This window comes from Globicephala melas, chromosome 14, assembly GCF_963455315.2.
Source record: "Globicephala melas chromosome 14, mGloMel1.2, whole genome shotgun sequence".
In the NCBI taxonomy this organism is placed as follows: Eukaryota; Metazoa; Chordata; class Mammalia; order Artiodactyla; family Delphinidae; genus Globicephala; species Globicephala melas.
In genome coordinates, this window is record NC_083327.1 from 14,228,465 (window position 1) to 14,516,822 (window position 288,358).

The window sequence follows — 288,358 nt, forward strand, 5'->3', positions numbered from 1 at the left end:
TATCACTTCCCAAATAAACTACTTGTACACAAGCTCTTGTCTCAGGCTTGCTTTTCCCTTTCCCAAGAACACAAGGTAGGGGAAGCATGGTCCTAGAAAGCTCACCCTTGGGATGGTATCTGGAACCCAATTCACCAGGCAGATGGCAATAAGAACCCCACTGTGGTGAAATGAACTTCAGGTAACTGCAGGAGGACTGAGAATATCACCACGAAAGGATTGCTGCCTATGAGCACTGAGTATATTTACCTATAGAATTAAGACTAAAGCAAATGAAGAACAGGGTATCAGAACAGAGTGTAAATGTTTTATGTCCTGATATTACGGAAATTATTAAACTTGGGAAAGGAAGGGAGAAAGAAATAGGAGCTATTGTAAGAATATTAATTTCTTCATCTGTAATAGTTTAGAGTTAAAAGATATCATTTAAAGCTGATGGCCCAAGAATCAGAAATATAATAATATTTAACAATACAAAAAGAAGATATTATCAGCTAAAATTTGTTTTTAGAGAAAAGGGGATGGGGGGAAGAAATATGCTATTTTTTTTTAACACTGCAGGGTAGGAAATGAATAGATATTGTCCAAAGTAGTAGAAGACTAAGTAAGGGTATTAGGTAGTAGGGAAAAAACTCACAAACCTTTAATATCGGAAAAAGAAAACACACACACACAGAGGCATACGCATATACAAAGAAAACAAGCCACATAATGAAAGACATTTTAAAAACTGCTAAAATAGAGTACGTAAAATAATACAGTGGAACAAAGGTCATCTGAATATCAATAAATTTAATTTACATATCGAAAGAAAGATTTTCAGATTAGATCACAGAATAATCCCCAACTCTATGCTTTATACAAGAGGCATATCTAAAACAAAACAATCTAGAAAGGTTCAAAATAAATACTAAGCAAACACTTCCAAAAATAAAAATAGGGTCAGGATCTTAATATCAAAAAAGGTGGAATTCATACCAAAAAGCAGTAAACAAGACACACACAAAAGGACTTTTTTAAACCTAACAGTCACAATCCACAGTGAGTGTATACTTAAGAATCTTTCATGTACCAAATAATGTTGCTGCAAATGTTATAAAGCAAAAATTGCAGAACCTACAAGGAGAATTAGAAACACAGTCTACTAATATCATTCACCACATTATTAGACCATTCATATAATCCTATCTATTGTTACGAAAAAAGCATTTGGAAAACAACTGAACAATCATTCTTGATTACAAATACTCAAGTAAAATGGGAAAATATGATTATTTGCTTAACCTGATAAATCTATTTCAGCCCAAAAGTCAGCATCATGCTTAAAGGGAAAACAATAGAAGCATTCCTACCAAAAATTATGTGCAAAACGAGTATGACCACTGTCCTGACTATTATATAAAACTGTGCTGGAGGAAGGAGCCAATGCAATCAACCAAGGAAAAGAAATTAGACACATGTGGAATGAAAACAGATAAAGCTACCGTTATCAACATGACCACAAACCTGGAAAACTCAAAGAGTCGCTTTGACATATACAAATAGTAATCAGATAAAATATATGATATGAAAGTAAAGTTGCTATTTACAGTAGCAGCTAAAAGATTAAAAACCTAGGAATGAACTTAACAAGAAATGTGTGAGACCTTTACAAAAACAATAACAACAAAACTTTAAAACATACTGAAAGATACAAAAAAAATTGAACAAATGGAAACACATACTATATTCTTAGATAAGTCAGCCAAATATTAAAAGCATCAATTTAACACAGTTTTAATAAAAATACCAAAAATTTAAAAAAAAATAGACAAAAATGATTCTAAAGTTTTTAAGGCAAAAAGCAATATATATCAAGCAAAACTCTGAAAAACATGAGGTGAGAAATGCAGTGGAGGGTCTAGTACCACTAGATATTAAAATATATTTTATAGTTTCAAAAGTTAAAACAATGTAATATTGGCAAATGAATAGACAGACAACCAAAGGAACATAAAAATACCAGAAATACATTCAAATACATAAAATAATTTAGTATATGATAAAGGTAGAATTTCAAATCAAAGTTCAAAGACAAACTTTTAACAAATAGTGTCAAGACAATTGGATAGCCATCTTGGAAAAAAAATTACATTGAAACCCTGTCTCACAGTATATACAAGTATTGATATAAATTCTATCGAAAATGAGACTTAAAAATTGTTAGATGAAAACAGAGGATTCTATTATAACTCTGTGATTCAAAACAAAAGACTGATAAATTTTACATAAAAATGAATCATGCATGTTGAAAAGAAAAAAACACATAAGCAAATCAAAAGACAAGGGATAACCTGGGGGAAAAGTTTCCAAGTCATATCACAGGTAAAGAGCTAATCTCCCTAATATGTAAATAAATCCTAGAAATAAAGAGTAATAACCTAATAGAAAAATGGAAAGATTATGAACAGTCAGTTCAGAAATGTAAATGGCTCTTAAGCACAATCCCACACTTACTAAGGGAAATGCAAATGAAAACCATATTGAGAGATCTTCAGAAAGGCAAAACAGGCACTTACATTGCTGAGTGTGTAAACTGGTTAAAACCATGGAGGGTAATACTGTAGTATCCATCAAAATAACAAATTATATATCTTCTGGCCCATCAATTCCACTTCTGGGACTTTGTCCAAATGAAGATATACTTAGATATACATAAAACTGATGTACAAAGTCATTCAATGAAGCATTGTTTGTCAGAGCAAAGACTGGAACAATACAAATGCCCATCAATAGAGGGCCAGTAAATTAACTCTGGTTATTCCTCACAATGGAGTACCGTGAAGCTATTTTTTAAAAGCAAGGATGCTTTCTATGTAATAATGTAAAAAGATCACCGTACTAGTTTCTCAGGGCTGCTGTAACAAATCACCACAAACCGGGTCGCTCTAAAACAACAGAAATTTATCCTCTTACTGTTCTGGACATAAGAAGTCTGAAATCAAGGTATTGGCAGGGCCACATTCCCTCTGAAGACCCTAGGAAGCATCTGCTCCGTGTCGTTCTCCTAGCTTCTACTGGTTGCAGGCAATCCTTGGCGTTCCTTGACTTGTAGCCATCACTTTAGTATCTGCCTCCATCCTCTTATGGTGTTGTCTTCTAGATTAGTGTTTGATTGAACAACTGGGTACTACAGCTAGCCAAGTTGACACATAAAATTAACCATCACAATCACCAAGAAATATATTAAGTGAAAAATAATTCAAGATACACAGTAGTATGTAAAATATGCTACGTTTTATTTACAAAAGGGTAAGAATAAGAATTCATATTGCTTGTATTTGCATAAGTTCCGGAAGGATTCTCGTGGTTATCTGTGTGCATGTGTAACTGGTTAGATTAGGGACAAGGAAAGGAACAAGAATTTACTATAAACCTTTTCATATTATTTTAATTTTTGAACCATGGAATGCATTACCTAGGCAAATGTTTAACTTAAAAAAGAAGATGCAACAGTGAGATCTGTGGTACTGATGTAAGAAAAGGCAGATCATTAGAACAAGATACAAAGTCCAAAAATAGACACATACACACACCCCGTTTAATTCTTTTTCCTATCTGTATTTTTTATTTCCTCAGTGAACTTGTTTCTTCTGTGGCGCTAGGAAAACAATTAAATGTCCTTAATCCCTCTCGGAAAGTTTAGCAGAGACGATGATGGATCAAAGCCTTTTGAGAATCAGAGAATTAATCTTCACAAAAGTGTTTAAAAACTGATAGCCTCTCCTATTTTTTTTAAAAGATACATTTCTTACCTTGAAGGATTTGAAGGGCGAAAGAAAAGAGAAAGGTCCAGCAACTTCATTATCTGTACAGTTCATGTATTTATGAAACTCAGAATTAAAAGTGAGAACTGATCTTTAGGGAAACTGACACGATCATCTCTGCTATTACCGATGTTTGCATTTGCATCTTTTACATATTTTGTAACCTTGTGCAGACCCATGGCTACGAATTCCAGACATGTGTGATTGAGTCCCAGATCAGTATTTCTGGTGTGTCTCTTCCTTCAGTTTGCCAGACATGTCCATATGGACAACAAACTCAACATGCTTAAACTGCAGTCACCCACCCCACCTCCTACCTCACACACCTGCTCTTTTCAGTCCCCATTTCAGTCTGTGTCACTCACCTCCTCAGTGACTTGGGGCCTCTTCTCTCTCCCGCCCTCCTGTATCTAATGGATTACCAAGTGCTGTCAATTCTCTCTTAAAAAATAACTCTACAATTCATCCATAGTGTAGTCCTATTGATTCTGTCTCTTGTTATTTCTATTTTTCCAGTTTTATTGAGATATAATTGATATACAACACTGTATAGGTTTAAGGTGTACAGCATGATGGATTGACTTACATGCGTTGTGACATGATGAGCACAATAGGTTTAGTTAACATCCATCATCTGATAGAGTTCAATAAGAAGAAAAAGCAAAAAAAGGAAATGTTTTTTTCCTTGTGATGAGAACTGTTCGGATTTAATCTTCCGAGAACTGTCATATGTAACGTACAGCAGTGATAGCTACAGTCATCATGTTGTACGTTATATCCCTCATACTTACGTTTCTTATAACTGGAAGTTTGTGTTTTTGACCACCTTCCTCCAATCGCCCCCGCTTCACCCTGCCTTCTTTGATAACCGCATACATCACCTTTTTCTATGAGTTTGTTTGTTTGTTATTCTACATATAAATGAGATCATACAGTATTTATATAGTCATTTATAGAATGACTTATTTCACTTAATTTCACCTAGCACAATGCCTTTGAGATCCGTCCATGTTGTTGCAAATGGCAGGATTTCCTTGTTTTTTATGGCTGTTTTATTATATCTGTATATCTACAGATACAGCTATAGATATATCTATATAAATATATAAATATAGATATATCTATAGTTATGTCTCACAACTTCTTTATCCATTCATCCATCAATGGACACTTAGGTTGTTTCCATGTCTTGGCTGTTGTAAATAATGCTGCTATTACATGGGGGTACAGATATCTTTTTGAGTCTGTTCTCATTTCCTTGGGATCTAGTTCCAGAAGTGGAATTACCAGGTCATATGGTAGTTCTATTTTCAATTTTTTGAGGACCTTCCATACTGTTTTCTACAGTGGCTGTACCAGTTTGCAATCCCACCAACAGTTCACAAGGGTTCCCTTTTCTCCACACCTTCGCCCGCATTTGTCGTCTCTTGTCTTTTGGATGGTGACCATTCTAACAGGTGTGAGGTGATCTCTTATTGTAGTACTGTTGATTTGTATTTCCCTAATGACTAGTGAGGTTGAACATCTTCATGTACCTGTTGGCCTTACATATATCTTCTCTGGAAAAATGTCTATTCAAGTCTTTTGCCCATTTTTAAATTGCATTATTTGAATTTTGCTATTGAGTTGTGTGAGTTCTTTATATATTTTAGATATCAACCTCTTATCAGATATATGGTTTGCAAATATTTTTTCCCTTTCCATAGGTTGTCTTTTCAGTCTGTTGATCTGTTAAGAAATCTGCTCGTTGTCTTACGGGGTTTCCCTTGTATGTAACTTCTCACTTTTGCTGATTTTAAAATTCTTTGTCTTTGACAATTTAGCTATAATGTGTCTCGGTAGAGCGTATTAGGGTTCAACCTATTTGCATCCTTTGGGCCTCTTAGATGCAGAGGTCTATTTCTCACCACAAGCCTGGGAAGTTTTCAGCCATTATTGCTTTAGATATACTTTCTGTCGCTTTCTCATTCTCTTCTGCTGGAATTAGCTTCCCTACCCAGGCTCATCAGCTAAGTATCTCTAAGGCCACTAATGATCTTTGTGGTCTTGACTCAAGTCAGCCTGCACCCCAGTTTCACTGGCTGAACAGGTGCTACTGACTTTGCTCTGGGGGCCACCGGTTCTGCCCACTCACCTGCCTGTCAGCTCAAGAGTTGCTGGGTTGTGCAGCTTCCAGATGTTCTTGTCAGCCCTTCCCGTAAGATAGGAGTAGGTAAAGACCACACTCTACAGTGGGCGGGGCTGTGACCCAGACTTCTGCCTGGGTGGGACTGGGAGAGACCACTTCAGGCAACTCCCTAGTTTTTTCTGAACAGGATTTCTGGTAGGGAGGCTGGGGGAGGAGCTAAGACTCAGCTCTTCTGCTGGGCGTGGGCAGACCAGGCTCCAGGGCTGGCGGATCTCCTCACTGGAAGACCCGAATTAGGCAGACTTGCGCCCCACCAAGCTCCGTCGTCAGACTGTGCCACCAAATGGGCTGCAGAAGAGCAAAGCTGCTGGTTGGGTTGACTCTTTGGGCTCTGCAGGCAGGAGCTCAGTCTGCCAAGATCCGAGTGCTGCTTGTTGGAAGCCCCTCCTCCGTTTCTCCATCACAATGAGATTCCCAGTGGTTGAGCCCACAGATGCTCCTGTGAGCCCCATGGGGTGAAACCAGAGTAGGGGTTCCCATGAAGTGACCCCCGGTGCTGGCGGTGCTGGATGTCACCGCTGTGTTCTCTTTTGCCACTGGAGGAGCTGTAGGCACGGTGCTGTGCTGGCCCAGGGAAAGGGCCATGCGGTCAGCGTGTAGCTGTTCCTCTCACCCTTGAATTCAGTCTGTCTTGGTCTGTGTGGTGCAGGAGGTGTTTCAACCTCACTCCCGTGTTCTGAGATTCTCTGAGTGATGTTTTATTCTTGCATAGTTCTTAGTTGTTCTTCTTGTGAAACGGAGTCAAATCAGGTATGACCTATGTCACCATCTTGGTGATGTCATTCTCTCATTATTTCTGATCTGCAATTCCTTAACAGTTTAATCCATTTTCCACATTAGTATAGAACTTATTGCTCCACAATGAAACTCTTATGTCATCAAAACTCCTCTTTTGACTTCTATTAAGTTCCATTTTGTATAATAGAATCTCCATAAACTCTTGTTAAATGAATGAAGAAGTGGACAACTGGATGATAGGCAGTGAGTAGATTTAGGCACAGTTATTTTCAGACTTATTAGCCATAAAACAATTGTTAGAAGAAATGCCAGCTACTTAAACCATTTGCTAGAACGTAACCTCTGAAACAACTGTCCATATCACATCAAACTATTACAGATGAAGTTATTTTTCTTTGTAAGTTTCTTGGTTTTATTTCATTAAATCAACCAGAGACAATGATGGCAACTTTATGAAATTTTGGAATTGAAAAGACCAGTAAATAATAATCATGATAATCACAATAGGATTTCTGCAGTACTATAGACACAATGGAGATGTATTTCCTAGTGGTGATTTAAAATTCAGAATTCTTTCAGCTCCAAATCCACATATGTTGTGCAACACAAAGGAACACTCTCCCTCAAAAGAAGTGACTAATTCTCATCCACTAAATTGTTTAAAAACACATTCTTTATAAGTGTACCTGCACACATTTCTGTAAAGCTAAAAGCGTCCAGAGATATAGAGCGCTCATCTTGCTATAAATTTAAATGTAATCCTGACCTGTATTTTTATGAATTAATAAAAATTTTACTTGGGCAATCTGGGTTTGCAGTTAATCAAGAGAATTGTACCTTTAAGAGAGTATCCTAGCAACCTCTCAGCAGCTAAGGAAAGACCCAGCTGACAATATACACAGATTTAATTACTCTGCTGGTCTCCATCAAACTTCGCAGTTAATCAAAAAGATACTTAAAAACAGAAACAGAAATTAAGCCACAGCTGAAAATGAGAACTATTGGTAAAAGGGCATAAGGGAAGAATTTTCTTGACTATAAAGAGAACTTTTTACTCTGCAACATGTTTATCAAGAAGCAGAGTAGCCATGAAATTGGTAAAGTTATGATTGCAGTAGGGGTGTCAGAACCAATATATTATTACTCTAAGAGATTGCTAGTTCCAGGGTCAAAATTACATTGGAATCATCATAGCTTTACAGATATTCTCAAACTTGAAACCCCACTACATTTCAAGGCACTGTCTAAATGTACACTTTCTAGTGGTGATGCATTAAGGGAGCTAAGCCCTGGAGAAACATGTTTCTCTGGAGCACACATTTGGAAACAGAGCTAATTTCATCACCACTACGTCCTACGTCCTTCAACCACCAGTCCAAACCCCCCATAATCACCACCATTATTCTACATGGCCTGATATTCGGCCCCATCTTTCTCTCTTTATATCTATATATGTTTATAACAGATTACACAGAAACAGGTCTGTCCGAGATGAGGTAGGGGATTTTTGGGTAACAGATGCATAGATCAAGGAAGCCAGAGAAAGACAGATGGAGACTTTGTACAGCAAACAAAATCCAAACTTGTGAAAACATGGCCTACTTTGTCTAGAAATAAAAACTTCCCCTGGATGTATATAGGCATTCTTGTTTATATACATGTCTTCAGCAATGCTAAGGAGTGGACATGAGAAATCTGAATACTTAGTTCTAATTTTTCTTTTATTTAACATATTCCCTGTATATAGGCTAATTTAGATAATTTTAATATTTCTTAAACCTCAGGCACAGAAAGCTACTTGCCTGGATCATCAGGTACACACACACACATACACACACACACACACACACATCTGAAACTCTGAGAAAGCTCAACTTTTAGATGTAATGTCAAATTTAAACCACATTGATTAGTTTTCCTTCAGGGAGTGCTGGAGGATGTTTGGAAAGTTTTTCTGGAAGCTTGGGGGTTATAGGCTGTGATGGAGGAATGACATATGAACTAACTAATCTTTTTGGTGCTGGTTGTTCCACAGGCGTTTCTCTTTCCTGACTAGTTCAAATCTTCTGATATATTAGCCACAGAGAGCTAACAGACCATATCTGGTTATAGCCGTAAAGAAGTGGCTTATTTCTAGTCTAGGTGGCACGCAGTGTGAGGGGCAAAGGTGAGTCCAGATCCAGCACCTGCACACTGTAACCCCAAGCCCTCAGTGCTAAGATTCGAATTTGCAAAAACTTGCAGGCAGCCACTTCTGTCTCTGTAGGAACGTTTCCCCTCACCACCACCTCCTATTGTTAGCTTAGAGCAATAGTTCTCAAACTTCAGCTGCAGTGCGATCCCCTGGAGGGCCTCTTCAAATACAGGCTGACCCACCCCTGGACTTTCTAATTCCAGAGGTCTGGAGTGGAGCCCGGGAACTAGCATTTCTAACAAGTTCCTCAGGGGACACTGCTGCAGCTCTGGGTGGGTTTGGGGACACACTTTGAGAACTACTGCCTCAAGTTTAAAGCAAATGTGTCTATTTAAATGATGCTGAATCTGTTCTTCAAGAGAAAAACCATGGTTATTGTTCAGAGAGATACCATTATTTCCTGCTTAGAACCAAGGACTGCATATTTATGATAAAGCTTGACTTCAGAGTTATGCGTGCCATTGTTTCTGGACCCCGGTGATAATGTTTGAGGTGATAACATGACAGATGTTCCTGGCCCCTGTTCTTTGGTTCTACTGATTCTAGTTTTTACTGAAAATATTTTAAATAAAGAACAGACACGTGCTGATTAAGTCAAGGAGGTCCTCTGTAAGTGCTTAGGAGAGTAAATAGTACAGATATCATTGAAATTAGAAGCAAATATTGAAGCGGAATTTAAGATCTGGGGGTAAGTTCTTATAGAAGAACAAAAGGACTTCAATAAACCTTTGTTCCCAGGTGTACCCAGAAATTTTCAGTATCCACGATTGCCTAGGTAGGGTAACTCTTGGGTTCTTTTTATCAGGATAAAAAAAAAAAAAAGATGTGAAATCTATGATGTCCTGTTATATATATAGATTGTATGAAAAGTATGCCTAGCCAGGATCAATACCCACTGGGACAGGAGTTCTGAAATTTGATATTTAGGTCAGTTACACAGAGAGAGGCAAGGCAGCTGCTTTCGGCCATGCTATTCAGGGCGATCCTCGCTCTGTGGCAGGGAGGCTTCACCCTGAATTTCAATGCCCTGTCTTCAGAACACAATGTGGGCTCCGGATTTCCATCTATTCCTCCTCCATGGAAACGGCTAGTGAAGCAAAACTATGTGTGTAAAACTGCTTCTCCCACAGGCGGCTTGTTCCCAGAAGCAGCAAAGTGCCTTCTGTGGAAAAACTGTAACCTCCGCGTGGCTCTGTAAAGACAAGAGCCATTTCAAAGATGGCAGATTATAGGGTGAAATAGCACGTTTAGTTTTTAAAATTCCATATTAACAAGCATCTGCTATTAAACAAAAGTTTGGGGCGTTGATACGGAAGTAAAGTACTGACGAGGTGATGCTCTCCCTATGCTGACATGCCACTGTTTTACTTATTCTCTTCTCTCAAGAATACATCCTTTTATTAATCCTCACAATAACCCTTGTAAGATATGATCTGCCCTACTCCCCATCCGAGGAACCTTAAGTCAAATAATTATAAGGTTGTAATTAGCAAGTGACAAACCCCAAAGCCTGTGTTCTTTCTACCCTACCCTGGCTACCTATTTCTAATTTTTGTTTTGTGCTGGACTGAGACAGAATGTCTTCATTTATATACAGATATAGATTTCGCAAATGTAGCATTTAGTATGGGAAAATATGTATCTGGATCTCTAAGCCTTTTCTATGAACGTAGAAAAGCGTAGTTTAAATGTCTTGCAGACTCACCTACCGCTGAAATTGCTCACCTTTAACAACAAAGTGAACTTCATAACACAAGCATGGTGAAATCCTATCTTATCACAGAAATGGCCTGTTCCTAGGAATAAGGCGTATGGAGTAAGCAGCTAAAGCTTATTCCATTAAGAGCCTTTCAATGTTTTTTTCTGTTAAGAGCCATTCATTTTTTTAATTAATTGGGAAATACAGTAAATATGATTTTCTTTTTTATGCCCAAAGTGTCTTCATCAGGGAAAAATGCCTCCCCCACTCCACAGAAATACCAATCATTCCAGGAAGAGGGCTAAGAGTAGGGAGTCCACGCCTCCCATGCATATGCCACCAGCCCTACAGGCGAGCACGTAACATAAACTAGCCAAGCAGACCTTTGCCAGAACTACAGGAAAGATTTTCTCTTTTTGAGGTGGGTGCCAGCTGAAGGGATGCTAGGGCTTGGGGCTGCCAATTGCAATACTGTCAGCAAATGCAGAAGTTATCTGGAAATGATACCCAGCAAATGATATGCTAAGACGTGGACAGAGTAGGCACTACTGTTTTAACCTCCAGAGCAAACCACATTTTCTTGAGCTTTCCAGATTCAAGGCAAAATTAATTTCCTTGCTCTGCTTCAGCTAGTCTTATTTGGGTTTCTGTCACTTACCACTTAAAGAGCACTACTGCAAAACTCTTCCTAAAATACTTTATTTCTTTGGACGTCTTAAATTGAGACTATTGAATGCACCCTGTTACCTGTGTAATCTATCATATATTACAACCCGTTAGTCTCAACTGTCAAATGGGAGCAGTAGTTAAGTGCCTTCTTTAGAGAAAGCTTTGGGAGGACCACGCGAAAAAACACCAACCGCCAATTCTATATATAGAATTCAACAATACCACTTCATCCCCCCTTTTCTCCGCTACCTTTCCAGAACATCAACAATTTGAGCATCAAATGGTTCTAAGTTTTTTCACGTAGGAACTCATTTACTGTATGCAACTACCATGAGGTAGGTACTGTCATTAGCCCCACATCGTAGAGGGGAGGGGCGGTATGCAGAGACTTTGAACATATCCAAGGACACACGCAGACATTGACGGGGGAGGGAGCTGGGCTACAAATGGTCACATTCTGCAATCCAAGTCCGGTGTTTTCTGGATTTCATTGTCTTTTTGCTATGAGGCTAACTCTCTACCTCTCCTTATGTCACTAAAACTGTCTTCGGAAAAGCTTTCCAAAACTTAGCTGTTCTACTTACTCTTTTGTAGATTAGGAAGCCAGCTCATCAGTCATACACAGTTAGTGCCGAATAAAGGGACATTCTAAGTGCAGACCTAAGAGGCACAATATATTCAGTACAGATATTGTATGTTAATTTGGAGGTTTAGAAGCTCTTTTTGCTTGTATCTTACTCAAAGTATAATGTCAATGTATTTTGTATACATTACCTATGCTCTATTTTTTCCAAGTAGTCCCTAAAGGAAACTCATAACAACTGTGATAACAACAGCTGATGTTTACTGAGTGCTTATAATGTATCATGCACTCTGCCAAACATTAACCTAAGTATTTAAGGTACTCCTCATAGCCACCCTAGGAAGCATTATAAAAGACTAGTGATTGCTAAGTAGCCCAAGGACGCCCAGGGAGTGGATGGAAGGGCAGGGATGCAGCCCGGTTCGTGTCCACACTGAGGGAGAGGCAGGGCCTTACTCTCCCGGCAAGGTAGTGCCGCGCACCCCGCAGGGAGCACGCAAACAAGCAGTCGGTGAATGAATACATGATGTGCTCTTTGCTCAAAACCCAGAACAGAAAAACACTTTCAAGTGATACGAAAGGGGACTTGAAGGTGAAAGGGGCATTTACTGTGTAGAAAGGAAAAAGCTTTAAAAGCAGATCCTTTCTTGACAATTTATGGTAACTTCTTTAATCCTAAAAAATCCACACTGTCACCGTAATACAAGTTTCCCATCCCCTTTTCACCAGGCCGACTTGCAGGCTCTACCCAGGTTAACACCCAGCCAGGGACAGCAGAAGTTTCAGCGTGTCTGAAAGTGAGGTGGGGATGAGCATCAGAAAGCCAGTGCGTCAGCCCTGAAGTGTTTATTTTGATTCAATCTAGTCCCCCTTACCGCCGCCTTTTAATATTATAAGCAACATATGCCATTATGACAGCTATTAAGCGTGAAAGAATTCATTAAGACTATAATTATCTGATAAGGCTAAGCATACTGTCTAACCCGACTTAAGGCAGATTCATCTACTTCAACTAAAAATTCTGAATAGGAAAATTTTAAAAGGTGAATAATGAAATAAAAACCCTGCAGGTCCTATTTCCACTATATATTTCCCAAGTGACCTTAAGGAAGGTACCATTCAAACAAAGAGTCAGTGTGTTTTACATTTTTATTAGTAAGAGTTCTGAGTGCAAATAAATTTAACTTGACATTTAGAAAAAGAAAGTTATTCACTAAGGTTTGTTCATAAAGAAAAACTTGTTCTGTATAATCTCCAATTTTAATGCTTAACACTATAATGCTAAGTCTATAACTTAATTTTAGGTTTAATTTAATAATTCTGCCTTATTGCATCTGGTTAAAAAGACTAGAAAACATCAGGTAGAAAAAAGCAAGAGACTAACTAAAATGACCTGAATATAAAACTTTACTAAAGGACTTTTTACAAAAGCCTTTAGAACAAAAAAAACCCTAAAAATTAGAATACTTTTGGCTGAAAAGTTAGCAGCTATGAACAAAATTAACATTACATAATAATATTTTATCAAGAACTGCACTACAATAATATTGTGGTTTACATATATTAGAATGATTTACAATATACTAAATGCTTATTTATATCAGTCATAGAAAACTCTTTATTAAAAAATTTTTAATATACTTTAGCACTTTTGAGAGATTCAGTTCCCAGACAGGAACACAATTTAGAAGATGCTAGGTGGTAACATCTTTTAATTAGAGACCTAACCAGGTCAGTGTTGTCAAAGAATTATGAAATTATATTCAATAATAAGCATTTATAAGAACTCAAGATAAAACAGTAACTCTAGTCCCCTCATCAGTATGTATGCTTGGCATGAGAAATAGTACTATGAGCAAATATGTAAATTCTTGAAAACAACAGTTCACTTTAGAATTAGTGCCAATCAACATTATTTATTCTTCCCCTGACGCACTATTTCCACCACTCTTCATCTGAACTGTGTTTTCTCCTTGCTTGGTGGTGTATTACTGCTTCTTAAAGACCAATCATGCCCAGCATAACCCAAGGTCATCAGCTCCTTTGCAGCTGAAGTGAGCTACAAACAGCAAAAGACCAAACACTTTTCAACAGAAAATCAACCACCCTACTCCGCAAGGCAGGAGCCCCATCTCTTAAACAATTTTTACCAAGGTTGCTTTAAAATTAGCCCTGTAAGTCCAATAGTATCACACTATCGTTGTCTCTTTGGTTTGACAGTAAGTTCAAATCTTAAAAGTACGTATTAAAATTTCCTAGTTATGTTACTCTGGAAACATAATTGAGTTGAAAATCTTGCTATTTTGGGATGAAATTTCTTCTATTCCGTGTATTTGGTATGAACTCTCACATCTAGTCACTGAGATATAAAAAGCGTAGGAGATCAAGAAGACGAATTACTGGTTACACTGTACCCAAGCCTCTGGGAGCCATGACAGGGAACTGTCCACCCAAACAAACATCTTCTGAATCCAACCTAATGTATTAGCACAGTTGTAGGTAAGTGATTTAACGAGACTCTGTAATTGGGAAATGAGTAGCATTTAACTGTGGTTGCTTCCAGAGGAATGGGAAGTCCCCATGTTGTCACTGTTCCACTTAAGAGTACCCTCAGCCTTGCCACACTTCCCAACAGAGCCTCTCACTCTTCATTTCCATTCGACAATCAGCAGGAAGACTGTATTTAGCTCAGAGAGGATAGGGCCAAAAATAAAATAAATAAATAAATAGGGATAAAATAGAAAATGAATACGTACGCCAATGGAGTAAAACTCCCCACTGAGCTGATTCAGAGGTAAAACCTATTTGTAAAAAGAAAGTAAGATGCATCTCTATTTTCGGTTTCAGTCAAAAGAGCATGCTTCATTCTTGGCACACTAGCTATGCGGTGTGATATGATCTACTTTTTATTTCCGCTGTATTTATACTTTAAAAACTATTGCTTAATAAGGACGTCTTAATATTTATTAAAAACTCTGTTTATAATAAATACTGTATTAAAACATTTTAATATTTACAATTGGAAAAAATATATACTCTAGTCAGTCATCTCAGTGCTACTTCTTCAATTTCATCTTCTACAGAATCACCTTTTACTGCTGGTTTATTGTTTGCATGTTTTAATTGGTGTCTATTTGGATTAAAACTTCTTCCTTCGCTGAAGAAAAAGTCATTGTCATTATCATATTCCCTACCCCTGCTGCTTTTATCCCCAGGGAGAAAATTTAGAGGGTCAAAGTCTCCATTGGTGGCAGCCAGAGAATGTGGGTCACTGCTTTTAGAGGAAATGCTGCTGCCACCACTGGCACCAAATAGCTGTTCCATCAGATTAGCTTTTTTCTCTTTTCTTGTAATTAAATCGCCACTGTCTTTACTAAATTTCTCTATATTGTTTCTTTGGAAATCCAAAAGGCTACTCTTGTGGCTAACTGGACTTGACTTGCCTAACGTTTTCGCAAATGAAGGCACATAGCTACCAAATGCAAGCCCATCTGGCGAGGCTGGTTTTCTGATACTGCCCGGATTCTGACCATCGCCTTTTGTACTGAAAAGCCTGATGTCTTGCAAATGATGCCCATTAAATAATCTCTCCGAGGATTCAAAGAATGTGTGTGTTTTGGGGTTTCTCTCTGGGGAGCGCAGTTTTGATTCCAAATCACGAAGCAATGGCAGAGAAGGATATTTTAGATTCCGAGAACCTTGGAGTTCTCTGCTGATTTCATTCAGTTTAGCAAGTAGCATTTCTCTCTTTAGCCTTTCTTCTTCCTCTTCTTCCAATTTGTCAGTATTTTGAATTTGGTACGTTTCCATTCGGTATCTTCCAGTTTCCAACACTGGCTTTTCTTCTCTCTCCAACAAAGATGTCTTTTCCTTTTGCTTTTTAGCAAGTTCTTCTCTTTCCCGCTCTGTATAAAATCAAATTTTAAAAATGGGATTTTACAGTAGTCAGTATTTTCAAATAAGAAAACTCAACTCTCATCTTTTACAAAACAATAGCTTTATCTAATTTGTGTATGATCAGTACATTGAGGGTGGACACCATAAATTTCATTTTTATACTTGATATTTAGGGTTTCAAAAAATAATATATACTTAACATATATTTAAGATTCACAATTATAGAAAAAATTTTGTTCTTCAAGTTAGGGGTGAGAAAGAAGGTTCTCTGCCTATTTTTTATACCTAATATTGTGCTGTACACTGAATGGAGGATGGTGGGATGGGTGGAGCAAAAACTTTTAAATTTAAAAATAAATTGAAACTTTGGATGTCATACCCAGAGAGGGACACAACATCACTTATGTAGTGTTCTGACAGAAGATGCAATAACCTGAATTTAATTAACAGAAAACTTCAGATAAACCCCAAACAAGAAACATTTTATTAAAAAAAGGGGTCGGTGTTCATGAAAAATGTTAATCTCACAAAATATTTTTAAAAGGCTGAGAAGCTGTTTTAGATGAAAGCAGATTGAAAAGATATGAGACCTGAATGCAATTCATGATCACATCCTAAAGGGAAGAAAATGCAGAGATGGCGAGGAAGATGGCAGACGAGTAAGACACGGAAATCACCTTCCTTCCCACAAATACATCAGAAATACATCTACACGTGGAACAACTCCTACAGAACACCTACTGAACGCTGGCAGAAGACCCCAGACCTCCCAAAAGACTCGACTGGTGATTGGTGTCTGAAGCAGGAGGGAGGGCAGTCGCAAAGGACCGAGCCCTGGACCCGTGGAATCTGATGCCATCTCCAGCCATGTGGATGAAAGGCTCTTGGTGCTGCAGCCAGGAATCAGTGCTGTGCCTCTGAGGTGGGAGAGCCAACTTCAGGACACTGGTCCACAAGAGACCTCCCAGCTCCACATAATATCAAACAGCGAAAATCTCCCAGAGATCTCCATCTCAACACCAACACACAGCTTCACTCAACGACCAGCAAGCTACAGTGCTGGACACCCTATGCTAAACAACTAGCAGAAGAGGAACACAACCCCACCCATTAGCAGAGAGGCTGCCTAAAATCATAATAAGTCTCCAGACACCCCAAAACACATCACCAGACGTGGACCTGCCCACCAGAGAGACAAGATCCAGCCTCATCCACCAGAACACAGGCACTAGTCCCCTCCACCAGGAAGCCTACACAACACACTAAACCAACCTTAGCCACTGGGGACAGACACCAAAAACAACGGGAACTACGAACCTGCAGCCTGCAAAAAGGAGACCCCAAACACAGTAAGATAAGTAAAATGAGAAGACAGAAAATCACACTGCAGCTGAAGGAGCAAGATAAAAACCCACCAGACCTAACAAATGAAGAGGAAATAGGCAGTCTACCTGAAAAAGAATTCAGAATTATAGTAAAGATGATCCAAAATCTTGGAAATAGAATAGAGAAAATGCAAGAAACATTTAACAAGGACCTAGAAGAACTAAAGATGAAACAAACAACGATGAACAACACAATAAATTAAATGAAAAATACTCAAGATGGGATCAATAGCAGAATAACTGAGGCAGAAGAACGGATAAGTGACCTGGAAGATAAAATAGTGGAAATAACTACTGCAGAGCAGAATAAAGAAAAAAGAATGAAAACAACTGAGGACAGTCTCAGAGACCCCTGGGACAACATCAAACGCACCAACGTTTGAATTATAGGGGATCCAGAAGAAGAAGAGAAAAAGAAAGGGACTGAGAAAATATTTGAAGAGATTACAGTTGAAAACTTCCCTAATATGGGAAAGGAAATAGTTAATCAAGTCCAGGAAGCACAGAGAGTCCCATACAAGATAAATCCAAGGAGAAATACGCCAAGACACATATTAATCAAACTGTCAAAAATTAAATACAAAGAAAACATATTAAAAGCAGCAAGGGAAAAACAACAAATAACACACAAGGGAATCCCCATAAGGTTAACAGCTGATCTTTCAGCAGAAACTCTGCAAACCAGAAGGGACTGGCAGGACATATTTAAAGTGATGAAGGAGAAAAACCTGCAACCAGGATTACTCTACCCAGCAAGGATCTCATTCAGATTTGATGGAGAAATTAAAACCTTTACAGACAAGCAAAAGCTGAGAGAGTTCAGCACCACCAAACCAGCTTTAAAATAACTGCTAAAGGAACTTCTCTAGACAAGAAACACAAGAGAAGGAAAAGACCTACAATAACAAACCCAAAACAATTAGGAAAATGGGAATAGGAACATACATATCAATAATTACCTTAAATGTAAATGGCCTAAATGCGCCCACCAAAAGACAGATTGGCTGAGTGGATACAAAAACAAGACCCATATATATGCTGTCTACAAGAGACCCACTTCAGACCTAGATACACATACAGACTGAAAGTGAGGGGATGGAAAAAGATATGCCATGCAAATGGAAACCAAAAGAAAGCTGGAGTAGCAGTTCTAATATCAGACAAAATAGACTTTAAAATAAAGACTATTAAAGAGACAAAGAAGGACACTACATAATGATCAAGGGATCGATCCAAGAAGAAGATATAACAATTCTAAATATTTATGCACCCAACATAGGAGCACCTCAATACATAAGGCAAATACTAACAGCCATAAAAGGGGAAATCGACAGTAACACATTCATAGTAGGGGACTTTAACACCCCACTTTCACCAAAGAACAGATCATCCAAAATGAAAATAAATAAGGAAACACAAGCTTTAAATGATACATTAAACAAGATGGGCTTAATTGATATTTATAGGACACTCCATCCAAAAACAACAGAATACACATTTTTCTCAAGTGCCCATGGAACATTCTCCAGGATAGATCATATCTTGGGTCATAAATCAAGCCTTGGAATATTTAAGAAAATTGAAATTGTATCAAGTATCTTTGCCGACCACAACGCTATGAGACTAGATATCAATTACAGGAAAAGATCTGTAAAAAATACAAACACACGGAGGCTAAACAATATACTACTTAATAACCAAGTGATCACTGAAGAAATCAAAGAGGAAATCAAAAAATACCTAGAAACAAATGACAATGGAGACACGACGACCCAAAACCTATGGGATGCAGCAAAAGCAGTTCTAAAAGGGAAGTTTATAGCAATACAAGCCCAACTTAAGAAACAGGAAACATCTCGAATAAACAACCTAACCTTGCACCTAAAGCAATTAGAGAAAGAAGAACAAAAAACCCCCAAAGTTAGCAGAAGGAAAGAAATCATAAAAATCAGATTAGAAATAAATGAAAAAGAAATGAAGGAAACAATAGCAAAGATCAATAAAACTAAAAGCTGGTTCTTTGACAAGATAAACAAAATTGCTAAACCATTAGCCAGACTCATCAAGAAAATAGGGAGAAGACTCAAATCAATAGAATTAGAAATGAAAAAGGAGAAGTAACAACTGACACTGCAGAAATACAAAAGATCATGAGAGATTACTACAAGCAACTCTATGCCAATAAAATGGACAACCTGGAAGAAATGGACAAATTCTTAGAAATGCACAACCTGCCAAGACTGAATCAGGAAGAAATAGAAAATATGAACAGACCAATCACAAGCAATGAAATTGAAACTGTGATTAAAAATCTTCCAACAAACGAAAGTCCAGGACCAGATGGCTTCACAGGCAACTTCTATCAAACATTTAGAGAAGAGCTAACACCTATCCTTCTCAAACTCTTCCAAAATATAGCAGAGGGAGGAACACTCCCAAATTCCTTCTACGAGGCCACCATCACCTTGATACCAAAACCAGACAAGGATGTCACAAAGAAAGAAAACTACAGGCCAATATCACTGATGAACATACATGCAAAAATCCTCAACAAAATACTAGCAAACAGAATCCAACAGCACATTAAAAGGATCATACACCATGATCAAGTGGGGTTTATTCCAGAAATGCAAGGATTCTTCAATATACGCAAATCTATCAATGTGATACACCATATTAACAAATTGAAGGAGAAAAACCATATGATCATATCAATAGATGCAGAGAAAGCTTTCGACAAAATTCAACACCCATTTATGATAAACACCCTGCAGAAAGTAGGCATAGAGGGAACTTTCCTCAACATAATAAAGGCCATATATAACAAACCCACAGCAAACATCATCCTCAATGGTGAAAAACTGAAAGCATTTCCACTAAGATCAGGAACAAGACAAGGTTGCCCACTCTCACCACTCTTATTCAACATAGTTTTGGAAGTTTTAGCCACAGCAATCAGAGAGGAAAAGGAAATAAAAGGAATCCAAATCGGAAAAGAAGAAGTAAAGCTGTCACTGTTAGCAGATGACATGATCCTATACATAGAGAATCCTAAAGATGCTACAAGAAAACTACTAGAGCTAATCAATGAATTTGGTAAAGTAGCAGGATACAAAATTAATGCACAGAAATCTCTGGCATTCCTATACACTAATGATGAAAAATCTGAAAGTGAAATCAAGAAAACACTCCCATTTACCATTGCAACAAAAAGAATAAAATATCTAGGGATAAACCTACCTAAGGAGACAAAAGACCTGTATGCAGAAAATTATAAGACACTGATGAAAGAAATTAAAGATGATACAAATAGATGGAGAGATATACCATGTTCTTGGATTGGAAGAATCAACATTGTGAAAATGACTCTACTACCCAAAGCAATCTACAGATTCAATGCAATCCCTATCAAACTACCACTGGCATTTTTCACAGAACTAGAACAAAAAATTTCACAATTTGTATGGAAACACAAAAGACCCCGAATAGCCAAAGCAATCTTGAGAACGAAAAACAGAGCTGGAGCAATCAGGCTCCCTGACTTCAGACTATACTACAAAGCTACAGTAATCAAGACAGTATGGAACTGGCACAGAAACAGAAATATAGATCAATGGAACAGGATAGAAAGTCCAGAGATAAACCCACGCACATATGGTCACCTTATCTTTGATAAAGGAGGCAGGAATGTACAGTGGAGAAAGGACAGCCTCTTCAATAAGTGGTGCTGGGAAAACTGGACAGGTACATGTCAAAGTATGAGATTAGATCACTCGCTAACACCATACACAAAAATAAGTTCAAAATGGATTAAAGACCTAAATGTAAGGCCAGAAACTATCAAACTCTTAGAGGAAAACATAGGCAGAACACTCTATGACATAAATCACAGCAAGGTCCTTTTTGACCCACCTCCTAGAGAAATGGAAATAAAAACAAAAACAAATGGGACCTAATGAAACTTCAAAGCTTTTGCACAGCAAAGGAAACCATAAACAAGACCAAAAGACAACCCTCAGAATGGGAGAAAATATTTGCAAATGAAGCAACTGACAAAGGATTAATTTCCAAAATTTACAAGCAGCTCATGCAGCTCAATAACAAAAAAACAAACAACCCAATCCAAAAATGGGCAGAAGACGTAAGTAGACATTTCTCCAAAGAAGATATACAGACTGCCAACAAACACATGAAAGAATGCTCAACATCATTAATCATTAGAGAAATGCAAATCAAAACTACAATGAGCTATCATCTCACACCAGTCAGAATGGCCATCATCAAAAAATCTAGAAACAATAAATGCTGGAGAGGGTGTGGAGAAAAGGGAACCCTCTTGCACTGTTGGTGGGAATGTAAATTGATACAGCCACTGTGGAGAACAGTATGGAGGTTCCTTTAAAAACTAAAAATAGAATTACCATACAACCCAGCAATCCCACTACCGGGCATATACCCTGAGAAAACCATAATTCAAAAAGAGTCATGTACCGCAATGGTCACTGCAGCTCTATTTACAATAGCCCGGAGATGGAAACAACCTAAGAGCCCATCATTGGATGAATGGATAAAGAAGATGTGGCACATACATACAATGGAATATTACTCAGCCATAAAAAGAAACGAAATTGAGCTATTTGTAATGAGGTGGATAGACCTAGAGTCTGTCATACAGAGTGAAGTAAGTTAGAAAGAGAAAGACAAATACCGTATGCTAACACATATATATGGAATTTAAGAGGGAAAAAAATGTCATGAAGAACCTAGGGGTAAGACAGGAATAAAGACACAGACCTACTGGAGAATGGACTTGAGGACATGGGGAGGGGGAAGGGGAAGCTGGGATGAAGTGAGAGAGTGGCATGGACATATATACACTACCAAATGTAAAATAGATAGCTAGTGGGAAGCAGCCGCATAGCACAGGGAGATCAGCTCGGTGCTTTGTGACCGCCTGGAGGGGTGGGATAGGGAGGGAGATGCAAGAGGGAAGAGATATGGGAACATATGTATATGTATAACTGATTCACTTTGGTATAAAGCAGAAACTAAGACACCATTGTAAAGCAATTATACCCCAATAAAGATGTTAAAAAAAAAAAAGGGAAGAAAATGCTATAAAGGACAATACTGTGTCAACTGACAAAACAGTACTGTGGACTGCAGATTGAAGAAATGTGTTGTATCAAAGTTAAATTTCCTGAAGTTAAACTATACTGGAATGATAGAAGAGAATGTCCTTATTTGGAGAAATACATATGATAGTATTTTAGGATATGGCCATGAAGTATACAACTTACTCTTACGTGGTTCTCTGGCTATTATTGCCACTTTACTATAATTTTGAAAGGATTTCTAAAAGAAAAAACTAAAAATATTAAACATGTAAGAACACTATGCATTTGGTAACTTTATAAATGGCACATATTCTCACTGATAATCAGATCATTCCACACAGACTCCAGGAAAAAAAAAATCAGTCAAAAATGACTAAGAAGAGACAGTCTTCTGCTACTTTATTCCTTTTCCTGGTTCCTAGACAGAACTGACCATAATACCTATTTTCTACTCTATAGTTTAATATGTTGCAAGCGTGTCTTCCTTTGTGGTTTAGCCAACATTGATATAAATGTGGCTTCTATTTCAACTGTTAGATTGTTTTAAATACACACACAAAAATATACATACTCTAAGCAATAATTAGGTCATGATTTTTTGTTAACTTTAAGGGAAAAACAGTATTTCTCTGTAAGCAGCTAATACATAATTAATAAAATACATGCAAAGGATTAGAGTCTGGGATCCTTCTCGCTTATACCTTTAAGACATTTTATCCAAATGGAAATGAATTTATTCCTGAACTTCATTTCCAGTATCTGAAACTATGTGAATTGGTTCACTAAACTTCCACATTAATGGTTGAATATGTTAAAGATTTATTTTATATATTAAAACTGAAGAAAAATTATAGGAATATATTCAAGGCCTCACAATTCATTGATTTTAATGTTTGGGCTGGTCTACAGACTAGACAGGCTCAAGGTCAAGCCAATAAACAGGGTTGTCTTTCAGTTATCTCTTCATCAGGCTTTAGTTATACATAAAGAATTTTTTTTCCCCTTTCAAATGAATTCTACTTTATCTGAATTTTCTGAAGGTAACTTGTTTCTATCCCCTAATCCCAAATAGCAACTGACTTACAGTCTTCATTCTTTTTCTTTTCTTAGTAACTTCATTCAAAGGTTTGTGACTGCTTGATAGACTCCCCCCACCACTGCATCAATCTTTTCTTGTTCTGTATAACCAATTCACTGTTCAGCTGGAAGATATTAGGGGATATTAACCCTTTCTTTTCCAAGGCATGCTGACTTACCATCCTCCAGCTTCTCAGCCTCCTGTTTCACAGCATGGAGTCCTTGATCTTTAACAAATTTGTCTTCTCTTTCCACAATTGGGTTTAGAATCCCTGCTTCTTCATGATCACCTCTCTCTTGAGATTCCAGATGCTATTATACATTTTTTTTAAAATGCAAGTTCACATGCAGGAAAAGGGGGAAAAAGCAATTTAAATATCATAGATTTATCTCCCATTAAGCACAATCCCAACTGTTAGAAATTAAAGCAAATTTTCCATTTCTAAAGCAGCAAGCTACAAGTTACCACCTTTGAAAGATTTTCAAAAGCACACAAGATTATTTCTTACTTTAGTTAAAATTTTTAAAGAGGCATTTGGAAAACATATCAGAACCAATATAATGGAAGCAAAGCCAATGCCCTACATAAAATTCTTAAGAGACAAGTATCAGAAGTATCCTAACTGGGCTTCCTTGGTGGCACAGTGGTTAAGAATCCACCAGCCAATGCAGGGGACACAGGTTCGAGCCCTGGTCTGGGAGGATCTCACATGCCACAGAGCAACTAGGCCTGTGCGCCACAGCTACTGAGCCTGCACTCTAGAGCCCACGAGCCACAACTACTGAAGCCCACGCACCTAGAGCCCATGCTCTGCAACAAGAGAAGACACCGCAATGAGAAGCCTGCGACCGCAACAAAGAGTAGCCCCCACTCGCTGCAAGTAGAGAAAGCCTGCATGCAGCAACGAAGACCCAACACAGCCAAAAATAAATAAAATAAATGTTTATTAAAAAAAAAAGAGGTATCCTTACTTTGCATATTTCACAACAAAATCTGATGAATTCAGTTAACCAATAAAGGCTATTCATCAACTATTAAAGGCCAAGTGTTATGGTGCTGAGCTGTAACACCGACAGTGACAATGGCATAGAATCTTTCAAGTTTATACTATGCCCAAGGTCTCCAATTAATAAATCTTATAATATTTAAATCAAATAAAAATGTAAACTTAAAATTTATTGTTTCTTATGGTCCCTTTCACGTGTGTGTGTGATTTTTCTTAATAAAAGTAAAATTTATTACTAGTGGATTTGTAGAGAATTGTCTCCTAGTATCCATTTTCCCCTTCTTCCTTTTTGTTACAGAATCCCTTAAGTTTTAGCAGAGCACAGGGTTGCCTAACTGGAGACCACATTTGCTAGCCTCCCCTGCAGCTAGACAGGACCAATGGAATGTGAGTGGACGTATGTATGCAACTTCTGATCACATTTATTAAAACAAAAGCTGCTTGCCCTCCACTTCCTCATTCCTCCTTCTCCCAGGTATGATAAGACAATTGCAACCACACAGATGTGGTTACACGCTTCATGAGAAAAACAATGAGATAGAGAATGGCTACCATGGAACAAAGGTGTCTACCTATCCTGGGGACTACCCACTGACCTTCAGTTTATTACAAGAGAAAGAATCTTATCTCTTGCTTGAGCCACTGTATTCTGGGTCTCTTTTCCAATAGCAACAGCCTATACTTTTACTAACAGAGCTCCCATTTGCTGGGACCCCTCAAAGTGACAGGATTAGTCTTAAGGGCTTTATAAACTTCGTGATTAGTTATTACCACAACCCTGAAGGGTAACCCACCCTTGTTTTATAGATTAGGAAACTGAGGCTCCAACAAGTCACACAAGTCACTAAAATGTTAGAACTGTAATTTAATTAAAACGCAGTGCTAACTCCAGGGCTATATCCTCTTTCACTATATCAGGTTGCTGCTTCTGCTGAATCTTATAAAGGGCAAATTTTTTAACCCTTCTAAAATTAAGAATTACTTTGCTATTCCACAATTTGCCTTTTCAAAAAAAAAAAAATTAACATGATCTAGTCTCAAGGATTTGTAAATATAGGAAGAAACACACTTAGCAGATACAGCTAACTTATCTAAATTGTAAAACAAAAACAAAATAAAGGAAAAAAACAAAACAAGAGTACACACAGGAATCAATTCAGTCCACACACAGGTGATCTCAGGATCCCTGGGATACTTACAAGTAGTATCAAAAATACAGCATTATATGAAATATGCAGGATCCCTCACATATTGTTTTCTTTAGAGTTTCAACTGTAAACACTAAAGATAAAACCCTATTAGAGAAAAGGACCTTCCAGTACTCAGTATGAGTCCTTTTAAATGAAGATGCAACACAGACCTCCTGAATTCCACTCTAATTTGAATGATATAAAGTCAGATTCCACTGCAATTACTTTGCTCGACATTCAGCTAAACTATAAAATTCTCTTACATAGGAAGCCAAAAAAATTAAATGTAGTCAAATTCTAACAAATCATTTGAAAGCTACTATAACTTGCTATTAAACGTAAAAGCCAGAAGGATTTTTAGAGACTATCTGGTAAGAGACATAAAAGGTAAGAAACTTAGATAATTTTTTCTTCTTCCTCCAACCTAGAGAGTACAATTGACATTTCTGAAGCATCTGAAAGATGCAGTGTTAACTAAGAGTCAATCCAAAGGAGTTTAATAAAATGCACAGATGTTATCTCTCTCCCTGTAAAAGGCTAGTTGCGTATTTATACAGCTATGGCACTAGCTTCATTGCTGAAATTTTAAAATGTTTGATATTGTGCATTTAGGAATAACTTCAAACCTAGAGTTTCGTACCTAATCATATTGCTAAACTCACCAAAGAAAGACGTTCAGGTTCTTTCCATTTGTTTTCATAACACATAACTGTTTGTGGTGTTATAGGATATTCCTCCAGCTCGAAGTCTTCACTGGTTTGTACTTCTTTTGTACACTGGTTTGTAAAATCACTCTGGCATGCAGCTACCATGAAAATTATAAAAGAATTTTTCTAATCGTATTGAACAGTGCTAAGATATATGGAATTCAATTGGTATATGTTCACCCTCTAAATGAGAAAATGCATGTTTCTCAGCTCCATGACTACTCACTATTACTGTTTTTATTTCTAGGATTTACTGGCAATTTTGTCATTTGAGGACAACTCTGAGGGATAAATCTATTAAACTTTTACAAAGTTTATGTTTTTAACTTTTTGCAAACCAGAGAAGAAGGAAATTATACTTTTGTTTTTTGAAAAAGTAAGAATATGCATAAAAATAGCAAAGTATTTATGAGTGAAATGAAATGACAGCTGGGATTTGCTTTAAAGTACTCCAGAAAAAAAGTAGAAAAAATAGGTGAAATAAAATTAGTAAAATGTATAACTGTTAAAGGTGGTGATACCTAAATAAAGGTTTATCATACTATAATCTCCTGTTTAGGGTATGCTTATAGTTTTTCATAAAAGTTTAGAAAAATAAGTTATAATTAGAAAAAACATTTCAATTATGTAAAACATAACTGTAATGACCTCAAGGGAAAAAACTGAGAAAGTGAAAGGATTTCTGAAAAGTACCTATAAGGAAATCTATTTCAATAAAGTTCTTTCCCTTCATCTTCCTTCTACTTCAAAATTAATTTATTTTATTATTAATAACTACAATATTTTTCAACAATAATAACTACTATACCATTTTTTTTTGATGTAATTTCTTTTTCTTTCTTTGGAGAAGACTTTGGCAGACGATTAGAATATATGTTTTTTAAGTCCAGTTCTCTCTCCTTTTCCTGAAAACAAACCCAACACAATTAAGAATGTAGAGTCTCAGTTTAAAATAAAAAAAAAATCCTCATCTTTTCAACTGGTATTTTCCTCACCAAATTGGAATATACCTAAGTTCAGCTTCCCTTTGTAACTACCAATTATAGAAAGGAATGTCTTTAGGACATTTAGGTTACGGTAGAGCAATGATTCTCCATTGAAAGTCCAATATGTACTAGCAGTCATGAAAATCAGAATAAGGCCAAATTCATTTTCTACCCACTCCTACATGATATAGTAATGTCTTCAACTGACTTCCAGGCTTAGCCACACAAAGAATTTAATTAGCATCTCTCAAATGTGGGTTCCAAATTAATGGCGAGTTAAAAATTTAGACCATTTTTTAAAACACAAGTGTTCTTCACCATTTTGCGGCTATGGCTTTCTCTGAGAATTTGATTAACAAAATGAAAATTCTATGCAAGATAATGCATAAACACTTAATGTTGCACAAAATTTCAACCCATCAATGACCTCTGGATAGAATTAAGAAACACCTACTTTAACAGAATTAATTAATTCTAATGCTTCTTCTAAACACTGTGAAAAGGAAGGGCATTATTTGGAACAACTTTAAAAATAATCAATCATGGGGTTATCTGAGGAAGAACACTGAACTATTCAACCATGCAACACAGAAAAACTCTAGTTCCCATAACTTTCTTGCAGGATTTTATAACTTTTTTCAGTTATATCATTCCTATTAGTGTATCTAATGTCTCATTTTAACAAATATTTTCTTTATAAGTGCCAAAGAAAATATTAGAATTTTGTAAATGATATTGTACCAAAGTTCCAAATATAAATGATAACAACGTTTTAAAATAGAGTCTTCATCTATATATATAGATGAAGAAATGGGAGGGAGAAATGATGCCATTTAAAATAAAATGCTTACCTTTAATTTGTGATGTAGTTGTTGTAGCTCATTTTGAAGAATTTTATTTTCATCATGAGCCTCATATGCCCTTTTCCTTTCAGCAAGCAACTGTCGCTGGAAACTGTTAGTACTTAGCTCAAGGTTTCTTGATAGTTCCTATGATATGTGTATAAATACATTAAAAAATAGTACTTAAAAAATAATTCAACAGTAAAATACTGCACTTAGTGTCAGAATGACATTTTCAGTGGTACTAAACAAGACATACAAATCAGGTTGGCCTTAGTGTTCATAAACATACAATAAAACAGAATATAGATTTACCAACAATTTAGTAAGATACTTCACCTATTATTCCTCTCTTTGTTTTCCACAATGATTTGTAGATAAATTCTTAAGCAGTTGCATCCAGAGCACATGGATAGTCATTTAAGTTGGGAGCAAGAGACAGCCAAAGGATGTGACGAGAAGCACTGGCATTTGGGAATCATTGTTTGGGCAAACAGAACCTGAGGCAGCCGTGCAAAATTACACAGCACTATTCAAGGTGCAGCGACCATCATCCCAGTTTTTACTTATTTCAGCTCTAAAGACACACAGGATCAAAGTGAAAGGACGGAAGATGATATTTTAAGCAAATAGAAACCAGAAGAAGGTGGGCATAGTCATACTTAGATAAAATAGACTTCAAGGCAAAAAGGGTAACAAAAGAAAAAGAAGGTCATTATCTAATGATAAAGTGGTCAACACATAAAGAAGACAACAATCATAACACATACACTCCTGGGACTTCCCTGGTGGTCCAGTGGGTAAGACTCTGCGCTCCCAATGCAGGGGGCCCTGGTTTGATCCCCGCATGCATGCCACAACTAAAAGTCTGCATGTCGCAACTAAGAAGTCCACATGTCACAACCAAGAGTTTGCATGCCACAACTAAGAAGTCCTTATGCCACAAGTAAAAGATTGCACATGCTGCAACTAAGACCCAGCACAGCAAAAATAATAAATAAATAAATAAATATTTTTTTAAAAACACATACACTCCCAACACCCAAGCACTGAAACATATTAAGCAAATACTGATAGTTTGTAAGGGAGAAATTGACAATAATACAATAATAGTAGGGAACTTCAATACCACACTATTAGCAATGGAAAGACTGTCCAGATAGAAAATCAGCAAGGAAATGTTGGAACCACACTTTAAAACAAATGGACTAACAGACATATACAGAACACTACATCCAACAGCAGCAGAATACACATTCTTCGCAAGTGCACATGGAACAGTCTCCAAGATTGATCATACTGACCACAAAACAAATCTTAGCAAATTTAAGAAGAATAAAATCATACCAACTATCTTTTCTGACCACAATGGTATGAAAATAGAAATCAACAACAAGAAGAAAGTGAAAAGATTTATAAATATGTGGAAATTAAACAACACACTTCTAAACAACCATTAGGTCAAAACAGAAATCAAAAGGGAAATTTAAAAATTATCTCAAAACAAATGAAAATGGAAATACAACATACCAAATCTTGTGGGATGCAGTAAAAGCTGGAAGTTTAGAGCATTAATCCATATATTAAGAAATTAGAAAGATCTCAAATAAACAACCTAACTTTACACTTCAAGAACTCGAACAAGTTAAGCCCAAAGTTAGCAGAAGGAAGGAAATAATAAAGATCAGAGTGGAAATAAATGAAATAGAGACCAGGAAAGCAATAGAAAGGATCAACGAAACTAAGAGCTGGTTCTTTGAAAAGATAAAATTGACAAACCTTTACTTGGACTAAGGAAAAAAGAGAGAATTAGAAGTGAAAGAGGAGACATTACAGCTGAACTACAGAAATGCACTGAATCATAAGCAACTAGTATGAAATATTATATGCCAAAAAGCTATGTAACCTAGAAGAAATGGATACATTTTTAGAAACACACAACCTACCAAGACTGAATCAGAAAGAAACAGAAAATCTGAACAGACTAATGAGTAATGAGATTGAATCAGTAATCAAAAAACTCCCAACATGGAAGAGAAAAGATCAAGATGGTGGAGGTAAGGGGACGTGGTGCTCACCTCCCCCCATGAACACATCAAAAATACACCTACAGGTGGAACAATTCTCACTGAAAACTAACTGGAAACTGGAAAAAGGACTGAACAAGGCTATAAGGAAGAGGTAATCACACAGGAATGGAAGAAAAGCGATCAGGTAGGGACCTGTGCTCCTGAGAGGGAACTCAGAGGAAATAAGAAATTGCAAAGGTGGATACCCACCCTGGGTATCCAGGAGTGAGTAGGTCAAGCCACAGACTGGGTGTCCTGGTCCTGGGGTCCTATGTGGAAGAGACAAGCCTCCTGGACTGCTTGGACAGATAGAAAGGCTGGAGAAGCCTGGACTCTATTCATGAGGTGTGAGCACTGGCCTGCCTCTGAAGCAGGGTGAAGAGAGGTCTGCTCTAGCAGCTGCCGGATTTCCCACAACCGTGCCACTCTGGGCCCCACTGTACCACACCTCAACACCTCCCTACCCCATAAACGCAGAGAAACCATTCAGGCTCCCCTCCCCTGTAGAGCACAGTGGAGGCTGGGAACAGTAACCAGCTGTGAGGGGAAAAGGGGTCTTGCCTCTGAGGAGAGGTCTGGGTGGTTGCTGGGTTTCCCACAGCCACCTCACCGTGCACCAGTGAATGCTTTGGCTCTACTCAGTCTGTGCCACAGTGCGGCACTGGATGTGGGACAGCCACGACCAGGAAAAAGACTCTACCATGGGTTGCATCTGAAGGAGCCACAGACACCTACACAAGCAGTGCGTTGAACCTTTGTATGTGAAAGGCCCCACTTGCTTCAGCACTCCCTACTCTGGGGCAAAGGTCTTGGTGCTGGGAGAGAGAAAAACACACACGAAAAGGGAACAGAGGCAGCTTGAGCCTGACACAAAGGGCTTCTGCTTCAGCAACTTGGGATCAGACCCCGCCCCTGACAGAGAGGTGACAGCCACTGAACAGAGAGAAAGTCCCGTCTCACACCAGGAGCCAGCTCTAGCCCCTCCATCCCCAGTCACACCCCACTACCAAGGTAAGAGCTGCCAGCACAACATCAGGAAAGATGTGACTGGCATCCACATCAAATCCAGCCCTCCCACCAAAGGCACTGGGCATGTGCAGTCTGCATAGGGACACTCCCAAATAAGAACACCCCTTCAAGTCCACAAAAGGTCACTGCTTCACCTTAGTTCATAGAAGCAGAGAAAAGTAAAATTAGGGCTTCCCTGGTGGCACAGTGGTTGAGAGTCCGCCTGCCGATGCAGGGGACACAGGTTTGTGCCCCAGTCCGGGAAGATCCCACATGCCGAGGAGCGGATGGGCCCGTGAGCCATGGCCGCTGAGCCTGCGCGTCCGGAGCCTGTGCTCCGCAACGGGAGAGGCCACAACAGTGAGAGGCCCACATACCGCAAAAAAAAAAAAAAAAAGAAAGAAAAGTAAAATTAAAAGGCAGAGGAACTATTCTCAATTCAAAGAGCAAGAAAAACACCCTGAAAAAATAATGAAATGGAAATAAACAACAGATAAGTAATTCAAAACAATTGGTAATAAAAAGCTTAACTGAATTAGGTAAAACAATTGATCTAAACACTGAACATTTTAACAAGGAATTAGAAACATTAAAAAAAACCCACCAATCAGAAATGAAGAACTCAACAGCTGAAAAAAAACACACTGAAAGGAATGAATAGCAGGTTAAGTAATACGGATAACTGCATAATTGACCTGGAAGATATAATCATGGAAATCACCAAATCAGAACAGCAGAGAGAAAAACACATTTTATAAAGTGAAAGCAATCTAAGAGATCTCTCCAATAACATTAGGTGTTCCAACATTTGCATTATAGGGGTTCCAGAAGGAGAGAGAAGGGGATCAAAAATGGATTTGAAGAAATTATGGCTGAATACTTCCCAAACCTGAAGGAGGAAACAGATATCCAGATACAGGAAGCAGAGAGGGTTCCAAATAAGATGAACCCAAACAGACCCACACCAAGACATACAATTAAAATGGCAAAAGTTAAAGAGAATTCTAAAGGCATCAAGAGAAAAACAAAGTGTCATATATAAAGGAATTCCCATCAGGCTATCAGCTGATTTCTCTGCAGAAACTTTGCAGGCCAAAAGGGATAGGCATGATATATTCAAAATCCTGAAAGGGAAAAACCTGCAACCTATGATACTCTGCCCAGCAAGATTATCATTTAGAATAGGAGAGATAAAGAACTTCTGAGACAAGCAAAAACTAAAAGAATCCAGCATACTAAACCTACCCTAAAAGAAATGTTGAAGGGTCTTCTCTAAATGGAAAAGAGGTAAGAATCTGTAGGAAAGGGAAAATCCCAGTAGGAAAGTCAAATACACAGTAAGGATTGAAGATCACTTAAATAAGCCAGTATGCAGATTAAGACAAAAAGACTATAAAAGCAACTATAACTAAAATTAAATAGTTAAGGGATAATCAAGAAGATGTAGAATATGATATCAAATACACAAAATGTGGGTTACGAAGGTAAAACATGTAGATCTTTTAGAATGTGTTTGAATTTAAATGATTACCAGTTTAAAACAAGTAGATATAATTGTGAGTCAACATATATGAACCCCATGGTAACCACAACTGGAAAACAAGTAATAAAGTGGCAATAAGTATGTACCTATTAATAATTACTTTAAATGTCAATGGACTAAATGCTCTGATCAAAAGACATAACGTGGCTGACTGGATTTAAAAAAAAAAAACAAGACTCTTGAATATGCTGCCTACAAGAGACTCACTTCAGGGGTGAAGACACACAGAGTGTGAGAGGATGGAAAAAGATGTTTCATGCAAACAAAAATGACAAAGTGTGGGTAGCAATACTTATATCAGACAAAATCATATCAGACTTTAAAATAAAGACTACAATGAAAGACAAAGAAGGCCTTATACAATGATAAAGGGATCAATACAAGAGGGTATTACACTTGTTAACATAAACACACCCAATACAAGAGCACCTAAACATATAATGCAAATACAGACATAAAGAGAGAAGTTGACAACAATACAACAATAGTATGAGATGTTAACACTCCACTGACATCAATGGACAGATCATCAAGACAGAAAATCAGTAAGGCACAGAGACCTTAAATGACACAACAGACCAGTTAGACTTAATTGATATCTACATGAGACTACATGCAAAAAAAGAATGCACATTCATATCAAGCACACATGGAACGTTCTCCAGTAGAGATCACATACAAAGTCACAAAACAAGCCTCAACAAATTTAAGAGGACAGAAATTATTTCAAGCATCTTTTCCAACCATAGCAATATAAAACTAGAAAATCAACTACAGAAAGAAAAGTGGATAAAGAACAAACGTGGAGATTAAACAACATATTACTAAAAAAAAATGGTCACTGACGAAATCAAAGAGGAAATAAGAAAATACCTCAAGACAAATGAAAATGAAAACACAACTTTCCAAAATCTATGAGATGCAGCAAAAGCAATTCTAAGATGGAAGTTCATAACAATACAGGACTTCTTCAAGAGCAAGAAAAATCTCAAACAACCTAACCTACCACCTTAAAGAATTAGAAAAAGAGCAAAGCCCAAAGTCAGCAGGAGAAGGAAATAATAAAAATCAGAGGAAATAAAGATTTAAAAAATGTAGAAAAAGATCAATGAAACCAGGAGCTGCTTTTTTATAAAGATAAACAAAATTGATAAATGTTTAGCCAGGCTCACCAAGAAGAAAAGGGAGAGGACCCAAATGAACAAAATAAGAAATGAAAGATGATAAATAACAACCAATACAACAGAGATACAAAAAATCCTAAGAGAACACTGAACAGTTATATGCAAACAAACTGGACAATCTAGAGGAAATGGACAAACTTCTAGAAACAAAAAGCCTGCCAAGACTGAGTCAAGCAGTTTTTTTGTAATAAAAAAAAAAAAAAAAACCCAGCAAACAAAAGTCCAGGACCAGATGGCTTTACAGGGAAATTCTACCAAGCATTTAAAGAACTTATACCTATCCTTCTCAAACCATTCCAAAAAACTGAAGAGGAGATAACGCTGCCATATTTATTCCACAAGGACACCATTACCCTGATGCCAAAACCAAAAGAAGACACTACAATAAAAGAAAGTTACAGACCAATATCTTTGATGAATATAGATGCAAAAATCCTCAGGCAAAGTACACGCAAACTGAATCCAGCAATATGTAAAAAGGACTATACAACATGATCAAGCTGGATTTATTCCAGGGTCACAAGGATGGTTCAATATTTGAAATCAATGTGAACACCACATTAACAAAAGGAAAGATAAAAATCATATAATCATCTCAAAAGATACACACAAAAAGCATTAGATAAAATTCAACATGCATTCATGATAAAAACTCTCAACATGATAATGGCTATTTATGACAAACCCAGAGCCAGCATACTCAATAGTGAAAAGCTGAAAGCCTTTCCACTAAATTTAGGAACAAGACAAGGATGCCCACTCATACCACTTCTATTTAACACAGTATTGGAAGTTCTAGCCACAGCAATCAGACAAGAAAAATAAATAAAAGGCATCCAGATTGGAAGAGAAGAAGTAAAACTGCCACTATTTGCAGATGACATGATACATTACATAGAAAACCCTGCAGTCTCCAACCCAGAACTATTAGAATTAATGAATTCAGCAAAGTTGTAGGATACAAGATACGTATACAAAAATACATTGCGTTTCTATACACTAATATTAAACTATCAAAAAGAGAAAGTAAAAAAAATCCTGCTTAAAATTGCATCAAAAATAATAAAATACCTAGTAATGAACTTAACCAAAAAGGTGAAAGACCTACACTCTGAAAACTATAAAACACGAATTGAAGATAAAAAAAGAAATGGAAAGATATCCCATACTCTTGGACTGGAATAATTAATATTGTTAAATGACCATACTACCCAAAGCAATCTACAGATTTAATACAATCCATGACATTTTTCACAGAACTAGAACAAGTAATCCTAAAATTCATATGGAACCACAAAAGACCCCAAATTGTCAAAGTAATCTTGAGAAAAAAGAACAAAGCTGGAGGTATTACCCTACGAGATTTCAGATTATATTACAAAGATACAGTAATCAAAACAGCATGGTACTGGCACAGAAACAGACACATAAATCAATGGAACAGAATAGAGAGCCCAGAACTAAACCCATGCACCTTTGGTCAATTAATCTATGACAAAGGAGGCAAGAATATACAATGGAGAAAAGACGGTCTCTTCAATAAGCTGTGCTGGGAAAACTGGAAAGCTACATGTCAAATAATGAGATTAAAACATTTCCTTACAACATATACAAAAATAAACTCAAATGGATTAAAGATCTAAATGTAAGAACTGAAACCACAAAACTCCTAGAAGAGAACATAGGTGGAAGCCTCTTTGACATAAATCCTAGCAATATTTTTTTGGATCTGTCTCCTATGGTAAAAGAAATAAAAGCAAGAGTAAACAAATGAGATGTAATTAAACTTAAAAGTTTAAAACTTAGAACCCATTCCATAGGTTGTCTTTTCATTTCAACAGAAATGAAACAACCAAAACCAAACAATCTGATCAAAAAATTGGCAGAATACCTGAACAGACATTTTCCTAAAGAAGACATACAGATGGCCAACAGGCACATAAAGAGATGCTCAACATCACTAATTACTGGAGAAATGCAAATCAAAACCAAAATAAGATATTGCCTCACACTTCTCAGAATAGCTATCATCAAAAAGAATACAAATAATAAATGTTGGCAAGGATGTGGAGAAAAGAGAACCCTTGGTGGGAATGTAACTTGGTGCAGCCACTATGGAAACCAGTATGGAGTTTCCTCAAAAATCTAAAAACAGAACTACCACATGATCCAGCAATTCCACTCCTGGGTATATGTCCATAAACAAAAACACTAATTTAAAAAGATACATGCACCCAATGTTCATAGCAACACTTTTTACAATAGTCAAGACATGGAAACAACCCAAGTGCCCATCAACAGATGAATGGATAAAGAAGAAGTGGTATGTATGTATGTATGTACGTATGTGTGTGTGTATACATGCACACACATAATGGAATATTCCTGTCATAAAAAAGAATGAAATTCTTCCAACTGCAGCCACGTGAATGGACCTAGAGGATATTATGCTCAGTGAAAGAAGTCAGAGAGAGAAAGACAAATACTGTATGATACCACTTATATGTGGAATCTAAAAAACAATACAAATGAATGTATATGCAAAACAGAAACAAACTCACAGATCTAGAAAGCAAATTAGTGGTTACCAAAGGGGAAATGGAAGCGGAGGGGGCAAATTAGGGGTACAGGATTAAGAGATATAACCTACCATGGGTAAAATAGACAACCAACAAGGACATATTATATAGCATAGAGAATTATAGCCATTATCTTATAACAACTTTTAATGGAATGTAAACTGTAAAAATACTGAATTACTATGCTGTACACCTGAAACTAATATAATATTGTAAATCAACCATACTTTAGTTTTAAAAATTTTAATTAAAACAAACCAGGGCTTCCCTGGTGGCACAGTGGTTGAGAGTCCGCCTGCCGATGCAGGGGACACGGGTTCGTGCCCCGGTCTGGGAGGATCCCACATGCCGTGGAACGGCTGGGCCCATGGGCCATGGCCACTGGGCCTGCACATCCGGAGCCTGTGCTCCGCAGCGGGGGAGGCCACGGCAGTGAGAGGTCCACATACGGCAAAAAACAAAAAAACCCCAAAAACCTCCCAACATGGAAAACTCCAACTCCATGATTTCACCGGAGAATTCTACCAAACATTTAAAGAATTAACACCAATCCTCCTCAAACTGTTCCAAAATATCGAGGAGAATGGAACACTTCTGAACTCGGAAATTCTAAGAAGCCAGAAATATCTTGATACCAAAATTAGATAAGGATACCATATAAAAAAAAGAGAAAACTATAGACCAATATCCCTCATGAATATAGATGCAAAAATTCTCAACGAAATATTAGCAAACTGAATTCAAGAACACATTAAAAGGATTATACACCATGGCTTAGTGAGATTTATCCCTGGGATGCAAAGATGCAAATACAAAGATGCAAATACATCACATCAATAAAATGAAAACTAAAATTCATGTGATCATCTCAAAAGATGCAGATAAAGTATTTGACTACAATATCCTTTTATGATTAAAACCCTTAACAGATTGGGCATAGAGAGAATGAATGCATCTCAACATAATAAAGGACATATACAACAAACCCACAGCTAACAATATACTCAGTGGAGAAAAACTGAAAGCATTTCCTTTAAATCAGGATCAAGAGACAAGGATGTACACTCTCACCCCTACTATTCAATATACTACCAGAAGTCCTAGCTAGAGCAATTAGGCAAGACAAAGAAATAAAAGGCTTCCAAATCAAAAAAGAAGAAATAAAACTGTCACTATCTCCTGATAATATAATCATTTATATAGAAGACCCTGAAGAGTTAATCAAAAAACTGCTGGATCTAATTAATGATTTCAGTAAAATGGTAGGATATAAAATCAATATACAGAAGTCAATTGTGTTCCTTTACACTTAAAATGAAGCAACTGAAAAAGAAATAAAACTATTCCATTCATAATAGCATCAAAAACAATAAAATACTTAGGAAAAAATTTAACAAAGGATGTGAAAGATCTGTACAATGAAAACTACAAGATTTTGCTGAAAGAAACCAAAGAACACACAAACAAATGCAAAGACATAACATATTCATAGATTAGAAGAATATTGTTAAAATGGTTATACTACCCAAAGCCATCTAAAAATTCAATGCAACCCCCATCAAAACACCAAAGACATTCTTCACAGAAGCAGAAGAAACAATCCTAAAAATTTATGTACAACCACAAAAGAATCCAAAAAGGCAAAGCAATGCTGAGAAAAAAGGACAAAACCAGAGATATCACACTTCCTGATTTCAAACTATACTACAAAGCCAAAGTAATTAGAACGGTATGGTACTGGCACAAAAACAGATACCAGGATCAATGGAACGGAACAGAGAGCCCAGAATTAAGTCCCAGCACATACGGTCAACTAATATTTGACAAGACAGCCAAGAACACACAATGGGGAAAGGATACTGTTTTGAACAAATGGTACTGGGAAAACTGGAAAAAAGACATGCAGAACAATGAAGCTGGACCTTTATCTTACACTGCTCACAAAAATTAAACTGAAACGGACTAAAGACTTAAATATAAGACCTGATACCATAAAACTCCTAGAAGAAAATGCAGAGAAGCTCATTGTTATTAATCTTGGCAATGATTTTTTGCAAATGACCTCAAAAGCGCAAACAATAAAGCAAGAAATCAACAAATGGAACTACATTAAATTCAAAAGCTTCTGAAGAGCAAAAGGAAAATTTACAAATTGAATAGACAACATACAGGATGAGAGATATATAGGATAAGAGGTCAATATCCAAAATATATAAAAAACTCAGTCAACTCACTAACAAAAATACAAACAATCCAATTTTTAAAATGGGCAGAAGAACTAAATAGACATTTTTCTAAAGAAGGCATCAAAATGGCCAACAGGCACATGGAAAGATGATCAATAAAGGAAATACAAATCAAAACCACAGTGAGATATCACCTCACACCTGTTAGAATGGCTCTCAAGAAGGCAAGAGACAATAGGCGCTGGCAAGGATGTGATGAAAAGAGAACCCTTATACACTGTGGGTGGGAATGTAAACTGGTCCAACCACTATGGAAAATGATAGGGAGGATCCTCAAGAATTTAAAAATAGACCTACCATACAAACCAGCAATTCCACTTCTGGGTATATACCCAAAGGAAATAAAAACAGGATTTTCATGAAATACATGCACTCCAATGTTTATCACTGCATTATTCACAATAACCGAGATGTGGAAACAACCCAAATGTCCATCAGTGGATGAATGGATAAAAAGATGTGAATATATATACACATAACAAAATTTTTTTTAGCCATGAAAAAGGAGGATATCCTGCCATTTGTGACAACATGGATGTACCTTGAACACAATATAGTAAGCAAGATAACGGAGACAGAGAAAGACAAGTACTGCACAATATCACTTATGTGTGGAATCTAAAAAAGTCAAACCTGTAAAAACAGAATGTAAAATGGTGGTTACCAGGGGATGAGGGCTGGGGGGATAACTGATGGTGTTTAAGGGTACAAACTCGTAATGAGGAGTAAATAAGCCATAGACATCTAATACATCATATAATGAATGTAGACAATAATACTGCACTATAATTATGTAACACTGATAAACATCACTACAGTGAATCACATTACAATATTTAAGTGTTATCAAAATAACACACTATACACCTTAAATTTATTTAAATTTATTATACAACGTTACATGTCAAATTTATTCAATTAAAAAATTTTCTTTTAAATAACTTAAGTTGTCAAGATACCATTTCTAACATCTGGATGAAAAAATGCCTTTTATTGATATAATTATAAAATTTTACTACAAATGTAATAAGTGTTTACTTTAAAATATTAAAAAATCACAAAGAATAGAAAATTTTAAAAAGTGACAGTCTATCACTCTGTGATAATCACTGCCACCATTTTGGTGTGTATAATTTGAGACTTTTATACATTTTTCTCAGTAAATAATATCATAAATGCCTTTCTATGTCAATAAAAACACTAATATCACAAAACTTTTTAAGGAGATAACATTCTATATTATAGATTATCAAAATTTATTTAATCATATTCTGCTCAACATTTGAGTACTTCCAATTTTTCCTATGGTGAACATCCTATTACACATAAATTTAAGCTTATTTTTTATTATTTCCTGAGGGTAAATACTAAGAAATTAAGTTTCTGGGTTGACAGACATTTATACGATTTTAACGCTTTTCAAAAGCATTACCAAAATGACTGCTGGAAAGATTGCAACAATTTACATTCTCTTCAAAAGTCTACTAGCCTTTTACTATATATTTTACTATATTCTATATTATATTTTACTATATTCTTGAAATAACTGGATATTGAAATTTTTAAATCTATTGGACTAGCAAAAAAGGATATTAATATTTTAATTTGTATTTCTTGGATTAATACTTAAGTTAATTTTTATGTTTATTGGCCATCCATATTCTTTATAAACTTTTTATATAGTGTAATAGGAATTTAAAAGATAATGACACAATAGGGGAAAAAACAATATTGAAAAACAAAACAAAAAGACTAAGAATTTCCAGAAAGAAAAATATAAAAAGAAGATATAAAAAGAGAGAGCTGGAAAAACCATCACAATTAAGACTGGATCAGGAAAGAATCATCAATGGATGTTAAACTTTGATGGGAAATAAGATATATAAATTCCAAGTGGCTCATCACAGACTGCTTATTGGTTTCACTGAAGGGGAAAAATAGTAATTGTATATATGGTGTACAAATCAAGAAACATCGGTAAAGTGATCAAAATTAACATCAAAAATAAAGGATAGGTGAAGATCATGTACCTCCAGCTGTGATATCTTAAGAAGGAAATTACATCACCTATTCAGTATTCTAGCCAAGAATACAAAAACCTCAGTCTAATAACAATAAAACATCAGAGGGCTTCCCTGGTGGCGCAGTGGTTGAGAGTCCGCCTGCCAATGCAGGGGACACGGGTTCGTGCCCCAGTCCGGGAAGATCCCACATGCCGCGGAGTGGCTAGGCCCGTGAGCCATGGCCGCTGAGCCTGCGCGTCCGGAGCCTGTGCTCCGCAACGGGAGAGGTCACAACAGTGAGAGGCCAGCGTACCGCAAAAAAAAAAAAAAATCAGAGAACTGCAAATTAAGAACATTCTATTAAATGAAAAGGGATGGGGTACCATATTCTTCAAAAATGTGAATGTTGTAAAAAAGACAACAAAAGTATGAGGAAATGCTCCAGATTAATGAAGGCTAAAGACATCTAGACAACCAACACACTACCTGACTCTAGACTGGACCTTGTACTGAAGGAGTAAAGTGGCATAAAAGACAATATTAAGTCAACTGAAAAAACTATATTGTGGAGAGATTCGAGAAAATTATTTTACAAATGTAAATTTATATCATAATTATACTATGTTTATACAAGGGCATATCCCTATTATTAGGAAATAAAACCAGTGTATTTAGGGGTAAAAAGCATGATGTGTGGAACTTGCCCTCAAATCGTTTTTTAAAAATTTACCTATGTACATGTATGTCTGTGTTCACATGACAGAGAGATAGCATGTGTACATAAGACAAATGGGGTAACATGTTAACAAAAGGTGAATCTGCGTAAAGAGTATGAGAGTGTTGTTAGAACTACATATATATTTACAACTCTCTGTAACCTTAAAATTAATCCCATATAAAAAGTTTATTTAAATAAGTGTACCCTTCGATATTTGGAGGCAAAACAGGAAACCACTATACATAAAGAAAAAATGTTGAAAGCTACTGGAATTAAAAAAAAATCAAGTTCTAAGTGATAATAACTGTCAACCTAGACTCCAAGACCCAGTAAAATTATCATTCAAGAGTGAAGATAAATTATGTACAATGACTAGAAAATTTTGCCACTCAGAAGCCCTCACTGAAAGAATCACCAAAAGATAAGAAAGACAATGAACCGTGAATGAAAGGTGCAGTAATGAGCAACGGTGATGTGCAAGTAACAATGGTGAGCAAAGAAACTAATGGTAAACCTCATAAGCATGGTTAAAAAATTGAGGAGTTTCAAAATAAGGTAAATTAAGACAGACAATAATAATGTGGAAGATGACATGAGAAGAGACTGGAGAAAGAAAGTGTTCTACTGTCCTGAGAGAATTTGAAAAAAAAATAGATATTAATTGCTTTAGACTTCCTTAATTCAAGTACACATATCTTAAAAATTCAAGGCTAAACTCTAAAAGAATAGTAGAATCTGTCATTCTGAAATCAATGGAAAGTCAGGGTAAAGGGTTAAGAAGCAGGAAGTAAAAAAAAGAAGCAGAGAGAAAAATGATAATTTTGTTTTTAAAGATAACCCACGTAGATCTAACAATCTCAGTAATCCCAACAAACGTAAATAAATAATTTTGTGGAACGAGATATTCTTATGTTGGATCCTTTTTAAAAATGAATTTAGTCAAATATTGTACAAGCACAGAGATAAAACATTCACACACAAAAAGATGAAAGTAAGGGGCCTCCCTGGTGGCGCAGTGGTTGAGAGTCCGCCTGCCGATGCAGGAGACACGGGTTCGTGCCCCGGTCCGGGAAGATCCCACATGCCGTGGAGTGGCTGGGCCCATGAGCCATGGCCGCTGAGCCTGCGTGTCCAGAGCCTGTGCTCCGCAACGGGAGAGGCCACAACAGTGAGAGGCCCGCATACCGCAAAAAAAAAAAAGATGAAAGGAAAAGAAAAAATATATTAGGCCAAAAAAAAAAAAAGTAATGTAGATTAAATAGGCTTTAAGACAAAAAGCATTATTAGGGAGAGAGAGGAATTTTTATTCAACATTGAAAAAAAAAATCACCAGAAAGGCAAAACAACCCTGAATATGTTTTAGTTTCAATTCTGAACCTATAAATAACACAGCTTCCAAACATGCTACGTTTTTTGGCAAGCTTTATCAAGAAAAAGAAGAGGTACATATTAACTACATTAGGAATAAGAGTTGGGTATGTAACTATAGAAGTGACAGAAATTTAAACATCATAAATACTATGAAAAACCTAATGCCAACAAATACAAAATCTGAGATAAAATGAATAATTTCCCAGAAAAATATAAATTATTAAAACTAAAAATATAAGATCTGAGTCAATCTACAAATGAAGTGAATAAGTAGAAAAAATTTAAAAAAACAAACTAGATCCAGGTTTCAGAAGTGATAATCTACAAATTTTAAGATAGAGATATTTCCTATCTTTTATAATCTGTGAAAGAGAACAGAAAGAAGAAAAAGCTCTCCAAGTCATTCCCTGTGAGAACTTATATAACCTTGATGCCAAAACTGGATCAGGACAGCTTGAAAAAATACATCATTTTTACATATCATTTTTATATTTTCCATTCTTACATATGCATATTGCTGCAAAAATCCCAAATATTAGCAAAAGGAATTCAGCAATGTACAAAAATTACATCACAAGAAGCACTTCTCCCATAAAAGCAAAGCGTAAGAGTAATGTAACAGTAAAAATATATAAATGTAATTTTCCATGTTAATTAAATGAGAAAAAAATACTTGATCACTTTAATAGTCGCAAAAAAAGGCATTTGAACATTTGACAAAATTCTCCACTATCTGTGATTTAAAACAAAAATCTTAGGAAGCTAGTAATAGAAAAGCTAGTAATTCTTCATCTATAATACATATTATACACATACACAGAAAAGATCAAGAAGGATATACGGGCTTCCCTCGTGGCACAGTGGTTAAGAATCCACCTGCCAATGCAGGAGACACGGGTTTGAGCCCTGGTCCGGGAAGATCCCACATGCCGCGGAGCAACTAAGCCTGTGCGCCACAACTACTAAGCCTGTGCTCTAGATCCCACGAACCACAATTACTGAGCCCATGTGCCACAACTACTGAAGCCCGCACGCCTAGAGCCCGTGCTCCGCAACAAGAGAAGCCACTGCAGTGAGAAGCCCATGCACCACAACGAAGAGTAGCCTCCGCTCACCGCAACTAGAGAAAGCCCACGCGCAGCAACGAAGACCCAACGCAGCCAAAAATAAATTTAAAAAAAAAAAAGGATATACACTAAAATGCTAAAACTGATGATATCTGGGTGTAAGAATGTTCTTATTTTTCTCAAGATTTTAAAAATGTGTATGTGCTACTTATATAAAATAAAAGGACAATTTCTAAAAATACATTTAACTGTAAAAAGTCAAATAGGAAGAAGATATATCAACTTCAGAATAGTTACTTCTGAGGAGGGAGAGTAGAAGAGAGATGTTTTGGAGAAAGTGTACAGGGGAACTTTAACATCTTATTTTTTAAAATATGACCTAAAGCAAAATTAACAAAATATCAAGTAGGTAGATGAATGTTTTAAATATTATTCTCTTTTTTATACGTTCAAAATATTTCATAAGAAAAAAATTAAAAGTGCTTTAAGAAATTAAAGATATGGAATAGAAAAAGAAGAAAAATTTTTGGCTGGAAGGACTATGGGTGTTTTTCCCCTACTTCACTGTAAGTCTAAAAATGTCTTTAACAAACATTTTTATAATACAAAAAAAAAGTTAAATAACTTATTTTTTTCCAAAAGGAAAGAGCACAGAATTCTAACTGTTTAAAAGAGAGAAATAAAGGTTTACATAATTTAATTTTTGCAAGCAAACCCAAAGGATAACTGAACTTACCTTCACTTATTTTATTAATTAATAGAGCAATACATACTTAAATAACAACACTCCATTTGTTAAAACAGGTCTATAAATGTCAGTTGTTTTATTCATTGCTCAGTGTTACTGTAACTCAATTCTGAAGGCTTAGACCCTTGTATAAGCAAGGAACCTATAGCTGTGGTCCCCAACCTTTTTGGTACCAGGGACCGGTTTCGTGGAAGACAATTTTTCCACGTACTGGATAGGGATGATTCAGGCGGTAATGTGAGCTTCACTCACTCGCCTGCCATTCACCTCCTGCTGTGCAGCCCGGTTTCTAAGGGGGCGGGGAACCCCTGCCCTATAGGAACAGTTTTTACATTCCTAGTAGGTGGTCATGCAGCCTCTGTACAAATACCTGTGGTGGCAGGAAAGCTCAATAATATAAAGGGTACTGATTTCATTATCATTGGACAATTCCAACTATTAGGAAGCTCTTGTTTATAAATGAGTGGAAACCTGCTTCCCAGAAATATCCATTAGGTTCATGTTGCCTTCAGGAACATCCAAAAGCATATCTGTTTCTCCTCTTTCACACAACAGCTCTTTAAATACTGAAGTTACATTTTCCCTTAATTTGAATCTTATCCATAATTTCATGCTTCTTCCACTGTTCCTTATATGCCAGTTCTTTGACCCCTTGGTTCTTCTGCTTGCTCTCTACAGGTCAGTTTGTTACCTAAAATTGGGTACCTGTTATCAGATGTGATCTGGCCAGTAAAATAAGTTATTATTACCTTGAGAGCCTGGGCACCACCATACTCAATTAACTTTTTTCTTTCAGTTATCTTTTTAAACAGTTATATGATTATAGGTTCCTCAACTGAAACCTTAGACTTTTTAAAAAACTGAATAACTTTCAAGCCAGGTCTCCCCATATGGTATCCATAAAATGGATGGAAAAAAATTGAGGACTCAACAGTTAACTTGATTAAATTTTATCTTGCTTGTTTTCTGCCAGATTTTGAACCTAAGGAGATCAATTCAATCTCAGTCTTCTCATCCATCAAGTTAGCTGTCCCTTCTATTTGTGAACCTGTCCACGAATGCCACTTTATTTTATTGATCTATCCATCCATTCATTCCTTTAAGAGACACTAAGTCTAGCCAGATAGTGTATCAAATGTTGCAAATACAAAATCAAATAAGACTTGTTCTTGTCCTTAAGGAGCCCACTCAAATGCACTGATAAACATGCTGAAAGGGGCAGGGCCTAACATGGCACCCCAAACACCCACCTAGAAATGTTCTCTCCAAGCTGACAGCTGTGTGTTTATTTGCACTCTCTGGGTTCAGTTACTGATCCAACTGTAATGCTTTCTAACATTATTTTCAACCAGTCCACATTTCTCCACTAAATCACAAATATGAAAGATTTACTGTATCTACTGTATATCAAGATATAGTCTACTTATTATATAACAAGATATACCTATTAGAATCCAGTAGATATAGTATATACCTACAGAATATAGATGTATGTAGTATATATACTATATAAATGGTATAGTATAATCTGTAGTATATATTGTATAGTATAGAGCATATAGTTTAGAATATGGATGTATACATATACTATATGTAAATAGTAGAATATAATAAAGTATACCTCACTGTACCAATCTACCAACCTCATGGGGAAAAAAGTGAGGATACTTCTAAGTGAGAAATATTTTCCAAAACATACTCAAAAATTTGGTAGAGACTGGCATTAAGTATACTGATTGATAATTTCTAACATCTACTTCCACCTATCTTTGAAAACACTGGTACTTGTTTTTTGTTACTTTTCTTGCCTTTCTTACTCTTCCTAACTCCACAAAGAATACTGACAAAGATTCTGAAATCACATTCACAGGGTTCTTCAGTCCTCTGAGGTATAATTCATCTAAATCTGGAGACTGAGATTTTTAAATGAGTTACCCATCACTTATTATTTCTTCATCTGCCTCGAGCAGAAAAAGAAAGAAGCAAAACATAGAATCCAAAAGTTATGTTTCCTTTGAGCATTTCAAGTGTTGAGTTTCGGTAGAATTACTCTAATGAAACTTCTACTGTTTTCTTTTAAAATGTTTGCAAGCCTTTGCTTACTCTGAGTTTTTGTCTTCCAACATTGTTAGATTTTACTCCACAGTATTCACCACAGTTAGCGCCAAAAATAAAACAGATTTCCGAAGTGTTACCTACTCAACAAACTGCATATAGAAAATTAATATGAGAGATTCTGAAAAAATGATTTGTTTCTTTAACAGCATGTGGATACTGATAAAACAGCCAAGGTTAATTTTAATCTTAATTCATGCTATCGTTAAAAATTATGAAAAAAACACAAATGCACTATAAGAGGAACATATTATTCAGCATTTAGATACATGATAAAATCCTAAGGCTTTTACTAAAATGATAATAAAATAATAGAGCAACAGAATGGGAGACAAAAGACTGCAGCTCTAGTTCCAGACATGTGGTCCTAATGACCTGTGCGACTCTATGTAACCTAGAACATGGTAAATAACATCTGTCTGTCATAACCTCCTCAACTGTAAAATGCTTGAGTTGGACTAGAGAGTGCCCCATGAAGGAGTTTCATGGGCTGCCTCAGATTGCTGGGCAAGTGACTTTCTAAAGCCCTCTCTGCAGCCTGACTCACCAATCACCACACAGAATAGTTCAAGTTCACCCTTTGTCTGGTTTTCTATGAAGAACTGCTAAAATTTGAAAAACAGATGGACCAAATCAGTAGTTGTAAACTTAAAAAAAAAAAAAAAGAACGCTTAAAGTCCACTGAGCTCAATTTGAAAACCAATGCACTAAACCATTTCTATGGTCCTTTCAAATTGTAGGATACTAACTGTAATGTACTTATTTTTAAATAGTGTACTTTTCCCTCAGTGTATTTTTTCTTTTTCAATTCATATATTAGGTGCCTGATAAATACCAGGCACTAAGCCAGACTCTTTATGAATTTTATCTGTAAAATGGTTCATCACCACCTGCAAGGTTTTACAGACTGAAAACAGAGGTTCAGATAATCTAAGTGGTAAAGCACATCATAAAGCTAGCCCGGTATAGAACAAGACTTGGAACCTGGTTTATATAATGTATGTCCATAAACTTCCAAGTTTCATTAGGATATAACAGCTTAAGAGGTAGGTATTAATTAACAGAATAATTAAAAGAAATAATTGTTATGTGGCCTTGAATGCTAAGGCCATATTTTCTAACAACTAAGTTACAAAATTCAACAGTTTTCATATTAAAGATGCTTACATAAAAATGCATATGTTTTAAAATCTTAGGTGATATTAATCACAAGGAAGGCCAATTTGATCCTTCAAAAAACAGAATAATTTACTTTATTACTCCAAGAAAAACAATTATCCAGCAACCTTCTTTAGGACCTTCTATTAACAAATAGCAAAAATGATTTTTAAATGACTTGCTGATCCAGAGACTTTAACTTGCAGAAATTTTGCATTAGTATACTTATATATGCATGCAAAGACTTATGTTCCCTGCCATGTATATTAGACTACCCCCAAAACAAGAAACTAATATATATATTAATAAGGGAAAGGGTCAACATAATATATATACACAATTGAATAATACAAAACCTTTAAAAAGAATGAGAAGGTTAGAATGACATAACCAAGATGATGACGTAAGTTGTTCCTGACTTGGCTCTCCTTTACAAGAAAAACAACTAACAACTATGCAAGAATAAGACATTACTTAGAGAGTCTCAGAACATGGGAGTGAGGCTGAAGCACCTCCTGCACCACACAGACCAAGACAGACTGAATTCAAGGGTGAGAGAAACAGCTACACGCTGACCGCATGGCCCTTTCCCTGGGCCAGCACAGCACCGTGCCTACAGCTCCTCCAGTGGCAAAAGAGAACACACCGCCAGCACGGGGGTCACTTCATGGGAACCCCTACTCTGGTTTCACCCCATGGGGCTCACAGGAGCATCTGTGGGCTCAACCACTGGGAATCTCATTGTGATGGAGAAACGAAGGAGGGGCTTCTAACAAGCAGCACTCGGATCTTGGCAGACTGAGCTCCTGCCTGCAGAGCCCAAAGAGTCAACCCAACCAGCAGCTTTGCTCTTCTGCAGCCCATTTGGTGGCACAGTCTGACGACGGAGCTTGGTGGGGCGCAAGTCTGCCTAATTCGGGTCTTCCAGTGAGGAGATCCGCCAGCCCTGGAGCCTGGTCTGCCCACGCCCAGCAGAAGAGCTGAGTCTTAGCTCCTCCCCCAGCCTCCCTACCAGAAATCCTATTCAGAAAAAACTAGGGAGTTGCCTGAAGTGGTCTCTCCCAGTCCCACCCAGGCAGAAGTCTGGGTCACAGCCCCACCCACCAGAGTGTGTGGCCCCCAGCCCCATCTGGAGGAAGGGCTGACAAGAACACCCAGAAGCTGCACAACCCAGCAGGTGAGTGGGCAGAACTGGTGGACCCCAGAGCAAAGTCAGTAGCACTGTTCGGCCAGTGAAACTGGGGCACAGGTTGGCTTGTGTCAAGATGACAAAGAGCATTAGTGGCTTTGGAGATACTTACCTGATGAGCCCGGGTTGGGAAACTAACTCACAGCCCCACTTATTGCTGAAGACAGACTTCAGCCCGCCTGCCCAGGGAACCTCACCAGAGCACACAGGGGGGCTGCAGAGCCCAGCCAACATCCCTACTGACAGTAGCACTTGAACAGAGAGCACGGCCCGTGGCTTTATCTGTCTGCAGAGCAAAGCTGATGGCCTCACCTGATTAGGATATTCAGCGCACACTCTTGCCTGATCTGGGTCCCCAAACAATGAGGCACCCAGGCATCCTGTTACCCCACCACGGCAGGGCCGCTAATTCATAGTCCCATCCACTGCTGAGTGTATCTCCCAGTCTGTACTGTCTGGTAAGCCTCCCAGAGAATCCAGGCAATAGCAAGGCCATCCTACAGTCTCACGTGGTCAGGGAACCAAGCCAGCAGGCCTACCCAGCTGCTCTCCACCAGTGGCACACCCCGCCACTCCTGACCTCAGAACTCAAGTAGTTGCCTCAGCCAAAAGTAGACCCTAAAAGCAGGCCCTGCCTGCTCAAGGATGTGACCAGCAGAAACATCCAGAAACCCAAACTGAGCTGACGGGTGAAGAACTGTCTCTGCCAAAGCAAAGCTGCAAAGTCTGGAAGAAGGCACCACTTAACGCAAATGCACAGACAACCAATGCAGGAATCAAGGATCTCACTCACACACACACACACACACACACACACACACACACACACACACACACACACATCAGGTAAATATGACACCACTGAAGGGAACTATTAAAGCTCTAATACCTGACCCTAAGGAAACGGAGAGCTATGAACTGTCAGACTAAGAATTCAGAATAATCTTCTTAAAGAAGTTTAGTGAACTACAAGAACACACAGACAACTAAAAATATTAGGAAATCAATGCATGAACAAGACAAGAAGTTTATCAAAGAAACAGAAACCATAAAAAACAAATGAACAAACTGAAATTCTAGAGCTGAACAATACAATAACTGAACTGAAGAATTCAATAGAGAACTTCAAAAGGAGAGTCAACCATACAGAAGAAGAAATTAGCAACCTGGAATTAGGATACTTGAAATTATCCAGTCATAGGAGTCAAAAGAAAAGGGAATGAAAACAGTGAAGAAAGCCTATGGGACTTATGGGACAAAATGAGAAGAAACAATATTCAAATTATGGAAATTTCAGAAGGAGAAGAGAATGAGAAAGGGACAGAAAGTATATTTAAAGCAATAATGGCTGAAAACTGCCCAAGCTTGTGGCGTGAAACAGACCTCTACATCTAAGAGGCCCCAAAGACCCCAGATAGTCTGAACACTAATAAGGCTAGACAGAGACACATTGTAATTATATTGTCAAAAGTCAAAAACAAAGAATGTTATAAACTCAACAACAACAAAAAGACGTTACATACAAGGGAAACCCCACTAAGACTGCTGGCAGATCTCTTAACAGAAACTACTCAGGCTGGAAGAGAATGGAATGACATATTCAAAATATTAAAAGAAAAAAATCCCAACCAAAGATACTATACCTTGGTTATAGGTTATAAAGTTATCCTTCAGAAGTAAAGGAGGGAAAAACACTTTCCCAAACAAATGAAAGCTGAGGGAATATATGTATACCTGAATCACTTTGCTGTACAGCAGAAATTAACACAACATTGTTAAACAATTATACTTCAGTAAAATAAATTTTGAAAAAAACTGAGGAAATTCATCACCAATAGACTTGCCTTACAAAAAATGACTACGGAAGTTCTTTGAGAAGAAGTAAAAAGATGGTATTAATGTCATAAAAACAGAAGGTAGTAAAACTCACTGGTAATGGTAAATATATAGTCAAATTTGGATTCTGTAATATGGTAATGGTGGTGCATAATTCACTTACAATTCTAGTTTAAAGTTAAGGAAACAAACTCAGTAAAAATAATCATTACTACAATAATCTGTTATTAGTTACACACTATAAAAAGCATGTAAACTGTAACATCAATAACCTAAAATGGGAGGTAAGAGAGAAGTGAAAGTGTAAAGTTTAGGAATTTTACTCAAATCAAGTTGTTACTAGTTTAAAATACAATGTTATAACTTTAAGAAATTTTATGTAAGCCTAGTGGTAACCACAAAAGAAAACTCTACATTTATTGCCTCAGAGAACATGATAAAGTCAAAGCATAATGATACCTCAAGATATCAAAACACACACACACAAAAAGACAGCAGGATAAGAAACAAGGAAGAGTGGATCTACAAAACAACCAGGAAACAGTTAACAAAATGGCAATAGTAAGTCCTAACTTATTAACAATTACTTTAAACATAAACAAATTAAATTCTCCAATCAAAAGACACACAATGGCTGATAAAAACAAGATTCAACAATATGCCACCTACAAGAAGCCATTAGCCTTAAAAGACACACATAGACAGAGTAAATAAAGGGATGGAAAAAAATATCTCAAGCAAACGGTAATAAAAACAAAGCTGGGGAGAGGGGGAAGATGGCGGAAGAGTAAGACGTGGAGATCACCTTCCTCCCCACAGATACATCAGAAATACATCTACATGTGGAACAACTCCTACAGAACACCTACTGAACGCTGGCAGAAGACCTCAGACCTCCCAAAAGGCAAGAAACTCCCCACGTACCTGGGGAGAGCAAAAGAAAAAAGAATAAACAGAGACAAATGAATAGGGACGGGACCTGCACCAGTGGGAGGAAGCTGTGAAGGAGGAAAGGTTTCCACACACTAGAAGCCCCTTCACGGGCAGAGACTGCGGAAGCTTCGAAACCGCGGAGGAGAGCGCAGCAACAGGGGTGCGGAGGGCAAAGCAGAGAGATTCCTGCACAGAGGATCGGTGCCGACGGGCACTCACCAGCCCGAGAGGCTTGTCTGCTCACCCGCTGGGGCGGGCGGGGCTGGGAGCTGAGGCTTGGGCTTCGGTCGGATCGCAGGGATCGCAGGGAGATGACTGGTGGTGTGAACACAGCCTGAAGGGGTTAGCACACCATGGCTAGCCGGGAGGGAGTCCAGGGAAAAGTCTGGACCTGCCAAAGAGGCAAGAGACTTTTTCTTCCCTCTTTGTTTCCTGGTGCAAAAGGAGAGGGGATTAAGAGCTCTGCTTAAAGGAGCTCCAGAGACGGGCGCAAGCCGCGGCTAACAGCGCACACCCGAGAGACGGGCATGAGGCGCAAAGGCTGCTGCTGCCGCCACCAAGAAGCCTGTGAGCGAGCACAGGTCACTATCCACACCTCCTCCCCTCCTGGGGGCCTGTGCAGCCTGCCACTGACAGGGTCCTGGGATCCACGGACAACTTCCCCGGGAGCTGTGCAAACAAAGAAGGGAAAGGGAAATTTCTCCCAGCAGCCTCAGGAACAGCGGATTAAATCTCCACAATCAACTTGATGTACCTGCATCTGTGGAATACCTGAAGAGACAACCAATCATCCCAAATTGAGGAGGTGGACTTTGAGAGCAAGGTTTATTATTTTTTTCCCCTTTTGCTCTTTTTGTGAGTGTGTATGTGTATGCTTCTGTGTGAGATTTTGTCTGTACAGCTTTCCTTTCAACAATTGTCCTAAGGTTCTGTCCGTCCGTTTTGTTTTTTTTCACTTTTTAAAAAATTTTTTTTCTTAATAATTATTCTTTATTTTAATAACTTTATTTTATTTTATCTTACTTTATTTTATTTTATCCTCTTCCTTTCTTTCTACTTCTTCTCCCTTTTATTCTCAGACATGTGGAAGAAGGGCTCTTGGTGCTACAGCCAGGAATCAGTGCTGTGCCTCTGAGGTGGGAGAGCCAACTTCAGGACACTGGTCCACAAGAGACCTCCCAGCTCCACATATCAAATGGCGAAAATCTCCCAGAGATCTCCATCTCAACACCGACACCCAGCTTCACTCAATGACCAGCAAGCTACAGTGCTGGACACCCTATGCCAAAAAACTGGCAAGACAGGAACACAACCCCACCCATTAGCAGACAGGCTGCCTAAAATCATAATAAGTCCACAGACACCCCAAAACACACCACCAGACGTGGACCTGCCCACCAGACAGACAAGATCCAGCCTCATCCACCAGAACACAGGCACTAGTCCCCTCCATCAGGAAGCCTACACAACCCACTGAACGAACCTTAGCCACTGCAGACAGACAACAAAAACAATGGGAACTACGAACCTGCAGCCTGCAAAAAGGAGACCCCAAACACAGTAAGATAAGCAAAATGAGAAGACAGAAAAACACACAGCAGATGAAGGAGCAAGATAAAAACCCACCAGACCTAACAAATGAAGATGAAATAGGCAGTCTACCTGAAAAAGAATTCAGAGTAATTATAGTAAAGATGATCCAAAATCTTGGAAATAGAATAGAGAAAATGCAAGAAACATTTAACAAGGACCTAGAAGAACTAAAGAGGAAACAAACAACGATGAACAACACAATAAATTAAATGAAAAATTCTGTAGAAGGGATCAACAGCAGAATAACTGAGGCAAAATAACGGATAAGTGACCTGGAAGATAAAATACTGGAAATAACTACAGCAGAACAGAATAAAGAAATAAGAATGAAAACAACTGTGAACAGTCTCAGAGACCTCTGGGACAACATTAGACACACCAACATTTGAATTATAGTGGTCCCAGAAGAAGAAGAGAAAAAGAAAGGGACTGAGAAAATATTTGAAGAGATTATAGTTGAAAACTTCCCTAAAATGGGAAAGGAAATAGTTAATCAAGTCCAGGAAGCACAGAAAGTCCCATACAGGATAAATCCAAGGAGAAACACACCAAGACACATATTAATCAAACTGTCAAAAATTAAATACAAAGAAAACATATTAAAAGCAGCAAGGGGGCTTCCCTGGTGGTGCAGTGGTTGAGAGTCTGCCTGCCAATGCAGGGGACACAGGTTCATGCCTCGGTCCGGGAAGATCCCACATGAGGCGGAGCGGCTGGGGCCGTGAGACATGGCCACTGAGCCTGTGCGTCCGGAGCCTGTGCTCCGCAACAGGAGAGGCCACAACAGTGAGAGGACTGCGTACAGCAAAAAAAAACAAAACAAAAGCAGCAAGGGAAAAACAACAAATAACACACAAGGGAATCCCCATAAGGATAAGAGCTGATCTTTCAGCAGAAACTCTGCAAGCCAGAAGGGACTGGCAGGACATATTTAAAGTGATGAAGGAGAAGAACCTACAACCAAGATTACTCTACCCAGCAAAGATCTAATTCAGATTTGATGGAGAAATTAAAACCTTTACAGACAAGCAAAAGCTGAGAGAGTTCAGCACCACCAAACCAGCTTTACAACAAATGCTAAAGGACCTTCTCTAGGCAAGAAACACAAGAGAAGGAAAAGACCTACAAAAACAAACCCAAAACAATTAAGAAAATGGGAATAGGAACATACATATCGATAATTACCTTAAATGTAAATGGATTAAATGCTCCCACCAAAAGACATAGACTCACTGAATGGATACAAAAAGAAGACCCATATATATGCTGTCTACAAGAGACCCACTTCAGACCAAGGGACACATACAGACTGAAAGTGAGCGGATGGAAAAAGATATTCCATGAAAAAGGAAATCAAAAGAAAGCTGGAGTAGCAATTCTCATATCAGACAAAATAGACTTTAAAATAAAGATTATTACAAGAGACAAAAAAGGGCACTACATAATGAACAAGGGATCGATCCAAGAAGAAGATATAACAACTGTAAATATTTATGCACCCAACATAGGAGCACCTCAATACATAAGGCAAATACTAACAGCCATAAAAGGGGAAATCGACAGTAACACATTCATAGTAGGGGACTTGAACACCCCACTTTCACCAATGGACAGATCATCCAAAATGAAAATAAATAAGGAAACACAAGCTTTAAATGATACATTAAACAAGATGGACTTAATTGATATTTATAGGACATTCCATCCCAATACAACAGAATACACATTTTTCTCAACTGCTCATGGAACATTCTCCAGAATAGATCATATCTTGGGTCACAAATCAAGCTTTGGTAAATTTAAGAAAATTGAAATGGTATAAAGTATCTTTTCCGACCACAATGCTATGAGACCAGATACCAATTACAGGAAAAGATCTGTAAAAAATACAAACACACGGAGGCTAAACAGTACACTACTTAATAACCAAGTGATCACTGAAGAAATCAAAGAGGAAATCAAAAAATACCTAAAAACAAATGACAAGAGAGACACAACGACCCAAAACCTATGGGATGCAGCAAAAGCAGTTCTAAGAGGGAAGTTTATAGCAATACAATCCTACCTTAAGAAACAGGAAACATCTCGAATAAACAACCTAACCTTGCACCTAAAGCAACTAGAGAAAGAAGAACAAAAAAACCCCAATGTTAGCAGAAGGAAAGAAATCATAAATATCAGATCAGAAATAAATGAAACAGAAATGAAGGCAATGATAGCAAAGATCAATAAAACTAACAGCTGTTTCTTTGAGAAGATAAACAAAATTCATGAACCATTAGCCAGACTCATCAATAAAAAAAGGGAGATGACTCAAATCAATAGAATTAGAAATGAAAAAGAAGTAACAATTTACACTGCAGAAATACAAAAGATCATGAGAGATTACTACAAGCAACTCTATGCCAATAAAATGGACAACCTGGAAGAAATGGACAAATTCTTAGAAATGCACAACCTGGGCTTCCCTGGTGGCGCAGTGGTTGAGAGTCCGCCTGCCGATGCAAGGGACATGGGTTCGTGTCCCGGTCCGGGAAGATCCCACATGCCACGGAGTGGCTAGGCCCATGAGCCATGGCCGCTGGGCCTGCACGTCCGGAGCCTGTGGTCCGCAACGGGAGATGCTGCATACTGCACAAAAAATTAAAATCTTCCAACAAACAAAAGCCCAAGACCAGATGGCTTCACAGGCAACTTCTATCAAACACTTAGAGATGAGCTAACACCTAACCTTCTCAAACTCTTCCAAAATATAGCAGAGAGAGGAACACTCCCAAAGTCATTCTACAAGGCCACCATCACCCTGATACCAAAACCAGACAAGGATGTCACAAAGAAAGAAAACTATAGGCCAATATCACTGATGAATACAGATGCAAAAATCCTCAACAAAATACTAGCAAACAGAATCCAACAGCACATTAAAAGGATCATACACCATGATTAAGTGGGGTTTACTGCAGGAATGCAAGGATTCTTCAATATACGGAAATCAATCAATGTGATACACCATATTAACAAATTGAAGGAGAAAAACCATATGATCATCTCAATAGATGCAGAGAAAGCTTTTGACAAAATTCAACACCCATTTATGATAAAAACACTGCAGAAAGTAGGCATAGAGGGAACTTTCCTCAACATAATAAAGGCCATATATGACAAACCCACAGGCAACATCATCCTCAATGGTGAAAAACTGAAACCATTTCCACTAAGATCAGGAACAAGACAAGGTTGCCCACTCTCACCACTCTTATTCAACATAGTTTTGGAAGTTTTAGCCACAGCAATCAGAGAGGAAAAGGAAATAAAAGGAATCCAAATCGGAAAGGAAGAAGTAAAGCTGTCACTGTTTGCAGATGACATGATACTATACATAGAGAATCCTAAAGATGCTACAAGAAAACTACTAGAGCTAATCAATGAATTTGGTAAAGCAGCAGGATATAAAATTAATGCACAGAAATCTCTGGCATTCCTATACACTAATGATGAAAAATCTGAAAGTGAAATCAAGAATACACTCCCATTTACCATTGCAACAAAAAGAATAAAATATCTAGGAATAAACCTACCTAAGGAGACAAAAGACCTGTATGCAGAAAATTATAAGACACTGATGAAAGAAATTAAAGATGATACAAATAGATGGAGAGATATACCATGTTCTTGGATTGGAAGAATCAACATTGTGAAAATGACTCTACTACCCAAAGCAATCTACAGATTCAATGCAATCCCTATCAAACTACCACTGGCATTTTTCACAGAACTAGAACAAAAAATTTCACAATTTGTATGGAAACACAAAAGACCCCGAATAGCCAAAGCAATCTTGAGAACGAAAAACAGAGCTGGAGGAATCAGGCTCCCTGACTTCAGACTATACTACAAAGCTACAGGAATCAAGACAGTATGGTACTGGCACAGAAACAGAAAGATAGATCAATGGAAGAGGATAGAAAGCCCAGAGATAAACCCATGCACATATGGTCACCTTATCTTTGATAAAGGAGGCAGGAATGTACAGTGGAGAAAGGACAGCCTCTTCAATAAGTGGTGCTGGAAAAACTGGACAGGTACCTGTAAAAGTATGAGATTAGAACACTCCCTAACACCATACACAAAAATAAGTTCAAAATGGATTAAAGACCTAAATGTAAGGCCAGAAACTATCAAACTCTTAGAGGAAAACATAGGCAGAACACTCTATGACATAAATCACAGTAAGATCCTTTTTGACCCACCTCCTACAGAAATGGAAAGAAAAATAAACAAATGGGACCTAATGAAACTTCAAAGCTTTTGCACAGCAAAGGAAACCATAAACAAGACCAAAAGACAACTCTCAGAATGGGAGAAAATATTTGCAAATGAAGCAACTGACAAAGGATTAATCTCCAAAACTTACAAGCAGCTCATGAAGCTCAATAACAAAAAAACAAACAACCCAATCCAAAAATGGGCAGAAGACCTAAATAGACATTTCTCCAAAGAAGATATACAGACTGCCAACAAACACATGAAAGAATGCTCAACATCATTAATCATTAGAGAAATGCAAATCAAAACTACAATGAGATATCATCTCACACCGGTCAGAATGGCCATCATCAAAAAATCTAGAAACAGTAAATGCTGGAGAGGGTGTGGAGAAAAGGGAACACTCTTGCACTGCTGGTGGGAATGTGAATTGGTTCAGCCACTACAGAGAACAGTATGGAGGTTCCTTAAAAAACTACAAATAGAACTACCATATGACCCAGCAATCCCACTACTGGGCATATACCCTGAGAAAACCATAATTCAAAAAGAGTCATGTACCAAAATGTTCATTGCAGCTCTATTTACAATAGCCCGGAGATGGCGACAACCTAAGTGCCCATCATCAGATGAGTAGATAAAGAAGATGTGGCACATACATACAATGGAATATTACTCAGCCATAAAAAGAAACGAAATTGAGCTATTTGTAATGAGGTGGATAGACCTAGAGTCTGTCATACAGAGTGAAGTAAGTTAGAAAGAGAAAGACAAATACCGTATGCTAACACATATACATACAATCTAAGAAAAAGAAACAAATGTCATGAAGAACCTAGGGGTAAGACAGGAATAAAGACACAGACCTACTGGAGAATGGACTTGAGGATATGGGGATGGGGAAGGGTAAGCTGTGACAAAGTGAGAGAGTGGCATGGACATATATACACTACCAAATGTAAAATAGATAGCTAGTGGGAAGCAGCCGCATAGCACAGGGAGATCAGCTCGGTGCTTTGTGACCACCTAGAGGGGTGGGATAGGGAGGGTGGGAGGGAGGGAGACGCAAGAGGGAAGAGATATGGGAACATATGTATATGTATAACTGATTCACTTTGTTATAAAGCAGAAACTAACACACCATTGTAAAGCAATTATACTCCAATAAAGATGTATAAAAAAAAAAAGCAGGGAGAGCTATACTTACATCAGACAAAATAGTCTTTAAACTAAAAATGGTAAAAATAAATAAATAAATAAAAACTACATCAGTTTGCACATTCTAATCACTTTCCAGGATCAAAAGGGAGATTTTTACTTATATAATAGTCCTAGTGTATGCAGCTGGTAAAACCAGAGGCTACAATCCAGTATTACTGCTAAGAGACATTTTTCATCCACCAATGTTGTACACGTATGAAAATGGTGTACAGTACAATAATGTAAATCCTAAAAGCACCACTCTTTTAGCATAATAGAAGAAAGTCCGAAGAGCTCCTATACAGACTACTGTAGATAACTTCACTTCTTTGATACTTGTAGCTTATTGTAATTTTTAAAAAATAAATTCAAGGTCATTCATTGTAAAAAAAAGACAAAGGTCATAATATAATGAGAAAGGGTCAATACACCAAAAAGATATATCAGTTGTAAATATTTATGTACCCAACATCAGAGCACCTAAGCAAAAGGAGAAATAAACATCAATATAATAATAGTTAGGGACTTTAATAATGCACTCCCAACAACAGATAGCTCATCCAGACAGAAAATCAGTAAGAAGACCACAGATTTGAACAGTACTATAGACCAAATGGACCTAACAGACACACACAGAACATTCTATCTGACAACAGCAGAATACACATTCTCCTCAAGCAGACATGGAAAACCACATGCTAGGGCAGACCACATGCTAGGCCACAAAACAAGTCTTAGCACATTCAAGAAGACTGAAATTATACCAAGTATCTTCTCTGACAATGGTATGAAATCAGAAATCAATAACAAGAAGAAAACTGGGAAATTCACAAAACATGAAAATTAAATAACATTCTCCTGAACAACTAATGGATCAAAGAAAAACTAAAGAGGAAATTTAAGTGTATCAAGACAAACAAAAATGGAAACACACCATACCAAAACTTACAGGATGCCCCAAAAGCAGTTCTAAAATAGAAGTTCAGAGCAATAAATGCTGACATTAAGAAGCAAGAAAGATCTCAATAAACAATAACTCCATGGCTAAAATAACTAGAAAAAGAAAAAACTGAGCCCAAAGTTAGCAGAAGAAAGGAAATAATGAAGATTAGAGCAGAAATAAATGCAGTAGAGAACAGGAAAACAATAGAAAAGATTAACCAAACTAAGAGTCCGTTCTTTGAAAAGATAAAATTGATAAACCTTTAGCTAGACTAACCAAGGAAAACAGAGGATCCAAATCAACAAAACTGTATGAAAAAAGGAGACATTACAACTGATATCACAGTCATACAAAGACTCCTAAGAGGCTACTGTGAACAACTATATACCAACAAACTGGACAACCTAGAAAATGTACCAATTCTTAGAAACATACAAACTACCAAGCCTGCTAGTTCTATTTTTAGAGAAACCTCCATACCGTTTTCCACAGTGGCTACCCCAACTTACACTCCCACCAACAGTGTATGAGTATTCCTTTTTCTCCACATCCTTGCCAACATTTGTAATTTGTGTTATTTTTGATGACAGCCATTCTGACAGGTGTGAGGTGATATCTCATTGTGGTTTCAATTTGCATTTCTCTAATGATTAGTGATGTGAGCATCTTTTCATGTGCCTGTTGGCCATCTGTATTTCTTCTTCAGAAAAATGTCTATTCAGTTCTTCTGCTCATTTTTTAATCAGGTTGCTTTTTTTTCATGTTGAGTTCTGTGAGCTGTTTCTGTAGATTGGATATTAACTAACCCCTTATTGGTCATATCATTGGCAAAAACTTTCTCCCATTCAGTATGCTGTCTTTTCATTTTGTAGATGGTTTCCTTTGCTGTGCAAAAGCTTTAACTTTATTTAGGTCCCATTTGCTTATTTTTGCTTTTATTTCCTTTGCTTTAGGAGACAGATCCAATATTGCTACAAGTTATGTCGAAGAATGTTCTGCCTGTGTTTTCCTCTAGGAGTTTTATAGTATCCAGTCTTACATTTAGGTCTTTAATCCACTTTGAGTTTTTTAATCAATATATAGTGTTAGAGAATGTTCTGATTTCATACTTTTACATGTAGCTGTTCAGTTTTCCAAGCACCACTTACTGAAGAGACTGTCTTTTCTCCATTGTATATTTTGCCTCCTTTGTCACAGATTGACCATAGTCTGTAGGTTTATTTCTGGGCTCTCTATTCTGTCCCATTGATCTATGTGTCTGTTTTTGTGCCAGTACGATACTGTTTTGATTACTGTAGCTTCGTAGTATAGTCTGAAGTCTAAACTACCATATGACTACCATATGACCCAGCAATTCCACTCCTGGGTATATATCCGAAAAAAACAAAAACACTAATTCAAAAAGATACATGCACCCCAATGTTCATAGCAGTATTTACAAGTGCCAAGATATGGAAGCAACCTAAGTGTCCATCAACAGATGAATATATATATACCACATCTTCTTCACACACACACACACACACACACACACAATGGAATACTACTCATACATAAAAAAGAATGAAATTTTGCCATTTGAAGCAACATGGATAGACTTTGAGGGCATTATGATAAGTGAAGTAAGTCAGACAAAGACAAATACTATATGGTATTACTTATATGTGGGATCTAAAAAATACAACAAACTAGTGAATATAACAAAAAAAAAAACACAGATTCACAGATATAGAGAACTAGCGGTTACCAGTGGGAAGAGAGAAGGGAGAGGGGCATTATGAGGGTAGGGGACTAAGAGATACAACCTATTAGGAATAAAATAAGCTACAAGGATATACTGTACTACATGGGGAATATAGCCAATATTTTATAATAACTATAAATGGATATTAACCTTTAAAAATTTTGAATCACTATATTGTACACCTGTAACTTATACTGTACAGCAACTATACTCCAATTATAAAAAACAAAGACAAGGGGCTTGCCTGGTGGCGCAGTGGTTGAGAGTCCACCTGCCGATGCAGGGGACACGGGTTCGTGCTCCGGTCCAGGAAGATCCCACATGCTGCGGAGCGGCTGGGCCCGTGAGCCATGGCCGCTAAGCCTGCGAGTCCAGAGCCTGTGCTCCGCAACGGGAGAGGCCACAGCAGTGAGAGGCCCGCGTACCGCAAAAAAACAAAAACAAAAACAAAACTACCAAGACTGATTGAAGAAGAAACAAGTCTGAATAGACCGATTACTAGTAAGGAGATTGAATCAGTAACCAAACTTCCAATGAAGAAAAGCACACGACCCAGATGGCTTCACCAGTGAAGTTTGCCAAACATCAAACTCTTTCAAAAAATCAAAGCAGAGGGAACACTCCCACGCTCATTTTACAAGGCCAGCATCACACTAATACTAAAGACAAAAAAGAACAGTACCAGAAAATAAAACTACAGATCAATATCCCTGGTGAACACAGATGCAACAATTCTCAATGACATACTAGCAGACCAAAATCAGCCCCATATTAAAAGGAACATTCACCATGATTAGGTGAGATTTATAGCTGGGATGCAAAGACGGTTCAATACATGCAAATCAATAAATGATATACCACATTAATAGAAGGAAAGAAAAAAATCATATGCTCATCTCAATAGATGCAAAAAAAGGAGTTGAGAAAATTCAACATTTGTTCTTGATAAAAACTCTTAACAAATTAGAAGAATTATTCCTCAACATAATAAAGGCCACGTATGACAAGCCCACTACTAACATGATACTCAATGGTGAAAGCTTGAAACTTATTCTCTAAGATCAGGAATAAGACAAGGATGCTCACTCTCGCCACTCCTATTCAATATAGTACTGGAAGTCCTGGCCGGAGCAATCAGGCAAGAAAAAAATAAAAGGCATCTGAGGGCTTCCCTGGTGGCACAGTGGTTGAGAATCTGCCTGCTAATGCAGGGGACACGGGTTCGAGCCCTGGTCTGGGAGGATCCCACATGCCGTGGAGCAACTAGGCCCCTGAGCCACAGCTACTGAGCCTGCGCGTCTGGAGCCTGTGCTCCACAACAAGAGAGGCCACGATAGTGAGAGGCCCGCACACCGTGATGAAGAGTGGCCCCCACTTGCCACAACTAGAGATAGCCCTCGCACAGAAACAAAGACCCAACACAGCAAAAATACATTAATTAATTAATAAACTCCTACCCCCAACATCTTCTTAAAAAAAAAAATTTCTAATTTCCAAATTAGAAAGGAAGAAGTAAAACTGTCTCTATTTGCTGATGACATGATTTTATATAGAGAAAATCCTAAAGACTTTAGCCAAAAAACCGTTAGATCTATTCATTGAATTCAGCAAAGTTACAGGATACAAAATTAACATACAAAAAATCAGTAGCATTTCTATACACTAACAAATTAGCTGGAAAAAAAGAAAATAATCCCATTTACAATAGCATCCAAACAATAAAATACTTAGGAATAAACTTAACCAAAGAAGTGAAACATCTCTTCTCCGAAAGCTAAAAGATACTGACAAAGAAATCAAAGAAGATATAAGTAAATGGAAAGGCATCCAGTGTTCATGGAATGGATGAATTAATATTTTAAAATTGTCCACACTTACCCAAAGCCATATACTGATTCAATGCAATGCCTATCAATATTCCAGTGGCATTTTTTTTTTTTACAGAAGCAGAAAAAGAATCCTAAAATTCATAATGAATGACAAAAGACCCCAAAGAGCCAAAGCAATCCTCAAGAAGAAGAACAAAAAGCAGGAGGCATCACACACATCCAGACTTCCCACTAATACTATAAAGCTATAGTAATTAAAACAGTACAGTAGTGACATAGAAACAAAGAGATCAATGGAACAGTACTGACAGCCCAGAAGTAAACCCAAGCACACACAGTCAAAACTAATATTTGACAAGGGAGTCAAGAATACTCAGTGGAGAAAAGACAGTCTCTCCAACAAATGGTGCTGAGATAATTGGATATTCATATATAAAAGAAAGAAACTAGACCCCTATATTACACCACTCACAAAAATTAACTTGAAATGGATTAAAGACTTAAATGTAAGACCCGAAACCATGAAACCCCTAGAAGAAAACATTGAAAATAATCTTCTTAATATGGGTGTTGGCAATAATTCTTTGGATATGACACCTAAAGCACAGCAACAAAGTAAAAAATAAACAAGTGACACTACATCAAGCTAAAAAGCTTCTGCACAGCAAAGGAAACAACCAAGTGAAAAGACAACCTATGGAATGGGAAAAAAATATATGTAATAAGAGAATAATATCCAAAATATATAAAGAACTCATTCAACTAAACAGCAAAAACCACAAATAATCCAATTAAAAAATAGGCAAAAGACATTAATACACTTTTTTCCAAAGAAGATATATGAAAGGCAAACAGGTACATGAAAATGCTCAACATCACTAGTCATTAGAGAAATGCAAATCAAAACCGCAACGAGTTATCACCTCACACCTGTTAGAATGACCATCATCAAAAATTGAGACAACAAATGTTAGTGAGGATGTGGAGAAAAGGGAACACCTGTGCACTGTTAGTAGGACTGTAAACTGGTACAGCCACTATGGGAAACAGTATGGAGGATCCTCAAAGAATTAAAAATAGAGCTACTATATGATACAGCAATTCTATTTCTAGGAATATATCCTAAGGAAGTGAAAACACTATCTCAAAAAGATATCTGCACCTCATGTTTGTAGCAGCATATATTTACAATACCCAAGACATGAAAACAACCTTAGTATCCACTGATGTCCATTATTCATCAATGGATAAAGAAGTTGTGGGGTGTGTGTATAAATGATCTTAAAAAACAACAACAACAACAAACAAACTCACAGAAAAAGAGATCGGATTTGTGGTTACCAGAAGTGGAGGTGGGGCAGGGGGCAGTGGCGGAATTGGATGAAGGCAGTCAAAAGGTACAAACTTCCAGTTACAAAGTTAAGTACTAGGCATATGATGCATGTATAGGATGATGACTATAGGTAACACTGCTGTAGAATATACATGAAAGTTGTTTAAGAGAGCAAATCCAAAGGGTACTCATTACCAAAAGCAAAACAAAAAACCTTTTTTGCTTTTTATTGTATCTATGAGATGATGGAGGCTAACTAAACTTGTTACAATAATCATTTCACAATATATGTAAGTCAAACTATTTTGCTGTACACATTAAACGTATACAGTAATATATGTCAATTATATCTCAATAAAACCTGAAAAATAAAAATGAGGCCGATTTAATATATGTGTATGTGAGTGTACACACATATATATATTACATATACATCCACAATGATATGTAAAGAACACCAAAATATGTGAAAAAAACACATATTAAGCAATGTGTATGGTACACTTTCATTTGTAGTTAGAGAGTAAAAAAAGGGACATACACATATACATGTATGAATTTGTGCATGTAAAGACGATTTCTTAACAGCGATTACTTCTTGAGAAGAGGCCTACAAAAGGATAGCATAGAGGGATACTGATGTTTCACTGTATACCTCTCTGTATTATTTGAATTTTTAGGCCCTTTTTTTAGTACTTCTATTACTTTTTCGATAGAAGGTTTTTACTGTAAATATTAACACAAAATTGCTGTAATAATTGTTCTACCTAAATGGTTAGTTTCTAAGCACCCTACCAAATTTATTCTCTGCAATGGTTTTAAACTTTACCCTTCAATCACAGATCTCATAATTTCATTGTAAATCTTCTTCCACCAAAAATGATAAAAATTTTGTAAATAATATAATAAAATCTAGCCAATTAAGGATCTCAATGGATGCTATTTTATTTCACAATCAGTTCCTTTCTTCAACATTAGAAATCTTTCATTTCTCCAACTTCAATAATAAGCCTAATAAGGACTTAATTTTTTTTAATAAATACGGTTTACCATGCTAAAAATATTTTTGACACATGAAAGGTGTAAAAACATGATTTAGACTCTGATTCAGATTTCAGAACTGAGAGGGGCCTCAGAATCATTTAATTCTGCAAACAAAGCAACCAAAATCTGGGCATTAAGAGGGCTGCACAACGTCAGAATAGGGCAAAAACTGAGCTGAGCTCCTGGTCTGACCTCCATTACTCTGTCCTAATTAGCATTTTTTTTTTTTTTTTTTTTAAGAAACAAAGCAGGTAGGTGAGGCAAAGGCAGGCCTTCTGGATTTGGGTTTCTGGAGGGTGAAAGGGCAAAAAAAACATTTAGAGCAGAAACCTAGCCACTGGAGTAAGGTATGGCAGGGAAAGATACAGGAGAAGGAATCTACCTAGCCAACACTACACAGCTCAATTCTCATTCTGAATCAACTAGGAAGGGTAAGGGAAGACAAAGCTGCATCAATTCTTACTTTTGAAAATGATTTACAGTGGAGGACAATATTATTTTTTTATCGACAAGAAACAAATACCTACTTGAGGGCAGCTCTAGAGCCAAGGGAATTTGAATGCCAATCTGTTACAAGAAAAACTATCAAAAGAAAAAGAAGTCTATTCAAACTTCATTTTAGAGCTCTATGACATTCAGGCTACTCAAATCATTCCCCCAAATCTTCAGAAATTTCTAAAAAGTGAGAGAAAGCCTTGTTAACAGTTTCATTATATTTTTCTGACAAGGTAATTCACTCTGTGCCAATTTAATGTTAAAATAGAGTTGGATTTTTTTTTTTTTTTTTTTGCGGTACGCGGGCCTCTCACTGCTGTGGCCTCTCCCGTTGCGGAGCACAGGCTCCGGACGCGCAGGCTCAGTGGCCATGGCTCACGGACCTAGCCGCTCCGCAGCATGTGGATCTTCCCAGACAGGGGCACGAGCCCATGTCCCCTGCATCGGCAGGCGGACTCTCAACCACTGCGCCACCAGGGAAGCCCTAGAGTTGGATTTTTTAATGCATTAAAATGTGTGCCCTACAGCTTACTGGAGTATTTTAATAATTATGTGCATGCTATTACATTTATGATCTTTTCATAAAACTTAGTAGATAACTTCCCATTTAGTGATTAAGGATTCTTATGATAGTTAGCAATTCATGATATTTGCTTTATGACAGACTGTTGATCATATCTCTGACTAATCTGCTACTGCATCCTGAGATTGGGAATGCAACCCCAGCTGTAAGGCTTTCTTATGAGGGACAGGACAGAATCGGTGCCTTTACCTTCAGCCCCTACTGGAGGACAGTTCCAGGCCCAGTAAACAATAGTGCAGTTTGGCAGTCATCAATAGAAACTGCAAACTGGGGGAATCGCTAATGAAGTTGCTAACAAAGAACCACTGATACTCAATCAGTGATTCTCGAAGAGTGGTACAGGGACCCCTAAAGGTCTCTGAGACACTTTCGGGAGTTTGCAAGGTCAGAACTACTTTATAATACAATATTATTTGCTATTTTCACTCACTGTCATGAGTGTACGATGGAGCTTTCCAAAGGCTATATAACATGTGATATTATATAACGAAACATGTCAATGTTTGGAAAGTGTGCCTAATGCAATGAACGAACATTTTCCAAATAACGAACATTTTCCAAATGACTAATCCATGATATTACAAAATCATTCATGAGTAAAACATTCATTCAAAGGAGAAGACCGATGGATTTTAAGGCGACAGAGTACAAAAAATTCTTTGACACGGTTTTAGATTCCACATTGCAACAAACCTTTGAGAACACCACTTACTAAGTTTTGATGTAGTATCAAAGAATATCCAGTTATCTGAAAAGCTTTTAAATATTCCTCCATTTTCTAACTCCTATAGACATCTGTGTGAGGCTGAATTTTCTTTTATTTATCAAGCGTAACAACATATTTCAACAGATTGAATGCAGAAGCAGCTATGAGGACCCAGCTGTCCTCTATTAAGTATGACACTGAAGAAATTTGCAAATATATATCAATAAAATGATGCCACTCTTGTCCCAATTTGTTTTGGGTTTAGAAAATAGATATTTTGCATTAAAAGATTTCATGATACCATTTAGTGAGTTATTGTTTATTTTAAATAAATTAAGAAATATTTTTGAATGTTCTCAATTTTAATTTCTAATATGGTAAATATCAACAGGTATAGCCATATAAACAAAAGCTCCTGTGGTAATGGTGGGGGGGGGTCTGCAATAATTTTTAAGAGTATAAAAGGGCCTTCAGAACAAAAAATTTGAGAATCACTGCATTATATAACTAAAAATATTTTACTGCTGCAAATGTTAGCACTTTAACAGTTTTTTGCAGCTTTTTTACAATTTGTTGTTTTATTTAAATATTAATAGATATAGCTATTAATATTAAAATAAACATATTTAACTGGGGCTGCTACTTTGATAGGACCCTACTCAATAAACTTATTGAAGTAAAAGCCTAAATGAAGGTATAAAGCCAACCCTAAATAAAGAAATAAACATGTAGTCTGATTTAGCTGTCTGTACCTTTGTACAGAGCTCAACAAATTTAACCCGATCAAGCAGCTCTTCATTCCTGGTATAAGGCCCAGGATCCGGCAGACCACGGGGCGCAAGGCTGGTGAAAAACAACTGCTATGGGTGATGGATTGTCCCTACTCGTATTTTAAAAGGTTGTTTGTCTAACCATGTGTCCACTTCTAAACCACAGTACTCTTAAATTACTCAGACTATGCATTCTGTCACTTCCATCAACTAACAAAATAAACTTGTATCCAACTTACAGAGGGTGAAGAGGGAAGTTTTTCACAGCTCAACTATTTAGAGGTAACCTTGAAGAATGCTTCCCTGCCGCCCCTCGCCCCCGCCCCAGGAAGAAAATGTAACACAAGGGGAATAAGAATTTTGGCCTGAAATCCTTTCTGGGATAAGGCAATCTATAAACAAAGTTGCCTGTCACAAACTCCAGCTTAAGGACATATTCCTAAAATAAACAAACAACACCGTACAGATAGTCATCCTTAGTAAAGAATAGCACAAAACTTAAAGACAGCACTACTAGGATTTTACTGCAATTTCAAGGGACACTCGGGACTTTCTCAGGTTTTAGTTAATTTGCAAAATGAAACACCACAATTGAGCTCCTAGATTCTTCCCTTACCCTTAAAGTCAATGGTACCGAGTCTGAAGAAAAAAGATTAACTTAGTGTTAAATAAAATTTGAAAAACTGAATGAGGCATGAGAACAAAAGCTAACAAAAGCTAAATTTCACACTAAATTAAGACAATAGTAAATATTTCGAATTCTGGATTGATTACTGAGATTATGAAAGATAATTTTCTTTCAAAATGAAAACTTTAGGAAGTATCAAAACTTTAGGAAGTATGAAAAGGTAAGCTAAAAAGCAGAGAATAATTACCCTCAGGTGGGTTGCAGAGGCTCCTCCATTCATAAGAGAGCTAGTTTGATATGACAGCTGACTTGAGATTGATTTGAGAGTAGGTTCATAATAACGTATTAAATGTTGATTCCAATATAATTTACAACAGAAATGAAGCAGTTTAGATCTCCCAAACAAACTTTGAGGCTTGGAGCTAATAAACTTAACATTCCTGAAACTTGAGAGTAAACTTCTAAAGCTAGGCCATTCCTTTATGTGCATTAAATAGTCATAACCCCTTTTGAAAATGATTTTTGCAATAAAAATGAGCTTTGAAATTTGAAAATAAAAGTTCAAAAATAATTTTCTCATCCAGAAAAAACTGAGACTATTTACAGTTGCTTCAAACAAAATGAAATATTTAGGTATAAATCTAACAAAACCTGTTTCGATCTGAATCCGGAAAATTAAAAAATGATGATGAAAATAATCAAAAATGGAGAAATATACTGTGTTCAAGAATTGGAAGATTCGGGGCTTCCCTGGTGGACCAGTGGGTAAGACTCCATGCTCCCAATTCAGGGGACCCAGGTTCGATCCCTGGTCGGGGAACTAGATCCCGCATACATGCTGCAACTAAGAGTTCACATGCCGCAACTAAGAGTTTGCATGGCGCAGCTAAGAGTTTGCGTGACACAACTAAGGGTCCGCATGCCGCACCTAAGAGTCCACATGCTGCAGCTAAAAGATCCCATGTGCCGCAACTAAGACCCAGTGCAGCCAAAATAAAAAAATAAAAAATAAATATACTAAAAAAATTGGAAGATTCAACATAATAATGATGTCAATTCTCCACAAATTGATCCATGTTTAATGAAATTCTTATCAAAATCTCAGGAAGGTGTTGGTAGACAGAGACAAGTTTATTCTAAAGTTCATTTGGAAAGGTAGAGGACCTAGAGTAGCTAAAATAGGTAAAATTTTAAAAACAAAGCATAACATGAGATGAATCCCTCTACCATAATCATATATATATGGTTTACTATGTAGTCTGTAATGAGGAGAGTGTGGTATCATCAGAGGGACAGACACATATATCAGTAGAATAAAGAATCCAGAAATAGACCCACAAAAATAAGTCCAACTGATTTTTGACAAAGGTGCCAGATTCAGTGGAGGAAGAACAGCCTTTTCAACAAATGGTACTAGAGCAACTGGGCACTAAAAGGTGGGGGAAAAAAAAATGAACCTCGACCTAAACCTCACAACTTATACAAAAATTAACTCAAAATGAATCATGGACTTTAAAACATAAAACCATAAAGCTTTTGGATAAAAACACAGTAGAAAATCTTTGGAGCTACAGACAAAGGGTACCAGGGATAGCAAAGAATTCTTAACTTGACACTAAAAAGCACAATCCATGAAAGAAAAATCTGATAAACTGGACCACATCAAAATTTAAAACCTTTCTTCTGAAAGACCCTGTGAAGAGGATGAAAAGACAAGCTACAAACTGGGAGAAAATATTTGCAAACCACGTACCTGACAAAGAACCTGTATTTAGTATATATATAAAGAACTATCAAAATTCAACAGTAAAAGCACAAACAATCCAATGAGAAATATAGGCAAAAAACAAACAAAATGAATAGGATCTTCTGATGGCAAATAAGCATATAAAAAGATGTTCAACATCATTAGCCATTAGGAATAATGCAAGTTAAAACCAAGAAATAGTGCTAAAAACCTGTAAGAATGGCTAAAATTTTAAAAAGTGATAACACCAAATGCTGGCAAGGATGTGGAGAAAGTGGATCACTTATACATTGCTGGCTAAAATGTAAAATGGTACTGCTGCTCTACAAAAGAGAAAGGCGGTTTCTTACAAAACGTGTGCTTATCGTACAATCCATCAAGTATACTTTCATGCATATATTCCAGAGAAATGAAAATTTATGTTCACACAAAAATCTGTACATGAATGGTCATAACAGCTTTATTAGGTAATAGCTAAAAACTGCAAACAATCCAAATGCCCTTCAACGGGATATACCGTAACACTCTGTTGTATATCCATGCCATGGAATACTACCTGGGAATAAAAAAAGGAACAAGCTATTGATATACGCAACAACTTGGATGGAGCTCAAGGGAAAAAATGAAATCTGCCAACCGCAAAAGGTTAAATACTGTATGATTCCAGTATTTATATTACATTCTTAAAATGATGAAATTATAGAAACGGTGAACAGATCAGTGGATGCCACAGATCAGAGAGCTGGGGAAGCCAGGAAGGTAACTGTGCCTATAAGGTGGTAACACAAGTTCCCTGTGATGGAACTGTTCTGCATCTTGACCACGGTGATGGTCACATGAATCTACACATGTGATAAAATTGCATAGAACTAAATACATACACACACACACACACACACACACACACAAACAAGTCCAGGTAAAACTGGTGAAATCTGAATAAGGTTGATGAGTTGTATCAATGTATTACCACCAATTTCCTAACTGCAATATTATATTCTAAGTATGCTATATGTTACCACTGGAGAAACTGGATGAAGGATCTATGCGATCTCTCTACATAATGTTGTTAAAACTTCATGTCAACCTAAATTAACCAAAAATAAAGTTTTTTTAAATTTCTTAACTCCACTAAGAAAAAAAAGTAAGAATTGAGGACACTATACAGTTAACAAGTATTTCAAAGACTTATCATCACAGATGACTGATTTTCAGCTCTCAAGTGGGTAGCCACATAATTCAACTCCATCTACAACTCAGAAACCACAGACTTATTCCATTTTTCCTCTCTTCCTTCTTTCTCTTCCCTCCTCTACCACTCCATCAACCCCCTTCATAACTGGCTATAAGAGAGAACTGCAGTATGTGTATATGTGTGTGTGTGTGTGTGTGCGTGCATGCGTACTGCAACTCCGTGTTCTCTCTAGTTTTATATAAACACGCACAGAGGTGTGGGTTGTTTTCAACCATACTTATTAATTAGCATTCTGGGCTCTTGGTTCCTAATTTTAAAATCCATTATGTGGCACATTTTATACTTCCCTTTAAAAATCATTAAAATGTCAGCTATTTGTTTATGACAATAGTTGCTTCCATCCCTACCCCCACCCCACTACATAGGAAAGTGGTCCTTAAAAAAAAGTTTTCGTATGTTGCTCTGAAGTTCGAGTTGATCACTGGTGGAACCTATACAATAAGATATCTTCTGTGCACTGAAACAGAAGTTAATGATTGCTAATTTTGGAGAATAAGCTAGGCACTTTTTCTGGTCACTGATATACACTCCATTTAATAAGTCACTGTCTCTGGGCATGGCATTGGTAGATTGAGCCTGGCATACTATACAGACTACGAAGTACTATTATCATACCATGTACTAAAAACATCTAATTAATACACTGCAGAAAGCTAGTTTATTTATAGTTCTGACATTCCCTTGCTCAGAGAGCTCTCACAGCAGGCATTATTCTCATACTTTTTCCCTACCTTTGCTTTCTAAACTACTTTGTCAATTCTAAGTAATTCTAAGCCCTGACTCAGGGCTTCTGTTTGATACACACAGACACACACACACACACACACACACACACACAGCACCACATTTCAGTGGATGTTTAACTCCGTGGATCTTAGTCACTTGCGGAAAATATAATATTTGATTTGAGATATATATGTATGTGTGTATGTGTGTGTGTGTGTGTGTGTGTGTGTGTGTGTGGGTGTGGGTGTGTGTATGTATCTCACAGGTATCATCTAATATAAGTTTTCCATATAACAGTCATGGGGTAGTACTCTTTTCCTAATTATAAGAAAAAAATATTTTTATAAGATCTGCTGTATTCTCAGACCATTAACTCAACATCATTCCACCCACCTCTCACATCAGTTTTTATTTGGGGGAGTAGAGGCACACCCTGTCTCAAAATATATCTTTCACAAATGTTCAAAGAAATAAAAACAGAAAGTATTATTCATGTGGCATTTCTTACACAATGGCCCCAAAATGTCAGTTTTCGACACTATAGCTCTTATAGTATCATTTTCAATTTCAGAGAAACAATCACATAATCAAATAGTATATTTCCCCCAAATGGTCAAGATCCATGGAATTAAATATCCATTAACATGTGGCCCATTAATGTACACAATCTTTTACATCTTGCTCTTAAAGATAAAATCTTAAGTTTTTCCTAATCTCTTACTCAGAAAGATAATATCAAAAAAATAGTTTTCATTTCCAAGCAATGCAGAACTGCAATAAGCAGTCTTAAAAGAGCACATTAAATGCCCAATGAAGAATAACACAAAACAGCACAATTAGAAACTGTAGAAATTTTACCTTAATTCTTCTCTCGGTGTCATCTAATTTTAACTCTGCTGAAACGAGTTTCTTTGCTAAGTCATCTCGTTCAGGTAGGTGTCTAGCTTCAGAGATCTTTTTCAGTTTCTGTAAGGAAAGTTTTGTCCTAAATAGTTCACCTTCTGTATCTTTCACCCTTTTCTCAGTTGCCCGTTCTTTCTCTCGAGATTTTCTTAAGCGTTCTTTGAGTGCTGTAATCTCATTGTTATGACGAGCAATAAGTTGTGAGATTTCATTTTCTGTATCTTCAAACTTATTCAGGGCTTTCTCCTGCCGATACTGAAGCCTTTTCAAAGCCTTATTTTCTTTTAGCAGCTCAGCTAACTTGACCTGGAGTTCAGTTACTTCATTCTGCAATTCATTGATTTTTAGCAGTCTTGCAGAAAGAACCCGTTTTGTAACAAGATCAGTATCTTTCCGAAGTGGCTCCCTATTGAGGCCCCGGGAGTGAAATCCCGCTGGGACTCCCCTTCTGTTTGGTGGACCCTTAGGGCTTGGTTTCCTAGGGACTAAAAAAGAAACGGTAATAATGTAAAGTGAAAGCTGTACCAGATGTAGTATTATTTACTCATCCTAACACAAGTGGATCCACAACATTCTTTAGTTATCTTGTTTCCTTAAAAAATGATTTTACAATATTTAATTAGATATCAGGTTTTACCTAGAGCTCTTAATATAATGGTTTTATAAGAAAGGTTTGAAATCTTTTAAGAAAGTTCAAGAATTATATTCTGATCCAGCAAAATAATATCCCCATAGTTTATAGGGAATTATTTTACCATTTTTAACTTTACAGATAAGATAGCCAGCCAGCATTTGAACACAGGCACCGTCAGCACTAGCATGGTGCCTAATAAATACTGGACAAAATATTGTGATACTCAAGTCATTTGTCCCAAGATATTTGGGATCATTATTTAAAATGTGGAAATGTATGGGTTTTTTAAATTAGTTAGAAATCTTTATTTGGGGAAAGAGGATGACAACATGACAGCAAGAAGATTTGCGACTCAGATTTACCACTTAATAAATCCTTGAGCAATTCAACTTAAACCTTTTCCAGGTCTATCTTCCCTACCCACAGAATAAGGATAACAACTCATTTGTTGTCGTGAGGATTAACTGAAGTTTGCATGTAAAACAGAAAGTTCTCCACAAATATTCTCTGTCAGCGACAAAAACTTAATCCCAGGTATCAGTGATTGGAAACAGAAAACACTTCAGCAGTACAGGTGTGATTCTAAATGCTTTCTCAGAGGCTTTCTTTTGTGTGATGTTCGAATCAAAAACATCTGGCATAATTTAAGAACAAGATAAACAAAAAACTCCACCCTAAAAAGTACAAGCATGTGAAATCTTTAAAGTTAACTAATACACATTAATCACAATATTTCACAAAAATTTGGAATGTTTTTTTTTTCTTTTTACTAAAAGTTCATTAAACTTAAGCCTCAATATACAAAGCACCTGCCCTTTAAAAGAGGCATCTGGAAGTCTGCCACAGTTGAGAATAACGAACTTTAATCTCCAAAGTGACTGCATTTTTTCAAGAAGGAAATGCATTCCAGAGGGAAAAAAAAATGAAGAAAAACTAGAAAATCCAATGTTTCCCTACCCGTTTTACCAGCCATGGATACCCTGATTTCATTATGTAAACAAGGGTAAGAGTAATATTTACAATTTAACACTATAAAGTTTCATTAAAGAGATGGAAGTTTTATAGAAGCTATTTTGAATGTGTAACTGATTCGGGATTGCAGCTCTATAAATGCTTGAATATATGAAAGGAAGTGGTAATAAAAAGAAATGAGGGAAAACCTACTTGTAACTCTGAAACTATGCTATCCAATATAGTAGTCACTAGCCACATGTGCCTACTGAGAAACTTGAAATGTGGGTGGTCCAAACTGAGATACCCCGTAACTATGAAATACATACCAGATTTCAAACACTTAGTTTAAAAAAAAAAAAGGAATGCAGAATATTCCACACACTATGTTTTATATTAACTATATTTAGAAATGATAATATTCTGGATATGTTGGGTTAAATAAAATATATTATTAAAATTAATTCCACCTGCTTTTCTTTTTAAATGTGGCAGTAAAAAATTGTATATGTGGCTTGCATTTGTGACTTGCATTATATTTCCATTGGAGAGATTGCTCCAGTTTTAAATTGGAGCACCCATCATTTCAATTCTCTTTCTTTCCCAACATACTGAATTAATAGAGTTTTAGTATCTATATGCTATTATAGAATATGTATTCAGCTCTTGGAGTGACAGAAACTTTATACATAAAAATGACTGTACATAAGGAAGAATGTTAATCATTCCAAATCTCTGATTTTTATGTATAAAATTATATTGCTCAGCAAACAAGACTTCATACAAATGGAAACTTAATTTGAAAAGTTAAAGCCTAGATATTATACGAATCAGGATAAAAATTTTCCACTAATATTTTATTGAACAATTTAGCCAGACAGAAAGGGCTTCCACAACCAACTTTTGACATCCTAAAAATCTGAACATTGATTTTTAGCATATTCTATTAGTACATCTACAGACAAAGTACACTTAACCAGAACTCAAAAATATTTCTTAGCGTTCATCTACCTCTTTCATTTTTAAAACTATCAAGATGAAATACAGGGCTAATAGGAGTCAGAACAAAGATGACTTATTGTTGTGTATATCATTCTTCATCTCCCCCTTGTTAAGTCACCACCAAAAAGAGAGTGGGCAAATAACTGCTTTTTTCCTTCCATCAGGTGTTAAAATTACGGTATGACTCATTTAAAAAACATGTAACAAAGATAAACTATGCATCTACCAAAAACTCAGTGTTTATATTACTGATAAAACAAGAAATAGAATAAGTATGTAATATGTAATACACAAAGATGTATAAATTATTAAATTTTATTATAACTTCTGATAGAGCACAAATTTTACTTCTGATAGAGCACAAATAACTTCTGATAGAGCACAAATAAAGCATGCTGAAATTTAAAAGGAGGAAGAATATGTTATCAAACATGAAATTCCACAAATTCAAGTGTTAAAGATGCTTTTTTAATCACATTTGTTCTTTCCTTAATTTAGTCTACACTGATGATTGTGACTTAAACCAAAAGGAATTAACTTAGTGTTTAAGGAAAGTTATCAGTTTGGTTATGTTGTTTGATCTAAGGTAGACAAATTACCACAGATTTTAATTCAAAAGATAATGCAAAGCAGAAAACAGTACAAGTCAGATTGAAGACAATAACCGAAATTTTTCTGGGTGATACTAGAACTGTTTCTCATAGCTTTTTCTCAATTATCTTCTTAAATAAGATAAGGCGTAAGAAGTTCTGACTCCTTAATTGGGTAGCCTCCTAAACTGCTTCTGGGTAACAAGTGAAAAAGTATTCTTGCCAGTAATTCCCAAGGTATGTAAATGATTTCTTGGGAATAAACAGTCATTTTCTAAGGTTCAATCCTAAGGTCTGTTTGTTCTTAATTATATAGCAAAAGTTTAATATCAGATCATGCTCTCAGTCACAAAATCAAAGCAAGAAAACTGCACTGAGACAGATTTGGAGGAAGAGACTAAGAAACCTGCAGCATTGTACTTGCAGGACAAACAGACAAACAGAAGAAGAAAATGCACCCAAATTGTTCAAAGTATCAACATCCCTGGGAAGCTAGATCAGGGATCCATGAGAGGGCTGCTTTCAAAAGGAACATACACTCTTCTAAAAAAGCAAATGTTACTTTTCAAAGTAAAAATCTGTAAAGGCAAATTTAATCAAACTCCTGAATAAAACTTTTCAATAGCTAACTATTCTCCTGTACAGAAACAGTCAATATCTTAACACAAGATTCCAGGTGTTTCATTGCCTTGCCCCTGTTTTCCTTTTCATCTCCCAAACTTACCACTCCCTGCCTTGCAATCTTACCATTCTAAGCTACTGCTGTTATATTGTGCTGTATTTATTAACATATATTATAAAACCTCATTTACCTTAGCTTACTTTTCTATGATATACTCCTTACATATTTTGTTACTAAGTACACATCAGGGTTTTCTTGACCAGGGATTTATTAAGATGAAGAAGAGATTTCTAGAACATTATCTCGTCAAATATATATTAATAACTAGTTCCAGACTAGTAACATTTTAGTAAGAAAAATTATTTCTAATGATTTATGTTGTTTCCATTATAACACAGCTTAATAGAAAACAGACTGGTGGACCCAAGCCCCAAATTCCAATTCTAGGCTGAATTTGAACTTTTGTAATAAGTAGGGAAAGTAATTTTACTCAATCTATAAAAATGCCCCTTAACCACTTTATATCAATGCTTCTCACTACTTTTTGAAATTGAAGATAAAGGAAGGTCCACGTGTTTTGTGGGGCTTTTTGTGGTTTTTTTGCCTTTACAGTACCTCACAAACTCCAAGATAATCATTTATTTAGGAACAAGAGAAAACAAAATGAGAAGCCTCAGTTATGGTTCTTTCTTTGGTATACCGTATGACTTTGAATATAACAAAGGATAATACACAGTACCATAAGCAACATTTATAAAAATATATCCTATTCTAAATGTAAATCATCCCATTTCCATGCACATATCCATATACATATTAATAGAAGAGTTTCATTCATACATGTTTTCCTTAAGCATTCAAAATGAATTTTCTAGATCTACTGGACTTTTTTAAAGGATGCTTACCTTGATGACGCATTTGGCTGTCTGAAATTTGTTTTTTAGGATTTTTTCCCTTAATACTTGCCGGTGAGGATGGATGGACCAGCGATGACCGGCCAGAAGACTGTGGTGTAGCTCCAAAATCAGATGAACAGTAAGAGTAATAATGTCTGCCTGCCTTACTTTCTTTACCAGTACCTGGACTTCTTTCTCTTTCCCCCATGGCTTTGAAAAATGGCCTCTATTCACATAATTTCACAGATTCTTTTCTTCAGAAAAATCCATGGCAATCCTGAAGAGCATTTTTTAGAGTCTTCAGATCCCGGGGATAATATTCATGTATGTGCAATTTGTTTTCTCTCTGTATCTGTGGTCCACAATTCACAGGAGGGACCAGAAAATACACTTTTTCCCCTACAATTAAGGAAGGGGGAAGGAAACTCATCATATTTCATGAAATAGATTTCTACAGTTAATTACAATGAAATATACTAAAAGCAAAATAATATACTGCTTATAATTTTTAAAAGAGGCTGTAATTTAATTCATCTATATTTTCACACAGTTGTTTACAGTATTTGGAGAAAAGACAAACTGTCATAGCCTAGACAGAGAACATGTAAAGTACCTGACATATACTTGCTTCTGAATAAATGTTAACTGCACTTGACTCCCTTGAATCTTAAGATTTAAAATAAACACAAGTGCTGATTTTTAACAGGTGAATTATGATCAAATCACCAATTTCTTTCTTTTTTGGGGGGTGGGGTGTTGGGGGATGGTGGTAAAGGACAAGACTGCTAACAAAACCAAAGAAAAATATCTAAAATTGCATAAAAATGTAAAACTGAAAGTATGTAAAAAAATTAATCAAATTAAAGCACTTGATGAAAAAACATTTGCAGCACGACAGAAAAATGGTTACCACCCTTAACAATAAATACCTCATATCATGCCATAAGAAAAATATGAAGTCCAAAGATAAATGGGCAAATACATATTAAGACCCACAGCAAGCAATACAAACTATAGGCACATAATAACATTCAACCTCAGATACCATTTTTAAACCTATCAAATTGTCACAGATTTCTCAACACTCAATGCTTCCAGAATGGCTGTCAAGAAAATACTGGGAAAAAAGTTGGCAAAATATATTAAAACTTTAATTATGCTTTTAACCTTTGATCTGATAATTCCATTGCCGGATACGAAGAAAATTACCCTAAAAATAGGGGGAAAGTTTATGCACAAATATTTAATGCAGTACAATTAAAAAAAAAAACAAAAAAGGAAGCAACCTAATCTAACCACTGCAAAATAACTAACAAAATTAAGGAAAGTATTGAAAAAATCAATATAGCCTAGTATCATGCAACTGTTAGAAATGTTTACAGAAAGTTTGTGTTAACAACGAAGATGCTTATACTATTACAGTAAAAAGAAAAATTCAAACTGGTGTATAAATATGATCTCAACTACACACAGTCATTGAAAAATACTGAAAACACTGAGTATTCTTTTTAACTGAACTCAGGAACTGAAAAAAAATTGCAAACCAAGGTATACATAATATACCAAAATAACGTCTGGAATTGGATTACTTTTATAATTATAATTGTTCTTAATATTTACAAGAAATGAAAAGCCCATTGATGAAATTAGTGTTAAAAGTATATACTAGTAATAAATGAAAATGACACATGCACAAGGTAGCACTACTACTATTCATGTAGCACTTTTGTAGGGGCAAAGGACTAAAACAATCAAAATGACCATCAATAGGGAACTGGCTGCATACACTGTAAACCTCCACACAGTGAAGTACAGTACTATGAAGCTATTAAAGGAATGCGGATTACCTCTGTATATTCTCTGCAGTCTGAAGTGATCTCTAGATTAAGAAAAGGAAGAGGGAGAAAAGCATGTATAGTACGCTACCATTGAATGAAGGAGGGTTATAAATTTATATACACAACTTTTTATATTTTTAAAAAGTAGAAGAACAAATTAAATAATGAACAAACAATGGGTTCTCTAGGGCAGGGCTGTCCAACAGAACATTCAGCAAGAATGGAAATGTTCTAAAATCTGTTCAGTATGATAGCTAGCCACATGTAGCTACTGAACACCTAAAATGTGGCAAGTGTGAATGAAGAACTAACTTTTAATTATGCTGAATTTTAATTAATTTAAATGTTAAAAGCCACATGCACTAGTGGTTAGCTGATTGGACAGTATAGCTGTAGAGGAAAGCAGGAAGCAGAGTTCAGGGATAGGGATAGGAGTTAGACTTCTTTATAACTTTTGTAGACTCAACTTTGGAAATAATAATTTTTAGAAATTAGATTTTTAAAAAGCATTTCCTACGAATCCAAAGAAAATGAAACAAATAAATGTAACTATATATACAGTTGGTGGCAAAACCACACAGATTAACCAATTCTAATGACTTTAAAACACAATCCCTAGTGAGATATATCCTACTGACAAAAAAGTACAAAATTTTTCTAAAAACTAGTTTCAATAATCACATTGTTGGCATTGTTATTCTCAGGCTACTACATGTGCACTGTGAGATAAAGCAAACAAGTAATTACATTGGTTCGGTTAGGTATTAGAATTTTCTAAAACAAACAAGTATAAGCCAATACGAGTTTTAAAATTCTGGAGCCCAAAAGGTGAATTTTGAGTATCAGTATGAATTTATAACGGATTTTACATTAAAAAAAAAAAAAAACACTGTTTCCCAGCTCTGTCCACTGAAAAACCCTAGAAGCAAGAAACGAATTAATAGCAACAAACATTCCCAGCACTCAAATGTAGTGTCTAAATACCGTTTCCCTTAGAAGAAACTAGAACTCCTTGTAAAACGTCTTATTCCACATCTAAGAGAGGAAACATACAAGATGAATCTAAAAATCTAGAAATTTGGTCATACTAGAGAGCGAGAAAGCTGTGAGGCACTCCTGATGGAGCATCAGAAGGGCTTGGGAGCGCACTCCAAGAAGCTCCGACTAGCCAACAGTGGGACAATTGCATCGTCAATAAGAATTATATCAGCAAAGGATTAAGACACATCAAATATGTTTAAATTCATGAGGTCATATGTTATTTTAAAAAAACTAATTAGTTACCTCTGAAAGACACTAGGCAACCAACTCATTCATATGAAATTGATACATAAAGAGAAAAAAATCAAACATGTATCCTACCTATACTGTTAGGAGCTGTACCTTAAAATAACAAAACAGTAGATAAGGGGAAGTATTGGGTTGGCCAAAAAGTTTGTTTCTTTACAGAATTATTCTAGCTAATAAATTAAAAAGGGAATATCAGAATGACAGAATTAGAATACTGCCACTTTGTAGCCACTAACGAAATAATGAAAGTAGACAGTGCTCACTAATGGCTGCTAACACCATAGAAAAGAAATAATCAGACACTGTGTGCCTTCCAGATAGGACAAGGATACCTCTGAAGTAATCGGCTCCTCCTACAAGAAAAATAAAATCTGATTCTGGTCAAACTTCTAAACTGAAATGACAATTTATAGAAAATACAGGGGACAGAGGTACAAGGAAGCAATTAGCAAAATCCACACTGTGGCAAATCCTATAGGACAAACTGGCTTCTTTAACGCATAAATTGCAAGCAGGAAAAGAAGAGATGGCGAGAAGGTTTCTATATTTTTTAAAAGTCTTAAGGAAAACAAACAATTGCAATCTATGAGCCTTGCTTCAATCTTGATTCAAACAAATTATATAAAAGAAAATTATAAGATAATTTAAACACTGACTGGATATTTAATGACATTAAGGAATTGCTATTGCTTTAGGTGAGATCATGATATTGTGATTACTTTATTTAAAGAGTCCTTATATTTCAGAGGTAGATGTTGAGATATTTATAGGTAAAATTAAATAATGTCTGGGGTTTGCTTCAAAATAATCCAAGGGGAAGGAGGTAAAAGTAGAGATTAAATAAGACTGGCCATGAGTTAATAAAACTATGTAAAAACTGTGGAGACTTGCAGCTTCACTATTCTACCTCTGCTTTCATATTGTTTCAAATTTTCCTTAACAAAAAAGATTTTTTCAAAATCAAGCAAACAAACTTAGAATTTTGTTTTACTTCCTGGTAGATTATTAGTGCCTGGCAATCTCAGTCTCTGTTACAATTAGCTATCTGATCTGAAATCAGCAACAAGTATTAATATTAAAAAATATATAAATCAGTCTGAATCTTTCACTTTGCAATCATGACAGAAAATATTTACACATTTAAAAAACTGTCTAGGAAAAAAGGATGATGGATTAAAGCAATTAAGTGGCTCTATCACTTATTAGCTGTGCAAACCTGGAGAAGCCACCTAACTTCTCAATCTAAATCTAAATCTCAATTTTCTCATCTGTAAAGTGGAAATAATAATGGTAACTTCCTTAAAGAATTGTTGTGACAATTAAATGGGATAATTCAATAACTATCACACAATAAGCACTTGGTAAATATCAATAATTGTATATTACAATTCAAACATACAAGATGCTCAGTAAATTCTGATTAATACTCTTTGTCAAAGACTTTCAGTTTTAACAGTATAATTAAAAGTTGATTATATGATATGGATGAAGATTATTTCTGTTTATATGCACATAGCAGCAGTAGCTTCCTATGACCTATCCCATGTAAGTCAGGGGTCCCACCTAACTTTTTCTTGCGAAGGGTAAGAATCCACAAAAACATTACCTGCCATTCATCTCATATACACCAACACTAGCTCTCTCCCCAACCCCTGCCCCAAACATATACATATTTAAAAAAAAAAAAGGAAATATCCATTGCCCTGTTATCCAAATCCTGTTTCCTGGGACAACTATTTTAATGGCTTATACTTTTTGCTTATACTATTTTTTTTAATTGAAGTATAGTTGATTTATAATATTGTGTTAGTTTCAGATGTACAGCACAGTGATTCACTTATGTGTATCTATATATATATATTCCTTTTCATATTCTTTTCCCTTATAGGTTATTACAAAAATTGAGTATAGTTTCCTGTGCTATACAGTAGGTCCTTGTTGCTAATCTATTTTATATATAGTACTGTGCTTATACTATTTCTTGAATTAGCAATTTTAGACTACGAAAGATGAGGATTTAACTCACACCTCATTTTAAATGGCTGCAACATGCAACTACATGTTGGTTACACAGAGGTTTTTCTCTAGAATTCCTAATTGTCCTTTTTTCTTGAGAGGAAAAAGCATCCTTCTTATCACATCACTGATATCTATCAGTTTCTTAGTCATTCTATCTATAGCCTGAAATCCATTATTCTTCCTCCTAAAAGACATTTTTCTTGGAGACCAGTAATTTCCTATTCTAATGTAAACCAATAACTTTCTACCCGCTGCACCACTGTCATTCTGGAATAACTTTTACCGTACTTCTGAGTTAATCTACCATTTCTAGTGGCCCATGTCATCGTCTTTATTAGTTTTCATTGTATTTTATTGCTCCATATCCTCAAGCAGCTTCTTCCGAAAGGGTTATCCGAGGTAAAAGTTCTGAGTCTTTGCATGCCTGAGAATGTCTTTATTTTGCCTCATACTTGATAGTTTTCATAGGTTCCAAATTCTAAGTGACTCTCTCAGAACTTTGGAGACACTGCTCCACTGTCTTCTAAACCCTCAGAGCTGCTTATGAGATGTGACAGTCATTCTTTTACTCAACATATACTTTTCTTGAGCTCTCACTATGCAACAGTAATGAAAAAACAGTAACGAAAGATCCCTGCCCTTATGGAGTTCACACTCTAGTTATGTTCATCTGATTCTCATTCTTCATAGGTAATCTTTTTTTTTTTTAACTCCCTAGGAACTTTTAGGATCTTCCCTCTTGCTATATTGAAATGTCACAATGATGTACGTAGGTGTGGTTCTGTTTTCATTGTGTTGCCCTTTTCTTTCCCTCTTCCTTTTAATGTGGAAACTTGTGTCTTTAAGCACGAGAAATGTTCTTAGGTTTCTTTTTTGATAACTGACTCTTCCTTTACTCTTTTTGAAACTTCTACTGGTTAAATAACAGACTTGCTCTCTTTGTCTTTTTGGACTATTTTCAAAGACATTTACTCACTCTATCTTCTAAATCATCCAGGAATTTTTTTTTTTAATTTGTGCAAACATCTTAATTTGCAAGAACTCTTTCTTGTTCTGATTTTTTAAAATAATTATTCTGTTCTTACTTTAATGAGGCAATACATTCTCTTTCCCAAGAACACTAAATAGAGATTTTGCTTGTTTTAAGGTCTCTTCTGATCCATAAATTATCTTCGTTTCACACAGTTACAGTTTTTCAGTTTGTTCATCTTACGTTTTTTTATACACTGCTGATTTTATTTCTTTGAAGATAATTTTTAGTCACCCACTGATATTTAGGAAAGAAGAAAAAGAATGAACAGAAACCATGTACATGTGAGCGGGGCCTCCTGACAGGCACATGTTGCTTTAGGATGAACAGCAAAGAATCAGTCATTATGCTGGGGACTCCCTAAAAGTTAGCAATGAGAAGGGATTATCTCCAAACACAAATGTCCACCATGGCAACTCTACTTCTTCTTTAGTGTCATCTTTGTTTTTATTTCCAGGAGAAATTACTTCTATGTTTTTTGATGGGAAAGAGAGTGAGGGGTGAAGGGCAGAGAGTATTACACTGACGGTCGCTGTGCATGAGCTTGGGTGGAAAAGGAGGCACAACTATTCCATTTATAGTTTTTTAATTATTCTTCCTCCCCATTTTCAATTTTCTTTTCTGACTTTTTAAATCCCAAGATACTCTGAGACTCTGTTGGATATATCAGAATATTTCTTTGCTGCAGTTCCCTCTTGAATATCTTGGGACATAGTTCTGTTCTAATCTATTCCACCCGTCATTTCTTTCATGTTTCAGAAATGTGTTGTTATCTCTCGTCTACTGAGAGTATTCTATCATTCTTACAATGTTATACGTTTATTCCCTTTTTTCTTTAATATGATTTTAATGTTGTCTCCAAGTAGAAGAGACAAATACATATGGTCAGATCTATATCTTTAACAGCAAATATAAGTCATCTTTAGGCTAATTATTCATAACAATTATTCTCGACCTTTCAAGACAACTTGATATAAGCAATCACTTTTCCAAAGTTCATGAAACTACTATTCAATTCATACACTTATTCAGTCAACAAAAATTACTGATGATACAGACGCCATTTTAGACAATGAGGAAACTAAAATGAGCAAAAATACACTATGAGTTCTTTTAGAGCAGCGTCTGGCTCTTCCATCAAAGAGAGACGATTAGAAAAAACAGTCACAATAAATTATGTATGTATCCTTTATATATTCCCTGAAAATATTACATGTTAATTACACGAGAACACTTTAAAAGTGATAAATTCAAGAACAGCCCCCAGGACATATATGTGGAGAAAACCATAATTCAAAAAGATACAGGCGCCCCAATGTTCACTGCAGCACTATTTATAACAGCCAGGACATGGAAGCAACCTAAATGTCCATCAGCAGAGGAATGGATGAAGAAGATGTGGTACATATATACAATGGAATATTACTCAGCCATAAAAAGAAGGAAATAATGCCATTTGCAGCAACATGGATGGACCTAGAGATTATCATACTAAGTGAAATAAGTCAGACAGAGAAAGACAAGTATCATATGACATCACTTATATGTGGACTCTAAAAAAAAAATGATACAAATGAACTTATTTACAAAACAGAAACAGACTCATAGGCTTCAAAAATAGAAAATAAACTTATGGTTACCAAAGGGGAAACGTTGTGTGGGCGAGGGATAAATTAGGAGTTTGGGATTAACACATACACACTACCATATATAAAACAGATAATCCACAAGGACCTAGTATACAGCACAGGGAACTCTACTCAATATTCTGTAATAACCTATGTGGGAAAAGAACCCGAAAAAGAATGGATATATGTATGACTGAATCACTTTGCTGTACACCTGAAACTAACACTACATTGTAAATCAACTATACTCCAATATAAAATAAAAAATTAAATTTAAAAAAAGGAGAAGAATAGTCCCAGGAATGCTAGAGAACATTTTGTTACCTTTGCCAAACTTATGATTACTTAGGATCTATGCTGAAATAAGGTAGGTATTTCTAATCCCATATTATGTTACAAACCTTCATGACAACAAACAAGCATTCCTTAGAAAATAAAGCAACCCAAAGATCTAAGCCTTCCTAGAAAATGGAAATTTAGACACTTGTGAAAATTTTCCTTTATAAAATTAGTCCTTAGTCCTTGTAAGAACACCGTTGCCTGGCTGTCAGTGGCTGCCAGAAAAACTGTTCAAACAAGCAAACAGGAAAACAAAAGTTAACAAGTTAAAGAAAAAAGAAAATGCATGAAATATTAGACCAAAATATGAAAGGAAGAAATGGATAAAGATGAGGTAAGACAACTATTAGAATAATAACTAATAATGTTTTTACGAAGTAAAAACAAATGAACTACTATAGTTCAATAAGATTACATAACAATTTAGCACTGGAAGGAACCCTGGGAAATCACTCCTTTCTTTGAATAGATTAAGGAAACTAAGACCCAGAAAAACAAAGTGACTTACCCAAGATCCCAACTTATCTAAGGTCACAGACCTAAGTTAGTAAAACTGGAAATGGACTACAAGTTTTCTGACTCTTGGTTGAGGGACCTATTCAATATTTCAATACCAACCATCGATGAGAACTACCTCATCTTTAAAGCCACCTCCATGTGTATCTATTCCGTAGTGTGGCGCTCCCCCTACTAAAACTGAAGCAGCATTTCTGCTCCTTTTTAGAGCTAAACTTTTCACCTGTCTTCCTTCCCACTCCTCTCCATCTCAAGGACTGTGCTCCTGCAATTCTGCCCTCTCTACAGGATCATTCCAATCAACAAAGAGGTTCTAGTAAAGCTGCTGCTTGACTCCATGGCCTATTGCATCTACAACCCAATTTCTCCACTCCAATTTTCCAGTAAAAGTTTTCGAAGAGTAATTTATAATCTAGAATGTCATCTCTACTTCCTTTCCAACAATGTTTTTCTGAATCCACACTAGTCAGGTTTTCATCCCGACCATTCCGCTGAAATAGCTTTTGTCAAAAGAGACAGTGACATTCAGCCTGGTGAAATCCAAGAACCAATTTTCTGTCCTCTTCACCCCTGACCCCCCAGCAGCATTGGACGAGACTGACCAGTCCCTCCTGCCTACAACACTCTCTTTTCTTACTTAACTTCCATAGCCACCTGCCTTCCTGGTTTTCTCATTACCTCATTGGCTGTCTGTTCCCAGTCTTCTTTGTTGACTCCGCCTCCTCTTCCTGACCTCTAAAGGTTGGAGTACACAAGGCACCACATATTTGGCCCTCTTTTCTTTTATCTACGCTCTCTCCTTAGGTGATCTCACCTAGACTTCATTTACCCTGCCTTTCGGATTCATATATTCACCTTCCTATGTGACAACTCCAGCTAGGTATCTAAACATCATTTCAACCTTACATGCCAGCACAAAATCATGATCTATCCCCTTTCTACTCCTATCCACTCTTTCCTATTTTTCTGATCACATTAAATGGCATTTCCATCTACTAAATTATCCATTTCACAAATCTAAGGATCATCCCGGATTCCTTCTTACTCTCACATCCCACAACCAAACCATCTGTAAAACCAGGCTGTTTTATCTCCAAAATATACTCCACATTTGATGATTTCTTACCATCCCCACTGCAACTGCCCTGGTCCAAGCCACCATCTTTTCTCACTTGAACTTCTACAACAGCCTCCTAACTGATATCCTGCTTTCATTTTTGTTGCCCCAGTTAGAGAAACCTATTGAAACTTGACAAAGAGATCAGACAGCATGACTCTCCTGCTTAATTCCCAATTTGTTACTAATTGATAGTTGTGGTTTGTCTGAGGCCACAAAGTGAATGAGAGGTTTAAACTCAGGTGAAAGTCAATGAGAGGGGTTTAAGCTCAGCTGGAAGTCAATGAGAGGGGGTTAAGCTCAGGTGGAAGTCAGTGAGAGGGGATTAAGCTCAGGTGAACTGGACCCGTGCTCTTCACTACTGTTAAACACTACCCCGTGGTCCTGCCGACTTAAAACGCCAAGTATCTGAGCACCCACTCCGATTCACCGATGCCAAGAAGGCACTTTTTTTTTTTTTTTTGCCAACTCTCCCCTCCTCTCATCCCATCTCTGAAGGATGTGTAAAAATTTCACAGCCTGCACCAAAGAGCCGTTCCACTCTAATCAGTCTTAACTTCCTATCATTTATTAATTCCAGGGCTACAAAGAGCCTCACAGCCTCCTTCCCCTTCTTGCCCCGTCCCTCCTTTCCCATCTTCAGTGTCTGCAGGCCCCTAGGGCTTTCTAATAACTCCGAACCCCTTCTCTAGATCCTCCTGCAAGGCGCTCCCTTCCTTCTTTGCCTGATCTCCCAAAGCAACCCCTCCCGAACTCGTTCTCATCCTAACTTCCCAATCCCCCATCTCTCGGTCAATCTCCCCTCCGCCCAACCCCCTCCCAGCCGCCGGGCTCCAGATTTGTTTTCCGAGGACTTTCTTTCTCCCCGCGTCCCCCAGTCCTCCTCCATCCCTAATCCTTTAACAACTCCACTCGCACGCCCCCAACCTGCTTGGCGGGTCCCGCACAGCCCGGCCTCAACTCGCACCCTCAAGTCCCCCCTATCCCCACGCCCACCCCAAAGCCCACCTCCAAACCGCTCCCGCCCCTCCTCAACGCGGACGCGGCGCCCGCCTCCTTACCTTCAGTCCGCGGGGCCTCGGCGTCTGGCCGCCAAAGAGGGGGTGCCAGACTCGGCTGCGGGGCGGGCGCTCAGGGGGCTGGGGTGCGGAAAGTTTCAACACGGGGCTAAGGTAGGGGCAGGGACGTCAGCTCCTGGGTTGCAACGGCGCGGCGACCTCGGCTCCAGGGTAACGGAGGGGGAGGCCCAGACTGCACTGCGGGACGCCCGCAGCCAATGATAAGCCCGCCCCCGACCTCCCATTGGCTTCTGTTGTTAGAGGGCTCTTTCTATTGGCTTCAGTGGAACCGGAAGGCGGGACGATGAGTACGAGACTAGGCGGCCATTGGTTGACCGCTCTGGCTGTAGAGGCTACGGAGAGTGGCGAAGTCGTGCGCACCGAAGCTCGTAGAAGCGCGCCCGGCCCTTTAAGCTGAGCGAAGCCAGGGGCGGCCGCAGAGGGTCTAGGGCCCTGGGTGGTGGGAGGTGAAAGGCGCGGGCGGAGAGGAGAGGGGTTACTTGACGTGAATTGTAGAAATGAGCAACTGCGTAGTTGAAAACATTGAAAATTGTCTCGAATCGTTTTTGGAAATCGCTTGGTTTTAAATTAGAAACAAATAGCTAGTCGCTTCTCTGTCTTAGCACTGAAATTGCTGATTTTCAGGAGGATGTGGAATAAGTGTACTGATGCGCCTGCCTCGAAGACCTGGCTTTAGTGAAGCACGAAAGTGCCCCGAATTAGGCTTAAAAGTGATTGTTGGGTTTTGGAAGGGGTTTGAGGTGGAATGACATTTGTGGGGCATGTCAGTAACCTATCGAGAGCTGCTTTAAGGCATATTTTCCCTTCAAAAATAATTGACAGTGTATATTAAATGGCATTAATTGCGGGAGGAGGCAGGGAAGGTAAAAAGAAAATCCTCTCTGCGATGAAGTTTCAAGCCTTTCTGAGCCTTCTGATTATCATGATGGTTTAACACCATACTCCGGTGTTCTCGCCTTTGTTAATTTCTCTAGCACCTTCATTCTGCAGAGAATCTAATTCTTGAAGGCAAAGGCGTTCTAATCAATCTTCTGACCATGAATTACGGTAATTCCGTTTCTTGCTTGACCATGTTTTCGACTTGCACTGTTTCAAACCTTTCATTTTACCCTGTCAATATATTTTACTTCAAGTTAAAGATTAACCCACCTAAACAATACCATAATTAAATACAATCGTCTCTATGTGCAATAATCGGGAGAAGATAGTAATCATCTGTTAGTAAAAAAATTAAGATGAGTAATACCAGAAACTGCACTGAAATAGCTTTTCATTAATTTGTTTAAATCTGCTAATACTCTTCATTAAACTAGTTCACTGGTTATTACTCCGTTAAAGTTAATACTATGTAGCTCAGTAAACGCATTGATGGATTACTTTTAAAGGAAGTTGCTATAAAGAGTCAAAAAACATCCTGTAACTAGATTAAAAAACAAAAACAAAAAGAGTCTCTCCCCAAATAGTCAAACTGGGGTTTGCTAGCACTCAAGGAGAGCTGAGAATGAAACGGTATTTATTTAGCACTAACAGTGTGCTAGTCAGTGTAATATTCTGGCTTCATTCAGGTTCTAGACTGGTATTGTTATTCATCGTTCTACCTGAGGAAACAGATTCTGAAAGGTTAAAGGATCTACCACTAGATACTAAAGTAGTAAGTGGTGGGGTCAGGATTCAAGCCAAGGTCAGCTAAGTTCCAGGTTTCAAATTTAAGGCCTTTAATGTGTTTCACCTACAGCTTAATAGAGTTGCTGGCGAGCAAGAAAGAATTTAAAAGTTCAGGAGTCTCCACAAAATTGTCTAATTGTATGTAACACATTTTCAAGATCTTTACAATGTACAGTTTTATTCACTCTATCGTATTTGGAATAACAGTGACTATCAATTTGTTGGACCTAGGAAAAAGACCAAAAGAATTTATAAACCTACATAAGTTAAGAATCAGTTTATTGAACTAATTTTTTAAAAGGTTATCCCAAAATAGGAGATAATTTCAAATGTTTTTATGTGATTTTACATGGTTTTGATATGATTTTGATAGGGCTGGAATTTCCTAAGATTATACCATTTGCCATTTCATTTCACTATATACTACATAGAATTCTGCTTTTCAAAAAAAAAAAAAGGGAAACGAAAACAACAAAATCACATCTTTACATTTCTGCCACTTGAAATTATAAGCAACAGGAACCAGACTTATTATTTTTAAAGATTATGTTTATGAAAAAATTTGTGTTAATAATTATTAAGCACTTTGGAGTTTTATTTTTATTATTTTGGGGCTTATATTGTTATTGCAATACCTCCAGATTTAACTGAATGTTAACTTTTTGCAGGACTCTGATTGCCTTGTTTAATACTATGTGGCAACAGTGATACAGATGATATCAATTAAAATCTTCCTAGAAATGCTTACCAGTAGACTTATTCTCATTTTGCATATGGGGAAACTTAAGTGTTTGAACAATTTGTTAGAAGCTTCATAAAATTAATAGACTAGTAAGTAGACTTTCCAACTGTAGACAATCCAGAAATTACAATGACTATAATTTAAAATGGGCATACTAGAAATAATCACAACTTAGAAAGTACACCAGCATATAATTATTCTTAGCTAAAGTTCAGTTGTCCATTTAATACAATTCTTAAAAAAAAGAATATATATATAAGAATATATATATTCTTATATATTTTACCTTTTGTGATAAGTAATACAAAATTCGAAAATTCTAAATCTAACTTTTTGGTGTCCATATTGCTAGAAAATTTTAAATTTATTTATAAATTCCAGGTAAATAGTGGGTTGCCAACACATAATATTAACTTTTAAACATTATCTAATACACCAGATGTTTAAAAAAATGGAATGGCTTAGGAAAACTTGAGTAGGGTATAAAGAACAGTGAAACTGGGGACACAGAAAGTAGTCTGCTCTTATAAAAACAAATTTAGTCTAATTGATTTTTGTTATTATTTGCCTTTGCAGTACAGAAAGCTGATTCTCTTTGACTATTACTTTCTTTAAAGGATAAATCTTATTTGATCACTTGATGAAATTTACAAGTTAATTATTTTGTTAGTGGAGAAAGAAAGAAGGCTATTGAGATGTTTACTAGTATTTTTCTTTCATAATTGGTGAGTAAATCATTAATAGTTTCTCAATTTCTTAGAGTTTATTTGAATTTGGGGGGCTTTTGCTTTTGTTTTGCATAGAAAGAACTAAATCAAAAGCTGGTTTAAGCTAGTTTTTAATACATGTTTTCATATTTTGTTACTCCACAATTACATCTTTAAGTAAATTGACCTACAGGTCAAATGCTGTCTCCAACGCAGTAGGACTAACACTGAAGGAAAATGTAATTCTATTTGTATTCACATTGTTAGATTTGAAAGGGAGAATGTTAGTATAGTTTTCTTAGTAGATGATTTCCTGTTCTCAACTGAAAATAATCCACAGGAGATTCTATTAAAATCAGTGACTGTCTTTTTAATTGACAATAAATATCCTAGGTAAAGAAAAAAGTGTTTTTACTACTTTGGAGTTCTAGCATAATAGATAGGTATTTCTCCAGTGAAAACAGAAAAATGGCATAGCAGAGCTGCAATGGGAAATTTCTGAGGTAGAAACCTTCGTTCATTAAATACATATTGAGTACTTGGGGAACACAGAGATGAAAAATGAAGTCCTTGTCTTCCAGCTGCCTGCTGTCTAATGAACAAGAAAGATAAGTTTTTCTGATTGCAGGTCATCTATGTAATAAGGGCAATTATAAAGATATACCTAAGGTGCTAAGGGGACTTGGAGAAGGGACTCTTACCTCAGCCTGGTGGCCCAGATATGATTCCCAGAGGAAATAACTCTTGAATTAGAGCTTATGCCACATAAAGCTAACCAGAAATGGGAAGATAAATAAGGTAGAAATAAATCAGTATATCCCCAGGCAGGGCAGTATATGCCCAGAGGCAGGGCAAATCGTTTAGTAAACATCATGGGGGAGGGCATGGGGAAAGGTAGAGCATACACTGAGAGAGGGAGTAGCCCCTTCTCTCGCCAGTGTATGGTTGGATAGGAGGCAAAGGCTAGAGATGTTTAAATGCTTTTTTAAGCTTGTATTTAGTCCCAAACACCATAGGTAGTGACTGATGAATTTTTGGACTGATATGATTTGATCTGCACTTTAGATAGATTATCCCAGCAGGGTGAGACTAGAAGCAGAAAGGTCAGGTAAGACCTTTAAAACTTCAGGAAGGGGCTAGTAACATAGGCAAGAAATGAGGAGGGCCTGAATCAACTAATATTGATCAAGGGAGCAATATTGACCAATATCAAGTGAGCATCTTCTATTCCTGGCCCTAGACATACAGTTTTACATACTCACTTTAATCCTTGCCGCAACCCAATTTAATCCTTACTACGGCTCTGATATAGTATTATTTTTGTTATTTGTTTGTTACAAATGAAGCCTGGGGCTGAAAGAGGCTAAGTGTTTTGCCCAGGGTTACAGTTAGGAAATAGCAGAGTAGGGATTTAAATCCCTGTCTGACTCTAGGACCCGGGCTTTCAACCACCTGTTTTTGTGGTTTATTAATGAATTATCAAATCAATTTATGGTTTGTAATCACATTTTTTAATGGATATAGAGGAGAACAGAAAATACCAGAGTATTCTGTGTACAGAAAGGATAAATATCATTTTATGAAACTTCTGTTTCAGTGATTTTTATATATCTATTATGTGGTATTACTATGTCTCAAAGTAAAAAAAAAGAAAGTTTGAAAATGACTGTACTATGTTATACTGCAATTGTAGTAGGGAGAGAAAGAAAATGGGTGTGTATTACCTATGTTATAAGTTTGGGTGACTGATTGTATGTGAGAGGGTGATGGGGAAGAAGAATCCCAGGTTGACCCCAAATTCCTGGAGAAGACGCCTGGTACCCTTCACCAAAGACAGTGAGTACAGAAGGGCAAGTGTGAGATAAAGGACAGTAATAAATGGTTTGGGGACCATGTTTGAGATATCTTTGGGACATCCAGGTGAAAATGTAGACAGCATTTCTTAGGAAGTTAAACATACATTTATAACATGACCCAGTAATTTCGCCAAGGTATTTACACTAGAGATATAAAAAAAAATTCAAAAAATACTTAATCAATAGCATTTATAGCAGCGTTATTCATATTAGGCAAAACAGGAAACAACCCAAATATCCATTAACATGAGAATAATACTTTTAAATACAGTATTATCCTTACAATGTAATGCTGGTCATCAACAGAATTAACTACTGGTCAGCATGGATGAATTTCAAAGGTATAATGTTGAGCAGAAGAAGTCAGACACAAAAGCATATATTCTGTATATTTCCACTAACAATCAGTTAAAAAACAGGCGAAGTTCATCTTAACTGGTGAAAATCAGAACAGTAGACTATGGGGGTGGGGTAGGGATGGACTGGAAAGGAGTGAAAGAGTGATGTGAATATACTATATCTTGACTGAGGAGGTAGTTAAGAGTGTTTCCTTTATCAAAACTCATCAAAATTTATAATTAAGATAGGTGTTTTTCACTGTATGTGAACTTTACCTCAATTTTTTAAAATGGCTTAGTAAAAAACAAAGAAGAATAGATTGTTTTATATGATAGAAAAATCTAGAAGTAAACCCAGCTCCAAATATGGTTGGATCCAAGTGCTCAGTGTTATTGATATTAAATTTTTGTTTTCTCTTTGTCTCTTGCATGTACTTCTTTATGTGTAGGTTTTATGTCAGGCAGGCTTTCCCTGCCAAGTTTGACCACCAAAGCGCCAAACTTACATTCTATTCATCTAGCAACCCCGTAGGAAAAAGAACACCTCTTTTCTGATTGGTCCAGCAGAAATCCGGGTATTAACTCTGCTCGTAGCTGAACATGAACTAATTACTGTGGCCAAGTGGCTCCTTGGGGTGGGGAGGTGGAAAGGGTATGACCAAGTCACCTGTATTTTTATGTTCACCCAGAAGAGCTGAGAGAGGTGCTTCTCCAAAGGAAAACTGGAATGCCATTACTAGAAGAAGGAATACGGGACAAAACCAACAGATGTCCCCAAAAGTGATAATAATTTTATTCAAATAGGTTCGGATGGTCTGCTGTTTTTTAAAGTTCTTTTTAGAAAAGCACATGTAATTCTAAGATCCCCGGTCTGTAAATACAGATCAGATCAGCCAAATTTTGTTGTCCTTTGACCCCTTCTGACTTATAGTTGACCCTCCACGGTCAAAAGACTTCCCCACCAGTAATTTATGGGACTTCCCAGAGAGTGTCTCATACTTACAAACACCATTACCTTCAATGGTAATCCTTCTCAGGAGAGACAATAGGACCACTGCCCTATCATGGTTAGTCTCTCCCCTTTCTCTCCAGAACCCGGCAGTTTCCACTGGTGGCTGTTACTGATTCACTAAGTACCACCACTATGTCAGTGCCAAAGTTGAACTGGAATAGTGCCAGTTAAATGCCTACTGTTTCTCACCTCCTAGCCTGCCTTTCTGTATTCTATTATGTGATGCTGGTACTAGGACTTGGCTATCTGCATTTCCCAGACTCCCTTGTGAGTTGGCTCCCTGTCAGGTTCTGATAGCAGAAGGCACTGGGGAAAGTTTAGAAGGTTGGTGGTGAGCAGAGAGACATTCCTTCTTCGTGTCCCTGTTCCTATCAGTATTGCTCCAGCAGCAGAAGCAGTTGGCTCTAGTCTAACATGTCTTTTGCTGCTCCCAGGACTAGATACCTAGAGCTCTCTCCTCTGGGTGTAGATACCAGACCTGTGGGGCCTTCTCTCTGAGTCCCTAGGTTCTAGTGACCCCACCTCTGTGTTTATTCCTTTAATCCATAGAGGTAATTGCTTTTTGCAGTTACAAATATCTGGGTTATCCTTTGTGATCTTTCAGCCTTTCAACACCTGTGTACCAGTTCCCTGTATTAAATATGCTCATTTATTTTATTTTATTTATTTACTGCCACACAGCACGGCTTGAGGGATCTTAGTTCCCCGACCAGGGATTGAACCCACGGCCTCGGCAGTGAGAACATGAAGTCCTAACCACTGGACTGCCAGGGAATTCCCAAATACCCTCTATTTAAACCTAGTGCAGTTTCTATTTTCCCAACAGCATCCTGACCTAGTGTTCTAGAGCCAAGGTTTGGAGGCGAAAGTGATATGCCCCCTTCCCTATGTGTCACTCTCTGTTACGTGGGTCCCAGTTAAGTGTTTCTTGCTGTTATAGACTGAATGTTTGTGTCTCCCTGAAAATTCATATGTTGAAATCTAATCCCCAATGTGATGGTATTATGAAATGGGGCCTTTAGGAAGTGATCAGGTCATGAGGGTGGAGCTCTCACAAATGGGATTAGTGCTCTTGTAAGAAGAGGCCAGAAAGCTAGGACTCTGCCATGTGAGGCTACAATGAGACAGCTACCTGCAAGCCAGGAAGTGGGTTCTCACCAGACACCAGATCTGCTGCCATCTTGATCTTGACTTCTTAGCTTCCAGAACTGTGAGAAATAAATTAACGTTGTTTAAGCCACCCAGTCTATGGTACAGTATTTTTGTTATAGCAGCCCACACTGACTAAGACACTCATTATGCCCAGATGTTTTACATAATTTAATGAAACAGTGCTTTCATTTCTCTTGCCTTATCATACAAACACAGTAGGGAGCAGGACTGGCATGGATTTGAGTGCTGTAGTCAGACACTACCTTCTCTGACAGCTCTTGATCAAGGTAGATGTACTTTACCCTTTTCCCCTTGGAAAAGTTCTTTCCCGGGAGGATTCTGAGTCTATGGCTCAAGCTGAGATCCTCACAGCATGTAAGTATAGCATCTACCATTTATATGGTTCAGTACTGAGGCTGAGTTAACAGACTCAGTGCATACACAGAATATAAATGAGAAGACTGAGTGAATGTGCTCATTATTATGTTTGTAGCCTACACTATTACTTTACCTCCCCCTGCCCCACCCTCCAAAAACATATAAACAATAACAAAGAAAAAACTCCACAAAACTTTCCAAGGAGCAACTAACACAATGGGTGACCCAACACGCATTAAAATGCCTTGGAGTAGGATCTTAGATTTGTGTAGCATTTTGCATAGCACTTTCACAAAGATGACCTCATTTGATTTTAAAACAATCCTGAGAAATAGAAAGGGCAGATACTTTCCCCTTTCAATAGATGAGGAAACTGACCCCAAGGTTAAGTCAGATTTGTCTAATAGGCCCATAATGTGAGCCACATGTTTAATTTTAAACTGTCTACTACTCAGACTAAAATAAGTTTTAGACAATTCATTTAACATAATATATCCAAAGTATTATCATTTTCAACATGCAATTGATATTTGAAAATTATCAATGAGATATTTTTTTCTACTAAGACTTTGACACTTAAGTGTCTATTTTACAGTTACAACACATCTCAGACCAGCCACACTTCAAGTACTCAACAGTGGGTTGTGGCTGCCCTATTGGGCAATATAGGGTTAGACTATTTACCCAAACACATGTAATAAGGAAGGTAGTCAGCTTCTGAAAAGGGAAATAATAGTCTGAAAACTTAAAGACCTGAATTTTAGACATGACTCAGCCTCTTACTGGTTGTGGGATAGAGGACAAGGAATTCTTCTTCTTTAAAACAAAGCAAATGGCATTAATCACTTGTCTTTACTCTGTTCCCAGTCTTCCTCTTTCTCCCATACACACATCGGAACCCTTTCCTCAAGGGAAATCTTGAATGGAAAGCCAATATTTAAAACATAAGATGTGCTTCTCTGTTGAAGGAGGAATGCCAATGGGGAGGGAGGGGTACAAGTGGCTCACAACCTGTTTAGCATACACACGTGTTTGTGCATACACATGCACACACACACAGAGCATCTTCTGAGGGGACTTGGATGAACCCCTTGGGCATATTTGAAACCCTTGGAGGAAATCACCTCTAAGTTCTTCTCATTTTAAAGTCTATGATTCCATGGGTACAACTCCACTCAGGTATGGTTGACTCTTTCAGCCACTGTTTAGTTTAAGATTTAACCAAGAAAAAGAAAGTACTATTGTGAGTACAGTACAATCCGCAGACATCATTATATTTGTGTTTGACTCACATTTTTAGTTTCATAGAATCGTCAGTTTTCATAAATGGAAGGGAGTCTTTAAGATCAATTAGTCAAGTGGCTTTCTGATTATTTTCCCGTAGTAATAGAAGCTTCTTTTCAAACAGTAGGTTACACAGAAATCTAAAATATACTCTATGAGAAAAAGGAACCCTTCTACGCTGTTGACGGGAATGTAAATTGGTATAGCCACTATGGAAAACAGTATGGAGCTTCCTTATAAAACTAAAAATAGAGTTATCATATGATCCAGCAATCCCATTCCTGGGCATATATCCAGAGAAAACTATAATTTGAAAAGGTACATGCACCCCAATGTTCATGGCAGTACTATTTACAATAGCCAAGACATGGAAACAACCCGAGTGTCCATTGACAGATGAATGATTAAAGAAGATATGGTACATATATACAATGGAATAGTACTCAGCCGTAAAAAAGAATGAAATAATGCCATTTGCAGCAACATGGATGGACCTAGAGATTATCATACTAAATGAAGTAAGCCAGACAAAGACAAATATCATATGACACCATTTATATGTGGAATCTAAAAAAAAGAAAACACAAATGAGCTTATTTACAAAACAGAAAGAGACCCACAAACATAGAAAATAAACTTATGGTTACCAAAAGGGAAGGGGGGGTGGATAAATTAGGAGGATGGGATTTACATATATACACTACTATACATAAAATAGATAATCAACAAGGACCTACTGTATAGCACAAGGAACTCTACTCAACGTTATGTAATAATCTATAAGGGGAAAGAATCTGAAAAAGAATATATATATGTATAACTGAATCAGTGTGCTGTATACCTGAAACTAACATGATATTGTAAATCAACTATACTTCAATTTTAAATAAAGGAAAAAATATATATATATACTCTATGATAGAGTCAGGAGGATAGCTGTGCAAAGGGGAAGTGCATATGAGGATCTCCCAAACCCCTCCCAGAAGCAGGCCCCCAAGAATCCTCTCTCAAATCACCAGGGCAAACCAACACAGAATTTTAACAACCAAAGTTTAAGTCCAGTTCCAACCCCTTCATCCCATGAGGAAACTGAGGTCTTGTGAGATGCTTGGAGTCCCAGGACAAGCTGGTGTCAGAGCTGTCACAGAAACCAATCAATGACCTGCGAGAGCTCGCTGGTACTGGCTCCCAAGAGCCAACTGTTAACATTTTCAGAAGGTTTGTAAGCCAGCTGACATCAGGACAGTAGCCGGAAATCAGGCATGGCGAAAATATTTAAACCACAGAAATCAGCAAACACTACAAATCAGGGCTTTCCCCAGAGAACCGGTTGTTATACCTTGACCAGCACACCTCCCAATCCAGAGTTTCCAAGTCCAGGTCTTTATACGCTAGGCAGCAACCTGAGAATAAGATGCACTCGTTGTCGCTTTATAGGAAACAAAATTTTAAGTTAATAAAAAATTTTAAATAGTAAAAATTGTGTCTGTTCATGAAGAAGAACTTAATACCTAGCAATTTTTTTTTTTTTTTTTTTTTTTTTTTTTTGCGGTACACAGGCCTCTCACTGCTGTGGCCTCTCCCGTTGCGCAGCACAGGCTCCGGACGCGCAGGCTCAGCGGCCATGGCTCACGGGCCCAGCCGCTCCGCGGCATGTGGGATCTTCCCGGACCGGGGCACGAACCCGCGTCCCCTGCATCGGCAGGCGGACTCTCATCCACTGCGCCACCAGGGAAGCCCAATACCTAGCAATTTGTCTCAATATTTACCACTTTGTATTGTCCTGTGGGCACTGGTCCCATTGAGTCTTTTCAGCTGTTATTTGGAGATTTCAGCTACTTTGGGGATTGAGGTGTTTTTGTTCTTGTTTGTTTGTTTTGACAGAGCCGCGCGCGGCATGCGGGATCTTACTTCCCGGACCAGGGATCAAACCTGAGCCTCTGCGGAGTCTTAACCACTGGCCAGGCAAGTGAAACCTTTAGAACATTAGTTAAAATTAAAGTCTAAAAATAAAATAAGGAGAACAAATGAAACTATCGAAATTGCCGTTTGAGTAGCGAATGATCTGATATACCTCTTCTCAGTCTTCCTCTGGTTCTGTTTCTGGCTAAGAAGGTATTTAAAGGTCATTGTAAACAAACGCTGGTCTCCAAGCTTCTCAGCTGGCCTCGTGCCTCCACCTATTCAATCCTCCCAACCGAACTTCTGATTTATCATTTTAACAATAACCCATTCCCTCTGCCTCTTCCTCCCCTCCCTTCGTGGCTTTTCTTCCAGTCCTTTGTGGCTCCGCTCCCCTCCCTGGCTTGTCTGGACATGCTTGTGATGTCAGATGCCTGCACTTGAGCTGTCCTTTTGTATCCATGGTGATGGATGAAAAGTAAGCTGCTTTGCAGTGATTTGAACTTTAATCCGTTCAAATGATGCATGCTTTATTACTCAGGTGATTTTTTTTTCCCCAATACTTTTGGATCACTGAAATCTTGAATTATTAAAGAAGAATTAACATGCTTTCTCTTTTCTTTCTTTCCTTTTTTTTTTTTTAACCTTTTTTCCCTCCGTAAATTCGAAGAATCTTTTTGATCTCAGCAACTGCACTTTTTTCTTGATAATTAAATCAATAGGAAGATAATTTCAAAAATATGATTCCAAAGGAAAAGGAATTATAAAAGATATTTAAAGTTTCTTCTCACTACATGTATATAAGGAACTTATACTAGGTTAAGTAAAGTTTGGAGAGCCTACATAACACTGTAAGAAAAGGGAAACAGACTCACAGATATAGAGGACAAACTAGTGGTTTCCAGTTGGGAGAGGGAAAGGGGGTGGGGCAAGATAGGGGTAGGGGATTAAGAGGTACAAACTATTAGGTATAAAATAAGCTATAGGGATATATTGTACAACACAAGGAATATAGCCAATATTTTATAACAACTATAAATGGAGTATAACCTTTAAAAATCGTAAGTCACTATATTGTATACCTGTAACATATAATCCTGTACACCAACTATACTTCAATTTAAAAAAAAGAAAAAAAGAACAGAAAACAAACAAAAAAACCCATAAAAATCTGGCACTCAGTGATCAGTGTAACCAGAGGTGAGTAAGCCTTGGGGAAAATATTAATATCATATGAAATATCCAGAATAGGCAAGCTCAGAGAGACAGATAGTGGAACCGAGGTAATCAGCAGCCAAAGGGCAGGGAGAGAATGGGAGTTACTGTCTAATGGATACAGCATTTTTGTTTGAGATGATGAAACCTTCTGGAAATAAACAATGGTGATGGTTATACATTTGAATTTACTTACTGCCACTGAACTGTACACTTAAAATGGTAAATTTTAGGGCTTCCCTGGTGGCGCAGTGGTTGAGAGTCCGCCTGCCGATGCAGGGGACATGGGTTCATGCCCTAGTCCGGGAAGATCCCACATGCCGCGGAGCGGCTGGGCCCGTGAGCCATGGCCACTGAGCCTGCGCATCCGGAGCCTGTGCTCCGCAACGGGAGAGGCCACAACAGTGAGAGGCCCGCGTACCGCAAGAAAAAAAAAAAAAAGAAAGGTAAATTTTATATATATTTATGTGTATTTTGCTACAATTTTTAAAAATATTGCAATTCATGGCTGTTCTTATCCTTGGTGAAAGAAGTTTTAGTGAACTGGCATGGGCAGAAGCTAGTGATAGGTCACAATCTAACATTAGAGTTTAGGGAAGCTGACGTGCACAGGATGCCCTTCCTGAAAATTCAGAGGCAAAGCAGGACACCCAGGGCAAGTCCAGGCTGTGGATGAGCATCAGTAACAATGCAATTCACCACACCGGATCCTGAGATAAGAACGAGGGACCTGGCTGTGAAAGCTCAGGTAAGAAATCAGACAGCAGGGAGCAACAGCTTGTCAAAAGCATAGTGGCGGGCTTCCCTGGTGGCACAGTGGTTGGGAGTCCACCTGCCGATGCAGGAGACACGGGTTCGTGACCCGGTCCAGGAAGATCCCACATGCCGCGAAGCGGCTGGGCCTATGAGCCATGGCTGCTGAGCCTGCGCATCCGGAGTCTGTGCTCTGCAACGGGAGAGGCCACAGCAGGGAGAGGCCCGCGTACCGCAAAAACAAAAAAGGCATAGTGGCCAGTTGCCTGCTCCTAGTGACAGGACAAGAGTGGGGTTAAGGTCATGGTATCTGGACCAGGTAGAAGGTTAGGGAGAACAGGGTAGCCATTTCATAAGCTTTGGTCCAGTCTATAACACCCACATTAGTAACTGGGAACAGACACCAGGCAGACTCTGACACTAGGACAATACCTAAGACATTTAAGAAAACTGCAAGAGTTGAATGAATTGAGAAGACTTTTCTTTTCAGATAATAAAAATTAAATAATACAAATAGTAGGGTAAAAGTTATTAAACTTGAAAGTGTCTCTAGTCTTCCCCTTAACCACTTCCTGCTTAGTGACATGTTGCATGGGATTTTTTCCTGTTGGTCCAGAATTGTGGCTACTTCCCAAAGCTGAGATCATTCTCTAAAGAGCCATAAATAATTAGGACTCAAAACCTTCTACCAGCGCTTTTTAAAAAGTATAGAAGCAATCTTACCACTACCAACCACCACCCTAGGAAACCCCTTTCTTTGTCTTCACCTCACCAAAGGAAAGGCCTTTGGGCCTTTGGGCCTCACCAAAGGGGTGAGGGGAAGAAATCCAGGAGAACAATTCACAGGTAACTTGAAGAAGAGGAGACTAGCATCTTGCTCCCTGACTGACGCCTGCTAAGTTGCAGCCCCTTTGTAACTTTGTGCTGCCATTGGAATAAGGCATTTGAGATGGCTGTGGGAGTATCTTCCATTGTTTATGGGGCATGCCTAGAGACTAATGTCCATTTCTAGTCTAGAAATGTCTGAAGCTGAGAGTAGAAAAACCACTCCCAATAAGGCTTGAAGATACAGTGTGCCTAGAAGAAGGTGAAGGCTCCTGCCCCCAATCAGTTGGCCATGATTTTAAAGGACATGGCAGGGACACCCGAAGTCTCATTATTCCAGGGAAGGAGCGGAGAGTTAGAGGAGAAGCAGAAGAGCACGGAGGCAGATGTGTGGTAGACGCACAACCCATAGAAGCTGGGAGGGCAAACAGCTGGGCGACCTGAAGGAAGTCTAGTTTGCCCTTCTCTTCCCCACAGCAACAGAGGGGACCTGGGGAAAGCTGAGCATTGCCCCAAGGGACCCACACTTCACCTGTCTGGAGACCATCTCATCCTCTGAGGCATTGGTATCGGACAAGAACACGACGAACCAGAGAGAGACAAGTGATGTCTCCCCACCTGTGACCCATGGGCCATTCACAAAAGGAGGTGGATGCTGACCGCCTCCATTGTCCAGAACCAGTCTGTACAGCCTCCCCTACTTCTGTTGTGTTCAGAGTTCCAGCTTCTACTGTACGAGGGAAGGAAAAGAAATTGAATCAGAAATGAGACTGAAGGTTTAAAACTAGACTATACTTCAAAACCTGAAAGTAACCACAGTGTTATGGAATCTGTCCAAGATGTTAATCTGGAATTGAAGAGAGCACAGTTGAAAGCAGTGATACTGTTGTATTTTTGAATATTGAGACAGCTTAATTAACGTACAGAATCAAACTATGTACACAATTTTATACGTGATTTTTTTTACTTATAACAATTTTCTCATCATCTTAAAAAAATCTTCACATGCTCAAAAAACTTTATAAATATTATTTATAATAGCTGCATATTTCCATTTTACAGATATATCACGAGTTTTTAACCATTACTCTGTTGTAGGACATAGATGTTGCTTTCAAATTTGAATCATAATATTTTTTGTTCTTTTAATGTGATTATTATTATTATTATTTTTTACAGTATGTGGGCCTTTCACCGCTGTGGCCCCTCCCGCTGTGGAGCACAGGCTCCGGACGCGCAGTCCCAACGGCCATGGCTCACGGGCCCAGCCGCTCCGCGGCACGTGGGATCCTCCCGGACCGGGGTACGAACCCACGTCCCCTGCATCGGCAGGCAGACTCCCAACCACTGCGCCACCAGGGAAGCCCAATGTGATTATTTTTATCATTATTAAATATCCACTGACTACCTAGTAATTCATTAGAACAGTTTGGGATATCAGTAAGCCAGCCAGGAGTTTCGATGATGTGTTTACTAAGCTGGCAGCATTACACATTTTATCCTTCTAGTGTTTGCCAATTTGTGTGGAGCTGATGGCTGCAGTCCTACAGGATATAACATGTCTCTGCCTTTTAGAATATAAGCACCACAAGGGTGGGTGTTTGTCACTGTTTCATCCTCTGTCGTATGCCTGGTACCTTGAACAGGGCCCAATAAGGGAAGGCGCTGAATAAGTACTTAAAAATAAATTAATGTAGTTTTAAGTAGGAATGGGACATAATTACTCCTCAATTTCCCTTCAGTTTTTGCAGGGTGCATTTATGGGAACCACATAGGAGGCAGTTAGGATAAGAATGGATCTAACAGAAGAAAATGAGAGGAGGCAGAGCCACTAGCAGAAGACAGAGACGAAGGGGAAGAGGGAGCTTTGGGTCCTGGCATCTGAATAAATATCGACATGATCCTACGTGACGTGATCTTGTTTGTATTAAGATCTAAATTAAGTTAATTCAGTTAGTAAGATATTAGGTTTACCATAATATGGCTGAAACCACCCAATGCCATACAGGGGAAGTTATTCCTAGTGTTGCCAAGTGGTGGACTGAACATACACATCGAACCCCCTGCTCCCTGAAGTCCCAGGGAAATAACAGAAGAGCCATCACATAGATTTTTTAAAAATATTTTTGAAGATTAAAAACATAATATATCGGGCTTCCCTGGTGGCGCAGTGGTTGAGAGTCTGCCTGCCGATGCAGGGGACACGGGTTCGTGCCCTGGTCCGGGAAGATCCCACACGCCGCGGAGCGGCTGGGCCCGTGAGCCATGGCCGCTGAGCCTGCGCATCCGGAGCCTGTGCTCCACAACGGGAGAGGCCACAGCAGTGAGAGGCCTGCATACTACAAAAAAAAAAAAAAAAAAAAAAAACATAATATATCTCCGTGGGATGGAGATAGCTAGCAGCTGACCAGAAGTTTGCAGAAGTCCTAGAAGACAGAAACTAATTAGGATCAGACTGAAGGGGCAAAAAGAGTGAAAAACTACAGTCCAAAAGTTCATAGGTAAGAGGAGTCCTTTCTAAAGGAGGCCCAGAGAAATTCCAAGTTCAGAGGCAACACTGGCAAAAGTCAGTTCAGAATGGGGATATTATCAGTGTAACTAATTAAAGAAGTACTGAGAGGACTTCCCTGGTGGCGCAGTGGTTAAGAATCCGCCTGCCAATGCAGGGGACGTGGGTTCGATCCCTGGTCCGGGAAGATCCCACATGCTGCGGAGCAACTAAGCCCGTGCGCCACAACTACTGAGCCTGCGCTCTAGAGCTCGTGAGCCACAACTACTGAACCCCTAGAGCCTGTGCTCTGCCACAAGAGAAGCCACCGCAATGAGAAGCCCATGCACTGCAACGAAGAGTAGCCCCCGCTCACTGCAATTAGAGAAAGCCCGCGCGCAGCAACGAAAACCCAATGCAGCCAAAGATAAAAATAAATAAATAAATTTTAAAATAAATAAATAAGAAGTACTGAGACTGTTGGGTCCTCCCCACTCCCTTTTCCCTCTCTTTCCCCTGGGTTTATATTTCCAAACTCAACCTATAAACACAGCATGGAAGATCTCCTTAAAGCCACGAGACAATATCAACATTATAAATGTCAACAATTTAAAAAATTTAACAAACTCAGGAAGGACAAAGGCAGAGTATCCGTAGGTGTTCAATTTCCTCATCTTTCATGACAAGTTGATGAATACTACCTACAATTAATAAGTCAAGAAATACAAGTGATGCTGTACACCTGGAACTAACACAACATTGTAAATCAACTATACTTCAATTAAAAAAAAATTGTTTTTAAATTTTAAATAAAAAAAAAATAAAAGAAATAGAAGTGAAATGTATTATTTGAGGTTAATGAGTAACCACCACAAACAAACAAAAATCCCTTACAAACAGTGAGTGGACTACTGATGAAAATGATTATGCCCAGGAAGTGACACTTGGCATAGGAGGTGGGGGGAGTGGCAAGGAGTCTCAGAGAAGTTTGTATAATTTAAAAGGTTTTCTAAGTTTTTATATTGCTTTAATAAAAACAAATGTTTAAATGCTTAGTAAGAGGAAAACAGCAAAAATACACTAAAATGTTAATAGTGGTTGTTTTTGAATGATAAGAATTATGGACAATTTTGGATTTTCTACAATTCTACATTCCCCAAGCATCCTATCTCTATTTCTTCTGTCATAGAAAAAAAAATCATTATTAGGAAAATGTCATGCCTACCGTATAGCACAGGGAACTATACTCAATATTTTATAATAAGCCTACAAGGAAAAAGAATCTGAAAAAGAATAGAGATATATATACGTATAACTGAATCACTTTGCTGCACACCTGAAACTAATACAACATTGTAAATCAACTATACTTCAATAAAAAATAAAATTTAAAAAAAATTTAAATAAAAATTTTAACTAAAAATAAATTTAAAAAATTTTTAAAGATAAGAAAAAAATAGGCTCTCAAAACACACACACACAAAGTAATGACCATGAGCTTGCTGTAAAGTATTATACATGCAGATAAAGAATTTAAAATAACATGTATCTGAAGGGAGGAGGCCAAGAGGGAAGGCTGGACTTTGCAACTACCGGTAGCTGGAAGAGGCAAACACTGGACCTGAAGAGAGGAGGCTGGCACTGGTTTCAGAAAGGAATGATTTCTGCATGTACACAAAATGGAGGGTGTGACCAGCCATGGGTTTACTGAGCCACTCCTGGATTTTCCCCCACTGAGATCCTCTGCTTCTCTAGATTTTTCTGTAGGATGAGACATGCATATCCATTTCCCCCCCTTATTTAAAACAACCAAGAGAAAAACCTGACCACTGCAGAGACCACCAATGAGACCTTCCCCATTAGGACATACTCTTCCTGGAGCTGCTGCTTCCTGCTTTTGCACTGGCTGGTCCTGTCTCACACAAACCGGACATGATCTTACAGAGTTAGCTCCATGACCACCTGACGGCTGTTCCTACAAGTGGTCAAGTCAAGACCATGCAGGTTAAGGTCTTCTATGGGATGGTCACCACATATGGTGTGGTTAATGCAGAATATTATCAGAAAGTAACTGATTACCATAGTGGGTGCCTTTTCTAGCAGTTTCCATGCTGGCACAACTATCAGTGCCTCCAGCAAACCTGTCTTACTGGGACTTCAATGTCATGACCATGGCGTCTATCTCTGAGCCTTTCTTTTAATACTTTTTCTGCCAGTGTCCCAGAAGAGCATATTCTTTCATGCAAAATCCAGCAAAGATTTTCTACAAAAGTCAGTAGTCAAAGATGCAGTGTTAATTGAACATCAAAAGGGAAGCATGTCAGCCTACTACAAAGAGGCCCTTTAGAAATGTCTAGCATTTCAAGGCACCCTGATGAAGGCCAATTGAGAATATTTTTGCAATGTTTCAAAATTTGAAGGACTGTTATGTTTTTCCCCCATTGCCAAGACTTCATTTATTTTTAATTTTTTATTAAGGTATACTTGATGTACAACATTATGTAAGTTTCAGGTGTACAACATAGTGATTCACAATTTTTAAAGGTTTTACTCCATTTATAGTTTATAAAATAATGGGGACTGTTACTTTTTTGAAGGACTTTTTTACTGATCCTCTGGTGTGCTTTTTTCATTGCAGGCTATAAAGAGATTTTAAATTATGTGCAAGTTCTTAGGAGTTACAAAGCCTCACCCCTCAAATTCTTTGCTATATAATGGAGCAGTAGAAGTTATTGAAATACTAAGGGAGTCATGACTACCTTCTCAGTGGTTTATCTAAATGTCAGCTGGGATTCTTTTGGCCAAGATCTTGTTTCTCAAAGTGGAGTCCACAAACAAGCAGTGTCAGTATCTCTGCACATCACTTAGAATCTCAGGTCCCACCCCAGACCTACAGAATAAAAACCTTCATCCAGGTGATTTGTACGCACAGTAAAGTTTGAAAAGTACTGGTTTAGGAGAATCCAAGCCTGCTTTGGGAATGTTCTCAGCTGTCAAAACAGACAATCTACATCTATGAATTTTACGACTAACTTCTGGGCGTGCTCTAATGGTTACTTGATATTTAAAATAGGTTACATGATTCTCATAATGATTGCAGTATTTCAGATTGCAGTTAGTCTAAGCATGAGATGCTACGCCAAAAGACGTGCAATCAACCCTCATTGCCTTGGTGATTCAGACTCTTTTAATTGTGCTGCAGTAGACCAGAGAGACTCCCATCTCCCAAAGAGTATTCAGTTTGGGTATGGAAGCCACTTCTCAGTCACTGCTGGAATTTTCCTTTGAGAAGCATTTATAGAGTCTAAACAACCAAGTGAAGAAAGAAAAGGTGGAGTTCATAGCTGATGCAAGTCAAGCAACAAAGTTCTAGTTTTACCATCTAATCTGCCATGGCCGCTGAGTTCGTACCTGCCAGTCCCAATGTCTCTCTGATCAAAATTACAGAATGTTGAGGAAGAGAGTGTTTGTATGTTTTCTTACACGTGGAAATATTTTGCAAGACTGGATTCTAATGAATCTCTTCAAAATCACAACAAAACCTCAGTTTTAGACAAGATACACACATGTTCAGAAGAACCGAGTGCAAAAGAAAAAGTTTACCATCTAAATAAAGATAATCCGGGCTTCCCTGGTGGCGCAGTGGTTGAGAGTCCGCCTGCTGATGCAGGGGACACGGGTTCGTGCCCTGGTCCGGGAAGATCCCACATGCCGCGGAGCGGCTGGGCCCGTGAGCCATGGCCGCTGAGCCTGCGCGTCCGGAGCCTGTGCTCCGCAACGGGAGGGGCCACAGCAGGGAGGGACCACAGCAGGGAGAGGCCCGTGTACCGCAAAAAAAAAAAAAAGCTAATCCATACTTGTGGCCCAGTGAAAAGAAGGGACCCAAAAATTCAGTGTATGTTTTGGTTTGTTCGGTTTCTTTTTTTTTTTTTTTTACCACGTGCACAAGCATGCAAACATGATATATCAAAAATAAGAACGGTGACTTTTGCAGCCATGTTGGACAGAAGCCATCAGAATACCAAAGATCCTGGATGACTTAATCTTGTAACACGGAGCCATTTTCCTTCCTCTTCCATTAAGTATCTTTGATAATGAACAGGTTTCTGAGAAAATTATAAGGTCTGGTCCCATTTTTTAAGGACTCTTCTTCATTCTGAAGAAATGCTACAGTTATTGTTCAGAAGCTATTATTTATCATGCATTTCTTAATGGTCATTTTAAATTATGTGGTCAATTAAGCTGTGTTGAGCTCATGAGTATAATTTTCAATGGCCTTTGAAGAGGCAGATGACCTGTCTTTCCCTCTTATTTCTCCTGTTGTGACCATAGTAGGTATATTAATACTGTGTCATTATGATAGCTGTCTAATGTATAACAAAAAATTAAATAGGAGTTTCTGGAAGTGTCTAGAAGCTTTTTGTATATAAGAAATTCCAGGGGTGGGAGAGAGAGACAAAATTTTTAAATCACAAAGTTTGCGCTAAGGACATAATACGTGCAAAAATATTAATAGAGCCTTTCTAAACTTCTTTTGACAAGTTCTACTGACAGTCATTTGAGAATTCTTGTTTCTGGAGGATTCTTTGAAAGTCAATAGAGATTTATTGAGGAGTCTGCAACAGGGAATAAAGAATGCTGACTTGAAATTTGTAAGTCAAATGTACTTTCCTCTCAATCCTAAAATTCAGTCCATCAGAGTATAAGTCAAAAATATAAAATGGAATAACTTTCCTACTGCAGTGTGGTGTGGTTAATAGCACAGACTTTGAGGTCAGAGGTCAGAGAAACTTGGCTCTGTCACTCAGAAGCTGCAAACTGGGGCAAGTTACCCAAATGCTCTTAAGTTTTAGCTTCCTTACTTGTAAAATGGAAACCAAAATGTCCACTTCCTCAGACTTTTTTGAAAATTAAATAACATAATTGTTTAGTAAACCCCAAGTAAAACCTCAGTGAACATAGGTATTATTATATTTTTATTAGGTACCTGGCAATATCTAGTTGGACAATGAAAGAGATAGATATTATTATATAGATAAATATTGTTATTACAGATATTGTTATCAGATATCTACCAATATCTGGCTAGATAATGTAGAAGACAAGATAGTTCATTCACAATAGTTACATTTCATGACCTACATAAAGAAAAAGCTAAAAATATACCATGTCCCTGGAAAGGAAAACTGAATAATTTAAAGGTGTCAAATCATCCCAAATTGATTTATAGGCTCACTGATAGTGCAAAACCATTTAAAAATTTTTTTCAAAAGGATCTTAAAACATATTTAGATGAATAAACATGCAAAGTAAGTTTAAAAATGAAAAATAATAATTATGAGGAGAAATATAACATGTTCAAACATTAAAATGTTAGAGTCCTACCACAATTTTTATAATAGTACTAACACAAATTAAAATATATGATAAGGAAAACTTCTCAAATCAAAAAAAAGAAAGAGGGGCTTCCCTGGTGGCGCAGTGGTTGAGAGTCCGCCTGCCGATGCAGGGGACACGGGTTCGTGCCCCGGTCTGGGAAGATCCCACATGCCGCGGAGCGGCTGGGCCCGTGAGCCATGGCCGCTGAGCCTGTGCGTCCGGAGCCTGTGCTCCGCAGCGGGAGAGGCCACAACAGTGAGAGGCCTGCGTACCGCAAAAAAAATAAAAGAATTATTCATTAAATGACTCTAGGGAAAGTCACGGGCTTAGAGATAATTATTTATAACCCATACCTTATACTATTTGATTAAATGCATATCAAATGAATTTACGAATTAAATGTAAAATTCAAAATATAAAAAGCAAGCATAAAATGAAATATTTATCAGATTTCTGCAAGGAGGAAGCTTTCTAAAATTAAAAATAGTGAAACAAGTAAACATATAAACAAAAGATATGAATAGACAGTTGCCCAAAGAGAAATTAATGCATGTTAGAAATATAGAAAAGTCTAACGTCATTAGAAGGCTTTAAAATTTTTTCAGAATGAAATGATTAAATCCAAGTAGATTCGATTTTCATCCCTCCACTTATTTCTTATTTCAAGAATAAAAATACTGAATGCTGGTAAGGAGGTATTAAAACAGGCACTCTCAGACTCTCTGGTAGTATAAACTGGTTTAAACCATTTTGTTAGTAGTACATCAAAAATCTTAAAATGACGGTATCTCTCAACCCAATAATTCCACTTTTAGAATTATTCTCCTTGAAGAAATTCCTATATACAAAACTTGTAATGTGCAAATGTACAATAATCACAAAAATATTTAAAAAAGAAAATTGAAGATACCATAAATAGTAATGTGATTAAATATCATGGTATATGATTAAACTTTGGAAACACTAAAAATGTAAAATTTACAATGAGGAGAGGAAATAATATGATAATTTTTAAAAAGAAACAAACTTCAATACAAAAGCATAATAAATGTGCAAAAATATTAACTGTTTCTGGATGATGGAACTACTGGAATTTTCTGTATTTGTTTTTTTTTAATATATGTTCTGATCTGTCTATTATGAACATGTTTAACTTTTATGATTAGAAAAAGATAAAGTACTTCTGAAAACTCAGAAAGTAACATATTTGTTTTTGTAACAATTCATGCTTTTCTGCCTATGTGAGAAATATATAAAATAACAATTGCCAATTTATATTTCTTCCCGGACCACATGCATAATTATAGACTCCTAGGTGTCCAAGTAGAATGCTATTATATACATTGCAATAAACTTTGATTAAGAAACATGATTTGGGGCTTCCCTGGTGGCGCAGTGGTTGAGAGTCCGCCTGCCGATGCAGGGGACGCGGGTTCGTGCCCCGGTCTGGGAGGATCCCACATGCCGCGGAGCGGCTGGGCCCGTGAGCCATGGCCGCTGGGCCTGCGCGTCCTGAGCCTGTGCTCCGCAGCGGGAGAGGCCACAGCAGTGAGAGGCCCGCGTACCGCAAAAAAAAAAAAAAAACATGATTTGTTTGTTTAATCAGCAGATATAAAAGAGTACCTGCAATTTATATTTATAATATTTTATAGATAACTTCAAAATTAAATCATGATAAATAAGATGATTGGGAAAAGATACACAGAATTATAATGTGAGTCACATTTTAATTTTTATTAAAATTAATACCTTTTTTTTTTTTCCTTTTTAGTTCATGATCATTTTAGTGGTTCGTGACACGAAAAATTAAAATTGATGACTATGGAGAAAATGTTGAGTTTTCCAAATTATTATTAAAATATAAAAGGTTTAAAATTCTTATTAAGCAACAAAAAGCATCCAGCAAAGATTTTCAAAAACATCTGTAAAATGGAAAAAAAAATGTGGGGAGCTATTAATAGAGAAATAAGAGAACTGGAGCTATCCCACTGGGAATGTTCCCAGATTGTAGCAAACATTACCATACAGTAACCTTCTGAGGGTAATTATGTTTGGAATATTTACATTTGGACTAAATGAGCACTGAAGGAAAATGCATTGTAATTAGTAGTGGATAAGCTTGCTAGGACACAACTTGCTTCAGCCAGCAAACATTAGATATCCAGAAAATACTATGTTTAAGTCGATTTTAATATTTTACAAGACAATTATTCATTTATGTGTCCCACTTGGCATGCAAAACTTTTTCCAGAATGCTTCCAGGAGAAAAGTTACCCTGATTGTGGGGAGTTTGGAATTAATCAGGCTGGAATGGACAAACAATTATGTATATTACAGTTTATTATTTTGAACGTCACTGATTTAAGACATGATCATTCAACTCTGACTGGGCTCTTGTTTTCCTTGGAATCATCAAGGGAGAAAATGTTTACAAGGCAAATGAGTATCATAAATGAGAATCTCCTAAATAAGAAAACTAATTTTAAACACATCAGCGAATTGACTTGCTATGAGGGTCAAATGAGTTTCACTCGAATGAGCCACACCTGCGAGGAAGGAGACAGCATAGCCCTGAGGAATGAACAGCAGATGAGAGGATGTGTGTGGAATCTGCTGCTTTAACTCCTGCAGACAGCTCAGCTCTGGAGATGGGTGGACTGGAGAATCAGCATGGTTTGAACACAGGTCATCTACACACAGAAGGGTCCACCACTGTCAAATAGGCAATCGTTGAGGGTGTTGCAAATATAAGGATAAAAACTATATCCTGGTGTCAAGACCAGCCTTCCATGGTTGCATAAATGCATAATATAAATGTGAATTTTAGAATCCTTTTTGAAGGGAGGAAGCAATTTATTTGAGGATACTTACATCACAGAATTTGTTAACTACATATAGTCATATATTCACTTTAAAAAATGAAAAAGGAACTCTCCTACCCTGTTGGTGAGAATGTAAATCGATGCAGCCACTATGGAGAACGGTATGGAGGGAGGTTCCTTAAAAAAACTAAAAATAGAGTTACCATAGATCCAGCAATCCCACTTCTGGGCATATATCCGAAGAAAACTCTAATTCAAAAAGATACATGCACCCCAATGTTCATAGCAGCACTATTTACAATAGCCAAGACATGGAAGAAACCTAAATGTCCATCGACGATTGAATGTGGTATATATACACAATGGAATATTAACCATAAAAAGGAATGAAATAATGCCATTTGCAGCAACATGGATGGACCTAGAGATTATCATACTAAGTGCAGTAAGTCAGACAGAGAAAGACAAATATCATATGATATCACTTATATGTGGAATCTAAAAAAATGAACTTATTTACAAAACAGAAATGACTCACAAACATAGAAAACACACTTATGGTTACCAAAGGGGAAAGGGTTGGGGGGGAAGGATAAATTAGGAGTTTGGGATTAACAGATACACACTACCATATATAAAATAGATAAACAACAAGGTCTTATTGTATTGCACTGGGAACTATATTCAATACCTTGTAATAACCTATAATGGAAAAGAAGCTAAAAAAGAATAGAGATATCAGGACTTCCCTGGTGTCACAGTGGTTAGGAACCTGCCTGCCAATGCAGCAGACACGGGTTCAATCCCTGGTCTGGGAAGATCCCACATGCCGTGGAGCAACTAAGCCTGCACACCACAACTACTGAAGCCCAGGTGCCCTAGAGCCCACACGCCACAGCTACTGAGCCCACGCACCACAACTACCGCAGCCTGCACACTCCAGGGCCCACATGCCACAACTACTGAGCCCACATGCTGCAACTACTGGAGCCCGCGAGCCTAGAGTCCGTGCTTCGCAACAAGAGAAGCCACCGCAATGAGAAGCCCGTGCACCACAACAGTTTGATAACAAACTGAGGTGACTTTATAAGATGCATTCTTGGCACTTGGGGTGTTTTTTTAATTTAACTTTTTATTATGAAAATGTTCAAACATACAGAAAAATAGAGAGACTAGTATAATGAGTCTCCATGTATCTATCACCAAGTGAAAACAATGATCAATATTTTGGTGGCATGGACTTTGATTAGAATTACCACTGCAGGGTGTGTCTCTTTCACCTTATTATCTGGAATACCAAGCATAGTCATGACACATATATAAATGAGTGACTTAATGAACAAATTTCAAACTAAAAAGAAAGTAAAAGGGAAATTCCCTGGCAGGCCAGTGGTTAGGACTTCGAGCTTTCACTGCTGTGGGCCTGGGTTCAATCCCTGGTTGGGGAACTAAGATCCCTCAAGCCATGTGGTGTGGCCAAAAAAAATAAAAAAATAAAAGTATTTAGTTCGGAAAATTGTAACAGGAAAAAAGAGCTAAATCACTACTAGAAGAATACTGCACTCTAGCAGACCGATTTGATATAAGAACTGGAGAGATGAAAGTGTGAAATAGAGTAAATCACAATCCAACCATATACCCACCAAAAAAAAAAAAAAAGAAAAGTAGGCTGATCCACTTTCCAGAGCCCAGAAGGAAAGAAGAAAAGAAATAAGTTAACATGTATCAACTTTCCTAAGAATAACAGACAAACTATTCTGGATGTGTAGAAGAAGGGCAAATCAGGAATGAGGGTTGGGATTGGTACAGTAATGGTGTACTGCAACTGCAAAAAGAAAGCAAACAGGATGAAAGAATCAGAAGCAGGTAGGGATGACTCAGATAAATGGGAGAAGATGGATACTTTTAAGGAAAAGAAACAGGAAGAGCTCTGTCAAGTGAAAGGGCCCTGGAAGCAAAACAACAAGTATAGTGAGTGCCAAGACCTTGTTCTCTAATGTCATTCCCTACAGAAAGGAAGGAACCAGGGCTTCTAAGAGGAATGACTGATTCCAGGGCTGGCGTGCTATCATACTGAATCATATAGGTGTAGTCTATTCCCCTTGTTTCACAGACCCGTAAATGTGCACCCAGGGAAGTTATGTAACTTTTAAAAAGTCATAAAGTTGTTCAGAGGCAAAAATCAAAATTAAAATCCACATCTCCTGATTACAAGAAAGTTGCCTTTGCACTATGCCATATTATTTATGTGTGTATGTTTATATTTATAATATTGATATTTATTTTATTCAGTTAATATTTTATTTTATGTTTATATATTTTATATTTACACTATTATATTTATTTATTTAAAAACACATTTAAAAATGAATACTATACTATCAATACAAGCTCCTTGAGAGCAGGGTTTTTTTTTTCTTTGATTCATTCACTGACATTTTCCCAGTGCCTATAAAAGTAATGACGTATATTCAGTGCTTACGAAATATTTTCTGAACAAATGAATGTAGGGACAAACAGTTATAAAATGTCAAAACCATTAGTTATGTGATATTTTAACTAAGCTGGTACTACATGAAGGCAAGTACTATCTTTTGTTCACTGTCCTATCTTAGGCACCTTGAACTTGGGCTGATATCAAATATTTAATTAACACTTTGAAATAGCTATGAAATGGTGATTGATTTGTACCACAAACTTTATTTTGACCAGAGGCAGCATGATGTGGTAGACAGCACTAGTCCAGATGGGTGGTCTAGGTTAGGAACTCAACTCTTCAATTAACTGGCTTCATAGCTCTGGATAAGTTACTTCAGCTCTCTGGACAGTGCTAAAATGAAAGGGTGAACCGTATTTCCAGTCTCTAATTCACCTCTAATACACTAAGATGAATCTCCCCACATCTTTGGCAAAAAAATATTAATAATTTTGCAAGACTCTAGATGTAACAGCTTAGTAACTCACTGATTTTCAAATGTATGACATTCTTCTTCTGAAAACTGTCATGTCAGATAGGTCGTGAGGGAGCGAAGATATAAAGTTGGGTTACAACTGCTCTGAGCAATTTTCATCATCTAGATCACAGAGGTAAAATGCTGAAAAACAGACACCTTGGCAGTGGCATAAAACAGATCTAGTAGCAAAATATTCTAGCCCCTGCAGTTAAATGTGAAATGCATCTAAACACAGATGTTTCTTTCAATTTCAGAACATCAGAATATGGAGAGTTACGGAATGTCACTTAAGCATAGAATAGAGTACATAACAAAACAGGTCAACTACTATCACTGGCTAAACCATTTTCTGCATAAAACCGACCATCACCAATAAACTTTACTTAGTCATTGGTTCCCGTTCTACTCAGCTATGTAAAATCCATCATAGGCCACAGAGTCCATTTTTTCAAGGGTTTCCACTGGTGTGCTTCACTGGTTTCATATACCGCCCACCACCATCGCCACTCCCAATCTGACTTGTCTTGAATGGAAATAATATTAATCATTCATTTATTATGTGTCTGTGAGTTGAAATTTTATCATATTTAGAAAGTGATGACAATAGAAGTCTGAAAGGCAAGGTGTGTCAACTCCAAACATTGCATTTTCTTACTGTCCTCTTCATGATTTTTAAGACTTCTTCTATTAGCATAGGCAAATGGGTTGGAATTCAAATTTGACATTTAAAAATATAATCTAAGTTCTATTTCAAAGCTTGACACATGCAAGGTTGAACGGTGGCACTATGAAGAAAAGGCAACATCACGTATTTTCAGAGCAGGTTATGATGTTTGGTCCTCCATGGCTTTGAACATACTGCTCCCTCTTTTTGCGATAAATTTCCCTCCTGCCTCTCTATCTGTAAAATCCTGTGCATCCAAAACCGAGCTCAGGCATCACCATCTGTCACAGGTCGTTTACAACATTTCTCTCCTTACACCTGGTGGTCACCTCCCACACTAACTTGCTTGGCCAGTGAGAATAACAAGTGTCACACAAGCAAAGACTTGAAAAGGATTATGAATTGAAACTTACTTTCTCTTGCTCTTTTGGGTATACAGCAACAGTGTCAAGAAGCCTCGGCTTCCCTGCTACATGTTGGAGACATGTAACCCAATTGTTCCTGTGGCTCCTGCCATCCACCACACACGTGAGTGAGACCGTTCACAAACAACCAGACCCCAGTGACACACCAGCTGAACGTAATCACATGAGTGAGTCCAGGTGAGACCATGCAGATACATCCGGCCAAAATCTCTGGTCTACAGATTTGTGAGCTAGTAACCGATGATGCTTTTCAGGGACTATGTTTTGGAGTGATTCATAACAAGCAAAAATGAGCTGATAGAAAAATTTGTTTCTGTAAGTGAGGTGTTGCTATAAAAAATATCTAAAAGGTGTGACAACGGCTTTAGGGGTAGGCAGCCAGCGGAAGTTGGAAAAGCTGTGGACCAAGGCTGTTCGCAAAGACTGGAATAGTAGCAAGAAAGCCGTTAGCAAAGGCTGGAAAGAATGCTGAACCAACTATTAGAGAAGACTGGAACGAGAATAAGTAAACTGCTGCAGCAGGCTGAAAACATGGTGACCCATTAGTATAGTAGTCCAACAATTCACAGCTGTCACCTGTGGTACTTTGGAAGATAGCAAATATACCTAATAAACTTGTGGAGCTCTTATGGAGATTTCCAGGCAGTACCACCTGGTTTCTGCTAGCTGTCTATTAGAAGGTATTGTAAGTCTGGAAGAGAGTGGATATATGTATATGTATGGCTGATCCACTTTGCTGTACAGCAGAAACTAACACATTATAAATCCAACGTATATACTCCAATATAAAATTAAGTTTTTAAAAAACTACTGTTAAGAGAGAGATGAGCTAAAGAAGGAACTGCTCAGTTTGTAAATAGAATTTAGAAGACAATGACCTTCATGCGCAGCAGGAGAAACTTTAAGAAAGTGGAAGTGCATTATATTTTATTCAATTTAAAAATTTTTTATTCAATATTAATTTGTACTTCCCTTGAGTTTGCAAATTCTTTTACTAATTCTGCCATGATGCTTTATTAGAAAAAGCAAATCTCTGAGGTTACAGATGAGGTCACGGAAGCTATTTACCCAATTACACAGCACGTAGTAAAGCCAGGATTTGATCTCCAGCTCTCTGGATTCAAAATTAGTACTCTTTCCTTCTTCCCTGTTTCCCTAATTCTATCAATCAAGAGAGTCTTCCAATTTATGAGTTATTTAACTTAAAATAAAATGTATCCTATTTTTTTCATTTATAATGATTCTCAAAATATACACAAGAGTTTCACAGAACTGAATCTTTTTAATATTCAAGATGGGTGATAGAATGATACATTATGTATGAAGGGCTGTAATATGCTTTTTTAATTATAATAGAGAGGAAATTACTACGGTGTCCCGATAGCTTGTGCTGTTGAAGGTGGACTCTCTTTGATATCTGACCCGTAATGCTCCCCTGGTATATCTTCTGCTGTTTCTGGCTTAGCTTCTTCCTCTTTTTCTGGATAAGCTTTTTCTCTGTTTTTTTTTATTTGGAAAATTCCAATTTAGATTAATGAAATGGAATTTTCCCTGGCAGGAGAACAAGGAAGAAATGAATGTTCAACAGCAGGAGGATATAATATTAAACCTACTTAGAAAGGGAGGAATACATTCAGTTAAGATGATTGTTCCCTTTTTTTTTTCCCTCCACACAGAGAACTCTATTCTTGGAACAATTTATATGTTATTTTCCCTGGAATCAGGGAACACATAATAAATTTCTTTAAGTCTTTTATTCTTTGAATTTTCTCACAATCTCCGTTCTCCTGGGATTTGGAAATGAGAAAATTCTCCATCTTTTAAAAACATGAATACAATAAGAATTAAGCCTCCTACAATGACTTTATGTGTGGCAGAAGAAACTTCAAGAATATAAAACTGCACTGTATTTTATTTAATTTTTAGAATTTTATAATTCAACATTAGTTTGTACTTTCCTTGAGTTTGCAAATTATGTCTTTTACTACTTTTGCCATGATGTTAGATTTCAAAATTAATGCTCATCAAATGCAGTTGTTTTTGTCATGTATCAACTATCTTAAATATTGTAGAAGAAAGAGAATTAGAACATAACTCATAGTTTATCATATTATTTGGTATCGTTATAATGCACGGTTTCTCACTAGAGGCACTATTTAGTAGCATTTTGGCCAGAAAGATAATTCCCTGTGTGAGATTGTTCTGAGCATTGCATTAGTTTATCACGTCTGGTCCCAACACACTAAATGGCTACAGGACCCCAGAGTCATTGGGAGAAGCAAAAGTGCCCACATACATTTACAATTACCCTTTGGGGGTGTCGTATTGTCCCTGATACAGGGACAATATTCATTGATACAGTGCAGATCTGAGACATCCCAAACTCTCTCTTTTTCCCCTCTACATCTCTCCCAATGAATTATAGGAGTCCCTAGGGGGTATCTCACTTGTGCTCATGGAATAGACCTGTCCTCTCCTACATGGCAGCAGCTAACTTCCTTCCTCCTGCTTCAGCTTTCTGCAGTGATGTCCATCTCATCATTGCTGGTGCTTTTTCCTGTGACAGCTCTTTCCAGATACACACTGGTACCACTGGCTTCTCAGAACCTGCCTGTTTCCTCCACATTCTGACAGTTGTGAATTAAAATATCACCTGCCATATCAGTAAACAAAGGATGTTGCAGCCATCAAGCCTGACGATGAGCCCTGAGGGAACTCAGGGTGGAAGCAGGATGCCCCCCCCATCCAGGAGTCAGCTGCTGCAGCCACCCCTACGTTGCACCCTGAGAGGACTCAGGATGAGAAAACACAGGATACTGGCCCCAGACAGCTGAGGTGCATATCAAAGGAATAATTTCAGTGAGCCCAGTCTCTTGCATCTTCCCGTATATAGAAAAGTGCTAAATTTCTTAACTTGAGATGTCTGGTTTTCTTTTATTAATAGTAAGCTTTTAACGTTCCAACTACCTGGTCTTTTGTTGCAAAAACTCTGATGTATCCTGGCTCCCCCCTTGCCTCTTCAGAACAGTTTCTCAGCGTTATTTGAGATGCTATGTCCCGGGCTTGAAGTCCTCAGAGTGCCCACCGAATAAAACATAACTCTCAACTTTTACGTTGTGCATTATTTTTCAGTCGACCTAGTATTAAGTGAGATGAACGGTACGCTTTGGTAAGTTTCGGGGGGAGGAGGTTGGAGCTGAGAGCTCTAGCCTTTCATCCCAGAACCTGTATGTAACACTCTCCTCCCTTAGAATGAGTTACTTCCCAAGAGCATCTCAGCCCCTACCGGATTCTGGATTCCATGAGAGCAGGGAGTTTTGAGGAACAATACCTGGCTTATTGCCAGTGTCAAATATTTAGAGCTTGGATTTATCTTGAACTCGTGTATTAAAGTTCCTGAATTAAGCAGCAGCCTCTGCTAGACCTCTAGATATACTCAAAAGTGTCGCATCCAAACCCTATTTAAATTCCCAGACTGAGACACTCCTCTATAATTTTAGCTTTTAAAAACTTAGTTGAAATCTTAACTGTGTGCTCATCTTATGCTTCCAAATGCTTGTATTTTTCTGTTGTCCCAAACTCAATATGTCCAGAACAGAAGTATTATCTTTCCCATCAAACCTGCTAGAAAGTCTTTCCAACTTCTTAAATTTGTGGAGGAGGGGACAGGAATCAGTAGTATAATCATACTTCATGAAAAACGTTGAGGTAATCTTTGACTCTTCCCTTTCTTATTTTTATTAGATACTAATTATTACATGTTAGTAATTCCTTCTTAGTGACCTAATATGTCACTAATTTCAACGATCCCTTTATAAATTAAAAAAAACTTTTTAAATTAATTTATTTAGTTTTGGCTGCATTGGGTCTTCGTTGCTGCGTGTGGGCTTTCTCTAGTTGCGGCAAGCGGGAGCTACTCTCTGTTGCAGTACGTGGGCTTCTCAATGGGTGGCTTCTCTTGTTGCAGAGTACAGGCTCTAGGAGCACGGGCTTCAGTAGCTGTGGCACGTGGGCTCAGTAGTTGTGGCTCATGGGCTCTAGAGCGCAGGCTCAGTAGTTGCAGCACGCGGGCTTAGTTGCTCCGCGGCATGTGGGATCTTCCCAGACCAGGGCTCGAACCCATGTCCCCTGCCTGCATTGGCAGGCAGATTCTCAAAACTGTCCCAACAGGGAAGCCCCCTCCTTTATTAATATTTTCTTAATTCTCCAATTACATTCTTTCCACGTTGCCATGACACTTTTTTTCCGACCTTTATTGCCTTGAACTGGATTAATCAACTACCTGTGACTCAGTTTCTCCTTGATTTATTCTGCCCTCTACCCTATCAAGTGAATTTTCCATCAGACCATATACAGCTCTGTACCTACTTGGTCAACTATTCCTTGATGTCACTCATTTTACAAATATTTATTGGACACCTATCATGTACCAGACCTTGCTCTTCCTTTCCTTATTAAAAAAAAAATCCTACTTATTTAATATGAAATTTATCCTGATTCCTTTAATCCACAGAACTCTTCTCTCTGAACTTGTATTCCACAATAGCTCATAGTCAGAAGTACAAAGCTCGGAATTTTATTAATAATCAATTGTTTTCACAATAAATTATAAATCCTTGGAAGACATACATCATATTTTACTCCATTTACATATTTTTATATTATCTGGAACAGGGCTAGGTACATTATAATTGATTATGAATAAATACTTGTTCACAATTTTTATTGAAAGCTTAGATTCTCCCAAAAATGAGCTATCTGGTATAGAACATATAAAATCTCCATTCATTGATCTTGGCCGGTTTCCTATAGGCTGTGATGTTTCTTGTTTTTAAACAAAATAAAGTCTTGCTAATTAAATTTTTTAGGATGGATGTTACTGAGTTAACTCATTCCTTAATCTCTCAGCACTGCTTTAAAATGATTTAACACTTCTTTGTGCAGTGTCTAACTTACTTAAGTATTTAACATTTATTTTCCTCCTATGTTATAGAAAAATTATAATTAATGAGAGTACACCTGCAGAAAAAGTTTATTAAATTGCTTTTGTGAAATGTGATAAGTGAATTGAAATTTTACACGAAAGAGCAAAAGAATGAGAATAGCCAAGGAGAAGAAAGAATAGCCAATACACTACTGAAGAAAAAATGTGCATAGATGGAGAAGAGAATTTACCTACTAGACTTCGAGGTTTATTTAAAGTTTCACAAGTGTCTTAGTGGTGCAGAGATACACAAATATACCAAAGCAACAAAAATAGGAACCAAACCTCAGAGACAGACCTTCACATATGTATATGAAAGAAGTCAGAGCTGCAGTTTTAGAGCAATGTGGAAGGAATGGACGACTTAATAAATAATGAATGGAGAGTTTGCTTTCTATATGGACCCGCATCATAACCAAAAAATAAATTCCTGATGATTAAATACACATAAATGTCTAAACGTTCTGAAGAAAATATAGATTATCTTTGCAAACTTGTGTCACAAAAGGGACTTCTTAAGACCGAAAAACAAGCAAATACAAGTCTCTTAAAATAAGAACTTCTGTTGATTGGAAGACACCATTTTTAAAATGTAAAAAGACAAGATATAAACCAGGGTAATATATTTCCAACACATTTTAGTTAGAACAAAGTGTTAGAATCATATACATCTATAAAACGTCAGTAAAAAAAAAAAAAAAAAAAAAAGCCATGCAAACCAATAGAAAAATGGACAAAAAGCATGGGTACCCATTTCATAGAAGATGAAAAGCCAATATTAAGTAAACATACAAAAAGATGTCCAGCTTCACTTGTAATCAGGAAAAGCCTGAAATATCATTTTGCACCCAAAATATTGGCCACAATTTGAAAGCCTGACAGACCAATGTGCTGGTGAGGATAAGGGAAAACAGAAATTCTTAAATACGGCTCATGAGAGAGTAAATGCGTCCAACCTCCTCTGAGAATAATTTGACATTATCTAGTAAAGGTGAAGATGTACCCACCTAACAGCTAGCAATTCCAACTCTAGATAAATACCCTAGACTACAGAAACTCTCATATATATGCAACAGTACACAGGGGCTAAAATATTCATTGCAGTACTGGTTTTAATAGTGAAAACCGGAACCAACTCAAAAGATCATTGACAGGAGACTGGATAAATAAGTTGTGGTAGATACATAAGGTGGAATACTTAATTTATAGCAGTGAAAACAAATGGACTAGAGTTTCATGCAGCCAGATGAATGAAACAATGCTGATGAAAAAGAAAGTGACAGAAGAATACATAGACTGCAGTTCCATTTATAAAAAATGTATATCGAAACACATACAAAACCCCACAAACATATCATTTAGTGATACATACGTTTTTTGGAACTACGAAGAAAAATAAAGAAATAACAACCCATAATTCCAGATAGTGGTTACCCAGGAAGCCAGGAGTGGAGTAAGTTGGAAGGCTGGTGATGCTTGGTAATGCTAGGATCAAAAATATGTCACGGTTTTCATTCTTAAGCCGCGTGGTACGTAGAGGTGTGTTTATTTTATTTTTCTTATTTATACTGTGCATATGTATATTATATATTCTTTACATATATAAATAATTAAATGAATTTGTTGTTACCATATGTAATAGGCGTTTAGTGAACTAACTATGTTCCTGGTTTACAACCTGATTCTAAAGTGGGTTTGTTTGCCTAAATTGTCTGGATATGTACCTGCAGTGGTCACTTTAAGCACAATTTCTGCTTTGTGTGCATGGTTCCAATAACCGAATGTAAAGAGGACTCGCTCTTTACGGCTCTGTCTTACTTCCTCGAGAATTCACATCCAAACTCTACGGAGTAAGTCCATCCATGGGAACAAGCAGAAAGTCGGGGTGGTTGTGATGAAACTGGGGACTGGGATTATTTCTATTCATTCTGTATATCAATAATTTGGGAGATTTCCACTTTGCTCTATGCTGAGTGGTAACGGTCTACATGCCTACAATTTCAAAATAACATTTTCAAAAATAATCCCCTTCTTTTTTACAACTCTCCCCACACTCCGTATCTTCAGGAACATATGGTAGTTGCCAGAAAAAGCCAAGGGAATATCTGAGACATTAATGCGCCCTGCTGCTATGATCACAAGAATAAAGAAAACTGGGAATCCAGCAATCTCCTCACACAACCACTGCCTCCTGCCAGCTCTTATAGCAAATAAAAACCATCACTTCGGGGAAGGATGGTTGCACGGTGACTAAGCAGACAGATGGCAGGTGTGAGTCAAAACACTCTGGGGCGCTAGCTCAAAGCATTCTGCATTACTCACTGCTGGAGGAAGAGAGAAGCAAAAAATCCATCGCCGAGTGGACGAGGAGTAAAGTGCTCAAAATCCAACCAATAGACACAAATACAAAAGGTAGAGGAGACAGCCAAGGTTTTAAGCGTTGTAACTTCTTACCAAATTCTTCAGTCCTGCCCTTTGATCTTTCTCTGCCTTCATCTGATTTAAGCCTCTCCCACCTTCCTGGCTGGTGTTCCCTGTGAGGCACAAAGAGATTATTGTTTCTCCCCGTTACTGCCCCGCCTGGGCTGGGACCACCTGTTAGAGAGGTTAGCCTGCTGCATTCCTGGAGGGCACTGTCCCAAGGCCACAGGAACGATGTGAAACACATCCTCGCCTGGTCAGCATCCCCCATGGCCATCAGAGCCTTAACTTTCCGTTCCTGTCGTCGGGAGGGACCAAACCTAATTTGTCTGTGCTGGATGCTCAGAAGAAAACAAAGATTCAACCACTCTCTCTAATTTGCATAACTGTTTTTCCTATTGCCGTCCCAAAGATTAGCTTTCACGAATATGAATGTAATTACAGAAAAGGGCCCTAGGTGGAGCCTCAGTACTGGTCGCCACAAATGCAAGAGCGAATGAGAAAGAACATACATCAAAGTCTTCTAAAAATGCCGCAAAGAATGACAGCATTTTATCCCCAGACTTGTGTGTTGTTGATATTGTGCTTCCGGTATAGGAAAAAGATGAATATAGAAAAATATATGTTTCGCTTAAGAATAACTCTCAAAAGAGTGTGTTCCCTAATAAAGAATGAAAGCACATTATTCTGGGGTGAGCAGATGTAAGCTATTATGTATAGGATGGATAAACAAGGTCCTACTGTAGAGCACAGGGAGCTATATTCAATATCTTGGGATAAACCGTAATGGAAAAGAATATGAAAAAGAGTGTATGTATGTGTAATTGAATCACTTCGCTGTATAGCAGAAATTAACACAACACTGTAAATCAACTATACTTCAATTTTAAAAAAATAACAAAAAAACAAGCACATTCATGCCGCTGTGGGTATTCTGTCTCAGGGGGTTTCTAAGAGGCAGTGTTTCGGCGGGAGGGACTGTCCCTAACCTCTTAGCATGGTCTCCCCACCATTTCTCCTTGCTCCTTAGAGGGACACCACCACTAACTTATTTTTAGGGTAAAAAATCTCACATTATAAGAGAAATAATCAGAATTATTTTAAACGACTTTAATAGGTTACAAACGGAAACTGCAAGATGTCAAAATTACCTTTTTCTGGGGGGCTTCCCTGGTGGCGCAGTGGTTGAGAGTCCGCCTGCCAATGCAGGGGACATGGGTTCGTGCCCCGGTCCGGGAGGATCTCACATGCCGCGGAGCGGCTGGGCCCGTGAGCCATGTCCGGAGCCTGTGCTCCGCAACGGGAGAGGCCACAACGGTGAGAGGCCCGCGTACAGAAAAAAAAAAAAAAAAAAAAAAAAATTACCTTTTTCTGTATTTTTTTTTTAATCTTTGTCACCATCACCAAAGAATCCAGACAGACTTGATTTTGAAACCTTATTGTATTCTGAGGAATCTATACAGCACTTAGACAGAAAAACGTATTTGTTATCACATGTAGAGATTATTCATGCAAAAGTGAGATTTGGAAGATTTTGCCAGCCAATGACAAATAAGTGGTGGAAAAGTGGTAAAGTGAGAATGCCTGCCTAAATGCAGGATTTCTGCATTCTGGGTAGAATTCTTTGGGTCTGCAGTTGGAATTCAGGACATACATACTGATCCTCTCTTTATTTAAAAATCTTGATATTTTGCTCATCATGATTCGTTTTGCCTTAAATTTTAAAAATACTTTAAATATTGTAAATATTTTTGTAAAATTTTGATTTATTAAACATATTAAAATTCTTAAACATATCTTGATAACCGAGTTTTTGGGTGCTCCTTAAATTTTGCAGTTGAGGTGATGGCTTTACTCACCTCATCCTGGTGCTAGACCTGATCTACAGACAATTTTTTTTTTTTTCGGTACGCGGGCCTCTCACCGTTGTGGCCTCTCCCGTTGCGGAGCACAGGCTCCGGACGCGCAGGCTCAGCAGCCATGGCTCACGGGCCCAGCCGCTCCGCGGCATGCGGGATCTTCCCGGACCGGGACACGAACCCGTGTCCCCTGCATCGGCAGGCGGACTCCCAACCACTGCGCCACCAGGGAAGCCCTACAGACAATTATTATTTTCAAAAACTTCTAATTGAAACTTAGCATTTCCTTTTCCTTTTCTTTTTTTTTAGCATTGTCTTTAACTATGAACTTAGGCAACAAACTATAACAGTATAAGTATTATCTGTGACTTCGAGGCCAGTAGAAATTATAGATGATTCATGTGACATTATGATTGTTGCAAATATCACCAAATATCATTTATGTTCATCACTACTTTCAAATTATGATAGCTATATCTGCAGTATATCTTGTTATTCAATGCCTTAATAAGCACACATTAATATACTACAAAAATTTTTAAATAATTTATAACTATATTTTAATATAATTATTTTCTTTTATAATCTTATGTAATTATTTTATTCATTTAAATACGCTATTCTGAAAAGGGATCCACAACTTTACCAGACTGTCAAAGGATGCAAAGTACAAGAAAGTTTAAAACCTATTATAGGATAGCTACCTAGCTGGCTAATAATCTCTTGGTCAAGTTATCTCTCAGCTGGGACTACTCATTAATTCAGGTAACCTATAACTCACATATACATACATTCATACTCACATAAAGTATACAGATAGCTAGATAAAGAAAGAGAGAGAGAGAGAGACATAGAGAGAGATAAATAAGAAGTTTTTTGAAATCATTCATGCTAAAATAAACCAAATCAGTTTAATTACGTAGACATACTCTAAATGGTATAAGAACACTTAGTATGCTAAAAGTCCAAGTTCTAGGTCTTACTTGAACTCAAATCTCTTGGGGTCTTGGGCCTAGAATCAAACTTCTTTGTGAGCTTCCTTGAGTTTCTGAATCAGATGGTTGTTGTCCTAAATGTGCCTCAAATTCCAATCCTTAGAGGTTACTACGAGAGGTCATCAAGACTTCCAAACCATTTAGAAAAGAGTATTTTTAAAACTTTCTGTACTTAGTACTGCTTCCTTTCCTTTCCACTTTTCTCTCTCCCTCCATCCTTCCCTTCCTTGTTTCCTTCCTTTTAGAGAAACTGGCTTTTAAAAAATTATCAAATATTCTAAATAATTTAAAGGGAGAATTTCATAACAAAATCTGTATGTGTACGCACCATCCAACTTAGGAAATTAAACACTGAAAATAAAGTTTAAATTCTGTCATTAACTTTTCTGATCATATGCCACTCCCTCACCTTCAAGAAGTAATTAATATTCAGAATTTGGTGTTTATTATTCACATACATATGTACGTCTCATGAAATAACACATAATATGCTGAATGCTTTTACATTTGTCTATTTGGACATATTGCATGTGTCATCTTCAACTTGCTATTTTCTCAGCATTACGTTTGTGAAATTTATTCATGATGATATAAGTAGCTCTATTCATTCTTTTTTATAAACTCTTTACTTATTTATTTTTTGCGGTATGCGGGCCTCTCACTGCTGTGGCCTCTCCTGTTGCGGAGCACAGGCTCCGGATGCGCAGGCTCAGCGGCCATGGCTCACGGGCCCAGCTGCTCCACGGCATGTGGGATCTTCCCGGACTGGGGCACGAACCCATGTCCCCTGCATCGGCAGGCGGACTCTCAACCACTGCACCACCAGGGAAGCCCAACTCTTTATTTTGAAATAATTTTAGACTTCCAGAAAAGTCAGAGGGTAAAGAGACTACCCACACATCACCTCCTCAACTTTTCCCAGTGGATATTTCACACAACAATGGTACTTTGTCCAAATGAAGAAATTAACATTCATACATTACAAATAACTAAACTAGAGACTTTATTTAGATATGACCAGTTTTTCCACTAATATCCTTTTTCTGTTCCAGATTCTAATCTGGGATACCATATTGCATTTAATATCTTCTTTTTCTACTGCATGATTATACTAAAATTTATTTCTCCGTTCTTATATTTATAGACGAATAAGTTGTTTCCATTTTTTCATTAATATACCTGATGATATCTTTGTGTACATGTATGATGTCCTTGTGCACATACATGTAACATGTATTCTTCAAAGCAGTTACACCAACATATATCTCACAAAGAAGTGAAAGTTCCCGCTGCTCCAAATTCTTTCTGACGTTTGGTATCGTCAGCCTACGTTGTTAACAATTTATGGGTATAAGATAGCACTCATTTTTATTTAAATTTACATTTCCTTTACTACTGGTGAGACTGAGTATTTCTCTTGTGTTTCCTGTTTTGTGAAATGCTTGGTCATATCCACTGCTATTTGATTTTTTGGTACTGATTTATAGATATTGATATTCACACACATACTCTACAGCTCATGAAACTGAAAAGTATAATTCACTAAAACTGACTCATATATAACCGTATAAGAAATAATCTCTAAACATTAAGGAAACGGAAATGGTCATTTAAAATTTTTCCCAGAAAAAAAATGCCACGCCCCATAAAATTTACAGGTGAATTCTATCATATGATCCTAACTTTACACAAACCCTTCTGCTTATGAACATAACTGTAAAATCTTGGCAAAGTACTGATGAACTGAATCTAGGTGAGTATTAGATTTATAATATATTATGACCCCAAATCACCTGAAGATGATTAAGTTTGGGGGCTATATGACAAAATTTAAAGTGAGTGGTATTGGTAAAGCTACATAAATGGATCAATGGAACCAAATATACACATTTGAAACACACACATTTAGAGAAACTTGATTTACGGTATCATAGGCATTGCAGGTTAAGTGAGTAAAAGAGAGTCTAAGGTAATTATCTTAGCCTGGATTCTTGGAAACCAGAGCCTAGGGGAAAGCTTAAGGGCTTTTACTTTACTGGGAGATCTAATCCTAGGGCAGCAAAAAGTGATTTAAAAAAAAACTGGCCAGGGGGCGGGGGAAGCAGTGAGGCTGTGAAGGAGGGGAAACGAATATATTTCTGAGCTATCCACAGCTTCACATAAAGACATGGTTGTTTGCTCACTGCTCAGTGATGCTGGACATTTTAAGACAGGTTATTCAGATCATCATGGATGGTTCACAGTAGCCTATCAGTGGGAAGACTGGGGAGAGAATTGATCTGCTGGTTCTCTCTCGTCTTCTATTCCTCACTGGTCAAAGTTTGTCTCCGAAACCATGAACCCCAGCACAATTGCAGGCAGTATCACTTGACCTCTTTGGGCCACCTCTAGAACACTCACGCCAAGATCTCATACCTTGTAGTGTTGGATTTTGTCCAGAGTGGGCAGAGGCAGGAGGAACCAGAGACTCTATGGGCCCATTTGGTTTGGGCCCGTCTTGGGCTGCACCCTGCAGGCCTGCAAGCCCTGTACTTGCCCAGCCTCAAGACCAAGAAAGAGCCCAGAGTCAGCAACAGAGACATTAATGGTTTAATGGATGGGAGATCTTACATGTCTAAAGCACGGTCCTGCAGCAACACCCCACCGTGTGCAGCAGACGGCAGGCAGGACGTGGCAGTAGTCTTTGCTATGGGGGTGGTGGGGCGGGGGTGTGTACAGAGGGAATTGACATCAGGTTGGCTCATCTATTACCAAGGAAACTGGCCGAGGAGCTTGCCCTTCACCATCCCTTTGATAAGCTATCGTGGTGGAGATGTTCTGATCAAAGATCAGAACAATCACTAGCTGGGCCAGGGGCAATGTATTGATAGGGAAGGTCAGTCATGTGAGCAGGATATAGGTGAAGCAGGGACTGGTCCAGCAGGGGATGTACAGAGAGCAAGAGAACAGCCATCTTGAGTGGCCTGACCATACAGCCCGGGTTCCAGATCTACTGATGTTCCCACAGCAACAGACATGATGGGGGCAATGCTGGAGCTGCCACTCTCCATGGGTAAGGTCAAGACAGCTGCAGTGCTGGTAGAGGAGGCATTAGGAACAGTAGACGAGGAGCTCCCCAAGCACCATCAGCGGAGGACCCTGGGCAAGGTGAGGCTGAGTGAATCTGAGGAGCCCCACTTACTGGCCCCAAACAATGGGACAATATGACATCTGATCCTACCTCACACCTAAAAAAAAAAACAATTCTAGGTGGAGTCAAGATCTAACTGTCAACAGAAGACAATTCAGGAGAATACACTTATTTCCTGAGGAGACAGATTTCTTTAACAGGTCTCCAAAAGTACAAACCATAAAGATTTAAAAATTGTATATAACATTTATGGTTAAGAATCTACTGTTCATCAAAAGACTTCATAAAAAGACAGAAAAGACAAATGACAAATGTGGAGAAAATTTTTGCTACACTTATAACTGAGAAAGATATTTAGGCTATATAAAAAAAGTATTAAAATCAGTAAGAAAAGGACAAACAACCCAGTAGAAAAAAAGGCAGATGCTATGAACAGTATTTAATAGAAGAACACAAATGGCCTGTAAACAAATACTCAAACTTAACATCTGAAATCAATCAATGTAATACATCAAACAATATAGGACAAAAACCACATGATCATCTCAATAGATGCAGAAAAAGCACTTGATAAAATTTTATCCTTCATGATAAAAACACTCAATAAACTAGAAATAGAAGGAAATTCCTCAATTTGATTAAGGGTATCTACGAAAAGCTTCCATCAGACTTAATGATGAAAGACTAGATGCTTTCTCCTTAAGATCAGGAACAAGAAAAGAATGTCTGCTCTTGCCACTTCTATTCAACATTGTACCAGCTGTTTTAGCCACGGCAGTTAGGCAAGAAAGAAAATAAAAGGTCTCCTGATAGGAAAGAAGAAAAATTATCTCTACTTGCAGATGATATGATCTTTCTTGTATACAGAAAATCCTAAGGATTCTATTTAAAAACTATTAGAACTAATAAATGAATTCAGCTAGGTTGCAGGACACAACATTTATATACCACGGGCTTCCCTGGTGGCGCAGTGGTTGAGAGTCCGCCTGCCGATGCAGGGGACGCGGGTTCGTGCCCCGGTCTGGGAAGATCCCACATGCCGCGGAGCGGCTGGGCCCGTGAGCCATGGCCGCTGGGCCTGCGCGTCCGGAGCCTGTGCTCCGCAACGGGAGAAGCCACAACAGTGAGAGGCCCGCGTAACGCAAAAAAAAAACAACAACAACAACAACAACAAAAAAAAGATTTATATACCACAAAATTTCTAGATAGTAGCAATGTACAAACCATAAATGAAATTAAGAAAACAATTCATTTTACAATAGCATCAAAAAGCATAATATATTTAAGAACAAATTTAACAGAAGTACAAAAAATATACTCTGAAAATTAAAAATCATTGTTGGAAGAAATTAAAGAAGACCTAAAATAAATGGAAAGACATGATGTGCTCACAGATTGGAAGGCTTAATATTGTAGTGATGGAAGTACTCTCCAAATTGGTCTACAGATCCAATGCAATCCCTATTAGAATCATGGTTGGTTTCTCTGCAGAAATTGACAAGCTGAACCTAGAATTCATATGGAAATGCAGGGAACCCAGAAGAGCCAAAGCAATGTTGAAAAAGAGCAGAGTTGGAGGGCTCACACTTCCCAATTATAAAACTTACTACAGTCCTGCAGTACGCAAGACATGCGGCACTCAAATACAGGTCACTTGAATAGAACTGAGAGTCAGAAATAAACTGTCAGAGTCAGGGCCAATTGATTTTCAACAAGGTGCCAAGACAATTCAATGGGGAAAGAGCAGTCTTTTCAAGAAACAGTGCTGGGACAACTGGGTATCCACAAGCAAAAAAATGAATTTGGAGCCCTACCTTATGCCATACACAAAATGTAATTCAAAATGGATCAATCTAAATGTGAATGCTAAAACTATAAAACTTTTAGAAGAAAGCATAAACATAAATCTTTAGGACCTTGAACAAGTCAGTAGTTTCTTAGCTATGATATTAAAAGCTCAAGCAACAATAGAAAAAAATGATAAATTGGACGTCATCAAAATTTAAAACTTTGTGCTTCAAAGGACACCTCAAGACAGTTAAAAGACAACCCACTAAATGGTAGAAAAGTTTTGCTAATTCTATATTTGATAAGAGACTTGTATGGAGAATATATAACAAACTCTCACTACTCAATAATAAAAAGACAGTTAACCCATTTTAAAAATAGGCAAAGGCTCTGAATAGACATTTCTCTAAAGAAGATATATATATATATATATATTGCATATATAATACAAATGTCCTATAACCACATGAAAAGATGCTCAACGTCAATAGCTATCAGGAAATGCAAATCAAATCAAACTGAGATACCACTTCACATCCAGTAGGATGAATATAATCAAAAGACAGATAATAAATTGATGAAGATATGGACAAACTGGTGAGAATGTAAAATGGTAATGGCAGCCCCCATGGTAAAACAGTCTGGCAGTTCCTCAAAAGGTTAAACATAGAGTGACCATATGACCCAGTAACTCCACTCCTAAGTGTATACCCAAGAAAAATGGAAATATGTATCCACACAAAAATTTGTACATGGATATTTAAAAGTATAAACAGCCCATATAGTGTATTTAACATTAACTGATGAATGGATAAATAAAATGTTGTACATCCATACAATGGAATATTATTTGACAATAAAAAGGAATCAAGTGCTGATACTGATACTGATGCTACAATATGGATGAACCTTAAAAACATTACGCTAGTGGAAGAAGCCGGTTTATATGACTCCATTTATAGGAACTGTCCAATGTAGGCAAATCTATAGAAACAAAAAGTTACCAGGGTTTAGGGTCTTGGGAGGAAATGAGAAATGACTGCTAAGGGGTACAGGGTTTCTTTTAGGGGTGATGAAAATATTCTAAAATTGCTTGTGGTAATGGTTGCGTAACTCTGTGAATAAATCAGAAAGTATTGAATTGTACACTTTACGTGAGTGAATTGTAAGTTGTGTGAATTATATCCCAAGGAAGTAGTTATAAAAAATTTAAAAGTGCTCAACCTCATTCAATATCAGATAGATACAAATTAAAACCACAATGATATTTTATTGCAAACAAGTTGGGAAAATTCAAATATTGGAAAGTGCCAAGTGTTAGCATGATCACAGAACAATGAGACTCTCATCCACGGCTTATGGGATGCAAATTAGAAGCACCACTTTGGAAAAAACATCGGCAGTAACTTGTTCCATATCCTATGACCTAGCAAATCCCCTCTCTTGCATATAAACACCAGGAGACCTATGCAATAATGTTTATAGCAGCTTCTACCACAACAGCAAATGACTGGTACAACCCAAACGTACACCCACTGGGGACTGGATTCAATTGGCTGGGACAAGGCAGACACCTTACCAATCGTCCCATGGGAACGGCCCACAGTAGTAGAGGGGACATTCTGTAAATGGAAATTGGGTGCTATTAGGAAAGGAGAATGGCCAAAAGCAACCATCACCACCACCATGAAACAAATACCCTCTACACACCAGGGTGTCTTTTTTATCAGTTGGTTCAGAACCCACAGGTAATATGGGTATGATTACCTAACTCCCTCAAACTCCTAAAAAGCAATGCACCCTATTATTAGCCCAGCATGAGCCCGGAATCACAGAAAGAATTAATGAGGGTAGAGAAAATGGGGGCTTTGTCGACTGTTTTCAAAGGTTCAAGATGGGACTCTGAGGGGTGAAGGCCCCCCTCTCTCTTGCTATGCATAGAGAAAAAGAAAAAGCAGGCAGAAGGCAGCTCTCTCTCTACTTGTCCTCTGGCTACACCGCCCTGTCCCGGAGAATCAGGAACAGGGACAGAGGAAGCCACTGGTCCTTCCGCTCTTGAGCTGGTTCAAAACCTGCATTACACACATTAACCACACTCCCCCAGGCAAGGGAGAAAACCACACTGACCCATTCCTATCTCCTCTGGTACAGAAGTAGATGCTGTGTGTCTTCTTACTGCTGAGAAAAGTACTTCCTTCTTTCACCTGAAGTGGGTTCCCAGCTTCTCTGGCCACTAATCATTTGTTTTCTGAGTGGGACATCTTCCCAGTTGTCCTTTCTATTAATAGATCTCAACTTGTCCCACAATCTTCCCAGGTGACACTGGTGTCACTGATTTGCTCCATCATCCCAGCTTCCTCTGAAAGCATCTCAGGAGTTCACCCTAAAGCACCCACTCCTCCCCTCCACCAGATGTAAACAGATCTCAGTGTCAGTTGAAGGTTTTCACGCCCTGAATCTGCAAACTTGGATCATCTGGCAACACTGTTCACCTAAGGTGGTAAAACCCATGAATTGTGACTTTTAGGCAGGTTTTTCTTCCTTAAAAAAAGGTGGCAGGGAACCCACTAAGCCACAGAGAGAAGGAGTTTTAAGTGGGTCTGCAAGAAAAAAAATTATATATATGTGTGTGTGTATATATATATATATGTCTTGTAGTAAAGTCATGCTTCAGCAATTCAAGTGGATTTTACACTTTAAAAATTCAACTATTTCACAGATAAATGTCATCCGTTGTTTATGAAATATTTACTTATTCTCACTCAATACTCTATGACAGCTATGTCACAGGCCTGTAGAAAGGCCTTTCCAATTTTCTACAAATACATTCAAAGTTTCTTTGGTCACCGTTCACATCAGTATTGAGAGCTAACCATTCATACGACACATCATTCTCTCTGTGAGATTCCTGAAACATCATTTTACTATGAAGGACCCTACCTTTATTTATTTATTTATTTATTTATTATATGGTACTTGCTTTCAAGAAGATTTTTGAGGTGGCTTAAAACATAAAACATAAAAATAATGCAACTACAATAGTAAAAGAAATTAAAAGCCATGCAAAAGAAAGGAAACAAATATACACAAAAGGAAGCAAATACAGCTACACTGATTGAGCACTAACTTGAGCTTTCTAGCAGCTAAAGTAAAAAGGGAAACAGAAACCACACCAACACTTGAATTAGAAAGACCGGTTTGGTATCGTTTTACAACCAAATCTAGAGGGAGTTTATCCAAAAGGAAACATTCATTAACTTATTTGAAAAGTATTTATTTAATGCTTACAATAAGCCAAACCCCGCAGAAGATAATGGGAATATAATTTTAAACATTTCCAAATGGTCTCTTCTCTCATAGAATTTAGAGTCTCTTGGGAGCGACAGACAATAAACAAGTAATCAAATAAAGTAAAAATAAATCACAATTGAAGACATGTACAGGGAACTGAGAATAGCCAAGATTCAATCAGGAAGTCCTCCCTGAAGGGGTGACATTTAAAAAACAAGTAAGAACAGACTTGTGGTTGCCAACGGGGAAGGGGCGTAGGGGAGGGATGGATTGGGAGTTTGGGATTAGCAGATGTAAACTGCTATATATAGGATGGATAAACAACAAGGTCCTACTGTAGAGCACAGGGAACTATATTCAATACCTTGTGATAAACCACAATGGAAAAGAACATGAAAAAGAATATATATATTTATAACTGAGTCACTTTGCTGTGCAGCAGAAATTAATTACAACGTTGTAGATCAGCTATACTTCAGTAAAAATTTTTTTTTAAAGTAAGAAGAAAAATGTCATTTCTGCATAGAGAAAAGGCCCTCAAGTACTTTTACAGAAGATAGGGTTTTTAAGGGGCAGAAACTCAGAGTGTGATTGTCAAATATATCCTGCTTAGACACATCGGAAGACAGGCTCTAGATTTTTAATTAACATACCTATTTATTTTATTTTTATTTTTTAAAATATTTATTTATTTGGCTGCATCAGGTCTTAGTTGCAGCACGCGGGATCTTCGTTGTGGCGAGCAGGCTTCTCTCTAGTTGTGGCATGCGGGCCCCAGAGAGCATGGGCTTAGTTGCCCTGCAGCATGTGGGATGTTAGTTCCCCAACCAGGGATAGAACCCAGGTCTCCTGCACTGAAAGGTGGATTCTTAACGACTGGGCCACCAGGGAAGTCCCCATACCTAAATATTTTAAATTAATATACCTAAAGATATACCTAAGTATATTTGTAATATTAATATACCTAAATATTTTAAATTAATATACCTAAATATATTTTAATTAATATACCTAATTTTTCATTAATATTCCTAAATATGGGATTGAGAGTCAAGGGAGACTTTTAACGTGAGGATGGCTGGAAGTTAGATTTACCTAAAGAAGGAGCAGAATCTGTTTGCAAGAGTCCTAAGGGTACATGTCTGCTTACTTAGACTTAGGTGATTTTGCCTGAACTCAAAGGTTAAGAAAAATGGTTTCATTTTGGTAACTTCTTGCTTTATAATTGCTTTCCTTCCCCTATCTCCTCCTTAAGTAAAAGAGAGATAAGTAAGAAATGCAGTTTTACGATGGAAACATTATAATTCAGATTCATATTTGAAGTTTGAATAATTTAGAGACTGAAAAACCAAGAGGAATTTATATGAAATGTCTTCATTCTTTTTTAGGCTGCTGAGAGAGTAGGGGCAGAGAGGGAGAGTGCAGGGGAGAGGAGAAAAGGGGCAAAAGGGGGAAGAGTAGGAAGAATATGTGTGAGAGAGCCTCTGCTTTAGAAGGAATATGATGCTGAAAAAAGCTGACAGGCAGAAAACACGCCTAAGTGGTGTTGCTATAGTTACCGTACCATCTGTGTTCCTGCCTACCCCACGCCAAAGAGTTACATAACCTTGAAACTAGATAAATATGAAAATGGACTTCACAGTGAAACCCGTTATTTTTGTTATTTTTAAAAAGGGTGGTCCTAAATCAAAATGAAACACTGCACAAATGCTTTTTACGTCTACTTCCACGCGAATTACTCTAGGAGGCAAGAACAATTCCCCTTGAGGGCGGGCATCAAGGAATCTCTGAAGTACTGCAGTGGCCCTGATTTTAAAGTCTTTGAGAGGCTATTGTGCTTATTCAATTTACAATTAGGTGATGTCTCAGCAGTTGATATATTTATATGTTTTCAACTGCAGTTGATTTACAAATAAACCAAAGGTAAACTAAAACACAAGAACTGTTCTCTACAAGGAAATGAGACTCCATTGACCCAAAATCCATTTTCCTCAAATGTGGGAGTGTCCAAAGAATATACTCTCCCAGGCACAGGGAAGAGAATATTCTAAATTCATCTCTCTCACTAGAAATGGAGCATTTTTGTGCAAGTTTACAGAAAATGTGATCCAAATTGTTGTATCACAACTGGCAGAAAAACCATCCCTGACCCATCCCACCTACCCACGGGCCCACAACATGATATTGATATAATAGAAATGCCAGCCACAAATGAGCAACTTGCAACCATGACAAGTGAGAATTGGGTGGCTGTTGGATTTTGTCAGAGTTTCATCCCCAAACTGCTTCTCAGTCTCCCTGGGAAAATTCGTGTTTGGGTCCCATGAAGGCCAATCATTCCTAAGACTGTGTTTCCAGCCTTTAGCTTCTCCCAGTAGATATCCTGCAGGGACCTCAAAATTCACATGTCCAAGGATTAATTTTTCCATCTCCTATCACTTGTTCCACTTTCCCTATCCCAGTTAATATCCAAGCAGAAAGTTCAAAGCTACCTTCAGCTTTCCCACCTCCAAACACTTGAGCCATGTAACTTAGGTGAGTTATCTCACCTGTCATGACTTAGCCTGAGTTTCCCTCAGTTGCCAAAAAGGTACCTTTCTTCTCAAGTTAGTGATGAAGGTTAAATAAGAAATTGTGTGGAGAGTGCTCAAACAGTGCCCGGCACTAGTAAATGCTCAGGAGATGGTGGTGGTTTCACGAGTATTCCTCACTGGATGACTGCACAGGATTCTAATCCATCGTCCTGAGGGCAGAACTTTCCCACTTTTTCCATGCTTACTCTCTGCTCCTTTTAGGGCCTGGGAGGGGGCACAGTATATAATCATTTACCTATTGTAGTTTTCCTGTCCTTGTGTCGTCACTGTGTGTTGGGTATGTGGGGAGCAGAAAACTTGTCTATTTTTTTTAATCAATTTTTTTTTATTGAAGTATAATTGATTTACAATGTTGTGTTAGTTTCCGGTGTACAGCAAAATGATTCAGATATCTATATCTATATCTATATATTCTTTTTCAGATTCTTTTCCATTATAGTGTATCACAAGATATTAAATATAATTCCCTGTGCTATACAGTAGGACCTTGTTGTTTATCTATTTTATATATAGTAGTGTACCTCTGCTTTTTTTTGCCACACACAATATATTAAATGAAAAGTGTACATTATAAGACAGTATGAATAGTATAATCCATTTTTTAAAAGTTTGTAAACAAGCATACTTATGCATAGAGAAAATCTGAAAAGTATATATGCCAAATATAAAGTGATAATTGCTCATGGGGTAGACTGTGGGAGATTTTTTTTCCCTTTCTGCTTCTCTGTGATTTCCTAAAAAGACAGTGGTGCCCCTGGGCTGCTCTAGAGCCCCAGGTACTAGAGGTGTCCTGCTGTGGAGCCATCCAGGCCCTGCTTACCCAAACCCAAGTCAGGTGGCAGGGACATCTGAGGCCACTGGGCATGCAGCCCTGGGAGACCCAGGCCAGGAGGCTCCTTTCCCCACTCTGCAGCACCACTCCCTTTCCTCTCCTAATTTATCCCTCCCGCCCTTTGGTAACCGTAAATTTGTTTTCTATGTCTGTGACTCTGTTTCAGTTTTGTAAATAAGTTCATTTGTATCATTTTTTAGATTACACCTATAAGTGATATCATATGCTATTTGTCTTTCTCTGACTTACCTCACTTAGTATGATAATCTCTAGGTCCAACCATGTTGCTGCAAATGGCATTATTTCACTCTTTTTTATGGCTGAGTCATGAGCCATGGAGAAAAGTGGCAACTAGTGTATCTTGCATGGGGCTGGAATGTGAACTGTGTTAGGAGGTGGAGTATAGTAGATGGTTTCCCAAAATGGCGGCATCAGTAGTCCCCATCCCACGAGCTTTTCACAACGTGATTCTGCCACTTCTCTCCTCAAGAGGTAGTGCCTATTTTCTCTCCTCTTGAATCTGGGCTGGCTTCGTGACTTGCTTTCAGCAATAAAATGTGACAGAAGTGACATAAATCTTATAGTTTCACGTAAAAGATTTTATAGCTGAAATCCTCCAAGAATGTTGCCTTGAGCCCACCATACTGTAAGCAATGTGGAGCGGCTACCTGCGGTGAAGATCAACGTGCCGTGGCCGACAGCCTCCGCTGAGCCCAGTCCCCAGCCCATCCGCCATATGGGCACAGCCCCGTGAACGATGCCGGGAGAGATCGGTGGAATCACCCAGGCAACCCACAGAATCGTGAGAAAAAAAATAAGCTGTTGAATGATTAGTCATGTGAATGAATACGTCCATTATCTTGTTCCCATCTTCCTACAGTTTAATTTCCTACCCCTTGCCCTTGACGTTGCATAAGGAATTATTTAGACAAATATTAAGATTTTAAGTTTCTTCATAGAGTATTATCCAAAACCACCTTGAATTTTCAATGTTTTGGTAAAGCCGTAATATTCATAGCGCATTTTTAAATGTGGGGAATTGAGACAATGAATACCCAGATGTTAAGTGCCAAGATGAAACTGTGGCGTGGGGATTCAAACAGCTGAACAAGCAGGGTTATCACCCGTTGACTGTGGGCACCCAGGAGAGTCCAAATGTGAAGAAAACTTTGAACATGTGTCGTTCATTATATCAGTGTGATCAAACACACTCAAAAGAGAGATGATTCCTGCTGAGCCAATCAGGAAACGAAAACAAGTGTCTGAAAACATTACGGCAGAGTTGGTCACTAGGAAGCACATTTCACCTTGAGATGCAATCTTGGTGGAAAATTTTAGTTTGTACTTCTTCTCCTGGACATAAAATTGCTGACTTAATCATATTAATCCCCAGTGGAAAGAAACCAAAGGCTTCTCATTTAAAATAAATAACAATGTAATAAATGTTTTAGAGTACTGTTGACTTGGTCTTCAAAACCTGACTTTGCAGGCTGGGGAACTGATGCTGAAAGGCCTTTTCAGAGGTGGGAGATGGGCGGGTAGAGAGGCTGACTGAGGAAGCGCTCACAGATCACTGGGCATTCCTGTTGATCTGGGGTGGAGGCTGCAGAGAATCCCTTCTGCTATAGGAGAAGACAAGTCTGCCCTGCCTAGATCTCCGGGTATCCAACCCGGAAGCCTCAGGACAATCCTTACACAAGATTTTTAGGTTTTAGTTGGTGGGGCATGGATTTTGTTTTCTTAACTCTTCTTAGACACATACATACCTGTAGCTACCTTCTTTCCTATTCTTGGGTCTCTGAAAACTTATTTTCTTCATGTTGGGCATTAGATACCCTTGCTGGAAGAACTCAGACCTTTCTGCTGTCACGATAAGGCTTACACTGCATTACCCTTGTCATGCTGAGAGCTGCTGAGTAGTTATAACTGGGGTGAACGCTAGTGCATCAGAAAAACAACCTGACCTTCGGTGTCTGGCTGGCTGGCTGGCAGACCCTTTAGAAGTCATCTGCTTTTTGGTTAAAATGTCACAAGTTACTGTGTCAAGGAAATTTGATCTTTGGCTTTTTTGAAATCAGAAACCCAGATTCCCCCTTCTTTTCACTAAGTACCATATTTTTTGGTCAGGAGAAAGTTCCTTTTTCAGATGAGTTTATATAAATGAACATCTTTTGTCATTTACTTACACACCAAAATCTGGATGGGAAGTTCTGCTGGTAGTAAACGTTAAGTAATGCCATTACTTATTACCACATTTTTTTTAAAAAGAAAAGAAAACTATTTCAGTTTTGGACGTTTATTATTTTCAGAATTAAACTTTGGGCTCCAGTTTTGAGATAAACATAAATTTTTTTTTCTAATTGTTTAAAAGGAAAACACACATTGCTTCTTTATTGGAATAGAGAGAAACAAGCACCCCTCTATCTTTAGAATTCTTCAGGCCTTTTTTTTTTTTTTTTTTTTTTGTGGTACGCAGGCCTCTCACTGTTGTGGCCTCTCCCGTTGCGGAGCACAGGCTCCGGACGCACAGGCTCAGCGGCCATGGCTCACGGGCCCAGCCGCTCCGCGGCCTGTGGGATCTTCCCGGACCGGGGCACGAACCCATGTCCCCTGCATCGGCAGGCGGACCTCAACCACTGCGCCACCAGGGAAGCCCCCTTCGGGCCTTTTAAAGAGACTTAGCTGCTAACTTTACTATGAGAATCCCATCCATCTTTCCCCAGCACTCGTTTTATAAGAATGTAAATAACCTTGCTTCCCAACACGCCCTTCTGCACAGAGGCCTGGGCTGTTCCCTGACTCACTCTGATCTCTGTTGATGCAGTTTGGTTCAGCTGGTCTTAAAATTCTCTGCAGTTTAGAGCTTCCTCCCCTTGGCTGATTCCCTGTAGTTTCAAAACCACAGCAGTGGACCTCTAGCCTTGCAACAGAGCATGCATAAACAAAAAGCCAGCAGCCTGACGGACAGATCCAGGGATGGAAAGCAGAGGGCTGGAACCTTAGGCTCAGATGCACAGCTGGACAAACAGCACATGCTGGGTTCCCAGTGTATCTGGCAGAAGGGAGAATTCCTGGCTCTTCTGATTTCTTTTTCTCTTCATTAGCATCATCTTCCTCCCTTCTTTAAACCCACAATCCTGTTGAGCACTTCGTCCATGGACCTATGGCCTGAATGGCTATTCCAGCCTTTCTTCAATTCTTCCCTCAGAGGCCGGGAGGCACTTCCATACAGCTCAACCCTAACCTTCCTGGGACAGTTGCACCTAGCACACAGGTACTGCACCCTTGGGCATTCCATCCATTATGAGACATGAAAAGTAGCAGGAGACTGGAAAAGGGTCCTCCCTGGCCTCCTAGGAAGACAGCAACATCACCTGGATCAAGGTGTGCCAGGATCAGCTCTTCAGTACCTCTGGCTCTTTCAATCTGTAGTTCATCATCTGATTATTCATGTATAAGAGTCTCATTTTCCATAGTCTAGATTCAGTGTCAGCTTCTGTAAACAGGAAAATTGTCTAACCCCCTGAGTTGCCCAAAGGGCCTGGCATATGGTAACTGTTCAAGGCATTCTAACTTAACAGGATCCAGAGACTCCTCCAGAAAGACCACAGTGTAAATTGAGGGTAGGACCGTAATCACATGCAGCATCACAACAGTGGTTTTTATAAAGATTCCTAAAGTGTCTCAGCCGTCATTACTCAGGGGGAAAATTCTCTTATGACTCACAAACTCTTTCTTTTGATTTTACTTTTTTTTGTCTCTATTTTTTTTTAATTGAAGTATAGTTGATTTACAATGTCGTGTTAGTTTCAGGTATACAGCAAAGGGATTTATCTATATTCTTTTTCAGATTCTTTTCCGTTATACGTTATTACAGAATATTGAATACAGTTCCCTGTGCTGTACAGCAGGCCCTTGTTCATTATTTATTTTATACAGTTTTCTTCTTTTTCTTCCCCACAGAATTCAACCTAGGAATCTGGCTTCCCATCCTGGCTGTAGGTCAGAACCACCTGGGGTGCTTGCCAGAACCACAGCTGCTCTGCCCCGACCCCCATTCCCCTCACCCCCGATTTTGAGGCGTTAGATACGGGGTGCAGTTGGAAAACACGCATTTGTTTTAAGCTGCCCAGGTAATTGTCTCACGCCTGGCAAGGTTTGGGTCCACCGGCCCCAGAGAACGCTGAAATGCAGCGCCGTGTGCTAAACCTCCCACGGCCTGCAAAACTGCTGGGGAGGCCGAGGGTGTAGCACTCGTAACAATCAGCTTCCTATCAGGGTTGGCACAGGGAGGGGTGGAGATTCAGGTAGATCATTTACACTAAACATACATTTACTGTTGGTGCCTCCTCACGGGTAGGCAAGAGAATTTTCCCTCGTGAGATAAGCGCCTTTCCAATTCATGGCATTGGACGTTAGGATGTGTATTTGAAGCTGGTGGACTGAGTCAAAGGAATGAGTTAAGGTTGGTTGCAAAATAAAAGTTCTATGAGGAGAAAATGTTTATGAAGGGCAGGAAGCATGTACTGTTTGAAAAGTCTCTGTTTGCCCACCAAGGCAAACTACTTAGACACATCCAGCTGAGTCTGACTAGAAGACAAGCGATGGCCATACTGGCTCTGATTCCACAGTGTGCCTGCCTTTCCAGGCCCAGGCTCCTAACCAGCAACCGGCCCTGGCCTCTCCCTGCTGACAGGCATCTCTCCCAATTAGAGGAGTCTCTTTTTTCATTCCTCATATTTCTGTCCAGCCTCATCCATCCCTCAACAGCACGGTTAAGTCAAGAGAGCCATCTGAGTTGGCGCAATGCTTCTTCTATGGTGATTATTAATGATTCATTCATACACAGTTGACCCAATAGCCGTATTGATCTAAGCAGTCACACAGCTCTATGTCCATTAGCTGTTAGGATTCCCAAACACTGAATCAGTCATGTCTCAGCCTGGCAGCCTTTATTATATAGTCTTATATTCCACTAATGCAGCAAATATACTTGTGGACACAAAGTTAAAAGAGACTGGCTAGAATCTTATCATCCATTTATCCACCCAAAAAAGGCAGGCCAGTTAAGTCTCATTTCTCATGTAGCCCAGCAAATGGAGAGATTATTGCATTTCTGCACATGGAAGCCACATTTCCAATGTCAAATTAGAGAATTTTAGAAATGTCATTATGCAGCCTGCTATGGTTTTAGAGATATGCTGCCTGAGTTAATGTCTGCCTTTCCATACCCTAACTTTACGTTTGCTTCTGCAAAGACTACAAGACATTTTGCTGACATTCTTATTCTGGAGCAAAGGAGGGCACAATATTACTACTCTTTTTTATACTGTTGAAAGATTCCGAAGCTAATTGGGAGAATGAAATAGAAATTGGATGGAAGTCTAAAGTCCAAGTGTTCCCAAGTCCAAGCTCGTACTGCTTGCTATACAACAGGCCAATAAATCAATGTGTTGGGACAAGGAATAGTGATTTTATTTGGAAAGCCAGCAGACTGAGAAGATGAAGAACTAGTGTCCCAAAAAACCATCTTACCTGAGTTAGAATTCAGGCTTCTTTTATACTAAAAGGAGGGGAGTAAAGTCAAACATTTCCTAGTTCTGGTCAGCCTCTGGAGGGGATGTGTTCATTTCTTCCTCCCTGCAGTTATTCACAGGTGGGCCTGGTCAGGATGTTTCCTGCACTCTAAGCAAAGGTATTTTAGGGCTTCCCTGGTGGCGCAGTGGTTGAGAGTCCGCCTGCTGATGCAGGGGACACGGGTTTGTGCCCCGCTCAGGGAAGATCTCACGTGCCGCGGAGCGGCTGGGCCTGTGAGCCATGGCCTCTGAGCCTGCGCGTCTGGAGCCTGTGCTCCGCAACGGGAGAGGCCACAGCAGTGAGAGGCCCACGTGCCGCAAAAAAAAAAAAAGGTATCTTAGCTTAATGTTCATTACCTGGGAGGCAGGGCTCCCAGCAATGGGCCATTACCTATATTTAAGCTTATAGGCAACATCCCTCTAGCGGTTAACTTAGAATACAATGGTTCTTCCCTATTACACAAGATTGCTGCTAACTAGTCATTTAACTTTGGATGGTTACTTAACTCATTGTGCTCACCTTCCTCAGTCATGCATTTTTTTCATTCAATATACATTTCTTAAATTATGTGCGAATATTTAGAGCCAAAAGATCTCATAAATAAAGTGGTTCAGGGACTTCCCTGGTGGTGCAGTGGTTAAGACTCTGCGCTCCCAATGCAGGGGGCCAGGGTTTGATCCCTGGTCAGGGAACTAGATACCACATGCATGCCACAACTGAGAGTTCGCAAGACACAACTAAGGAGCCCACAAGCCACAACTAAGGAGGCAGTGAGCTGCAACTAAGAAGCCTGTGAGCTGCAACTAAGGAGCCCACCTGCCACAACTAAGACCCAGTGCAACCAAATAAATAAATAAAAATAAAGTGGTTCAGGGGTTCACGTGGAAGGACATGGAAGGACAGAGAGGGTCTCATGCATTTGAGACCAATGTGGAGGCTGCACCCTGGGCCTGCCTTGTGCCTGGTGAGGTCACTCTTATCTTCAGAAATGTTCCCAGCAGTTCACGACTTGTGAACTTGATGAATATGGCCCTTTGTTATAGAAACAGATGCTTTTCCTTATTCTTATTAATTGCACTGAAATAAATCGTCCAGTGAGGTTCCAGTCAAAAGGCTTGGACTTCATTTTGTGCAGGACAAGTCACTCCAAAAAGTCACTCACAATGGTATTTTTAACATTCCCATTTAGGATCAAGTGATATCTGATGTTCCGGCTCCTCTCTGGCTTCACAGCAGGTCGAAAATGTTTCTCACTAATTATGTCTCAGTCCCATGACTTAGAGCTCATGGTTTGGCCACGTACAGCCTTCTTATACAATGTCTGACATGTCCTGTCTTCCACACAAGGCCTGATAGTATCCAGGAATTGTGTGCGTATCTGTCGTATTTCACAGTTCAAGAAAGGACCGGTGTCTGGCACACAAGTAGACCCCCAACAGTGCTGGATAGTATGAAGGAGGAGGGCATGAATGGACACAATTCCTGCTCCATTCCCTGTCACCACCTGTTTCTTTACTCTTCAGGCCACAGGATCCTCTCCTGCAGAAGGAGGGGTGAGCTTCATGATCTTGGGCCCCATGTCCTGCTTCTACACACAGTCTGACAGAAAATGTTCTGGGTCTGGGAGACGGGAGACCTGGCCATGCATAGCACATGGTAGGCATGCACATGAAAATGGATTCACTGAATGGAGCCTGCATTCTAGTCTTGGATTTGTAACTAACTAGATCTTGTGTGATTTGGGGTGTAAGGTTCTAAATCTAAGTTTTCCCACATGTCAAATAGAGGAGTTAGACAAGGTCACCTTGACTACATTTTTTGGCTCTAAGATTCTATCATTTTATGATTTTATATCCTATCTATCCACAGCTTGGATTCATGGCCTGATCTTCCTGTACGGAGCCTGATAGCCAGTGAACTGCTGCATGAGAGAGTACTAGGGAACATCTCTGAGTCTCATTATTGTCGCGTACGAAGGTGGACAGCAATCCTTCGGCTGTTTTGTGGCTTGAATGAAATAAGGGACATGAGGTTCCTAGAAACATTTGTGACACATAGAATGTGCCCAACAAAGGAGCGTTGTTGCTGTTTTCATTATTTTTTTATTTTATTTTATTTTATTTTGCAGTCCGCGGGCCTCTCACTGTTGTGGCCTCTCCCGTTGCGGAGCACAGGCTCCAGACGCACAGGCTTAGCGGCCATGGCTCACGGGCCCAGCCACTCCGCGGCATGTGGGATCTTCCCGGACCGGGACACGAACCCGTGTCCCCTGCATCGGCAGGCGGACTCTCAACCACTGAGCCACCAGGGAAGCCCAATTATTAAATAACCGTCTTTCCTCCGCTCTTTTAGCTAATAGAACTTTGCTAAATCAACTGGCCTTAAATTAACTAGAGTATATAGCTCCAGTCTCTACCCTAAAAATATTCAGTCATGGACTCCAATGTTGGGCAAATCCAGATTCTAATAATAGCTCAGCCACTTACTAGCTGTGTAACCTTAGACAGCTCAGTTAACCACTCAGAACCTCAGTCTCTTCATCTGTAAATGATGTATTATTATGCTTCTTCTGCTGGTTTTCTGTGAGGATTAATGGTATGTAAAGAATCTGGCATAGGAGTGGCTCAAAAATACCAGCTATAATTGCAAGTCCATGGTGTTAGGCAAGGCTGGGCTCAGGTGTTTTAATAACTTCACCACGCATGGGAGAAAACAAGCGTAGTCTATTAAATTCCATTCGTCTTACTGCAGCCTGCCTGCAATGATTTCTAGCAGCATTCCACATGATGGTTTTATTCCTCTCACACCACCTTATCTGGGAACTTCCAGATTATTGTCAAGGATCTGACAATAAGTAGGTGAGAAAATTTAACCAGTTCCAACAATAAGGATAGTTAGTGCAACCTACTCCCCGTTACAACGCCTAAGTAATCCAAACCAGTTAGTAATACAAAAAATCATTTTGATTTGACTTTGACACGAAGCTTGGATGTTATGGCGACAAACTTCCTCTCTCATCAAGTTCTGCTGGGTATAAAATCAACTGTCATTTCCTGAGTTCACAGCAGCTGAAACAAGGAAGCAGCAGTTCAAAACCCTACTTGGTTTCAGAGAAGCCCAGCTTGCTCCGTGTTAAATATTTGCTACAGAAATCCTCCAGCAATCCACGAAATGCACAGAACCAAAACTGTTTACTCATCACGTGGGAAATGCGTGGAGAATTGACTCTATGAATTCAACCAGCGCTGGCCAGTCCCACTCACATGCATGTGATCTTCCTGGCCATCTAGAGCCCTGGGGGCAGCCGTCAGGGACGGCTGTGAGCGGCTTTGCCCAGGGGACCTAAGGCTCTCTGCTGAGAAAGGCCAGATTTACTGGGACTCTCTTTACCTGAGAGGCGGGTGCGGGGATACCTCTGCAGGGCGGTTAACCCAAAGGCAAGCAGCACTCTGTTTAGCCCGCAGCTAATAAAAGATCAACCAGGCTGCCCTTTTTTAGAATCATAAATGAGAAGAATCAAGTACATCTCTCTTCGTTCTTATGACAGCCTCAAAACCCACATCAAAACCCAGCTGTTCGAATAAAGATGCAGACATAGAGAATGGACTTGAGGACAGGGGGAGGGAGAAGGGTAAACTGGGACAAAGTGAGAGAGTAGCATTGACATATATACACTACCAAATGTAAAACAGACAGCTAGAGGGAAGCAGCTGCATAGCACAGGGAGATCAGGTGTTTCGTGACCACCTAGAGCGGTGGGATAGGGAGGGTGGGATATGGGGATATAAGTATAAGTATAGCTGATTCACTTTGTTATACAGCAGAAACTAACACACCATTGTAAAGCAATTAATCTCCGATAAAGATGTTAAAAAAAAAAACCCAGCTGTTCAAGTGCTGGGAGAAAGCCTTTGGTCCTGAAAGTGCCTGAAATAGTTAAGCAAGGACCTAGAGAAGGAAAGAGCCACATTCCCTTAAGTGAGTGAGACTGACTCTTTTAAAAAACATTATGTTTTAGTTTATAGTATATTAAATTATAATCCATAATTTCTGAGAATATTTGGGGGCAATAATGTACAGAAAGAGTCATACTCTTTTTAAGCACCTGACAGTATTTGTACTTTTTTTTTTAAATTTTATTTATTTTGGGCTGCATTGGGTCTTCGTTGCTGCACACAGGCTTTCTCTAGTTGTGGCGAGCGGGGGCTACTCTTCCTTGCGGTGCGTGGTTTCTCCTGCTGCAGAGCACGGGCTGTAGGCGCACAGGCTTCAGTAGTTGTGGTGCACACGCTCAGCGTTGTGGCTCGTGGGCTCTAGAGCGCAGGCTCAGTAGTTGTGGCGCACAGGCTTAGCTGCTCCTCGGCATGTGGGATCTTCCTGGACCAGGGATCAAACCCAGGTTCCCAACACTGGCAGGCAGATTCTTTACCACTGCACCACCAGGGAAGTCCAGTATTTGTACTCTAGAGATAAAGCTTTTGTGTAAACTTTAGGAACAATGTTTGCATGAACTTTGGAACCCACACCTGTCAGATCATTCTACCTCAGTTACTCGTGGAAAACAAATTATTTTGACTTGATTCTCTTCATGACATTATTGTGCTTTCCCTCAGGAAGATGGGTTTGGAGCATTAGGTGATGTGAGACAGGGCAGCTGGAACCTGGGTGTCTGGCCCCAGTCCCAAGCCAGGGGACAGTGAGAGGGGAGAGGCCACATCTGCCACCTCAGTTTCCAGGGGACACTCTGTGCACGTAGATTGTGGTGGGTGACAGTCTGAGCTGTTCAGTTATGTTTTTTCTCCATAGACATTCTCTGTTCTCTCCCCCTGCCCACTTCTCCCCAACACAGGGCGAGATGGGAAGCAAAAGGGTCTGCAGGCCCTGCTGGCTTTTGCTTTCCAAAAGCCAAACCCATGGAAGAGGACAGGGTTTGAGGCAGAGGCCGACCCCTGGAGGACCTTGGAAGGAGGTAATTAGGCTTAAATTAGGCATGAGATGGGACTCTCATGATGGGACTAATGCCCTTTTAAGAAGAGGAAGAGAGGCCAGTGTGATCTCTCCTTCCAGCGCACGCAGCGAGGACAGGCCACGTGAGCGAGAAGGCGGCTGTCTGTGGCTGCAGAAGCGAGGCCTCACCAAGCACTTTGATCTTGGACTTCCCAGCCTGTAGAACTTTGAGAAATAAACATCCGGTGTTTAAGCCACCTAGTCTATGGTATTTTGTTATAGCAGCCCAAGTCGCCTAAGACAGACGGAGAAGTCTTCAAAGACCATTATTCGGAGAACTTTTCATCATTTTTAGCACTCTGTGAGCCTCCCTCCCAGACTCGAAGGCAATGGTGGGAGAGGAAGGGCCCCAATACTGACTAAATGAAGCCCAGGTCTGTTTGGGTAGAGGCCTGAAGTAGAGATTAAGTTGATGAACAGATTATAGAAAAAAAGGGACCTCCCTGGTGGTCCAATGGCTAAGACTCAGTGTTCCCAACGCAGAGGGCCTGGGTTCAATCCCTGGTCAGGGAACTAGATCCCACATGCCGCAACTAAGAGTTCGCATGCTGCAACTAAAGATCCTGCAGGCTGCAACGAAGATCCCGCGTACCACAACGAAGACCCGGTGCAGACAAATAAGTAAATAAATAAATATTTTTAAAAAGGTTATAGAAAAAAACCCAATATTTCTTGTATAAATGCATTTGTGGACAGAATCGTTTCAGCAAGCATAGATAGTGCTATGGTCTGAATGTTTGTTTCCCCCCTGCCCCAAATCCACATGTTGAAACCCTAATCCCCACTGATGATGGTATTAGAAGGTGGGGCCTTGGGGAGGTAATTAGGTCATGAGGATAAAACTCTCATACACAGGATTAATTCTTCTATAAAAGAGACGCCACAGAACTCCCTAGCCCCTTCCACCATGTGAGGACACAGTGAGAAGTCTGTGACCCAGAAGTGGGTCCTCACCTGACCCTGCTGGCACCTGATCTCAGACTCCCAGCCTCCAGAACTGTGAGAAATAAATTTCTGTTGTTTCTAAGGTACCCAGTCTATGATATTTTGTTATAGCAGTCCAAACAGACTAAGACAAGTGGCTTTCTATTCTCACACCATCCTGAATTTTAATTTCGATTTACACTGATCAGAAGTAATAACAAATGGGATTCTACTCTATCCTTTGTATTTTACCAAAAAAATATCACATTCATCTGGAGACAGTGCTCTCGGCACCAGAATAAGTGCTTTCCTGCTTTTTGTTCTGCCTTTTAAAAGACACACAAGGGGCTTCCCTGGTGGTCCAGTAGGTAAGACTCCGTGCTCCCAATGCAGGGGGCCCAGGTTCAATCCCTGGTCAGGGCACTAGATCCCACATGCATGCCACAAGTAAGAGTCTGCACACTGCAACTAAAAGATCCGCATGCCGCAGTGAAGATCCTGTGTGCTGCAACTAAGACCTGGCGCAGCCAGAATAATTAAATAAATATTTTAAAAAATAAATGAAAAAAATAAAAAGAAATACAAGGTCGGGCAGTTTATTTAACCTCCCTAACCCTGTAGTTTTTCATCTGCAGTATTAAGAAGGCACTTATTGAACTGACAAGAACCATGCACAAATGGGGTACTGACAGTCAGTCTCTGGCTGTGTCACTCCTGGTCTCTATGGCTGTGTCACCATGAATGAGTTTCTTTACCCATGTTTCGTCAGTGCTGAGTGAACAGTGGGTACTTGACACACAAATGATGATGAAGAAACGTCTTACTGATAATAATGTCCTTGAACATTTGTCAAGTGTTCTGTTGTTCCCAAGGCAGGTCCAAATATTGAATGTGGTTTGATCCTTTTAGCAGCGCTATGAAGTAGGTATTGCTATGCACTCCTGTAACAGGGAAGAACAAATCTGACTCCTTATTAGATCTGTTTCTTTTTCTTTAAGCTTTGTGCTTTGCAGCCTGTGCTGAGTCATGCTGGCTCTGCACCTTTTGTAAAAGAATGTTGCCTATAGCCTGGTATGTACAGAATAGCCTATTCTCAAGTCTCTGACCTTTAAGAGTATAACATTTTTCCATTCCTATAAAGATAAAAAGTTGCAGAATGGAGAAAAACATTTCTTTTGTTGGAGGTTTATAGGAACATGGTGACCTGACGTGGTGGACAGCTGCAACAACAAAGGATTCTGGCACCAAGAAGTCTGCAACAAGTAACCCTGCCCCCCCTTACCTTGCGTTTAAAAGTGCTTTGCTGAAACCCTTTGGGAAGTTTGGGGGGTGATGCAGAGTTTGTTTTGGGTCCCATATTCATACTCTGAGTTCTGATTTCTTCCTTGATGATAAAGCCACCTCTTTTAACCAGAAATTGGAAATGGAAATGTTGCTTTCCTCATTTTGCTTCGTAATAAACACTACATAATGTATCTGGTTCTTCTAACTCTCTCATGAAGGCTCTTATAGAAAACACTAAAATAAAGAGTATTCATCGTCAGTAGCCCCGGGGCTTCCTTCTCAGACCCATTTCTTACTCTGTCCTGTCTTCCTACTTCCCTGTTCCCTTGTGCTGCCTGGCCTCTTTTCTTGCTTGAGGAACAGGTTGTTGCCTTGTTGCCGGCGGGGACAGTGGAGTCACATTGCCTGGTTCGTGGCTCTGCCACTTACTGGCTCCATGACCTCAGCAAATTCCTCAACCTCAGAGTTCTCGCCTTTAAAACGTGGAACTGTGGAGTCACTCACTTCCTAACGTGACTGCAGTGAAATGGGCTCACGTAAAGAACCCGGCATAGCGTCTGTCCATTAGAAACTGTGCTGTACATGTCAGGTGCTGTGGTCTCTCAGGAAAGGCCCCTAATCAGCTCATCTGGACTAAAGTGTGTCAGACTATGTTTGTTACAGGCTTTTTTACATTTTGTTTAATGCTATGGTCCTCAAACTCTGAGACTCACCGAAAATGCCTGGGAAGCTGTCCACCGGGCTGGGTTCTGAGTCAGTAAGCTTGGGTAGGGCCAGGGCTGCCGCCCTCCAAGCAAGCCTGAGGGGACCAGTGTTCAAAAACCACAAGTATAACAGGAAGAGCAAAGGCTTTGGAGGCAGAGACCAGAGTCGGTTTCAAGTCATGTGACCTGGGACCTGATACTTGACTCTCCATACTACATCCAAAAACTAGGCATAAAAATACCTCTGTCATGGGGTTAGTATTCGAAAAAAGTAGAGAGTGTATAAAGGCCCTAGCACCATGGGATCTCAGTGCATGAGGGTGGTGTATACAGAAGGAACCTCAGAGAAGTTCTAATTAAGTCTCTTTGCATTACAGAAGGAAAAACAGACTTACATGGTTAAATTAATAGATGCTCAAAAGACACTCACTGAAAGGGGACCAGGTCTTGCACATCAGAGCTGGGACTTGAGTTTGTCTTTCCTGTGAGCGTCAAACTCAGAGCCTTAACAAAACGCCAGGCTCTAGCCCTTCACGATAAAGCTCACTCTCATATGTTATGTTATTAGCGTGTAACCCTCTCAGGATCTTTAGAAGGGGTGATCACCACACAGCACGAGATTGGTAATGGTGGAATTTTACGCAGTCAAGGAGGGAAGTATTACCTACCGTACGATGCTCTGTGTTCAGTATGGAACTGCAGCCAGAGGGCAGCCAGAGGGCTTCCTCCGAATCCCTCAGCATGACGTTCTGAGCTAAATACTATGCTACCCTAGAAATCTGGTACCGTACCTGCCATCACACTATTGTGAACAATTTCTTGAATTGAAGAAGCGGAGGCTAACTGTCTTGTCAGCACAACCCGAAGTGGCTGGCTATTGTCATGAGTATCTCTTCCTTAAAAATGAAATGTTTCTGTTCATTTCCATCCTCAGAGTTGCAAAGAAAATTTGGAAATACTCTACACATTTTGAATTTTAAAGCTGAGAGGATCTAATGAATTGTGCTTTCAATCGTTTTGGACCACAGTGCATAGTAAGAAATACATTTACATATGACCCGGGTCTCTCTCTCTCTCTCTCACACACACACACACACACACACACACATACATATTCTATTCTATTTCACATTATTATTTGTATTTATTCTATTTCACATTTTAATATCTGTTAGACCTATTAAGTTGGTTTCTTGATCCATTCATGACCTGAAGTTTTAAAAATACTGCTATAGAGATGAGTTCGACCTCTCCATGTTATACGGAGGAAAAAAAAGAAAGCCCAGAAAAATGAAGTAACTTATCCAAGGTCGCATAGCAAATAGATTGAGAGAACAGCAAATTCAAAGGCAAAGAGGGCTGAAAGAGGATGTAGGGGAGGTCAGTAAGGATAAGGGAGTAGGGGGGGTAGAGGTGAGTGAGCCAGTGCGCCAACATGAAGCTCTGTGTGTGCTCACACACACGTGTGCTCACACAAACTCCACAAGCTGTGGGAGCCCAAGAAGCATTTCAAATAGGCAGCTAACAAACAAAGTCTATGTTTTCAACTACTGGTGGCCAGGGCACTGAGGATGTAGTGGGGCTGGAGAGCAGGGGAGAGGCAATCTCTCCTCTTAATGCCATACCTTCTCTCCTCCCTTGTACCAGCATCTTTCCAACCCTTGCCACATTCCCATCTGAAGCAAGCATCCCATCCCTGGACTTCCTGTCTTCCTAGGACATCCTTGCACTTCCTGATAGCAGCCCTGGTGATGAGAAAACCCATCTGGACGATCCAACATCAGGATTCACAGTTCTATGCTCCCTTGACTCTGATGACCCCCATTGTAACTGCATCACCTGAAACAAGGTCATGCCTTAGACCGTACCAGCACTAGACACTGTTCCCAGGTCTTATCCTATGGAATTGCCCAGATTCATCTCATTTCTCCAGTCACCCATCTCCAATCCCAGCAAGAATTAATTAAATGCTACTAACGTGCAAGGGAATCCATGAGGAGTGGAAGATACCAAGGTATATAATACACAATCCTGTACTCAAGAAGATCCTCATCTTGGGACAGACTGACAAATAAAGAATTAAAATCCAGGGTGATATATGCCATGCTGCTGCTGGTGGCATAATCATAGTAGTTAATAATAGTTAACATCTGTTTGGTGCTTCTTATGACCAGGCACTATTCTACGTGCTATGTGGGTACGAACTCAGCCCTCTTAAACAGGTAAAGGCAATTTAGCTGTAAGTGTCAGAGCCAGGAATCACAGCCAGATACCCTGGCTCCAGAAGCCATGCTAATAACCATCAATGATAAAGAGAGACACATGCTGCTGTGGGAGTCTCTTAGGGGGGACCTCATGGAGAACATTCTGGAAACGATGACCCCTGACATGAGTCTTGAAACGTGATTAGAGTTAGCCAGTTGGAGACTGTGGATGGGAAGGAGGGGATCCAGGTAGAAAGAGCAAAGAGTTGGAGGTGAAAATTGATAGACAACATTATGGGTCAAGCAAACATTTCAGCCTGGCTGGAATGCAGGATGCATGCATGGGTAAGGCAAGAGATAAGGTGGGCGAGATACGAATTTTGTTTTTGTTCCCCGGCACACAGTGTTTGGGGCTCCAAAATGCTGTAAAATGCTATGGCCTCCTTGAAATCTTTCTTCATCCCTGACAGCCAGAGGTTTTTCGTCTTCTATTGTTTTCCAACTCTTGTTCCTACAGCATTTGCACTGGGTCTCACGCTGTCATGTTCTCTGACTTGTCTCACCCTCTGCTGGGTGGTAAGCGTCCCCCTCTCTGACCTGAACCTACCGCAGAGCTTTGCACATAGTAGATACTTACTTCCTCACCCGACTAGTTCCAGGAAGGATTCAGGGGAGCTTCTGAGTACCTAACTGGCACACCGTATAGAAAAAGCTCTGATTGAAACTGAGATAAGCCCTGAGTCAGGTCTGTTGATGGAAATGAAGTATGCGTTTCCTGGGTCATGGAGGTCAGCGGCCACAGGAGATGGAAAGGGCAGTTTTTAGGAAGGGCTGGGATTGTAACCCAGGAGAGATAGCAGGCAGGTCCATGGAGCAGAGGAGGGCTAAAACCACTTTCTGATTTGGTGGGACTCCGGCAGCAGAAACACAAAGAGCCCTAGAAGTGACCCAAGGTGGCCTGGAAGTTCATTCCCTGGGAGGGTGTTCCAGTCCTGGTCCCCTCTCAGGGCTCAGCCTAAAGATTGCTTGTACAAGGGACTGACTCGGGCTCTGGCCGAGGCAGCCCGGAGGACTCGTTATTAATGTCCACAGGGGATGGTGGCCTCGGTACCAGCACTCAGACATTCTTGGGTTGCTTGGGTGCCGCCCCACTGCTCGGGAGGCCATGAGGCCCATGGTTGCTTTAACTTCGGGACCTCCACAGAGGGGATCACGTCCTCCTGGGGTGAGGGCAAGGGGCTCAAATGAGGCTTGGGTTTCAGACAATTCGCAAGAAGGTCTAGACTAACTAGGTCATGAGTTTACACCTGGACTGTCCTCCCTGGCTGATGTGCTTAGAAAAAATAAAGGTTAGAGTCCAGCTGAGTGGACCTTATCGCTACGGTGACTCCGCGAGGCCACTTCTGGGCAGGATGACTCTGCAGCTGGTGGAGTTTATTGGTTAATAAAAGTGCAGGCTTTGGCATGGGGCCCAGATGCAAATGAGGCTCTTCAGCTTACTGGACAAATCACTTCATCTCTCTGAGCTTGCATGTCCACGTCTGTAAAAGGGGAATAATATCTCTCTTAAAAGAGCTGCCATGAGGATTAAGCGTGATCACACCTGCAAAATGCCCAGTGCAGTAACTGATACCTATTAAACACTCCACAAGTTGTGGTTATTTATTTCGACTTCAAGAACCATTGTCTCAATTTAAAAAAAACAACAAACTTAGGGGTTGGGTGATTGTATCATGTGGCAGGTAACTTTACTTTGTCTGCAAAGTAAAGTCTGTTGTTTTCTTTTTTGTCTTGAGGGGAAGAATTAAGACCTCGGTGGTAGCACAGTTTAGCTTCAATGACAATAGCCTTCCTCTTGCGTGGATTCAATTGCTGATACTTCCAAGTATGGTACTTATCTTGCTAAATAAGAAACAGGAGTGTTACACTCATGTTTCTTCCAAGTGCGTACTTACAGGGATGTGCACATGCAAAACATTTCTTAGGACTGATATGGATGTAAATATCATAAGATATCGTTAAGTCAATGCCATAATCATTTCAAAAAGTTTGGCAAGCTCTAGCGTTATATTTTTAAATTTATTAAGAGAGACATCAATTTTAATTTTGACTGTACATATATGTATGTTCTCTTACATAGAGAACTGGATGCTCTATGCTCTGTGTTCTGCTCTTTGGGAGAATTATGAATGATATAGGAAAAATAGTATCTTTGTTAAAACATACCTGAAAATAAATTAATGAGGATCAAGATATTAAAAAAAAAAAAAAGAGCCACTGTCCCCCCCTGTTTGTGAGCTACAGCACACAACAAACTGTACCCATCAAAGGATTTCTGGATTTATATTTTTCTTCACATCTTATATTTCTTTTTACAAAATCTGTTTTAAGCCACCCATGATTTCTTCACGGTTTTATTTTATAAGCATGTGGGCTGAAGCCACCTTCTTTGGCCGTGCTGGTAAGCAGGAGGCCCAAAGAGCTGTTAAGGACGTTTCCTTGGCACAATGTCACCGTGCAGCTCAGGACAGATGGCAGGGCACATACAGCCACGGAGAGACGCAGGAGCCCACCGGAACTGTGATGCTGCACCTGGCCTTGCCCTTGAAAGCCCAGGTGAGACGTATGCTGAAGGGCGACTGTAGCAAAAGGCAGGGAAAGGAGAGACACGGAGGGTGCTGAGGAGTGAGAGGCAAGAATAATAAGAACCAGCGTTTGCTGCGATTCTCAGCTCTGTGACAGTTCTACCCAAGGTTCTTCGTACACATTTTTCTCACTCCATCCTCGTGATGATTATGTGAGACTAGACTATTATCCTGTTAGGAGGATGTGGGCAGATGATACACCTCAGGGATGTCAAGTGACTTGCCTGAGATCACACGAGGTCTTGGCATCCACGACCTCCTGATTCCAGAGCTCATTCTTTTTTTTTTTTTTTTTTTGCGGTACGCGGGCCTCTCCCTGCTGGGGCCCCTCCCGTTGCGGAGCACAGGCTCCGGACGCGCAGGCTCAGCGGCCATGGCTCACGGGCCCAGCCGCTTCGCGGCACGTAGGATCTTCCCGGACCAGGGCACGAACCCACGTCCCCTGCATCGGCAGGCGGACTCTCAACCACTGCGCCACCAGGGAAGCCCCAGAGCTCATTCTTTTACTGGGAAGAACGACAAAGCTTCAAGGAGGTGGTCCTAAATCTTCACCAGCCACTGGCACTCAGGGACCAGACCTCGTCTTCCTGATGGTCACATTAGGGGGTTGGACAGATGATCTCCACGATCCCTTCCACCTCTCACATGCTGCCTTTGTCACTTTGGGAAGCTCTGTTCAGTGACCCAGGGAAGCAAAAAGAAAATGCATGGAGTATCTATTTACTAAGGGTCAGACATCGTCTCTTACTCTATTCAATTCAAATATGAATTTTCACCCAACTTTTGATTATGAGAAATATCAAAACATTGATTCAACAATTATTAAAATTTTGACATATTTGGTTCTTCCATACCTATCTATCTCTCTTCCAAGCTATCTATCATCTATATGAAGTTTTGAAATGAAGTAATGGACATCTCAAGATTTCACCCCTAAATATTTCATCCTGCATCTCCTTAAGAATAACAATATTTTCTTACATAAGCATAAACCATTATCACACCTAAGAAAATTAACAATAGTTCCATATTTATATCCAAGTTTAATAGCCAGTCCAGATTAAAATTTCCTTGTCCCCAATTGCGTTTGTAGCTTTTGCCTGTGTTTTTGAACCCAGATCCAATCAAGTTTCACTCATTGTATTTGGGTAAGCAAGTTAAACAAGAACAGCCCCTCAAACTTTGCTATGTTTGTTTTGTTTTATGACATGGCCTTTTCTTAGAAGAGTCCAGGCCAAAGTCTGGTAGAATAACCCATATTCCGGATTTCTCTGTTTCCTTGTGGTGTTACATAAGTCTCTCCCCTGATTTTTCCTGTAAACTGGAAGCTGGGTCTAAAGACGGGATTGGAATTCTGTTAAACACCTTTGGCAGGGATACTTCATAGATGCTTTGTACTTCATATCATTTCAGTCAGGAGACTCAATGCTAGGTTGAATATGACGCTAAATATGATCTCTTGGCTAAAGTGATAGCCCACAGGTTCTCCCATTGTAAGGATGGGATTCTCTTGAAAATCTGTCTGGCAGGGTGTGGATCATCTGTTCCGTACTTGATAATAGACACATCCATTGATATTTAATTGTATATATTGTTCAATTGATAGTTGCAACTTGGTGATTTTCTAAGTTTTCTTTTCTCCTTCATTTCTTTGCAGGCATACCTCTATAAACAAGACCTTTTCCTTACCTATTGGGGATGAATTACATTTCCTTTTACAAAGGAAGGGTAAATGTCTCCTTCTCTTTGCTAACTTTCATAATAAGGAGTTGCTACGGTCACTTTTGATGGTGGCAAATCGGTTTTTTTCTGTCTTTCTTTGAACAGTGCTACAGACTTGTGGCTTTTTTATTAATTCTACTTTTATGATCAATTGCACTCATTTTTGGTGCTCAAATTGCCCCAAATCTGGCCAGAGGAAGCTCCTTCAAGCTGGCTGGCTCCTGCATCCTTTGAGATGTCCCCATCATTCTTTGAGCACTTCCCTGCTTTTTGGCACAAGAAAAGGTCCTGGGCTCACCTTGTACTTTCCCGCCCCAGATCCAGAATTAGCCATTTCTCCAAGGAACGCTGGGATCTTTTATTGAAAAACAGTATTTGAAATCCAAGATCTCTATACTCAGGGAGCTATTGTACTCATTGCCATTGTACTATCATTGCCTGTAAGCTCTTTCAGTGGCTAAAGCTAAGAAATGTATTTAAATCATGAGTTCATACTGATACTCTCAATTCAAATTTAATATTACATGGCTTTTCTTAACTTTTAAAATTTTACATTGTACCTCTTTTCTCTTACATAGAAACATATCTGTTTCTAATAACATATACATATTTACTAATTTGCTATAGTTTACAATAGACATAAAGTAGATTTAAAATGCAAATAGCAGAAAATTACTTGGTGAATTTTAGATTTTTTTTTGAAGGGGTATTTCTTTTTGTCCTTCAAATATATTCAACTAAAGATGGGCAATAAGAATATTGTGTTCCAATGTCACTCCAAAGAACTATTTTTCTGTATATATTATGTCATCCATATGATCTATAGTTAGAGTAACTTGTTTTGGTTTGATTTCAAATTTGGTTTGCTTTTATTTTCTTTGTGAGTAAATTTTAGTTTTGAACAGGTAAAACATGTTTGAGCATTTATGTAGCTCAAATTCAAAATTACATAAAAATAGAGTTAAAGAATTCAACTATACTTATCCATATCCCCTTGTCTTCTCTATCTCTAGGTAACCAACGATTTTATCAATCTGTTGGTTTGATTTTTGTTTTGTTTTGTTTTGTTTTTGCGGTACACGGGGCCTCTCACTGTTGTGACCTCTCCCGTTGCGGAGCACAGGCTCTGGACGCGCAAGCTCAGCGGCCATGGCTCACGGGCCCAGCTGCTCCGCGGCACGTGGGATCTTCGCGGACCGGGGCACGAACCCATGTCCCCTGCATCGGCAGGCGGACTCTCAACCACTGCGCCACCAGGGAAGCCCTCCAAAACTCTTAACACACACATTCTCTCCTTTTCTTTTTCTGCTGTGTTCCATTCATCAGTCTCACAGGAGCCAGGTTCTGCCTTTTTTTTTTTTTTTTGAGATAAACAAATGTTCTTTCTTTCTTGCTGGGTAATTCTTTTGAAAATATATTCTTTCAAAGTTCATTTCTTAAGTTATCTGTCCTACTTCTGCCCTATTCATTAAAAAAAAAAAAGGTGGATAAACCATTTTGGTTAAATTAAGAGTTTTTTGCCTTTCCCTACAACAATTTTATTCTGACCTTTGAGAGTAATATGGCAAAAAGAAACTAATGCAATGACGTGTGTTTATCATCTAATCCACGCATGCTAGGTGCATGACTGTCGCCTGGCTTGTGAATTACTTAAGCTTCAGCACACGCAGAATAAATTAACCGAGCTCTGAATAGATCACTTATTAGTCTTTGGAGGATAACTGTCTCATAGGAATCTGGAGCCCTGTGTGACGGTCAGCATCCTTTTCAGCCTTGGAGTCAGGAGCAGTGGCAAAGCAATGATGATTTCCTGGCCTGAAAGGAAGGGAAGGGGCTCATGAGAGAGAAAAGGAGCATGTGTGGGCAAAGAAGAGAGACGAGTAGAAGTGAGAGCAAGTAAGGAAGAGAAGCAAGAAAGGAATGGGAAGAGAGGAGAGGAATGGAAGATACTGCAGGAAAAGAGCACAAAGTGTCTAAACTATGTTACAGATGTACGTCTGGTGGAAAAAACTCTCCTCTCAGGGTTGGAAACCATGTTTTCCACTTGTGTATCTTCTGCACATGGTGCTATCCAAAGAATCTGAGGTGGGTTGTAAATCAAGAACTTTGGGAAATACAGTGGCTCTTTTTATTAGTAGCTATTATTTACACATGCTTACCATGTACCAGGCCCTTATTCAAGCACTTAGCATGGGCTATGCCATTTAATTCTTACCCCAAGCCTAGGAATTGGATTTTATAATTATCTCAGTTTTCCTGCTGTGGAAACTGAGGCAAGGATGCTAATTAACTTACCCAAGGTCACACCGAGCAAATGACAGTTACTGTTTTTTGCCACTCACCCTGTCTTCCTTCCTGGCAGAACCCCAGTAGTTTGGGTTGGCTATATGCCCACCCTCCACCCCAAAATCCTTGGGGATAAAGACCTAAACCCATCTTGCCTCTGGCACTCTCCTTCCTGATATGTACTTTCCCAGACTCCCTTGGCCATGTGACCCAGTTCTGATCAAAGAGCTTTAGGGAGAAACCCACTGGGGGGCTTCTGGAAAAGCTTTTCCTCTGTGATAAGAGGAAAGCATATTTTCTGACTGCCCTCTTCTTTCTTCCTACTTGGGATGATAGTATGACAATGCCATCCTTGTGGCTGAGGCAGGCACTTTGCAACCATGAGGCAACGAGCCCAAGGAGGAACATCACTATGCTGAAGATGGCGCACTGGAAAGTGGAAAGCGTCCTGGGCTTTGAGGACGTTGCTGAATTGCGGTGATAAACCTGGATTCACCTCCCTATCCTCTTCTTGTTATGTAATATTTCACATCAAATGTCCTGATTGCTGCCACAAGTTTGTTAGATTTAGCCAAACCTACAGCTGCATGTATGTCAACTGTTATGGGAACAGAAATGGATTTTGGACACAAGAAGCCTGTTTCTGTTTTGGGCTGATAGGCTGCTATTCAGTACCACTGAATTCTGTCGGCTTCAGCACCTCCCACCCTCAACCTTGACTCCACATACACAGTTGTTACGCTTGATTGAGGAACAAAGGCAAAATGTAGCAAACTGTAGGAAAATAGACACTGATGAGATTTTTAAGTACCAAAAATATTACTTATTCTACTAAAACCGGAACAGACATGACACATATTGCAAGTAAACTTTAGATCATACTACAGAGATTCCTTTCCAAGGACCCATACTCCATGTCTCTGCACTGTTCGCACATAACCACCCACTCACTGGCCTTTGTGCTTCTAACCAGGACTTCAGTTTGTGCTAAACCTGTTTTATTCCACCTCTAATGCACATACTCTTTTATGAAGCTTCATATACCCAGCATCTAGTAGAGTGCCTGGTACCTAGTAGGAATTTGATATATACCAGCGGTATGGAATTAAAATCGCATAATATCCCCTCTACTGAACAGCTATCCAATTTATGCATCTCAGGAACTACAAAGACATATTCATATTTTTATGGTCCTGAGAGATGATTTCTTAATAATTATTAAACATTTAAAGAAATGCACATTACTTAAGAGAGGAAGTTTGATAAGTTGCTAATAGAGAGCAGGTGCTCAACAAATAAACCGAACTGAACAGATTGGCTTTTAAAAAGCTACACGTTCGGGGCTTCCCTGGTGGCACAGTGGTTAAGAATCTGCCTGCCAATGCAAGGGACACGGGTTCGAGCCCTGGCCTGGGAAGATCCCACATGCCGCGGAGCAACTAAGCCCATGCGCCACAACTATGGAGCCTGAGCTCTAGAGCCCGTGAGCCACAACTACTGAGCCCACGTGCCACAACTACCGAAGCCCACACACCTAGAGCCTGTGCTCCTCAACAAGAGAAGCCACGACAATGAGAAGCCCACGCACCACAACAAAGAGTAGCCCCCGCTCACCGCAACTAGAGAAAGCCCGCGTGCAGCAATGAAGACCCAACTCAGCCAAAATTTAAAAATAAATAAATTAAAAAAAAAGATTTTAAAAGCTACACGTTCACCATATGATCCAGCAATCCCACTCCTGGGCATATATCCAGAGAAAACCAAAATTAGAAAAGATACAGGCACCCCAATGTTCACTGCAGCACTATTTACAATAGCCAAGACACGGAAGCAACCTAAATGTCCATCAACAGAAGAATGGATAAAGAAGATGAAGTACATATATACAATGGAATATTACTCAGCCATAAAAAAGAATGGAATAATGCCATTTGCAGCAACATGGATGGACCTAGAGATTATCATACTATGTGAAGTAAGTCAGACAAAGACAAATATCATATGATTCACTTATATGTGGAATCTAATTGTAAAAAATGATACAAATGAACTTATCTACAAAACAGAAACAGACTCACAGATACTGAAAACAAACTTATGGTCACCAAAGGGGAAATGTGGAAGGGGGATAAATCAGGAACTTGGGATGAACATACACACACTACAATATATAAAATATATAACCAACAGGGCCTACTGTATAGCACAGGGAACTGTACTCAATGTCTTGTAATAACCTATAATGGAAAAGAATCTGAAAAAGAACAAATATATGTATAACTGAATCACTCTGCTGTACATCTGAAACTAACACAACATTGTAAATCAACTATACTCCAATAAAATCTTAAAAAAAATAAAAAGCTACATGTTCTGGGAAATGTAAATTGTGGTTCAAGTAAAATAAGGCATTCCCACTACATTGTTTTCAGGGCAAGAAGAATTTAACGGGTTTTTCAGATATGTCTGGTTTATAACCAGAAAGCAATTAACACTAGAAGGACTAGAGCTTCATTATTAAGTCCTTCATTTTGTCATAAACTTAGTGATACCTGGGCCAGATCATAGCTTCCCAGTACAGTGAGTGCATTCACAGAGAAGTCTCATTCCCTGACCTTGGTGTTAAAAGGGATTCCACTTAATGCAAAAATGCCTTCCCTCTAAAAAGATGCTATTTAAACCCGACAGCTCTCATTGCAGTGGAGACCAACGTAGAGTGATGGCTGCAATTTAAGTTGCTCTGAATAAAGTGGCTAGAGATGGATGCAAAACTGAGGAAAAGAAGTGGTAACCTAATAAAGGGCTCTATATTTTTTGTCGCCCTTTGATTTTACTTTTTAGGAAAGAGTTGAGAAATTTAAAGGTGAAGAGCTCACTGTTTTTTTCAAAACCATTATAGCTCAAGGTATTTAGAAGTACTAAAAGCAAATGTTCATCATTTCCATTGAGTAGGCCCTTCAAAATCATAGGAAAAGCAATAATAAAAAGGAATAACTGCTACAACAACATCACTTTATATTTGCTTAACCTGACTTTTCCATCTACTCTAATTGAAGCTATATATAAACTTTTTCTTAGACTTGCTCTGTTGCAATTATTCTAAATGGCTTTATGCCTAGCATAATAAGAAATTATAATGAACTGAAAACTCATTAGCAATGTATTCATGAGGAATCAAAATAATTTCAAAATTCAACAACCTAAATGTAAATTTTTGTTTATTATAATATGGCATTCATTTATAAAGTACTGAACTAATAATCAAAATATTGTAGAGTATTGGGAGTTCCTCTAATTTGCCGAGAACTATTTAAGCAATATCAACTTTAACCTTTATCTTGTTATGGTGACGTCATCTCTTGATCTGGAATGTAATCTTGGAGGGGGCAGGGGGAGATGTGTACACACACACACACACACACACACACACGTGTGTGTGTATATATATATATGTATCTCCAAAAAAATTGATTAGGAGAGTCCTACACGGTTAAAAAACAAAATAAAACAATAAAAATAGTCCTTTCCTTCAAGCACCTAGCATACTCTTGTTGAGTTTTCATCTTCCTGAGAAGCCATAATCTCCATGAGGGAGAGGTAAGAGATAGATGGGCCCCTGGGCCAGACAGCTGGTGTTTGTCAAGCAGAGTAAAATTGAAGCTTTGTTCTCACCCAGACACTCCAAGGACAAAGCTGGTGGCAGAAGCTGAGCTCTGCTGAAGTAAAGAGATAAGATGACCACTCCTGAGGCCAAGGAACACTTCCCTGTCTGCACATGCGCAGGAAGGTTCCTTGGGGGTTAAAAAGGGAGGGGGCACTGCCCCATAATAAGTGTGGGCATGCACCCACAGGCCTCTGCGGTGGGATCCATCTTGGCAAAAAGTTGCTCACCCGTCTTAGGGAAGGAGGGTCCTAGGACCCGTCAGGTGTGAAAAAAGAAACAAGATAATTGGCCAAAGGTAAACAAAGACTCAGAAGGACTGTCCTATATAAGTGATTCAAATCACCATTTTACTGGGCTCCTCCTTAGAGAGGATGCCTAGCTTCTGATTTACATAAACTTAAATAAATAAACTGCTTTTCTGTATGCTCTCCCATACAATGTGCTGTGTCTCTAATAATAAACTTTGTACCTGTTTTTACAGTTTTTGCCTCCTTGAAACATTCTTGCTTTCAATGGGGGTAAGAGCTAGGGGAACTTTGCTTCTACCCTCTAACCCCTGATGGTTTAGTGGCTAGGATTCCTGGTTTTCATCCAGGCTACCCAGGTTCAGCTCCTGGGCAAGGAACTAAGATCTCTCTTCAGGACCGCTGACTACTGTCTCTCCGAGATCAACAGTAGGGACTATGTTTGATTCAGTGCTGAGTCCTCAGCATCTAGCATAGCACGTGACACACACTGAATGACTACAGCTGCAAGAAATTAACTGCATGCAAGGTTTTTAGCTCTTCCGGTGGTTACCAGCAGACCTTGAAGCGTCCTTGTTATAGTTCCAATATATATATATAGTGCTCCAAGATGGCTTGTGCATTCACCTCTCTCCTCCTAACTTTTTTCAGATTCTAGTGGGAATAAGGTATTGGGGAAATGAAAGTGTTTTCTCCTGTCAGAGAGGATAGGGAACCCTATTGATTGGATTGAATGTGAACTGATTCAAGAATATGTCCTCGTGTGGAGAAAAAGGAACCTTCCTACACTGTTGGTGGGAATGTGAATTGGTACAGCCACTATGGAGAACAGTATGGAGGTTCCTTAAAGATTAAAAATAGAGCTACCATATGACACGTTAATCCCACTCCTGAGCATATACCCTGAGAAAACTATAATTCGAAAAGATATATGCACCCCAATGTTCACTGCAACACTATCTACAATAGCCAAGACATGGAAGCAACCCAAGTGCCCATCAACAGATAAATGGATAAAGAAGATGTGGTATATATACATACAATGGAATATTACTCAGCCATAAAAAAGAATGAAATAATGCCATTTGCAGCAACATGGATGGACCCAGAGATTATCATACTAAGTGAAGTAAGCCAGAAAGAGAAAGACAAATATCATATCATGATATCACTTATATGTGGAATCTAAAAAAAAAAAAGATACAAAAGATACAAATGAACTTACTTACAAAACAGAAAGAGACTCACAGGCATAGAAAACAAACTTATGGTTACCGAAGGGGAAAGGGGGTGGGGGATGGACAAATTAGGAGTTTGGGATTAACATATACACACTACCGTATGTAAAATAGATAACCTACTGTATAGCACAGGGAAATCTACTCAACATTTTGTAGTAACCTATAAGGGAAGAAAATCTGAAAAAGAATATACATATATATATATGTGTATATATACACACACACACACACACATATATATATATATCTGAATCGCTGTACACCTGAAACTAATACAACATTGCAAATCAACTATACTTCAATTTAAAAAAAAAAAAAAAAGAACATGTCCTGAATGTTGGTTTCAAGCCTAATTCCTTGCTTTACGATTTGCCTCCAGTTCTTCAACATGACGGCTGAAAGTTCCATCCAGTTCAGGGATCGCTTAGTATGGTTCTGTCAATTAAGATTTTATTTTATTAAGAATAGACAGAATGGCCCGATGAAGCCACATAAAAGCAGCGAATGAATTTTCTGACAAAATTCAAGCCGCCTTACTTGCCTTTATTGCTGCTTCATTTCACTAATACTCCTTTTCTCTTAAGTATGGTCTCTAAACTTCATTAACATCAAAAAGATTTTAAGTACTTTAACAGGACATGGCACTGGACAAGAGGCTCATACGAACCAGATCCCTGTTATTTAGCAAGTTCAAATCACAGACATGAGACAGAAATATTTACAGGATTTATATGCTTTATGCAAATGAAGGCCATTCCTTGATTTACTTTGCGTGATTCGTAACAGCTAATACTTTGTGAGTCCCAACTGTGTCCCAGGCACTGTGTGAATAGCACTTTACTTACATCTTCTCCACTAAGCCCCCAACAACAACTCGGAAGGGGAGGTATTGGAAAGTTACCTAAACTGCCTAAGGAAGCTTATAGAGCTGGGACATCAATCCAGGTCTGACTCAGAGGCCCGTTCCTTAACCACTCTGACCTATCCCTGCCCTACCCCTGCCCTTTGGCTTATAACCTCCACTCCCACAAATCTGTCGCCTACTAACAGCCAAATGTGCTCATTGAGCTTTCAGGGGAGCTACTGCCTGGAGTAGGGCAGGGATGTTACACGCATGGTGTGGTGACTGACATTCTTTAAAAAGTGAAATTCCTGGGACTTCCCTGGTGGTCCAGTGGGTAAGCTCCGCACTCCCAATGCAGGGGACGCAGGTTCAATCCCTGGTCAGGGAACTAGATCCCGCATGCATGCCGCAACTAAAGATCCGGCACAGCCAAAATAAATAAATAAATGTGTGGGTTTTTTTTTAAAGTGAAATCCTTGGGGAGCTAGACAGTCTTGGATTAAGTGCTGTTAAGGACAGACACCCCCGACAAAACAGAATTATCAATCAGATTCAATGCCACTCTAAAAATAAAATCTGGACAGTTGGGAGACTCCAGACTGTTTCAGAGAGCTCTTCATTTAATCTGTAGATAAACCTGAAAGAAGAATGTTTCTGTTCCCTGACTCCCCTGCAAGCTTCTGTCCTTGTTCATTCTCTTATTACTCCTCAACTTCCAATTAGAAAAGACTAGATCGTTCCCTCTACTGCCTCATTAGCTATCGCTGCGATGTGGCTTCTGCCTCTGCCCTCCTGCTGGCAATGCTCTCATAAAGGTCAGCAATGATAACAAACCATTATTATAATAACACCCGGTGCTTCTTGTGGCTTTACTGGAGCCAAACACCAGGCTCAGAGCTTTATTTATGTTGCAGGGAGAAACCTGGAGAACCCTAGGGCTGTATGGGACTTACGAGTCAATATTGAAAGATGAGAACATTTTAGACAAAAATCTGTATTTTTGAGTAGTGTTGTCCAGTTTGCTACAGTCCTCTCGGTGAAGACATGTGCACTTGGACCTACCCCACCTCTCTCATTTATGTCACCTGCCTGACCCCTATAGGGAGAGGATTTACTATCTGCGCTTTACATAGATATTCTGGCCGGGATTGTGTAGCTGCCAGGAAAAGAGACGTTATACACCTTAAATTTACACAATGTTATATATCAATTACATGTCAATAACACTAAGGAAAAAACCCACTCTCGCCAGATGTTCTATCACGACTTGTAAAAGGGATCGATTTCTAGGCAATGCAGGAGCAGCCTCCATGATGCCTAATGACCTACTCCATTTTCTGAGTTCTGTCTTAAGTTTCAGCCACCTGCTCTATCTGCAGACTTGACTTGTCAGATCAGCACGGAATCCTCTCTGTGCTATGATACCCTGGTGGTGATCTTGGACTCTTAGCTTATGTTCCAGATTGCTTTCTACTCTCTGTCACTCTCTGGGTCCCAACTCTATACTGGCTACTGTGGGTTCCTGCACTGCTAACACTTCGTCCTGAATACAAGCTTTAAGGATAAACCTCTTCACTGAGGGTCCAAAAAACAGAGCTAACTATGACCAGAGTAATCTTCTCAAAGTACAGTTCTTTTTTTTTTTTTTTAAGACTTGGTTTTAACAAATTTGTTTAAAATAGTTTTTTTTTGTGGCTGTGTTGGGTCTTCCTGGCGGTACGCGGGCCTCTCATTGTGGTGGATTCTCTTGTTGCCAAGCACAGGCTCTAGGTGCGCGGGCTTCAGTAATTGTGGCATGAGGGCTTCAGTAGTTGTGGCTCACAGGCTCTAGAGCACAGGCTCAGTAGTTGTGGCGCACAGGCTTAGTTGCTCCGCGGCATGTGGGATCTTCCCGGACCAGGGCTCGAACCGGTGTCCCCTGCATTGGCAGGTGGATTCTTAACCACTGCAGCACTGGGGAAGTCTTCAAAGTATAGTTCTGATCATATCCTTTTCTTCCTCAGAATGCTTACAAATTAAGTACAACCTTCTTAAGGCACTTTGGGTTGCACAAAACAGAAACCTATTTGGGGTGACTTAGGTTAAGATGAGGAATTTATGATTTGACTACAGGACTATGACACAGGCCTCCAGAGCAGGGATACAGGAACAGGCTGAGCCACAAACAGGGACTGGCAAACTTCTTCTGTAAAAGGGCTACAGAGTAAATGTACTAGGCTTTGCAGGCCATATGGTTTCTGGCATTCTGCCAGAGACAATAGGAAAACTATTGTGTTCTAATAAAACTTTATTTACAAAACAGACAACCAACTGGATTTGACACACAGGCCAGAGTTTTAGGGCCCCTGAGCTAAAGCATTATGAGGATTCTCTGAAACATCTCCATCGCCCTCCACGCCCCTGCTTTGTTGTTCTCTTCCTGTTGACTACCTTCCTCAGCTTCTGTGGTTCTCACGTTGGAACAGGGCTTCTGAAAGCACTGAGCTTCCAGGTCACAAGATGAAGTTCAAGCGTTCTCTCTCTCTCTCAGTCCTAATTTTATTTTTTTTTTTTCAAAAATTTATTTATTTATTTATTTTTGGCTGTGTTGGGTCTTCGTTTCTGTGCGAGGGCTTTCTCTAGTTGCGGCGAGCGGGGGCCACTCTTCATCGCGGTGCGCAGGCCTTTCACTGTCGTGGCCTCTCATGTTGCGGAGCACAGGCTCCAGACGCGCAGGCTCAGTAGTTGTGGCGCACGGGCCCAGTTGCTCCGCGGCATGTGGGATCTTCCCAGACCAGGGCTTGAACCCCTGTCCCCTGCATTGGCAGGCAGATACTCAACCACTGTGCCACCAGGGAAGCCCTAGTCCTAATTTTAAATCCTTAGGGAAGAGATGTTGCCTGGCCTTGCTTGGCTCAGACGCTCACCCCTCAACCTATCAGCTGTGGCCAGGGCTCTGGGTCTTGCTCTATGAACCAGGGGCGTGTTGGGAAACCACCCCTACAAGCTCTTGGATCAAAGCTGAGGAAGAGATTCCAGAAAAAGGCAGGGAGTTAGGCAGACAACCCGGTGAGAGCCTCTTGCTGCATTCAACCAAAGCTGTATTTTCAGCATTGCCCCCTGTTAGGACCCTGATTTTCCTTCCTGAAGCAAAATGGACCCCTTGCTGTTCCTATAGACCCTGCATTTTCCATCCTGCATCCCTTCTATCTGCCAGCAGAAATTCTACTCACCTTTAAAGTCTCTTCTAGAAGGCCACCCTTTCCCTCGCTTTCCTTTATATCCATACAACACTCTACTGGTACAGTGTATCTCATTCTGTCACTATTTCTGTACCTGACTTTTTGTTTTGCAGACAACAGGTGCTCTGCTGACTGAGGAAATGACTTATTCAGCTTTTCACCCACTCTGGTACCGGTTAGAGCACAGGCTCTGAGTTCTCATTTGTTGAGTTTAACCATATCCTCAAAGCTGAATAATTCCAAACCAAAGAAATTGAGACTTTTATAAAGTTGCATTTATATAGGAAATACGGTATCTACCTTTAAGAAAATTATTGTAAAAGTAATAAACATTCATTTCCGCGTTTATGGTGACCAAATTAAACTAAATCTGCAGAGAGAGATTATCTACAGCCAGCAAAATTTATAGTTAAAATTGTTGAATAGTAAGAAGAAATAAAGTCCCATTAGCATTGTATCTTCTGTCACTGTACTAAATAAAAAATGGAATACTACAGACATGACTTCTGATAAATAGGGACGGTTATACACTTGAAATATTCAAAATCGCTCTAAAAAACAAATGCTCCAAAACGATTAGTGTTTGTGCAAGAATTTTACCAAAGAGCCGGAGACCTCATCATCTAATTTCTTTGTTTCTAGAACTATTAATTAACATTGCTCCCAGAACTCTGCTAAAACTCCCCTGCTGCAAGGAAGAAAGTAAATACAGTACTGCAGGGAAAACGGGTTCATTTTCACGGAGCTGCGAGAGGCTTGCGCTTTCGTGAAACAGAAAACACTTGCTGAAGAACTATTCCTAAACTCTTAGCAACTACATAGAAGCTTTTTATTTTAACAGCATCCTCCTGGGAGACTGCGCTGGAATGTGCAGCAGGTCTGAAAAAGGCACAGATTTGGCTCAACTGTAAATATCAGGTGCACAGAGGCGAAGCCATTGTGGAGGGGAGGGGAGGGGAGGGGAGGGGGTGGGGCGGGCGGGGTCCTGATTCCCGATGCTGATAGTACGATTCTAATTTCGCTTGCTATTTATTTTTTCTGCTACAATTACAGTTTTGCTAGAAAAATAAAATATCGGCTGTGCTCTCACCTGGGTTTCTAATGTTCAGCGTCTACCGAAAAAGAAAACCTCTCATTTACCCCGCAAAGAATCACCTTTCCGCACCTCCAGAGCCGCTGGGAAAAGAGAGGAGCGCGCGTCCCCACCGCCCTTACCGTCCCCACTTCCCCGAGCGCCCGGCCCGCCCCACCCCGCCGGCCGCGAGTCGCTGGGGCTTGCTGGGCGGGCAGGAGACCCGGAGACGATGGGTCTCCGCGTCACCACTAAGTCTGTGGACGTTTCTGGGAGGGGATGCTCCACACCAGTAAACCACAACACTGAAACCCCAGCTCGGACTTTGAACCAAGCTCTTCTTGCCTAGTTTTCTTTTTGCCCCTTCGTCTCGCCAGGATCCTCGCCACCCCCGTCATAGCTTCTTCCCGGCCTCGGGTGGCCTTCCAGCCACCTGCGCGCGACCGGCATCGACGCGCAGCAAGGAGGCGGTTGGTAAGAGCTCAGTCCACCGCCATCCCAGGGAGCTGCGGAGACTACAACTCCCATCACGCCCCGCAGCCGGCTCCCTCCCCTCCCCTCTGCCCCCCCTCTCTACCTTGGCCGGCGGTTGGGAAGCTCTCAGCTTTTATCTGCAGACCGGGCGGGAGGGTTCCGGATCCCTGCGATCTTCCCAGACCGGAGCGCTGTGCCCGGCGGTGGCAGTGGCGGTGGCGGAGGCTCTCAGCCGAGTTCTGCCTTTGCGTCCGCGCCAGCCCGGAGCCTCCGGGGGGCCGACGGTCAGTCCCGGCGCGGCGAGAGGATGGTCATCCGCGTGTTCATCGCCTCCTCCTCGGGCTTCGTGGCGGTGAGCACGTAGGGGACCGGCCGCGGGCCGGGTCTGCGTGGTAGGGGCAGCAGGGCGCCGATCCTGCGGGAGGCGCGCGGCGCCCGCCCCGGTGCGTCTCGGCGCGCTGCGCGTCCGGCGGCGGGAGCCGGCGCCCGGCAGGTGACCCATCATCCTGGGACAATGAATAGGGCGGGGAGCCAAGGTTGGTGGGGGACCCCGGACTCACCCACGTGCCCACCCTGCACGGCCTGAGACGGAGACAGGAAAATGGAGTCGGCGGGAAGCCCCCAGCTCCAGTTGAGTGGCTCGGGGATTTGGGGATGGGTGGTCCGAGAGCTTCGGGGGTCCCACTTCCCTTGGTGTCAGTTCTTGCCGATTTGGGACACTCAGCCCGGTTCTGTGTTGTACGGGAGCTTGTCAGACTGCTTGGTTTGCTAACCTAGCTCCTGAATCGAACAAGTTTAAGTAGAACTTGCTCTCCACCCTCTGTGCCCCGCCACCAAGCACGTTTCTTCAGTTTTATACCTGCGCAGAGAGAACAGTAAACCAGGTTTGTCCTGTCGTGCCAGGGGTTTTTGTTTTGTCCTTTTTTTTTTTTGGCCTCGGGTACTATAAATATTTTTACATATATATGTAAAATGTGGTGCGTTTGGTTTCTTTTCTCCAGTAATGCTGTGCTCAGTTTCATCTTGGGGATATATAAATTGTGGTCTCTTTCATTATTTTAAGCTGTTTTGTTTGGTCGATATTCTTGAATTTTTTTTTAGGAAGAAGTTACATAGCTAGATATCAGACTTTAGGGAAAAATTCAGTAATATACTTGATAGCCCACTGAATAAGACAGGTAGCAGTATGTTCTACACGATTAGATTATTAAGATTTGGTTACCTTAGCTAAGAGTAAAACTCTAGATTTAAGAGGCTCTTTGGTGAGATACAGATTCAAATACATCAGAAAGTGCAATGCTGATAGCTTAAAATTTGGTCTGGCCAGTTGGTTGCAGGCCCAGCAACTCAACCATGTTTTCCCCAAATTTGTTTCTGAAGCAGGTGAGATGGAAGGAAGAAAATGTTGTTTGCAACACAACACTGAGGTTTTTTATTTAAAAAGGAATTACCCTACAATAGAAAAAAAGGCCCCCTTTTGCATTAGTTACAATAGATGAGAAATTCCAACTTATCTTTGTATGCAGGCATGCCCTGGTCCCCCACATTCCTGATAGTTTTGGTGTTTCTTGTTATTTGGGGCTGCTTAGTCATACCTGCCTTTTATAGATGTCTGCACTGAAGCTGCACTTCATGTGTTTGGGAAGCCATACTGTTTCATGGATAGATTTTTTTCCAATTCACTTCTTCCTAAGAGTGCTACAAAGCTTTTGGTTTCACCATCAACTTGCGTGCTCCGATAATTGTTGCAATAGCATTTTATTGATTGAAAAAGGGATGCTTTATGTATTAAGATGCCTACGCTACCGATGTTGGACAAGTCAAACTTACGGTAATGACTTGGCTTGTCCTGTAAGAAGGTCGTATATCAAGAGAGTTCTGGAACCCCACATCTCTGTTTCCTCAATTCCATTAACAAATATTTATTGCCTGCCTGCGATGTGCCTTTTTAACTTTTAAATTTAATGTTGGGTGTTTTGCACATGAAGCTAGACCTAAGAGACCCCAGTTTTGAGGAAGGCTCTGACGAGTGGTGTGAGTTTGGTTGAAGTACCTCACCTCTGCTGGAGTTTCTTGTCCATAGAATGAAGGGTTGTGATGAATAACTCAGCATTGCACTCTAGCTTTAAAGTGCTTTGAATTAATTAGTTGGGTAAATGTGGATAAATCCTTATAATGACTTCTTTCCCATTGACAATGTACATGTTAGTATCAAAGTGAATTTATTCTTTTCCTCTGGTGTTTTACTGGGATGGCTCAGGTCCCCTCACTAACACACCCGGTAGTCTGTGTTCCAACAAGATACGGTTTCAGCTGGAAGACATACTCTGTTATCACATACCATATGTACAGCCCATAAATGCTAATTATGTATTTTAAAGTACCTGATCTTTTTGGGTCTCAGACAACCCTCAGTCATTGAGTCCCTCCAATTGTAAATTTATCTCCTATATCAGTACAGAGTTTTTCTGTAATTAGGTAACATCAATACTTTGGGTGAGGGTAAGTTTATGCTTCTATGCAAGAATGGTGATTTCTAAGAGATAATGAAGTTGTTTAGGTCAGCTGTTGAGCAGAAGAGGCTCACTAGGGCTTATGGTATTATGCTGTATTGAGCTGTGAGGGCACAGCTGTGTTTTCCCTCCAGCGGTGTTGCATTGACCATTGGCTCTGTTTCATTCGGTGACCAACCATGACCAGCAAGTGCACGGGAGAATGAATAATGTGATTCCCAAGTCAGTTTGGTTTTAGCTGGAGTGGATTAAACCACAAGGAAGGAATGTGACTAGAAGTAGACGTGGCCAAGTAAGTCCCAGGAATTTCCAAAAAAGATGCTCTGCCCCAGTCAACAATAGATTTAAACAATCTATCTGGGGAAAACTCTCATATCTTGTTCTGATTTGCCTGAACTCTCCAGCTTCAACACCTAACAGTGGTAGTTAGAATAATTAACAGAAGGGGTGATTGCCCTTTTCTCTTCCCCAGCTCCAAGTAAAATCAGCTTTTATAGGAAATAAAAGCAATGCCGCATTATTATGCTACGGCTACTTGAAAATCAGATTTCTTATGCAACTAATCGTGCTGCTGTCATTCATATCATAGAGAAGGGCACTTTATTTCAGTCCTAAGAAAATAGTGTAGTCATAGGAGTGCCGTTTTAAAATCTAATTTATTCTGGTTGTATACCCAGAGGGGAGGTCTTGGTAACTTTATCCAGGAAATGTATTGATATGACTTTTTAATGTAAAAACATTGAAATCAGTCGATTATTTCATTCATTCATTATTTTATTTGCTCAACAAGCATTTTCTAAGGGTCTACTCCTTGCCTAGCCCTGTCCTTGGTCTTGTGGGAATTGGAGGAGAGCAGAGGGTGTGGTTTCTGTCCTCCAGGAATTCAGGTAGGGATCAGGTGGGGAGATAAGATAGGAAAGGTGAAACCACCAGTAATAAAGTACAACCCAAGGACACATGCCTCTTTCAGGAACATTCTTTACCAGAGATAGAAATTATATAGGCGGTGGAGGGATGCATTGCAGGATGTCAGATAAGGAGGAAATGTGCCAGAAATCATAAAATATGCATGTGGGAGCCTCAGGCAGATGGCAGAGAGAGGGACTGAGTTGGATTTGGAGCCCGGGAGAGAGTGCCTGAGCCCATCTTGTTCAGGCTGGAAAGGGAGGAACCTTAGGTGGGAGGGGACAGGCACCTGGGGTCCCTGTGGACCTTTTGAGTACGGAGTAGACCCTGAGTCCTTGAAAGCAGCCGGTGCTAACAAACTCCAGAGTACTCCACATCTCAGAGATGTCTTCAGAATCTGCAGCTGGCGTGCTGTCTGGAGCCTTTTGTCCCCAGGGAACAAGGTGCTGTCTGACAGGGAGAGACCCCTGGTGTGTGATTTCAGGAGAATCTTTACCATCCTGCTTGCCTTGACTAAAATTTCTCAAAAAGGAAGTAAAGTTTGTCACTCTTTGTGAAAAGTTCTTGGGCTCAGTTGTGAGAGCTGGAAGAATACCGAAAGAGATTTTCTAGTGAAGTCCAACCACCTCATTTCACAGAGAAGGAAATTTGGGCCTAGAGATTAAATGACTTCCCCTGAGGTCATTAATGGCAGTCAGTGCAGAGCTGAGGGTTAAGTGGAGGCCAGGTCTCCTGACTACTGAATGTATCCCTTTGTACGTTCATTCAGCCCTACATTCATTCATGCCTTGATTGACTCATGCTCGCATCAATCATTGAAAACCTGTGAAGTACCAGGCTCTCTATTAGGTGCTGTCAGGTGTATGATGGTCAGCAGAACAGGCACACACTCTGCCTTCATGGCGTAAATCAGTGCGGACACTCCACAGCCCAAAGACTTGGGTTGCAAACCATTTCATCAAGGAGAATGAAGGGCTGATGCTGGCTCGGGGGATGTTTCCATGGGACAAGGGGAAATGAGCTAGACAGAAGTAGTATATCCCTGGATGTTGGAGGGGACCATCACCGGGAGGAAGAGGTACAAAGAAAGCAGAGTTGGAAGCAGAGTTGGAAGACATGGACCTTTGTCCACGGCTGCAACTGTGTTTTCAGGTGGGTATGGGAGTGGAGGGGAAACATGTGGAAACTGTGCTCAGAGTTGTCACACTCGTTTTTAGCTGTAGAAAGGCGTGCCCATGCTTTGCTTTGTGTGACGTATGACTGCTGTAAACGTGCAATGGTCAGACCCGTGATAATGATCAAAATGCATTGTGAAGCTTCGTTGGTATAAGGGAGCTTCTGAAAGGAGCTCCGAGGTGGTTAAAGTCAGGATGTGACCATATAAAACAGAGTGAGCATCAATTCACCAGTGACTCTAATGCCAAAAAAAGCTAGTGAGGGTAAGCCTGGGCTTGCTAGGATCTTTAACTCAGTCCTGAGTCACATGGCAAGGTTTATTCCCATTTTACAGATGGAGAGACTGAAGTTAACGGACCTGATTGAGATGATACCCAGTAGATGGTGGGACCCTGAGTCAAAGTCTGGCAGGCAGGTGGCTCCAAAGCTTCTAGAGCAAAATTTCTCCACTATGGGCCCTTGGCGGAATGAAAGTACCAGGGGTGTTCCACATCCTGCAGTGTGCTGGACAGTCCCCTGTAAGAGCTGCCCGATGCAAAATGCCAGTGGTACCCCTGACAAGAAACAGCGCCGAAGGGCATTGGCAGGGGAGGGGAGGGAGGGAGTTTAGGGAAGTGGCAGGAGCATTATAAGAAATAATTAGGAGAGGCAAGAAATAGTTGGGAGTGCAAGGACAAAGTTGTAAGGGAACGTCAGGCTGGGAAGACGTGTATTGGTTTTCTAGGGCTGCCATTAACACAGTACCGAGAACTGTGGGGCTTAACAGAAATTGGTCTCACAGTTCTGGAAGCTAGAAGGCGAGATCAGGGTGTTGGCAGGCTTGGTTCCTTCTGAGGGCTGTGAGGGAGACTGTGTTCTGTGCCTCTCTCCTAACTTTTGACAGTTTGCTGGTAATCTTTGGCACTCCCCCTTGGCGTGTAGATTATGACCCTGATATCTGTCTTTAGGTACACATGGCATTCCCCTTGTGTGTGTGTGTGTGTCCTCTGTGTCTACATTTCCCCTTTTTATATTGAACTTCAGCCTACCCTATTGGCCTAATCTTAACTCGATCATTTGCAAAGATCCTATTTCCAGATAAGGTCACAGTCACAGGTACCGGGGGTTAGGACATCAGCATCTTTTAGGGGGACACAGTTCATTTCCCGTAACAGCATGCAAGTTGACAGTTGAAATAGAAGGACTAATTGATGGCATTTCCCCCCTTTAATTGGAAAGACTATGGGCGAATTTCCAAGTCAGATATGGGTATGGAATTATAGTCAATGTATACTAAGGTCCATTGCTAGAAAGGGAGATTTATCGATATCCCAAGTGAAGACCTGACCTCACTTTTTCTAGTTCATCTTAATATTTCCCAAATTTGATATTTTTTCCATTCTGTGATACTTTAAACTTGTAAATATAATCAAGGGCATGGACTCCTTTACGAAATTAGGGACTTTTTAAAATCCATGTGCATTAGGACATTTTAAATAAATATTTCATTTGATTTGAGGAAACTAAATTTTGACATCTATTTATAAAAGTATGAGGTGGTTTCCACATCGCAGGAGTGTAAGCCTAATTGAGCTTTGTTTATTTCTGTATTTTTCAATTTTTTGATCAAAAGCAGAAAAGAGCTATTGTGAAAAAACCCAACAATTCTACAGGCAGCAGTGTGAGATACTAACTCTAAAGAATGTTTCTTCTTCAGGTTTTTCATGTTTAATTTGTAAAAAGTTCTGAAATGAATTGGTTTTTTTTTTTCAGTAAAGTTAGAAATGGGTGACAGAATAGAAAAGTTCTAGATTCTTAGTGAATGTTTCATTTTTAACATAAGAGTTAGTATGGCTTAGCGATCATTATATATGAAATTTTGAAATGCAGATTTGAAAAAAACTGGATCAAGAAATTATTAGTTTAGCTGCCAACGGTTAATCTTTTTAAAATTTTCCTTCCAAACTCTAAACTCAGAAGGAGACCCTTTTAGGTTTCATCAGGTTTTCAGTAGGGACTGCTTTCAGGGGTGTTAGTTTAGCTGCAGAGTTCTTTAGAAACTTAAGTTCTCATTTAAATCACATTCCTGTATTCACTATTTTTCTGTGATCAATTTTATATTACTCTGTTTATCCATTTTGCCGAAAAGGAGCTTAGCTTTCCAGGTGAGAAATGTAGTGAAAAGTTATTTTTTCTCAGAAATGGCCAGTGCTTTTTAACATGTGAGGGAAATCCTCTACTCCTGATCATGTACAATTCTCTTTTTGGGCCCTCTTTCTTGTTGTAGCTTAACAACAAGTCGCTGAAACCTTCTGTTTGGTGTTTTTTTAGACCAATAGGATCAGTACTTACCGTTGCCAGAGTTTTGATTGGCAGTTGGTGTGGCTGGGAGAGTGGGACAGGGGAGTCAGAGGTTGGAAATGGACACCAGCTGCAACTGAGCATCTAGTTTAAAGCAGTGGTTTCCCTCTGTCCTCTGAAAAGGCTTATCTGAGTTTATCTGCCAGCACAGGCTAGTCCCCCAGGAACTGGGCTGTGGTAATTTAAGGTTAGAGTTGTTACTTCTTTTATGTTTGATTGTTTTGTTCCCAAATGCTAATGGACTGAGGAAAAGTACTTAATGGAATGTTTCCCTTCTGGACTCATGACAACTCTGCTGTAGGACTGAAAGCTGAGCTAGATGCTGGCAGAGGGGGCCCCGACCTACAATCCCAGGGACTTTTAGGCTGGTATGGCCCCTGGGAGACTCTGGAACAGTTTGATTGGTATTTCTGAGGGGACCTGACTCCTTTGGGTTGGCTCCGTAACTGGCAAAACCCCAAAGGGGGTTTCCTGGAACTGACCGCTGAGAGTGGAGTGGTGTGCATCAGGGTGTGTCTGCCTTCTTGTGGCACCTTTGTGTGCTCCCTGCCAATATTACCTCAGAGCTCCCAAAGCCGGAAAGGAAACACTGGCTGTGACTGCGGGCAGAGAGTTCTACTACATCAGGATGCATTTTCCATTTCCTACTGGTGATGGATAGCCCAGATCTGGAAATGGCTTTTTGTCACCTTGGCTCTAGTGGCTTGGGAGTGGAGGGCTAAGAGTAAGAGGTGACTTGCTGGACAGGTCAGTTCAGTGGCATTTGGTAAATGCAAATATATGTAGTTAAAGTCAGCAGCTATTGCTACACACCAATCCGATATTAAAAACAAAACAACCAACAAGGACCTACTGTACAGTGCAGGGAACTGTACTCAATATCTTGTAATAACCTATAAGGGAAAAGAATCTGCAAAAGAATAGATATAGATATATGTATATCTGAATCACATTGCTGTACACCTGAAACTAACACAACATTGTAAATCAATTATACTTCAATATAAAAAAAGGTAAATAAAAAAATACATCACCTGTATGCAACTTAAGTTGGGAAAAGAGTTTGTGATTATAATATCTGACTTAAATCAGTTTATGACCACCATCCGATTTCAAATAAGTTCAAGTGAAAACAAAACAAAATAAAACAAAGCAAAACAAAAAAACCCAAAGCAACACAGCCAACATAGATTTTGAGTTAGTTTTCCTTCTGTGGGTTGCGCAAGGAGTGGGAGTATGGTCTCCATTCATGACGTTCCTGTGTGGATTGAAGCTTCCAGGTTCTCTTCTTTAGTAATCATGTTCATCAGGATAGTTCCTTTGACTGGAAATTGGCCATTTCCATAAGCCTGGATCCCCAATTGACAGGAGGTTTGGGTTACACTGTCATTTTATGATAAACTACATACTAGCCAAAGTAGGTCTTTGGATTGAATACCTACTGGTTTATTTAATTCTGGAGTCAGTTTACATTCAACCCATGCACCTACTTCTGCCTCATCTTTGGATTATGTACCATTGGCGAGATGTCACCCAGTGCAGCACGTTGGCTACATTAGCGTAGCCTCATGGTTAAGGCGGGGCTTGGTCCAAATCCTAGTCTGCCATTGGTGAGCAACACGACCTTAGGCAAGGAGCCTCAGCCCCTTCATTTGTAAAAGTGGGACAGCAGTGGTACTTTCTGTGTAGGATCGCTGTGAGCATCGAAGGCCTGAAGTATTCCACATACAGTGCCAGGTACATAGAAAGTACGCGGTGCATTTTATCTATTAGTTCTATTGTATCGTTATTAACAGCAGCAGCAGTAGTAATAGCAGTAATAAAAACATGAAAAAAATTATAACCCTGAACTGTGCAAGATCTTTAATCATCAAAATGTTGCATACAGTACATAATGCTTACCAAGGATGCATGCTGATGTAATGTTTGGAGAATTTTTAGTAAATTCAAGTGTAAAGAGTTTTCAACTGAAAATTTGAATAAGAACGTGACAATTTGAGGCCGTTCCCCAACAAACCACTTAGAGTTCTTCTGTAATTTTTGAACACTTTATAGGGACACAGCATGCTGTGCACAGTCACTAAACCATATTTATCCACAGCCTACAAAGTGCTTACTGTGATGCAAATGGGCACTCTTCCTTTGCTATACACAGTCCATGATTGCAGAGTCCTCATCTGATGTAAGGCTTCCTAAACTTGGCAAGTAGATTTCATCCCAAATGGCAGCCCTGTCTGATGAATGGTGGCTGCTTGCAGAGCTGGGAGAGGGGTTTTGGAGCCTTGTCTGGGATCAGCTGGAAAACACCCAGTGTGGTTTTTTTGTTTGTTTGTTTGTTGTTGTTTATGACTGCATTGGGTCTTCATTGCTGCGTGCAGGCTTTCTCTAGTTGCGGCGAGCAGGGGCTGCTCTTCACTGCAGTGAGCGGGCTTCTCATTGCAGTGGCTTCTCTTGTTGTGGAGCATGGGCTCTAGGCGCGCAGGCTTCAGTAGTTGTGGCTCGCGGGCTCTAGAGCACAGGCTCAGTAGTTGTGGTGCGTGGGCTTAGCTGCTCCGTGGCATGTGGGATCTTCCCGGACCAGGGCGTGAACCCGTGTCCCCTGCACTGGCAGGTGGATTCTTAACCACTGCGCCACCAGGGAAGCCCCCCACACAGTGTGATTGATTGTTGATGTCTGCTCTGGCCCCGGAGGAGGGAAGAGCAGGGCTTATCCACATACTTGCCAGCCCTGTCTTAGACTCTGTAGTTGGACTCTGTCTTTCAAATTCATGTAACTGAATGTAGAATATTTTCAATCTGTAAGAGGGAAGAGAAATATGAGAAGTGGGTTGAATTGATGGATTATATCCTCTGCAAACATCTCACCTCGAATATGGGGTGAGGAGGTGGCAGCAGAGAAAGGGCAGGATTTCTGTGGTTAATGAAAATGAGTGATACTTCCCGGAAAAGACAGTGATTATCCTGACTGTGAAACTGAACACCGAACCTTGTTTGTTGTTGTGAAACGTAGGCAGGGTTCTTTCAAATCTGGCAGATGGGCAGGGGTGGTGGTAAAAGAGATAAGGGGCTTTGTGGAAAAAGGTAGTTGAGACAGGAGAGGGAGAAAAGCACTGGAATAGGTAGATTCGAGGATAAGCCTGCCCACTGTGCCGAGCCTTGGACATTGAAAAGTCAGGTGAACAATGAGTGTTTACCTGTGGCCAGCAATGTGGGAGGATTTTTTCTGCAGGTAATTTAATCCTTACAATCATCCTACAGACTGCAGTCTATTATACCCATTTTACAGATGAGAATATTGAGGCACAGAGTTGTTAAGTAACATGCCCAGGATCATTCAGCTCCATGAAACCAGATTCGAGCCCCTGTCTTCTGACTTTGTGTGTGGTACTTGTTTCGTGACACCACATTGCCCACCAGAAGGGCCCCTGATCGGAGATCAGTGAGGACCTGGTCATGCCGACCCAGAAAGCTGGCTGGGATAACAGTGTGTGAACTCATGCTAAGGAGGGGGGAAGGGGCTGAACTCCACTCAGCAGGTAATTTTTAGGCACAGTGTCCTCAGGGCTTGTGAAAACAATAGCTTTGCTTCTTCAGAGACTCTGATAAAAGCTATGAGGAGTATGCGTTGAGATGGAAAGCTAATATTTCATAATAATAGTAACAACTGCTGTTCACAGCATGTGCAGGAAGTACTCAGGGCTTTGCGTTTGGTATTTGTATTTCTTACAGTAACTTGGCGTGGTAGCCATTGGAAGTGGAGAGAAGAGATTTTTCTGAGCAGAGAGAGCTGGGTTCAAATGATGCCTCTGGTTCCCTAACTGGCAGGGTAGCTTAGCAAGCCTTTTTATTCCTCTGGCTCTCAGCGTCCCCATTTGTAAAGCTGTTGGAGCTTCAAGAAATGGCAGCCATCGATAATATTATGAGTTTAAGTCAGCAGTAATTCTCTGGTCTTTGGTAAATTTTCAACTTTAAATGAACTATCAAGATTTAATGAAGGAAAAAGAATTGTTCTTATAATCAGACAATAGGTCCTGCCTTCGATGGAACATGTCCCTAGGAAGACCTGAAACTGTGAAACTGACATTGTTTATTGGGATTAGTGTGAGCTAAGAGGTCACGGTCTGGTTGCAGAGGCTGGAACCCCATTGTTTTTGACTTAACAGTGTTTAAAATTTTTTTGAGCAAAGAGTTTAAAATCCTGGGAGATGTCTTTCTCACCCCTACGCATCATCTGGATTTCCCGTTCTTCTTGAGACATCTGGAGACCTTTTGATCTCCATCCTGGCATGGATCCACTGAAGCTGACTAGTGGTGGCCCCTTCATGGGCGCGTATACCCCGGGGGTCTCCACAGCCCCCCACCATTCCCACCACCTTCCCCACTCTGAGCCATTTGTTCTTGAGCTCGTGTTATTCTTTTTCTTATGTTAGAAAGTATTTCTGGGCATCCGTGTCTATCCAAAGTGGGTTAGATTGAGAGTGTATTGAGAGGGTTCTATATGTTTCAGGAAGAACGGGAGCCAGTGAGAGTTTTTCTGTGGAGGAAAAGACAGAATAGTCCCAAATGGTTATTAGGTGTTTGTTGGCTGCATTCCTTTCTGTTAACTGCCGGACTCCTGTGGGCATTTGAATAGTCGACTCTCTGTGGAAGCTAATTATTATGGGAGGTGAAAAGTGTCTATTTCCTGTCTCTGCTCTGCCAGCCTCCCAGTCAGTCTGTAATCTCAGAACTGCGGCTTGAGGTCATCATGCTCTGGAGCTTCTTTGGAAAGGTTGGAGATGAAGCTGGTCATACCCTAAGCCCAGGTTGGTCAGCAGCACCGCCGTCAGCATCTTGGGCTGCATAGTTCTCTGTCGTGGGAGGTTGCCCTGTGCGTTTCAGACAGAGAGCAGTGTGCCCAGTCTCTACCCACCCTGTCCCCGAGTTGCGACAACCAGAAATGTCTCTAGACGTTCTCCCATGTCCCCTGAGGGGTAAACTCCCTGACTGAGAACCCCAGCTCTCGTCACCAGTAGCGGAGAGGAGATGCTCACGATGTGATATAAGACTTAGATCGCAAAAACTGGAAGGAACAGAAGAGATCATTCAGTTCATCTTTCTCTTCTGCTGAGGCGTGAGCTAGTAAAGGACTAGCTGCCTCGCGTCTACACGACTTGTCCTGATTCTCCTGGAACGGTGTCCTGGGCGTCGGGAGACTTGAAATCTGGTTCTGGAGATGCCATTTAATCAGCTTTGTGTCTTTGTACAAGAAACTTTGCATTTCTGGGCCTTAGGCGTCTCATCATGTGATTGTTGTTTTCTAGTTGAGATCATTCACATACCATAACCCTTTAAATTGTTGTGTAAGTGGTTTTTCACGGATTCACTGGGTTGTGCAGCCATCACCACTAGCTCCTTTCATCAACCCCAAAAAGAAACCCGTGTCCACGAGCAGTCGCACTCCCCAGCCCCTCCTCCCCAGTCCCTGGCAACCACTAATCTACTTTCTATCTCTGGATTCGCCTGTTCTGGGCATTTCATATAAATGGAATCATACAATACGTGACCTTTCGTGTCTGGCTTCTTTCACTTAGCACGTGTTCTCAGAGTCCAGGCCTGTTGTAGAATGTATCAGCACTGTGTCTCTTGGTATGGCTGAATAATATTCTGTGTACGAATATACCACATTTTGTTTATTCATTCATCGGTCGAGGGATATTTGGGGTTGTTTCCATGTTTTGGCTACTAGGAACAATGCTGCTGTGAACATTTGTGTTGGAGTTTCTGTGTAAATGTGTTTTTGGTTCTCTTGAGTATATTCCTAGGCGAGGAATTGGTGGTTTCATATGGTAATAACTGTGTTAGCTTTGCGAGAATGGCCAGACTGTTTTGCAAAGCGGCTACTCTGTTTTACATTCCCACTAGTAATGGATGAGGTTCCAGTTTCCTCACCAACACTTGTTATTGTCTGTCTTTTTGATTATGGCCATTTTCGTGGGTATGTGGTAGAATCTCGCTATGGTTTTGATTTGCATTTCCCTACTGCCTAGTACTGTTGGTGGTGTTTCTTAAGAACTGGTTTAGATCTTTTTTATTTTTAAGAGCTCGCTTTAACTGTTTAACTTTTTTCTTTTTTTCCACACTTAGACCAGTATGACAGAATTGAGTCTTTAGGGGATGTGTGTGTGTGTGTCTATAATTAACTGAGTTAATTCCCGTATGTTCATAAGTACCTTCTATTGCCCAGTGTTCAGCCATGTTTAGGACAGAATATATGGCATGATCTTTCCCCCCAGTAGCTAATCATCTGAGTGAGAAGAAGAGCACAGAAAACAGAGCCGTAGGGAATACAGTGCTAGAACGAATGATCTATCCTGTAGGTAAGTCTCCAGGGCAGATATATTTATCTGGGTAAGGGCAAAGGAAGGCCTATTCTGAGCGAGACAGAAAGATGGCATCTCTTAAATGGGGAAGGTGGCTGTTTTTAAGGTTCTAGAAAGTGTCACTTAAATAAAAGACTCCAGTGGAAAATTGAGAGACTTTTTTTTTCCAAAATATTTTGTTTGAGCTTGGCTTGTGAACTAGAACAGATGTCATCTTTCCTGTTCTCTGTTTTATTTTTTTAATAAGTTTATTTATTTATTTATTTTTGGCTGCATTGGGTCTTCGTTGCTGCGCACGGGCTTTCTCTAGTTGCAGCGATCAGGGGCTACTCTTCGTTGCGGTGCGCGGGCTTCCCACTGCGGTGGCTTCTCGTTGCGGAGCATGGGCTCTAGGTGCGCGGGCTTCAGTAGCTGTGGCACATGGGCTCAGTAGTTGCGGCTCGCGGGCTCTAGAGCGCAGGCTCAGTAGTTGTGGCGCACGGGCTTAGTTGCTCCACGGCATGTGGGATCTTCCCGGACCAGGGCTCAAACCCATGTCCCCTGCATTGGCAGGTGGATTCTTAACCACTGCGCCACCAGGGAAGCCCCCCTGTTCTCTTTTTGTCAAAGAAATGAATTTGGCTTGTGTACCCATGCTGCCTTTTGTTGTAGACTAGATGATTCCTTTTCCACTGGCGTGCATTTCCTGTCGAGTGAGAGCATGACACATGCATGCTCTATAGTGAGTTCCATAGTGACATTTTAAAAGTGAGCTTGGTTCTAAGAGATAATTAACCGAGATGAGATGATTAATTATTCACCTTTTTAAATTCCTTTTCCATTAAAGGAGGGAAAACAGCGTCCTCCTTCTAACAAGATTAAGTCTGCATGTTAGGTTCAGAGAGTGTAGGAAAACCTCACCGGCTGCTGAGAGCTTCTGCCTTCGGGGCCTCACCTTTTGGCCTTGCATCTTGGGCCCTCTGACCCGAATCTGACCTACCTTCACAGCATTTTCTTTCACTATGCTTTAGACCACTGTATACACACACCAGGCCTTCTTTAAACCCCTGGTTTAAAACGCCTTCTGTGCGTTTTCTCATGCTGCTTTCTTTGCCTTGATTGTGCCAACCTTGCATTGAAACTGGTCAGAGTCCCCTCCCTTCTTTGAAGCCCATGCCAATAATATTTCCCAATGAAGACAGCCGTCCTTTGCCCTCCAAACTGGGAGGATGCTGTTTCCACAGCCCTCCAGGATGTGGAACTGTTTTCCTGGCACCCAGCGCATTTCACCCTTGGTTACAATTATTTTGTACCCAGGTGGTTTGCATGCCAAGTTCTAAGCTCGTTGCGGTCAGGTCCTATTCATCATCTTATCACACACTGCCCCACATGTGCTGTTAGAGAGCTTGGCATGTTGTATTTATTGAACACGTGGAGAAGAAATATTGTTTCTGTAGCTTCCACATCAAAACCAAAAGCTAATAAAAGTTGGTGACCATGCCAAGGCGGGACTGGAGCGGAGTATGTAGTGGACGAAAGTCTGATTGGAAAACAGAAAGGCTGCGAGGGCCGTGATTTATTTCGCTGCTTTGTAAATAAGTGGCGTGGAGAATCTACGTTATTAGGGATAATTTTATTACAGTATTACGTCTCTTATCCAGATATCATAATTCTAGAACCTTCATTTGGGAGGAAGCAGGGAGACCTCTGAGAGGCAGTCAGCTGTTCCCCTTCAGTGGAGCAGGGGTCAGGGAGCTGACCTCAGGGCCTCACCCAGAAGACTGGGCATGCAGTAGGCCCCTGCAGCCTTGGGCCCCCCTGAGGGATCACCAGGGGAAGCTCTGAGAAGGGACAGCCACCTTCTGAAAGCAGAAGCGGAGAATTCCAGAAGCACAGCTTTGGGCTCTGCTTGGCATAAAATAAAACAGCGGGCTCTTGTAAGTGGGCTCTGAGAATGTCCGTGCACCACATCAAAGGACAGAAATGGGCCGGAAGGATGATGCCTTGTCCAGAACAGATCAGATCGGCTTTGGCACATTTTGGTTCGATGTACCCTGCTGAACACTGCAGGAACACATGTGGTGCATTTCAGAAAGATTTCTAAAATAAAAGTAGTTTAAAACAAGATAATAATAAGTCTGTGCCTAAAGGGCCAAGTTTCAGTTATATGGAAGACCTCACCGTCCGATCCCAGGAGACAGTAACTTACTTGCTCCTAACTCTGTGCCCATGTGGCCTGCCACTTTTCCTTCTCTCTACCTTTCGATATTACAGCTGTAGATTCTTTTTCCTCATCATCTTAGGAGCCGTTTATTTTATATTCTTTTCTATATTTCTCACGCTGTGCTTCTCTTCCTTGCTTCCACATCAGCTGCAGCGTTTATCGCCCATCCCGGGCACCTTCCCCACGGAGCACCTGCCTTTGGGCTGCCCTGGCCCTGTGGGCACGCCTGTGTTACTGCCAGTTTTCTATGGAAGTTACTTGTTGACAAGCCCTGTCTCCACCCCCTTCCCCAACGACTATGCGCTGCATCACACTGGAGCCCTTGATTTGTCACTTACGTTCCCCTAGTTACTAGGGCGGCGTTTACAGCCTCGCGACGTCTCCACAAGGTCTTGTAAAACCTGTTGAGTGAACCATGCCTCCTTGACCTTTTAGAGACTTCGGGTTTTTCTTTGTGCTGCGTCTCTCTGCTCTCTCTCTAATTCCTTTTTTTCTTTTTCCAGTTTTAATATTTTTTTCACTGAAGTATAGTTGCTTTACGATGTTGTGTTAATTTCTCATTCTTTGTTAACTTCTCCACTGACTCTTTGGAGTCAAGACGGAATGCAGAAATGACATGGCTGAAGATAACGAGGAATCTGAGGTGGAGACACCAGAATTTGGAGTCACTCTTCAAGACAGACTGTCTTATCTGGGCTGCAGGAATCAGGGTCCTCTGTAGGAAGGGTGAGAGCTTGCAGAGATTCAAGCTAGCTTTGAAAGCTCCTAGGGGCGGTTGTGTGGCATCTGAACAGAATGGAGTGTCCAGCTGAATGGGAATTTTCAGCACCCAAGGCGCACTGACCGGCCTGGCTCAGTAGCCCGAGGAGGGAAGAGAAAGCTGACGGGACCGGTCCATGGGATGCGGGTGAAAAGGCCCAGACTTTCTCTGAGGCATCAGTGTGCACCCACTATGGAAATACTAATTCATTATATGATCCCCCTAAAAATGTAATTGTGAGAACAATCTGCCGTCCCCATATTATTCGTCAAATGTAAATAGATATAGTTTCTAGATCACCTCTTAGGATCTCTTCTTGCACATCTGAGAATGGACTGGCGTAGAATTGGGAAGAACATACTCCAAACACACTGTTGCAGGGCAGCACCTCCGGCCATTGATAAAAGCATGGCTTTTGGCTGCAGTCCTGTCGTTCTTGGTGGAAAATACCATCCTCAGCAGGATTTCCTCATTACTGCAGAGGATTTGGACTATTACAGCAAGTTTTGCTGGAGCAGGTTTTTCTACAAACGATCCTCTAATTAACAGGAAGCATGTGTGTGAACAGTAGTATGTAATTTTCATAGATAGTCTTGCAAAAGAGTGGCATTTTAAGTTCATATTTTATACTTGGCTGACTTTTTCCTTTAAGGAAGTAAACATGTAATCTTGACAGGGAATGTAAAAACAGAAACATCAAACCACCCACATCTTTCATTCCAGGTTTTTGCTCATGTTTTTTATGGCTTTGCATTGCCAAGTAATACAAGTTGTTTTGTTTTCATTTTTGTTTTTTTCAAAATGCAGAGTAAAAGCAATTTATGGCATGAGTTGATAGAGAAATTAGTTAAAGCCGTCTATATTGCATCAAGCAGGTGGGAAAGGAGACAAGTCAACTAACAGGTATGTGACGAGCAGCTCTTCGGAGCCACCCTGCTGAGTCCCGGGGGAACACCGATGTGCTACACACATGGTCTTCATCCGCCAGAGGCATTTACAGTTAAGTTGGGGAAAGAGGCACAGGTACTCGCAACTGCTATCAACAGCGCCAGGCTGTATATCACTAAATGGTGGTGACCCGTGGGGATAATGGGAGTTTGATGAAAAGAGGGTCTGGGAGGGCTGTGGCTGGTATAAGCCAGGGTTTCTCAGCATCAGCACTGTTGACATTCTGGGGGGCTGTCCTGTACATCACGGGGTGTTTAGCAGCATCCCTGGCCTCTGCCCACTCGATGCTAGTTGTACCTGCCAACTGTGACAACCAAAAATGCCTGCAGACGTTGACAGCTGTTTCCTGGGGGGGGAACAAAATTGTCCCAGCTGAGAACCACTGGGTAGGCATAGTTGATCGCAGTGTGGGCTTTGGGGCTGAACCTTGAAGAATAAATAGAACTTGGACAGGACCTGTGGACCATATGGAGATGATTTAGTTAACAGAAGCCATTATGTAAAGACCCAGTCAATTTCTTTTTTCCTTTTTTCTTTATTTACTTGTTTACTTATTTATTTATATATTGGAGTATAGTTAATTTATAATATCGTGTATATGTCAAGTGTACCGCAAAATGATTCAGTTATACATATATATATTCTTTTTCAGATTCTTTTCCATTATAAGTTATTAAAAGGTATTGAGTATAGTTCCCTGTGCTGTACAGTAGGTCTTTTAGTCCCAGAGGACAGCCATGGGGACACTTGTTAATTCCTCTTTACGTGCCTGACATCTGTGGTTCTCCCTGTTCCACTTTCTAGTTTGTTTTTTTCTAATTTATTTTATTGAAGTAGACTTGATTTACAATGTTGTGTTGATTTCTGCTGTACAGCACAGTGATTCAGTTACACACACACACATATATATATATATATATATACATTCTTTTTCATATTCTTTTCCATTATGGCTCATCACAGGTTACTGAATAGAGTTCCCTGTGCTACTGTAAGACCTTGTTGTTTATCCATTCCATATATAATAGTTTGCATCTACTAACCCCAGTCTCCCGGTCCTTCCCTCCCCACCACCCGCACTTTCTAGTTTTAACTCTAGCATTCTTTCCTTTTTTTTTTTTTTTTTTTTTTTTGCGGTACGCGGGCCTCACTGTTGTGGCCTCTCCCATTGCAGAGCACAGGCTCCGGAGACGCAGGCCCAGCGGCCATGGCTCACGGGCCCAGCCGCTCCGCGGCACGTGGGATCCTCCCGGACCGGGGCACGAACCCGCGTCCCCTGCATCGGCAGGTGGACTCTCAACCACTGCGCCACCAGGGGAGCCCACCTCTAGCATTCTTTTTCTCAGTCCCTGTATGCAGCAGAGATGGGAAAGTCAAAAGGGTTATTACTCTTGTGAACACACAGCAAGGGACAGTGCCTGTCTGTTCCTGGGTTTGGTGAGTCTGGCCTGGGCAGTTGAGGCGCATTCTGCTGTGACGAGCTCTGTGCAGCGTGTGCCTGAGGAGACCCCGTCCTGCCCTCATCACTTGTAGGCTGCCCTAGCCTGCCTCGCAGGATGGGAGGACGACAGGGTTGGCATGAGGATATAGCCTCGCAGAATATGTGCTAGCATGATAGCAATCATGCTCATCTCTAAAGGGAAGCCCATTTTTACCAAAGGGTATGTTCCCAGAGAGTGGATCCTGTCAATGGAAGTAATCAACAATCAATCGTAAGAACAGAAAAGAGTTTTATTTGAGCCAAACTGAGGACTAGCCGGAAGCCAGCTTCCCAGGTGACTGAGAAATTGCTCTGCAGAAGCAGGGTTTCCAGCACAGTTTATATCTTGTCAGAACAAAGAACATGAAACTAGTCAGCGTTACATTTCTTCAAGATTTCAGAAAAAGAACATTCCAGCCAGTACCTAGCAAGTCAGCATGGCCTTGGCCCCTGGGAAGGGAGCCTTATCCTCCCTTTACATCCTCCCCGGACCGGGGCACGAACCCGCGTCCCCTGCATCGGCAGGCGGACTCTCAACCACTGCGCCACCAGGGAAGCCCTTAATCTCTACTTTTAACACGGACATTCTTTACTTTTAATCAATGTGTCCTCTAATAATTAAAACAGATGTACAATGTATGTTTGATAGGCCACAGTCTATTTTAGTCAGCATAAAATTCAATGTAACTCATGGGAAAGCCAGAATGACTTCCCCATATCTCAATCTGTGAACATTTCTTTTTATCAGTCCTCTCTGCGTTACCTAGTTTTATAGTTTGGGCACTGTCAGTACTTTGACTCCCTGTAACTCCCAGCTTTCTTGGGCGCGAGCTGAAGGAAGGCAGAGGCAGGTGTGTACCCACTAAGCCTAGCACAGTGCCTGGACACCTGCTCGACCCTCAGAATGTCCTTCTAGAGTGAACAAATGAGTGACTCACTGAGGGAATGGCGTTGTACTGGGCCCAGGTGTCCTCAGTGATTGGCAGGAGAGTAAGCTTGCCAAAGAACAGAATAGCCGATGAGGTCTGTGGCCTTCGAATTAAAAGTGTAATGATAATAGTGACTGATGTGTGTTGAGCTCTTTCCCTATGTGCCGTGTACTAAGAACATTACGTCGTTTAATTTTCATCACCACCGTCTGCCCTAAATTCTGATCTGCCTTTCACCGATGAGGAAACTGAGGCTTTGATAGAAGAGGTAACTTGCCCGAGGTGACAGATCCATCCCTTGCTAGTTGTCCAAAACTAGAACACAAATCAAAATGAAGTGGCCCCTCTGGGGATCAGGCCACTGCCCTTGACATCATCATCAGATGTTCTAACTGTCATGGAAAAAGTCACAGATGAACCAGGGCCCCCCCGAGGACATCAAAGTCACAATTCCAGTACCTACCAAACTGAGATAGGAGAGGCTCTTCATCTAAAACAGAGGGGGAGAGAGAGGGAGAGAGAGGGGGAGAGAGAGAGAGAGAGAGAGAGTGTGTGTGTGAGTGTGTGTGTGTGTGTGTGAAGGCTTTCCTTAGGTAGGTTATTTTTGGAACAGTGTTAAGTGTTGGACTCACAGGCAGGTCTGTGGTCATGCTGAGCCAGCAACACAGTGATGTATTGTTAACAGAAACAAGGAAGTTAGGAGAAGGAGGTAGATTGCTAGGTTGATCTTATGACAACAAAACCTTGTTTTGTTGTTTTGTTTTAGCAGTGAAGTCTGAGGTGATGGTGGGACGTTTAAGCATACATTTCCAGAAAGGCTTTGGCGCTCTGGATTGGCCCTTGTGAAAGAGGCCAGTTTTGAAATGCACATTTTAGATGTGTCTCCATAGAGGTGACAGTTGAAGATGTGGAAGTATGTGATGTCTTCAAAGTATTAGTATCAAGAGAAAGCAGATTATGAAGGATATGCACATGGAGGATAAGCATCATTAGAATTCAAGGACAGTGATAATCATTTTTCTGGTCCCATCCATCAATAACGCAAAAGTGGTAAAAATTCTGTAGTTAAAATCCTACTCTCTTGCCTGATGTCAATTAGTTCCTGAAAACGAATTGAAAGATGTTAGATTTTTACATTAAAAAAACTCACTGGAATTTTTCATTTGAAAGATTTTTAGTAGATTAGAAAATTATGTTTCTGGGTTTTCGTAGTGACAACTTTTATAGACAACAAGCATTATTTTCAGTAACAAAATCATAATATCAAACATTTCCTAAAATCCATTTTGTGACATAGTTACCTGATAAAGTATCATCTTCACTTTGAAGGGACAAATCAGGAAAGAAGGTGTGTGTGTACGTGTGAGCATCTCTGTGTGTTTTAGTATCTGTTAGGTAGCCTACTATTGATACCATTTGTCATCATGAAAAATGTCAGCCCGTTTGAAACAGCTTTGTTTTCTTAAAAAAGAAAAATATATCTAGAATATACTTAAATTTCCAATGGTTGGATAATGTTCTAAACCTTAGAGTTAAATACTTAATAAAATCCATGCATGCAATAAGATAACTATGAAGATTACAAAAGCAGAAAATATTTGTAATACAACCGAAACATTCTACCCAAAATGTGTATGTTATTATGACAACCATATAAAGTCTGCTTCTGAACGTTGAATCCTTGGAAGGTAATATAAAAAATAATTACTTCGGGATGATATTATTATTTTTTAATTGAAAAGACGACTTAACATTATAAACATGGAAAAAAGAAGCCAATGCAAGTTGGTTAAGAAAACAGGATCCAGAGTATTTACTGGTTAAAAAAAAATATGTTAAAAGTATTTATTCAAGCTCAATAATGTTTATTTGTTTACAAACATATGGAGTGCCTAGTAACTACCAGGGGCTGTGCTAATGATATACAGACAAAAAAGCACAGTGTTTCCCATCACTGAAATTGTATTGCTTTAATTTACCACATATAATAATGATTCTTTCAAAAATTGCCCTGTAGTTCACAGTTGCTCTTTCTGACACTCTGATTCCCTAAAACTCAAGTTTCAATCTCTTGCAAGACAGCTTCTCTCACTGTTATCTTCAGCTTGGTAGCCTGGTATTTGCTTTCTAGTAAGACAGACTGAAATAGACACCAGAGACACAGCACTTTACGTGTAATCTCATGTTGAGTTAAACAGCATTTGAATGTTGCCAGTGAGCCAATGGCTTGTTGGGGTTTCTTCTACACCCCGTCCTGCTTCCCAGAAAGGAAACATATGTGGGTGTTTTAGGGGAGGCGTGTGTCCGTTTGCAGGTAAGAGAGAACCTGAGGAACGTGAACTTAGATGAACAGAGGTGTTTGGGTCTCTCCAGGTTAAGTCTGGAGACTGATTTGTCCAGGGCCTGTATTTCTGGGATCTCTTGGCCTTTTCCTGATGCTTGTTGCCTCATGGTGGAAAGGCGGCCCCTGCACCTCCAGCCCTCACACCAAGGTTCCAAGCAAGAAGAGGGAGGAAGGGCAGGGACAAAGGGCCCTGGTATTGATCCATTAGCTTCAGCAGGAGAGCAGAGCCTCGTGCAGAAGCTCCACCCATTGGACTTTGGCCCCCAGCTTAGCAGTGGGCTCTGGGTCAGTGACTTCCCAGCTGCAAGGGTGGCTGGGAACACAGGGCTTTCACTTTCTAGTCTTCACAGGAGACATAGTGAATAGCTTGGGGTAACTAGTCTATCGCCTGCCATTTACATCCTCTTTATGAGAATGTAATGCCTAGTAAGTCCAACGGTGTGGTATTAGTTAAAGAATTTGCCATGGAATGATAGATCTTCGAGGTACCCTACTCAATTGCTTGGAAGTTCGTGTGTCTTTGACCCAGAAGAGATCATCAGACCTTTCTTCCCTTTTTATTTGGAAGGAGGAGTTGTCTTCGGGCCCCCTACCCCTCCTAGTCTAGTCCAGCGCCTCCTCTGTAAGTCTTAGAAAGTTATAAGAAAATCTGTGCTCTCTGTCCTCTTTCCTCTGCCTGCCTTTGATTTTTTCCTTGTGACAGACATAAAAGGCCCTAAATCAGCCTTACATCTGCCTCAAGTCAGAAGAAAGAAAACTGTGTATTTGAAGTGTGAAAGGAGGTGAAATGAAGAACTGTTACATCCAATACCTAAAGCCTTTGAAAGTTCTATGAAGTTACTTTATATTTTTTGCAGAAGGCCACATCTAGGGCAAAGAAAGAGAACATGCTTGAATGAATGAAACAACTGAGCAGTGCCTATTACGGTTTAGCTCTTTTCTTATTTAATCCTCCCAATAAATCTGTGAAAGAAGATTCTGGGTCCATTTCACGTATTTGGAAACTAAGGCCAAAAGAGAAGCGTAGTAATATCTCCAAGGCTACTCGACTGACAGGGCCAGGGTTAAAACCAGGACAGTCTAACTCTAAAATACATACTTTTCTTTTTTTTCCAGTTTTTCTTGTTGTCTGCCATCTGTGCTTTGTCTTTTTTTTTTTTTAATTGAAATATAGCTGATTTACAATGTTGTGTTAGTTTCAGGTGTACAGCAAAGCGACTCAAGATACACATATATGTGTGTGTGTGTGTGTATATGTGTATATATATATAATATATATGTTTTCTTTTTCAGATTCTTTCCCCATATAGGTTATTACAAAATATTGAGTAGAGTTCCCTGTGCTATACAGTAGGTCCTTGCTGTTTATGTATTTTATATATAGATATATGTTATGTTACTTCATAATTTATCCCTCCCCGCCACCTTTCCCTTTCCCCTTTGGTAACCATAAGTTTTCTATGTCTGAGTCTCTTTCTGTTTTGTACATAAGTTCATTTGTATCATTTTTTTTAGATTCCACATATAAGTGATATCATAAGATATTTGTCTCTGTTTGACTTACTTCACTTAGTATGATAATCTCTAGATCCATCCATGTTGCTGCAAATGGCATTATTTCATTCTTTTTTTCTGCTTTGTCTTTACACTTGCTTTCCCACAATTGCTCTTGTTAAATCTCAGTTAGAAAAAAAAACAAGTCCTATCTTATTCAAATTGATAATGTCTTTGTTTACTAGGGACTCCCAAGGTCCCAAGGTACAGCCTCCGCTGTGTTCACCCCGGAATTCAAACATGATTAGACACGTCTGGAAGCGTCTGGAAGAATCTGGCAGGGGCTGCTTAATTACATAAGTTAACTGGCAGCCTTCTGGGAAAGAACTAATCCTACGCGGAGAGAGAGTAGAGAAGTGCAAGTTTACTTGCACTCAGTGCCTGAGAATAGGGGGTAAGTGTAAGTCAAGTGCAGTATAATTTAGTTAGCCTGGCCTCTGATCCAGTCCCTAGGGATGCCTGGAGCCAGGAGGTTGCCAGGGAAAGCTACCAGTGTCTTCACTAAGATTTGCGTGGGTCGTTGAGTGTTCACGCTACATCAGCAGATTGAGTGGCACCAGCCCAGACAGCTTATCACTGGGGCCGGTTCGTCAGGGCTTGGGGCTTCAGCGGATCTGGGTCCTGCAGGGCCCCGGAGTTGAAAGGGTAAAGGTTTATTGTTTTAGTCCATTTGGGCTGCTATAAGAAAATACCACAGACTGGGTGGCTCAAAAACAACAGGAGGGCTTCCCTGGTGGCGCAGGTTGGGAATCTGCCTGCCGATGCAGGGGACACGGGTTCGTGCCCCGGTCCAGGAAGATCCCACATGCTGCGGAGCGGCTGGGCCCGTGAGCCATGGCCGCTGAGCCTGCGCGTCCGGAGCTTGTGCTCCGCAACGGAAGAGGCTACAACCGTGAGAGGCCCGCGTACCACAAAAAAAAAAAAATCCCCTGCCCTTGTGGAATTTGTGTCCTAGTAGGACGAGGTGGACAAACAAATGTGTAAAACGACAGTATGTCAGATGCTGTGTGCTATGGTAAAATAAAGCATTGAAAGGGAATCGGGAGTTTTGGGGGAGGGAGGCTGGTCAAAGTGTAAAATCGCATAGTCAGGCAAGGCCTCACTGAGAAAGTGAGCTTTGAGCCGGAAATGAAGATCTGTGATCTAGCGTGGAGTTGGCAAACTTTTTCTGAAAAGGGCAGCTGTTAAATACTTTAGGCTTTGGGAACGGTACAGCCTCTGTTACAATGGCTCAATTATGCTAATTTCTCTAGGACGAAAGCATCCAGGGAGAACATGTAAATGAATGGATGTAGTTGTCTTCCAATGCAACTTTACTTATGGACACGGAAATTTGTATCTCATAGAATTTTTATGTCATGAAATACTATCATTCTTTTGATTTCTTTTCCCAACCACTTAAAAAGATAAAGACTATATTTGGCTGTGGGCCATAAAAACACAGTTACTGGGCTAGAATTGGCCTGTGGGCCTCCCTGCAATAGAGCCCAAGAGATTTAACGGTGTCCTTTCCCCTTAATTGCTTTGGATGACGTGTAATGGTGTACGTTTGAAAGATAAGATGGAATGCAACTCATGCTTTTGCAGATATCTGCCTGTTTTAGGTCCAACAGCTTTGCTGTTGCTTCTCAAAGAAAAGGAATGAAAATTCATCTGTTTATCCAGTGACAGATCCTCATTTCACTTATATGAAATTTATGTCTTACAGCTTTTATTTTTAGGCTCTGCTGTGCAATAATAGCTTTTATTTTCAATCTGTCATACTACAGTATTGCCGAAGACATTTTATGTAGCAATTAAGAGTTTTCCAGGTAGCATTGCATTGGGATGCAAGCTCTAGAAAAGTTGCTAAAAAGTGGCTTAACTAATTAGGGTTTTATTTGTCTAATAAGGTTTAGAGTGGGCTGCACAAGACTCGTGTGGCAGCTGTTAGATGTCATCAAGAACCCAGGTTCCTGTCATTCTGCTTGACCACTGCCATTCTTGCATATGGTGTTGGTTTTCACAATTGCCAAATGCTTTCTGCACCTCCGGGCACCACGGGTGCATTTCTGCAAGAGAGAAGGGAGAAGAGTGACCCAGTGCAAAATGGGCTTTGTCTTTTCATTCATTAGGTGGAGCCTTCCCAAGGAGCAGACGCCTCACATCTCACTGGCCAGCACTGTGTTCTGTGATCACCCGTAGCTGCAGAGGAGCTGGCTCAACAAGTTTTTATAGCTGAGCACATTGCTTTCTAAAACAAAATCAGGCTTCGGTTATTAAGAAAGAAAGGGAGATGGGCTACTGGATAAATAGCGTTATCTGCTATGGCTTCTAAGTGTGTTTGAAGAAAAAAAAACAGTCACGTGAGTTACAGGTACCGTCACCCATGGCTAAATTGACATGGGTGAAGGCCTTGACTGTCACCCCACAATTTACTTCTCTTCCACAAATTTCTCTCCCCAAACTTCTTTTGATATTGATTGCAAGGTGTGTTTTGTTTCAGAAGGGTTGAAACATAAATAAAACTCTTTGTGTCAAGGAAGTGACGGTATATGTTATTGTTATCTGAACCCTGGGTTTATGCCGGCCTGTGCAGTGCCCTTGACGGCTTCCTCTTGCCACGAGGGAAGCCCTTCCGTTACCTACGACCCTGGCTTCTCCCAGGTCCTACCTCCTGCGCTGGTCTGTCCCTGCCGCTCATCCCTGGGCTTCCACAGTTCCAGCCTCGGTCACCTGGGAAATCTCAAAACAGCCCTGCTGCCATGACTCATCTTCCTTCCTGAGGCTAATGTCACAAACATCCCCTTGAATCTTCCTTCTCTGGAGCACAATTTCTCCCCTTTGTTTATTTGGGTGACCTGCTATCGTATTAATTTTCTGTGGCCTTAGCTCTTTTTTTTTTTAATTTTTAAAAATTTTGAACATGTGCTAAATTTATTTCTAAACTTCAACAAAAGCAAAGCAAAATACGATAATTTGATTCACCTTGTCTCAAAAAAGTGAACTTTTCCCTGACACTGCATTCTGAAAGATTTTTTTAATGTGATGTCAAATAACAAATTCAACAATAATAATTAAGGCGTTATACAGCACTGTTATGTGCCAGGCAATAAATATTGTAAGCTACACATAATTTATCTGTAACCCTCACAATAATCCAATAAAGCAGGTAATACTATTATTCCCATTTTAAAGATGGAAAAACTGAGGCATAGAGAGATTAAGTAGCTTGCTCAAACTCACCCAGTAAATAAGTGGGGGAACAAGGATTTGTAGCTCTTTTTTTTTTTTTTCTTTTTAATCATCTGGCCTTTCTTCTAAGTGTAAGGAGTCAGGGAGGCCAGCAAGTGACGAAACGCTCCAAGTCCAGCTTCATGTCCTGCTGATTTATACGAAATGCCCCTGGTCTCTATGGCCATGGACTACTGCCCCCCTCCAGGTTGTTTTCTATGGGAGGCTTTCTTTCTCTCTTAAATTTCTTCTCTTTAATCTTTTGAATGTTGACACATTCACACTTTTCCAAAAGGTTTACAAATATAGAGTGAAAACTCTTGCTGTCACTTTGTCCCCATCCTCCAGTTCCCACTCACTCCCCAGGCAACCGCTTTTGTTAATTTCTTATATAAACCTTCAAGCATTTTTCTAAAAAATGAAAATACAAGTAAATACAAAAGTGTTCCTATTTTTCTCCTTTTTTTTTTTTTAATGTGCCTAGCCTACACACAGTTCTGCTTTTTTTTTTTTCCATGTATACATCTTGGAGACCTTTCCATAGCAGTGTTAACAGTACTTACAGAATTTCTCCTTTTTTCTTTTTAAGCTGCATAATATTAAAGTGATCTCTTTGAAACACAAAGCTGGTCATGCCTCTCCTGCTTTCCTCTTAAAATACAGATATAATTACTCACATTTCACTCCTCACGCTATCATCAGCCATCACCAGTATCGGTGAGGAACTGTCCTTTGCTTCCTGAGCGTTGTTAGGGTATAATGATGCATTTGAGTTTTTTCCTTAAAACAGCAACCATTTTTTCCCAGTTTTATTAAGATATAATTGACATACAACACTTGTATAAGTTTAAGGTGTACAGCATAATGATTTGATGTATGTATATATTGTGAATTGATTATCACGATTAGTTTATTAACATCCATCACCTCACGTCATTTGAATTTTAATATTCTACGATGTAACTTTCAAATATTGGCTATAAGGAGGAGGGGTGTTGAGACATGGACGCTCTTAGACTAATGGTAATGTAAATTGAGGTGGCCTTGATGAAAGACAGTTTTACCCTGAGTCCTTCAGGAGTCTGAGAAATAGCTCTGCCCTTTCACCTGGGTTTCATTCACGGGGCTTTGCCCTAAAGTAGTCTTGAGCGATACCATCAAAGATATATAAAGATGATATTATTTCTAGTGGTGAAACCTACAAGCATGCCAAGTATTCAACAATAGAGTAATAGTTAACTGCGCATCTACATGATGGAATTGCCAGGAAGATATTAAAATTCATACTTCTGAAAACTTTTCAATGACAGAGGGCGGTGGTCATGATACATTTAGTGTTCAGTGAAAGGGGCAAGGTGCAGTTTTTTACCAGGTGTGATTGTGTGAAAGGAAAGACCAGGTGAGCTGTAGGGGATTATAGTCGAGCAATAAATACCCTGTGTGTGTGTGTGTGTGTGTGTGTGTGTGTGTGTGTGTCCCCCTGTGTGTTTATGGCCAGGAGGTGGGGGGAGTGAAGAAGCTGTGTGCATGTCTTGATTCATCCTCACATCGAGCCTTTAAGTACCCACATTTTGGAGTCGTGGTGGACGTTGTATGTCTGTACATTATATATGGAAAACCAAGGTTTGACTGTGGATAAGTTTCATTTTTGATCATGCTCACGAACAGTTGAAATGTGCTGGGTATGTAGAGCTCCAAATATGGACATTAAATCCAGACCCTTTCCTCTATTTAAATTTTGGCAGTGGCCATCTGGATAGTAGGATTGTAGGTAACTTTTTGTTTGCTTTACGAAGGCCAGTGGGGACCCACTAAAGAAGGATTTTAGGGGGCTTCCCTGGTGGCGCAGTGGTTGAGAGTCCGCCTGCCGATGCAGGGGACATGGGTTCGTGCCCCGGTCCGGGAAGATCCCACACGCCGCGGAGTGGCTGGGCCCGTGAGCCATGGCCACTGAGCCTGCGCGTCCGGAGCCTGTGCTCCACAACGGGAGAGGCCGCAACAGTGAGGCCCGCGTACCGCAAAAAAAAAAAAAAAAGAAGAAGAAGAAGGATTTTAGGACAGTGACGTGATTGTCTTGATAAGAACACACACTAGGACTTGGATCAAAATAGGTGAACGCTTTCAACCTCAGGGTCGATAAACTCTACCTGGTAGAGTTGTAAGGGGAAGTTAAGTAGGATGGATGATACTTTTTTGCATACCGAAGTTACAAAATAATATATGTTCTGAAGTTCTACGAGTGAGGAGAAAAAGTTAACTTTTTCAGACGTGAGAAGTGGCTTAGTTCAAGAAATGGAGATATCATTTTCAACTTGGATTTACAACCATACAGTAATTCTCTCCTTTTACAATATTATTGCGCTTAGAAGGTGTCCTTTCTTGCCAGCCTTTTATTTCTGTCCATTACTAACTATGACATTGCATCATTAGTCATTCATAGACTTGAACCCAGTGATCAGAGACACATGTCACTGAGGCTTTTGGGGAGCAGTCGGATTGAGGTGGGGTGGAGGAGATTGGTTGGGACAATCACTCTGTGAAAGTTTGTTCTTCAGCCTTTTATTTTCTTTGTCCAGAGGTCTTTCTAGCTGCTTCACTTCTCAAAATGATTCTTTTCTTTGGCCATTATAACATTTACTTCACCACTTAAGTTTGTTGTTTTTGCAGATTTCCCAGGATCGTTCAGAAAAAGCACACTTGTTTTCTCAGGTTTTACATGCTGTGGTTAAGATACCTGAATCTTGTCACCGCATCTCAATGAGTTCATACGTACCTTCAGTGAAGAAGATTGGTAACATCTGGAAAACCTGCAGATGTGTTTGCAGCTCTTCAAGAGCATACCTGACCCCTAGTGACTGGAGAAGGAAAGATGAAACATCAGGGGAACAAGAAGGGTTAAGAAAGAGAGTTCAGAGTAGGATGGTGCTTGTTGTTTACTCTCCCCTTGGAAGTGGAGGACGTTTTACTCTTGTGAATTGATGAAAGGATGCTCTCATGACAGTGGCTACAGCTGTGGCATATCTGAAAGAGGCTGCTGAGGGGAATAAAACTGTTGCCGCTCCCAGGAATCAATGAAGTGTCGGCATCTCAGATGGGCTCTCTGTGGTTTTCAATTGGTTGGGGACAGACAGGGCTTTCGTGACTGTAAATGTCAACTGCTGGGGCTGGGAGTGGGTAGTTATGGCCCCCTGAGAACTAAGTGAATCTCCCACCTCAGACCTCGTCTGTCCCTCCCAGACCGGCGGAGTTGTGCCCCAGAATTCTTGGAGAAATCACTGTGTCAGTACTTGCTGAGACGTCTGCTGGATCACCAGGGAGTGGACAGTGTGTGCTGTCTGCAAAAATCACCTCTTTTTTTTTTAGCTCAGTGGCCTCTGACGATGAACACTCAAATCTAGTTCAAATTGGAAATATTTCCACTTGGTTTTGGAGGGGCATTTCTCCTTATGTGTTTGTCTTCTCTCTGCAGATAAAGAAGAAGCAGCAAGATGTGGTTAGATTTCTGGAAGCCAACAAGATAGAGTTTGAGGAGGTGGACATCACGATGTCAGAAGAGCAGAGGCAGTGGATGTACAAGAACATCCCCCTGGAGAAGAAGCCTGCCCAGGGCAACCCTCTGCCACCTCAGATATTTAATGGTAACCGATACTGTGGAGTAAGTATCAAATGATTGTTATCACATCATTTCTTTGTCTGATTCAAAACAGAGTCATCTGGGGCTTCCCTGGTGGCACAGTGATTGAGAGTCCGCCTGCCGATGCAGGGGACACGGGTTCGTGCCCCGGTCCAGGAAGATCCCACATGCCACGGAGCAGCTGGGCCCGTGAGCCATGGCCGCTGAGCCTGCGCGTCCGGAGCCTGTGCTCCGCAACGGGAGAGGCCACAGCAGTGAGAGGCCCGCGTACCGAAAAAAAAAAAAAAAACAGAGTCATCTGGAGTGCAGTTGGGTTTTTTTCAATGCAGACTGACCTCCTTACCTAGTACCTAGTCAGTTCCACAGGTCTAACAGAGGGTGAATTCGAGATGGTGTATGAGTCCAAGGTCACAGACTGTGCCTTCCTGTTTGCTTTGGGAAAAGGGGGTGGGAAGGGAAGCTGCGTACCTGTGTGTTTACTGTGTTCTACATTTTAAAGCGTATTTTTTTACTAATACATTTTGGGGGGCAGAGGGGAAGCGGTAATTATGCTTGAATCTTTATCTCTCTGTAGTGTAAAAAAACTGCTAATGGCTGATTATAAACCAGAGTTTCACTTTTTTATGATCATGAGCCAGCTGGATCGTTATGAACAACTAAAATACATCAGATGCCTTCCTGCTGCAGGTGGCATTGAGAAGATGAAGCCACTTTCGACTAATTATTTTCCTTCTCACTTCTTAGGTTCAGAAAAAACATTGAGAAATGTCTCTCTAATGAGTAGTTAGGATTTGCTTTCTGCTGTAGCTTTAAGTATGTAAGTCAGTGTTTATTTTGAGACCTGAACTGCAGTCCTTTAAGGATGGCCAGGAGCAGGGGAAGGGGCTACAGTGCAGAGATGCTCAAGGTGAAATAAATAACTGGGTGCTCGTTAGGGTGGAGAAGAGGGATAACAGTGAAACAGTTCTCCAAGAACGTGAGGCAGAATGAAATGCTGAAACATAAAGCCATAAAGATTGTGCCCAGCGTTTTCACATGTCATGAAGAGAAAACCGAACCTGGCACTAGACACAGATTTGAGTTCTAGTACTGCTTTATGTTGGCTCGACACCTTTGGAAAGTCACGCATCTCTTTATATCTCAATGTTCTCATCTTTAGCAAAGGACGATCATATCCATCTCACTTCCCAGGATGTTTGTCACTGTTTCTAAAGTACTTCTAAAACTCTATACCCACCCAAACTACCATTCAACTGTAAGACCAGAATAAAGGCATTTTCACAGCCGCCAAGTCTGAGGAACAGAGAACCAATGGATTTTTGTTTTAAGTTTTCTAGCACTGTTTGACTGATAGCTTTATTTTGAACTGTACAGTTTACACACATTTTCATCTATTATCTTATTTTGGTCTGCAGGCACAAAAGTACGTTTTCTAGACTCTGTAATCATGAATGGAATACACTCTTGGTAACCGTATACTTTCCCTAATATGAGATCATGATGTAAAAAAATTCCACAAAAATAATAACCTTTATTATATAATAATGCAGCTTATTTCTTGTTGATGCTGCCTCTGCAGACACTGAGGTTTGACCATCCTCTGCTCTTGACTTCCCTCTCCATTGCTCTACCCACTTCCTGCATACATGGTTCAGGGCTGTTGACATCTCCTAAGTTTATTTTAAAAGTGGAGTTGTTGCTGTTTTTTTTTTAGTCCTTGTTGTTTGATAGACCTCTCAAGAGGAAGGACGCAGAGACATCTTTGCTCTATCACCATAAAAGCCGAAGTCTTCAGAGCCCTTTGAGTAGAAGAATGTATTCAATGAATAAAAAAGAACGTGATGTGAAATAAAGTTAATTCCTTCCCTTTATTTCCACCTCTTTATGACTTTCTATATCTCTGTGTATCTTTGCCTTATAGAGTCTATGGAAGTTTTTTCAGGTAGACCGGGAGCTGGCTAGAGGCGTCCATATTGATTAAACTGTGCCAGATAAATGGCTGCTTGAGCAGTGTCAGTCCCATGGCAGTTGTGACAGCAGTGCTGGTGTATTCATTCTGTCTTTATAGTCTGTTCTGGCAGGAGTTTTGAAGACAGTGTCTGCTCTTATCAAGGTCAAATAAATTCGATTTTGACAAAAGCAAAAACATTTGAGGGCAATGAACCATGGCCTCGTGCATCCCACCTGCTTCTGTGCACCTTGCATTGCCTGGCAGTGGTTTATGAGTGGTCGTATCTGGTTGGATAACCTGTTGAAACCTGCCATATTGCAAGTGACAGGATCCAGTAAGCATGAAGATTCTCCTGTTTCCTGGAATTGGCTGGAAACTTACTACTTTGTTTTAAACTGGATGAGCTAGGCATGTGAGACATACACAGCTGCTAAGCTGCTTGCTAACCAGTGTGGACAACTGCCTTCTCTCTCTCCTTTAGCACATGAAAATCCTGCCTATTGGGAGGAATTCCCCACCGAATGGAAGCTCCCTGGCGTGTCCAATCAGTTCTTCCCACCCCAGATTTGGACACTGAGGAAATGATGCCGAAACACAGCATCAGTTGGAGGTGGCTCAGTGAGTGTCCAGGGGTGATGGGGCCAGGCAGAGCCTGGTGGCTGGACACCATATGGCTGGTGTCCTAAGGAGGCTGGTACTGAGGTGTGGCCTAGGTGTGTTCTTGGTTCCCCAGACATGGAAGTTCCTCCTATTTTCTGAACTGGTCCTCCAGGCTTAACGTGGATTCTGTGAGCTCCCCGCTATACATTCTTTTCCTTTTAAGTTGCCAGTGTCTGTTTCAGTTGTTTGTAGGCAAGAACCCTTCTTGGGGCAGACTGGTTGTTCTTGCTGTTTCCCTGAAGTGTCCTACCATAAGCACGATTCTTCTCTGGAAATGGGTTCCTAAAGGTCAACATCCCAACGCCTACAGGCTTTTCTCATTTTAGAAAGCTCAGATCCTCACGTTCAAGGTTTAAACTCTGTTCTCTCTCTCTGTGAAACTGGCATGTGTGGAATGCACTAGAAATAAAAACACACATATCTACACAAAAGGAAAACATTTCCTCCCGTTTCTTTTCTCCCTCCCCATTCAGAAGAAAAAAAAAATTGGATTTCTTTATATTTTTTTCTTATTTTTGATTGAAATTTTTTTATTGTGGTAAAAACATACATCATAAAATTTATCATCTTAACCACTATCAAGTGGACGGTTGAGTAATGTTAAGTGTATTCGCATTGCTGTAAAACAGGTCCCCAGAACTTTTTCACCTTGCAGAGCTGAGACTCTATACCCATTAAATAACTCCTGTTTGTCCCCTTCCCCCACCCCACTCCCCCGATAACCATCGTTCTACTTTCTATATCTATGAATTTGACTACTTTAGAGACTTCATAAAAGTGAAATCATGTAGTATTTGTCCTTTGTTTTCTTTGTTTTGTTTTTGTTTTTTGGCCACACTGCGAGGCGTTCGGGATCTTAGTTCCCCAACCAGGGATCGAACCCATGCCCCCTGCAGTGGAAGCGCAGAGTCTTAACCACTGGACCGCCAGGGAAGTCCCAGTATTTGTCCTTTGTGACTGTCTTACTTCTCTTGGCATCATGCCCTCAAGGTGCATCCTCTGGTATGTCTTAGTCCGTTCAGGCTGCTATAACAAAATACCACAGACTGGGTAACTTACAAACAATAGAAATTTATTTCTCAGAGTTAAGTCCAAGATCAGGGTTACACTAGGGTTGGGTTCTGGTGAAGGCCCTCTTCTAGGTTGCAGATTGCCAACTTCCTGTAATATCTTCACGTGGTAAAGGGGGCAGGGGAGCTCTCTCGCTCTAGGCACTCAGGCTTCAGTAGTTGTGGCTTGCGGGCCCTAGAGCACAGGCTCAGTAGTTGTGGCGCACTGGCTTAGTTGCTCCACAGCATGTGGGATCTTCCTGGACCAGGGATCGAACCTATGTCCCCTGCATTGGCAGGTGGATTCTTAATCACTGCGCCACCAGGGAAGTCCCAGACCTGTTTTATAAAAGGCATTAATCTCATCCATGAGGGCTCTGCTGTCATGACCTACTCCCCTCCCAAAGGTCTTTGGGCATCAGCATTTCAATGTATGAATTTTGGGGGGATAGGTGTTTACCTAGCCTATAGCATTGAAGCATGTGACAAGATTTCCTTCCTTTTTAAGATCTCCATTGTATGTATATATCACATTTTGTTTTTCCACTCATGCATTGATGGACTCTGGGTTGCTTCTACCCCTTGGCTATTATGAATAGTGCTGCTATGAACATGAGTTTGCAAATACCTCTTCAAGATCCTGTTTTCAGTTCTTGGGGATATGTACATATCAGTGGGATTGCTGCATCATATGGTAGTTCTACTGTTAATTTTTTGAGGAACTGCTATACTGTTTTCCATAGTGGTTACACCATTTTATAAACCCATCAGTAGTGTACAAGAGTTCTAACTTCTCCACATCCCTGCCAACACTTGTTATTTTCTGTTTTTGTCTTGTTTTGAGAGTAGCCATGCTAATGGGCGTGAGGTGATATCTCACTGTGGCTTTGATTTGCATTTCTTTGATGATTAGTGTTGTTGAGCTTGTATATAATCTTTGGAGAAATGTCTATTCAAGTCCTTTGCCCAGTTTTCAATTGGGTTATTTGGCTTTTTGCTGTTGAGTTGTAAGAGTTCTTTGTATATTCTGAATACTAACCTCTTATCAGATATGTATTTTGCAGGTATTTTCTCCCATTCTTAGGTTGCCTTTCACTCTGTTGATTATATCTTTTGATGAACAAGAGTTTTTAAGTTTAATGTAGTCCCATTTGTCTGTCTTTGTTTTTGTTGCCTGTGCTTTTGAAGTCATATCCAGGAAACCATTACTTGCCAAATACAGTGTCATGAAGCTTTTCCCCTAGGTTTTCCTATAGCAGTTTTGTAGTTTGGGGTCTTAGGTTTAGGTCTTTAATTCATTTTTAGTTAATTTTTGTGTGTGGTATAAGATAAGGGTCCAACTTCATTCTTCTGAGTGTGGATATCTAGGTTTCCTGTTACCATTTGTTGATGACACGGTGCTTTCCCCATTGAGTGGTCTTGGCACCTTTGTTCATGATCATTTGACCATATATGTGAGGGTTTATATTTTTTTGGACTCTATTCTGTTGCACTGGTCTGTGCCAGTACCACAGTTTTTATTACTGTCGCTTTGTAATGTGTTTTGAAATTAGGAAGTACGATTTCTTTAACTTCGTCCTTCTTCAAACTTGTTTTGGCTATTTGAGGTCCCTTGAGATTCTGTATGAATTTTAGGAGTTTTGTTTTTTTTTTTTCTATTTCTGCAAAAAATGCCATTAGGGTTTTGATAGGGAATATGTTGGATCTTTAGATTGCTTTGGGTAGCGTTGACATCATAATAATATTAAGTCTTCCAGTCTATGAACGTGGGTGTCTTTTCATTTTTTGTGTCTCCGTTAATTTCTTTCAGCAATGTTCTGTAGTTTTTAGTGTACAAGTCTTTTACCTCCTTGGTTAGGTTTACTCCCAAGTTTGGTGGGCGTTTTTGGTGCTATTGTAAATAGAATTATTTTCCTAATTTCCTTTTCCAATCGTGTATTATTAGTGTATAGAGACACAAGTGATTTTTATGTGTTGTTTTTTTGTCCTGCAACTTTGCTGAATGAATTTATTAACTCTTTCATTTTATTAAAAAAAAAAAACCTTGTAGTTAGAAATGGGAATGCAGCCAAATTTTATTTGCCTGGGGTCACATTAACCAGTTTGTGGATTTGCCATCAAGGGGGAAGAACCCAATGACCATTCAGGTAATCAAGATGAGCTGGTGCATGTTTGGCCAATACTTAGAACTGGGCTCTGGATGAAGGTGGGGAGAGAGGTGAAGTGAGGTAGAATGTGTGGCTGGAGCTACTCATGTAAAGTCCTATCTAATGAAGAGAGGACCGTTCAGCTGAGAGACAGAGGGCAGACTTTTATAGAAAAATAACCATCTGATTATTTTCCATGAGGCAACTTATAAAATTATTTATATTTTAAAACTATTGAATTACCTTTTTTTGCACTTTTAGATGATACTTGTAGAATCTTAAATTTGTACCCAAGCATTGGGTGTATTGCTAGCCAAATAAGATTACCAAATAAGATTACATTAAAGCTACTGACTAGTTTTGTTTAAGTAATGATTTGGGGGCCAGCTATGGCAGCCTTTCCCCATATTACGTAGGGTAATGGAGCCTGAAAGTAGACGACAGACAGGTTAAGACTAATCTTCACGAGGCACAGAAAAGCTAAATGACCAGCAGTGGTTCTTTGTGGAGTATCCTCTCCTTTTCTTTCTTAGGTATGAAAGGAAACAAGATGTGTTAGCATTTTCTAACCATTGGTAGAGGTTCAGAAGCACACCACAAGAATACCTAAATGTATGCAGTTGTATTGTTCCCAAGTGCAGTGTTTACGTAAGACTCTTGAGAAGATTGTCTCTGGATAATATATTTTAAGTGTGTTTGGGGATCTTTTGTGAAGCTGAAGAACCAACTCCCTTAATTATTAGTTTTACAAATTCCTGCCTCATACATATAATTTTATTTTTAACAACATTACACACACAGGGCTTCCCTGGTGGCGCAGTGGTTGAGAGTCCACCTGCCGATGCAGGGGACGCGGGTTCGTGCCCCGGTCCGGGAAGATCCCACATACCGCGGAGCGGCTGGGCCCGTGAGCCATGGCCGCCGAGCCTGCGCGTCCGGAGCCTGTGCTGCGCGACGGAAGAGGCCACAGCAGTGAGAGGCCCGCATACTGCAAAAAAAAAAAAAAAAAGATTATACACACAACACACACACATACATACACATACCCTTGGTATCTGCAGGGGATTAGGGGTTTGGCTCCAGGGCTCTCCACGACTACCAAAATTCACAAATGATCATAGTGTATACACCATTTTGTGCCCTGCTTTGTTCTCCCAACAAAAATAGCTTCCATGTCATTGTAAACTAATTTTTTAGAGGTTGCCTCTTATTTCCCTGGGTGGATTATTAGAACTAACGTCATCATCACCCACCTATGTTGAAGTCCAACTGTCGGCAGTAATTAATAGAACTGTGTTTACAGTCCATAAGAAAAATAAAAAGGAAAGTTAAAGTCAAAAATTTTCATTATCCACGGGAGATGTGGTCTGTCTCTGAAGTACGGATGTTATTTATGTAGGTTCAAGGCAAAGCCCTGAAAGTCACCCCACACCCATTTTCCTCATCTTGATACTCCCTTGGTCACCAGATCCTGTAAGTTTTACCTCCTACATAATTCTGTCTTTGTTTCCCTTGCAAAGCTCAGTTCACACGAGCCTTGCTCTTGACTCTCTCTAATTAACTAGGACTCTGGTTATTCCTCCCCCTCCCCCATGCCTAGCAAACCTGCGTGTCATTACTCCTATTATGACCTTTAGTTCACAGAATGTTTTTTCATGCCTTTGCCTTCCGCTGGTCTCTGAGTTCCTTGTACTCACCCTCAGCAGGCTACGTGGCATATTTATCTTAGTATCTGGTACCTATCAGGAAGCTGGGAACACAGAACATACTTAACAAAAATTGGTTCTAGAAGTGGGTGAATAGCTCCGCGTACTTTCAGCCAAGCAGGTAGCTCACCCGTTCTGTTGGGTCTCGCCTTGTCAAGGTTCTGAACATTTCCATTCCTGTTTATTAATAAAACTCAAAGCCAGATCTCTCAAAAGCAAGCTTATTGAACCTTCTTCTAAATTTTACAATGAAATCTTTTCGGTAAATCACCTCTATTAGAAGCTTGCCTACGCCACAGGTAGAATTTTCTCAGGAAACTTGTGATCTGAATTGGAAAATCTGGATTCCAAGGTTTTCTGTCTAAAAGATCAGCTATCTAATCAAGGAGAATCTTCTCCTTCAGATGTTTTACTAAACGTGATCTCATGCGGCATCCTCACAGATACTAGGAAAGGGTGGTGGGGAAGGGAGATTTCAATTCTCTTTATCGATAATTGCTGGATGCCCAGAAGCATAGCAATTTAATTAGATATTCTTTGCAGTCTTATCTCTTCTATATAACCCTAGTTTTTATTCTTCTGTCTATAAATGTTTAATCTCCCATTTTCACCTTACTGAGATGTTTGTCTCAGTATTCTACAGTGATGAATCCCTAGGACATGTCTTTCATGAAAATTATGGTTTGTGCTCTGAATATTGAAATATTCAATATTTCAGTATTCGTCCAGACAATTTCAGGGCACCCCAATTGCATGTTTAGCAGTGTATCTTAACTGATACCCAAACTGGCGGTTTCCCTTTTGTTAAAATTTTCCTGTTTTCTGAGCCTTACACAGTTTAAGTTAATGAAAAGAAAACAAAACTGTTAAAACACTAAGGCCATGTTAATATCAATGTTAAGACAATAAAGTCTGTTGACGGGAGGGTCCAAAGTGAAAAGTCAGTCTCCCCCAGACTTCCAAGATGTAGCCACTTTTATGAGTTTCTGCTTTATGGTTTTAAGTTACCACCACTCTGTGTTTCATAGACTAATAGCTATATTCCTTGATTTTTTTTTTTTTTTTTTTTTTGCGTTACTCGGGCCTCTCACTGTCGTGGCCTCTCCCGTTGCGGAGCACAGGCTCCGGATGCGCAGGCTCAGCGGCCATGGCTCATGGGCCCAGCCGCTCCGCAGCATGTGGGATCCTCCCGGACGGGGGCACGGACCCGTGTCCCCTGCATCGGCAGGCGGACTCTCAACCACTGCGCCACCAGGGAAGCCCTATATTCCTTGATTTTAAATTAGATAGTATTTACTTTTTTCTTTGGAAGAGGGGAAACTTGCATTCTTATAGCTTCTCTCATTTCTCCCCCGTTTTGACTTGCACACATGTGCACGCACACACTGCATTGCTAAAGTTTATAACAGTCGCATACTCATCTGTAATTATGATAACTATTGTATACTATGTAAATATAACACATTTATATTGTTATAAACGTATTCTCTCTACAGAATCTCTCTAAATATTCTCTACAGAACTGCTTAGTTGTGTGAGTGGTCACAGAGGAAGGTGTATAATCCTATTTTACTAAATTCCTGTGGCTTGAAGAACGACACAAATATTTATGAGATTTTCTTCATTGATTTTAGCCTTTTCACTTACTCCTCTGAGTATTTCTTAAACTTTTATTGCTGGTTGCTTTTCCTGTGTTTAGCACAAAATTGTTTCCCATCCGATTTCAGTGGGTGCTTGGGTAGACGTATTCGCTTGCTCTGCCATCTCGTATCGGAATGGTCAGAAATGTTAAATGTGTTAGGAATTTTGAATCTTCAGCTTTGGACTTACTCGTAGTTTTGGTATTTGGCCTAAAAATTGCTGAATGAAGCTGTTTTAGACAGCTACATCTTCTAGATCCTACCGGGATTGGAGCTGTCAAATATTTTTTCCTCCTCTATCAAGATTTCACAAAATGGAATATAGCATTAATGGTCCTTAACCACTGAATCAAAAAATTCTGCTCAGAGGCTACCCGCAGGCTTGAAGGAAATTTCAGGAGGAAGGAGTCTCTGCCCATTTGCAGCGGCAGTGGTAGCTCTTGTAGTCTTAGGAGGAACTTTTTTCTTTAATTTCTCCTTTGGGGTAAAACCACATTTGCTTTGGCTCATTTAGAAGTGCTTGCTGCCGCCGTTTCCTTGCGGGCCACGTGTTGTTTTTGTTCCCTGCAGCCTTCTGTTTGGAAAGGCCCTTGGCATGTAGAAATAGTATGGGTCTGTCACTTGTTATCGACTTAGCGTGGGAAGCGATGCAGCTTTTCAGAGTGGCTACTGTGGGTTTTCCTCGCTGTTCTCTGAGGGAACGCGAAAAGGGCAAAGAACTTTAGGCCTTTGTCTCAAATGCTTGTCCAGTCCATAATAGTCTAACCGTAGGAACGGGTAATGTCCTTAAGTAAGCTCTGTGGAAGAATGAGACTACTGTGAGCTCTACCTGTTGTAGGTTTTATCATGAGCTTATAAATGTCTCTAACATTGGTTTTCACTTAAATGCAAACAGAAGTGTAGGTAATGGAAGCCTTTTTTTTTTTCCTTTTTCTTTTTAACAGCTATTTAGCTTGCTTTATTCTTCTTAAAATTGTAGCATTTAGATAAATATTCCATTAGTAACAGTGCTCAGTTATGCTGATATCTTTGTAACCCAGAATTTTTTCTTTTCATTTGGCACTAGAAACAAAGTGAAATTTTCAGCCTGTGTTTTAAATGTAGTTAAAAATGTTCCAGCTTCTGAAACTGAATGATTTTTTTTCTTGAATATGCTTTATGTATTTGTACTCTCCTCCAAAGGTGATATTAACTGATCGTTATATTTTATAGTCACGGGAGGTTGATTGTCTTACAGTGTTCAATTCGCAGACATGTATTTGCAAACACTTCAGAGAGAGTGTCTTTGACTATAAGGAATTCAACAAGCCCATTTAGAAACTTTATAGTGAGTTTTTAAAATGCAGTGCTTTTAACGTTTGCAGTATGAGCTCTAGTGTGGTTTGTTTCTTTTAAAATATAAGCCTGATAACTGAAATGAATTTGATAAGGAAGCAGATCTTTCTCTTTTATTGGGGAATGTCTAAGGCCAGAATATAAGAGAACTTCTATCTTAATAGAAAGTGATTTTAAGATTCTAATACTATTTTACTCATATTATTTCACATCATAGTATTTAGTTTATTACCTCTAAAAGAGGGTATTCAGAACTTCTAGATTTTAAATTATCAATCATCTACTCTTTGCGTCAACATGACAAAGAAGATGATTTAACTTCTTACAATTTGAGATTCATCAGGCCATTCAAAAGCTTTTGTATGTCAGAAAGTAAATTTTTTACATAATTCTTTAAATCAGTAAGTAATCAAGTAGAAATAGGATTTAATCAGATTACATTATTAGCATGAGATTACCTAAAACATGGCATGTCGGTCATTAATTAGCAGACACAACTCATCCCCCAGTTTGCCTGGTGTGTGTCAGGTACTGTTCTCACGTTGACTTTTAAAAATGATTGCTTTTAAAGTTAATTACCAAATTTTATGTTTGTCACTTTGGGAGTTAGTTACCTTGGGTGACAATTTCTAAACTGTTGGGAGCATCCAGTTTAATATTCGGTAAGAAGTCCCCCAGCCATGGTGATGTGGCCCTGAGTTAAAGGTTCATAAACTAAAAATAACGGTTATAACTTTTATGACAGAAATACAGTTCAAGAGAATTTTTTATATAAATAAGAAATGTTGCCATTCTGAGATTTCCTAATATCTGACATTTCTAAATACCTTTGTTGGTGACTAACATTTATGAGAACAGTGTTGGTTCAGTGTGGTTAAATGGATGGTTTACAGATTTTCTCTACACGTATGTATTCTCTGTTTTGTTTTATATGTATGAAGCTCGCTTGTGAAAGTTGACCTTATTTCTAGCTTTGTGATTTGGAGAATTGTAATCATTTTAAGATTAAGGTTTTTAATATAAACACTGCAACCTGAATTATACATATTAAGTCTCGTAACTTGCCTTTTGATCTTTCGCATGCACTGTATTTTCATGTTAGCACTTCCTTTTTTGTTGTTTTGTTTTTGTTTCTGTTTTTTTGTTTTTTGGCCTCGCCGCACGGCATGCAGGATCTTAGTTCCCGCACCAGGGTTCGAGCCCATGCCCCCTGCATTGGGAGTGTGGAGTCTTAACCACTGGACCATCAGGGAAGTCCCAGCACTTCCGTCTTTAAAGTAAAATTCACACTGCATTTATAGACATTGAGTCAGGCACTGTTTCTCACTTTTTATTTCTTATATTATTAGTTTTTTCATTCTTGCGTTTTCACACTGACGTCAGAGATTATTTATCAGGTAGAAACAGGTAAAGCCCTTTCAGAATTCAAGAACAGGGATGACATTTTGTTGACTAGTCCTTAGTTTTTTTTCTCTCACTTTTGCCCTTTCCCTTTCCTATTTGGTTAAACCTGTTTCCTGTTCAGAGAGAGGTAAGCTCTTCGAACAGGTATCACTAGGAACTGGAATACATAGGCTGGACTTCACATCTGGACACAGCTAACAGCCCATTTAAGAGCAACTCCACTGAATGCTCCATTATTTTTTAGAATTCTGGAACTTCAAGGGACTTTGGTCGTATCTGATACAGAAAGGAAGAAGCAGTCTGAGGAGGTTAAAGGAGTTGGTCAAGGTCATAACTCAGCTAGTAGATTGCTGGACATCTCATCTATAGTTGACTGAGTGTATATACCACTCAGTTTCCCAGAATTGAAGCTGTGACCCAGACAGTGGTTGGTGCAGGTAGAAGTTCAAGACCCCTCTTCTCCCACAAGGAGCAATGAGAAGTCTTGAAGGAAAGGACTTAAGCAGAGGATGATATGATCAAATTTGCCTTTTTAAAGGATCAGTCTGTCCTCACTTGAGCATGATTCGGGGGGGTGGGGGGAGATAGGGTAGACTGTAGAGGGGTTGGTATGTTGAGGTGCCGTTGCAGATATCTAGCTTGGATTAGGGCAATGAGACTGATGTAGAAAAACAGAGAGGTTGAAGGGATATGTAAGGTAGTTACTGGTTGAGGGAAGAGAGGAGTCCTATGATGCTTGATTTCTGCCTGGTAGAGCCCGTTAGCTGGTGGTGCCAGGCTTCTGAGAGGTCCAGCTTGTGGGGTGGAAGGAAAAGCATGAATTGCGATTTAGACCCATTATGTTTAATAGTCTATTATGAACAGTTAGTTGCTTACATGGAACCAGAATTGAGAGGAGAATCAGAGCTGGGGATCTGAGTTTAATTAGAGCCGTGGCTGCGATTGAGATTCCCTAGGGAAAGAATTTAGCCCGAGTAGTGGCAGAATATGGTGTAGAGAGAAACAGGTACACCAGTTTTCATATGGTGGATATCTAAAAGGGTGAGATAAGCTGGCTGTAATTTAGCTCTCTTCCTCTTGTTACCACATTGAATATAAACAACAAACGATCAGATAGAGAAGGTGTGGGTCAAACAGGGTTATTTCTTGAGCCCAGGTCAATGAAATGCTACTCAATTATTTGGAACTGTCTTTGTTACAAAGAATAGTGGTAACAACATTTTCAGTTCATGGGATTTTGCCTAAAATTCTACATCAAATTGAGACATAGTTTTTCTTATTAAAAGTTATACAATTTTCCATAAGTTTCTATGAAAACCTGTAATACCTAGAGTCAGTCGGAACCTCCAACTGCCCCATTGAGATCGTCTTCACTCAGTGTCTCATACAATTTCTCAAACTTAACATTTTAAAACTCAACTCCAACCTTACCCTCAAACCTGCTTTTTCTCTGGTCTTTCCCATCAAGTCACAAAGCTCAGAGCTGCTTTAAATTTTTTTTCCAAAAAATTTTTAATTGAGGTATAGTTTTTACAATGTTTCAGGTGTACAACGTAGTGATTCACAGTTTTTAAAGGTTATGCTCCATTTATAGCTATTATAAAATATTGGCTATATTCCCTGTGCTGTACGATATATCCTTGTAGCTTATTTATTTTATAATACATAGTAGTTTGTACCTCTTTATCCCCTACCTTAACCCTCCCCCTTCCCTCTCCCCACTGGTAACAACTAGTTTTTTCTCTATGTCTGTGAGTCTGTTTCTTTTTTGCTATAATCTCTAGTTTGTTTTATTTTTTAGATTCCACATATAAGTGATATCATACAGTATTTGTCTTTCTCTCTCTTATTTCATTAAGCATAATACCCTGCAAGTCCAATGGAAAAAATGTCATTCTTTTTTATGGCTGAGTAATACTCCATTGTGTATACATACCACATCTTCTTTCTCCATTCATCTGTTGATATGGACACTTAAGTTGCTGCCGTATCTTGGCTGTTGTAAATAATGCTGCAGTGAACATTGGGGTGCATAAATCTTTTTGAATTAATGTTTTCGTTTTCTTCGGATATATGCCCAGGAGTGGGATTGCTGGGTGATATGGTAGTTCTGTTTTTAGTTTCCTGAGGACTCTTCACACTGTTCTGCACAGTGGCTGCACTAATTCACATTCCCACAACAGTGCATGAGGGCTCCTTTTCTCCACACCCTCGACCACACTTGTTATTTGTGGTCTTTTAGATGATGGCCATTCTGACAGGTGTGAGGTGATCTCTCATTGTGGTTTCCATTTGCCTTTCCCTGACGATTAGCGACGTTGGCCATCTTTTCATGTGTCTGTTGGCCGTCTGTATGTCTTCTTTGGAAAAAGTTTTATTCAGGTCTTCTGACCTCTTTTTAATTGGGTTGTTTGTTTTTTGATGATGAGTTGTACGAGAGCTGCTTTAATTCTTTTTGGTGGGGGGGGGGGGGGCGGTACGTGGGCCTCTCACTGTTGTGGCCTCTCCCGCTGCGGAGCACAGGCTCTGGACGTGCAGGCTTAGCGGCCATGGCTCACGGGCCCAGCTGCTCCACGGCATGTGGGATCTTCCCGGACCGGGGCACGAACCCGTGTCCCCTGCATCGGCAGGCGGACTCTCAACCACTGCGCCACCAGGGAAGCCCGAGAGAAGCCCGAGAGCTGCTTTAATTCTTAATTCTCCCTAACCCTCTACACCAATTACACTATTGAGTATGATCAATCCTCCAAAATATATCTCCAGTCTGTCCTATCCTGTATTTATGACAGTGGCTCTGGTTCAGGCTGCCTCCGTCTCTTACCTGAATTCCCCCAGTGCACTCCTCACCCTTGTCCCTGCTTCTCTTCTTGCTGCCCTCTCTCTGAGCCATTCCCCACGCAGTCAACGCAGAGATTTTCTTAAAGGAAATAGGTCATTCTGCTCCCTTGCTCAGAACCCGTCCGTGATTTCCTTTTGTACTTAAGATAAAATTCAAAATCGTTTTTTGGGTTTACAGAGTCTGGCACATTGCTGATCCCGGTCACATCTGCCAGCTCCGCTCTTCCCCGGTGCTGTTTCCCGTCTCAGAGGCTCCTATCCCAACCCTTTACGTGGCCAATTCTATTCATTCTTCACATTTCAGGCTAAAATGCCATTTTCCAAGGAGGTATTTGCTGAGCCTCCCCCTTCAGATGTGTTGCTCCTTCTCGGCATGGTCAAGGAAGGCCTCCCTTTGCAGGTGACTGGCCTCAGGGCTGACCCGAAATGACAGCAGGAGTGACCGCTTCAGGATCAGGAGCAGTGCCCGCAAGGCCTGAGGCTGAGATGACCGGGAACTGCAATCAAGCTGCCTTCAAACCACACGAGGCTCAACTTGCTAAAGCGCTTGGACAAGAGAGTCTCTACAGAGAGTCAAATAATTCAAAGCTTTTTCTTCAGCTGAGGCCTGCTTTGCAAGAAGCAGATCTCCACTCTAAGTCATCCACTCTCGTTCAGATTCCTAAACAGGTTTCACCAGTATTTGTCATGCTATTGACCCAGCTCAGCAGTGGGTTCGTGAGGGCTCAGTGACTCTGATATACAGGGTACCCCATACCTGGTTTCCTCTTGGGCAAGAAGCATCATAGCATACAAAAAGCATTGATTTCAACACCAGTGAAACTTGGGCCCAAATCTCAGCTTTGTTACATGTCGGCTGTCAAACTTGGGTACCGTATTTCTTTGCTCTGCGCGAGTCTCTAACCTGGTGGGCGGTAGCTGGGATTAAAGGATGTGCTGATGCTCTGGCGCTAAGCACAAAGCAGTTGCCTACAGGTGATTCTCATCATTGTCTGCCTGTGCTGTTTACCCTCTGCCTAAAATTATCCAAGGGATTTCTCTCCAATTTTAAGACTGCTTCACATCGCCTTAGCAACTATGTCCAATAGTATTAACACATGCAAGCTTTTGAAAAGAAAACAACTGATGAACACATTGGCCAGAATTCCTTAATGGCTTCTCTCCTGAAACAAGGAGGAGAAAAATGATTCTGTGAGGTAAAGATAAATGTTATAGAGAATATAGTTTCCTCTAGTTTTTGTTTGATCTTTTTATTCTCTCTGAAGACAGTCTCAAGGAATGTGGAAAACTTCAAAAGCAGAATAGAAGCGCTCAACTTTGACACACGGAGACCTTTATGGCTTTTCTGTTTACACAGTGATTTTTTTTTTCTTGTTTTAAGCCCTAGGTAACAAAGCATCAAGAGTGGAATTGGGAGGCAGCCTTTCAGATTGAAATGCTTAAGTAAAACCTTGTCAGAGTGATTCCACACAAAGAAATGTTAGTTTGACACTCGAGGGGGCATGTTCTGATTTGGTTTCTGTCCTCAATGTTTTACATTTTAATCCTGCCACAGACTTTGGATTAAAAAGTTGTTACCTTCATCATCATGCTCAAATGTTGAGGCTCAAACAGAGCAAATCCGGTAGATTTATGTACCTTTTCCCTGGCCTGGATGGAGTAGTGGTACCTTTTTTATTTACATAGAGACTTTGTCAACAGCACCAAATACAATCGTTTGCTTTTGTTTATTTTCTCCTTCTCTTTTTTCTAGGATTATGACAGTTTCTTTGAATCCAAGGAAAGCAACACAGTCTTTTCATTCTTAGGCCTCAAATCACAGTTGGCATCAAAGGTAGGTCAATCTTTTCTTGTTGTAAAATGTATCTTTCTTGAGTTCTTCTTAGGGATTGAGGTTGAAGGAGTGCATATCTAGTCTCCTAAATTTTCAGTTTTTGCTTTCTCAAATACACAGTTAGGACTGCTCAGGGTAAATAAAGACACACAAGGAAGCCAGTTTTTTTTCTTTCCCATTTTCAATTGTTGCTGTATATTAGAGTTTTATCTTTATTTAAACTTCAGTTTATTTATAATTTATATCTCCTTCTTCCAAGAAAAATTTAAGGTAGCAAAAAACAGTAGGTGCTTTTTATTTTAAAGTGCAAGTTCACATTACTTTACATTTTTTGAAATAGAATCAAAGCCATGTGTTTAAGGTCGTCTGCAATTTAAGCCTTTTACATTGGAAGGGACGTGGTTTGCAGTAACAAATGGTCAACCTTGAAAAAAAGGGCAATTCCTAAACTAATCAGAGTGTTTTCGAAGCCACTTTATTGTGTCATATGTCTTTTAGCAAATGTAAAAGGCTCAAACTTTTCTAATATTTAGAGCTATAGATGATATATATTATGGTAACTTTGTGAAGCACGTGGATTCACTTTCAAAATAAAAAATAATATTTCTTTATTAAATAAGGCAGTATTTTGATTGTTATTTCCACTTCAGAAATACTATATTTTTCTGATTATGAAAGTAGCCTAGGCTCATGTAGGAAAATTGGGAAAATGCAAAAAAGTACAAAGGAGAAAATAAAAAGTCACCAGAGAAAACCACATAAACATTTTTGGTGTATTTCCTTGCAATCTTTATATACATAGCAATTGAGGTTTTGACTGTATTTCAAATTGAGACTGAATTCTAAAGCTTCTGTTTGTAACACTGAATTGAAATGAAAGTACATTGCTGGGAACTTTGATATCTGTAAGTAATAGGTCTTTTGAGGCTCCCCAGGATTTGTGCCGTTTCTGGAACACTTGTGGGAGGAAGACAGAGACTATCAATAATAAAAATTATACAACAGCACCTGTAGTTCCTCGCCGACGTGAAATCATGCTTTGTTATACATCAGTAAGTCCACAGATGCTTGTGGGTGGTTTCTGTGCACATGTTTTAAAGAGACAAAACCCACACAGAAAACCCTTAAAGGCGCTTAAAACTATCTTTATAAAGATGGAACATTGCAATACTTAGGAAAATGAAAGTATTTTTGTAACATGTTTCGTGCAAAGACATGTAAACCATCCAGATTTATCTTCAGAGAACTAGAAAAAACTGGGGTGGGAGCAGTCTAACGGATGCATAAATCCAGCGGACACCAGCGTCTGTGCAAAAACCTTTGAAAAATACTGCGTGCTTGCCATCTTTGTTCTCATTTTCCCTGAAGATGTAGGTTCCTTTGAGAGGCTTCGGGCTGACTTTTTTACTCTTTGAAAATACTTATTCTCTTAGAAATTTCTCAGGAAACCTGTGACCTGTAGGATATGCCTTCTCACATGACTTAACGGTCATGGGATTGGAGTTGGTCTTGATGGCATTGAGGTTTGCTTGATTGCAGGAGACCATTCCACGGTCAGTGAGAGCGCTAGGCACCTCCACCCATTCAGCCCCCCGCTTTCAGGCACCTGAGTCAGTCAGACATGAGCAGGGGCCCACGGAACCAGAGTGGAAGGCCACGGTGCCGGTGTGTGTGCCATCCCCTCTCGTGAGCCATTCAGGGCCTTAAGGGTTAATAGCAACTCATACTTCACCTCCGTAGGAAAGAAGTGCAAATATCTTTAAGAGCGAGTCAGCATTTTCCCCCTTTTTAGTTAGTCATTTTGTACCTTGGTAGTAATTCATTATACAGTCTACCCTCTAAGGCCTAGACGGAGCATTTACGGGTGTGATGTACCAAAAGATGGAGCCCCCTTTCCTGTCTCCTTTCCTACCCTCTCTGCAGTACACACACGAAAGACCAGGCGAGCAGGCCTGCCAGGGGACGTATAAAGACTCCATTAGCATCTAATTGCTCTCACACAGTGAGGGGAGAGAAGGTCCGTAGGAAAAGAACATTCACAGACCCAACTCTAGACCCTGGGCAGTTCTGCAAAGTGGATGGGGCAGAGGAGGGTAGGAGGCCACAGAATAGCGGCCTGCAGGCCACATTGGTTCTGGATGTGTTTGTCCTGCACGGACTCTTTTTTAAAGACTTCAGGTGGGTTGCTGATACTTAAAATACAGATTTCCCACTTTTCTCCAGAATTTGAATTGTTGCAGCCCTGGTGGGGGGGGGGGGTCCCACATCCTTCTGTGGCCAGCTGGAGCCCACCGTGGTACCTACCGAAAAGAAAAGAAGGCCTTTTCACCAATACTTTTCAGGTAGAAAATCATCAGTTTTCTTATCGTAACAGATTCAAAGCAGAGCCTGAAATGGAAGTTTCTGCTTTCGGATCCCTGCCATTCAGGGGTGATATTGAAAATACGCAACCACCAGTAAACCTTGAGCACTGACCAGCCAGGGAGCAGGTCTCAGAGGCCCACTCCCAGCCGATGCCAGGGGTCAGCCATCCAGTGGCTGGATCATGGTAGCACTTGGGGGAGAGGGGTATCAGCTATTTACCAATAGGTATGGCCATTCCAGTGCCGTTCGTCCCCTCAGGTCACCCTCCGCAGGGCCCCTGAGTAAGGTAACCCCCGGCCACGCCACTCACCCAGGTGTGAGTGGAACAGTACCTCAGAGGAGTTTCCTCAGTTGTTGAAAACACGTGGCTTTCTTTCCACTTTTATATTTGGCAGGTCAGGTGGGTGTGACTTAACTCTGGGCTCTGATCCCTGAACCCAGGATTTATTTGCTCTTATCCATCACATGGCGGTGATTTCTTGTGATTTCCAACATCTCTGTTCCTGACATTTAAAATATCACCGCCAGGGTGAAATTTCTTGCCCGCACAATGCAATAACTGGCTTTTTTTTTTAAATAAATAGGCAGAACCTTAGCGAAGACAAGCGGAAGAGGACGGAGATGCATTGTGGAGCGCCCCTGGTACTCAGCACACACCTGCTTACCTAATGCATCACTGTGACAGAAGCCACATGCATTATCAGTAACTTTGCTTGCCACGGAAAAGGTGTTTTGGGAAGACATGGGTCTAATGGGATTGCATGAGTGCTTTAAGCCAAATCAGGCCCGTGGTGGGTTTTTTCCTTGTTTTCAGAATTGCCTGCAGTTGCCTCACTCACCCGGAGGTACTGTCACCTGTTACAGGTGTGCCTCCTGAATAACTGAGTGATAAGCAGGTGGCACCATCAGAGAGAAAGTACTGGATCTGCCCTGGGTTGTAGTTGATGCCAGGATTGCTCAGACCTGCTTCTCTTCAGGCCGCCTAGGTGGTGTCCTTGAAATTAGTCTGCCAGGCTCTTAGAATATTTTGATCAGAAAGGAAAAAAAGCAATGTTGGTTGACAAAGGGCTAAAGATCTTTGCTGCAGATTCACAGGCATCACTATTCCAGTGCTTTGTCATAACTGTAGGAAAAACTTAGATGTTCTAGCCTCCTTTTGGTAATGGAAATTCTTACCCCCCCCTAAATCCTCCAAACCCCTACAGATGTTTCCAGAAATCACTGTTGCAACAATGTGTGATCAGAACCAGTTGACAGGGATGAAAAGAATTGCTATTTGGAAAAAAAAATGCTTTTTTATCTCTTACAAAGGAAAAGTTTCACCTAATGTGTAAGATGACTTAAAAGATATCTTTAAAAAGGTGCACTGATAGTTAATTTATAGGGACATTATCTGACTCGTACCTGAAGGCATTTCAGCTCTAGCAACTTATTATGCGTAAGTGCACATATATTTTTAAACGCAGCTCCCCCAACTAATAGCTGCTTATATATTTTGCAAAGGGATTGTATTTTTCGAGAAAGGAAGATCTCGGTTAGATATATTTTGTGAACCCTTGATTGATGAGGCATATTAAAAGATACTAATATTGCTGCACACTTTAATTTTTTTTCCTGTGTTACTTTTCATCGGTCCTCTGACACTGCCAGTTCATATTTCTGGCCAATGCACAGTTCCGGATTTTCAGAGTAACATAGATACATGTTCTCATTCCATATATGAACACCAGTGATTTTTCAGAACAGAGTACATACGAGAAAGGGGCTGTCAGAGACTCACTCTGAATTGTACTTGGCATGTGAAATCTCTCCTTCCTTTGGAGTGGGTGCTGACAAACGCTGAACCCGTCGACTTCATTAGGGCAAAGGCTTCTTTTCTGCATCCTTGTCCCTGCTCACATTTTTTTAGAGTTTTTAGTTGCCAAACCTGGGAATAGTCTTGAATAGAATAAATTCAGAGTGCTGCCTAAGATATTCTGCTATTCTCAGTGTCCTGATGGTGGACCTGCCCTTTTGATTCTGAGCAGGAAGTTTGTAAGAAATGGAAAGAACAGAAGAATTTAGTCCCTGTCACCTGTGTTCTCTCTCCCTCCTATTCTAAAGAACTTGTTGAATGCTAAAGCTGACATCCCAGCCTGAGATTTGCATCCCAGGACTACAACCAGAAGGAAAGCATGCCACTGATTCCTACATGACTGGAACAGATATATGATCCACCATTTTCTCTGCAAGGAAAGCTGCTGTAAAATCATGGCTGTGACTGCTTAGTTGGCATTAAATACGATCCAGGTCAAATTCCACTTGATAAATCCCAGGGACTAACCAGGAAATGTTTTTGAACTGGATATCGTGTTAAAGTCTAAGAAGACTTAGAATTTCTTTTTAAGATACAGCAGTTTTTAAAAGTTAACGTTGCAGTGGTCTAACTTACATTTTGTCTACTCTTGCCAGTGACTACCGAGAAGCAACTTGGTAAGATTGAGTCTTGGGGTTGTAGGATCAATTCAATACCTGCTAGACCAAGAAAGCTACTCAGAATTGTTTGTCTCAAAACTTCTGAATTACTCTGGTTGTAGTAGGCCCAGTATGGTTGTCCTAAACAGACTAGATGAATAGGAGTGCTAAATTATTTACCACAGTTACAGATCATCTACCCCACCCCACTTTTTTTTTTTGGAGCAGCAAAGAAATAGGAGAGACCAGCTTCACCTGGTATTGTGCTTGTTATGAGCAAGCTAGAAACACACTGTGTTGCATTTCCCTCAGTACCCAGGCTCTGCAGAGTCCTAAGGTATTGCCTTAGGACTAAGGCAATACCTAAGGTATTGCCCTCTGGGACTGCACTGTGTCCTTACTTGTGTTTTACCAGCTGAATTCCAAACCTGTAATGGTTTTCTTCATCCTTTCTTTTTTCGTTTTGTTTTGTTTTGTTTTTTTACGGTACGCGGGCCTGTCACTGTTGTGGCCTCTCCCGTTGCGGAGCGCAGGCTCCGGACGCGCAGCCTCAGCGTCCATGGCTCACGGACCCAGCCGCTCCACGGCATGTGGGATCCTCCCGGACCGGGACACGAACCCCTGTCCCCAGCATCGGCAGGCGGAATCTCAACCAGCGCGCCACCAGGGAAGCCCTTCATCCCTTCTTTAACTAGCTGCCTTTAGATCTGAATAATCATAGTCTTAAAAATCTAGGAAAGAAGTGGATGGGAATTGCAGACATAGATGTAATATCAAAAGCATTTTAAGACAGAATTTTTATTTCCTGTAGTAGGCTTGTTGGGGCAAAGAAAATGTGCTGCTAAAAATCAAATTATCCCATTTTAAAATGAGATAAAATACAGAGAGTGCCATCCTGCTAGGTATATGCAGACCAGAAGAAAATTTAGTTGGGGAAGTACTTGTTTTTCCACATTCTGGTATTCTATTAAAATCAAAAAGGAGAAAAGGAGGATTTTTTTTTTCTCTCAGGCTCTAATATATTTTAGATTTGTTTCTGTTTTATAGATTTATTCAACACTCCCACATACATGTTTTTATATTACATGAATTTAATAACGAACTAAACTTATTTTTGTCCTTCCTTGTTGAAAGGTACCAAAGCCTCTTTCTGGTTTGTTTTGTTTTGTTTTTTAATTTGATTTTGCTGTATAGGGTTTTGCTTTTTCTAGAAATGCTTACATCTTTTCTAAAGTGTCAGAGCCCACTTTGATCTGCAAAATTATTGTGTTTAGATTTCCATTTGTATGCATTTATTTGTCTCTAAAGGCATTGGTGAAATCTCAGATTTTATATTCAGCATTAAAGAGGAATAAATTACAGAAAACACATATTCTGAAAATGGAGTGCTTGTTCCCGACCGTTTCTTACACCTTTTCTAATTTTGCTTCTGTGTTTGGTTGAAACCTTCTTGTTTAGCTGGGATGCTGTATTTCTGCTCCCATCATGAACCCCATACCTGAAAGCTGCAGATTCGTTGTAAAAATGCAGATGGATCATTTGAGTACTTGAGGAGACACACTTGGGGTTGTGTGTGTGTGTTGGAGGTGACTGCAGAATCATCTCAGACAGTGACCAGGACGAAGGATGGCGTTAAATCACTCATCCCCTGGTTGGTTCAAATAGATGACGGTGGTTTCTTGAGTACAATGAAGCGATGGGCTGTGGATTCCCTTCCCTAATTTCGTGCAGGAGAAAAGTACAGTGTAGCCACAGCCCTTAATAGCAGGGCTGCCTTTGCTGCAAACACCTCTGAAGGCAGAAGACGTTTCTGAAGGCAGCGTCTGAGGTTAAGCCCATCGCTGAACTATTTCTAACTTAAACTCCAAGATGAGGGAGGGTGAAGGAGGAGATAAAGAGAACAGGCTGTCAGTTTCCAGAAGTGCACTAAATTGTGAAGCCAAAGAAGCCAAGTAATCCCCGCCCACTTGTAACCCAGATTTTCAAAGTTTTCCTAGTTTTCTAGAAATGCAGGCCAGGTTAGTTTGGTCATCCCATTAATCAGCGTGTGTTGAACCCCTAGAATGTGACAGGGACTGTCTGAGCAGGACAATAGTCTCCACCCTCAAAGAGGAGAGAAACGGAGAAGAATTAGCAGCAGTGACAGTGGCAGTGACTTGAGAAACAGGTAAGTTCACAGTGTTCCAAGCGATGGTTCGTCATCTGAAATGTGCTGTATAGTCTTTTTCTTTGTATGTTTCAACCAGTCCAATTTTTAAAATGATTTCCTACAGCAACAGAATAAATATGTACACACACACGTATATAATATATACACTGACATATAAAGAAAAATAAACACACCCCCGTGTGTCTGCCACCAGCCGCCTGCCTTTCCTTTGGGGCTCTGTGTGCTCCCTCCCTGACCCTGTCTCGTCCCTGTTTGATAGCGGGAGCCCATCCAGAACGCCATGTTGATCATAGCCTTCCTGTCCTTTATTATTTTACCTTTGTGTACATATCCTTAAAAACTAATAAATGGAATTAAACTCTGTTCTTCTGTCACCTTCTTTTTATGGTCATTGCATTTGGGCATAATCATTTTGAAACAAGTGCCCTAGCTTGTTTATTTTCACTGCTAAGTATTATTTTGTCGTATATCACAATTTTTCCCTTCTCCTATTGCTGAATATGGAAATACATCTTTCTTTGAAATAGAGAAAGGAAATGTTGCTACAAACATTCTTCTATGTGATTTCTGGTGCACATACACAAGTAGATGTATACCTTGAGTAGAATTGCTGTGTCACACGTGCAATAAAGCACATCGTCAACCTGAACAGATAAGGCCAAATTGTTTTCCAAAGTAATGGTACCAACTGACACTCCACTGGTGTACTAGAATTTCTGGTACTCTCAATGTTCACCGACATTTAAGATCATCAGACTCAAAGTTTTGTCAAGCTGAGGTGTGTATCTCGTTGTGGTTTCATTTTGCATATATTTGATTACTAATAAGGTGAACATGTTTTTACTATGGGAATTACTGTTTCTTCCTGGAAATCCCCCTTTGTGTCTTTTACCATTTTTTCTATGGTGGTGTGTTTTCAATTTTTTTTTTTTAAATAAGTGAATATTTTATTTTTTTTCAATTATTAATTTTTAAAAGTTCTTTATACTTAACCTTTTCCTGGTTAATGCTCACCTATTAGAGAGAAACCATATTTGGAGTGGAAGTCTTCTGAAACTATTTCCAGAATTATGAAAAAAAGCATGTGAAACTTTATTCTATTTGGAGAAAATAAAATTAAACACAGATATTGTGTGTTTTTATTGCATGCTAATTTTCACCTTGTCAGCATATCAGCCAAGAGAAGATACACCTTGGAAACCTCTCTATGCTCTCAAAGGGTTCCTTCTTTAAAGAGATTTCAAGGCTCATCAATTCCAGTTATTTGGTAGGAAATTAATGTCATGATTTGGTTTTCTGCTACAGAATTAAACCAGAAGGAAATCTTTATATAGACTGCATGTTTATATATGCACATTTCCTTACTATGTTAACATAGAATAGGCTTACAACGATAGGCCAAAATGATGTTATACTTAAAAGGACATTTAAGAAATGATTAATTTGCAGAACACACAGTTTTGAGAGCATTAGCCCGCTGTGGCCCCCTTTGCCTGGCAAAGCAATAAAGCTGTTCTTTTCTACTTCCCCACCCACCCCCTGCATAATGATTTATTTGAGTTATAGGAGACTAGACTGAACCTATACTCATAATTAACTAATTCTTAATCTGAATGAAATGTGACCATCATGTGACTATAACCCAGTATGTTGTGGTAGTAGCATGTTTTCATGTGTGTAAACTGGTTGGCAGGTATAAGAACAGGACACTACAATGCAGTCTTCTTTTCTGAGGCCCCTGCTAATCAGGGGACAGCATTTTTTTTTTTTTTTTTTTTTTTAGCAGTACGCGGGCCTCTCACTGTTGTGACCTCTCCCATTGTGGAGCACAGGCTCCGGACGCGCAGGCTCAGCGGCCATGGCTCACGGGCCCAGCTGCTCCGCGACATGCGGGATCTTCCCGGACCGGGGCACTAACCCGTGTCCCCTGCATCGGCAGGCGGACTCTCAACCACTGCACCACCAGGGAAGCCCAGGGGACAGCATTTTTAATAGACCAAGGACCCTGACATTTGAAAGCATGTTAACTGAAAACTTGGTACTGCTTATAATGAATGACACAAAGATTTAGACCTTTTTATTAAAACAGCGGTCCATACTCTTGCAATATACATCCTTTTGGGTTCTATAATGATAAAACTCACTGTAACCAAACTTTCCACTGAAAAAGCTCTAGTGCAAATATCTATCATCATTAATGTAATGGAAATGAAAGCTCTGTAGTACAGAACAGCGCTGCTCAGTGTGGTACCAGCAAGCCACATAGAATTATTGGACACTTGAAACGTGGCTCACTGACTTTGTGATGTGCCGTAAGTGTGAAATATGTTCCAGATTTTGAAGACTTAGTATGAAAACTGTAAGCTATCTATTAATTTTTATATTGGTTATGTTTTAAGTGATAATATTTTGGATATGTTGGGTTAAATTAAATATTAAAAACTAATTTTGTCTTTTTTTAATGTGGCCACTAGAAAATTTTCAATTACGTATATGGCTTGCGTTCTAGTTCTCTTGGACAGTTCTGTTCCAGCCTCTTTACCTGAATTTCCAGTAGAGAAAGAAATACCTTTAAATGCTTTTTTGCATTTTGGCAAAATATCTCCTTTTTTTAATTGTTATATGAAAGGAAATGTGAACCTCTTCTGGAATATAATTTTCTAATACTGATGCCAAGGATAAATGCTTTTCTCATTTTGCTTTTTGTCCCCCTAGCTTGAAGCATTTTTGTCGTGAAGGGGGAGAGGTTTTTTCCTGGAATAAGAAGAGTAATGTGTGTGCCTTGTAACACGAGACATCTCTCTGTGTCCAGCCTCTCGTTCCTGTATTGTCACGTAAAGTTGATGTCCCCTGTTGAATCGGTCCAACTAAGTCATGGTGGCCTTTATCTGTTTGTTCTTTTTTTTAAAAAAGAGGGACTTCAATGAATCACACAGATACCATCTATAATCTGCAGAACAGTGATGAATATTAATAGGATTTTGTCCTAGATTTCCTAAAATGTTAGTTCTCTGTATCTGTAAAACTCATTTGAGCTCGAAAGAATATATGGATAATATGCTTTTAAAAGTTTCATTCTGGTCTCATTGCCACAGATTAAAACAGAATGTGAATATTAAGGGAGAATAGCTTCCTTTCCCTGCCCAGGGTTTTTAACCATTTTCTTTTTGCTACTCTCTTAGCCAAATAGTTTGGGGGGAAGGCCTGTATTATTCTGATCATGAAAACAATTGGTGGTAACGGTACTCATTAAGTGGTAGAATGTTTCTTTGAATGATTTAGTTTGGGACCCTTCCCTGAAATAAAAGAGTGATTGTAGTACAGCCTTTGCCAACCAAGAGATGCCAGCCATCTGTGTTTCCTGTAGCTGCTTTTGCATGCTGCTTTGGGGCTCTTCATTTGTCATTTTAATGAGCTACCACACCTAGGAAGGATTTAGCCTTTGGGAATGGGTGGAACAACTTGAGATAAATGATAGACACATTTTTCATGCTAATTTGATTTAGCTTATTGATACTATTTTCCCATCTGTTCAGTTGGGATGATACTTTTCTCTTAATTTTCTCCCTGTCAATCCATTTCATGTTGTGTGCTAATATTATCACCAGGTTAAAATACATGGGCTCTAGGACAGTCCACAGCTAGGCTCAGAGGTGACTCCGAGGTCGAGAGCCGGGGCAGAAACACCACCAATTCAGCATCGACACCGTTTCCCTAGTCCAGATGCGTCCTTTTCTCTCTCCCTGCCTGTCTTTGGGGATAAACCACTCTCACCCAATCCGCTCCTAGCCCCAGCCTAACCAACATGTACAGGGGGAACAGAGTGACGACAACAGCAATGTTTTTACTCTCCAGATTGGCAACCAGAAGGAAGGAAGGACTCCGGCTGCTTCTTCCCTTCCTGTACTGTTTTGCAGGCCTAAGAAATATTTATTCTACTGGATCCCAGTCATAAATGAGAAACCGAATACTGACAGGTTTCCCATCCTAGTCATAAGTTGACTGGGCAAACAGAACTTTTAGCGGTTACGTATTTAGCAGGTAAAATGACCACAGCATGCAGACTTGTGGTCAGTTTCTGAATGACGACAGCAGGAAACCAGTTCCCTATCGTTGACTCCTTTAGGGACCAGGCTGCCTCTTAGACCATTCCAGAGTGACCCAGTTCTCTAGGGACAGCTTTACCCGAGCCCCAAAATGTAAACAGTTACCTCTGCAGTGAGGATGGACAGGTATTACTGGAATCAGGTAGTGCAGACAAAATGACAAGTGGATGAAAGGGGAATTTGGGTGATAGTAGTGCCTACCCAGGGAGACAGCTATCTTCCTAAAATTGGGTCATTTTAACAGAATGGATTTTAAGTTTCCTCCAGTGTTACTGAAAACTTTATTAGTCATTCTCATTGCAAATGGCCCTTTACTGGGTAGTATTTTCAATATGCTATTGTTATAATTTACATTTTAATTTTCTGCTGGTTGGAACAGCATCCTTTGTGTGGTGACGTAAGTCACCGAATAAGCTGTCCAGCCAAAGCCCAAGAACTCTATGCTAATAAGTCGTGGGTTTTTTTGGTTGTTTTGTTCTTTGTACCTTGGTTTGTATCTTTTACCTGTAAACCTCTGAGAAAGGACAGAGTAAACCCTTTCCTATTTCAGAAATGGCATAATCACCAATCACCAGTTAAACCCAAATATGTTATAAAAACCAGATCCCTATCTCTTATCTTGTATTAAGACCATCGTGTGGAGTTTTTTGATAACTACATTGGTACCTGTATTGATATTTACGTTTGTGTGATGTAGTATTCTTTGTACCTTACCCGTGAGCATAAGTGTGTACTGTTTAGTATCTCAGAAGCTGCTTTTTTTGGGTGTTTCTTATCTTATACTATTTGGTCTGGGTCAGTTTTGTATTAAGAGAGAGGAATTACTTATATGTCCTCTTTTTACTTCGATACAGTAAATTTGTTAGATAGAAGCTGACCCTACAGTCAAATGAAATACATGGATTGTCAGTGTTGCTCAGTAGTCTATTTGACGATTAATTATATGGCCATGTACTGAAAAGTCTAGTTTTTTCTTATGGTGTCACTGGTAACTTTGATGCCTTGTGTCTTTTCTGCTGACAACTACTGGTTGCTAAGTGGGAAACGTGTTGTATTAGGCTGTGACCAATCAGGAGATACACACCCCATGGTGATTTAAACAGGGGAAGTTAAATATCAAGAATTATTAAACTTTGATGAAAGGGTAACTCCCAGGTATAAGAAAACTATATTTTACCCTGGGGCTGAAGGAGAATACCCAAGGAAGGACAAACTTGGGAGGAAGGGTGGCTGGGCTTCAGAGTTTGCTGTAGTTACAGCCTACTGGCTGGCTGAGAGGTTCACAGTTCCCCCAGGGCAGTGGTGCTCTACGGTTGCTTGGCAACAGGAAGCGAACCCCAACCTACCCTCCCGACCGGCACCCCGGAGTGTAGGCGGGGCCAGGTGAGCCCTGGCCAGCAGGTGCTTGCAGATGGAGATGAGGTGCCAGTGCTGGCAGGAGGCCTGAAGCATGTGTGTCTATGTCAAGGGCGCTTGCAGGGAGGTTGGTCATCACCAGGCCAGGCCAGAGCTACAAGGTCCCCGAGGCACCAGGTGTTCTGGGGGCCCGAGTTAAAGCAGCACCATCAGACCGACACCACTGACCCATCTCGCAGCAGCCCCACAGGAGCATCCCCTTGGTCCTACAGTGTCCCTCCAGCACTCTTTACTGAGAACGCAACATCGGGCTCACTGTGAAGGAAAGATGCTTAAAGGAGTTCTGTCCATCATTACAGAACGTGCACTGGGGCCTGAATTTGGAGCTAAGACACAATAAAGTGATAGCTGCCACATATCATAAAAGGATTCTCTTAGTGACTTTTCATCTGGAATTAGCCATGTTCACTAAGAGCAAAGGATGAGCCACGTTTTGTGAAGTGTAGGTAGTTGAAGTGAAAATTTGCATTACAAGCAGTGGGGATGCCTGGCTAACAGGTATCCGTTGTGGGAAGCTAGCAACTAAGTTGCTAACGAAGCTGGTGAGTGTCTTGTCACAACTATAAACGTTAGGGGAAGATGCAACGCTCAGGATGTAACCTTGACTTCCAGTCAGCCTTACTTTGTGGTTCCCAGTTTTATAAAGCTGTTGAAATTTAAAGGAAAAAGCATGATGCTGAGGAATATATCTAAAGCTTCTAGAAATGACTCTTCATGTAATCTGTTCCTTAGAGGATATTCACCAACCTGTGAATCTTAGCCTAGCACTAGAATTTCTCTTGAATTCCCAAACAATAAATACCAAGAACCAAATACTTCCATAAAGAACAGAGCTATTAGCTCTTTTTGTTTTTAATTTACTCCTGTGGCAAACAGAAAATTGAAAGAAAAAAAAAAAAAACCCTGTGAAATCTGACCTATTTACTCACCCTAAAAGATCTACCTCTAATGGAAGACAAGGCAGAAAAGGTTATTAGGAAACGGTAGGCGCCAGAACCAATTAAATCCAATGATTAGGTGCTTTCCCAGACTCAGTCTATGGTGGCTAGTGATTAAACGGATGGGTAAATGAAGAGACAGATGATCCAGCCAGCTAGGCTTCTTTATTAACTTTTAAGTGAGCTTGAAGTGAAAGAAAAATTAATTTTACTGAGAAAGCAATTGGCTTCACAAGATGACTAGTACAGGATTCTCTGTTCCTTCCCAGTGCCTTTCTCGGCGTGCCGCTGGAATGCTTGTTTTCTGTTTTGATTTCTCAACGGCATCGGAGGCGTTTGTGTACCACCAACACATGTTTACTAAATCAAGAGTAACAAATAGATGTTCAGAGTACCAGCACCCTTCTGGACTTTGCTGGGAATAGAAAAGTAACTTCTAGTGTGGCTCTGTCATTTTAGGAGCTTATGGTGTTGATGTCACTGTCGTGCCACCAAGCCCACGTGTAGAAAAGGTTTCTGTGGCGCAGAGGAGCTGCCCCGGACAGCCTCTGCACCCTTTTAATTCTTAGTTTCTATGGTTTAGATTTCACAGGTGTCTGTAAATCAATAGTAACGTCGGTGTTAGTTCCGGTAATTAATTACCCTGACCCACAAGCCCAGACTTGTCAGCTGTGAATATGTATGCCAGGGAGGTTGGGGACTTTATTATTTTACAAAAGTATTAGTTAAGGAAACATTCTAATTTCCCCAGTAGCCAAGTGGAAGGGTCACTGCTGGCTTACAATGGAAGCAGACCAAAATTTGATACTTACTTTTATTGTGTAACTACCCACTTTCTCAATTTTTTTTTTTTTTTTTTTTTTTTTTTTTCAGTGCGCGGGCCTCTCACTGTTGTGGCTTCTCCCGTTGCGGAGCACAGGCTCCGGACGTGCAGGCTCAGCGGCCATGGCTCACGGGCCCAGCCGCTGCGCGGCATGTGGGATCTTCCCGGACTGGGGCACGAACCCGTGTCCGCTGCATCGGCAGGCGGACTCTCAACCACTGCGCCACCAAGGGAAGCCCTCAATTTTTTAAAAAATTTGTTTTATTGAAGTATAGTTGACTTACAATGCTGTGTTATTCAGATATATACATATATATACATACATACATATATATATATATATACACATTCTTTTTCATATTTTTTTCCATTATGGTTTATCACAGGATATGGAACATAGTTCCCTGTGCTATACAGTGGGACTTTGTTATTTATCCATCCTATATAAAATAGTTTGCCCTACTTTTTCAATTTGATTGCTATTATTTTATATACATACTTAAAAAAACAACAACAACCCTTCACTAGCACAGCCAATTCATTCACTAACATAGCCTTTGGGTTGTTTCTCTGTTCAAGGAAAAACCATGGCCTTCCTGGGCTCCTTATTAATTTTAGCTCCGAAGTCAAAAAATCAATGCGAATTGTTTTTAGAAGCCTGACAGAAACCTGCCAGTTTAGCAGTAACTAGATATAGCCCTTAATACGAGCTCACTGCTGTTCAGTATTTTTCTTGGGTAGAGCAAGGGGGTGGATGATAAAAACAGCATGTTCTCTTGTCTTACAATAACCTTGATTACAGTCAAAGTTCTTTGCCTAACAATAGCTTTGGTTATATTCAAAGCTGCCAGAAAATGACTATCTAAATTTGAAATGTAAGACTTAGAAAGTTCCCGTTTATTTATGTGTATGTGTATGTGTGTATATGCAAACACATGCATACATATATATCTTAGTGGAGATTTGTCTCAATTTTTAGCTCTACCAAATCTTAGTTAAAAAAAAAAAAAAAGAGAGGCAAGGAATATCTTTAAACAGAATGTTCTTTCCAGTTATTCAATTTAAGACTTGTCCTACCCTATGAAATGTGACCTACAGCAGACATAAGAAGTAAAGTGCAATAACTACAGAGTCAGGACCAAGGAGAATCATGGGGAGAGAGTGACAGGTAGAGCTGCAGAAGCCGTAGCCATGCTATGGCATATATAAGGACACAGGAACAAAGGAGGCGGTTCTAGCATAAAGAGAAAAAGTTGAACAACTGAAGTGATGATTTTTGTAAAAGTTTGTCATATGTTTTGAAATCAAGACGGACACATCTTCTGAATAGGCAGCTCAGAGAAAAACTTCATAAGATCACAGAGGAGCAGAATTGGAGAGCAGACTTTCGACCCTTGTGAACCCTTCTGAATTCTCCCACCCAGCATTCCTATTTCAGATTCCAAATACCATACATGTACATTTATAAGTTGTAAGAGTTCAGAATGGGGAAGAACCAAATGTTAGTGATTAACTAGTGAGATTTCAGCGTGTTTCCGGAACTCTAAATGCGTCCTCACTTCCATGTTTGCTGCTTTCCACTTTCTTTGAAAACCAACTCACAATAGTCTCCAAAACTGCATGCGAATCCAGAGGGAGAGAAAACACTGACACCATGTTGTATGAGAAGAATTGTGTGTGTGTGTCTGTGGAACTCGGTGCATCTTTAATGAATATTCTGGTAGCCAAAGAAAGTCCAGGATTTTCCAGTGCTGATGTGGAAAACAGAATAAAAGAATAAAATTTAAAAGTAGCCAGGTACATCATTTACTCTCTTAGCTTGAATTTTGCACAGAAAACTAGAGCTGGAATGGAATGGAGGAAAAAGCCAATGTTCTTTACATATATATGAAATCTAGGCCAAGAAAATATATATTATATATATAATATAGGAACAAATATATACATTGTATATATAATATATATTATATATAATGTGTATTATATGCATATTTTTTTTCCTGGATAATTTGAAATACTGAACGTCTAGCACGTAGGTGCAGGGCCGGCCCCCGCCTCTGATAACAGGACTTGGGTGGTGGCGACACCTAGAGGCCCGATGGCTGATTGCAAGTTACAGAGTGGACTTCGTGTTGCATCTTAATAACGTCGCCATAGCAATTCAAAGACCTATGAAGATAACTGTGAAAAGGAAATCTACCTTTCCAAAAAGGTCTTTTTCAGTATATATTTACATACGTTACGTTGGAAATGAAGGCTTTGGGAGGGGAAAATTTTGCAGTATCTCATAAGGTTACCGAAGTGGGTGGGGAAACCTGGGTTAGGAGTTCTCGAGAATCTTAAACTACAGACCTAATAAGATTCCCCACGGCACCAACCGCTGGGCCTCGCACCGGTAGGTGATAGAAAATACTTCGTGATGCAGGACTTTGAGTTTGGGTGGAGTGATAGCGTAGGGAGCCCCTTCCATATCCCCTCCCAGCCCTGACCCAGCTGGGCCAATAGAACGCCATGCGGGGGTGGGGGTGGGGTGGGGGCGGAACACCTATGGGTGTGAAATGTATCTTGGTCAGGTCAGGAGGTGAGCCCCGAGGCATTTTCCTCTTCCTGTATTCTGAAAAGAGCAGTGGTTGAGCACTGTATTAGTTTCCTTTTGCTGCTGTAGCAAATCACCCAAACACAGCGGCTTAGAACAACACAAATATAAGAGTTCAGGAGGTCAGAAGTGCTTAAATGGGTCTCAGCCGCCAAAATCAAGGTGTTGGCAGGGATGCATTCCTTTCTGTTGGCTCTTGGAGAAAATCCATTTCCTTGTCTTTTTCCACCTCCAGAGGCCTTAGCTCCAGGCTGCATAACTCAACCTGTTTTCACTTCACTTCTCCTTCCCCAACTCTGACCCTACATCCTTCCTCTGAGAAGGATCCTTGTGATTACGTTGGCCCCACCCAGATAACAATCTAGGATAAACTCCATTCCAAGATCATGAGTTCCATCTGCAAAGTCCCTTTTACCAATGGAAAGCAGGTGCGGGGGAATAGGACATGTACATCTTTGAGAGGAGAGGGCATTCTTCTGCCCACCACAAACACCATGTAATTCAACACTCTTGTGGCCGGGCACAGGAGATATAAGGTCTCTGCCTCTAATGGGGTGGGAACGGGGGTCATGCAAATAAATCAGATTTCCCACATTACAAATGGCGGTCCTCATAGGTGACTCAGTAAGAAGCTGTCTCAGCTGAGGCCATCAGCAGCTCAGGCTTCCTGATCCAGGTGACGTTTGACCTAGTTCTGAAAGATCAGGTGAGTTAGCTACAGAGGTGAGAAAGGGAATTTTAAGCAGAGCAAACAGCATATGCAAAAGTACAGGAATGTGTAAAAATAGCTCAGCAGTTTGCATGACTAATAATATGTTGGGTTGTGTTGCTGGACATGGTGGGAGAGGAGGCTGAACCTAACAGCTCAACTATGTATGTGGTAAGAGGTGTTTCTTCTACAGTAGGTTCTGTACTGGCTCAAGGAACAAGGAGGTTGATTTTCTCTCACACAAATTAGGAGATTGGGATTAACATATACACACTAGTATATATATAAAATAGATAACTAATAAAGACCTACTGTAAAACACAGGGAACTATACTCAATATCTTGTAATAATCTATAATGGAAAAGGATCTGAAAAATATATATATATCTGAATCATTTTGTTGTACAATTAAGACTAACACAACATTGTAAATCAACTATATTCCAATAAAAATTTTAAAAAGCAAACATTGCTTCCCAGTATTCAGGGTGTTAGGAAATTTTGTTCAACTCTGGTCAAACAGCCGAATGTATTTTAATCTACCTTTTTATCAGCCACTTCTAACGATAAAAGAAAAAGAAGCTATAAAGCTAGAATGAAGATAAGCAGTTGATAATCTCATGAAAATATTAAAAGACAGTATCTAGAGGAAGATGTATAATATATTTTTCATAAGACTCAATATAGTTTTGTCCTCTTACCACTGGCCTCATGAAAATTTTAGTGAGATTTTCATTAAGAAAAAAAGATTACCATGATAAAGACCCAAAGGTGAATGGTTAAGAAATTGGAAACAAATGTGATATTATTGAACCATTTCACACTAAAGAGCCTGTAAAACGCGTATTGCCTTGCTATTATGGAAATTTGATTTTATCTTTTGAATATGGACTAATCCTCAGCTGGTGCTTATTTCACTGGCTGGCAAAAGAAGTGGGAAATGTGGCTAGAAAACCGTGAGGGTCCCTGGATTGAGGTGGAATGAAGGTTTGGAGCCCCAGAGGTTTGACAGGTAATTCCTGGGCAATGTCAGGAATTGCAGATGAAATGTTAAGCAGAAACCAGACTGTCAGGGGCTATGGGATTTGGACATGAACTTGGAACTCTTGCTACTCAAAGTGTGGTCCAAAAGGCTGCAGCAGCAAGGGGAGCCTGCCATACACCGACCCCATCAAAATCACTTTTTTTTTTTTTTTTTTTTTTGCGGTACGCGGGCCTCTCACTGTTGTGGCCTCTCCCGTTGTGGAGCACAGGCTCCGGACGCGCAGGCTCAGCGGCCATGGTTCACGGGCCCAGCCGCTCGGCGGCACGTGGGATCTTCCCGGACCAGGGCACGAACCCGTGTCCCCTGCATCGGCAGGAGGACTGCCAACCACTGCGCCACCAGAGAAGCCCCAAAATCACATTTTAACAAGCCCCCAGGTGATTCAGGGTCACGTTGAAGTTTGAGAAGCACTGCTGTAGAGACTAGAAGGCACTGAAGTGTTGAAAGAAAGCGAAAGTGTCAAAGAATCATATTTGCATTTTCAGAAAATTACAGAGTTGGCAGTAAAAGGAGAAGAGTGGGTGTGGGGAAGGGTGATGTTGGGAAGAATAGAGGCTGAGAGACCAATTAGAAAGTTAATTCTGGGATGATAAGGGCTTGGACTAGGCTCATGGCCATGGAGATGTCTCATTAGCAGTTGGGGAGAGGGAGGGTGACACCCACATTTTCTGGCTTGGTGGATGGATGCAGTTTAACAAAACAGGGGAGATAATGAGGCTGCTTTTGGATACTGTGAGTCTGAGGAGCAGGTGAAACACCCAGGTGCTTAAATTCACCATCGGACAGCACAGTGGCTGTGATGAGATAGTGTAAGAAGTCCTGGAGCACAGAAAATGAAGGACCACCCGGAGAAGTAGGAAAGCCAGGAGAAAGCATTGGATGGAAAGCTGCAAGAGAGAAGAGTCTCAAAGAAATGTCAGATCAGGGGTTCCCTGGTGGCGCAGTGGTTGAGAGTCCGCCTGCCGATGCAGGGGACACGGGTTCGTGCCTCGGTCCGGGAAGATCCCACATTCCGCTGAGCAGCTGGGCCCGTGAACCATGGCCGCTGAGCCTTGGTGTCCGGAGCCTGTGCTCCGCAGCGGGAGAGGCCACAACAGTGAGAGGCCAGCATACCGCAAAAAAAAAAAAAAAGAAATGTCAGATCAAACAAACACTCAAGTATATCCTATGGATTTGATATTTTGGAAATTTGGGGTGAGCTCCTTAATTATTTATATGCTGAAAAAATATAAGAAAGAATTGCTGAAATTGGGAGATAGTCACTAGAAATGGAACAGGACCCATGAACGCTTACAGGGAGTCACTAGAGAAAAAAATCTAAGTTGGGGCAAGTGGACTTGTAGTAGCAGGTGTGATTTTAAGGACTCTCCTGGAAGCAGGTAAGCCACTTGAAAAGAAGAATCCTTCAGCAAAAATCTTATAAGAGCCAACAGAAGCATGGGGAACCCAGGAATAAGAAGAAAACTGGAGAAAATGGAGATCAGAGGTGTTAGAGGCTCTGTGAAGATTTTTACAGAAGGAAAGCAGAGAAGAAAGTTGGAAATAAGTGATGGAGACAGGGTGACTCTTTTTCAAACTGTGGTCATTAAGAGTGTCTTCAATTTAGTGCTATCTCATTAACAGCAAGTATATGGAGTTAAACCTACCCATTATCTTACATAATTAATAGCTTCTCAGTTGGCCATTCATGCCACACAGCGTGTTGGAAACTCTCTGTGCCCCAGGCCTCCTGTTACCTCTCCATATTTCACTCCCGGGTGTAGTTCTTTAGTGCATTAGAAACCGGGGGTGGAAGTAGGAGTGGGTCTCCATCAAGTTCTTGTACTTTCTTAGTGCTTCTCAGTCCATGAGCTACAGAGAGATGGGTTTTTGTTTTTGTTTTTTTTTTTGGTCTCTTTTTAGTTCCTCTCTGATCTTTATTATTTCCTTCCTTCTGCCAACCTTGGGCTTTGTTCTTCTTTCTCTAACTCCTGTAGGTGTTAGGCTAGTCTATTTATTTGAGATTTTTCTTGTTTTTTGAGGAAGGCCTGTATTGCTATAAACTTCCCTCTTAGAATTGCTTTTGCTACATCCCATGGATTTTGGAGTGTCGTGCTTCCATTTTCATTCATCTCAAGGTATTTTCTGCTTTCTCTTTGATTTCTTCACTAACCCATTGGTTTTTTAGTAGCATATTATTTATTCTCCACATATTTATGCTTTTCCCATTTTTCTTTCTGTAATCGATTTCTAGTTTCATACTATCGTGGTTGGAAAAAATGCTTGATGTAATTTCTATTCTCTAGAATTTGTTGTCCCTTGCTTTGTGAACTAGCATGTGATCCATCCAGGAGAACAGTCCACATGCATGGAAAGAATGTGTGTTCTGCTGTTTTTAGGTGTCATGTCCTGTAGGTATCTATTAATTCTAACTGGTCTATTGTGTCATTTAAGACTACTGTTGCTTTATTGATTTTCTGATCAGATGATCTGTCCATTTATGTAAGTGGGGTGTTAAAGACTCCTACTATTATCGTATTCCTGTCAATTTCTCCCTTTATGTCTGTTAGTATTTGCTTTACATATTTAGGTGACCCTGTATTGGGTGCATATATGTTAATGAGTGTGATATCCTCTTCTTGTATTGATCTCTTCATCATTGTATAATGCCCTACTTTGTCTTTTGTTATAGCCTTTGTTTTAAAGTTGATTTTGTCTGATCTGAGTATTGCTACCCCTGCTTTCTTGGCACTTCCGTTTGCATGAACTATCTTTTTCCATCCCTTCACTTTCAGTCTGTGTGTGTCTTTAGCGCTGAAGTGAGTCTCTTGTAGACAGCAAATAGAAGAGTCTTTTTTTTTTAAATCCAATCTGCCACACTTTGTCTTTTGATTGGAGCATTTAGTCCATTAACATTTAAAGTAATTATTGATAGGTAAGTACTTATTGCCATTTTATTACTTGTTTTCCGGTTGTTTTTGTAGTCTTCTCTGTTCATTTTTCTTCTTTTTGTTTTCTTCCTTTATGGTTTGATGATTTTCTTTAGTAGTATTCCTGTGTTCCTTTCTTTCTAGTCTTTGTGTGTATATTGTAGGTTTTTGATATATGATTACCATGGGGTTCATATATGTTGACCTGTAACTGTATCTACTTGTTTTAAATTGGTAGTCATTTAAATTCAAACACATGTTAAGGGCTTCCCTGGTGGCACAGTGGTTAAGAATCCACCTGCCAATGCAGGGGACATGGGTTCGAGCCCTGGTCTGGGAAGATCTCACATGCCGCGGAGCAACTAAGCCCATGCGCCACAACTACTGAAGCCTGTGTGCCTAGAGCCTGTGCTCTGCAACAAGAGAAGCCACTGCAATGATAAGCCCGTGCACCGCAACGAAGAGTAGCCCCCACTCACTGCAACTAGAGAAAGCCTGCTCAGAGCAAAGACCCAACGCAGCCAAAAATTTAAAAAATTATCTGTGCTTTACATTTAAATTCCATCTATAAGTATATCTTTACCCCATAAACAGTGAACTTGGTTGTATTTACCTTCATTTTCCTGATTTTCTGCTTTAAAATAAACACTTCTTTAAAATAAACATGTATAACAGAATCATTTTGCTGTACACCTGAAACTAACACAACATGGTAAATCAACTATACTCCAATATAAATAAAAAATAAAAATTTCTCTCAGAGCAATTCAATTTTAAGCAGAGAAGAGAGAGACATTTAATAATCAAGATTAATTATTACCCAAAATACATTCTCCTTTTCATTTGAATGTGTATGCCCTGGGCAGCATCTTGGCTCCAAATATGATAGCAAAAAATGTCTTATGCATCACCCTCTAATTAGGGCTCAGGAGGTGGTGCTCCCAGTAGATGAGTAAAATATTATTTTAATTTGACATTGCACCATTGTTGAATTTATGGAGTTGGAGAAAGCACCAGAGTAACTATTCACCATTCATTAGTATTCACTGCAGGAACAGACCTGCACTTCATGATTTTTAAAATAACCTTTTGAAGAAACCAGACATGTAAATGTTTTATTTTCATTTGAAAGGTACACAAACAATTTTTTATGAGTTGGCAATTTGTCTTTCCTTTTGAAGTTTTGCTTTTCCTTTACTTTTGGAAGAGTTTCCTAGAGCTTTATAATCAATTCTAATTGCCTAAAGAATCACATTAAAATGTAACAGGAAGAATTTACTCTGGAAGTTATTTTTTAAATAGAAAATGTAAGAGCTTTTACAATAAACCAGTTACATTTTATTTTCAGGTTTAACCATTTACCTTCCCTTTCTGTGGTTAGAAATAAATCATGTGAAATTAGATCATTATATCCCTTTATTTTTCATAGAATTTCGTTCATTTAGCAGTATAATCACCTTATTTTACAGAAATTAGTCTAGAAACGTTTCAATTTCAGTGCTGTCAATTCCTGTTGATTCTAGTTAGTCATGTAGTTGTAGATTAATTAGCAGAAGGTTTAGATGTTTTGGACACCTTCTTAAATATAAAACTATATAGTCTATGTTTTCTCACCATCACACTAAATCTACTTATACATAGAGACAATTAATGGTCATCAGAGAATAGTGGTTTAAAGTTTTTGCTAATTTTTTAACAAGCTTGTTTCCTCAAGTGTGCCAGGTCCATCTGATAATTGATTATCTTCTATTTCATACCTACAAGAAGCCATCTTAATTGTGGAATAATTTTTATTTATTTATTTTTCCAGTCATTTTGTTCTCATGCAAACAATAAGTGCATTTATGGTCAGTGTTGACAAGAACCTCCATATTAGATGAACCTGGCCTTTGGGTCATTCATCCCAAGCCAGTCTGATCTGCTCAAATCAGGGCTCACTTTGGGACACCCAAAGTCCCAGCACCACTGGGACTCAATGACTCCTAGTAAAAACCATATAAAATGCTAAATCTGTTGATAAAACTAACAAAATTATTAGTCTTCCATCTATATAAGATAATTTTGTTTTATTGCATGAACCAAGATTTTTAGGTTTGGTCACCAAACTAAATGGTAAAAATCTTGGTTCTTAAGGGCAGTATAAGAACAGTAGCATCTGCTACTAGCCATTTTAGTGACATCTCTGAAATGGAAGTCCTCAGGCTCTATTTATCATTTTCATAGACGGGGGTCATGGACCTTCATATGTGTACTGAGCATCCCTTATGATGGTATGATGGTCTTCTCGAAGTTTCATGGCTCTGATTACTGTTTCTCAACATTACCAGTGAGAATGTGGCCACCTATCAGCCACTGAGGTCGGTGTCATAGCCATGATTTCACTCTAATTGTTGCCACACTAAAATGGTCAAGAAAAAAGATGGGAAAAAAAAAAGATGGTGACTATGCTGTGTGCTTCCAACAGCTTCCCTAATAGTAGAGATTTTTTTTTTTATTTTGACTCACTCTTGAGCATTACACTTTCTCCACTCTTTTCTGTCCAGGAATTTGGAGAGAAGCTCTGTGAAGGCTGTGTCAGGAGATAATACGAATATTACTCAGGGCTCCACTCAGAATGTCTCTCCTTTCCCCATTCGGGGTTGATGGTTTTACCAAATGTCTTCTGAATCTCTCCCGTCTTGAGCCACTTTCCCTTTTTATTCTAATCCTTTGTTCAAGAGGGTAAGAGGCATCTCTGTCTCCCCAGTTGATTAGGACACCTTCTAAGGAGCCAGTTGTTTATGCCAACGCTTCTACTCATTATCTTTTTTAGAAGCTCATCAGATCCTTGTGCAAATAAAGCCATTGGCTACGTGGCCAGCAGTTGGCCATGCCGTGATGTGCCTGAATTCACAGTGCTGGCTGTACAGTTTCCATCTTTATTCCTGGTCTCCTGTATTTTGTCTTCAGAAGCTCTAGATGATGTGTCTGTTAGGACTCTTTCCCAGCTTGTAAAGTCTAAGGTGCGCAGTCTTACCGCTTATCTCTCTCCTACTAGAATATCATCAGACTTGTCTGTTTTCTTTGTGCTTATAACTCTTCTCTGTGCTATAGCTTTGAAAAATACCAATTTCTTATCCTTTCTCCTTACATAGGCACACTATGTTTCTCCATTGTCAATCTGGCAAACCCTTCATCCTGGCTTTCAAAAACCTTTCCAAACCCCTGTCCCTGCCCTCTTCCTCTCTGTCTGCAGCTTCTCCCCATCAGACCCACCTGCTTCAGCCTGGCAGATCTCCCCATTTTCTGGAGAGTACTTTTCTCCCACTCAATGCCAAGCCATTGCTTGTCCATTACCCCATCCAGAATGCCTTTCTTCCCCTCCCCTCTGCCCAAACAGCTTTCAAGCTCCAACCCAACTCCTTCCTTCCTTCTTTAGGAGGACTTTCTTGACTACTTCTGCCAATTTGCAGCTCATTCCTTTCTGAATGGGTTCATAACTTGTTCCCAGAATTTCCCATTTGCCACTTGATTATCACCAATAATCTAATATGTTTTATCTCCCCAAGGAGATTACATATTTTTTGGAGAATAAGGGTCAACATTTAGACTTCCCATCCTTCCCTCCCATTGACTTTAGCACAAGGCCTTCCCATGGGAGGCACTAGATAGGCATTTGTTGACCGAATGAGCTACAGGTCTGGTGCTGGACTCTGCTGTATCACAGGTGGACATTTGCCTGCTGTTGAACGGACACTCAGAAAGCTTAGCTGATTAATTGGTCACACAGTCTTCTGTTTATCTGTCCAATTTCCTGCTATCATTATAAATAAAACTCTAGCAGTTTACATTTGGTGGGGAGGTCTTTTCCAGTTAAGTAATTCTCTACCCCTCTCACCATCTCTAATCTTTTAAAAACTTCTCTTGTTCTGGTTTCTCTTGAGGCAGCCATGTTTTAGTGCAACCCATTCCTGGACTCAGTGTTTTGTGATATCTGGTAGATCCCTTTTCTCACTATTGATCATACAGTACAGGGGTTGGCAAACTTCTTCCATAAAGGGCCAGAGCATAAGTATTTTAAGCGTTGCGAGCCCTGCGGTCTCTATTGCAACCACTCAACTCTGCCATTGGAGCATGAAACCAGCAATAGACAATATATATGTAAACAAATGACATGGCTGTGTTTCAACAAAACTTTTTATGAACATTGAAATTTGAATTACGTATTATTCTCATATGTCATGAAAAAATTCTTTTTATTTTTACAATCACTGAAAAGTGTGTAAAAACAGATTCTTAGCTGGTAGGCTTCACAGATACAGATGGTGGGCCAGATTTGGCCTGACAACCACTGATGCAGTATATTAAAGGGCAGTTTAGACATCAGCCAGGGTAATTTAATTAGAGGTAAAATTGGCTTGAGCCCAGTTTCTGGCCTGTGGAATTTCAAAACTGTCCCTAACGTTCCTGTCTGCTCTGGGTGGATATATGACCCCCTCAACTTCCTGCTTCCTCCTTCCGTATGTCTGGCTTCTGTTCTATATCCTGCTCACCCTCCTATGAAATACAGCCCCTTCACTGAGCAACTCAGAGAAGTCCCTACCCACACAAGCCTTCTTGAATAAAACAGACTTTACTGAAGATTTCAGAGGAGGCATTCGTCACAAGTCTAAGTCATATCTAATGGAATCATGACATTATACTCTTAAAAGGTGGTTCTATCGCTTCACCACTGGGTTGTTTTCCTCCCAAATAAATATTATGTCTTCTTTAAGAGGACTGGTTCAACTTTTTACAAAAGTGGTACCTTTTATCCCCTTTCAAATTTGGGGCATTCATTTGTTCATTCAATTTATTTATTGACTTTTATTGATTTATTGAATGCCTAATACAGTGCTGTCTAAAGAAACTCTCCGCCATGAGGGAAATATTCCATATCTGTACTATTCAACGCAGTGGCCACCTGTGACTACTGAGCACTTGAAATGTGCCTAGAAAGACCAAGGGAGTGAATTTTCAACTTTTTCTCATTTAAACTAATTTAAACGTAAACAGCCATACATGGCTAGTGCTATCACCCTGGACAGCACAAATCTACTATGTACAGGCCACTTAGATACCCTTAGAGGTTCTATTAATACTCAGTTCCTAAAACTTAGCACCAAGTTGGGACTGGGCTTTCACTGCCAGTGTGCAGGATTTAATTAAAATGCCATGGTTTACCATGGCTGCCTTGTAATCAATAATATTTAAAGCTTTCACTCTTCACTTCTGTCCTGTAACTGAAGATAGTCCCTGGCTTTCAAGGTTCCCTTCTATTTTCCACTTCAGTTGCACACAAATGCAAAGGTTCTTTTCCCCCAAGGGCATATGCCTCACACAAAGCACTTCTTCAGCCATGTGTCCAAATGCTATATTGATTCCAGCTGTTTCTTTACCAAGTTCACAGACACAACAGCTGGTCTTTGTTTTTAACACCTCTCCATTTAGGCTAAATATTTCATTTTAAATGCTGTTTTAATATGTTAACATGGGGGTGATCCATATGGAAACTATCCTGTGGAAATATTGATGGTTTGTACACAAGAGGATTGATCTATCTGGATCAGGAAGGTTTGGAAATAGTTCTGGGACATTTTTCAAAAATGTCAATGAATACTTAATTTAATCACTGTAGATAAACACAGTCCCTTTGGAAATGAAGCCAAACTTTGGCACAGTCCCAAGGATGTAATTAACCTGTGTATTATAGCAAAGCTGGAATCATGGTTACCAAGCCACTTTGAACATTCTGCCAGAAAGCGTAGTGTCCAAATCCACATGGATCTAGGAGAAGCTTGGATCGACAACCCTAGAGGCTAAATTAGCACTCCAAAATTATGGCTCAAAACAAGATGGCATTTTAGAGGGCCAGCTTATTCAGGAGACCAGGTACCTCTAGTGTTCCCTAGTTGTTTGAGTCACTTAGCAAGTGGTAGGAGTGCAGGGGTCAAGATGTGAGATATTGATAACTACTTTCCAGATTAAAAGATAAGATTACATATAAAACACCCAATTTGGACCTTGTCATATTATAATCACCTGACAAATCTTAATTCCCTTTTCCCCGACTTTGCTACCTGGCCTTTGAGATTTCAGTCACCAGGGAGGTGCCACATTGAAAGCTGCCCTCTCCCAGGGACGCTGTGACCAGACAACCTTCCTCCATGGAATAGAGGTGCCCTGGAAGGATTGTGAGACAGTACAGAGGTGAGAATTAGCTCTGACCAACTGCTCCAAACAAGGGCACAACAGCAGGAAATGGTATTGTTCTCTACTGTAAGTGATGCAAACCCAGAACACAAAAAATTCTTACGGAAGGGACTTCCCTGGTGGCGCCGTGCCCCGGTCTGGGAAGATCCCACATGCCGCGCAGCGGCTGGGCCCGTGAGCCATGGCCGCTGAGCCTGCGCGTCCGGAGCCTGTGCTCCGCAACGGGAGAGGCCACAGCAGTGAGAGGTCCGCGTACCTCAAAAAAAAAAAAAAAAAAAAAGAGCATCTACAGACTGATGAGATCATAAGAGAGGGGATCAGCAGATGAGGAAATATCAGGACTGAGGTGAAGAAGACAAAAAACTAAAAACTTCCTTTAGCCATGCTGCTAAGGGGTCTAGGAATTCGTAGTGAGACGACATTGGAGATTATAAATACCACGGTGCAGAGTGCTTGTAGTTTGTAGTGAAGGATTATGCCCGAGCTAATTTAGAGTAAATGTGTTTATAATTCTCATTCCATATGGTCTTCATGAAGTTATTCCCAGTTACTCCTTTTGTGATCTTTATTAAGGGTTGAGTTAATGAGCTTCTCTAGTATTAACGTCTATATCTGATTGATCTCGATTGGTGTATTAACCGTGCCTCTTACTTCTGATGCTTTGACACCTTGAGACCTTGCTGACACCGGAGGGGCTGCCCGCAGATAGCAAACGACTCACCTGTGAGCGCAGCGCTCCTAAGGAGACTAGCCAATCCAGAGCCCACATCCCTCGAGCACCTCCTTTGTCAGGTTCTCACACTTTGGGCCACTATCCACCTGCCCTGATCACCCCAAGGTCAGGTACCAGACAACCAGGGTTAGCCGCTGTGTCCCAGGGTCTGCTGAGACTATTCAAACTAGTCAATCCTAAACCAGTTTACTCCCGTTTCTTCTCACAGGAACTACAATAAAGGCCGTGGCTCACATTCTCCCCTCGCTCCCTCTGCCTCCTGCCTAAACCTGGTTCTTCCCCGTGTGGACCCCCATGGCATGGCATGCCCCGCCCCCTCCTCTTGGGATCTGCAAATATAACAGACTAGCTCTTCTATGGCAGATGTCTCTTGATCTGTTGACCTTGCCATACCTGAATAATAATAAAACCTATATTTTACAATGATGGGTAATTATCCTTAAGATTCTGATAACCTGGGTGGGAAGACCAGGTTAGAAACTCTCTTGACTAAATACCACCTTGGCCGGGTTTATTCTTCTCTGGATGTGTGATACACGTTTCTAAGGACCTTGAGAATGTTCTTTCCATACTGCCCATGGGAGAAAAACACACGATCTGGCTAATGCTGATATTCTGGACAGTTGGTAAAGAATTCCTGTGGTTGGGTTAAGTGGGTGAAATATAACGGTACCCAAGGCTCTTCCACAGCCAGGGGAGGAAGCCAAGGAGAAGGTAGCTTTGGACACAACCTCTTTCAGGGCTGGCCAGTGAGTGGATGCTTGAGTATACACCACAGAGGTGGGAGGTGTGAATGCACTCAACAAACTGAAGTCAGAAGTATTACACAAACTAAGGGTAAAATATTTAAATAAAGGAAATATGAATCGCTCTCATGGGCCAGATGGAGATTTGGAGGGTGGGACAGGAATCAAATGATATGTCACAGTGTGATGTGTGTTTGATTTTAGGTATTTTAGGAGAAAAGGAGCCCCAAGCTAGATTGGAAGACGCCACTGGCCCTCCTCCCTCTGCATCACAGAACTAGAGTTCCCGCTTCCCTCCCAGACCCCAAACCGCCACCCCGCCTCCACGAGTCAAGGGAGCAGAAGGCAGTTTTCTCACTTTTCCTCTGGGAGCCAGGAGAAAGCTGAAGAAGGAGCAAGCCCTTCACCATGAAATGGAACAGTTACAAGGTATCACAGTGGGGCTGGTCCGTCACTATTTCTGCAGGGAGCAGCGGTGCCTTGGTTTCCTCATCAGTCACCTTGGAGGGCTGTTGTCGGCTGAGAGAAGTCTGCAGAGAGCTGGGCACACAGCCTGGTCCACGGGGTGCTCACTAAGGGATAGCTTTTGCTATTAACTACATAACGTTTCACAGATGGAACTGCAGCTTTAAGAGAGGCTGCCTAACTCTCCAGGGGTGATTGTTGGTAAATGGCCCCTCTGAGCTCAAACCTAGATCTGACTGACTCCCAAACCCACCCGCCCATCACTATGGCCCTTCGTCTCGTGCAACAGAGGGCAGGCATTGCCTTTGTGGGGCTGAGCTGAGACCTGTGTGATTCAGCTTTCTGACTCCCAAATTCCTTTGTTCCAATTCTACGCTTGCCAAGCAGCCTTCTGATCCTTCCCAGGATCCTGGTGGCAGAGGGGATGCTCCTGTGGCGGAAATGTATGACCAGGGATTTTGCTGACCATTGATCTCAAGATTAAAAAACTGACATTGACACATAAAAGGTTTTTTTTTTTTTTTTTTGCTTTTTGTTTTTTGTATCACTCAAGCCTGATAGCGTTGAGAGCACTGGGAAAATTCAGTTCCTGATGCCAGAGAGCTGGTACACAGACGCTGGCAGTAGTGGCCATAACAAGGACTCACCACACGGCACATTGCGCTTTGGCTTGGTCACTCTTTCTACCTCATCCCTCTCGATCTGCCTCAGGCAGCACGAAATTCTTCTGACAAGGTCCCAATTAATTTTGCTTTCTATGTCATTCTATGATCTTAAAGTGGGTCAGTGTTAGTATTCTTCTTGGCACTGAAGTAATTTTCCATCTCAACAGCTGTTCTTTTCACTCTGATGAAAAGTTTTAAATGTGGTCATTATTTCTGCCTTTTCACAGTGTATAAAATTTCTCAGTATTATTCATAGAAGACCAAAGCTACACTTCTGAGTGAGGGGAAGAGGAAGGAAGGGGAGGCCGCTATGGGAATCCTCCAACTCTTGGGGAGGAAATACAGGTATTGAGTTAAATGATGTGATTTATTTGTTTTCTTCCAAGTTTGTGAGAATACTGGGAACTATTGTCTGTAATTGGTGGCCTCATGGTGACTGGTTTTTCTCATGCACTTAAATTCAGGCCTCAGCTAGGATGTGTTGGTAAAAGGAAGACAGCACACCTGCTCAGTCTTCTTTCAGAGAAGGTTTTCTACCTTTTTTTTAGAGGGGAGAGGCATTCTTTGCCAGTTGGCTCTAGCCCTGTGCTTGACAATGGTAGGCACTACATAATTGTATGTGGAAATTAAAAAAAAAATCTCTCTGTGGGTAAATGAAGAAAAACATGCTCCCCTAACCTATTCTAAAAGATGATAATATGCAGCTGTGCCCCAATCTAAACGAATTTAAAAATCCAATCTTTATGCAGATAAATGGGGTCATAATTTTCACTTTACAAAGTTAATTCCTCGCAGGAAGAGTCCTTTAAAGACTGGATATTGGTTTATACTTAAGCACAACTTTTGATAAATCTTCTTTCTTGTGTCCTGTACTTATATTCTAGCCACACAACATGGTTTCTTGTTCCTAAATCCTCCATCCTGGTTCATGCCGCTGGGCCTTTGCACAGGCTGATCCCACCACCTGAAACGCCCTCCTCCCCATTCTACCTGTTGGAATTCTGCTAGGATTTCCAGGCCCTTTCCAAACTTTCACACCCACATGGCACCTATATTAGTCAGAATTGATCTTTCCCTTGTGTCTTTTCACAGCTTCTGTTTGTGTTCATTGCGAATGTATTTTCTGCCTCCTAATTGTAAGCTCGATGAGTAAGAGGAACATGACTAGACTGTTTGTACTTCTCAGTGCTACATGACTAATCACTTATCTTGCATAGAATGTTCTCACATTTTCTCCCATGTACCACTTATAGCAGAGGAGTATATGCCTCCAAGACTGCTTTAGGATGAAATTTCTTTGTGTTTTGTCTTAAAAATTCAAGTAAATTTTACATTCGAATCTATCATATAGTATTAGTAATTTTCATGAAAAAATGTTTAAATTGACTCCTGTGTAACATTTAGATTCCAGAAACTGCCCTAGCTAGATTTTCCAGCACACGGCCCTTGGGATATATATTTCTCAGGTAAAAAGAGTATAAGTAGAAGCTTTTAAATGTTTATTGAATTGAATTAAACACATGTAACATAATGGAAAGTGAGGTATTTGTTCAAAATGCCAAATAATTGAGAAAATATAGTCAAGACCAATAAAGGCCACTTGTCATTAAGAAGCCTGGAATAATATTTCAGAGAATTATTTTAAATTAGCAAAAGACTCCCAGAATGCATTGTATGCATTTGCTGACATTTCCTCCTTCAGTTCAACTTGTGAAGTGATTATGTTCATATGTTTGCATCCAGTTGTTCTGAAGACCCACAAACACAGAGCGTCCCACAAAAGGAAAATTGCCCCCCCAGTTTCTCTTTGGCAGGTATTTTAGCCTATGAGCATCTGGACCCATGTTTATTTTATGATTATATTAGAATAAAAGCTGAAAAAACTTTGTAAGTAACTGACACCTAGAATTAATACCTTATCTAGCTGCTGAGGAAATATAATTCAGTTTTTAATGGGCATGCCTCATAGAGATTTCTAAAATGGCCTGGGAGAATACCAGATTAACAAAAAGCCTTAGGATAGGAATAAATTGCCGAATTTGAACATATAAATAAAGAAAACAACCCTAACTCTTACCCTCTGCTGAAATAGATCCTAATGCTCAGGGACTTGGAGAAATCACTCCCCAAACAACATTCTGACGGCCCCAAAGATGCTAAACACCTCCCAAAGTAAATGTCTCTAAGATGACATAATAATAATGGACTCTAGTGTAATATAGAATTCACTGGAGTCTGTGGGAAAATGTGTTCAAGCAAGAACCAGACATTCTTCATTGTAACCTCCAACTGCAATCACATCCATAATGATAAAGGGTATTTTTAACCAAATAAGGCTGCCTAAGCACAGGTGTGACCTGTTCCCTTTACATTCTCTCTATATCCTAGCAAGACCCTTATTAATATCTGCTGAATGAGAAGGGAAGTGGGCCAGCACAAACGACCTTGGGATGGAATTTTCTTTCCCTGTGGTCGTTCCTCCTCTATAGCTCTTAAATTCCTCGTCTAATTTAGTATGGTACTTGGGCCAGCTGTGAAAAGAGTGCTCTTACAGTTTTCTCTTCTTGAATATTTGCTTGTATTTTTCCTTCCTAGCCTGCTTACAAACCCAGCAGAGACATGATTTTCTTTAGTCTGGCTTTGACAATGGAACGAAATGCCAGGCGTCCATTGCTCCTTTCTTAAGGCTTATCAAACTGCCCTGTGCCTTGCATCTCTGAGAACAGCCCATCTGTCATTTACGGCTTGGCTGTCTTTCCGGGGCTGCCCTTACTCGGAGTCTTTTCTGTTGCACTTGTCTGAAATTGTATATAGGCAGTAAAATCACCGAACTGCGGAGGATCTGCCTGTCTGCTGCTCCCTCAAGGCAAACAGCCTCTGCAAGGGCAACCCATCATGGATCCGATGATATTTCAGTCACACTGTGACTGCGCATGCAGGTTTAATCAACTTTGCCGCAGACGTAATTCACGATGGATCCCTTTTGTTTCCCTTATCGTCAGAATGAATACACACAGGAAGCTCATCTAGCCTTCAGCATTCATCATCGGCTGCCATATTAAACATTGATTTTATATTCCCAGGTCAGAAATGATGAAATCAATATCGAACATGGCAAGCTGTGTTTGCTCGTGCCTTTTCGTTCAGATTCCCTGACAGACTCTAAGCATTTTACATTGCATTCATTTTAAAGATTAAATGTGTGAGCTTATAGATTTAAATGTCAGTAAAGGTTAAGAGTTAATTGCACATGAAACTGACTGCGTTAAATTTTAATGTGAGAAGAGTTATTATTAAATACACATGGAGGTATTGCATTATTTTATCGCGATGATCCACTAATTTATTCATTAGTTAATTTATTATTCTTTTGACATATATTAATGCAGTATTTAGTATTTTTCAGAGAGCTTGAAAATAAAAGGTTAAGTATTAACATATGAAAGGGTTTTCAAACTGTAAAACTTCATAAAACTATTATACCTGGAAATACTTTTTGTATTTCAATTAGTTCATTCATTCACAAAATGCTAGGCCCTCCCTGTGTATGGCCCAAGCCCTGTGCTGCGAACTGTGGATTCACAGACAACTAAGAACTAGCCCCACTCTCTATGAGCTCATAGTTTAGTGGGAAAGAAACAGGCACAGAAAAGAAGAAAATGGGCAAAGAAATCACAGATGAGGTGACCTCATCCATGGCAACTTCGTAAGTGGTTTCCTGCTCCATGGGCTCCACAGAGGGGCAGAGGAAGCAGGAACCAGAGAGAAGAGAAAAGTCTGCTCTGAAAGGGCTTGAGGTATTCAGGGATGTTGAAAAACTATAATGCCTAGAACAGGGTTAATAAGAAAAGTGACCAGAAAAATTTAAGGGGGAGTCAAGATGTGGAAGGCTATGATGCTTAGACTCTGTCCTTCAGTCATGGGAAACCACTGGTGATATTTATGGTAAACAATTGCGTGTCACATCAAAAGTTTTTACCCTGTACCAGAGTTAATTACGTTACTGAATGTGGTTTATTTTATGGTAAATAATAATAGTAATGACAAGTCAAGGGTGGTACCATAGACCTCATTGATTTCCACAGGTCTTCCTTTGGTCTTGGACCTTACTATGCACTTTACTATTTCTTTGAGAGTGCTGTGAGCACAGTTTTAGATTCAGAAGACTCGAGTCCAATTGCCATTCAAAGCTTTGTAACCTTGTGAGCTTGTGTAAGTCACTTGGTTTCACTAAGATCTGGTCTCCTTATGTAATAAATGGGGGTAATGATACTATACTCGCAAACTATCTCACAGGATTGTGATGAGATAGTTTGGTTAAATAATGTATGTGCATCATTTTTAAGACCGTGGAGCATGACACATGAGGAAGGTATTATCATTAACATTATAATAATCATCATCATTATTATTTTTATTACCATAAAAGCCAAGGTAATTCTGAATGACTTAGCAATTTGTCATCAGAAACAATCTTCTTTTCTGGAGCACCAGATAGGTAGTTGCTATTTTATAGACATGTGATAGAAATTTCTCAATTATACATCAGTCCTTTGAGAATTGACAAAATCGACTCTATACTAATCGACTGAAAATGAGTTGAAAATTAAAGGCTCATAGCCTCTGGTGTGAATGGTGCCACTAGAATTGTGCAGTGTGCTACCTGCACAACCTTTGCCAACATAGAAATTTGATAAGAGAGTAAGAATGGAATAGTGGGAAAGCAGTGTTTGAAGAGATTTGAGCTGAAAATTTTCCAGAGTTGAAGGACACGATTTACTAATCCCGAAGCACACTCAGAGTACTAAGCGTGAGAGAGATCAGTACACAGTTCCAGCTCTACCACCAATTGGCTGTAGACTCTGACCAAGACACTTCAAGACATACCAAGACACACTCTAGGTGCTCTGGTTTCCTTATCTATAACACGAAAATATTAACAATACTTACCTCAGAGGGTTGTTGTGACGTGTGAGTTCACTTCAAGTGTGAGGAAGTAATAAAACTGTCATTATTCAAAGATAACATGATTGTTTTCTGAAAAATCCCAAGAAATCTACAACAGTGCTCTTAGAACTAATGAGTAGGTTTAGCAACCTCACAAGATACAAAGTTAATATATAAAAATCAATTGTATTTCTATATACTAGTCATAATAGGAAATTATCCTTTAAAAAAACAGATAATTATAAATTTAACAAAACATATGCCGTTTCTCCATGCTGAAAATTATAAAACACTGATGAATAAAATCAAAGAAGACTTAAATAGAGAGATGTGCCGTGTTAATGGAAAGCTCAATACCATTAAGAAGTAGATTCTTGCCAAATTGATCTATAGATTCAAGAAAATCCTAATCAAAACTCTAACAGAATTTTTTTTAGATAGCAAAAATTTGATTCTAAAATTTATATATCAATATAAAGACAAAGAAACTGGAATAGCCAAAACAATTCTTTCAAAGCAGAACAAAGTTGGAGGTTGGATGCTACCTGATTTCAAGATTTCCTGTAAAGCTACAGTAACCGAGATAGTGTCATATTGGCCAAAAGATAGACATGTAGATAGATCCATGGAGCAGAATAGAAAGTTCAGAAACAGACCCACTCAAATATAGCCAGTTGATTTTTAGCAACGATGTCAAGGCAATTCAACAGAGAAAGAATAGTCATCCAGCCATAAACAAAGAAATGAACCTGGACATTATACACTTTATATAAAAATTAACCCCAAATAGGTTATGAACCTAAATGTAAAGTATGAAACTGTAAAACTTTTAGAAGAAAAGGTAGGAGAAAAGCTTTGTGACCTTGAATTGGGGAAAGAAATCTTAGATATGACTTCAAAAGCATGACTACAAAAAAATGATGAATCAGATTTCATCAAAATTTTAAAACTTTTGCTCTGCGAAAGACACTTTCAAGAGATTGAAGAGACAAGCCACGGACAGAGAGAAAATATTTACAAATCACACACGAGGAAGAACTTGTATCCAAAATATATGAAAAAATCTTTAAACTCAACAATAACAAAAAAAGCAAAAAACCCAATGAAAAAAATGGACTGAAGGTCTGGATAAACACTCTGCCAAACAAGATAGATGGATAGCACCTAAAACGATACTCAACATCATTATTCAATAGGGAAATTCAAATTAAAAACATAAGATACTATTATACTGCTATTAGAATGGCAAAAATTGAAGAAAAAAACAAAAGCAGCTAGCAATATCAAGTGTTAACCAGGATAAGCAGCAAGTGGAATCATCATGCATCGCTGGTGGGCATACAAAATGGTACAGCCTCTCTAGAAAATGGTTTGGCAGTTCCTTATAAAACTGAACATGCTGGGCTTCCCTGGTGGCGCAGTGGTTGAGAGTCCGCCTGCCGATGCAGAGGATGCGGGTTCGTGCCCTGGTCCAGGAAGATTCCACATGCTGCGGAGCGGCTGGGCCCGTGAGCCATGGCCGCTGAGCCTGTGCGTCCGGAACCTGTGCTCTGCAATGGGAAACCACAGCAGTGAGAGGCCCGCGTACCGCAAAAAAAAAAAAAAAAAAAAAAACCCAAAGAAGCCAAACAAAAAAAATCTAAACATGCAACAACTATCCAGCCCCCAAATCTTACACCGGCGTATTTTACCCGAGAGAAATGAATCTGCAGTTCATACAAAAACCTGTATGAAAAGGCTGATAGCAGTTTTACTCATAATTACCAAAACCTGGAAGCCATCCAAATGTCTTTTGATTGTTGAATGAATAAATACACAGTAGCACATTCATACAATGGAATATTACTCAACAATCGAAAGGAACAAACCAGCAACAGGATGGAGGAAACTCAAAAGCATTATGCTAAGTCAGGAATCAGCAAACTATTTGATCTGCAGGCCAACTCTGGCCACACCTAGTCATTTATGTGTTGTCTGTGGCTGCTTCCATGCTACTATATCAGAGTTAAGTAGTTGCAACAGAGACCATAAGGCTCACGAAGTTAAATATTTCCTACCTGGCCCTTTATAGAACAAGTTTGCCAATCCCTGGGCTAAGTGAAGGAAGCCATACACCAAAGACTACATATTCTATGCTTCCATTTACATAACGTTCTGAAAAAGGCAAAACTATTGGAATGGAGAACAGATTGTTGGTTCCCAGGGGCTGGCCTTGGGTGCAGGGAGTGACTATGAAGGGTCAGCATAAGGGCATTTTGGGGAGTGATGGAATCGTTCTGTATCTGGCTACAGTGGTTGTTACATGCCTCTATGCATTTCCTCAAGCTAACTTAACTGATATAACTGCGCATCAGAAAAACAAAAAAAGAGTCTTCCTGTATGTAAACTGAAAAAAGAAAAATGAATGCAGAAAAATGGTACATGTATGAGTCTGGGCTTTGAGGCTGCAAGTTGCAGAAACAAATGATTTTTTAAAAACTTTTATTGGAGTATAGTTGATTTACAATATTGTGTTAGTATCAGGTGTACAGCAAAATGAATCAGTTATATATATCCACTCTTTTTTGGATTCTTTTCCCATGTAGGCCATTACGGAGTATTGACTAGAGTTCCCTGTGCTATATAGTAGATGCTTGTTGATTATCTATTTTATATATAGTAGTGTGTTTATGTCAATCCTAATCTCCCAGTTTGTCCCTCCAGCCCCTTACCCCCTGGTAACCATAAATGAAACAAATGGTTTTTAAGCAAAAAAGAGAGAGGGAGAGCGAGCTAGCTGATTCACTGCTCAGGTAGCTGGGTGAGCTACTGTGGTAGATACCAAACCTAAAGGCAGGGCTTTGGGAACCAGAGACAGACCTGGAGATCACCGGGGCCAGATTCTTTCTCCACATCTGGCTTTCAAGTTTTCTACTTGTGGTCATGCTCTCCTGTTGGGAACCTGTCCCCCGGCAGTCCTAATTTAGCAGAGGGAAAGAACTTTTTTTCCTCTGAGTGTTTATCAATTCCAGGGAAGGAGTTGCCCTGCGTGGACAGAGACACACACTCTGATCAATGCTGTTGCCAAGATGGAAAATGCACGAGGATTAGCTCATCCCAGCCCTGTGGCCAAAGGACCAGCGTCAGTTTTGAGAAGAATGGGATTGGCAAGGTTTCGGGAGGACAAAATCCAGTCACAGACTCAGTCAACTTCATTAACCATAAATTTGCACAACCAGTATTCTCTTACTACTCGGCACCTAGAGTTTCACAATTGTTTCCTTACTCTGGGCAAACTCTACAGGCATTAAAAAATAAGTTTTGAGGCACCCAACCCAAGGGCTCTGTGACAGGAAGCCATTCGTAATTAATCAGGAAAATGTTTATTTCAGGTCCCAGTGTATTTCATTGAAGTATCAGTATTTCAAAGAATGTTAAAAAGGAAATGGCCTAATGCTGGTGGTGTAGCCCAAATTAAAAGGCCTTACTGTATAGATCAAGACAGTACTGTCACCATTATGATTAAGCTTTATTCCTTTGAAGTCTCAGTCTTTAAACATTTCGGATTTTTTTAAAAAAAATCAGATCTAGATAGCCTCTCTTGTTAAAAGATAAAAGATGCATGATTTTACAGATTTTCTCAGGAAGCCGTCAATTATGTTGATTGAACTCAGTTTACTAATTTTCCTGCCTCTGTGTCAGTGAACTAGAACCAGTATTCTCTTTAAATGGAGAGCAGACATTTAAAAGCCTTCATTTCTCATTACATGCAGTGTATATTATAAAGAAATCACTAAGCAAGGTACAAATCCCCTTCCAAAGCAAAAGACACCTAAGCTTCACGATCTTGTTTTTCTCTTTCCCCTTCTGCAGTGTTATTCCGAGGGCTGTACCTGAAGGGCTTAGCTTACACAGAGAAAAATCAAACACACACTGATCTCAAGACCCTAAATCGCCAACCAGTATCAGGAGGAAAAGGAAACAAAAGCTGGCTTCCATTTGCCCAGGCTTCTTGCTCATCAACCAAGGAACACAGCCTGGGCTGCTCATTTGTGGTCCTGCATTGATGCCTTCTTCCCAGGAGGGAACCACACAGAGACTCATTCTCCCTCAAACTCTCATACTTGCAGCCTGGAGAAGCAAAAGCAGATGAAGAAATCGGAAAATGATTTGCCTGAGAGCAACTCTGAACAACTGCAGAGAGGATTTATGTCACACAGTCTCAAGTTTTTAAACCTAATTTCATAAGTATACATCTTTGCAAACAAAAGAACGCTGTGCATATCAGAACCGTTTTTGTCTTTTTCAACTGGGAATAGAAGCAAAGTTTCCATTACGGGCAAATACTGTCAGTATTGCAGCAGCTGCAAAGATGATAATACACGTGAATTTTTCTCCTGTGCGTTAAAGGGGTATGATCACATATTTTAAATTTCTCTACCATTCTATTTTAAAACTATGAGTTTAAGTGATATAAGATACTTAAAGTTGAGGATTTTTAAAAAAAATTTTTATTACGGGAAAGGCTCAAAATTATCCCGTTAAACTAAAATTATTTTATATGCATATTAAGCAATGCCAATCTGGTACGATCAAGTTCAATAGAAGAAGTGATTCAAGAACTGATCTCCTACTTGTTTTAAAATGTCTGTCACACAGAGTGAAGTAAGTCAGAAAGAGAAAAACAAATACCGTATGCTAACGCATATATGTGGAATCTAAAAAAAAAAAAAAATGGTACTGATGAACCTAGTGACAGGACCACATTTATTCCTGTGGCAGGAATAAAGACGTAGACATAGAGAATGGACTTGAGGACACGGGGACGGGGGAGGGTAAGCTGGGACGAAGTGAGAGAGCGGCATGGACATATATACACTACCAAATGTAAAATAGATAGCTAGTGGGAAGCAGCTGCATAGCACAGGGAGATCAGCTCGGGGCTTTGGGACGACCTAGAGGGGTGGAATGGGGAGGGTGGGAGGGACGCTCAAGAGGGAGGGGATATGGGAATGTATGTATGCATACGACTGATTCACTTTGTTGTGCGACAGAGGCTGACAAGGTATTGTGACGCAGTTATACTCCAATAAAGTATATTAAAAAAAAAATGTGTGGTGGTGTGGGGGGTTGATCAAAATCTTTCCTGTTTTCCAGAATTGAAGATAAAAGAAATTCTGAGAACAAATGGTACTAACTACCCCACATTCTAGCTTCAGGAATGATTAGAGGTGTGTGTGTGTGGTGGGGGGGGAGGGGCGGCGGTTGTTGATCGACCTTTAATGGCGCAAAGCCTGCATTTCCTCCTCAGCCTCCCTGATTGATATGGAGAGGTTGGGTGGGATGCAAGTTTGTAGGGGGTGGCTGAGGAAGGGGCTCAAGCAGTGGTGCCTCTAGAGGCCCACCTAGGGTCTTTAAGAGTTTCTTCATACCCCCATCATAAGATTATTTCAGTAATTATCACAGACTGAAACAAGTACATAATAATGGACAGAAAAGAAATGTAAACAGTGAAGAGTGCTTCATTCATCTCTGTAACTATAATCATGCTAGTAAAAAAGCAATACAAAATTAACAAAATATTGCCGAAAAAGGTAAAAAGTAATGGCTTAATATATTTTAAATATATTAATACATTTCTTGAAAAAAGGGGAAAATGTATTCCTTCATATTGGTCTAGCACAGTAATGAATAACATTACAGTTTTTGTCTTCAAACCTTAATTTTTTTCAAAATGAATCTTCTTCGCATATTCACATTTTGCCAGCGTTGTCCATCTATCTTCCCTCATGGCTGGTTGAAGAACTATTTTTTGTTTGTTTGTTTGTTTTTTGTTTTTTGCGGTACGCGGGCCTTTCACTGTTGTGGCCTCTCCCGCTGTGGAGCACAGGCTCCGGACGCGCCGGCTCAGCGGCCATGGTTCACGGGCCCAGCCGCTCCGCGGCATGTGGGATCTTCCCGGACCGGGACACGGACCCGTGTCCCCTGCATCGGCAGGAGGACTCTCAACCACTGCGCCACCAGGGAAGCCCGAAGAACTACTTTTTATTCATTTTAATTTCAAAAGTTTTTTTCACACGATGCAATACATATACAAAGAGTAGTGAAAAGTCTTAAGCAGAAGGATAAGTTTGGCAGAGATTCGTAAAGGTCCCATTTCACAATAAATTCCAGAAATTGCAATACTGAGCATGTCATTGTTTCTTTGGGCTCCATTCTGGCAGCTTTCAAATGTCTTCGTCAAAAAACTTTTCATTAGGACTTCCTAATGAAGTCCTCTCGTTGGTGGTGGTGTTTGCCACCAATGAGATGGGAACTGAATGAATGAATAAATGTTTTCCAACGTTCCAGAAGAATGCATGCAAGTGAGGTGTCAACAGAGCCCAGTTAGTAGATGTTTTTGGAAGAAAATAGAAACTTTCATTTTTGTACTTGGATAAGTTCAGATTCTTTATGGGCCATTTGGTACAAGACGCGTTGATGGACTCCTGTCTCCATACTGCTGTTTGCGGGAAACCTACCCCATTTGCCTGTCTGGTCTGTGTTCTAATTGTCCTTTGTTTCTAGGCTTGTGCTGGTCTGATCCATGACTTTCAGGGATTTGCTCCCTTTGACATTAACCTCTGGGCTTTGACTTTATCACCATATCACCTAAGGTTTCAAGAACCCCAAGGGAGAAATATTTAGTTCTGAAACTGTTTCCAAAAATATGTACCTGGGTCCAACATGCACAAAATTCTCTCTCACAAACTAGCCAAAAGTTATTGCATGAATCAGGGCAACTCATCCTTTTTCAAATGACATGATTTCCTCTTTTCATTTTCCAAGTTTCCATTGTATTCTATTTCTTTTTCTTTCCATTTGTTCTGCTCTGTATTTCCCAGAGGAGTGTCCCATGATTTTCTTGTGGACTGGATAATTATCAAGTCGAAATGATCTCTTTTTATGTAAACGTCTTCTAAATTGTTAACATACTCAAGTTTCTCATTTAAATGATGACTAGAAATTGTTAAATTTGAGTTTTATATGCAGAAAGCATTTCATCATTGAAACACTGGAAAATCTTTTGTCGGTATTGACTGTACTGGGCTAAGCAATTGCTTTTCTTGCTTGTGTTTACAGAAAAAAGAATCAGGCAATTTCAAAAGTGTTTTATCTTTGGGCTCATTTCTCTCTAAATGTGTAGGTATTGAGCACTGTATCTTTTGTGACAAAAACTGTAAGGATATGAAGAAAAGAAGATGCAAGACAAATTTTATCATTGCCGTTATTAGCTTGGAAGTCTTTGAAAATGTCTTTTTAGATTTCAGATTCTCAGGACAGTGTATTGGCCATAATTAGGAAGAATTGAGAATGATCCAAGAAAGACAGAGACTGTAATTCAATTCCTCATTTGCCATCATGAACCAAACTCCATAAGGACGTTTAAGGTTCTGGTGTGTTCGTGTTTCCTGATTTAGATGCCCATCTGAGTTCTCTTCCTGGATTTTGTCAAAATCATATTTCTCTAAGTGTCCTCAGACCTCTGCTAAACTAGGTCACATAATCTACCCTCTAAGAATGAGAGTCCTCACAAATAAGAGATAAGATGGCTGTCCACAGGATAAGGCTTGAGATAGACTGGGTTTTGACACATCTCCTGAGTCCGGGGAATGAAACAATTCCCGGAAATACATTACCTATATCTTCCAGAACTCCTACTAAAATAGTAATAATAGTCTCATGCCTGTAAAGCCATTTATAGTTTACACCATATGTCCACGTCTTAAAATGTATTCCTCCTCATGGCAAGCCTCTGAAGTAGGTATTATTAACCCCGTTTTACAAGATACTAATGTACTTTCTTAAATCATGGGCCTCAAAATTTAATTCCAAGGCAGGCAGTGCTTCTTTTTTGCTCATCCACAACTTTGGCTGCACTTCTCACGGACAAATTCTTCACTGAGAAGCCTAGACAACGCCCTAGAACACTCCTCAGCCCCCAGCACATAGAAACCTCCTCTGCGTGACTCATGGCATCACTGCAGTCACTGTATAGGCAATTACAATATGAAAAGGGAGATTCCCCCCATAAGTGACGCCACCTCCTATATGACCCATCTTTGGTTTTTGTTTTACATTTTATTTATTTTTTTAATTAATTTTTATTGAAGTATAGTTGTTTTACAGTGTTGCGTTAGTTTCTGCCGTACAGAGAAGTGAATCAGCTCTGTGTATACATATATCCCCTCTTTTTCGTGTTTCCTTCCCAGGTAGGTCACCACAGAGCACTGAGTAGAGTTCCCTGTGCTATACAGCAGGTTCTCACTAGCTGCTTATACAGTTTATGTGGTTGGCCATTTTTAAGTTCATACACTTAAATTTTTAAGGGAATCTAAAAGGCTAAACTTTAAGGTGTAGAATAAATTCCATATTCTCATTTAACTTGAGAATTCCATATTCCCATTAAACACGTGTGCATGTTTTGGTGGCCCTTTCAGTCACCTTCTCTGCTCACACGCAATGCATTCGCAGAGGACAGATTGCCTTCAGTTTTCGTAAACTCAACAAGCTGGAAGCTCAGTGGCCTCCTCAGTGAAATCTCTCGGCCTCCTACCTCCTTCCTAGAACCTATAACTTCTGGAAAAGTTCTGCTCGTTTCATTGTAATGCATGACATCCATGACAGCCCCATTTCACATGGGCCACATGGTGTGTGGACAGGGAAAAATCATCCCAAATAAACATTTGCCTGGAAATTTGGATGGATGCACTGTATTTGCTGAGGCCAATCACATGACAACTCCCATAGAGGAAGAGGGTGATTCACTTCGCGACTTACAGATTTCTCTCTCTCTCTATATATATATATATATACATATATATGTATGTATATATATATACACATATATATACGTATATACACACACACACACACACACACACACATATATACATATGCATACATACACACAGCCCTGGAGCAAACACTGACCAGCATTTCCCCCTGTATTTGCAGACATTGTTTTAAAAATATGGTGAGAAGGAGTGGTATGTATCCTTTAAATAGAGCGGAATGGAAACCAAGTGACAAACGAATAAACGAAACAAACAACTCTTCTTGGGATGTCTAAATCTCTCCCATCCGGGGAGTGTGAGCTTCCTGTCGGTGTGCTGACTCGCCCAAGTTTTCCCGTGGAGGGAGCTTGCCTTCACTCCAGACCCCACCTTCCTCCCCCACAGAAACTGCAGCTATTTCTTTTATTTATGCTTTTGTTTTCATCTGAGCCATTGCGGGTCTACACACCCTGTCATGTGGCTCAGCTCAGTAGCCCTAACAGCCGTGATGGAAGCTGGATGTCAGTGCTGATGAAGAGGGAAAATGGAAAAAGAATCCAACACATTAATACCCTTTGGCGGGGAGGGGAAGGGGGACACTTGACCTTCCCTTGCTATTTGGAGGCAGACATAAGCTTGGGATCAGTCACGCAGATATGATTATTGAACAGTCATGTTATTTTCGCATCACATATCTCTTCAAGGATTTTCATGCTACTCTCTCTTGTTGATTGAAGAAAGAGCTATAAATTTGGGCTCTGATAAAATATTTTTTTAAAGTACGAGTAAAGAAGACAGATTTTAAAGTCTGGAGCAAATGAATTGCTTTTTAGGAAAACTGGGTATATGTGCTATTTACATATAAATAACGCACTCCGCATGCAGGTACGTATACATCCGTGTATAATTTTAAGTGGCAGGCACCAATTTAATGCAGAAGCTAGGGCTCGTTAGTTCCCTGAGAAGGACTGATTCTCCATACCTGGAATGGCGCATACAGCTCCCAGATAAGTTGCAATGAATTGAACTTTCCTTCAGACTACCTAATTTTCCTTTCTTTTGCTACTTAAAAGAGTCTAGAGATTTAAACAGATAAATGTATGGAAATTCTGTTAAAATGTCAGAAAGGCATTAAGCCTTCATGTGCTTGGGCTCTGTGGGGAAAAAGCATGGGGAAAGAGAACTCTCCATTCGGGAAAAACGAAGTTGCTTACATTTTATGGCCTTTTGCAGAATTACTTGGCAAATTCTACGTGAAATACGTCCATCAATTTCTTTGGTCGACTCTTGGCTTTGTACCTGGATGACTGGCTCTTTGGCGCCCCTAGTGGTAAAGCGTGGGAATCACTGGAAGACGTTTCTTTCCTCAAGGGTTTGCACACAGAGGTTTGCTTTTCACTGCTGACATACAGACAGGATCACTCCAAAGAGAGATGCTGGCTCATGTACTGGGAAGTGGACTAACAGAGATCTATAAGTAAGTTTCTACTCTGCTCATAAATGTATTGCACTCATTGACCCAAGACCCAAAATAGTCATTTCTGGCAACCCTGGGAAAATGGATGCTAAGTAATTCAGGATTCTGTCTCAGTTTTTCCTGGAATTATCAGTCATTTCAAAACCACACATGGCATAGATCAGATACTTAAAAAACAATCTAGTAATTTTGAATTACTTATTACTCCATCTTGAGGTAAATAACTGCCCCATTCCTGTCACCAGCAGCACCTGTGTATTGAATGATGCCAAACATTAACAAGTAATAAGCCAAGAAAATAGAGATAATTCGGTGGGCTGATGGTGTGAGGCAGTAGATAAAAATTCAGAGAAAAATTCTCCTGGCTTATTCTAAAGAGGAAATATTCTAGGAAAAATGGCTAGAGTCGACATGACGTTCTATTGTAACTGATGGCTTTTGTTTGTTTTGTTTTGTTTTTTTGCATACGCGGGCCTCTCACTGCTATGGCCTCTCCTGTTGCGGAGCACAGGCTCCGGACGCGTAGGCTCAGCGGCCATGGCTCACGGGCCCAGCCGCTCCGCGGCATGTGGGATCTTCCCGGACCGGGGCACGAACCCGTGTCCCCTGCATCAGCAGGCGCACTGTCAACGACTGCGCCACCAGGGAAGCCCCTGATGGCTTTTTTGAGCCAGATGTTTTCCCTTGTATTTTTCTGTGAGGTTGAGGGTATGTCTCTTCTCAAACCGCAGCTATCATACTTAAGCAACTTCTGCTCACCTAGGTTTCCTATTCTTTGCTGACCACAATCAGGGTTCCCCTTAGTCTGGTGGTTCTTAACCCACGCTGCTCATGGAAATCACTGGAGGTGTGGGGAGGGGGGATTTTTACAAATGCTGATTCACTGGCCTCATGGCAGATCATGTGAATCATATTCTCTGAGGTGAGGTACAGCATCTGGGATTTTGAAAAGTGTTGCCTGCGATTCGAATGCTCAGTCAGGTCTGAGAAACACTGACCTGTGATCTGCTTGGCTGAAGTCCTTTCTTCAGTAATTTTCTTTTCACATTTAACAAGAAATATGTGAAGGGGGTCCGAGGCTGAATCATCCTGTCCATATCAGTTTCACCCCTAAACTCTGAAATTGCTTCTGGGACTCTGGGCAGTGGCCTGCTTCTTCCCTTCTCAGCTTTGTCCTTTGTTCCCAGACCTTTCACTACTTTTGTCCTAACTAGAGACGGGGTATTGTGAAATGGGTCAGATCACAAAGGCCAGAATGGGGAGTTCAGATAGACTCACGGGCAGGTAGAGACCATGGATTTTACCAGATCCAAGAACATCAATGAAGGACAGGCACAGAGGATGCTAAGAACTGTTGAAATTAGGAGATCAATTTGAGGTAAAAGGAAATGTGGCCTATACAGGGCAAGCTGAGGTTGAGGACGAAATGAAGATTCAGGATTTGCATCCAGGTAGGGCAGTGGTTGGCTGCCCAACATCTCCATCAGTCATTAGGGAAATGCAAATCACAGTCACGGTGAGACACCATTCACATCCACTAGTTTGACTGGAAAGAAAGAAAGAAAGAAAGAGAGAGAGAAGAAGAAGAAAGAAAGAAAGAAAGAAAGAAAGAAAGAGAGAAGAAAGGAGAAAGAAGGAGAGGAAGAGAGAGAGAGAGAGAGGGAGGGAGGGAGGGAGGAAGAAAGGAAGAGTTGGCAAGGATGTGGAGAAATCAGGAGCCTCAGGCACTGCTGGCTGCTGCAGGGGTTGCAGCGCCAGCTCTGGAAGTGGTGGAGGGGAGCTGTCCAGCCCCAGTCCCACCATCCAGGCCCCCATAAGAGCTCCTTGACCTCCAGAGGCCAAGCCATTTCACCCAGCAGTCACAAAGGCAAGGCCATTATACAATGAGTAGAAACTGTCCTTGGAAAGAGCAAGCTTTTACTGAACACGTATTCTGTGCCAGGCTGTGTGGCAAGAGGCTTATGTGGGCATCTCACCCAGTGCTTACAAGAACCCTGTGACGTGGAACTGAGAGATGAGCAATCAAGATTAGAACGCATTTTGCACATCTTTTCTTCTCGTTCCAAATCCTGTTAGCTTGTTTAGCTTGGTTGAGATTCTGACCCGTTTTGTTGATTCCGATGAACAGTTGGGTCTTGGGAGAGTATCTGTATTCATATTTAATGGAGACATTGATCTATGTCTATATTTCTCTATATGCATAATTATATATATGTTATAGAAACGCATATCTTACACATCCCAATGCATAACACCGTATCTACCATACAACAGAAGCTTCACTGGTGAGCAGAATATCATATATGAGCATGCATACTCATATATTGTTCTCACGTATTCAAAGAAATTAGGTCATTAGGGAATGGACTCCATTTTGCCTTCCAAACTGATCCTCTTCATCAATGTTATATTTAGATTAGAAAGCAGAACAGCTCTGACTCAGTTAGCAAGAAAACAAAGATAAATGAACTAGCTGTGCTGGTGAAAAAATATTAGGAATTTCTAGAGGACACACGAGGACAATGCCTCTCAAATCTAATATGAGCTTAAGTCAAATGATTTATTCCTGCAGGGAAATATTTACTGCTCACTTCACTTTGCCGAGACCCATCCCCAGTTCCAGGGTTTCTGAATGAGCTGGACAAGGGCCCTACCCTCGTGAAGCTTCTAATCTAGAATGTAAACATATAACCAAGTTAGAAATATTTAGAACCTGGTCATTGCTGTGGCTGAAGTAAACAGAGTGATGAGACATGGGTCCGGAGGTAGAGGAGAGTGTCTATTTCATGTAAAGGATGGCCAGGAAAGGCTTATCTGCACTGGGGACAGGCCCACTGACATGTAAGAGATGGAGAGAAGCCAGCAAGGAGAAAAAGCTTTTGTGTCAGAGACACCGAGAGCCAAAGAGGAGAAGGGTGATCCGGGAAGAGAGCAGAGGCTAAAGGGTGTGTAGTGTGTGAAGGAAAGAGTGAAAAAGAAGTTGGAGGAAAGAAAATCATGTCATAGAGTGTGATATGACCATGGTGAAGAGTTCAGATTTCATTCCAGTGAACAAAGGGCAATGAAAAGTAATCAAAGTACTTTATATTGAAACATGTCAGAGTCTTATTTATGCAGCTGTTCTTCCTTAAGAAAAGATCCCTCTAAGTACTGTGTGGGGAAAGGAAAGAGATTTGGTGCAAGGGAAAGAGCTAGGAGTTCATTGCAATAGTCCAGCTACATGAGGGTGGCTTAGAGTAGGGGCCTCAGGGGAGAGGAGAGATGGGGGCAGAGTCTCCCAATTCTTCTAGTATAGGCTTAAAGAACCTGGTGCAGAGATGAGGGAGAGTTGTTAATTTGGGGACATCTATTTGGATGGCTCTCCAAATGGATACGTCAAGCTGGCAGGTAGCTTGTCTGGAATTTAGGGTAAAAGTCAGTGCTGGTGATGGAAATTTAGAATGTGATCTAAAGACTGTATGAGTGGCCACGAGACTGGATGAAATCCCCTAGGGAGAGAGAGAAGCTAAAAACAAGGAGGGGTCTGATCTGAGGGTGGAGGGCCAAGGGAGGGGATGTTATAGGTGGGAGATTCTAGTGCATGTTCATAGCTTCAGTAGAGAGGAGAAAGGGGTGATTCAGGAAAAAGAAAACGGCAGGAGGAGAGGAGAGGGGCAGGGAGCACTCCAGGGTGCCGGACAGGAGCAGAAACTGCATGCATTGTGTCAGGAGGGAGAACGAGCAAGTGGGCAGAAGCTGTGGACACCCGCCTACAACACTGTCTACCCACCCACAGAAGCCGTCCTAAGTGGGCAGGGTGACTCACAACAACGCAGGATTGGATCTGTCCTGCCATGCCCTTGGGCACTGTACTTAATTTATCCTCCTGGGCTTCTAGGTCTTGGCTGTCTGTCATATGCCCTAGATGGGCTTGGATAATCTCCAAGACGCCTTTCCAGTTCTAAAGTGCTAGAGTTTTTGGATTCTCTCATCTGCCGAATTTCTTTCAGATTCTTATTCTTCTAGAATATCAGCTATCATTGAGTGTTTTTTTTTTTTTTTTGGAGCCAGACTCTTTATCACACATGGTGAGGTCATTTTTCAGTGTGTTTGTAAACAAGGGTCACAGTATCCTGTGTGGCCTCACAGCCTGTGCCAAGTATCGCCCCGTGGAGGACCGCAAACCCTCTTTTCCCAGTTGGCCTGACCAGGGCGCCCCGCTTGCTTTGGATAAGGACGTCGGTTGTTCCAGAATCTTACTCTGGAATTCCCTGAGCACACCTGTGTCCCCACATTCTGAAAGATCTGAGGAAGACGCCACTGTCCCTCTAGGGCCAGTGACAAGTGTGGTTTAAAGGCAAAGGTCGCTGGAAAGGACAACCTCCCGCCCGCCTGTGGAAACTGGTTCTGGTCAATCATGTGACCTCCTGACCCGTTGTCACTCAGGATAAAGGGGGGCGGGTGCTTGCGAATTGTCCAATCAGGGGCGCAGCAGGGGAAAGTGGGTGGGCCACGCTCTGCAAACTGCGTGGACGCTCGTGGCCTCGCTTTGCTTGGGATCTCGTCTGCGTTTACTTGCCTCAGGTGTGTCCGCTGCAGCGTAAATACGTGCTGCAGGGGCCGCGGGAGTCTATGGGAAGACGCCGGAGGAGCCCAAAGCCGGGAAATGGTGAGTGTGCTGGGCCAGGTGTCCCAGGACAGGGAGGAGGGACAGTCCGAACCGGCCGTGGTGGGACGTGGGCCTCCCGGCGCGGTAAACTGAGGAGTTTGCGGACCCAAAATCGCAGGGGGCGCCGTTCAGACCTCATTCCCTCCGGCTGTCGCAGTGGCGGGGCTGGGTCGGCAGCTGGGACCCCGGGCGTCCTGTCCCGTCACTGCAGGCGGTGACTTAAGCCTGGAGCCTCTCTGGGCAGCTCTGCGCCCACAGCCCCGCGACTCCTCTGGAATGTGTGGTGACCATGGGGAGGCTTATCAGGGGACAATCGTGATTCCGTCTCCGTGGTTCGTGCGTGAGAGGAACTGTGGTCTGTGGGGTCCCAGTCCCTCCTTTCTCCCCAGGGGGCACTCGTTTTCTCCTGAGTTTTCCAGATGTTTGGAGAGCAGGGTATCAAATCCAGAATACAGACTAATTTCCAGATTAGCCCTTCCTAAAACTGCCAATAAATCCCTAAATTTCCACATCCCTCCCTCATTCCCACAGCCAACTTTCCGTCTTCAGTTCAGAGCATCATTATCAACTCTTTGTTCTCCCTGGTGTATTTCAAACAAACCCAATATTTTAATTGTTTATCATTTTTCGTTGTTTAAAAATATTATTTATTTTTGGCTGTGTTGGGTCTTCATTGCTGCACGCGGGCTTTCTCTAGTTGCGGTGAGCAGGGGCTACTCTTCGTTGCGGCGCACGGGCTTCTCATTGCAGTGGCTTCTCGTTGAGGTGCATGGGCTCTAGGCGCATGGGCTTCAGTAGTTGTGGCTCACGGGCTCAGTAGTTGTCACTCGCCGGCTCTAGAGCACAGGCTCAGTAGTTGTGGCGTACGGGCTTAGTTGCTCCGCGGCATGTGGGATCTTCCCGGACCAGGGCTCGAACCCGTGTCCGCTGCATTGGCAGGAGGATTCTTAACCACTGCGCCACTAGGGAAGTACCTATCCTTTTTCTAAAGAGTCATGGGTGGCTCTTTTTTAAGGATTTATACTTGCTGTGGATATTTTCCATGAGAGGAAATCTGAGAATAACCACCAGGAACTGAAACCAACCACCTGGAACTGAAACTGTGTAACTCAGATTGGGACTTGAACCCACGGTCTTTTAACTGAGATCTCACCCCTGGTCTCAGGACTTAATGAAGCTCGGGTCCTTGATGTCTCATTGCAGAAAGAATTCAGTGAGAGACAAAGCGATAGGTAAGAAGTGGACACACTCCACAGACAGAGTGTGGGCCATCTCAGAAGGTGAGAGTGGCCTATCATTGAGTTTTAAAAGACGCCTCATGAGTACAATAGGATTTATGTGCCCCGTTTCTCACTTCTTTTGTGAAGTGTTTTTCCACCAGGATTTTCCAGAATTCTGAATAATTGTGTTTTTCTTTTCTTGATTGAAAGAAATTTTGTGAGCTACATAGAATTTGTTTTGCAATTTCATTGTTTGACTCTACTGTCAGTAAAAGAGTTAAATACTGAAAATCCCAATTTGATTTTTGTTACTAAGTATATTTAAACATGTTCTATTTAGTTATCCAAAAAAGAACTCATAAAAATACCTCCTGTAGTCTCATAAAAATATTGAATTTTAATTAAATATGGAATCTGGCTTCATGTCATGCATAAAGGGATAAAGCCACGTCATAGAAAATTAAAGGGCCAATTTAGAAAAAAACTCTCATGAAGTATTTTTCTTAAAACTTCAGCTCTGAACTAAATATCACTTAATTCCTTTAGATAACCAAAGAACAATTAAACAGAAATTAAGAAAATTGTTTTTAGGAGTTTGCAGTTTAAAGTATCCATTACATGGATTTCACTGGTCTTCCCTTGGGTGTACACAGACTTTTAAATGTTATACCTTAACTGTTGACTCAACAAGTGGGTCCCTATTATCTACCAGGCTAGGTGCTAAGAATACAGAATGAGTATAGCTGGTCTCTGCTTTCTAGGTATTTACTCCTTTTCTGCTCCAACGAGGCAGCTGGGCAAATGGTTCATTTGGTTGGCTGTAGAGTGATTATCTGAGTCAAATTCCAGCTCCACCTTTTACTAGCTGCAAAATATTAGACAAGTTGTTCACTCATTCAGAGTTTTAATGTCTTCTTCTGCAAAAAATAAATAAATAAATAAAAGAGTAAGCATAGAACCTCAAAAGAATGTTCTGGCTGAAATATTTGGAATAATGTTTAGGATATGTTAAATATTTAGAATATGTTTGTGAAGATGTTTTGCTGTGTCAGCTTCGTTAGGCTCTAGCCCCCAGTGATTCAACCAAACACAAATCTAGGTGTTATGGTGAAGGTGTTTTGTAGGTGTGATTAAAGTCCATAATCAGTTGACTTTAAATAGGAGAGATTATCCTAGATCATCTGGGTGGCTCTGATTCAATCAGTTGAAAGACCTTAAAACCCAGGCTGAGGTTTCCCTGAAAAGAAGAAATTCTGCCCACAGACAGCAGCTTCAGACTGGGCAGGAGAGACCCAGCCTGCCCTTCCTGATGGCCTGCCCTTCCTGATGGCCTGCCCTATGGATTAGTGCCCTTGTAAGAAGAGACACGTCCCTTATATGAGACAGAAAGAGAAAAAGAGTACTTACTTTCTCTTTCTCAGGAAAAGTGCTCTCACCAGAACCTGACCGTGCTGGAACTCCGATCTGGACTTCCAGCCTCCAGAGCTGTGAATAACTAATGTTTGTTGTCTAAGCCACCCGATCTATGATATTCTTATTATAGCAACCAGAAATAACAAAGGCGGCAGGCCACAAATTCTGCCTGGAGATCCTGTAGCTCCCTTCAATCCCGTCCTCCCTACAGCCTGGTTACTCAGCTATTCTGTGACCTGCCCATCAGGCTTCCAATATGTTCTTTTGTTATCTACTGCCTACATTTATTGGGCTTGTTTTCTCTCCTTGTAACTAGAGAATTCTAAGTAATACTCTAGGATTTGGCCTTGAGTTCTCCTCTCTCCTCATTGCACATGACCTTCTGGGCATCCCACCCACTCCCATGGCTTCAGCCCACTCCTCGCTTTTATCTTCAGCCCAGAGCTGTCTCATGAGCTCTGTATCTGCACATGGAATTGCCTAACTGCCCTTCTGCTTCTTGGAGGACTCCCAGACACCCAGAACCCAACATGTCCCAAAATGAACTCCTGTGCTTTCTACTCCTCAATTCTCTAATTCAGTGATTGACACCACCATCCACTGGGTCACTCAAGCCAAACACCTCCTCTTCCCCTTTCCCCTCAATGGACTAGCTTGATTCCCATTCTTAGTATCTCTTATATCCATTTACTTCTCCCGACCCCTTATTCTTGTCTCAGACCCTCAGGGTGGCCTGGGATACTGTGGTCATCCCCTGTGGTCATCCCCCAACTTTCATCCATTCTCATCTCCCTCTTCATCTATTTCCTACAATCATACATCCGAGTCTTGTTTCTAAAGCAATCTCCAATCAATTATCTGCCGTCTAAAATCTTTCTCTCCTGTGACCCATATAAAAAGGCAAACTCAGCACGGCAAACAAAGCCTCCCAGAGCTGACCTCTGCCTGATTTCTCCATCCCTCTTTCCTCATTGTAATCCCTAAACTCTGATCATGTTGATCCAAGTGCACTTCACCTAAAATGTTACCCTATTCTCCACTGTTCCTCCAACCCATCTGCCCTTCGGCTGCTCCCTTTGCCTGGAATGCCCTCCCCCACCCGCCCCCAGCCATCTGCCTGGGAAACACCTACCCACCTCCTTATCAAAAGACTAGAAATACTTTTTAAATTATAAAAATAACACATTTTTGTTGCAAAAAAGTCAAAAAGTACAGAGAAGTAAAGAAATAAAGACTACCTAAAAACCCACCACCCAGAAATAAGCCTAGAATTGGGGTGGGTAAACATATTCTCCCATCCTAGCTTTTCAGCAAAGCCATTAGGGTAGAACCTTCAGGAGAGGGCCTGGGAACCAGCCTTCTAGAGGACCTGCATGGATGAGGGGACGTTAGGGAAGGAGGTGAGAATGATTTCATGTAAGGATCAGGTATTATGGACTCTCCCTTCTCCTACTCCACTTTTAACATTGTCACTGCACACTTGTGAGTATTTATATTCTGATCGATATCCTTCAATACCTTTTTCTCTGTAAGCACACACACACACACACACCGTCTCACCAAAATACTGCTTGATAATCTGCTTTAAAAAAATTTTTTTAAGTAGTTTCCAATTTTTCACTTGTTTCGTAAAACTACACTGTAGTGAATATCTTCACATACATTCTTTTGAGCATTTGTCTATTTCCTTTTTTTAATTAAAAATTTAAAAACTTTTCATACAGTTTTTAAAGGTTACTTTCCATTTACAGCTGTTACAAAATATTGGCTATATTCCCCGTGTTGTACAGTACATCCTTGAGCCTATGTTACACCCAATACTTTGTACCTCCCACTCCCCCTCGCCGTATTGCCCCTCCCCCCCAGCTGGTAACCACTTGTTTGTTCTCTATATCAAAACAGATATAATTTTTAAATGCCAAAGTAAAGCATGTTGCTTTATATAATATTTTCTTTCTTTTTTAAAAACTTTATTGGAGTATAGTTGATTTACAATGTGTTAGTTTCAGGTGTACAGCAAAGTGTATCAGTTATACATATACATATATTCATTCTTTTTCAGATTCTTTTTTCATATAGGTTACCACAGAATATTGAGTAGACTTCCCTGTGCTATACAGTAGGTCATTGTTGGTTATCTATCTTATGTACAGTAGTGAGTATATGTTAATCCCAAGCTCCTGATTTATCCCTCCCCCTGCCACGTTTCCTCTTTGATAACCATAAATTTGTTTTCTATATATTTAAGTCTATTTCTGTTTTGTAAATAAGTTCATTTGTATCAGTTTTTAAAATTAGATTCCACATATAAGTGGTATCATATGATATTTGTCTTTCTCTTTCTGACTTATTTCACTTAGTATGATAATCTCTAGGTCCATCCATGTTGCTGCAAATGGCATTATTTCACTCTTTTTTATGGCTGAGTAGTATTCCATTGTATATATGTGCCATATCTTCTTTATCCATTCGTCTGTCAATGGACATCTATTTCCTTAATTTAAATTTTCAGCAGTGGAATTTCCAGTCAAAGTGTTCATGTGCTCATTTAAGAATTTTAAACTTATTTGCACACTGCCTTTAACAAACATTGAACCAATCCCACCTTCCTCCGTAGTGTTAGAGTCCCTCTTCCCTCCTAGCCTATCTTTAATTGCCATTATCATTCTTTTTAATCTTTGCTAGTCTAATAGGATAAAAATGAATTTTTCGTGTTTTTTAACAGTTTTTAAAAACAGTTTTATTGAGATGGAATTGCATACAATAAACCGCACTTAAGAGTATATAATTTGATAAGTTTTGGCATATATATACACTCATGAAATCATCACCACAGTCAAGATAATGAACATCTCTATCACCCCTTAGTTTCCTTATGTCCCTTTGTAATCCCTCCCCTTCACCTCTTCTTACTTCCTCCATCTCTAGGCAACCACTGATCTGCCTCCTGTCGCTATAGATTAGTTTGCGTTCACTAGAAATTTATATAAATGGAATCAGATTATAGAAGCCATGCATTCTCATTGTAATAAAACACCAACACACAGGCTGTTATGAGCTTGATTGTGTTATCCCTCCCAAATATAGTTGAAGCCCTAACCACTACCCCGTGAATGTGACCTTATTTAGAAACAGGGCCTTCGCAGATGTAATCAGTTAAGACGCAGTCATACTGGATTAGGGAGGGCCCTAAATGCAATGACTGGTATCTTTACAAAGAGAAAGAAATTTGAAGACACAGACACACACAGGGGAGAAAGAGGCAGAGACTGGAATGGTGGATCTGTAAACCGAGAAATGCCAAGGATTGGCAGCGACCACCAGAAGCCAGAAGAGACAAGAAAGGATCCTCCACTAGAGGCTTCAGACAGAGCATGGCCCAGCTGACTCCTGGATTTCAGACTTCTAGCCTCCAGAACTAGGAGATAAGACATTTTAAGCCACTCCTTGGTGGTCGTTTTGAAACACCCAGTTTGTTGTTACTTTGTTAAGACAGCCCTAGGAAATGAATACACAGACCTGAAGAAATCATCACATTGACAGTGTGATGAATATCCTTCAAGAAGGCCCCTGAATCTCGTTTAAGATCAGCCCATGCACTGACCCCTCCATGAAGCCTCCTCTATGCGTCCATTGGACAGTGGTAGGAAGCACAGAGAATGGGGAGGCCAGCTCTGTCTGCAGGGGCAGCCTGTGGTGGCCACAAGGTGGTGCTGATTCTCCAGTGGCCGTGGGGAGGCGGTGGGCGGGGGGAGGTGGCGCTGAGTTGGAACCAGAGTCCTGGGAGGTTGCCGGCTGGCTCCTCTCCCTCCGTCCCTCCCTGACTCCCACCACCACACCTCTTGCACAGCTGCCAAGCTTCCCTCCCTTAGGAGGGAAAGATATTTGGAGACCTAGATCCTGCCTCTTCCCCTGGAGCCTCTGCTGACTCACTGTGTTCAGGGGTGTCTCCCTGAGCAAACCTCCCCAAGCACACGTTCACAGTCGTCCTGGCTGGGTCCGGGAATCCTGCTTCAGTGGCACAAACTCTGAGCTGCATGGCTTTGCCCTCTTCTCCTTTAGAGCTTCCCTCCTGACACCAGGGTGCAGGAACGCCCCTCTCCGTCAGTTCCTCTCACAGAAAGAAGGGTGCCTCATTCAGGGTGCAGACCCCACCAATTTGCCAGAATATTTATTGAGCAAGCCCCTCCCTCCTAGGAAATGGGGAGGGCAGAACATAGTGGGGTCAGACTTCAAAAGGAGAGAAGGCGGCTGTGTGGGTAGATGCTTTAGGAGGGAAAGGAACTGGGGAGAACTAGGGCCAGTTTCCCTCCATGTTTCATTAGGAAACATACAGATGTCGTGTCCAAAAGTGAGGAGAACAGTAAGTGAGGGTGAAGCACTTTTGCAGAAAAGGGGGAATGCGGAGGGAGAGGCCTTGTATTTTAAGAGTTAAAAAAAAAATAAAGAGAGAGATGAAGATATATCAGTGAACGAGTAGAAAAAAATCCCTGCCTTTGGGAAATATTCTAGTTGGGGAGGGAAACTAAAAATAAAGAGTAAGCATAATTGATTAGTAAGAACGGAACACTAGAAGGTGATGCACGCTGTGGAAATAGATCAGGATAAAGGATATCAGACGTGTGGGGTGGGGAGCTGTGACTTCACGTCAGAAGCCTTCTTGGTCCTTGAAGACTTGAAGGAAGTGATGGAGTTGTCCGTATTGCTGTTGGGGGCGGGTGTTGGTGGAGGAGTCAGGACCAGCGATCCCGCACAGAGAGCAGCGTCAGCTGCCTGGCATATAATGTCTCCCTTAGAATACGTGGGACGCTGGAACAGGAGAAGAGACAAAAAGGAGGTGGTTTGGGCAAGATGGTGCAGGGCAGGTGAGGCAGAGGGATCATGGGGGAGGAAATTGAAGGAATTAAAGTGTGGTTCAGGAAACCGCTGATAGGGAGTGATCCTGCGTTCCAGATACCCAAGGAGGGTGGAAGGAACTGGGAGGTCTTGTCGAAAAGGAAAGGAGACTTAGTGGGAGTTGTTGGAGTGGGAGAGGTAGGGAGAGTCTGTGGGTAAGCAGCGGGTATCTGGGTTAGAATCTGAGACGCCACGGGTAGAGTAGATCAAAGTGATGACAAAACCAAGACTTGCCCTTTGGGAGTGAACTAAAGATGGCCTGGTGTGGGCAGACATCTGGGGCATCCCCGGGTCAACCGTGTTACCCCTCTGCTCTTCTGAAAGGGCGGCCGGATTATACACAGCAGTGTAGAAAATTTCTCTCCTACTTTTGCCAATAGAATATTTTCTATACTTTGCACCATAGGATTCTTTGTTCTCCCTGAAGAAGTTAGGGATGCCTGCTAGCTGAATGTCTGCTAGCAAATTTTATAGGATGAACAAATTTGCACTTACAAATGGTAGGAGCCTTAAATTCCCCACCGATCCACCCATTTCTCTTATAAGAGCCTTAAATTCCCCACCGATCCACCCGTTTCTCTTATAAGAGCTGGCCTATTTTGTTCTCTTCTAAGAGGGCGAGGCCTGTGTTTACGTAAATCTGTGTTTTACGTAAATCTCGGCAGTGTAGGGGTGTTGGGCTTGAAGCCACAGACAGACAGGTGGTGCAGGAGGTTGGGAGCTGGCAGCCTCCACATCTCTCCCGCCAACTCCTGACTTGAAGGAAGCGTTGCTGGAAGTGGCAAAGTGGAGGGTGGAAATCTCAACCAAGACCTCTGTGGAGGGAGACGTGAGTCTAGTTTCCTTCATCTGGGAGCGGCTTCCCTATTGCAAGTCTCCTTATCTTTCTCTACCGTAATGCTGGCCTCTCCTCTGCTCTCTTGTGAAAGAGGAGTCATTGTTGGGAGGTGGTGATGCAGGCAACTGGATGGAAGGGAAATGAGAAGTGATGACTCAGTCACTCGTTGGCTACTTCAACAAACAAATATGTATATTTTAACTTTTATTTATATTTATTTCTGGCTGTGTTGGGTCTTTGTTGCTGTGCGCGGCTTTCTCTAGTTGCGGCGAGAGGGGGCTACTCCTCGTCACGGTGCGCGGGCTTCTCATTGTAGTGGCTTCTCTTGCTGTGGAGCACGGGCTCTAGGCACGTGGGCTTCAGTAGTTGTAGCACGTGAGCTCAGTAGTTGTGGCTTGCAGGCTCCAAAGCACAGGCTCAGTAGTTGTGGCGCACAGACTTAGCTGCTCTGCGGCATGTGGGATCTTTCTGGACCAGGGCTCGAACCTGTGTCCCCTGCATCGGCAAGGAGATTCTTAACCACTGCACCACCAGAGAAGCCCAACAAACATATTGAATGTTTCCTAGGAACGTGGAGATGTTGCAGGTGTGGGCGACACATTCGTGAACACAACAGAGGCCCAGCTCTTTGAGAATTACCTTCCTTTAAGGAGAAACAAATTACATAAAGGTGGTAGTGATGCTGAAACTTGGCCTCTGTGCAGCAATGCTGAATTGAATCTTGGAGACAGAATTTTGGGTGAAGTAGAAAAGAATAGCTTTATTGCTTTGCCAGACAGAGGGGGACAAAAAGGGCTCATGCCTTCAAAACTGTGTGTCCCAACCCATGGAGATTTGGTGAGCAGCTTTATAGCAATGGTTCAAGGGAGGGTTGCTGATAAGGATCAGGGTGTGTGCAGGACCTGCATTCCTTTAATCTGGTCTCAGGTGGTCTTCTGATGAGCTTCTGTGGTTCTCGAGGTTATCAAACTGTGACCTTCTCTCTGGAATGAGAATGCTTCATCAAGTAATTAACATTGTCCATTTGTTGGGGGTTTTAGTTCAGCAGAAGAGCTCAGATGTCGTTATGTGTATCCCTGGAGGTTTCAAGTGAGATAAATGACATTAGCTTGGCTTATAAGTACCCCTGAGAAGACATCCTTCATTAGCAGGATGGGCTACAGAATTTGCAGTGGGGTCCTGTGCAAAGTGAAAATACAGGGCACATGAAAAAATTATCAACTTCATTAATTATTAGAGAAATGCAAATCAAAACTACAATGAGGTATCACCTACACCAGTCAGAATGGTCATCATCAAAAAGTCTACAAATAATAAATGCTGGAGAGGGTGTGGAGAAAAGGGAACCCTCTTGCACTGTTGGTAGGAATGTAAATTGGTACAACCACTATGGAGAACAGTATGGAGGTTCCTTAAAAAACTAAAAATAGAGCTACCATGATCCAGCAATCCTACTACTGGGCATATATCCAGACAAAACCATAATTCGAAAAGATACAGGGCTTCCCTGGTGGTGCAGTGGTTAAGAGTCCACTTGCCAGTGCGGGGGACACAGGTTCAAGCCCTGGTTCGGGAAGTTCTCACATGCTTCGGAGCGGCTGGGTCTGTGCGCCACAACTACTGAAGCCCGTGCACCTGGAGCCCGTGCTCTGCAACAAGAGAAGCCACTGCAATGAGAGGCCCACGCACCGCAACGAAGAGTAGCCCCTGCTCACCACACCTACAGAAAGCCTGTGCGCAGCAACAGAGACCCAACGCAGCAAAAATAAATAAATTTATAAAAAGAAAAGAAAAGAAAAGATACATGCGTCCCAATGTTCATTTCAGTGCTATTTCCAATAGCCAAGACATGGAAACAACCGAAAGATGTGGTATGTGTTTATATATATATATATATATATATATACACATACACACATATATATATATATAATGGAATATTCCTCAGCCATAAAGAAGAATGAAATAATGCCATTTCCAGCAACATGAATGGACCCAGAGATTATTATACTAAGTGAAGTAAGTCAGACAAAGACAAATATCATATGGCATCGCTTATATGTGGAATCTTAAAAAAAATGATATAAATGAATATTTAGATCCACAGGCATAGAAAACAAACTTATGGTTACCAAAGGGGAAAAGGTGGAGGGATAAATTATGAATTTGGGATTAACATTTATATACCACTATATATATTAATCAATAACCAGTAAAGACAGCACAGGGAACTATACTCAATATTTTATAATAACCTATAAGGGAAAAGAATCTGAAAAAGTATATATATATATATATATATATATATATATATATATATATATAAAACTGTGCTGTACACCTGAAACTAACACAACATTGTAAATCAATTATACTTAAATTTAAAAAAATAAAATGGAAAATACAGGGCTTCCTGTTAAAAAAAGCAAGCATTTCAAGATGGTGACCACAGAGCATTATACCAGCCAAGGCCAAGTTGCACACCCATGAAGCCAGCCCCTTTCATCAGAGTGTGCCTCAACTCTATTTTTCCCTAAGGAAAGCCAAAGGCCTCTCAGTGCCTATGGACTGAGTCAAACCGAGTGGAGTTGGTGGCACAATTTAATCATGCACCAGAATCACAGCCCACCACACCGTCCTGTTGTATCTCAGAGACCTTGCTCTCTGGCTCCTATAAATACCATAAAAAGTGCCTTACTTTTTTGTATGGTCTTGAATAAAATTAGAGCCTTCTAAATATATATGCTAAGCTGATAGAAAAAAGTAAGGAAATGAGGCCATCATTTCCTTGAGAAGAAAATCCTACATGTACTCAGGGTGGACAGTTACACAGTCCCCACCATTTGGATGGTATCTGATGTGTTTGAAAATGCTCCAAAAACCAGAGTCCTGGGAGATGAGTGATATTTCAGAGGAAACAAAAGTTAAAACTTCACCATTGGTAGGATTACTAGAATGGGACACCTGGTCACCTCAGCTTCCGGTCCTGCATTTTAAACTAATTTGCAAGGCAAATAAAATCTGGAAATGATCTCGGTCTCTCTACCTGGGTTCATGTGAAAGGTATTAATTTAAGAGTTATCTTTCTTTTGGATAGAGAAGAGTTGACAGTTGATCTTAGTTTTCTTTTGAATATGAAATACAATTCCATAATTGATATCGAGCAGGTCCCTGTGGGGCTCCTGGGCACAAAAGCCTTTCTGTGTCTCCCATTTCTTGATTACAGAAAATAGGATTCATTCAGCCTCCATGACCTTTCCTGAGTTACAATGGACAGGTTCAAGCAGTTGTTAATTAGGGAAAGGATTCCAGACCAGGGAGAAACAAACAGTCAAGAGAAACAATAGTGCAGCCTTGGGGCAGGGTCCTGGTTCCCCATCAAGGGATACACACAACAATATCTTTGAGCTGTTTTGCAGATACTGAAACCCCCAGCAGGTGGGAGAAGTTAACAGTACCCTGCCCACTAGTAAGTAGACCCCAGACCGGTTGGAACCTGAAGGTTGACTATGCTGACTCCCACTTACCTCACCACCCACCAATCAGAAGAATGTCCATGAGTTGACCACGCCCCCCGTGAACCAGTACTATAAAACTCCTCACTACCCCCTCCAGGTCAGGACACACAGTGTTGAGGGCATCAGCCCACTGTGGCCACCTTTGCCTGGCAAAGCAATAAAGCTATTCTTTTCTACTTCACCCAAAACTCTGTTTCTGAGATTTAATTCGGTGTCAGGATACAGAGGCTGGATTAGGCTTCATAATATCAAGCATTTTGTGTATTTTTATGTCTGTGTAGTGTCTCGTTTGAAATGTGAGTGCCTTGAGATGTTGGCCTAGGTTGATCTTTTTCTTTCTTTCCTCCCATCCTTCCTCCCTCCCTCCTTCCTTAACTTCCTTCTTTCTTTCTTCCTCTCTGCTTCCTTTCTTCCTGTCTTCTTCCTCCCCTTTCCTTCCTTCACTCTACTTGTTTTAAGAATGCCTAGCAAAAAAACCCCAAAAAAACCAAAAACCTAGCATATGCTTTGCATATAAATGTGTTTAGCATGTCACTTTGGGTGTACAGTCATGGTTCTTATCTAGGGAAGCTTTTGCCCCCAGAGGCCATTTGGCAATGTCTGGAGACATTTTTCACTGTCACAGTTGGCAGGGGTGGGGAATGCTACTGACATCTAGTGGGTAAAGCCCACTACATCGTACATCCTACAATGCTCAGGACAGCCCTCGCACCACCAAAAATGATCTGGCTCCAAATGTCAGTAGTTCCTGAGATGGAGAAACCCTACTGTAGAGGAAGAGGAGGAAACATGGAAGCAACAATCAAGATCTGTCTCTCCGATTAAGAAGAGAAAAAAATCCCTGGCATCTGTTCAGCATCTGTTCTGGGACCTGTTCAAATCAGAAGAGCCATGATGGAGTAGAGGGGGTGTTCCTGCGTCTGGGAGTCCCAGGGTGTCTAGCCTCAGGTGTCAGGAAAACACAGTGGAAGAAGAAAATCAGCTGGTGGAGTTTCAAAGGCAGAAAATCGTCATAAATGTGTACAGGTTTCACATATGTTTTGGATCACAGGAGGTTTACTTCCTCCTGTCTGCTCTGGGTGAGACTGGACATGCTCACTGAGGCAATGCCCTGGCTTGAGTTCCAGCTGACATTCTGAATGGAGAGACTGTATTTGTCCATGAGTCATGGTGAGAAGCAGGACTGCAGACTCAGTATCCTACAGAAAGAGGAGACATAAATATAAATTATTAATGATGGTATCATGGTTAAAGAAACAAACTTCTGGGCATGTAAACAGTAACTAAACCTTCACTGTTCTCAATCACTATTTATTAGTCTTCTTATTTAACACTATTTTTTATTTGTGCCCGAAAGAAAAAAGAAAAGGGAAGGAAGAGGAGAAAGGAAAAGACGATAAAAGAAAAACTTCACAATGACATGGATTGTTGTAAATACACAAGATGATTTATCCAAGCACCTGGTTCCCTGATGGTTAGTTTCATTAATCTCTTCTAAATGTACTCTCCTGTGTAATTATTTTGATGAAATTAAAGATGTAAATTAAGATAAATATAAAATTAGGATTAAATTACTGCATCTACTAATAATCTCATTTTAAAATTTGACATACATTTGCCCTCCATAGGGGTTGTCCCAGTTTAAAACCCTGTCTGCCAGGAATGCAAGAATCTGCTTCTCTGCTCGTCACAAAACTGAATTTTATTATCAAACTTAAAAATTTTTCCAACATGACTTTACAAGTAATAGCTCGTATTGTTTTCACTTGCATGTTTTTTTCTCTTCAAATATTCAGATATTGGCCATTTGCCTTTCTTCTTTTATGAATTACCTGCTGATGTCTTTCGCCCACTTTTTCTGGTGTTATCATTCCCATTTGAAAGAGCTGTTTGTATAGAAGGGATTGTATTTTTTCCCCCTTTTGTAAGTATCTTTTTTCTCATGTTGCAGATTTTTAATGGTATTCTAGATGTGAATAGCATTTGTGTATTTTTTTTTTTTTTTTTTTTTTTTTTGCGTTATGGGGGACTCTCACTGTGTGGCCTCTCCCGCTGCGGAGCACAGGCTCCGGACACGCAGGCCCAGCGGCCATGGCCCACGGGCCCAGCCGCTCCGCGGCATGCAGGATCCTCCCTGACCGGGGCACGAACCCGCGTCCCCTGCATCGGCAGGCGGACTCTCAACCACTGTGCCACCAGGGAAGCCCCCAACGTTTGTGTATTATTATGTGTAAAACTTCCATACCTTTTGCCTTCCTATGTGCTTATCAATAACATGTAAGTAAATATAATGAAAAACTGGTCAATTTATCACTTATTTGTTTATTAATTCATTCATTTATTCAAGAAGTAGAAATCAAGTGCTTTCTGTGAGTCAGAGGCTGTGTTCGGTGCTGAGAATGTAATGATGAGCAGAACCAACTATATCCTCCCCTCATGGAGCTTAAACTCCATCAACAAAACCACCAACACCACAACCACAATAATAACAAAATAAAACAGAACAAAATTCTCAGGAATAGTTGTAGAATAAAATGTGCAGGATCATTTTAAAGAAAACGCTAAAATTTAGCTGAAGTACACAAAGAAAGACCGAATAAATGAAGATATGCTATATTCCTGGATGGGGATAGTTACCTTATAAAGATGTTAATTCTAATTAACTATAATTTAAAAGTTAATAAGAATAAATAGGTAAAATATCTAAGAAAAATTTTATAGAAAATGATAATAGCGGATTTGACCTATATGATATTAAAGCAGATTATACTTTCTCAGTATTTAAAATAATTGGGAAAACAATGATTAAATAAATGGTATTAGGTCAACTGATTAATTATGGTGGGGAAAGCCTAAAATTTTACATTATATTTATAAAATATAAAAATATTACATTTTACACCAAATTAAATTCTAGAAAGATTTAAGATTTTTTACAAATATTGAAATTATAAGATTACTGGAAGAAAATATAGAGTACAATATCAAAGACAGAAAGAACGAAATCTACTATGCAAAAATCTGCATAAAACTGCAAAAGATTTTTGTAACAACAATATCGAATTCAAATAGGTTTTAAGTACAAAACGTGTGTGTGTGTCTGTGTGTGTGTCTGTGTGCAGAGGGGTGGAACAGAAATTTGCACTATCCCCAATACGTAAAGTACTCTTCATATCTTCAAGAAAAAGGACAAACTTTTTATAGAAAAATGGGCAAATGACATGAATAGAGTTCAATAAAAAGAAATACAAATCAGCAATACATATACATTTAAATATTAAACTTTGGTAGTAATGAAAGAAATACAAACAGTCCAGCAAAGACTAAAAACCAGCATTGAAGAGCGCGTGAGAAATGTACACTCATGTCCACCACTGATGAGACTCAATTAGGATTGTATTTTGAGGGACTCTCCCAAGGCTGCAATCACAGGGTTGGCTGAGGGTGGAGTCATCTCAAGGCTCCATGGGGGAGTGTCCGCCTCCCTGCTGGTAATCCGTTCTTTCTGGTTGTTAGTCAGAGATGTCAGTCTAGGCCACATTCAAGTCCACACATTTGAGGACATAAGAACCAGAAGTGAAGATTATTGGGGCCCATCTTGGAGGCTGCTCACCCCAGGAGACAGTTTGGCAATATGGGTCAAAAGTGTAAAAACAATGTACATTTCATTGACACATCAGTTCTAATTCTCATTAAGGAAATAATTGAACAAATGCACAGAGAAAGGAATGCAGGAAAGTTCTTTATGGAATGTCATATAATAGAATAAAAATGGGAACAACCAAATGTCAGTAGTCTTGTTTATATAAATTAGGTTATAGCTTCATAACAGTAGGATGCAGCAATTAAACTTATGTGGATACATAAATAGTAATATAGGAAGATGTTATTGAAATATGACTGAATTAAAAATCAAATTTAAAAAAATCCTTAAAATGTTAAATATATACACAGGAAAAAGTCTGGAATGACAGACTCCAAAATACTGACAATGATTATTTCTTTGAAACAATGGGAATATACATGATCTAAATTATTTTTTATTCTGGCCAATTCATATGACTTACATTTTCTACAGTGGAGATATAATATTTTACAGCAAATATAAGCCAATACTTGTAATGAAAAGTAAGAAAACGAAATTTCCTTGCTAATATTTGTACTGTACATTTGCACTGTGTCTTAGCTCAGGCTGCTATAACAAAAACACCATAGACTTGGTGGCTTAAACAACAGACATTTATTTCTCACAGTTTTGGACTCTGGGCGGTCCAATGTGCTGGCAGATTCAGTGTCTGGTGAGAACCTTCTCCCTGGTTCATAGTCTTTTTGCCATGTCTTCACATGGTGGAAGACTGAAGGGGCTCTCTGGGATCCGTTCTCTAAGGGCACTAATCTCATTCATGTGGGCTTCACCCTCATGACCTAATCACCTTCTAAAGGCCCCGCCTTCATACACCATCATGTTGGGGATTAGGGTCCAACATATGAATTCAGGGGGACACAAGCAAGCATTCAGTCCACAGCAGACTGCTTATACTTTCAACAACACTAGGGAGTCCCCCCTTCTCACTGTCAGCCCCCATTTTCCTGAGGTCTTCCCCAGCCACCTGAACACTGTAATATCCTTTAAGAACCAGACTCAGACTCAAACCATTCTTTCTCTCTCTGGAGAAGATTCTACATAAGCCTCTTCCAGGGTCTTCATCACAGCAAACCTGCCCCAGCTGCACATCCTAGTGAAGGGGGTTGTCATTGTTTTCTAGGTATAGACCAATAGCTTATAGGTAACTAGCATGCATGGAAGGCCGCAGTGGCATGTGGAATGCTGCTCTCCAGAGCCTTCCTTGGACTCCTCAGATGTTCATTCAATGTTGACACTCTCCTGTCCTGTCAAGATGAGTCTGCAAGTAAGAGTAGTAATTTTTCATTTTTACCATTCCTTTGAAATCTTAAACACATTATTTTTGTTTGGGAACGCAGAGCTCTTATGTTCTATTAACAAATGAGAATTAAAATACACTACATTAAGTTGTGCTGTTAGGACCTCATTTCCATGAGATTGTTTCTGCTGAAACATTTAATTGGGTATGGTTTATGCATTGACAATAATCAATATATTTATTCTTCAGGGAGCTGAGAATCACATCCCTGTGTTTGAAGGAGTCATTTATATGTATGTTATGGGTTCATTAAATAAAACAAGTGAAACCCATAGGTGCACAATATTACCAAAATACTTCACAGAATGCATTGTGATCCCTTTATTGGCTGATGTAGTAATTAAATTCATGCGCTCTAAAGCAATACAGAAAGCTGTTTTATTCCTTTCTGAATGAAATTCATTCTTTTCAGGTTTAGAAATTAGAACTGGCAAAGTGTTTTCAAAATTAATCCCAAGGAGGAGAATTCTTAATATGGCAGCTCGTTGGAAATGTGACGTTATTCCCTGCCAGGCCTTCCTTAAGCCCCAGCCCCCATCCCTTTTATCTGATTCTGAAATGGCCTCAGACATAATTGGGTTTCCTAAGACCTGTTTCCCTCCCTGGACATGATTGTGAACAAAGAGTGCCAAACTGGGAAAATAATTAATTTTAATGAGAGAGACACTGGGGAAGTGTGAGTGGTTTCCTCTGTTTTCTTTGATCTAAAATAATGAATGTTCATGCAGCAAATAGAGCAGAAAGATTACAAACATCTAGTCCTAAACAGAGGTGTCACTTTTATACAATCTAATGAAACCTCCTTCAACAAACCGTGTTCACAACTGAGTCTGCTCAAGCGTGACAGAACGTCCTGGGGCTCTGTGTTTTTAATCTTAGTTTGTGCTAAGTTGTACAAAATAGGCTCCATCAAAGATACATGGAGGGTGTGCCCGGTTATTTCTGTCTCGTCAGGTTAACTCTAAACTCCTTTAGAAGTTTAGAACCTTCTTTTTACAAATGTTCTCAACTTCGTTTGAAGACTGTCTTACCTGCCCTTTCTTCTGTCATATGAAAGGACTGTGAGCTCCCTAAGGTGGAGACAGCACCATGCTTGTCACTGAACTGCTGCACCTGTAACAGCACTGGTGCACGTGGACTCAGGAAACCTTTGGCGAAATGAATGAGTGAATAAATCACTGATGAGCCCACCACTGAAATGTAGCTACTGTCTACATTTTGCTTTCTAGCTTTCCAGTCTTTTATAAGGATGAATATTTGTACTTGGGGGAGGTCATTCAAGAGGGATAAACAACCCTGTCATCTTAGTGGCTCAAAATTTGTTTCTTGATAAAAAAGCCACTGTGGGCCCAGTGGCTCTCCAGAGCAGCTACCCTCCAAGCAGTGATTCAGGGACCCAGGATGCTTATGAAACCAAGCAGGACCCTCTGGGCCCTTCCTGGTGACAGACCCCCTCTCCCCAGCCTGTGTCCTGTGCCTCTTGTTTGTAGAAAAGCTTTAGCCTCCTAGGCCTTCCCTGAGTTCCAAAAAGAAAAATTTAATCAGAGAAGTAAAAAGAATACAGAAACAAAAGAAAACAGTCAAGCAAGATAAAATAATAATAGTTTAACCATAAAACAAAGTCAAGGA

At 40.1% G+C, this 288,358-nt stretch overlaps 2 protein-coding genes and 1 long non-coding RNA gene across 9 annotated transcripts; 1 reads left to right on the top strand and 2 right to left on the bottom strand.

The window, feature by feature from the left end:
* Positions 1–13,012: 13,012 nt before the first annotated feature.
* On the bottom strand, positions 13,013–173,075 carry LCA5 (lebercilin LCA5). 7 transcript variants are annotated; one of them, XM_060283367.2, is made up of 10 exons: positions 172,841–173,075; positions 96,621–96,696; positions 80,160–80,191; positions 78,322–78,711; positions 73,573–74,102; positions 28,095–28,232; positions 27,066–27,162; positions 26,213–26,355; positions 23,533–23,665; positions 13,013–15,782 (listed from the first exon to the last, which is right to left on the bottom strand). In XM_060283367.2, the coding sequence occupies exons 4-10, from the start codon at positions 78,518–78,520 to the stop codon at positions 14,923–14,925; spliced, it is 2,100 nt and encodes a 699-aa protein (XP_060139350.1). In that variant the 5' UTR covers positions 78,521–78,711; positions 80,160–80,191; positions 96,621–96,696; positions 172,841–173,075; the 3' UTR covers positions 13,013–14,922. The 7 variants fall into 7 exon arrangements, with proteins under 7 accessions (XP_060139350.1, XP_060139351.1, XP_030715213.1 ...); XM_060283368.2 differs by lacking the exon at positions 172,841–173,075 and adding an exon at positions 125,168–125,271; XM_030859353.3 differs by lacking the exons at positions 96,621–96,696; positions 172,841–173,075 and adding an exon at positions 89,151–89,329.
* LOC132593399 (uncharacterized) lies at positions 158,244–172,421 on the bottom strand. Its single transcript, XR_009558850.1, has 2 exons — positions 172,282–172,421; positions 158,244–158,640 (listed from the first exon to the last, which is right to left on the bottom strand). It is a non-coding gene; the product is annotated as an uncharacterized lncRNA (long non-coding RNA).
* Positions 172,496–227,014, top strand: SH3BGRL2 (SH3 domain binding glutamate rich protein like 2). Its single transcript, XM_030859354.2, has 5 exons — positions 172,496–172,555; positions 172,766–173,089; positions 202,935–203,120; positions 219,583–219,663; positions 222,612–227,014. Exons 1-5 carry the CDS (start codon positions 172,496–172,498, stop codon positions 222,621–222,623), a joined length of 663 nt encoding a protein of 220 aa, XP_030715214.2. The 3' UTR covers positions 222,624–227,014.
* The last annotated feature ends 61,344 nt before the right edge of the window (positions 227,015–288,358 follow it).

Coding starts and splice junctions, on each gene's coding strand:
- LCA5 (XM_060283367.2), bottom strand. CDS start 78,520: ATGGGGGAAAGAGAAAGAAGTCCAGGTACTGGTAAAGAAAGTAAGGCA. Junction 27,163..28,094: donor AACTACATCACAAATTAAAG/GTAAGCATTTTA, acceptor GTTTGTTTTCAG/GAAAAGGAGAGAGAACTGGA. Junction 26,356..27,065: donor AATTACATCAAAAAAAAATG/GTATAGTAGTTA, acceptor TTTTCATGGTAG/CTGCATGCCAGAGTGATTTT.
- SH3BGRL2 (XM_030859354.2), top strand. CDS start 172,496: ATGGGTCTCCGCGTCACCACTAAGTCTGTGGACGTTTCTGGGAGGGGA. Junction 172,556..172,765: donor GGAGGGGATGCTCCACACCA/GTAAACCACAAC, acceptor CCGCCATCCCAG/GGAGCTGCGGAGACTACAAC. Junction 203,121..219,582: donor ATGGTAACCGATACTGTGGA/GTAAGTATCAAA, acceptor TCTTTTTTCTAG/GATTATGACAGTTTCTTTGA.